This window comes from Conger conger, chromosome 13 (assembly GCF_963514075.1).
Source record: "Conger conger chromosome 13, fConCon1.1, whole genome shotgun sequence".
In the NCBI taxonomy this organism is placed as follows: Eukaryota; Metazoa; Chordata; class Actinopteri; order Anguilliformes; family Congridae; genus Conger; species Conger conger.
This window is the reverse complement of record NC_083772.1, coordinates 28,115,441-28,385,140: the sequence shown is the minus strand read 5'-3', so window position 1 is coordinate 28,385,140 and position 269,700 is coordinate 28,115,441. Positions and strand designations below refer to the sequence as shown.

Below are 269,700 nucleotides of genomic sequence, written 5' to 3'. Positions count from 1 at the left end.
CCTGACGGCCACCACTTCTGACGTGTCTGCAAAATTTCAAGACTTTTTAGCCATGGCAAGGCCCTCAAAAATGCCCATTTGACGGAAGAGAAAGAATAATAATAATAATAATAATAATCTTTACAATAACAATAGGGTCCTTCGCACCCTACGGTGCTTGGGCCCTAATAATCCTTCCAATAACAATAGGGTCCTTCGCACCCTACGGTGCTTGGGCCCTAACTATTAGTACTTTATACTGAGTTTAATAATACCATTGAGGTATATTAAACATTAATATCAACCCAGAAATATGGCGGCGGCGATGTTGCATTGTCTGACAGTTCTTCCATCTCTTGTCCCTAGGCTGTAACTTCATGCGGTCAGCTAGCCATAGCACCAGGTGTATACTAGTTTCCAGAATGTAAAGTATAACCGGACACAGTCAGTCATCGCAAAGTGAGCTGCTCGTCTTGGCATTTAGCAGAGTTACGCAGGGTTGTGAGAACTCTGGTTTCATGGATGCAGCACAGTGTGTGTGAGCACCAGAGACACGTCCTTGCTTGGTAGGAGAATGAAAGGTGAATAAGAGATAATGGAATAATGGAATAATGGAATTGTCACACCTGGGCTGCATGAAGATTCATGTTTGTATTGTGCTTATTGTGCTAATTGCAAGTAATTACATTACATTATTGGCATTTGGCAGACGCTCTTATCCAGAGCGACGTACAACAAAGTGCATACCCATAACCAGGGATAAGTTTGCTGAAAGACCCTAGAGGGAAGTACAATTTCAACTGCTACCTGTACAACAAAGATAAAGGACGAGGGCCTTTTTTTTTTTTTTTTTTTGAGAACAAAGAAACAAACAAACAGAGCAAAAGTGACCAAAGTTAACTATCCAAACACTGCTTACCTAGCCAACTAAAAATTCCGATACACAAAGCAAGTCACAGAGACAACAATTAAGGTTCACAGGGGGGTAGGGAGGGATGGGGAGAGGTGCTGCTTGAAGAGGTGTGTCTTCAGCTTGCGCTTGAAGGTGGGGAGAGATTCTACAGTTCTGACCTCAACGGGGAGTTCGTTCCACCACCGTGGAGCCAGAACAGACAGTAGTCGTGAGCGTGATGTGGAGATTTGGAGAGGGGGAGGTGCCAAGCGGCCTGTGGAGGCTGAACGAAGAGGTCTGGCAGGGGTGTAGGGTCTGATGATTTTTTGTAGATAAGCTGGGGAAGACCCTTTAACTGCTTGGAAGGCTAGCACCAATGTTTTGCGAGTAATTACATAAATAATTATTTTTAACTGATAAAATTAAATGCTGCGGTGAATCTAAATATTTGCTGGATGCGTGGACACCTGGACACTCAAACTAACCACTTGGCAGATAAGGCAGAATTAAAAAACAAAGCAAATTATATTGAGTCAGACCTGCATTGTGTTGATAATTTAAGGAAAAATGATCAAATAAATTAAGCATGTGTGTTCAGCAACCTAATTAGGAGCAGATTGATTAACCTCATTCTATCATTTTATAGCAAAAATACTCATTTTTATGCAATTGTTTGCAATATAACACAATAAGCACAATAGAAACACACTTTTATTCTTCACAGCATGCATAGCCGTGTCTGACAAAATGTGCAAATGGGCAAATAATCCCTCTGAACATGAAAAGCACACAATTAAGAAATATTAACAGCTTGTACGGCAATTGTGGTTGGAATGAAAAAAAAAGGAGCCCCAGGAGTTCAGGAACCACTGGTGTATACAGTATGCAACATCTACCACATGTATGTGACCCAGCACAAGCTTCTCACAAGCTTGTGTCTCACAAGATTTTCAGGAAGACAGGTAAAGTCTTCCAGAGGAAGAAAGGTGAACAGGTGAGATCTTATATCCACTAGTACTTAGCAAGCTAGCACCTTGGGCGATAGGGGCTGTGTTGTTCTGCAAGCAGAACATTTGTCTCTCCTTTGGGAGACTCAGACACTCCCCATGTCAGGCTCCTCATATAAGTTATCAGCATAGTCCTATATAAGTGACATTGACAATGCTGCAGTACCACTGGACAGTGCCAGGTTAAGACACAAAGATTCTAAGAGATGCTGCTGCTCACAGACATCTTGATACTTGTCATGTTTGCTGGCCTTGGAAAACCTGTCTGTCGACCATATGGAGCTCAAGAATTCTCACAGTTTTCAAAAGAAGGCACCATCACAATAGGAGGCATTTTTTCATTTCATCAAAATCCAGTAAGTGTGGATCCAACACTTCAAGTCAACCCTGGAAGTATTCAATGTCAGGGGTAAGCCAAAATTAAAATAATATCAATTGCGATGCAAAACGTGATGCAGAACCTATCATTATTATTGTTTTATTGCAGTAATTAGTTTAATTATTGCATGCATTTATAATCAGGGTGGAGGAAAATGTGGCCCTACAATTTATTAGCTTCTTGTGTGGAGGAAACACTGAACAGTATTGTGACCTTTTGTAAAATAAAATACAGTATAAGGTATCGTGAAAAATGTTTAATCATTACGTGAACATGACACTTTTTTTGGACTGAGTGAACATAACTTGTTAATACCTTGTGTTTTTGTGATCAGAATAAAGCAGAACATTATGTATTCTGAAATTGTATTTTTGGCACAAGTGTATTTTTTATTTATCTTTTGGTTGTTAAATAAAGTGCATAACATTATAAAAAAATTATTTTACTTTCATGTTTCTGGGAAAAAAAGACCACTTTGATAGTTCTTTTTTCTATTATCATATTGCACAACTTATAATATTTAAAATAATTACAACACCAGTCTATTTCTAACCTTTATAACCTGGCAGGCTGGATCCAGGGGAACTGCAGTATGCTCAGACTATGATCTTTGCCATTGAAGAGATAAACAACAACTCTAAGATTCTCCCAGGAATTTCTTTGGGCTACAGGATATATGACTCCTGTCCAAGTATTCCTCTCTCTGTAAGGGCATCCCTGGCTCTAATGAACAGGCATGTGGAAGGCACAAAGACCTGCCTCAAACCTTCATCGGTCCATGCAGTAATAGGAGAGACAACCTCAACTTCAACGATTGGGATCGCGAGAACAGTGGGACCGTTCCACATACCAGTGGTTAGTGAACTTTATGTATTTGTCAACTGTGAAAGCAAAACCTATCAAGCAAATATGCTTTAAAATGTACAAAATGAAGATATTGTCTTTGTGCACATATGGTGAGTGTATGTGTGAGAAATGTGATCTAAGTGATTTTGATCTTCGAAAGATTGTTGGTGCCAGACAGGGTGGTTTGAGTATCTCCTGGGATTTTCACGCACAACAGTCTCTAGAGTTTGCAGAGAATTGTGTGAAAAACCAAAAACATCCAGTGAGCAGCATTGTTAATGAGAAAGGTCAGAGGAGAAGGGCCAGACTGGTCAAAGCTGACAGGAATGTGACAGTCAGGCAAATAACCATGCATTACAACAGTAGATGGAGAGTGTGTTGTATGATGAAAAAGGGCAGAATTCAAAACAGGGCAAGTTTTCTCAAAACCTTTGTGAAGACACAACATTCACAGTCATATCTCCAGAAATATTCACTAAATCCCATACCTTATTTTGTTGCTCTAATTCTGAACTTCATCATGAGATGAAAAATGGAAAAAGTCACATTTTGAAACAGAAGCAGGGAGCATTCAAATATACCAGTGTATATACTAGTAATTATTATAACACATGAATAAATAAATAAACAAATTAATAATTAAATTAATTCACAAGGTATTACTTTCTCTAACAAATGCCAGAACTCCAGTCTATTTCTCCTGGCAGGCTGGATCCAGTGGAACTGCAGTATGCTCAGACTATGCTCTTTGCCATTGAAGAGATAAACAACAACTCTAAGATTCTCCCAGGAATTTCTTTGGGCTATAGGATATATGACTCTTGTCCAAGTATTCCAGTGAGCAGCAGTTCTGCGGGCAGAAACATGTTGTTAATGAGAGAGGTCAGAGGAGAAGGGCCAGACTGGTTGAAGCTGACAGGAAGGTGACAGTAATGCAAATAACCATGCATTACAACAGTGGTATGCAGAAGAGCATCTCTGAACATACAACCTCTACGTGGAAAGGCTACAGCAGCAGAATACTTAATAAGTCTAAAAAAATAAAATGAAAAAAAGTCTATAAATACCAGCTCACTGAGTGTGTCTAAAGGCTTGTGAATGTGTACCAGTGGGTTTGCATGTGTATAGTGGGTGAGAGAGTTGCTTCAATTGAATCTGATAGATGCTTAGGAATTTTAATGTTACCCTCTGTACACAGCACTACCTTTTTATAGCACTTGCTAGTACTTGCTTATCTTGTTTGTTACAGCTCAGTCATTCAGCTACATGTGCATGTCTCAGTAACAGACAGGAGTACCCAACTTTCTTCAGAACCATTCCCAGTGATTTATATCAAAGCAGAGCCTTGGCAAAGCTTGTCAAGCACTTAGGATGGACCTGGGTTGGTGCCATCAGGACAAACAGTGACTACGGCAACAACGGAATGGCTACTTTCTTAAAAGCAGCCAAGAACGAGGGCATCTGCATAGAGTACTCAGTGCCCATCTACAGGACTGATTCAAGACAGAAATTTCTTGAAGTTGTGGAGATCATTAAAAAAGCATCTTCTAAAGTCATTGTTGCTTTTGCTGACGGTACTGATTTGGACCTGCTCATTAAAGAAATGTTCCTGCAGAATGTGACAGGTTTTCAGTGGGTGGGCAGCGAAGGCTGGATCACATACCGGTACATTGCCACCCGAGTGAGCTATGCCGTGGTGGGAGGGGCCATTGGCTTTGCTGTCCCTAACATTCACATACCAGGGCTGAAGGAGTTTATCATGAACACACGCCCATCAACCAGGCCAGGGAACCTGGGCTTGGTAGAGTTCTGGGAGAGTATTTTCAGCTGCATTCTAACACCTCGCAAGGATGTCAGCATGAAAGCTTGCACAGGATCAGAGTCTTTGCATGGAAAACTCACCCGCTACACAGACATATCCGATTCCAGCTTGCTGAACAACGTGTATAAGGCTGTGTATGCAGTCGCCCATTCACTGCACAATCTTATCATATGCAAGGATGGACATGGACCTTTTATGAACAAAACATGTGCAGACAAGGCCAGAATAGAACCATGGCAGGTTGTACTGCAGAGATGCTGTTTATACAGTGAGGTGCAGAAGTCTGAGACCATGCTTCTATTTTGCATTCTTCTGTAATGTAATACAAACTTTTTCATTACTAATTGTATTATCAACATAGCAATTTGAGTGAAGATTTGACTCCACAAAGTTGTGCAAAAATGATGCTTCATGTTATCCCAGCATTATTTGTCAATGTTGCCAAGAGCATTTTGTGTTGTTACTGAATTCTTGGCTTGCCCCCATAAATGATCAATCCGGTTGAGGTCAGTTGGATGTGAATTGTGCAGCACTCCTTGCTCTTCTTTGAGTAGTTCTTGTAAAGCTTTGAAGTGTACAAATTTGTTGTAATTTTTTCAAAATCCTAAAACTTTTCTGTTCATTTCCAGGATAACATGGAAAAAAAACATCCCAGATTTTCAATGTGGTCTCAGAATTTTAGACCCCACTGTATGTGCTGTGCATACATAGATATATACGTCCGCATATCAAATCAAGTTGAATCAGTGCTTTTGAATTGTTTTCCCCCTCTAGGTGCTTCATTATTTGACCCAGGTAAACTTCTCCACAAAACATGGTGAGAGGATTAACTTTGATAAACAGGGGGATCCCGCAGCAAGGTACTCCTTGGTAAACTGGCAGCTCAATCCCCATGGTGCCATTGTGTTCGAGATCATAGGGCTATATGATGAATCTCTGCCAGAGGGGCAGCAGTTTGTGATGAAGGATGATGTGCAGGCTGTCTGGGCAGATGGTCAGCAACAGGTAAGCTGATGAGCTTCCGTACTCTGATGAAACAGTTTCGTCAAATTGACTATCTGGCTCAGCCTAACAGTACATCTAGACTTTACCTAGATGGCTAAATAACATGCTTAAATCTTTAAAATGTTCACCTGATGAAAGTTATATTTTAAAATGTGTAATACAGGATGGAAATTCAAAATTCAACAAGCTGAGGTTGTTTTGCAGCAGAAATTTTTTTACAATATTAATGTGCTGAACTTGTGGCTGTACATGTGGTTAACCGTGGCTATTTTCTAGGTGCCGAGGTCAGTCTGCAGTGAGAGCTGCCTTCCTGGGACACACAGGGCTTTTGTGAAGGGGAAACCAATCTGCTGCTTCGACTGCATTCCATGTGCAGATGGAGAATTCAGCAACACCACAATTGAGTTTTCCACATATTTCTCTTAAACTAATACTGACCTTATTACTAAATTATTGCATATTTGTCACATTGAATGGTTGCAGAACTTGAAATAAAATCTAATATTAGAGAATAGGGAATGTGTTTTTAAATTATCGTTTCATTTATTTCATGAAAAAAGTTATCAAACACCCATGTCAGCCCTGTGAAAAAGGTGCTTTTTGAAATTGTGAGATGAGCACTGAGTAAGAGTTTCCACCTTGCTGCTCTCTCATGAATCCAATCCCAGTCTCTCTTATTGCACACATCAGGAACACTGACATTAGCTCAGGTTAGAGAGGCCTACAGGTCATTGCATGTTCTTCTGGGATCATTTGTGACTTCCTGTCACTGTGCCCTTGGGGGAATTCTGGCAGGCCGGCCACTCCTGGGAAAATTCACCACCATTCCAATTGTTCTCCGTTTGGAGATAATGCCTTTCACTGTGGGCCTGAGAAATGGCTTTGTAACCCTTTCCGTTTACTCAGGTTCCCTTTGGCTAATATTCAATTTTCTCTAAAGATTTTAAACCATTCAGTGTGAAAAATATGCAGTAAAAAAGGAAATCATAAAGGGGGCAAATATTTTTCCACCACACTGCATTTACCACGTTACTTTGGAAATTTTACCTAAAAAACAATAATCAAATCTTTTTTTTAATCTTTTACAGATGCGCTGACGTGTGTTGCATGCCCTCCAGAGTACAAGTCCAATGAAGAAAGAAATCATTGTGAATTAAAAAGCATTGAATTCCTGACCTTTGATGAACTAATGGGGATACTGTTGGTGTCATTTTCTGTAATTGGAGGCTGCCTTACAATCACAATAGCACTAATATTCTTTGTATATAAAGATACTCCCATTGTGAAAGCCAACAACTCAGAGCTGAGCTTCCTGCTGCTGTTTTCGTTGAAACTGTGTTTCCTTTGCTCTCTTACCTTCATCGGCCGGCCCTCTGAGTGGTCCTGTATGCTGCGCCACACTGCGTTTGGGATCACCTTTGTCCTTTGCATCTCTTGTGTTCTGGGGAAAACAATAGTGGTGTTAATGGCCTTCAGGGCTACACTTCCAGGCAGTAATGTCATGAAGTGGTTTGGGCCTCTCCAGCAGAGACTGAGTGTGCTTGCTTTCACTCTCATACAGGTCCTTATTTGCGTGCTTTGGTTAACAATATCGCCCCCTTTCCCCAACAAGAACATGAAGTACTTCAAAGAAAAGATCATTCTAGAATGTGATGTAGGATCAGCAGTGGGGTTCTGGGCTGTGCTGGGATATATTGGGCTCCTCTCAATATTGTGTTTTGTTTTAGCTTTTCTGGCTCGTAAGCTGCCTGACAACTTCAATGAAGCCAAATTCATCACATTCAGCATGCTCATATTCTGTGCAGTCTGGATCACCTTTATACCAGCTTATGTCAGCTCGCCTGGGAAGTTCACTGTAGCTGTAGAAATATTTGCTATTTTAGCTTCCAGCTATGGAATGCTTTTTTGTATTTTTCTTCCAAAATGTTACATTATTTTACTGAAACCAGAGAAAAACACCAAAAGAAATATGATGGGTAAAACATCATGAAAAACTATTTTAAAAATGTACAATTTTTCATATTTTCCAGTACCAGATTTCTGTCATATTTGCCTTGATGGCAGAATGATGATGATTTTTCATAATGTAGCTGTCACACTGGTCAAAAAACCTAATCATGTATTTATCACTGAATAAAACTGAGAAAAGCCAGCCATCTGTTGTGCAGTACATTTCCCCATACGGAGATAATTCATCAGTGTGCAGTACAATTCACACAAACTTATAAAGGTAAAAAGTGTACCATAATAATGATATAGTGAAAGTTGTGATATAGTGAAAAGTGGAGTCACTTAAAATTGCAATTGCACTGGTAGGATGTATTGTGTCAATATTAAATATGCATTTGCTTTCATCAGTTTATTGTAGTCAGTCTGTGCAGTGTAACAGTAGGATGAGAATGTACACAAGGCCCCTCCCACATTGACATACAATTAAACACTTAGCCCGCATAATAATAACAGGCTGCAATAAAGGGCGTAACTTTAGATGAGGAAATATGACAGATTACTAATCGTTAATGCTGGGTGTTATCTGTAGCTGAAAATACTTGCTGAATAGTCACATGAAGAAATTTGTTTCTAAATAGAATAAAATTGTGAGATCTCATGCGCGTAATTGACAATAAACAATATGCACAACTTTAGCAACATTTCTAGGTCCCCTTGTAAAAGAGATTTCACTCTCAATGGGGTATTCCTAGTTAAATAAAGGTTAAAAAAGAAAATAATTTCCTAAATAAAGGAAACCAAGGGGAAGTTGCCTTATGAGATGCTATAGGAATAGCCTACGAGTAAATTACATTGATGAATTCTAATCGCTTAATTCTGTCCACCACAGAAATTTACATTTAATTTAATAGAACATTGCTAGAGCTCAAATTGCAAATTGCATAACTAAAATAAAACATGGTTACCGTGTTTGTTTTGGTAGGCGTACAGTATGTTGTAGTCTTGTCGTCTTTTATGTGCACCTGATATTGATGTTACCGTGAAAGGGGAAGCTGCGCAGGGTATCAGTATACTGTTGACATCTGCATAACTGACAAGGACAAGAAAGGACAATAGGCCTATATTCTGCAATCCACATAGGCTAAACATATGTAGCTGCTGACAAAGCTATAGGGCGATAGGCATAGACAGGTAGCATGCAAAGTACATCCTGTATCCGGGGGCCCCCCCACACCATGGGGGCTGCAGGGGTGTCCGCTATGCCAGTGCAGGCTACTGCACTTGTGCTGTGCTGGGCTTTCGTCATCTTCAAAGAGACCCAATAATGCTGACCAATGCTTTTCTGTGAAAACGGGTGAATTTTAAGGTTAGTTATACATCTTATTGGAATATACAGCACACTTATGCACAGAGAAACGTAACTCCTATATAATATGTACAGAAGCAAATTCCAATTCCAAAAATGTTTTCGAAAGAAGAGAATGAGGATGTCAAAACACATTTATAAAAGTGTTTCATAATAGCAATATAAAAATAATGACTAGGTTTAGAAACTTTCTTTTTTTTTCTCGATAAGAGAATACTTAATGGACCAGTACACTTGATTGAAAATTAAAAAACTCTCCTAACACTAGCATTAATTTTAAACAGGTGCATTCATCACACAGGCAACCTCTTCTACCGTGATAATATACCCCCCTTATAATGGCCCATAACATAAAATCAGATATACAGGAGAGACACTTGGTGTCTGGAGTGCCCTGGGAGACTCATTTCTTGAGAGACATCCTGCACAGTATAAACAGTATATAAGAGTTCCTTCCCATCTTCTGCTCAGAACGGGCAGTGCTGATGTCTACCAGGATGGCACAGTGGAGAACATTGCTGATGTTTATGAGCACCACTGCAGTGATGTTGAGGCCAATTTGCAGGCGACACGGTCAGGCAGCTCTTCCACAACTGTCTGCAGAGGCAGATGTCATCATTGGAGGAGTATTCTCCATTCACAGAAGCACCCGGGAGAGGCTACATACATTCACCTCCAAACCTCACTCTCCACCGTGCATCAGGTTTGTGCTCCAAGAAAAAGAAAATCTGAATATTTACTAAATAAATGTTGTCAAAGATGTCAGTGTAAAAATTCAAAAGCCATAACAGAAATAATATGGTATAGAAGTGTGTGTTTCACCTGTGTGTATTAGGTATTACAGGTATTTACTGGTGTTTAAAGCATAAAAGTATGATTTTGACTCACTGCTTATGATTAGATTTGTTGAATTTTAATGGTTATCATGGTATTATTCCTAAGATTGAACTACAGAGAATTTCAGTTTGCACAGACCATGATCTTCGCCATTGAAGAAATAAACAACCAGACAGACCTGCTCCCTGACATAACTCTAGGCTATAAGATATATGATGCCTGTGGTTCTATACCTCTGGCTATACGGTCAGCCATGGCTCTGATGAATGGTTATGAGGAAACACTGACTGACACATCATGCTCCACACCAGCAGCGGTGCAGACCATCATTGGCGAGTCTGGATCTACTAATACTATTGCTCTATCATCTGCAGTTGGACTTTTTCACATTCCTTTGGTGAGAAATAATTAAGTTTGTCCTTTCTATTTCAGCCTGAATAGTGAAAGTCATTATTAGGTGTCAATAAGCTCAATGCTGTGTTTTTGCTTCAAAGCAGACAATAAGGTATGGTTTTTACATTGTGGAAAATCTCAGGAAAATGTATTTCTTTCTTTCTCCAAATCTTACAACACAGATCAGTCACTTTGCTACATGCGCATGCCTGAGCAATAGAAATAGCTTCCCTTCATTCTTCAGAACGATTCCCAGTGACTATTACCAGAGCAGAGCACTGGCTCAGCTGGTGAAGCACTTTGGCTGGACCTGGGTAGGGGCAGTGAGGAGTGGCAGTGACTATGGCAACAATGGGATGGCAACGTTTATAGAAGCTGCTCAACAGGAAGGGATCTGCATTGAGTATTCCGAGGCTGTCTACAGAACAGACCCCCGAGACAAAATCCTCCAGTCTGTGGAAGTGATAAAGAAGGGCACTGCAAAAGTTATAGTAGCATTTCTGGCTCTAGGTGACATCATCCCTCTGCTGCAGGAGATGGCTCTGCAGAATGTATCAGGACTCCAGTGGGTGGGAAGTGAGTCATGGATCACAGCCAGCAGACTGGCGGACAACCATGATTACAGGTTTCTGAGAGGATCCATGGGATTTGCCATTGGTAAAGCAAAACTGGAGGGACTAAAAGAGTTCTTGATCAGTGTTCATCCTTCTCAGTCTCCAGGCAATGCTCTATTGACAGAGTTCTGGGAAACAGTATTTGAATGTTCTTTTGAGAAAAGCAGTAATTCAGTTGGAAAATCTCTTTGTATAGGATCTGAGAACTTACGTAAAGTGAAAAATGAATACACTGATACAACAGAGCTAAGAATCTCCAACAAAGTATATACAGCAGTTTATGCTGTTGCCCATTCTTTACACCGCCTTCTGATGGACCAATCAAGAGTTTATTCCCCTACTAACAGCAGCATTGGACAGCTCATTGCACCAGACCAGGTAATAAATGTCAGTTTGTCATTGTTTGTAACAAACAGTGGAAAAAGCTTCATTACCCAACATACATAAATTAACCATGTCATCTTTTTGAACAGGTGCTTAAGTATCTGAGGAACATAAACTTCACAGCAAAAACTGGTGAGCAGGTCTCCTTTGATGCGAATGGAGACCCTGTTGCAAGATATGAGCTAGTGAACTGGCAGCTTGCTGAAAAAGGGACTTTGCAGTTTAAGACAGTGGGGCTCTATGATGCTTCCTTACCGCCTGATAGTCGATTTATCATGAACCAGGGAAACATGGTTTGGGCTGAGGGACAACCACAGGTAGATTAATACAGACAAATACCTTTTCCAACAAAAACATTATTGCAGGAAATGTAATCTAACCATAGAAATATACAGCATTCAGAATGTATCAAACAGATGGCTAAATAATTGACATTTGGAAGTCATGTGTTTATTTGCATTTACAAATATGCATTTGCAAAGGTACAAATATAAAATAAGATCTGAAATCAAGAAGTATACTGCATACAGAATCTGAAGTTTCCTCTAAGAAGGCTTAATCTTATATTAACAACAAAATGTATACAGGAACCATATATCTAGGTCAAAGCTCTAGTTTAATGTAAGTGATTTCGTTTTATTATGACTGATGTAATTGTAGTCACTCTTCTCTTTCTCTAAGAAACCGAGGTCAGTGTGCAGTGAGAGCTGTCCCCCAGGCACCCGGAAGGCTGTGCAGAGAGGAAGGCCTGTCTGCTGCTATGACTGTGTGCCCTGCGCTGAGGGAGAAATCAGCAATACCACAGGTAGTGAATCTTTGGATCCTAGAACGATACAATTTGTCTAATTTATACATTTTCAAGGCTACACAGTAAAAATGACTGACAGTGTGAACAACAGAAACATATTATGCTCTAATTACATTGTAATTTTCTTTCAGATTCTAATGACTGCATTCCTTGTGATTTGGAATATTGGTCGAACGAAAAAAGAGACAGGTGTATTTTAAAAATAGTTGAATTCCTTTCCTTTGAAGAAATTATGGGAATAGTGCTAGTCATTTTCTCATTATTTGGAACATGTGTAACGATACTTGTTGCTGTGCTGTTCTTTATATACAGACACACCCCCATTGTGAAAGCCAATAACTCAGAGCTGAGCTTCCTGTTGCTCTTTTCATTGAAACTGTGTTTCCTTTGCTCTCTTACCTTCATCGGCCGGCCCTCTGAGTGGTCCTGTATGCTTCGCCACACTGCGTTTGGGATCACCTTTGTCCTCTGCATCTCTTGTGTTCTGGGGAAAACAATAGTGGTGTTAATGGCCTTCAGGGCTACACTTCCAGGCAGTAATGTCATGAAGTGGTTTGGGCCTCTGCAGCAGAGACTGAGTGTTCTTGCTTTCACTCTCATACAGGTCCTTATTTGTGTGCTTTGGTTAACAATATCCCCTCCTTTCCCCAACAAGAACATGAAGCACTACAAAGAAAAGATCATTCTAGAATGTGATACAGGATCAGCAGTGGGGTTCTGGGCTGTACTGGGTTATATTGGACTCCTCTCAATATTGTGTTTTGTTTTGGCTTTTCTGGCCCGTAAGCTGCCTGACAATTTCAATGAAGCCAAATTCATCACATTCAGCATGCTCATATTCTGTGCAGTCTGGATCACCTTTATACCAGCTTATGTCAGCTCACCTGGGAAGTTTACTGTAGCTGTAGAAATATTTGCTATTTTAGCTTCTAGTTTTGGACTACTATTTTGTATTTTTGCACCTAAATGTTATATTATTTTATTCCGGCCAGAGCAGAACACAAAGAAAAACATGATGGGGAAGCCACCGTCAAAGGCTCTCTAAACATTCTTAATGCCATACAGTAATTCAATGGGGTCATGCTTCTTAACATAATGGAGCACCTACATAAATGCTTTTTATTCCACATGCAGTACAGAAAAGAAACATTTACTTAATTTTCTCTGATGCATTCACTGTGATGTACAGTGATATTTAATAGTGTAGGAAAGCTTCTGTGATTACACCACCAGTGAAACAGAATGTGTCTGTGATGTGAAATGTACTCTCTGTGGACGTACTGCTCTCTTCACCATAGAAATATTCAGAAAAGAATAGGTCCAGCATAAAATAGTATTAAAAATGACATAAATAAAAAAAACTTTGTTACACAAATTAAAGTACTTGTGATGTTCCACTTTATATAAAGCAAGAACAACAATGTGTTTAAGTTGCTGGAAGCTTATACTTCAAAAGTTTCCATGTCAGTAAATAAATCCATGACTCATTAGACCAACATTTTGGGAAATATACCTTTTTTCCGACACACCCAGACTTAAATGAGATGTTCAATTTCATTTTCACTTTTGTACATTCCCTGCCTCGGTTTCCATGTTAGCATAACGTGTTAGCTTCGCATAAAGACTTGAAGCCTATTGGAGTCAGTAACCTACCGCTTTCAAAGTGAAGAAAAACACCTAACAGCAACTCTGAAGCTGTTGTATTTACACAAGGTATCATGTGTATTTGAAATACACATGCGGAAAAAAAATAGTAGAAACGCGAGACGTTGTTTTTGGAGTTAGACAGTTGGAAATATAACTGCTGAACACACATGTATCCTTTCTTCCACTGGTTGAGCGCAGTGATCTGCACACCTTCTGAAGGTAGAGTTTCGTGAGTGAGTGCACTTTGTGCCGGATCTAGCTCTACCTTCAGAAGGTGCACAAGACAGTGAATGCACAAAAATGAAAATTAAATCAAACATCTCGTCTAAGTCTGGGTAAGTCAGAAAAAAGGTATATTTCCCAAAATGGTGCTGTATTCCTTTAAACTTCTCAAAAGCCTTAGATTTTATTATATGACAGCATTATATTTGAATACATTTTATGTCGGCCCACAGCAAGAAGTGACACATTCACGATTTGTTTCCCACAGGCCCTACTGGGGGCTTCCACCCCTGCCAACTCAGGAACACATATGCTGGCCTGCTCCTGCCCTTAGCCTGCATATTGTGGACGTGCATTGTCTACTATCTTTTCAAGAATAACCTTGATTTTATATCTATATACAGTTAGCTCCAGAATTATTGCCACCCTTGATAAAAGAAGAAAAAAAGCTGCATTTAAAAAACAACACAGATAACAATCTATTACCCCTTTCTCCCAGAAAACCAAGGATATACACAGGTTATTGAAGGCGTTTGACCCATTCACACCACATGATGGTCCCAGGAATGTCCCAGGTCCTTGCCATTCAGACTAGACCCTGGACTTTCCCAGGTCTGCTAATTTACTTCCATATAAGTCACTGCTGAACAGGGCTGCCTCTAAATCATTAAAAGTGGATGTTATGTTTCAGTGAATTAATCTATAGGCTATATATTTTTTGCAATACAAATAAATAAATACATACAATAATAAATGCATAGACAGTTTCATTTATTGGAGATTCAACATACGGGACGGTGTGCATGATCTGGTATATTTTTAAGGATTTATCCTTAGGCTATGCAGTCGCCTAATGTAAGCATAATGGACCTAGTGCAAATATTTAAGGCATATAATCACGTTCAAGCACTTTGCGATCAAAAAAGAATTCTGGGTGAGAGCGAAGAGTCTTTCTTTTGTCATTGGCATTGTTTAATAAAGAGGAATAAAACTGACCTTGCCTGATCTAGTTGCTTCTTGTTTCATTTTGCATAACAAATTTATGAAATACAAAAGGGTGTTTCGTGTGAAACATTGAAAACATCTAAACCAGCTGATAACCTGGTTGACAGCCACAATGTCTCAATTTCTTTGAGAGAGACACATAACCAGCATTGCCAGATGATTTTGCCTGGGGAAATAATACCTGCGAGGTTCTGACAGTAGGGGGCAGCCGTGTAGAATTTTGGCCGGTTACTGGCGCAGCAGTGATTCATAGCAAGACTTCCCATAATCCATAGTGGCCTGGGTTGGTTTTTCACACAACCGCCACCAGGTGGAAAATGAACACTACTCAATAGGTGTTGTGAGCCCACCCTTGCTGATATGATGGGACTTAATTTGCTTAGGCCTACAATTTCTACCCTTTCCTTGAAATATCTTGTTTTCAGTGAAATTATCGTCAATTTATACACAGTAGCACAGTAGGACATCTACAATGTGACTAGAATGTTAACCATGTGTTTTACGCACAGATTAGTGAAAGTACACTAGAGCTGCACTCCATTCATTCCCTGTTGAAAATTCCAACTTCCGACCTCCAAGCATTCCAGATGCACGAATCATAAAGCAAACAATGTGGCAAGTAGTGTTGTTTTTGGCGGCCTATTTTACTTTTAGTTTTAGTCTAGTCTTTGTGTCAAGCGGTCATTTTAGTTTTTATTAGTTTTAGTCATGTTCATACTCCTTTTAGTCTAGTCAAGTTTTAGTCGACGAAAAGTCTGAGCATTTTAGTCTAGTTTTAGTCAGAATTGTCCCTGACTATTTTAGTCTAGTTTTAGTCGACGAAAACTGATGACATTTTACTCATAGTTTTAGTCAATGAGCGCTTTAAGCACTCATTTTACCAGCATTCCATCAATGTTAAATGCTGGACCCCGACGGCACCGAAAAACAGGCAGATTTCACTGCCATTCCATTCTTTACGTATATGGAGCTCGAAAATGGTGACACAACAATAGCTTTTGCTGGTTTACTTCACGCGCTCATACATGGCAGTTGGTGGCAGTTCGAACTGTCAAAAGTGTGACTGTAGCCAGGTCAATATTTTTGCTGGGTACTCGGTATGTCCAGCCTTATAAGTCCAAAGTCCCTGGTTACTTTTTCATAGTTTCAATGGATTTTGACAATAGACATGTCAGACTTCAATCATGGTAAACCTCTCTCACGTGCGTCAAAGTTTAGGTAGCAAATAACAGTGCTGTATCCTTCTGACGTCATTTACATAGCTACAGAACTGTCCGATCACGCCAAATCACTGATAGAAACAAGATGAATTAATGACGATTCAGAAAATGTATAACTTTTAAAGATTTAAATAAATCCTATGGTGGGACTTTTGCCATTTATGGACGGTACGACAGAAAATTCCGGTGCCGTCGAACTTAATCGAATGCTTTTATTTATATTGTTCGAATGACCAAGTGCCGTTAAAAAGCAAATTGTCTGGCTTTGTGCTATTCGCGTATGCTAGCTACATCATGCTAACATCGTACAGGGACCAGTAAAGGCTTAGAACACACTAGCACTTAGTTATTGTAAGTTTGATCACCTCTACTGTAAAGTAAAAAAGTGGACAAATTACGTTTTCTGTGAGAAATCTATTGGCGAGCTCACGTGCACACACAGCGGTCTACATTCTAAAGCTCCACTTTGCCCTCCCTACCATTGGTCCCTTTCTCTGTGTCACCTTTATTTATTAAGCTGTGCTTATCAAGTGATAACCCACCGCAGCTGCATCTTCTGAAATGAAATAATACCGCTTGTTGGGATCGAGGAAGTGACGTCGCTCAGGCAAAATAATGATAATAAAAACTAAGAGCCATTTTAGCATAGTTTTTATTTTGTAAACCACATTTTCGTCTCGTTTTTATTCGTCAACAAAATGGCATTACACATTTTATTATTGTTATCGTCACGTGACCAGCATCTTCGTTGCGTCTTGTTTTCGTCACGTGATAAAGGTTCGTTGACGAAGATATTTCGTCATAATTTTCGTTGACGAAAGCAACACTAGTGGCAAGTGTATAACCACATTGTCTGCACTGACCCAACAACTGGAATATACCAGTAACAGTCCTCACGTCTAGCTCTTAAGAATAGAGGTTTTGCCAAATCTGAAGCTAATCTGTAATCTGTAATCTGAAGATAAAACATTTCCAAATGTTTTCACATTTTTTTTTTGGTATTATTAACATTCCCAAATTACTTTTGTGCCATTTTCTTTCATTGTTCCATTTCTCAATGCGAAAAAATAGACGTTTTAAAATTTTTCATGTTTCAGTGGGTAATCTGATCACCAGGAATGATAGTGTTTGTTTTTGGCTGTGGGTTTCCTGTATTTGGTACTTGTGGTAGAGACAAAGTCAGGTTTTCAGATCATGCACGACGGTATACAGGCAAGTGGTTTCTAACCACATTATTCTGGATGTTCATGTTCTGCTTGCCATGCTACATAGGAAACAACACACATAAAAAGAGGTAACACAATTATTGAACAGATAAAATGAAGACTGTTGAACAAGTTGTTAATGGGCCTAAGTCACGTCGCTATGGAAACAGCTTATGCTCCAGCAAAGCAGTGTACCATAATCTCCAGTTGTATTTAATGTAAAATAGACTCACCGTGTTATGAACACCAAGTTCGCTCACAATGTTCAAAACAGCGCAACTTTCATGATGAATAAATAAGAAATGACTTCCAGATCAGCTTTGGTTTTTGTGTGCATCTAATTCCTTCTGTCTTCATAAAAACTTGGTGAATACGAGATCCATTTCAGTATACAGTGACAAGGTAATGGTGCTCCTCTGTGACAGTGTGGTGGGGACGCTATTGCTAACAACAGACGACTAACCAGGCAGGCTAATACGGCTCTGCCATAAAGAAACGTTACAAACTGTGAAGGCTTATACGGCTCAGCCAAAAGTGTCCCTTGTAAAATTGTTCATGCACGTACACACGTAAGTTTATATAGACATATCAGTTTTTAATTAATGTCAAGATAAATTTCTGTTGTCATTGGCATTGTTTAATAAAGAGGAATAAAACTGACCTTAACCAGATAAATGTTTATTAGATATTTGCCTGCAGAGCAGAGTGCAAAACTTTTGTAGTTGTACTTCAGGTGCTGTTTGGAACATCGTGAATAGATGTTTGGAACATTGTGTGCTTCTGAATACAGGGAATTTGGCACTTAACTCAGTGGAAGTGATGTCACACTTTGGCTCTCTTTATTGATTAACTTATTCAAAGTTGCTTCCTCCTGCATTTTGACTAGTTTCATAAACATAGGCTACATACATGACATGTTGGTGAAATACATGCTCAATTGGGTTAAGGTCTCGTGATTAAATTGGCCAGTCTAAAACCTTCCACTTGTTCTCCCTAATGAAGTCCTTTGTTGTGTTGACAGTGTGTTTTGGGTCATTGTCTTGCTGAAAAAACCTTGTTCCAGAACCTTTGTGGCTCATCTCTGTACTTCTTTGCAAATTGTAATCTATCTTGTGGTATAGCATCTACAGTGGTGTGAAAAAGTGTTTGCCCCCTTCCTGATTTCTTATTTTTTTGCATGTTTGTCACACTTAAATGTTTCAGATCATCAAACAAATTTAAATATTAGTCAAAGACAACACAAGTAAACACAAAATGCAGTTTTTAAATGAAGGTTTTTATTATTAAGGGAGAAAAAAAATCCAAACCTACATGGCCCTGTGTGAAAAAGTGATTGCCCCCTAAATCTAATAACTGGTTGGGCCACCCTTAGCAGCAACAACTGCAATCAAGCATTTGTGATAACTTGCAATGAGTCTCTTACAGCGCTGTGGAGGACTTTTGGCCTTCTTTGCAGAATTGTTGTAATTCAGCCACATTGGAGGGTTTTCGAGCATGAACCGCCTTTTTAAGGTCATGCCACAGCATCTCAATAGGATTCAGGTCAGGACTTTGACTAGGCCACTCCAAAGTCTTAATTTTGTTTTTCTTCAGCCATTCAGAGGTGGACTTGCTGGTGTGTTTTGGATCATTGTCCTGCTGCAGAACCCAAGTTCGTTTCAGCTTGAGGTCACAAACAGATGGCCGGACATTCTCCTTCAGGATTTTTTGGTTGACAGCCGAATTCATGGTTCAATTTATCACAGCAAGTCTTCCAGGTCCTGAAGCAGCAAAACAGCCCCAGACCATCACACTACCACCACCATATTTTACTGTTGGTATGATGTTCTTTTTCTGAAATGCGGTGTTACTTTTATGCCAGATGTAATGGGACACACACCTTCCAAAAAGTTCAACTTTTGTCTCATCAGACCACAGAGTATTTTTCCAAAAGTCTTGGGGATCATCAAGATGTTTTCTGGCAAAATTGAGACAAGCCTTAATGTTCTTTTTGCTCAGCAGTGGTTTTCGTCTTGGAACTCTGCCATGCAGGCCATTTTTGCCCAGTCTCTTTCTTATGGTGGAGTCATGAACACTGACCTTAACTGAGGCAAGTGAGGCCTGCAGTTCTTTGGATGTTGTTGTGGGGTCTTTTGTGACCTCTTGGATCCATGTTCCATGTTTTCGCCATTTGTGGATAATGGCTCTCACTGTGGTTCGCTGGAGTCCCAAAGCTTTAGAAATGGCTTTATAACCTTTTCCAGACTGATAGATCTCAATTACTTTCTTTCTCATTTGTTCCTGAATTTCTTTAGATCTCGGCATGATGTCTAGCTTTTAAGGATCATTTGGTCTACTTCACTTTGTCAGGCAGGTCCTATTTAAGTGATTTCTTGATTGAGAACAGGTATGGCAGTAATCAGGCCTGGGTGTGGCTAGAGAAATTGAACTCAGGTTTGATAAACCACAGTTAAGTTGTGTTTTAACAGGGGGGGCAATCACTTTTTCACACAGGGCCATGCAATGCATCATGGGATGGCTGGCAACGTGATTCACTTCCGTCGTTGCTCCCACCAGGATAGCAAAAAGTGGGCCTGACCTAAGGAGCTGTGGTGACCCCGTAGGCCGTGGCTCCATCCAGGTTGGCCAGCTGTGACCCAGTAAGACTACCGGCTCTAGGAGCCTCCCAAGAAGATAGCAGCTCAGACATAAAATCTGTAACGTCACAAGCCTTTGTCAATACAGAAGGAGCAGATGCTGGGCTGGGGGCAAGAGTGCACTCCCCACTGCCCTAGTAATTACCGCCTTGACAGAAGGCTCCAAAGGAATTGAATCAGGTCTGAGAGGCATCATCCCCTAAGTCAGACTCTGAAGGCTCGTCCAGGTCTGACCACTGGGGACCTCCTGTGTCATTGAAAGCACCCAAAGCTGCCACTGACAGCTCATCAGGGTGGCGACACAGGCGTTTAGCTGCAGTTACTGCATCTTAGCTGCAGTTACTGCATCTGTGCATGTTTCAGGCCACTAGGCCTTTGCATGGGCTCATGCACACTTCCTGAGTCACCATCAGGCCGCCTCATTGCTTGGGCTGATGTGATCTCCTCATCTGACCAGCCTGTTCTCTTTCAACATGGCTCAGGGCCACCTCCAAGTGGCTGTTGGCACCACCACAGACCGATGCGGTATTGGAGGGAGAGTTAGGTAATGTTCGTCCCCTTTAACAGACGAAGAGGATACTGTACGCCAGCGTTACTCAACTCCATGTCCTGTGGGCCGCAGTGTCCGCAGTCATTTGCTTCAACCGTGGCTACACCACCTGATTTCACTAATTAGCTTATGATCTGAACCGAGCAGGTAAAATAACACTGGGTCTGCAGGTAGGTAGCTTAGTAAAATAACATTATTAATATTATTAATAATATTAATATAATTTATTAACAGTATATATGTACATGTACATATATATATATATATATATATATATATATATATATCCATACATACACTCACCGAGCACTTTATTAGGGACTTTATGACTTATTCATGTGATTATCTAATCAGCCAATGGGGTGGCAGTAGTGCAATGCATACAATCATGTAGATACGGCGCAGGAGCTTCAGTTAATGTTCACATCAACCATCAGAATGGGGGAGAAATGTGATCTAAGTGACTTTGACCATGGAATGACTGTTGGTGCCAGACAGAGTGGTTTGAGATCTTAGAAACTGCTGATCTCCTAGGATTGTCACGCACACTAGTCTCTAGAGACAACTCTAAGTGGATAAACTACAGCAGTAGAAGTCTGAAAAATAAGTATAATAAATACCTAATAAAGTGCTCAGTGAGGGTATATACACCTATAAAATAATGATATTATACAGTACTGTGCAAAAGTCTTAGGCACCTGTATAACATTCTGTACAGATAAGATTCTTTCAAAAATAATTCAATGAAAGGTCCTAAATAAACATACTATACATTTTACATTACATTTGAGTAATTTGGCAGAATAGTTAAAAACGGAATCAAATCAATATTTTTTGTGACCACCCTTAAAACTGTTAAAATTGCATCATCACTTCTCTGAGATATAGAACTGCAGGACAGCGTTGGCTAAGACAATCAGCAGGGAGGTTGTTTAATTTGTTATTCTGTCCCCTAACAGCTCAACCACGTGAGGCTTGACCCAACATTCATCCTATGAAAATGGTTTCTGGTTGAATTGCGATATGAAAGACCGTCAAGTCGGCAAGAGCAACAGGAATTTCCGAGTGCAAGTGCGGTCCAATTCAAATAATTCCACCCCTACTCCCCATTTGTTAGAGTGACAAAACTCGAATGGTTTCAGTGTCTACTGGTGTCCTTTTGGTGCTGCGTCATATCCTCACAAGGAGAGTTTGCAAGTTAAATTTGGGAGGGCAGAACATTAAAAAACAGACTGGACTGCAGCCACAGTGATAGTGAAGTGCATACATAACCAGTGGACTGGCTCCCCACTAAGCCTCTGCAAAAGCCAAGTTTTTATAGAATAAATTCCATCACTTCTCTAGTACTTGCTGTATCCATGCCAAATTGCAGCCAAGTGGGCATGCTCACACATTTCGGTAGGCCAATGCTCTGGAGTAGCCTAGGTGTTATTAAGTGAAGTCGGAAAACTGGGAGGACTTTCTGTGGGCGTGGCCTACGATTCATACATTTACATTTTTCTCATTTGGCAGGTGCACATTGCTGAACGATAAATGGCTTGTGATGAAAGATGAAGATGCCTATCAAATCAAGCCAGTTTTATCAAATGCTTGGTCTGCTTTTATCAAATCAAGTGTGTTTTAATCAAATAATTCCAGTCTTTATTAACACAAGTTAGAATTAAAGAGCAAATTTATCAGTTCAATTGTAACAACTCTCTTTTTATAATTTATCCACCGTAGTTCCACTCCTTATATTCTTCCCTCTTCACTTATGCTATACTATGGTAATATTTCATATTAATGTCAGCTTACTTTCTCTATGTCTTGATAGTGCTTACTCTCACATGTATTGTTCATCCTTATGAACTCAAAATGATGAGAGCAATGATAGGTCCTATACCAAGCCTCTTAAAAACAATACAATTTTGAACTGCAAAAAAATTAAGGTTAACACTTATCTATAGGTAACCCATTATGTAAAAACACATATAAAATATTTGTTTTTAAATTGCCACTACAATACACTACAAAGTATGATTAATACTATACATTCCAAAGAAAATAATTAAATAGAACTAAGCTGATCATGCATACATGAAAAAAGAACGCACAGTACATTGAAACCTATAGGCCATTTTAAAATAAAAAAATAAATCATGTTCTGGACTTTTTGTTGAATGACAAACGTGTTAATTAACTGAACAGAAATAATACATTCCCAACATGATATGCGATCATTTATAATGAATAGAAAATGCATACGACAACTGGTTGTACACTAAAAAAATTAATAAATAATCAGATCAGCAAAAACAGACCAGCATCTAGTTTGCCACCTCCTTCATCTGATGCCCAATCGTACTGCACTTTGGGGAATGCTTCTTTAGTGACACATACTGTATAAATGCAAGCCAGTTACACAGTACTCCAGACAGTGTGTGCAAATTCACTTATTTACTCATGTAAATCTGGGTAGTCATGCTGTACATAAAGGAAAATCAAGAAAAGTGGTTGGCAATCTTGTTTTTGCTGCTGTTGGCAGGTACAGATGTGACAGGCGCAGATGACCCTATGTGTAAACAATATGGGAAGCCTGAATATCCTCAGTTGTCAAAGGAAGGTGATATCATCATTGGAGGCATTTTACCCTTCCATAGCAGTTGGAAGAACAGGGAACTCTCCTACACACACACTCCTCAACCTCTCCAATGCACCAAGTAAGTAAGCATTCATGAAGTAATAAATAGTATTTCTGTGGAGTTTGTTTTCACTTTAAGATAACTTTAAGATGTGTACTTTAAGTTTGGCTTACAATGAAATGAAACTAACTAATCCATAATTTATGTTTATCATGCTTAACTTAGTTTAAATCTGAGAGCATTCCAATTTGCCCAGGCAATGATCTTTGCCATTGAGGAGATCAACAATAGTACAAATTTGCTTCCCGGCATATCTCTTGGATACAAGATCTATGACTCCTGTGGCTCCTCTGAAACTGCTGTGAGGGCAGGACTTGCACTGACAAATGGGTACCAGGATTCAGCCTCAGCTGTTCCATGCTCCAAAACAGCTTCAGTTCAGGCAATCATTGGAGAGACCTCCTCTTCACCCACAGTCGCTATATCTACATCCATTGGACCTTTTCGCATTCCTTTGGTAGGCAACTGTATTAATTCAACAGATTTAGGAATAAAGACAAGGAACAAAATGTACTGCAGTTCTGTTTTTTGTTTCTCTTTGTAGATCAGTGTTGGTAGGAAAGTACAATCATTCAGCATCCCCAGTAAAAGAAGCAATCTGAAACTATTAAAAAGTACAATATAAATCAACACTGGTATTTATATGTAACAGGGCATAGTTGTTTCATACAAAGGTGTATCAATCTCTTTGCAGATAAGTCACTTTGCTACCTGTGCATGTCTCAGTGACAAAACCAAACACCCATCATTTCTCAGAACCATTCCTAGTGATTATTACCAGAGCAGAGCACTGGCTCAGCTGGTGAAGCACTTTGGCTGGACCTGGGTTGGAGCTTTATGCAGTGACAATGACTATGGAAACAATGGTATGGCTGCCTTTCTAAAAGCTGCCCAGCAACAGGGGGTTTGCATTGAGTATTCAGAACCCATTTTCAGAACCTATTCAAGAGAGAAATTTTTTAGAGTTATACAGATTATAAAGCAGTCCAGCTCTCAGGTGATTGTGGCATTTGTTTCTCACTTGGACATGGATGTACTGCTCCATGAACTCGCCAACCACAATGTTACAGGCTACCAGTGGATCGGCAGTGAATCCTGGATCTCTGACTCCTACATTTCCAAAAAAGAGGGTCACCATGTCCTCAGTGGAGCAATAGGCTTTTCAATTCCAAAAGCAAAGGTTACAGGCTTGCAGGAATTTCTCTTGGATGTTCTACCACTGAATTCATCTGGCAGTGTTATTTTCACAAAGTTCTGGGAAACCCTGTTTGGATGTAAATTTCCCAGCAGGAGCACTTCAGAAAACAGCAAAGAGTGTTCAGGCACAGAGGATTTGAGTGGTGTAGATAATACATACACTGATTTATCCCTGATGCAAATTTTTAATAATGTCTATAAGGGAGTGTATGCAGTGGCCCATGCATTCCAAGAGATTTTCGTTTGCAACAATGATGTGCATATGTCCAAGAAACAGACATGTTTAAAAAACGTGCTACCTGAACCATGGAAGGTATTTGGCAGTTATTACAATATGTATTAAAATATATTGTTGTGTTCAATGCTGCAGGTTTTTATGTGTATTACTTTATATTTTATATTAATTTTTCAAGTTTATGTCCCACAACATTGGTTTCTGTTTTTGCGTGCAGCTTCTACAGCATTTGAAAAAAGTGCATTTCAAAACCAAGGATGGTGAAGAGGTTTATTTTGATGAGAATGGAGATCCAACTGCAAGGTATGAGCTGGTTAACTGGCAGCAGAACAGCAAAGGCCAGACTGAGTTTGTGACTGTTGGACTTTATGATGAATCCTCACCTATGGAGGAACACTTAACACTGAGCAACGTGTCAATTGTGTGGGCACAAAATGCAAAACAGGTGAGACCATTAAACTGTTAAGTATAAAGGCAAAACATAGCTGTGAACTCAACTCTAATATACTTATAGCTGTGTACTCTTTTCTGTTTTCACTAACATTTTATTCAGTTTTTGGAACCAAAAGTTGGAAACTTTATAAAATATGAAAACCTAATAGCTTATGTAAACGTTTTTTTTACGAGATTAAATGCCTAACATTCCTCTGAATTAAATCTACCACATGAAGGTACCTGCATCCCTGTGCAGTGAGAGCTGCCTACCAGGCACTCGGAAGGCTGTGCAGAGAGGAAGGCCAGTCTGCTGCTATGACTGTGTGCCCTGCGCTGAGGGAGAAATCAGCAATGCTACAGGTATTCGCGTATTTCTGCTGGAACTTCCTGTAAAATACCCTCAAACTACCTTGAGGCTCATGCGACAATCAAAAAATTAATGACCAAATAAGAAATGAAATATTTTTCTTGTTGAAATTGTAACATTGCAGTAATTCTGATTGTTATTGTCTTGTTAGATTCTATCACATGTGTGCCATGTCCTCCTGACTACTGGTCAAATAAAAGAAGAAATGAATGCATCCTAAAGGAAACAGAATATTTATCCTATCAGGAAATTATGGGAATTTTGCTTGCAGCTATCTCCTTACTTGGAACATGCATAACCAGTATTGTAGTGATCATTTTCTTAAAGTACAGACACACCCCCATCGTGAAAGCCAACAACTCAGAGCTGAGCTTCCTGCTGCTCTTTTCATTGAAACTGTGTTTCCTTTGCTCTCTTACCTTCATCGGCCGGCCCTCTGAGTGGTCATGTATGCTGCGCCACACTGCGTTTGGGATCACCTTTGTCCTCTGCATCTCTTGTGTTCTGGGGAAAACAATAGTGGTGTTAATGGCCTTCAGGGCTACACTTCCAGGCAGTAATGTCATGAAGTGGTTTGGGCCTCTCCAGCAGAGACTGAGTGTTTTTGCTTTCACTCTCATACAGGTCCTTATTTGTGTGCTTTGGTTAGCAATATCCCCTCCTTTCCCCAACAAGAACATGGAGCACTACAAAGAAAAGATCATTCTAGAATGTGATGTAGGATCAGCAGTGGGGTTCTGGGCTGTGCTGGGTTATATTGGGCTCCTTGCTATATTGTGCTTTGTTTTAGCTTTTCTGGCTCGTAAGCTGCCTGACAATTTCAATGAAGCCAAATTCATCACATTCAGCATGCTCATATTCTGTGCAGTCTGGATCACCTTTTTACCAGCTTATGTCAGCTCACCAGGAAAGTTCACTGTAGCTGTGGAAATATTTGCCATTCTAGCCTCAAGTTTTGGTTTGCTTTTCTGTATATTTTTGCCAAAATGCTATATTATTTTACTAACACCAGAGAAAAACACCAAAAAGAATCTAATGGGAAAATTGCCATCAAAATCACTCTGAACATATTAGTATGTAATTCTAGAATGTAACTGTACAGGCCAGCTTCACAAACACAGATTAAGCTTTGTACTGGACGAACTTGAGTTTTTATGGAGAATCTCCATTCAGAATTGAATTTGGTCAAATATGAGGCAAATATGAGGTGCCTGTGAATTTGTCAATTCAGTATATGAAATATTTGCTAAAATGAGCTTCACTTCAACCAGATATATGTTCATATGTATTAATACATGATAGTTAGATTATGAATAAAGAAAGAAAGAAAGAAATAAAGAAATAAATACATGGATAAGCACACAATAGGAAAAATAATTTGGAAAAAACTGACCGGGACTAAATGAGTCCAGGATGATTTGGCACATGACATTAAGGTGACAAAGTTGAATTGTTTGAATCCTGGCCAGTTTTAGCGCCAGCACAATTGTGCACAGGCAACGGAAAGGCCAGGCAGCAGAACTACTATCAAACGCATGTCTCTGTTAATTTCCTAGAATTGCTGCCCAGGTTTTATCCTTTTGAGACAGTTAAGAAGGTTGAGGTATTAAGACCCATTAGGGGTATTTGTTTTGCCCTGAAAAAATATACTGCCACATTATGTTCACAAGATATGTATTACACAAGCAAATAAACATATAACAAATCATTTATTGATGTTTGGTTTATTAACCCCTTTGCACAAGCCCCCATGGCCATGGCAACAGTGACATGAGACTACTCAACTCATTCAGTGCTCCTGGAACCAACAAAACGTTTCCAGTTTCATTACAAAGTGAAAACACCCAAAAAATCTCACTGCAATAGGCTCTTCAAATATGGATTTCTTTGAAAGGGGTCTCTTTTTCTCAGAATGTGGACAACCCCGGTGCAAAAATTCAGCTATGAACAGTTTTAAATTATGAATTACCAACCGTTTCAAAATATAGGTTTCGTTATTTAGTCAAACCATGTTGAATATGGAGCTGGGAGTGTAAAACGAAGCAAGATTACGGGTTAGCAAGCTAACCTAAGCACGAATCCTGGAATCGGGTTGCGGTGGCAGTAGGCTAAGCAGGGTATCCCAGGCGTGCCTCTCCCCAGCAATGAATTCCAGCTCCTCCTGGGGGATCCTGAGGCGTTCCCAGGCCAGGAGAGATATATAATCTCTCCAGCGGGTTCTGGGTCTACCTTGGGGTCTCCGTCCAGTTGGACGTGCCCTGAAAAACTGCAAAGGGAGGCGCCCGGGAGGCATCCTGATCAGATGCCCGAACCACCTCAATTGGCAATCTCTAAGACTGAGCCCAGCCACCCTACAGAGGAAGCTCATTTCAGCCGCTTGTATCCACCATCTCGTTCTTTCGGTCACTACCCAAAGCTTGTGACCATAGGTGAGTGTTGGGACGTAGATCGACCGGTAAATCGAGAGCTTTGCCTTCCGGTTCAGCTCCCTCTTCACCAAGATGGTCCGGCACGCCCTCATTACTGCGATCCGCCTGTCGATCTCACGCTCCCTTTTACCCTCACTCATGAACAAGACCCCGAGATACTCCATCACTTGGGGCAGTGGCTCATTCCCAACCTGGAGGGAACAATCCACTCTTTTCTGGCAGAAAACCATGGCCTCCGATTTGGAGGTGCTTAATCTCATCCCGGCCACTTCACACTCAGCTGCAAACCGCTCCAGTGCATGCTGAAGGTCACGGTCCGATGAAGCCAGCGGAACCACATCGTCCGCAAAAAGCAGAGACACAATTCTGAGGTCACCAAACCGGACACTCTCCTCACCTCGGCTGTGCCTTGAGATCCTGTCCATGAATATTACAAACAGGACCAGTGACAAGGGGTAACCTTGGCGGAGTCCCACACCCACTGGACACGTGCTTCACTTTGTGCCAAGGATACGGACACAGCTCTCACTTTGGTTATACAGGGACCGGATGGCTCGTAACAACGGCCCCAGTACCCCATACTCCCGCAGTACCTCCCACAGGGTTCCCTGGGGAACATGGTCGAAAGCCTTCTCCAAGTCCACAAAGCACATGTGGACTGGATGGGCAAACTCCCATGACCCCCCGAGCAACCCCGCCAAGGTAAAGAGCTGGTCCACTGTTCCACGACCAGGACGGAAGCCACATTGCTCCTCCTGAATCCAGCCTGAGACAAGCCCTGCGTTCCCTTTCTGAGTCGTTGGATGGTTTGCCAGAACTTCCTCAAGGCCAAACGAAAGTCCTTCTCCATTGCATCTGCATTGATTTGCCATATGTAAATTGCATTCTGACCTATATTGGATTTGTGTATGTGGTTCATGGTTCTTGCAAACAATGTAGTCAAAAATGCCTTGGATTGGTGTAAACTGCTAGCTAGCTGGCTTTTTGACACATCCCTTGGCTAACCAACGTGTTGCTTGCAAACTGTATTTCATTGCTTTGCAATTCACGTTATGCTTTCCAACTTCTATGGTAGTCACAAGTACTTAATTTAATCTTCACAACTTTCAGATAGAAGCCGAGGTGAGGAATGTCACATATGTAGCCTATGTTTATGAAACTAGTCAAAATGGAGGAGGAAGCAACTTTGAATAAATTAATCAATAAAGAAACAACAAAGAGCCGCACTGTGACAACTTCCGCTGAGGTCAGTGCCAGAAAAAAAATTCCTGAATGAATTTCCCCATTGGGATTTAAACAACCTGCGATTATAAGGAGCCTGTCTTTAGTACAATTACAAGACGTCAATGTGTTGTACATTTATGCCTCTTCTCTCAATCATGGCATTCCCGGGCAGTTTGGTTTGAAATTATACAAATTGGACAGGAATGTCCTAGAACTGTACCAACGGTTTATAGTCATAGCAAAGATGCATCTTCTTTCTGGGTGAAAATATTTGCTCTATCATGTGTATATATTTAAAAATATTTTAAAATTTCAATAAGCTATTTAACCCTTTGACACATATGGTCAAATGGGTCATACAGCACTAAACTGGTCCCTGAAGCATACAAATAAACCTGTTATACCTAAACACAGGTTTTGAAGAAATATAAACAGCAGCTGTTAAACACACAGTGCAAAGCTGTGTCGTTACATGTTGAAGTGTGGTGGCACTTTCCCCACTAATGGGTAAGGTTGTTGTTATTATCATTATTAATATTATTATTATTATAGCAGTCATAATATACCTATATTACTAGTATTTTTAAACTATTAATTACAATAATTATCAGGACTCATAGGCCTACAATAGCGCTAGGCCTACTTCAACCGAGTGAAGCCAAGTGTGATGTAACAGTCGAATTCTAGAACAGCTGTTGCACGCAGAAAAAAAAACTGGATTTATTTTAGAACTTACTTGTCAAAGGGTTAACAAGCTCTTAAATGAGAGAGAGAGAGAGAGAGACCTGAGGACACCTATGTGATTACTCGTTGTGACATGGACTGTCTGATAACCCTGTGTGTGTCGAACTGTTTTGGCTAAGGACCCGGTTATGGATTACCCCTACCTCGCTGTGTAAATATCCATAATTAATTTTCCAATTTGCCTTCTAATTGTAATTCATGTGCGTGTTTTGTTATCAAGCTTGGTGACGTGGATACCCCACAGCTGTGAGCCTGCCACAAAAAATTAACTTAACGTTCATTAAACAAATGTTTAACATACAAGGTTGCTACTGACATTAGCTGTTGATATTCGCTTCTAAAAATGGAAAGAGATGAAATGTTATACGCATTATATAATGAAGTTTGTTAATAATGCAAAACTAGATGCAAATGCTAACAAGGATGGCAAGGATTATTTATTTTCACACACAACAATCTTTAGAGTTTGCAGAGAATGGTGCGAAAAACTAAAAACATCCAGTGAGCAGCAGTTCTGCAGGCAAAAACATATTGTTAATTAGAGAGGTCGGAAGAGAAAGGCCAGACTGGAAGGTGACAGTAATGCAAATAACCACTCATTACAACAGTGGTATGCAGAAGAGCATCTCTGAAAATACAACACGTCAAACCTCTAAGTGGATAGGCTACAGCAGCAGAAGACCAATACGTAAAATAGGTCTGATGAATACCTGATGAAGTGAGTATATATTGTATACTCTAATAAAAGTGTTATATGCATTTGAGATGTAATGTGTGGTTGTGACAGGCTCTTAATTAAAAGCAGAGAATCTGCACTTTTACCACATGTGAATTGTTTGATTACAAATGTAAAATTGTGAAGTACACAAATCAAGAAAATAAATTTGTCCCAAATGTTATGGAGCTGTAAAACCTGTTTTAACTGTGTGATGGCATTGACTGCAATGGTATTGGATATTGAATCCAATGCCGTGAAGAATTCACACTATTCTGGAGGCAAGAGTGGGTGCTACCCAGTACTGTCAGTGTATCTAATAAAATGTCTGGTAAGAGCGTCTATATATAAAAACAAACTAGCCATCCCTTCTTCAACATTCAATTTGAATTTTTAAATGTTGCCTTTAAATTGTTAAGCAAACTCTTCATGCAATAAAATAGAAACACTAACAAAGTGACATATAACACTTGAATAACACAAAATAACAAATGTTGCTTAGTTTGTCTCTGGTGAGATTGTCATGAACATACCCTTGTTCACACATTGCCCCTCCCATGCCATACTTTTTGCCGGTGCATGCAATTCATACATTTTTTGCTTATTTGTATAGTCTTGGCAAAATAAATCATATTCCATTTGTATAATTTTGCATTCCTCATAGACCACACCTACAACATTTTCCAGGATTGTTTTAGATGTATCATGAAAGCACTGTTCTGAAAACACTGACAAAACAAGGAAAACAGCATCCTTCAGCAATATTCAGTCAGATTATGATGTAGAAATGGGGAAGGGATGTATTCATGAGTGGGTTTTTATGACCCCCCCCTCTATTATTTTATGTTGGTTTGCTTTTGGCTTGAAGGTAATACACCAAGGTATACAACAGATTTCACCCTGTTCATGTACTCAATGAAGGGAAATTGGCACCTCCTTCATCTGAAGCCAAGTTTACCATTGAGAATTGTTGCTTTGGCAACATATTCCATATAAATATGAGTCAATAATGCAGAGTTCTATATTGAGCACATGTCAATTCTAATTCTACAATAGGAGATCAGACATGCCACATACAATGGAACAGCAAAAGTGGTTGGTAACCTTGTTTGTGTTGCTGCTTGCTGCTTTAACAGGTGCAGATGACCCTTTTTGTAATCCACTGGGTGAGCCTGAATATCCTCAGTTGTCAAAGGAAGGTGATATCATGATTGGAGGGATTTTCTCATTTCATAGCAGCTGGAAGGACAGGAAGCTCTCCTACACACGCACACCTCCACCTATCCAGTGCACCAAGTAAGTTAGCACTCATGAAGTAATTAATTCTACCCGTGTGGAGTTTAACTAACATTAACTTGTTCTTCTCTTTGCTTAGATAATACCTGAATGTCTTCTTCACAAAAATGAAACTGACTAATGTACAAGTTGTGTTTATCATGTTTAACCTAGTGTAAATCTGAGAGCATTCCAATTTGCCCAGACAATGATCTTTGCCATTGAAGAGATCAACAATAGTACGGATTTGCTACCTGGCATATCTCTTGGCTACAAGATGTATGACTCTTGTGGCTCCTCTGCAACTGCTGGAAAGGCAGGACTGGCACTGACAAATGGGTACCAGGATTCAGCCTCAGCTACTCCATGCTCCAACACAGCTTCAGTTCAGGCAATCCTCGGAGAGACCTCCTCTTCATCCTCCATCGCCATATCTACAGTCATTGGACCATTTAACATTCCATTGGTAGGCAAGTACAATCGTTCAGCTTGCCCAATGAAAGAAGTAAAACATCTGAAACAATAAAAAAGTATAATATTAATCAGCACTGATATTTCTATGTAATGGGGCACTGTTGTTTCAAGTGTTAGATGAAGGTGTGTCAATCTCTTTGCAGATAAGTCACTTTGCTACCTGTGCATGTCTCAGTGACAAAACCAAATATCCATCATTTCTCAGAACCATTCCCAGTGATTATTACCAGAGCAGAGCACTGGCTCAGCTGGTGAAGCACTTTGGCTGGACCTGGGTTGGGGCAATCAGATCAGATGATGACTATGGATACAATGGCATGGCAGCCTTTATTAAAGCTGCCCAGGAACATGGGGTTTGTATTGAGTATTCAGAGCCCATTTTCAGAACCTATTCTAGAGAGAAATTCTTTAGAGTTATACAGATTATAAAGCAGTCCAGCTCTCGGGTGATTGTGGCATTCGTTTCTCACTTGGACATGGATGTACTGCTCCATGAACTAGCCCACCACAATATTACAGGCTACCAGTGGATAGGCAGTGAAGGCTGGATCTCTGACTCCTACATTGCCAAAGTGGATGTTCACCACATACTATCTGGATCAATAGGCTTTTCAATTCCAAGAGCAAAGGTTACAGGCTTAAAGGACGTCCTCTTTGATGTTCTAGCACTGAATTCATCCGGCAGCGTTATTTTCACAAAGTTCTGGGAAACCCTGTTTAGTTGCAAACTTCCCAGCTGGAATTCTTCAAAAAATGCCAAAGAGTGTACAGGCACAGAAGATTTGAGTGGAGTAGAAAATACATACACTGATTTATCCTTGATGCAGATTTTCAATAATGTCTACAAGGGAGTGTATGCAGTGGCCCATGCACTTCAAGAGATTTTAACTTGCAGCAATGGTGCTCATCTGTCCAACAGAAAGATATGTTTCAATAATGAACTACTGACACCACTGAAGGTATGTATTCATTACATACCCTCCTTTTACTATGTTAATTACATTTCATTATGTAAATGTCAAATGTCCTCACAACCCTCAAATTAAGCATTCAATTGGCATACCTTTCATTTTGCCCAAAAGAGAATGTTTATCATGCATTAATGTATATTATACCTGACTGGCCTATTTACAGTTTCTACAGCATTTGAAAAAAGTTCATTTCAGAACCAAGGATGGTGAAGACGTTTATTTTGATGAGAATGGAGATCCACCTGCAAAGTATGAGCTGGTTAACTGGCAGCAGAACAGCAAAGGCCAGATTGAGTTTGTGACTGTTGGACTTTATGATGAATCCTCACCTATGGAGGAACACTTAACACTAAGCAATGTGTCAATTTTGTGGGCACAGAATGCAAAACAGGTGCGTTTAAAACAAACTATAGAAATATCCCCTGCCTACTGAAATTTTAAAATCATCAGGTAACATAATATTGTCTGGGGGGAGTTCTTATCTCTCACCTGAAGGAGGTGCCAATTTCCCTTCATTGAGTACATGAACAGGGTGAAATCTGTTGTATACCTTGGTGTATTACCTTCAAGCCAAAAGCAAACCAACATAAAATAATAGAGGGGGGGGGTCATAAAAACCCACTCATGAATACATCCCTTCCCCATTTCTACATCATAATCTGACTGAATATTGCTGAAGGATGCTGTTTTCCTTGTTTTGTCAGTGTTTTCAGAACAGTGCTTTCATGAGCATCCGAGAATATGTAATATTCAGCCATTAGATGCAGAAAGAAAAGTTTGATCTAGAACACAAGGCTCCTTCGTAAATTTGTTGCCACTAAACAAAGGACCCATGGTGTTCCTAAAGCAGCTTCTGTTTAGATCTTTTTTATTTGGCTCATTTCAGCTAACAGTATAGTCTGCAGCTGAAACTTCATAGTCCTCATTTCACCGTGCATTGCCCCTTGTTGCTGAATGTACTATTGCAGTATCTCAGTGCAAAACAAGCTGTTGATAGAGGTTACCAATGCTTAAATTAATAGTTCATGGTTATCTGTTTTTAAGAATTACTTTATCTAAATATGAGTTTAGATCATGCCTATTTTTAAATAAAGTGTTGATATTTACATTGTATCTCTTTAAAAAATCCGCAAAATTAGTTTGATATTATAATACATATATCCTGGAACTGAAATATACTTCAACATTATCCAATTAAATGTACATTTAATCTGTACTGCAGGTACCTGTGTCAGTGTGCAGTGAGAGCTGTCCCCCAGGCACTCGGAAGGCTGTTCAGAGAGGAAGGCCTGTCTGCTGCTATGACTGTGTGCCCTGTGCTGAGGGTGAAATCAGCAATACAACAGGTAATATTATACATTGTACAGTTTGTAAACCCGGTGTAATTTATACAAATTCAACATTTTTAGTTCACTTCTAAAAACTATTGTCACATTTGTTCTGGTGGAGAACTGGATTGTCTTGGCCACGTCTGCTGGTGGAGAGAGCACAAGCACCTGGCTTGCGTTAAATAATCAACCCAGTTGCTTCAAGTATATGCTCCACAGAGACCGGGAGATCGTTCTAGAGTGGCAGTTTTTGTTGTGGGTTTTTATTTTATAAAAAAGGGAAGACGCTGCTGAAAAGCAGTGGAGTTGGTGGCTGGAAAGTGGCCGAGATGAAAAGCTGTCGCTCGGTTATACTTTATTTTGCATCTTTTATTTTATTTTTTAATTTATTTAATTCATCATTTTTGCACGGAACCTGTGAGGGGCAAGGGGGAATATTTTTTATTATTTATTTTGTGTTGGTGTGTGTGCTCTCTCTCTCTCCATGTGGCAAATGACGATAGCAATTCCAGAAGTGCCGCATCTCCCTCATAGGGCACTCACACACAAAATGACATGTTGGCGGTCTCGGCGCAAGCTAAATTCGCCTTTGGCTGCACATTGTGATGAAGGGTCTGTTCACATCTCATCATACAGTTATAATAACATGTGAACATGCTTTTCTTCACAATGTCATTGATAGTGTCAAAATCCATGTTATTACAAAAAGCTGTACCATCATATTTCTCAACCCTAATGCTTACCTATTCATTTTCTTTTTAGATTCTATCTTGTGTGTACAGTGCCATTCAGACTATTGGTCAAATAAAAAGAGAGTTGAATGCATCTTGAAAGAAACAGAATATTTATCCTATCATGAAATTATGGGAATACTGCTTGCATCAATCTCTTTACTTGGGACATGCACAACCAGTATTGTGGTGACCATTTTCTTCATGTACAGACACACCCCCATTGTGAAAGCCAACAACTCAGAGCTGAGCTTCTTGCTGCTCTTTTCATTGAAACTGTGTTTCCTTTGCTCTCTTACTTTCATCGGCCGGCCCTCTGAGTGGTCCTGTATGCTGCGCCACACTGCGTTTGGGATCACCTTTGTCCTCTGCATCTCTTGTGTTCTGGGGAAAACAATAGTGGTGTTAATGGCCTTCAGGGCTACTCTTCCAGGGAGTAATGTCATGAAGTGGTTTGGGCCTCTCCAGCAGAGACTTAGTGTTCTTGCTTTCACTCTGATACAAGTCCTTATTTGTGTGCTTTGGTTAGCAATATCCCCTCCTTTCCCCAACAAAAACATGAAGCACTACAAAGAAAGGATCATTCTAGAATGTGATGTAGGATCAGCTGTGTGGTTCTGGGCTGTACTGGGTTATATTGGATTCCTGTCTGTATTGTGCTTTGTTTTGGCTTTTCTGGCTCGTAAGCTGCCTGACAACTTCAATGAAGCCAAATACATCACATTCAGCATGCTCATATTCTGTGCAGTCTGGATTACGTTTATACCAGCTTATGTCAGTTCACCAGGAAAGTTCACTGTAGCTGTGGAAATATTTGCCATTTTAGCTTCCAGTTTTGGATTGCTCTTTTGTATCTTCATACCAAAATGTTATATAATCATACTAAAACCAGAGAAAAACAGCAAAAAGAACTTAATGGCTAAAATACCATCTAAACCTCAGTGAAACTGTGAAAATATTCCTCTCTTCTCTCATATAACATGGGTCTGCTAAGTAGAGCTTTCAAAGGTTTTATGTAATAAATAATGTTTCACCAGAAGCTGATTTTCTTCCTCGATTGCCAGTTTAGTTTACTTTGTCCAAATCTGTATGTACATTTTTATATCACTGGCAGGCATTCATCTCTGCTGTTTGCAAACTAAACTAAACTAAACTAAGCATTAGTTTTAGGTGGGAGGGGGGTGTGTGTGAGCACATCAAGTGAAACCCTACCAGTTTCACTGAGAACTGAGTCATCTTGGTGAAAATGTTTAAAGATACTTGGAATACTCTTGGAATTCTAGCTTTGCATGTGGTTGTAGGGTTCTGCAATTTTTTTTTTGCACTCATTGACTGCAAATTGAAAAAAAGTGATAGTTGCAGCATTCAATTCATACCGTACAGACATGTTGTTTTGCATGGTTGTAATGAATGTATTATGAAGAGCTCAATATGTATTTTCATGAATATCCTCTATAATCCATGACATGTTACCATGACATGATGTATAAAACCCATTGTAATACATTCATAATGCTCTATGTAATGTATTGTAATTTCTAGTGTAATGCTTTTGTGATTCTCATGAATGCATCATGAATGCTTCATGAATATGTAAATGTAAATACTTATCTACCTGCAGGCTGTATTACATTTACATTTTAGTCTTTGGGCAGACGCTTTTAATCCAAAGCGACTTACACAAGTTAAAGCATCACATCCATAACTAGTAAAATACATATGAAGTGCTGTATTATATTGAAGAACAGAATCAACCAGTTAGCTGGATAGGTATATTGATATTATTACATGTCACAACCAAAAGCCCCCAGAGTTGGGCAATAACCCCAGGAGCAAGCTCCCGCTAGCATTCACACACAAAACATTTTTAACTCTAAGTCCTGGTAGTATAAGCTCACAAAATAACACACATATATACCAAAACCCTGCAGATGAACACAAAGTAATCTACCAACCTCGGAAAATAAACATGAAAAAAAACATGAAAGTTAGATACAAATGCAATGCTTTCACACAAAAATTGTATCACTTGAACTGGTGCCTCCACCTTGCAGATTCCATCTTAGTGACCAGGTACTCCATATTGTAGGGCAAATCAGAACAACCGGAACAACCCCTAATAAAGACAGTTGGATATAGAAGAAGAGAAGAAGAAGAAAATCCCAGTCTGCGCCTTTCTGTGTGGAGTTTTGTCCCTTTTTCTGTGTGGGTTTACTCCCACCATACAAAGACATACACATTAGGTTACATGGGGGGGCATTAACAGGGCATTGCTGCAAAAGAACACATGTGCTCAGTCAACTTACCTTGTATAAATAAGGGTTCATAATAACTGTAATGTATAACATAATAGCTAACATATACATTAGCTACATAAACTGTGGTCACTGTATTAGGTAGACATGTATACCGGCTTGATAATGCAAATATTTAATCAGCCAATCATGTTGCAGAAACTAAATGCATAAAAGCATGCAGACGTGGTAAAGAGGTTCAGCTGTTTTTCAGACAAAATGTCAGATTGCGGAAATAAGTAAATTATTGTGATCTAAGTAAATTTGACCATGGAATGATTGTTGGTGCCAGACAGGGTGGTTTGAGTATCTCCAAAACTGCTGATCTCCTGGGATTTTCCTGGCCAACAGTCTCTAGAGTTTGCAGAGAATGGTGCGAATAGCAAAAAACATCCAGTGAGCAGCATTTCTGTGGGCAAAAAAATGTGTTGTTAATGAGAGAGGCCTGAAGAGAAGGGCCAGACTGGTCAAAGCTGACAGGAATGTGACAGTAATGCAAATAACTACACATTACAACAATGGTATGCAGAAGAGCATCTCTGAACACACAACACGTCAAACCTTCAAGTGGATAGTTTACAGTAGCAGAAAATCAATACGTCAAAAATATAAGTCGAATACATACCTAATAAAGTGCTCAATGCTGTAACTGAAGTGTTAAATGCATTTGAGATGTAATGCATGCTTGTGACATGCTCTTTAATAAAAGCTGAGAATCTGCACTTTTACCACATGTGAATTCTTTGATTACACATATAAAATTGTGAATACACAAATCAAGCAAAAACTGTATTTGTCCCAAACATTATGGATCTGTTGAAACTATGTGACGGCATTTACTGCATTCCAAAGGAATGTTTCCAGCACCTTGTTCAATCCCATGGCGTGAAGAATTCATGCTGTTCTGGAGGCAAGAGTGGGTCCTACCCAGTACTGTCGTGTACCTAATAAAATATCAGGTCAGCGTGTCTATATATAAAAACAAGCTTGCCATCACTTCTTCAACATTCAACTTAGAATGTTGTGAGTGCATTACATGTTGCCTTTAAATAGTTAAGCAAACTCACATGAATAACACAGAAATATTGCTTAGTTTGGCAATACCAGTTTGTTATTGGTAGCAACAAGCAAATTAGATGTAGTTAGCATGATGAATTTGCAAATATCCACTTATGTTAAAATATAGGCAATACGAACATTGTAGCGATTGCGCAAGCATTGTGCTTCAGGTGGATATTTTTTAATTTGGGAACTTGTAATAAATAATTTGCTTGTTGTTACTGATATCAAACTGGTATTGTTGTCTAACTAGATAAGCAATGTATACAGAGTTTCAGTGATCGCTTGTCTGGAGTGCAATTTGGGCAGCAACACGTTCCATTTATCTCTTTATGTGTTCAATCATCAATCATGTTTAGCTAAACCTTTATTTCTCTCAAACTGTAAGTTACAGTTGCATCGTTTGTGGTACACTTATCATATCTTAGTTATATAGGCAGCTAGTAATGGAGCCAAATAAACTGCTTGCTTACAATATACTTGGTTACCTAAAGTGAAAACTTAAAAAATATATAAATAGTGTTGTGTAGCACACCAAAGTCAAGATTTCATAAAGTCACCTGTTCGGTGAACGTTTTCTTATGAGAACACTGAAAAGCTGGCAGGCGCTGTTAAATTTATTTGTTGAATTTAAATACTTTGCATAGCCACTAGTGTACAAACAGATGTGCAAAAGGCAAAAGTCATGGTTTCGCAATGCCATTAACAATTAGGTTAATAATTAACAAAATATTAGACAAGTTTTGCTGGTATTTTATGGAGTTATGATTAGTCACTTTCCAATTTGATAACGATTCAATGACAAACTGCTCAATGTTATTTTAAACCAGCAAATGCCGGTTCGACGTCGGATTTCATATTTCATATTTCTTTATGTTTCCTGTCACACACCATGCAGAAACAACTTGCAATGACAGTACCTCCCTCCTGACTTGGTGAAGAAACTGCCTTACCTGCACAACGTGATTGGATAGGACGCATCCAGAATAAAAATAAAGACAAGTTGGATCACGTTATGACATTTACGTTTTAAGACCTTGTGTTGCATGTTCAAAAATAAGGGATGTTATCATAATGATATATTACACCCGATTAAATTCCTACTGTATATACTATCATTTTAGCGGGAAAGTAGCAAAGTAATGTATTATCTTGACTGGGCTGGAGAGTGGTTGTTGTCTTTCCTCTTTTATTTATTTATTTATTTATTTATTTTGCGGGAATATTATTTTGTGGAAAAAACGGCCAAATGCCAGAAATCCGGCACTGCACCTGAGAACTGTACCTGAGAAGTTACAGGTACTGTATGGAGAAATGATATTCCATTTGTTTAATTTTGCATTCCTCATAGACCACACCCCAACAACATTCTCCAGGATTGTTTTAGATAGGAAGATGTAAACAATGAACAAACCAAGGAAAACAGCATCTGAATAGTCAGCAGTAGAGTCAGATTATGATGTAGAAATGGGAAGGGATTTATGCATAAGTGGGTTTTTATGACCCCCCCCCCCCCCCATTCTTTTCTGTTGGTTTGCTTCTGGCTTGAAAGTAATACACCAAGGTATACAACAGATTTAACCCTGTTCATGTATTCAATTAAGGGAAATTGGCACCTCCTTCATCTGAAGCCTGTTGGTGTTCCAAGTTTACCATTGAGAATTGTTGCTTTGGTAACATATTCCATATAAATATGAGCCAGTAATGTAGAATTCAATATTGAGCACATGGAAATTATAATTCTACAATAGGAGATCAGACATGCCACATATAACGGAACAGCAAAAGTGGTTGGTAACGTTGTTTGTGTTGCTGGTGGCTGCTTTAACAGGTGCAGATGACCCTTTTTGTAATCTACTCGGTAAACCTGAATATCCTCAGTTGTCAAAGGAAGGTGATATCATGATTGGAGCGATTTTCTCATTTCATAGCAGTTGGAAGGACAGGAAGCTCTCCTACACACGCACACCTCCACCTATCCAGTGCACCAAGTAAGTTAGCACTCATGAAGTAATTAACTCTACCCGTGTGGAGTTTAACTAACATTAACTTGTCTTTCCTCTTTGCTTAGATAATACCTGAATGTCTTCTTCACAATTAAATGAAACTGACTAATGTACAAGTTGTGTTTATCATGTTTAACCTAGTGTAAATCTGAGAGCATTCCAATTTGCCCAGACAATGATCTTTGCCATTGAAGAGATCAACAATAGTACGGATTTGCTACCTGGCATATCTGTTGGCTACAAGATGTATGACTCTTGTGGCTCCCCTGCAACTGCTGTAAAGGCAGGACTTGCACTGACAAATGGGTACCAGGATTCAGCCTCAGCTGCTCCTTGCTCTAAAACAGCTGCAGTTCATGCAATCCTCGGAGAGACCTCCTCTTCACCCTCCATCGCCTTATCTACATCCATTGGACCTTTTCGCATTCCTTCGGTAGGCAAGTACAATCATTCAGCAATGATTAAAAAAAAAAGTAAAACAATCTGAAACTATTCAAAAGTATAATATTAATGAGCACTGATATTTCTATGTAATAGTCGTTTACTACAAGTGTTAGATGAAGGTGTATCAATTTCTTTGCAGATTAGTCACTTTTCTACCTGTGCATGTCTCAGTGACAAAACCAAATATCCATCATTTCTCAGAACCATTCCCAGTGATTATTACCAGAGCAGAGCACTGGCTCAGCTGGTGAAGCACTTTGGCTGGACCTGGGTTGGGGCAATCAGATCAGATGATGACTATGGATATAATGGCATGGCAGCCTTTATTAAAGCTGCCCAGGAACATGGGGTTTGTATTGAGTATTCAGAGCCCATTTTCAGAACCTATTCTAGAGAGAAATTCTTTAGAGTTATACAGATTATAAAGCAGTCCAGCTCTCGGGTGATTGTGGCATTCGTTTCTCACTTGGACATGGATGTACTGCTCCATGAACTAGCCAACCACAATATTACAGGCTACCAGTGGATAGGCAGTGAAGGCTGGATCTCTGACTCCTATATTGCCAAAGTGGATGTTCACCATATACTATCTGGATCAATAGGCTTTTCAATTCCAAGAGCAAAGGTTACAGGCTTAAAGGACGTCCTCTTTGATGTTCGAGCACTGAATTCATCTGGCAGCGTTATTTTCGCAAAGTTCTGGGAAACCCTGTTTGGTTGCAAATTTCCCAGCTGGAATTCTTCAAAAAATGCCAAAGAGTGTACAGGCACAGAAGATTTGAGTGGAGTAGAAAATGTATACACTGATTTATCCTTGATGCAGATTTTTAATAATGTCTACAAGGGAGTGTATGCAGTGGCCCATGCACTTCAAGAGATTTTAACTTGCAGCAATGGTGCTCATCTGTCCAACAGAAAGATATGTTTCAATAATGAACTACTGACACCACTGAAGGTATGTATTAATTACATTCATCACTATGTTAATTACATTTAATTATGCACTCAATCGGCATACCTTTCATTTTGCCCAGATTTCTGATTTATGTTTTTAAGAGAATGTTTATTATGCATTAATGTTTATTATACCTGACTGGTTTATATACAGATTCTACAGCATTTAAAAAAAGTACATTTTAAAACCAAGGAGGGTGAAGAAGTTTATTTTGATGAGAAAGGAGATCCACCTGCAAAGTATGAGCTGGTTAACTGGCAGCAGAACAGCAAAGGCCCGATTGAGTTTATGAATGTTGGACTTTATGATGAATCCTCACCTAAGGGGGAATACTTAACACTGAGCAATGTGTCAATTGTGTGGGCACAGAATGCAAAACAGGTGCGTTTAAAGCAAACTATATAAACATCCCCTGCCAACTGAAATTTTAAAATTGTCAGGTAACATAATATTGTCTTGGGTTCAATACCTTCGTATCTCTCACCTGGGCCAAAAAAGCACCAGAGAATATGTAATATTCAGCCATTAGATGCTGCAAGAAACGTTTGGTCCAGAACACAAAGCTCATTCTTAGAAATTTGTTGCCACTAAACAAAGGACCCAAGGTATTCCTAAAGCAGAGAGGTTCTGTCCAGGCCTTTTTTATTTGGCTAATTTCAGCTAACAGTATAGTCTGCAGCTGAAACTTCATAGACCCTATTTTCCAATGGGGTCTATAGAGTTTACCAATGCTTAAATTAATAGTTTATGGCTTTCTGTCTTTAAGAATTATTTCATCTAAGTATGAGTTTAGAATATGAGCTTTTTGCCTATTTTGAAATAAAGTTGATATTTTTACATTGTATCTCTCTCTTTAAAAAAAATCACAAAATGAGTTTTGATATTATAATACATATATCCTGGAACTGAAATATACTTCAACATTATCCAATTAAATGTACATTTAATCTATACTGCAGGTACCTGCGTCAGTGTGCAGTGAGAGCTGTCCCCCAGGCACTCGGAAGGCTGTGCAGAGAGGAAGGCCAGTCTGCTGCTATGACTGTGTGCCCTGTGCTGAGGGTGAAATCAGCAATGCTACAGGTAATTATGCATTGTATGGTTTGTAAACTGGGTGTAATTGCAATTGATTTTGTGACTATTGTCACATTTGTTCCGGTGGAGAACTGGATTGTCTCTTCCACACCTGCTGGTAGAGAGAGCACAAGCACATGGGTTGGGTTAAATAATCCACAGAGACCAGGAGATCGCTCTAGAGCGGCAGTTTTTGTTGTGGGTTTTTATTTTATAAAAAAGAGAAGATGCAGCTGAAAAGCAGTGGAGTTGGTGGCTGGAAAGTGCCGAGCTGAAAAGCTGTTGCTCGGTTATACTTTATTTAGCATTTTTTATTTTAGGTTAGTTTAATTAAAATTTTTTGCCCGGAACCAGTGAGGGGGAAAGGGGAAGATTTTGTATTATGCATTTTGTGTTGGTGCTAGGTGCTCTCTCTCTCTCCATGTGGTAAACAACGATGGAAATTCCCATCACAGCGGAGTCACACACCATATGACATTTTGGTGCCTAAACCAGGAGGGGTTGATCTCGGTGCAAGTCGACTTGGCCTTCGTTTACACATTGTGATGAAGGGTCTGTTCACATCTCATCATACAGTTATAATAACATGTGAACATGCTTTTCATCACAATGTCATCGATAGTGTCAAAATCCATGTTATTTAAAAAGCTCAGTAACGTCATATTTCTCAACCATAATGCTTACATATTTATGTTCTTTTTAGATTCTATCACATGTGTGCCATGTCCACCTGACTATTGGTCAAATAAAGAGAGAGTTGAATGCATCTTGAAGGAAACAGAATATTTATCCTACCATGAAATTATGGGAATACTGCTTGCATCAATCTCTTTACTTGGGACATGCACAACCAGTATTGTGGTGACCATTTTCTTCAAGTACAGACACACTCCCATTGTGAAAGCCAACAACTCAGAGCTGAGCTTCTTGCTGCTCTTTTCATTGAAACTGTGTTTCCTTTGCTCTCTTACCTTCATCGGCCGGCCCTCTGAGTGGTCCTGTATGCTGCGCCACACTGCGTTTGGGATCACCTTTGTCCTCTGCATCTCTTGCGTTCTGGGAAAAACAATAGTGGTGTTAATGGCCTTCAGGGCTACACTTCCAGGCAGTGATGTCATGAAGTGGTTTGGGCCTCTCCAGCAGAGACTGAGTGTTTTTGCTTTCACTCTCATACAGGTCCTTATTTGTGTGCTTTGGTTAACAATATCCCCTCCTTTACCCAACAAAAACATGAAGCACTACAAAGAAAAAATAATTCTAGAATGTGATGTAGGATCAGCAGTGTGGTTCTGGGCTGTACTGGGCTATATTGGATTCCTGTCTGTATTGTGCTTTGTTTTAGCTTTTTTGGCTCGTAAGCTGCCTGACAATTTCAATGAAGCCAAATTCATCACATTCAGCATGCTCATATTCTGTGCAGTCTGGACCACGTTCATACCAGCTTATGTCAGTTCACCAGGAAAGTTCACTGTAGCTGTGGAAATATTTGCTATTTTAGCTTCCAGTTTTGGATTGCTCTTTTGTATCTTTATACCAAAATGTTATATAATCATACTAAAACCAGAGAAAAACAACAAAAAGAACTTAATGGCTAAAATGCCATCAAAACCTCAGTGAAACTATCAAAATATTCCTAGCTGTCTCTGTTTAAAAATACTTAAATGATTTACTCAGCTTGGAATTCTAGCTTTGCATGTGGTTGTACGGTTCTGCAGGTTTATTTTTTGCATCCATGGACTGCAAATTGAAGAGAAGTGATAGCTGCAGAATTCTATTCATACCGTACAGACATATTGTTTTGCATGGTTGTGATGACTATATTATGAAGAGCTCAATATATATTTTCATGAATATCCTCTATAATCCATGAAATGTTATCATGACATGATGTATAAAGCCCATTACAATACATCCATAATTCTCTATATTATATTCTGTAATGTCCAGTGTAATGATTTTGTGATTCTCAAGAATGCATGAAAAATGCTTCATGAAGATGTAAATGTGAATGCTTATCTACCTGCAGGCTGTATTATATTGAAGAACAGAATCAACCATTTAGCTGGATAGCTGTATCGATATTGTTACATGTCACAACCAAAAGCCCCCAGAGTTGGGCAATAGCCTCAGGAGCACGCTTCCACTCAGAACGTTCTAACCAAGTTGTTCAAACAAACAAAAAAAATAATAATACCAAGTAGTGTAGTGTAGGGTAGTGTAGGCTCACAAAATAACATACAGTACCATAAACCAAAATAACCCCCCAAAAAACTTGAAAGTTAAATACAACTACAATGCTTTCACAAAAAAATGGTATCACTCGGACCGGCGCCACCATCTTGCAGATTACATCCTTTAAGGAATAGCGGCCAGGTGCTCCATATTGTTAGGCAATTCAGGACAATTGGAACAACTAAAGACAGTTGGATAGACAAGAGAGGTACAGGCATATAAGTAATGATCAATGACTTATAGATACAGCTGCACACCGCATTACCGCATAGGAATATAATGTGAATGGAGAGGACACAAATTTGGAGTGACATTACTTGAAAAATTCTATACTGTACAATATGCACTTTAATGCAGGATTTATCAATTAATCACACTAGTTTAACCCCACTCTTCTCCCTTGTGATTGAGTCGTTGACATCTCAAATTATTGTTACATACATATTTATATCATACAAAAAACATAACAAAATCGCAAAATGGCAATGTCAGATTATTAAAAAGACTCTCCGCTCACGAGAACTGCGTTTTAGATTCTTATTAGTTTCCTATTTGCAATGCGGGCAATAAAACAGCAGGCTCCCCCATGTCACGCTAATGGTTTACAACCCTGACCTGGTCACAGAATCAGATGATAAAAGGCATATTCGCAATCCTTGATACCACCTACGTCGAAACAATCATGTTCTAAACAAAATAATTCACACATTAACGGCGATTGGCTGCCATGCAAAGCACCATGCAAAGCACCAACCAGCTCGTCCAGCTGACATATTTCTGGTGTGGTAGAAATACAAGTTTGTTTTACAAATTATTCAATGCAGACATATATATATATTTATATTTTGTTTCTAATTTTCCCATATTTACCAAATTTGGTAGCCAGTTGTACCCTATCTATTCCAATTAGCCAGTTGTACCCTATCTATTCCAATTAGCCTTAGATCTTGCGATCCTGAGAACGACACGCCTTCTTCAAGCTGTATCGTTGGGTTGCTTCTTGACTTAGAAATTGAAATATTCAGTGCTGAACTATAGACATTATGCGTTTTGTATGTTTTTTGCCTTTTAGTGTAACTTTTGTGTACACTGTATACATGCTCTGACATAAAATTGTTCCCTCTCAAATTTCTGAATGGTAACAGTTGCTAGAGATCTGTGCGCATACCTTGATGGAGAGCAGACTGATGTTATCGTTAGGGCTAATCAATTTAATTACCTGTTTTTTGAGGCTATCAGCAAATACAAACATTTCACTTACAATATAGGATTGTGATTAATATTATCAAATAACAGTGTCATCAAAATGCTATGACACTGAAGGTGGATTCATGTAATCCACTCAGAATATTACTAATTGAACAGTGCATATGAGCACCAGTGGTGTCTTGACCCAATATAATTAAATGGAAATTAAAACTGGTGCTAACAAACTGTTTTCACTGACATGATGAGAGAGAGAGAGAGAGAGAGAGAGAGAGAGAGAGAGAGAGCGAGAGCGAGAGCGAGAGAGAGAGAGAGAGATGTGGCATGTACAGGTAAATTTTTATAAACCAATTTTATAAAATCTTGGGTATAATTATAATCACTGTCTCCATTTCTCCATTGTGGCAGAAGCCTTGGTTGGCTGTTGTTTAGCTTTTTCTTTTTCTCTGTGGAGGTGTCACTCCTGCCAGCCCCACCCCCTGCCTGACCCTCCATGGAGAATCACAGAAAGGGGGCTTGCTAAGCTGCATAACTATAAAGGTAGCTGGAGGGCTGCATGCTACAAATGCACATGAAGGAGACGCACAATGCTGTTGCTGCTGCTGCTTTTGGAGCTGGTCCTAAACATGCAGTGGATGCAGACGGAGGGACCCATGTGCAAATTGCTGGGCAGAGTAGAGCAGCCGGAGTTAACCAAGGATGGGGACCTCATCATCGGGGGAATCTTTTCCTTTCGCACTGGGCAGGATGGTGCCATCGAAACCTTTCAATCAGCACCAACACCTCGGCCATGCAAACAGTATGTACAGCACAGCTAAATTAAATATATATTTGCCTAAAATTATTTACATGTATTTTCACAAGTTCCGTTTAGACCATGCAAGATATTTATTTGAATTAATGCAATAAAATCTTTTCAGTTTAAATTTCAGAGAATTCAAATTTGCTCATACAATGATCTTTGCAATAGAGGAAATAAACCAAAACACTGAAATCCTCCCACATATGTCCCTGGGATACAAGATCTACAATGATTGTGGTAGCATGGACATTCTGAGAGCTGCAATGACTCTGGCTAATGGGCTCGATGATATGATGACCACAAGCAGCTGTTCTCAGCCAGACACGGTCCAAGCTATCCTAGGACACTCTGGATCCACACCAACTATGGGATTTGCAAGAATTATTGGAAGGTTTAAAATACCGGTGGTAAGATGCACTGTTTTATAAAGCACAGTTATGACAAATGTAGTTACAAATAATAAAAAAATACAGTAATGTGCAGAAGTCTTAGGCACCTGTATAACATTATGTACAGATTCTTTCAACAATAATTCAATGAAAGGTCCTAAATAAACATAGTATACATTTTACATTACATTTTAGTCATTTGGCAGAATTGTAAAAAATGGAATCAAATCAATATTTTTTGTGACCACCCTTTGGTGTTAAAAGTGCATCACTTCTCTGAGCCACAGAACTTCTGCAGACTTTGGTTGGGTCCTTGCTTCTGATCTCAGACTGCCTTGCTCACATTTTTATGTAAAAAGTAGTCAATATGCAGCAATATGTTACTTTTTTAAATTAAATACAAAAATGTCTCAAAATGGAAAATGAATATTTGGAAATCTCAAATGTGTTCTTTTATACTAACACACACAAAAAAATTAACATATATATAATAAAGTCTAGGGTGCCTAAGACTTCTGCACAGTACTGTATATATTTATTTAATCTTTTGTCTGATGCTTTTTTGTCAACTTCAGATCAGCCACTTTGCAACATGTGCATGTTTGAGCAACAGAAAAGAGTTCCCCTCATTCTTCAGAACTATTCCCAGTGACTATTACCAGAGCAGAGCACTGGCACAGCTGGTGAAGCACTTTGGCTGGACCTGGGTTGGGGCCATACGCAGTGGCAATGACTATGGCAACAACGGGATGGCAACCTTTGTGCAGGCAGCCCAGGAGGAGGGAGTATGTGTGGAGTACTCTGTGGCCTTTCTAAAATCAGGGCCTCGCCATGCGCTGCTCAGAGTCGTCGATGTTATAAAACATTCCACCTCAAAGGTGATCATGGCCTTCATGACACACAGAGAGATCAAGGTGCTGGTGGAAGAGCTGCACCGACAGAACATTACAGACCTGCAGTGGATCGGCAGTGATGCCTGGATCACAGACAACTCACTCACTGACAGCGAGGGCTACAGGGCTCTTATTGGAGCCTTGGGCTTTGTGGTCAGCAGGGCACAGATCCCTGGGCTGGGGCAGTTTCTACAGGAGGTTCATCCGTCTCAATTTCCACACAGCACATTCCTCAGGGAATTCTGGGAAAATGTGTTCAACTGCACTTTGACTCCACAGAGCTTGACTGAGAGAAGGAGACTCTGCAGTGGCTCTGAGCATTTGAGAGATGTGGAGACCCAGTTCACAGATGTTTCAGAACTGAGGTTCACTAACAATGTGTATAAGGCTGTGTATGCAGTGGCCCATGCGCTGCACAACCTGATCACATGTGAGCATAGCCAAGGTCCCTTTCCTAATAACAGCTGTGCAAGTGGCAACAGCATAAAGCCATGGCAGGTAAGACATGTACATTACCAGGCATGGTGTAACATGTAAACTGTTTAATATTTAAGTTTAAATGGACAAAGCCTGCATTTTACCTGCATTTTATTTAGCCAGTAAAAAGGATGTATAAAAAGAATGTACTGAGAATTTATTTTTCATTGTAAATAACAGAATTTAGTTAACCCAGGTGACAATCCAGAACTACAATGTCGACAATATGCATCATGACAAAGTTAAAACATAACACTGAAACGCAAATGGAAAAATATGTTATTACGTAAAATACGTAAGGTAAGAATGAAAACTTGGATAGTTCAGTGTTATCTATTATAAGTAATTATACAGATATTGGATTAACATGTATATATAATTAATTATCCTCATCAATATCAGGCAAATACTTGTTGGGTCATTAAAATGTTTGTCACCACTCATAGATCAGGCATAGATTCTTGATAGGAACATGCTGGGTTAAGGATTTTATCTCAAATAATCTTTTTAAATGCTTGACAACACATTCTGTGGATATTAGATTATTAACAGTAATACTATGAATGAAAATTGAATTTTTGAAATATTAATGCATTTATGGGTTAAGTGGGATTGCCTGTATTTTGTCAAATCAAATCAAAATTAAGTAATAATCTCACAGCAAATTGTGTTTGGACATGCATTTGTCATTCTAGCATTTAGATTATTATGACTTGTTGCTCTGGATATTGGCATCTGCAAGACAGTAGATGTCCATATCTAGAGAATGTTCCCTGCACTGAATGTTTCCAGGAGGAGGACAAATGGTTAAACATAATAGGACAGCCTACCAGTCCAGCTTGCATTCCAATGCAGCTCTGTTACATTAACAGGTTTTACATTATCTGCACAAAGTGAATTTCACAACTAATGCAGGGGAGACAGTGTATTTCGACAGCAATGGAGATTCACCAGCCAGATATGAGCTTATAAATTTACAAAGTGCTAAAGACAGGACCATGGAGATTGCTACAATCGGTTACTACGATGCTTCACTGCCTAAAGGGAACCAGTTCACAATGAACAATGTCAGCATTGTTTGGGGAGGCGGCAGCAAAATGGTAATGCATTCATTCTGTAGATTTAATATACAGTAGATGTTTTTGATTTGTTTTATATTATTATTACATGCATGTACATACATATACAAATACTGTTGTTGTTTTTTTTTTGGGCAGATTCCTGTATCAGTGTGCAGTGAGAGCTGTCCCCCAGGCACCCGGAAGGCTGTGCAGAGAGGAAGGCCAGTCTGCTGCTATGACTGTGTGCCCTGTGCTGAGGGAGAAATCAGCAATGCTACAGGTATAACATCACAGGTATACCTGGCTCAACCCAGGCATAAAATGTAACACAGTATTGCTGTAATTTAATATACAGTGGGCTCGAGAATTATTGGCACCCTTGAAAAATATGCACAAAAAAATACTGTAAACTAAAAATTCATACAGATAAGAATTATAGAATTGTTAGGCATACAAATTATTGTTTGTGTAAAGTAGTGTGCTGTATTAATGATTCAGCGGAATCAACAAACATTTTTAAAAGAAAAAATATATTTCCCCCAAAAACAGGTCTTACAAGTATTGGTACCCCTGGTTTAATGACAGCCATGGGTCTTTTCCGACAATTTGTGATGAGTTTAGAGAACACATTTGGAGGGATTTTTGACAATTCCTCCATGCAGAACATCATTTCATGATCATTAATATCCTTGGATTTGCGCTCATGGACCCCTCTCCTCAGTTCAGACCACAGGTTTTAGACGGGATTTAAGTCTGGAGACTGAGATGGCCATTACAGAACAGGGATGTTATTTTCACTTAACCATTTTTTGTTGATTTTGATGTATGAGTCATTGGGCCTCATTTATCAACATTTTCTTAACTCTGTGTGCAAATGTATGTGTGATCGGAGAAATGAACTAACAAATTCTGCCAGATTTATCAAACAGGAGTAGACACAGCTTATTTTCGTATCCGCGTGTATGTTGATAAAATCAATCATTCGTAAGCATAAGATCACACCAAATAAAATACCTGATAAGGACATGGAAATCAATTTAAATCAATTTAAAGAGAAAAGATGATCAGATTTTTCATCATTATATGACTGTGTGTGCTACAGCTACTTTGTAACTCGTCTTTGCGAACATTAAAATGTATATTAAAACGTATTTAGGACTTAACATCTATGCCATGATGTTTTCTTGGAATAAACTTGAATTTGAACTCGAACATGAATTTGAGCCGATGTTTTTTGTTTTTTCTGCACAAAAATGGACAAGGAAAAGCTGATTGTCCGGGTGGAGAAAGATAATGAGATGTGCCAAACTAATGTGCCAAACTAACATTTAAACATAGTTTGTTGCAAACTAGCCTAATTTTTTAAAATGTATGCTGCATAATCTACCACATAGGACTGGAATAAACAATTTTTATACAGTCTATGGTCGGAACTGACTCATGAGCCGCACCATGAAGATGCAGTCTTTCCAAAGTTGGCTACCATATGCCAAATTTTCAAATAAAACAATACATGTAAATGTAATGTAAAGAGAGGTCAGACATAGAAATGAAGGTCAAAGCTAGGACTTGTACACCCTATTCCCAGCAAACTTTGTAATTAAATCAGGATTACCGGAATGAAACATCACCCATTTTAATGCTGAATCCTGTTACGTTTTATAATATATGAATGATTATAATATTCAATTGGCTTATTAAAATAAATGTTTCAATCCAAATCAAAGTAAAATATGAATGTATGGAATAGTAATAGCACAAAACAAGCTTCACAACCGTAGGCTTTCATTTCTGCGCACAATACGAATAGCTGAGACCACTCGTGAAGTGCATTTGGATCCTAGGAAAAAAACGTAGCATCTGAAACCTTTGATAAATCACACATTATTTGTGTAAATGCATTTCCAAAGGATTTAGGGTTAATTTTGTTCAGCTCACGTTTGATAAATTTGGCCCATTGTCCCAAAATTTCCTGGTACTCTGCTAAATTCATTGTACCATTGATCTTATATAGTGCCCCTGGATCAGTGGCAGCAAAACATGCTCAAAACATCAATGACCCACCTGCATATTTGACAGTATTAATGACGTGCTTCTCCTTGTATGCATTCCTCTTTCGCCGCCAAACATGTTGAAGGCCTGTATGGTAAAATGTTCAATTTTGACCAGAGCACTCTCTTTCAGTCATAATTCCAATGACGTTTGGCAAACACCAGATGCTTGGTTTTGCTTATTGTGCTCAGTAAGGGCTGTCTTCATGCCACCCTTCCAAAGAGTTTGGAGGTGCCATTTTATGTTTCTTTTTAAGACTTGGTGACCCGAAGATAAAACCAATCTTTGCATTTCTTAAGCTGTGATCCTTGGATTCTTTGTGGCCATCTTTCTTACCATTTGTAGGGGCAATGTGTAATTTCATTTTAAAAAAGTGTTTTGACACCGATGTTTTCCAGAAAAAATGAGATTACTGAATAAAAAATGTCCCATGTTTGAACACAGCATATAGATTATTATCAGGCTTGTTTATTTTTGCAGCCTTTTTTCTTCATTTAAATTTAATTCTGGAGCCCACTGTATGTACAGATTCCATAATATGTTTTGGGACAAATAAGTCAATGGTTTTAGATTGTTTAATCGAATGTCAGCATGGCAGTCTCACAGTATGATAGTAGCTAATAAATAATTGGGATTCAGAGATCAACCCTGAATTTGGTAAGGTTTATTCAAATGCTATACTCTACTGTACATCAGGACCTGTAAATGCTTGCCAAAAGTGAATGCCAAAAGACCCAAGGGCCAAAAGGCCACCTTATTTAGTTCCACTGTATTGTCAAATTATCTAAACTGGTGTAGTATGACCATATGTCCTTTGTAAAAAATAACTCATGGCTACCTCAAGCATATTTTCTAATGTGTTTTTATGCAGATTCTATTGATTGTGTGAAGTGTCCATTTGAATACTGGTCAAACCAAAGAGGAGATGCCTGCATTTTAAAGGAAATCGAATTTTTATCTTTTGGAGAAGTTATGGGAATACTGTTAGTTTTATTTTCTTTGATTGGAGTCCTTTTTACTACAGTGACAGTGCTGATTTTCTACTGGAACAGGAAAACTCCCATTGTTAGAGCCAACAACTCAGAGCTGAGCTTCCTGCTGCTCTTTTCATTGAAACTGTGTTTCCTTTGCTCTCTTACCTTCATCGGCCGGCCCTCTGAGTGGTCCTGTATGCTGCGCCACACTGCGTTTGGGATCACCTTTGTCCTCTGCATCTCTTGTGTTCTGGGAAAAACAATAGTGGTGTTAATGGCCTTCAGAGCTACACTTCCAGGAAGTAATGTTATGAAGTGGTTTGGGCCTCTCCAGCAGAGACTGAGTGTTCTTGCTTTCACTCTCATACAGGTCCTTATTTGTGTACTTTGGTTAACAATATCCCCTCCTTTCCCCAACAAGAACATGAAGCACTACAAAGAAAGGATCATTCTAGAATGTGATGTAGGATCAGCAGTGGGGTTCTGGGCTGTCCTGGGTTATATTGGGCTCCTCTCTCTATTGTGTTTTGTTTTAGCTTTTCTGGCTCGTAAGCTGCCTGACAATTTCAATGAAGCCAAATTCATCACATTTAGCATGCTCATATTCTGTGCAGTCTGGATCACCTTTATACCAGCTTATGTCAGCTCACCTGGAAAGTTCACTGTAGCTGTGGAAATATTTGCTATTTTAGCTTCCAGTTTTGGACTGCTCGTCTGTATCTTCATACCTAAATGCTACCTCATATTATTTAAACCAGATAAGAACACCAAAAAACATGTAATGGGAAAAACTTCTAATTAAATCTGTCAAGATGGGGGTATTTAACGTGAATATGAAAATTGCAATATTATGTGATTTGACACATGGACATATTAACATGTAATCAAAATAAATAAAGGACATGTTTCACTGGTACAATGTACAACATATTTTTCATATAACTACCACCCTATCTGAAATGCATGGTAACCCTCCCCCTCCCCCAACTACAACCTACCATGTTATTTTCCCATGACAGACCATATAGCCAACCCAGATACTCTCAGGGTGTTTTGGTGTTTTCACATGCAGGCTTGAAGCACCGCTGGATACAGTTTTTTTTAAATCTGATAGTAAGATGCCAAGAGTAGATGACACTTTAGATCATTTTAAATACATTGTGTGGACATACATTCTCAAAACATTTGAATTGGCCTCTGTGTTGCATGTGTAAATGGCATTTGATTTCAGCCAAAATGAATACTTAATTGAATAAATAATAAATAATTCAATCCTTCATCATGACTAGTAACACCAACATCCAACTTATCCAATATAAGACCATCCATGTCGCACATCTCCCCAAGCAGAAATAATTTAAAATGGGATTTAGGGACTACTACTTTTTCTTCTTTTCCATACACCACCACACTGTCATTAATAAATAATTCAAGAACACACACACACACCTCTCTCTCTTACACAAACACACACACAAACACACAACACAAATAAGTGTAAACTCTTGTATAACCTAATATACATATTACATTTACAGTTCGTCTATGATACTGTTTATGTGAGGGAGCAGGGGCGGGAGACCAAGAGCGACCGGGAAGGGATCACACAAAGTTACCAACGATAAGTTGGATAACCACTAAAATAGGTGAGGAAAATAACAGAAAAAGGGAACAAAGCTCCCCGGTGATACGCCAACCGAAAAATATATATAATATATAATGGTCAGGGAAAACAAAACAAGATTTTACCGGCAGTCTCGAACGGGCTAAACTGTAAGTGCCAAACTCTGCCACTCGCCCCTCAAAACAGAGGCGGAACAAAGAAACAAAACTAGGGAAGGTTCTCAAGAGCTAACCAACCCAAAGGAAAACAAGAATAGGACCCTAAACTTATCTATTTCTAATTGCTAACTGAATTAAATTCAATCTCTCTCTCTCTCTCTCTCTCTCTCTCTCTCTCTACTTTTTATTCACATCTTAATGTTTTGTTTATTTTTGTAGTTGTATATGTGGGGAGGGGGGGTGGATCTACTTTTGTAATACATTTATTGGTGTGATTACAGTTTGATTGCTAACATACTAAAACTGGTTCTTTTAGCAAAAACTCTCAAATTATTACTTCAGCTCTCAGAGGACCAACACATCTCTAAAAATGAAAATGTATTGAGAATTCTTTTGTCTGCATGGCGGTGGTGGGTGTACGATCACATCCCTTATGTACAGTGGTTTCATGTTTTACGTTACATTTGCCATTCTGCTTCTGCAGCAAGAATCGCCTTTAATTAAATTCCCAGTTGACTTCTATGATTTGTTTTGCCCAGTAACGGGTTGCACAGTCATTTGAAGCAAGATTATCCATAATCCTTGGGTTATTTTTTTTGCACAACCACCACCAGATGGTATATTTGAGCACTCTACACCAGAGCTTTTGTGATCCCACTCCCAAAGGTGGCAGTGGTTTCCGCTAGAAAAAAAATCATAATCCGTCATAAAATGCGACAGGGACAGAACAGGGTTGAATTTTTTTCATTACCATCCACCATCTGACAGTATGCTTAAAGCTGTATGTGCTGAAAACTAGTGTGCATAATTGCCAGTGAATAGTTTTTGTATTGATTGCAAAACTGAGTTTTTTTGCACTTTTTACTAAGTAACAGCATTATGACCTAGGCACTCTATTGTGTAGGATATATGTCGGAACTGTATTGTCCTCTCAGGTCCTCTTGGCACTTGTTTTTGTGTTTGATTTGCACTTTGTTGTACGTCGCTCTGGATAAGAGCGTCTGCTAAATGCCACGTAATGTAATGTTATATATATATGACTAGATTTTGATTGCCTTTGGAGTCTGTTCTTGGCATTTCTCAACATGAGGACCAGAGTTCTGTCAAAGAAAGTCAAAGAAGCCATTACGAGGCTGAGAAATAAGAATAAAACAGTCAGAGCCATGGGCCTAACAATAGGCTTATCAATATAAACTGTTTGGATCAATATTGAGTTTCCAAACCATCCACAATCACAAGCACCAACAATCATTCCTAAGTCAAAGTCACTTAGATCACATTTCTTCCCCATTCTGACATTTGGTCTGAAAAACAGCTGAACTTCTTGGGCATGTCTACATTATTGTATGCATTAGTTGCTGCCACATGATTGGCTGATTAAATATTTGCATTAACAAGCTGGTGTGCAGTTCTACCTAATAAAGTGATCACTGAGTGTATATTTTCAATAGAATGCTGATACAAGTGTTCTAAATACAGTGTTCATATTTGGCCAATATCCACCAGAAAATGAATGCATGCCTTTTAGTGAGAATTTGGCCATAATCAAACAAGGAAACACACATAACATGTTACAGCATCTCCCTATGACCGAAATATAGGAGACATGAAACTGTTATGCTAGAATTATATAAGAAAGGCCTGAAAACTTAGCGTGTTGACCATAGAAGAATTATCCTGTATTTTTCATATGGGCTGTATTGTTGTGAAGGAATAGTTAGACACTGTCTCTTGAGGTCCCATCCACAGTACTATAAAAGAGTGGCTGGAGACCAAGTGACTGTAAGCCATGCTGCTCATACAGATGTGGATGGTGGTCCTCCTGGCTCAGGCAGACGACACCCCATGCAGGCAGCGAGGGAAGCCTGAACACCCACAGCTCCAAATGGATGGAGATATCATCATCGGAGGGATCTTCTCTTTCCACAACACCTGGGTTGAGAGTGAACCCACATTTTCTACAGAGCCAAAACAACCACAGTGTGAGAGGTACGTTATCCATTTTTCACAAAGTGATTCCACTGAACTCATTAACCAGAAGGCAAGAAAAGAGTGGACGTATTGTAGAACATAACTATTTTAGCAAACACTTCAATTTTAGCAAGATTAAACTTTAAACTTAAAATTTAAATTGTTTCACTTTCTCATAATATCTAATCACAATTCTTTTTTTTTGTTCCAGGTAAACAAAACTAGAATTTATTTAGATTTTTTACCATGATATGAATCTTCCATTATTGGTGTATATGACCATTGTTAGGTACAAATGTGCTTTTAACCCTTAGATTTTCATTGTTTTCTTCTCTCACTATTTTCAGATTACACAGATTTACTTAATAGATATCCCCTAATCCAACTCCAGTTTGGAGACAGAAGCAGAAAAAAGTAACATTGTGAAAATAATTTTATCCTGATTCATGTCATCTGTGAAGTTTTAAATGGATAGAAGTTGAGGTCCCCCATGCTTGTTTTGTCACTGCACATAAAATAAGGCACTGTTGTTGCTAAAACAGTGATATCGTAAAATAATTCATTGAAATAGAACTTTTAGTTTCATTTCAAAATAATTGAGTGGAAATAAATGAACACTGGCCATGTGTTTTAAGGAATTAAGCAGGATCACCTGATTTTCACACATTATTTAAAGTGAAAAATTCCCAGATTATTTTATAAAAAATAAGCTCTGAAAAGTCTTATTAATACATTATTAAAAGTGAGCAAGGGAGAGAATAGTCTGTTCCTTACCAATTGCATTTCTTTTAGTTTAAGCCTCAGAGAATTTCAAAATGCTCAAACTATGGTTTTTGCCATTGAAGAAATCAACAACAGCACTGCCATACTTCCTGGTGTCTCCATGGGCTATAAGATGTATGACTCTTGTGGTTCCATAGCACTTGCTATCGCAGCAGCAATGTCTTTAATTAATGGACAGGAAGGATCTTTCAGAGACAGTAACTGCTCCAGTCCAGCAGTTCAAGCCATCATCGCAGAAACCTCCTCAACACCAACTATAGCAATTTCATCTTCCATTGGGCCTTTACACATTCCAGTGGTAAGTTTACACCAACTTATACTATAAAAGATACAGCTTTATAAAGGCATCATCCTGATAGAGGGGTATACAAATCACCTTTTGGTTTGACAGAGCAAACAGATGTAGTAAATGTAACTGCTTGCATTGCCTTTACCGTGTCTATTATCCCAGTTCTCAAACTGGTGTATTTGTGCACCTTTGCAGATAAGTCACTTTGCTACCTGTGCATGTCTCAGTGACAAAACCAAACACCCATCATTTCTCAGAACCATTCCTAGTGATTATTATCAGAGCAGAGCACTGGCTCAGCTGGTGAAGCACTTTGGATGGACCTGGGTTGGAGCTTTATGCAGTGACAATGACTATGGAAACAATGGTATGGCTACCTTTGTGAGAGCGGCACAAGAGGAAGGCATCTGTGTAGAGTACTCTGAGGCTTTCTTCAGAACTGATCCCAGCGAGAACATTGTGAGAATAGCTGAAATCATAAAGACGTCCAGCTCAAAGGTTATTGTGGCTTTCGTTTCCTACTCTGACATGGAGGTTTTGCTTAAAGAACTGTCCCTACGGAATGTCACAGGATTGCAGTGGATTGGCAGTGAATCCTGGATTTCAGATTCAAACATCGCCACTGGAGAATGGCAACACATTCTGAGAGGATCTTTGGGATTTGCCATCCCTAAAGCTAAAATCAGGGGCCTGAAAGATTTTTTGCTCAGTATACACCCATCTGCCAGCATATCCATTTACAATAAGCTGTGGGAAACTATGTTTGGATGTTTGCTGCCCATACCCAACAATAAGGAAGATTATAATTTTTGTAGCGGCACAGAAAGTTTGAGTGACATACAAAACCAATACACTGATGTCTCAGAACTGCAAATTGCCAATAATGTCTACAAAGCAGTGTATGCTATAGCTCATGCCCTGCATAACATGTATGCTTGTGGAAACAGTCAGCTCAATGATACATGCAAGGAAGGGGCTGGAGAAACTGAGCCATGGCAGGTAAGTCTATGATTAAAAGGAGACCATTTAATTTGTCAAAGTGGTTTTGGTTGTATACTTATATGGTTTATATTTAACTTTAGGTTCTACAACACATAAAGAAAGTTAATTTCTCTACTCTTCATGGTGAGGAAGTTTTCTTTGATGAGAATGGAGACCCTGCAGCAAAGTATGAATTGCTGAACTGGCAGGATGGTAAAGAGGGAAAGACCAACTTTGTGACAGTGGGTGTCTATGATGCATCTTTACCACCACACCATCAACTCTCACTGAACAATTTCACCATTGTCTGGGGGAAAGACCAGGAACAGGTATGGTTGGGATTCATTTTGATGTTATAGTATGCCCATTAGCTAAATGCACTGTATACATGATTTAAATAGTCAGATTTGTCCAAATGGCAATTATCATCCATCCATCCATCCATCCATCCATTATCTGAACCCGCTTATCCTGATCAGGGTCGCAGGGGGGCTGGAGCCTATCCCAGCATACATTGGGCGAAAGGCAGGAATACACCCTGGACAGGTCGCCAGTCTATCTCAGGGCACACACACCATTCACTCACGCAATTTAGACTCTCCAATCAGCCTAACGTGCATGTCTTTGGACTGTGGGAGGAAACCGGAGTACCCGGAGGAAACCCACGCAGACACGGGGAGAACATGCAAACTCCGCACAGAGAGGCCCCGGCCGACGGGGATTCAAACCCAGGACCTCCTTGCTGTGAGGCGGCAGTGCTACCCACTGCACCATCCGTGCCGCCATGGCAATTATCAGACCTGGATTTAATAATGAAAAAGTCCTTAACGTTAACCCATAAATAAATGCTTTTTTATTCCTTTTCATTCCCATACTGTAGGTTGAGATCATGTTAGTGATCACTGAATTCGCATGTGCCTGTTTCTGTTAGATGCCAGGTCATCATATGCCAAATACCTGTCTGATTTCTGGCTTTCAGAAATCTTTGAGAAATTGAATGCATTCAACATTTCACTGCAAGGTCCCAATGCAAGCATTCACTAACTGAGTGAAAAAAATTGAGGGCTTAATGAAGAAACCTAGGCACTGGACAGAGCGAGTTGAAGCAGGCGGCTTGCAAATGTCCGCTGGGCTGGAGGAGTTTTTAGAAGAAACTAAAAACATTCATTGCAAAACAAACACTGTAAAGAAAAGGGCACAGGCTAAAAAGATTGAGAACCAATGACCTAGATCACTGAGAGGAAATGGTGAACCTATTTTGAAATATTTTGCATGTTTACAATTAGTAGTTGACAAGTCATTTACTAATAAGCCATTGCCAGGCCATTGAGCAATGACAGTTAGCAGGTTGTATTTTTCATCCGATATAATGATAATGGAGAGATACTGCTTGCAATTCAGGAAAGGGAACAGAAAAATGGAAGGTGTTTAATGCTTACATGTGGACAGCCACTATGATGTTGGGTCATCCAGCGATGGCATGAAAGTTTGACGGTGGTGTATGGGAATTTGATGCATGTGTGTGAGAGTATGAGAGTTTGATTACCGAGGGGAGCACACAACTAACAGAGGAATGGGACATACCTGCTCAGTCCCCAATCTCCTTTTTAACAGTTCCAGAAAAAAGGGCCAGAAATCCTACTGTAGTAAGTACTTGGAGATAGGGAATGGGAAAGGGTTGGATTTGAATGTCTGTCTCATAACTTATGCCTCCAACAAGTCACAGATTTGTACAATCACTGGCTGTGGTACTTAAAAAATCACGATAATACGCATTCATCAGTTTCTGTGCATAAATCAGCACAGTCTCTAAAAACACAATCTCTTCCAAGGGCCTGATGAACCAAGCAATCCAAAAGAAGTAAGCAAGCCATGATGTTCCGCATAGTCACATCATGCAAGGACAAATTAACCCTAAATGAGTGCATTTATTTGCATGTTAATTGTTCATCTCGTCACAAAATCAATCTTTATCAGAAATTATTTTCTTTTATTCAGTTAACTGAAATACAAAACAATTGGTGAATGTGCCAACTTTTCTTAAATCACTTGTTTAAAGAGATTTAAGCAATTTAGGAACAAATCTGTTCATACAAGTGGCTATTGCATGAGGCCCAATTAATCCACAGGTTTCAATATTAGACTTAGTAGTTTTACACTATTGCATGAGGCCCAATTAATCCACAGGTTTCAATATTAGACTTAGTAGTTTTACACTACAAATTATGTTTGCATTGTTAAATATATATGATGCAGACATTGTATTGAACCCAGGAAATAAGGACACCTCTAGTGTGTGAACATTAATATGAAAACTTTTTGTTTGAAGGTGCCTGTGTCAGTGTGCAGTGAGAGCTGTCCTCCAGGAAGTCGGAAGGCTGTGCAGAGAGGAAGGCCTGTCTGCTGCTATGACTGTGTGCCTTGTTCTGAGGGAGAAATCAGCAATACAACCGGTACAGCAAGTTTTTTATTTTGTGAATATTCACTCAGCTTTAGAGTTCAAATTGAACACTCGTGAGACACCATTGGTGTTTTTTTAGTATGTTTTTTTATTATTATTTTGGCTCTGTACTCCAGGGCACTAGATTTGAAATAAATAATATATTGATTATGAGGTTCAACTGCCTACTGGTTTAATTTGACTAGAGTATTTCAGCTCAGTAATAGATAAGAACAAGTGATCCCACTCTGGTAACCTACTGTGTGACTAGAATGTTAACCATGAGTTTTATTTACGAAATCAAAATGATGCAACAGAGCTGTGTACCGTTCAGAGCCAGAGGTCAGATTTTCTCAGTTGAAAATTCCAACTTCCGACCTCCAAGTTTTCCAGGTGTATGACACAAAAAGCAAACAATGTGGCGAGTACACTCAGAGAGCACAGAGACATGTTTTCCTCAGCTCTCTGCCTGTTTATGCTTTGCATTTTCTAATTTGCTAAATATTCTTCCAAAGAGAGCTACTGCCAGTTGCACTGGCACTAACGAAAGCATCTATAGTGGAATCACAGAATGGAATAAAAAGTTTTGGGACACAGGAAAGTTTCAGAGCACAGCTTTAGGCCAAAAAGAAAAAGAAAAAAAAAGAAGCTATATTTACAGTGTATTGCATAACGAGTTGTCGGGTAAATAGCTTTGATTATTGGCATTGAAACCCTGATTACATGGAACATATATGTTTCTTGAACGTGCAGGTTGCAACTGACTGTATTTAACAATTATTTGTATTCAAGTATCACCTCTTTTGTTAGAAGCAGAAGGAAACTCTTTCTTTAGAAGTATACAATAACTGAGCTCTTAGAATATTCATGTTTGGTCTCCTTAGAGAGAGGAAAAGACAAATCTTTTGATGACAATATCATACTGCTCAGTCCTGCCTCTAACAACATGAGGAAACATAGAAAGTTCCAGCTAAGACAGTTCCGCCTCACCCACATCTTCCCGAGTCCCCGCTGATGCAAACGCATGAAATGCACATGTTCCTTGACACAGTTGGCGTATTTCACACAGACACATTCAGGGAGTCAAGATAGTGGAGTTTGCGGGGTTTGATATTGCTGCTACAGTCTTGGATTCTGCCTTATAGCTAGGGGTGAGCAGAGTACTCATTTTAGATGAGTACCGATAAGGAAGGTTAAAATCGCTACACAAGTAAATCAAGGTAGTTTATAATGGTATATAGATATATGTTCTGTTTCTCAAGACGTAGCATTTATACCTAGTGTAGCCCATTTGGCCAAAAAATCTCTAACAAGTCTTATTTTTATCTTCAAGTTGTTCCACTGCATAGAAGGCTTGCGGAAAGTACACAGTGCTCACATCACACCCCAAAAGCTTGAGGCAGCATGATTCACCGTACATGCGGCCCAGAAAATGTTAAAATCATTTTTTTTACATATTTGTGAAATTACATTCTAAGTTAAGAATGTCAAAACATTACTTTGACAATGATCATTCAGAACATTTAGTTCAAACAAATAAGTGTGCATCAGGTTGTTTGAAGCTCATCCTCATTAATTTCCGCAGGCCGAGGTCTGCATATTTTTCCAGAACTGGTGATGGAAGAACCCCCTTAGTTTGCCATCTTGCTCCTGCATAGTCTGTGGTGTATTCTTTATAGTAACGACCTCTCTTACAACCTGCTCGTTGAGTATACAATCTTGCATTCTTGCTTTGGCTGGAGAGTTATTACATTTATTTAAAAAATTACTTTGGGTGTGCCTTGATACACAGCTCGAGGGTGAAGTTGTCCTTATGTGAAGATCAGATTTCCCAACCGCAATTCTAAATAACCACTGGAGCCTGCACTAAAATGCCAAACTGATCCTGAACTGATTGTGAAATGACATTTATCACACAAAATATTGATTATTTACTGTATCTATAGATAGTAGGCTAGTTTGGGATAAGTTCATGAACCGTTCTTGAAACTTAGGCCTATATTAGAAATATGACACTGTGCTGCCCCCTACTGTCAGACATTGAGTATTTCAGATAGTGATAAATTAGAGTACTCACATTTGCCACCTGGTGGTGGGTGTGCAAACAACAAGTAGTTACTGTGGAAAAACAAACAAAAAAAATGCAAACTTTCCTCTGCCAGGCAGATCTCCCGAGGCAGAAGCACCAAATTAAACACAAAACCACTGTATACATCATTATCCATGTTGTTTACGATAATTCCTGAGCCTACTGCATGTCTGGAATGATTGTCTTGAAGGGCAATCTACCTACAATCTACCTCAGCTTCCTATATTTTCTGCCAAGATTTCCTGGTACCTGGAATTCATTTAAAATAGTGCCCCTGGATTATGACCTACCTCCATATTTGACAGCAGCTATAGGTGCATCTCCTTGTATGTATTCCTGTTTTTTGCCACCAAACATGTTGATGCTGTGTATAGCCAAACATTTTTGGTCTTATCTGACCATAGCACTCTCTTCCAGTCATAATTCCAATGAGGTTTGGCAAACCTCAAGATGCTTGATTTTGTTTATTGTCCTCAGTCTTCGGGACAAGAAAGAATTTCTTGGTATGGAGGTGCAATTTTATGGTTCTTTTTCAGAATTGGTGACCCCAAGATGATCTCTTATGACCGCTTATGAAAATGTGTTTTGTGACTTTAAGAGCATTGCATTGTGGTTTTGGTTGCGATAGGGCACTTGTAGCTTTTTGATTGCTGTGGCAGAAAACCAGTTGTTGCTACACATCGTTTAAGGTATTTCTTTGGCGGAATCAATGCAATCTGCTTCACGGAAATAACAACATTTGTCTCTTCACTGACTTGACACAGTGAAATTAATGGACATTTTATTTTTGTTACCTCAAAATCTGGTTCGGCATCATGGTGCTAGCTAAGTCAATTAAAACTTCCCTGAAGCAGTCCCAACTACGGTCAAGAAACAAAGTTAGGAAGGATAGGAAGAAGATGTAGGAACATACACTAGCATTCAAAAGTTTGTCTTGGCTTGCCTTTTTCTGATTTAATATTAAAATTTCAATGAAATTTTAGTTTTTCAAACAATTCATACATGGTCAAAGAGCAGATTCAGAGATTTTATTAAAGGATATTTTTATACATTTTGGTTTAACCATGTAGTAATTACCCCTCTGAGGAATCGCCACCTTAACATGGAGGAGGGGTTTGTGTGTCCCAGTGATTCTGGGAGCTAGGTTGTCGGGGGCACTGTTAGCCCCCAGTAGGGTCTCCCAAGGCAAATTGGTCCTGGGGGAGGGGCCGGACTAAGAGCGATTCAAAGACTCCCATGATACGGCCACACAACGACCCAGTTACCTCGCCCGGAAAAGGGAAACCAGGGCCCCCTGCTGGAGCCAGACCCGGGAGGGGAGCTCGTCGGCGAGCGTCTGGTGGCCGGGCCTTATCCCATGGGGCCCGGCTGGGCACAGCCCGAACTGGTCACGTGGGGTCGCCGCCCTGTGGGCTTACCACCTGCAGGGGTCAGCATCGGAGTCGGGTGCTTTGCCCAACGGGCAGTAGGCAAAGGCAGGGATCCGGGCGTGCTGATCCTCGGCGTCGCAGACTGGTTCTGGGGACGTGGAACGTCACCTCTCTGGTGGGGAAGGAACCGGAGCTAGTGCAGGAGGCGGAGCGGTACCAACTAGATATAGTCGGGCTCACCTCCACGCACAGTACTGGTTCCGGAACCAAACTCCTGGAGAGGGGCTGGACTCTGTTCTTTTCTGGAGTTGCTCAAGGTGAGAAGCGCCGGGCGGGTGTGGGGATACTCACAAGCCACCGGCTGAGCGCCACTGTGTTGGAGTTCCACCCGGGGAACGAGAGGGTCGCCTCTCTGCGACTACGTGTCGCTGGGGGGAAAGCTCTGACTGTCATTTGTGCTTATGCACCAAACGGCAGTTCAGAGTATTCAGCCTTCTTGGAGTCACTGGGCGGCATCCTGGAAAGGGTGCCACCCGGAGACTCCATAGTTCTGCTGGGCGACTTCAACGCTCACATGGGCAATGACGGAGAAACCTGGAGGGGGGTGATTGGGAGGAACGGCCTGCCTGATCTGAACCCAAGCGGTGTTTTGTTATTGGACTTCTGTGCTGGTCATGGATTGTCGATAACAAACACCATGTTCGAGCATAGGGTAGCTCATAAGTGTACTTGGTACCAGAGCACCTTAGGCCAAAGATCGATCATCGACTTTGTGGTCATATCGTCAGACCTGCCTTGGACACTCGGGTGAAGAGAGGAGCAGAGCTGTCAACTGATCACCACCAGGTGGTGAGTTGGATCAAGTGGCCGGGGAGGCTGCCGGACAGACCCGGTAAACCCAAACGTGTAGTGAGGGTGAACTGGGAACGTTTGGCGGAGGCCCCTGTTCGCGAGGTCTTCAACTCCCACCTCCGGAAGAACTTCTCACGCATCCCGTGAAGCTGGGGACATGGAGTCCGAGTGGGCCATGGTCAAAGCCTCCATTGCAGAGGCGGCAAGCAGGAGCTGTGGCCAGAAGGTCATCGGTGCCTGTCGGGGCGGCAACCCAAGAACCCGCTGGTGGACACCAGCGGTGAGGGAGGCCGTCAAGCTGAAGAAGGAGGCCTTTCGGGCTTGGCTGGCCCGGGGGTCCCCTGAAGCAGCAGACAGGTACCGGGTGGCCAGAAGGGCTGCGGCTTCGGCAGTCGCTGAAGCAAAAACCCGGGTATGGGAGGAGTTTGGGGAGGCTATGGAGAAGGACTTTCGGTTGGCCTCGAGGAAGTTCTGGCAAACCATCCGACGACTCAGAAAGGGAAAGCAGGGCTTGTCTTAGGCTGTTTTCAGCAGGGAAGGAGAACTGCTGACCCGGACTGGGGATATTGTCAGGCGGTGGACCGGTAGTGACCGAAAGAACGAGATCGCGTATACAAGCGGCCGAAATGAGCTTCCTCCGTAGGGTGGCCGGGCTCAGCCTTAGAGATAGGGTGAGGAGCTCGGACATCCGGAGGGAGCTCGGAGTAGAGCCGCTGCTCCTTCGCGTCAAAAGGAGCCAATTGAGGTGGTTCGGGCATCTGATCAGGATGCCTCCCGGGCGCCTCCCTTTGGAGGTTTTCCGGGCTCGTCCAACTGGGCGGAGACCCCGAGGGAGACCCAGAGCCCGCTGGAGAGATTATATATCTCTCCTGGCCAGGGAACGCCTCGGGATCCCCCAGGAGGAGCTAGAATGCGTTGCTGGGGAGAGGGACGCCTGGAATACCCGGCTTTGCCTACTGCCACCGCGACCCGACTCCGGATAAGTGGGTGATAATGGATGGATGGATGGATGACGTAGTAATTACAGAATTTTTATATATTTTCAATATAATTCAGTAGTTTGCTAGACAGCTATCCGTGAGACCATTTGACCTAAAAGTGAATGTTAGGTAACATGACTGTTAGCAAACCTAGTAAAAGCAACCTGTTCTTTATTATCACAGACCCCATTTACTCTCGGTAGTTTCATGTGACTTATCTGATAATATCCAGATATGAAATCCGATTGCTATTTTGCATGTAAAATGCAAAACCCAGACAACCTCACTTCCGATTTTGTTCTGATATTTTGGGCAAATATCGTAGCTGCTAGAAGAATAGCAAGTTTCTATAGCATGTTTCAATTTCGTAATGGAAAATGTCATTCGGCAGACAATGTACAACAGAAGACAGTTGTGTTGAGACTGTTCAATACAGCAGCGGCCTTGGTTGCAGCCGTTGCAAAAACTTTAGAATTATGTAACTACTCTGAAGTTTGTTTTTATCAGAATTCTGTCAGTATCGCTAGTGAGCATTTACTTTTCAACCAAGTGTGTCCTCTGTGTGTCCTTGTGAAGTTACATGTGTTCGGATTGGAGGATGGCAAAATCGCATTTGGGAGGAGTTTCGGTTGTCATATGTGTGATCAGTGAAGCAAAGTGCAGTGTACCTAACCTGAAGTGGTGTCTCCAAATCTATATATGTACATGCCTGTTTAGTGCATTGCTGTAATCACAGTGTCCCTGAATTACTTTTTTGATTAGCTGGCCTAATCGCAATTGGATCAATTGTTGCCAACCATCCAGTAAAATACGGAATCATTCCCCTAATTTAAGTAAAAGACACATTCGGTAACTGAGCCTATTTACTTCTACAGTACAGTCAGTTAAGTAACAGGAACACAGTAACATCTGAAACAAACGTTATGTTGGAATGATGTGTTTTGTTGGTAAGCCATTGTATAAGCGGGATGATGGCCTTGGGTCTGAGTGGTATGCAGTTGTCTTCCAGTTGTCACTGAGTGAAGGAAAGCACCTTTTGTGGCTGCAAAAAGGAACACTGTCTGTTTTACAAGAAAGTGCTTATTTTGATCCAGCATGCAAACAACTGCTTTTTATTAATATTACACAGTTTTGACCGACATGTAGGCTTAGTAGAAAGTAAAACATCCCATGGGCTAAAATCCTTGAAAATAGATTTGTGTGCAGAAAACCTCTACATTATTGGCTACCATCAGTAGTTGGATTGCCTCGTTCCTCCTGCTCTGAATAGTAGCACTTGCCAAAACAACAGGCTGGCATCAACCAACATAAAAGTTCAGTTTGCAAATAACTAATGCTGCCAATCTCGTGAATTAATTCTCCCAAAAACACTCCTGAAAATATTAAATTGACATCCATACCCTATGTAACATTATTAAAGCCAGAATTGTATTTTTTAATTGTGGCAATTGGGATTACCTCAGAGACTATCTGGCAGCTTGTCCCCCAAGCTTGAACAATAACCTCATATTCGTTATTCAATTTCAAATGCAATGTGCTGGAGCTAAAAAGAGCTAAAATAAACAGAAATTGTGTCACTGTACAAACACTTACAGAATGCATTGTCTGTGTGTCTGTTATTCGTTTATTCATTTAATTATTGTGTTTCTCTTTCGCAGTTCTCAGTTTAGAGGACCAAGTATACTTGGTCCATCAATTACTCTTATGCAAACAAAATTAATTCTCGTGATTTGTCCATTTGAGAACTATGTGATAGGAATGTGCTTTTTGCTCAAATTTGATAATTAGTTGGGCCATTTTAACCCCTGGATGACACCATGTACTGTATGGTCCATCCTAATATGCACAAATGGACTGTTAACTGTGCTATCCAATAATATATTCTAAAAACTCAAAATGTAAAAGAAAGTCATTGTTTATGAAAAAATAAACATTTATTAAGTCAAAGTTAAGAACAAAATGCACATTTCATGCACTATCATGTGAAAACTAAGCGTTCATTGTTTTTTCCCCCATTTCTTTCCATACAGATTCTATCAATTGCATCACATGTCCACAGGAATTCTGGTCAAATGAGCAAAGGAATCGATGTGTCTTAAAAAACACAGAATTCCTGAATTTTGAAGAAATTATGGGTATATTGCTGATGATATTTTCATTACTTGGTGCTACTTTAACTGTCGGTGTAGCAATAATATTCTTTGTACACAAAGACACTCCCATTGTGAAAGCCAACAACTCAGAGCTGAGTTTCCTGCTGCTCTTTTCATTGAAACTGTGTTTCCTTTGCTCTCTTACCTTCATCGGCCGGCCCTCTGAGTGGTCCTGTATGCTGCGCCACACTGCTTTTGGGATCACCTTTGTCCTCTGCATCTCTTGTGTTCTGGGGAAAACAATAGTGGTGTTAATGGCCTTCAGGGCAACACTTCCAGGCAGTAATGTCATGAAGTGGTTTGGGCCTCTCCAGCAGAGACTGAGTGTTCTTGCTTTCACTCTCATACAGGTCCTTATTTGTGTGCTTTGGTTAACCATATCCCCTCCTTTCCCCAACAAGAACACAAAGTACTACAAAGAAAAGATAATTCTAGAATGTGATGTAGGATCAGCAGTGGGGTTCTGGGCAGTGCTAGGTTATATTGGGCTCCTCTCTATATTGTGCTTTGTTTTAGCTTTTCTAGCTCGTAAATTGCCTGACAACTTCAATGAAGCCAAATACATCACATTCAGCATGCTCATATTCAGTGCAGTCTGGATCACCTTTATACCAGCTTATGTCAGCTCACCTGGAAAGTTCACTGTTGCTGTGGAGATCTTTGCAATTTTAGCTTCCAGCTATGGGATGCTTTTTTGTATTTTTGCTCCAAAATGTTACATTATACTGGTGACACCAGAGAAGAATACAAAAAGGCACATGATGGGAAAGATGCCACCAAAATCACTTTAAACCCAATACAATCAAACAAATCAATAAAATGTGCTTCTGATAATTGTAATATGTCAGATAGTGATCCATAACAATAGCAATACCATACTAGTTAAAAATATGAACTAACTGTACTTTCCTAAATGGTACATAACTTAGATGTGGTTTCTATTAAAAACAAACTATATAAATGGTTCAGTGTTAGGCTACATATACCAGGCAATAAAGGAAATCAGGGGGCTGTAGGAAGTTCCACAACAATAGCCACCAGAAAATAGCAAATATGTGCAATGCTTTCCCATCTCATGAGGCATTACCTTCTATTATTGCAGAGCATCAGAAGTTTGATCTAGTAAGTGCAGGCAGGACTTCCACAGATCCATGTGGTGGTGATCTGTATTGTTGAAGCCAAATAAAATATATGCTCAATTTCAGAATTCTACCCTCAGTTTTCGGTGGATTTCTGCATTAACGAGTAGAACCGTTACAATATATATGTATATATAACTATAACTGTTACAACCGTTACACTCACTCTATATACTGTAGATCAGGGGTCACCAACCTTTTTGAAACTGAGAGCTACTTCATGGGTACTGAGTCATACTAAGGGCTACCAGTTTGTTTTGTCACGCGCACAATACTGACCTTTGGACTAGAATAGGTCAGAGTTCACCTAAACTTATCTAAACTTAATGTATAATAAACATATTTTTAAGATATTGTCATTTTTAAATCTATATAAATGCAAGTGTGATTAAAAAAAAATAGCAACAGAATAAAATAAAATTTGAGATGCAGCTCACTAGTGAGTTGTGCTATTTTTAGAACAGGCCTGCGGGTGACTCATGTGGTCCTTGGGGGCGACCTGGTGCCCGCGGGCACCATGTTGGTGACCCCTGCTGTAGATGGTAGAAGACAAACACAATCATTCACCGGAGACAGACTGGGTGTTTTACTTTTTCTTCCGCATTTTGCCAGTTCCGGGATTTTCCCCCTTTCTTTTTCCCCCCTTTCCGAATCCCAGATTTTTCTCAGTCAGCTGTACAGATGGAGTCAAGTAAAATGAGCATGGGATTCTGCTGGTGCTGCGGATTTCCGTTGGTAAATCCCATGGAAAAATTCCAGCAATGACCTGCAATGGCTGACAAGAACACCAGAAGGCGCAAGGAGAAGCAGTTGTCCATGTCAGCCTTTTTGAACATTCAGTCTGTTGAATACGCTAGTGTTAAAGGTAGAATAGGTAAAATATTTGTGTAAAAACACAAATGGCCTATTATAAATTCCTTCCTATCATTGAAAAAGGCTCACTGACATGTTAACTGCCCCTTTGCATGTGTTTATGGTCCTTAAAGTTTCAAAATATACAGTTGATGGGCCATCACTCTGTACCAAAACATTGTACAGCTGTACAATAATTCAAGCTCCTTGGTTGAAAATTGGTTCTAATTGCCACAGCCAATTATTCAGATTGTTCACGTGTAGCTGCCCAAATTGCACTCCAGACAAGCTATCACTGAAACTCTGTATACTATTGCTTATTATCCTGCTGAAGACTACATATCTAGTTATAAAACAATACCAGTTCACTATTGGTAGCAACAAGCAAATTAGCCATAGATAGCTTGACAAATTTACAAATATCCAATATGAACATAGTTGCGAACATTGCGAGCATAGTTGCACAAGCCTCAGGTGGATATTTGTAAATTCGGCAAGCTAACTAATAGTTAGCTCATTTGCTTGCTGCTACCGATAATGAACTGCTATCACTTTGTAACTAGATATGTATTCTTCGCTTGGATAATAAGCAATAGTATACAGAGTTTCAGTAATCACTTGTCACTTGGAGTGCAATTTGAGCAGCTATACATTCCTTTTATCTCTTTATGTGTTCAATCAGGCGTGTTCAGCTAAACCTTTATTTGTAAGTTGCAGTTGCGTCATTTGTGGCACACCATCATATCTTAGTTATATAGCCAGCTAGCTCCAAAGCCAAACAAGTTGCTTGCTCATAATATAGTTGGTTAGCTAAAGTGAAAACTTCAAAAAGACGAAACATATAAATAGTGTTGTGCAGCACACTAAAGTCAACATTTCATAAAGTCACCTGTTCGGTGAAAATTTTCTAACTAGAATACTATGAAAAGATGGCAGTCGCGTTTGTAACGGTCAACTGTCCAAAACAGTGCTCGTTGTGGTTTGAGGGTGTTTTTTGCTGCAATTCCTCTCCTGACCATTAGGAATCAGAAATAACATATTGTACCTTCAAGTTTTAAGTTTTAGCAAATTATTTAATGACTCAAATTAGAGGTAGGCTACATTATGGGGTTATTATTGTCTCAGAAATAATTAAATCAAAATAAACCGTACACAAATCAAATTAGATTTACTAATATTTTAACATGCAAAATAATTTGTTAAAAAATAAGCATAATTGTTTCAGAAATTGGCCTATGTTGTTGCACTGACAATCTCCACCGAACAGACAAACATTTACATTTTTTACATACGTTAAACTGAGTGTTTACCATCCAAAACTGTGGGAATTTGGGAAATCATTTAGTGATTCCATGGTACTTTTCTTCCCTCACTGACACCTGGAAGGCATCTGCTGACTGGGAACAGCAGGTCAGCCAGTGGGTTCAGCTCAGCCAACCAGATTATGTGTGCGTACTTCTTCACAGGCAGTTTTTCTTTCGTGTATTTTTATAAAATATATCTAGCTAGTTTGCTAATCTGCCGCTATTCGTTCTCTAGTTCTAAAAGCCGCCGCTTTCCAGGAATCACAGTGACTGATTGTGGTAGACTAGCACCATCTACAGTATATGGGGTGAAACTGTTTAACCAGTTCCGCAGAAGAATGACTCATTTTAAACGACTCATTTTAAACGACGGAGAAGCAAAATAATGGAGAAGTGTGCTGAATTAATTGTGAGTGAAGACAATGATAAATAATGTACTTCATGTTTCTTTAACTGCATTCTCCGTTTTTTGCGTTTGGCTTTCTCGTTTCGCATATTTTTGCGCTTTACTCAGTGTGCCTGTAGCCTAATATGCCGTGACACATTTTTCCCTTCATCTATGTAAAACCATTATGATTTAGAAATAAAAAAATAAAAATTGATTCAGTGGTGTCCTTTAGGCTTTTTCAAGAAAATGCAGAAAGTGCAGAAATCAGTGCTGTAATGCAAGACAGGTAGTCGCCTGTCCAGCATTTGAAGGTAGAACCTGCCAGTTCTAGCTAGAGAAAAACGGCATGTTAACATGATGATATAAATAATTATGCAGCTCCATAGCTTTTGCTTATCATTCACAAGGTATGACTATCCCCATGTCAACTCAATTCAAAATATAATGAGCAAAACTACACAGACTGATCACAGACAAATAAATATTTATAGACATACAGAAAATTTAAGGAAAAAAGATGCAGTCCTCCAGAGGAAAAAAGAGGGAACAGGTGAGATTGAATCTCATATCCACTAGTAGTTAGCCAGGTTATGCCTGAGCTATAGGGTTTGTGTTGTACCCAATAGATACATGCAAGCTGAATATTTGTCTCCCCACTGGGAGACACAGACACTCCCCATGTCAGGTTCCTCACAAGGGTTATCAGCATAGTCTTATATAAGCTACTTAGACAATGCTGCAGCACCATTGGATGCATACATTCTCAGAGATGCTGCTACTCACCGATATCTTGTTACTCGTTTTGTTTGCTGGCCTTGGGAAACCAGTCTGTCGACCATATGGAGCTCAAGACTTCTCACAGTTTTCAAAAGAAGGCAATATCACAATCGGAGGCATTTTTTCATTTCATCGAAAACCAGTAAGTGTGGAACCAACACTTCAAGTCAACCCTGGAAGTATTCAATGCCGGGGGTAAGCCAAAATGGAAAACATCAGTAGTGCTACAACTGCATAATTGATATATTGCATGCAATTAAGCAGGGTGGAGGAAAATGTGGCCGTACAATTACAAATACATTATCAGCTTCTCATGTGGAGGAAAAAACTGAAAAATATTATGATCTCATTTAAAATTATGATCTCATGGCAAACGCCTTGCCACCGTTGCTTGCGTTAATAGACAAAGTTCTATTCTAAATCTAAATAGGGGTGGCCGGTAGCATAAGCGTTAAGGTACATGACTGGGACCCGCAAGGTCGATGGTTCAATCCCCGGTGTAGCCACAATAAGATCCGCACAGCTGTTTGGCCCATGAGCAAGGCTCTTAACCCTGCATTGCTCCAGGGGAGGATTGTCTCCTGCTTAGTCTAATCAACTGTACATCACTCTGGATATTCCATTAATGTAATAATGTAATGTAAATCAAAAATCTGATTTGTCTACCATACCTTGCATGCTCAAATGAGCTGAAGGGACATATTGGGTAACTAATCAGTAAAATCTAATAGTTTTTATGAATACTCATTTGTTCACTGTGCAATGTATTCAGACATTTCGTTTTTTTGGGGGTTTTTTTCAAGTGAGGGAACCATAGCCTTGTTTGGATCAGCACCATGGTGGTGTCTAATTTCAAACGGCAAAGTTGGCTATTTAATAATACTGGCCTTTCAGGCAACCATAGTACATTTTACTATGCATTGTTACTGATGTACAACTACTGCAGCAATAAAAAATGCAGAAAATAAATAAATAAAACATGCCAATTTTCTGATCATCACGGATAATGATGCAATTGCTTGTACAACAGTTGTGCTTGGAAAAATCTATTTTAATCACACCGGATACTTGGTTCATCAGAGTACTCGACTCTCCCCTAATAAAAAAACTTTTAAGACAGAGAGAGCACCAGAAATCACTCCCCAGAGATTAGGGGATAAGGTGGGAATTTGGTAGGTAAGGGATAAACAGTGAAGAAGAGACCTTAAAGAACAGGAATATGGTGTCAAATATGAAAAATGTCAAAAATCCATTGTCCCCTTAACCATGCAAGACCTGTTTCCAGAACTTGGGCAGAACTTCTTAGCAAACTATAACTTTGCCATCCTGGCCCATGCTTGTCAGTGCAGAAATGGAACTGGACGCTCTCTCACTTTTTTATTAATACAAATATATAACATTATATCGGTGATAAAACAGCTCTCTGACGAAACCAGAAGTGGCTCCATTTACTTACTGCATCTCAGTAGGCTACTCGTATTACTACAGAATGTTCTGGTTGCGATAGGGCACTTTAGCCTTGATATATTTAGCCGCTACATATCATGTTGGATTTATTGATTCTTTCAGCTATATTGGGAATATTGTGGAAACAAAAGAGCAGCCAAATAAACACCATCTGCTTCATGGAATCAACGCTGTGTGTCGCTTCACTCAGTTAACGCAGCGGAATGAATGGACATTTGGCATTCTGAACCTGGAGTTTCTAGCTAAATAACATGTAATAACACCGATTTAGAGATTAAGTTTGTTGGGAGCTGTAATTTTGAGGGAATGAATGAATAAGCACTGTAAAGTTTTGCATCAGAAGAAGACCGGTTTTCCTATATATGTATGAAAAAAAGAACAGACATATCATAAATAATATATCAATAGATTGCGTTTTTTATCATGATTTAATCTAATCACATCCTGCATCACACTTGTAAGATGACAAGCTGAGATAGCCAGTAGTAGTAATGCATCAGTTGACCCGAAACCCATGGGTTAACCTGCGGTTTGGTCAGGTTTGAGTGAACTGAAAAAAAAAGTTTTTTGGGTCGGCCGAATTTGGGTCGAATTATGTGACAAAATATTTTTCAACTAAACTCAAGTATAAGAAATGCAAAGCTGTCCGTATTGATGTTCATATCAAAATAGCATTGCACTTTTCTCTACAACAAATTTATTTTTGCAAATGTATCAATCCTATGCATTCACGCACCTGAATGTTTAGGGTGTAGAACATTTCTTAACATGTTCAAAAGCTATGGAAACCCATTATATTGTACTGCATTACATACGTTATTTTTCTCTGATTTCTGTTTGCTCAATTCAATAGAAATGGGCTATTTTGAAAATTCAAAGAAAAACCCAAAGAAATGCCAGCAGGCTGACTGCGCTATTTGTTACTTTCAAAAGAGCTATCTAAAAGTCCACAAAATTGCCTCTAATTTGACCAAAAACAAAACCCAAGCTCAGTCCCCTCTGTCACAGTTCAGAAATGATACAACCCAAGTTCAATCAACAAATACATTCCAAACCAGCATGGCTGACCATACTAAGATAAGATAAGATAACGGTAAAATAGAGTATTAAAAAAGAGTAAACCAAATCATTAAACCGATCAAACACTCCTATTTGAAATGCAGGGACACTGAAACAAAATCTCAACACAAATTACAATGCTATTGGACAGAGATGCACTTTTCCCTTCAACCTAAAAATTCAAAACAATCAGAGAAAATTTATTTGAGGAATGTCACACAATATATACAGTGCCCTCCATGATAATTGGGACATCATTTATTTATTTGCCTCTGTACTACGCAATTTGAGATTTGTAAGAAAAAAAATCATATGTGGTTAAAGTGCAATCATTGTCAGATTTTAATAATTGTATACATTTTGGTTTCACCATGTCAAAATTACATGTTGAAACCCCCCCACCACCTGAGCAATTACAAACACATGTGAAGCCATGTGTCCCAAACATTATGGTGCCCTGAAATGGGGGGACTACGTACAAATATACTGTAATTTCTACATGGTGAAACAAATGAGAGGCAAATCAATATCCCCAAAATTATGGAGGGCACTGTATAATCAATTCCTTGATCCTAGGCCTTTTGGTAGCCCTACTGAATGCATATGGGGAACAATTGTTTTCATTCTTTACATTCAAAACTGCTAGCGTATGACTTCAATAGAGTAATGCGTCCTAACATAGATTAAAAGATTTAAAATGCTTTATTCTGTTTGTATTTTGTATACATTCTTAAATAAAAAAATAATCTTTATTGTATTTTTCATGTTCTGACTATATGCATATTGCTACATCATGCCAATAAAGATAATTTGATATACTGACAAATAGATAGGGACTGGAAGCAGGAGGCCTATATTGTACTGGAAACCAAGAACAAGATACCCTGCTAATATTTCTGCGCTTGCCAAGAAGTCTTAAATGTAGAAATATGAACTTAATTGTCTTGTTTTTAAATAATTTACTCATTTCTATCTTTGTATTTAATATATTCATGATACATTTAAGAATGTATATCTTTTATGCCTTGACTAGTCAGCAAGTCTTAAAATTTTACTGATAAAACAAACAGTGCAGGCACCTACCATTCTCTTTCATGGTAAAAAAAAAAAACTTGTTTCAAGGTTTAATGACATTTTCAATTGCTTGATTAAAGAATCACACATAAGCCACATTTTAAAGTTTTATTTGATGGATTGGCTCAATCCTTCAACAAAAGCAAAACATACAACGCACTACACGCTCAATAATTTGAGGCATCCTGTTCATTCCTGCTTTATACTCAAGAGAACATCCTGTGCTTTCCAATGATAACACATGTATGGGGGTGTAACTTTTTTTCTTGTTCGCACAAAATAATGGGGCTTAAAGTTAAATTGGGCTTTCATTCATTATCTATATTCAAAAATATAATTATAGTCACCCTTTCAATATAAAAAAAACGACTTTTCCATAAAATAAATGAAAACTGGCATTGAAACAAAAGTTCACCCCTTTTTTCCACTTCAATGGACTAGATCAAAGTTACATTCTGCATTTTTGAGAGGACAATGATAACATGACATAATGTTTTTTGGGGTATTCAATGATTCAAAAAAGTAGATTTTGTCTGAGAAGTGAAGTTTAAGTTGAAATATTGTCCATTTCACCCTTGTTTAACATTCGGCACTCTGATTACCAAACAGAAGCACATTAACTATTAAAACCCTTCACTTTTCCAACATGTAAAATAAACATATTTGATTGAATTCAGCAATTATTATCAAAGGCATCAATTAAATTGTCAAATTCCTTGATAGGCAGAGCAACATGTTGGATCAACCTTTGTACATCAACCTCAAGATATACAAATCACAAGCAGATTAAAATTAAGATTTTATTATTAAATTTAATCAACATCAAATTCAAATTAACTTAAACAAAGAAGTAACAGACTTCTTTGTTTAACAGACAAGTACCAGTCACAAAAAATAATGAAAGAAAGTGCCAAACCCCAGCATGCATCTCCCAAAAGTCACAAAAAACTGAAAGGAAAGTCCAAAGACCCAAAAGCAGCTGACTCTTCGTGAAATTACTCATGAGAATGCATAAATTTCCAGAGTAGCTGTAAGACCAAAATCCTCTGTGCACACCAACAGCAGATCAACCCCCCAAATATCCACTATCTTGACTCCCTGTTAGTGTCACATTTTATGTGCTTGGAGAGAGAAAAGAAAAAAAAAAAAATGAAAGGGGGGGGGGGGGTTCTTGCCCTCAGAGAGGAACCGCTGGATTGGAAGGTGTGGGAGAGGCGGAACTTAGGTGGAACTGACAATCTACTTATTAAAGTTCCCTTATGTCGTTAGAAGAAGGACTGAGCAGTATGATATTGTCATCAAAAGATTCATGATTTTAGTATCTTTCTAAGGTGACCAAATAATAAGCTCAGTTATTGTATACTTACCAAGCACTTTATTAGGAACATTTTTACTTTAGTACACCTACTTATTCATGTGATTATCTAATCAGCCAATTGTATGGCAGCATTTCAATGCATACAATCATGTAGATACAGGTCAGGAGTTTCAGTTAATGTTCACATCAACCATCAGAACCTGGAAAGAATGTGATCTAAGTCACTCTGACTGTGGAATGATTCTTAGTGGTAGACAGGGTGGTTTGAATATCTGCTGATCCCTTGGGATTTTCACACACACTAGTCTCTGACAGGAAAGCAAATAACCACACTTTACAACAGTGGTGTGCAGAAGAACATTTCTGAACACACAACACATCATAACTCTAAGTGGACAGGCTACAGCAGTAGAAGTCTGAAAAATGTCAGCTACCAAATAAATTGCCCGGTGAGTGTAGTCACCTTCTACTTCTAACAATAGAGCTGATACTTGTAAACAAATAATTGTTCAATACAATCTGTTGCAACCTACACTTTCAAGATACATGTGTTCCCTGTCTCCACAGTTTCCACTCTAAGCTGGAATTGCTTCTAAAAATGCAGATTTCAACCGTCAGGGTTCAAAACCCATTATCTTTGTATCAACTTGGTCTTTCCTCCCTTCAGCATGTAGAATATTGGTTGGCGGGGTAAATAAGGGAAAGGGGAGGGGGGGGGGGGGGGGGGGTGTTCTTCCCAAGCCATACAGTAATAATTATGCGCTGATCCCATCTACTGCCAAAAAGTGGTATTGTCATATTTATTGATGATAAATTCTTGGTTCTCAACCTTCTACTGCCTATATTTTCAACCAAAGGTTTTATTTTCATAGCTAGAGTGGATAACAATACATGATTTAACTGTGCTCACTATAGTACATGCCTTTGGCTTGAGCTAGAAATGTCTAACATAAGGCTAAGTTAGATCATGAGCATACAACAGAATGTGGTAGCATAGGGTCTTAGCATGTAAACTGACCAAGTTTGTATAGAGTGTATGAGATTAGAGTTAAATTAAACACCATACATTTAGCTAACATAGCTAGTATAGGGAGAATGTCTGTTGTTAGGTCTAAGACTTACTTACTAGCTGTGCTGTACGTTACTCATGAAAATTGAATGAAACACATCGGTATTGGCTAGTTTGGCTAGTGGCAAATTTCTCATAGTGCTAGCTACATGGCTAACAATTTGGATCACACAAACTTAATCATGAAAGGGAACATTTATTAGACTATGTTAAGCTTCGCCCTGGATACTGGCCATAAAGTTATAGCTAGTTATCTAATCTAGCTATACACACAACGGTCCTGCTGAAAAGATCACCGTAGTCACCCCAGATCACACTATATTAAAACTAACTTAAGTTAGCTAGCTATATTTATTATTCTACAGACAGATACTGAGACGGGTGCATGGGGGTTGGACCCAAAATGCACGACTCAGAAACAATAGTAATATAAAGACCCCTCAGGGCTTTATTCGGGACGAATCCCAGGAGAGTAGTCAACCCAAGCAAAGTCCATACACGTAGATCCAGCCAAACAAAAAATAAACAAACAAAAAGCACGGTGCCGAGGGAAGAGGCAAACTCGTAGTCGGTAGACGTGCAGGGAGGTCCGGTAGCGGGAGAGCTGTCAGCGGGGCAGATGAACAGACGGGCGGCAGGCAGAGGCGTAGTCGTGGGCGAAGCGGGAGTCGGAACCATAAAGTTATAGCTAGTTATCTAATCTAGCTATACACACAACGGTCCTGCTGAAAAGATCACCGTAGTCACCCCAGATCACACTATATTAAAACTAACTTAAGTTAGCTAGCTATATTTATTATTCTACAGACAGATACTGAGACGGGTGCGTGGGGGTTGGACCCAAAATGCACGACTCAGAAACAATAGTAATATAAAGACCCCTCAGGGCTTTATTCGGGACGAATCCCAGGAGAGTAGTCAACCCAAGCAAAGTCCATACACGTAGATCCAGCCAAACAAAAAATAAACAAACAAAAAGCACGGTGCCGAGGGAAGAGGCAAACTCGTAGTCGGTAGACGTGCAGGGAGGTCCGGTAGCGGGAGAGCTGTCAGCGGGGCAGATGAACAGACGGGCGGCAGGCAGAGGCGTAGTCGTGGGCGAAGCGGGAGTCGAAACCATGAAACAATCAGCGAAGCAAAAGTACAAAAACGGTAGGCGAGGACGTAGTCAAAAAACAAACGATGGTCACAAAACAGAAATCAATAGTCGATGGTCAGTAAACAGGCGTGGATCGTAACGTGTAATCAAACAGTAAATAATGCTCAAGAGTTGCGTGAAAAAACAGAGGCAGACAATTTCGCAGTGAACAGTTGCGCGACTGGGCTATAAATGCAGGTGTAGACAGGTGTAGACAATTAGTTAGAGCGTAGCAAGGAAATGGAAAACAGGTGCGATGGATGACAAGTTTAACAAGGAGATTAGTAATCGTTAGTAATAAACCTATCCTGCCCTAGCATTAGTAAATTAGTAAATGACATGCACGAGAAACATAAGGTAACATGAACACATGATTAGTCTTGTTAGTTTCTACCCAATCCTGATCTAGCGTTAGTAGTTTTAGTAAATAGACAAATAGAACATTAGGGGAGTGAAGGACAGAACGAGAGAGAGAGAGAGAGAGAAAAGGCGGAACGCAAGGTTTGCGGAAAAACATGTAAAAGTGTATGCATGACAACGACCAGTTAACGTAACAATAAACATACATCGAAACATAACACAAAGCGGAACTAAGACGATAATCACTCAACATAACCAGGTAATATAATCGTACGAAAACATAACTAGACATGACGAGAAAATAAATCGTAACAAGAAATAACCTAAACAACATGACAAACCTAGACTAACATAATACATGATAAGACACTACGTGACTAAGACAACATGAATAAACATAAATCAACATAAAACATGGTGAGACAGACCTGAAACGTGACAGATACGTTACTAGATGACTAGCTAGTTAGCTAACGTAGCACTGTTATCACACTGTACTGGATAGCAAAATTAGCGGGATGTTTAATTAGTTCATGTCTCATTTCATAGAGTGCAGGTTGGGAAAACAGATTTGTTTCTTATTTTCAATTTCTTATTCCACCTTAAGTTTTTACTCTGGTGTTACAACTGCCTATTCGCTGTTCAAAGCTTTTAAATGCTGAAATAGTCTTGGACCACTCATGTTGTTACAAACTTCCCTAGATAGATCGGTTTCCCCAGGCTCAGTCATAAGAAGAATACGGCAGGCTTTATTAAAAAACAGGCAAACAGGCAAAGTCATCAGAAAACAGGCAAAGTTCATCAGAAAACAGGCAAAGTCATCAGAAAGTTCAAAAACAGTAAGGCAGTCCACACAGGTGAAAGTAGACAAAATCCAAAAACCCAGGGAGTCCAAAACCAGGCAGAGATCAAAATCAGAAAATACAAAAACCAAGCACAGAGAAACAGATGGGGGAAAACAGGTCTAAATACGGGCTAGAACCGGGGGAAAAGAATAAACAAGGGAATACTCGGAACAAGAAGAGATGAACTAGCAACGATAACTGAAAACAGGCTTGAATACAATACTAACTAGCACACAATGAGACAGGCGGAGACACAGGTGGAACGAATGAATCAGAGTGAATTAGCCTGAAAACATGAAACTATGGTGGTCACAGATGGGAAAAAAGGCGAAACGCTTGGGACTTAGAACAGAAAACACAATGGCAAAAGGGCACAGATGTGACAGGTTTTTTATTTGCAATAAGTCTACCTTAAATTTTTACACCAGTGTTGAACTGCCTATTCGCAGTTTCAGAAATGTTTTTAGACGCCAAAAATGTCTTGGACACATTACACAAATATCACACAATTTAGCCAACACAGCCAGCTTCTCTATTTTGTGCTGGTGATAGCCAATATAGGGAAACATTATAGCTAATAAAGAGTTTACAAACAACCATTTCAGGATGTGACTGAACATTATCCAACTAGCAACACATTAAGAGCGCTAGATAATATCTCGATGTAACCTTAATGTACTTAACAAAACCATAACCTGTGTCCATGCTGTGTTTTGTCTTTGGGAGAACAATTTGCGATGGTATGTGATTATTTGTTTGTCTGTTTATTTACATCTATGTTTTGTTGCCTTATAAGTAATATATTAGATCTGTTGGCCGGATTATTTGATTGTTTGGCACCCCACCCAGGTAAATGGCCAACCGCCGCCACTGATTGTGCGTGCGTGTGTCTGTATACAGTCACACACAGACACACAGACACACATGCACGCACGCACACACACACACACACACACACACACACACACAGTACAGCTTTCTCATTCGTTTCAATTAAAAAAAACTCCCTTGTAGACTATTATTAGTACCAAGACTTAAATTTGAAATTCAATGCGATTAGTGGTGCTGATACGAATGGGCAGGCTTACACAGCTCAGCCTTGCAGTGTTCCTTGCAAAATTGTTCATGCACGTACACATCGTTTTATATAGGTGGTTTCAGTTTTTAATTAATGTTAAATTTAACCAGATAGAGATTTCATAGGGATTTACCTGCATAACTGCTCTGTAAAGGGATATTATATATACACTCACCAAGCACTTTATTAGGAACATTTTTACTTTATCTTTTACTTTTACCTATTCATGCGATTATCTAATCAGCCAATTGTGCGGCAGCAGTGCAATGCGTACATGTAGATACGGGTCACATCAATCATCAGAATTTGATCTAAGTGACTTTGACCATAGAATGACTGTTGGTGCCAGACAGGGTGGTTTGAGTATCTCCAGGGAATTTCATGCACACTAGTTTGCAAAGAAAGAATGGTGCAAAAAACAAAACAAAAAATCCAGTGAGCAGCAGTTCTGCAGACAGAAACGCCATGTTAATGAGAGACGCCAGAGGAGAATGGCCAGACTGGTCAAAGTTTACAGTAATGCAAATAACCACTCATTACAACAGTGCTATGCAGAAGAGCATCTCTGAACACACAATGCATCAAACCTGAAACTGGATAAGCTACAGCAGCAGAAGACTTAAGTCTAATAAATACCTAATAAAATGATTAGTGTGTATATTGAAAATATAATTAATATATATAGTAGTTCTGTAAGTAAAATTTTGGCCTGGTCAAAAAAATATATAGCTTAGAGCTGGTGCACAGAATTGTTCATTCCAACCCTGAACACAATTCATCCAACATTTCAGGATATCAAGGGCTTGATTAGCCTTCCACTGTCAGCGCCTGTTGAGGTGACCTATCTCTGTAATAAAGCATCTCATGGTTGGGTTATCTTGGCTGAAAAACCTGTTTAGCATGTCATCCATGTGCTTGTTTGTCCATGACCTATGAAAAACAGTGTCCTGGGTTCTAAAGTCCAACTATATAAAAATGATGGACTTCTGACTTCTGATATGACTGCTGTTCAGACTGAGGTCACATTGCCACAAATCAGATATGTATCAGATTTAGGATCACATACAGTATGAATGCTGCCCATATCGGAATTAAATAAGGTTAGATGAATCTTTTCAGTTCACATTCTAAAAAAACAAACAAAAGAATTAATTATTCATCATAATGTTCCAGTGGTTATAATCCAAAAATAAACTGACAATGCCAATCCATTCCTCCTGGCAGGCTGGATCAAGAAGAACTGCAATATGCACAAACTATGATCTATGCCATTGAAGAGATAAATGACAACTCTGAGATTCTGCCAGGAATATCTTTGGGCTACAGGATTTATGATTCCTGTCCAAGTACTCTTCTTGCCGTAAAAGCATCTCTGGCTCTAATGAATTGGCACGAGGAAGGCACAAAGACCTGCCTCAGACCTTCATCGGTGCATGCAGTAATAGGAGAGACATTCTCATCTTCAACCATTGGGATCGCAAGAACATTGGGACCATTCCACATACCTGTGGTTAGTGAACTTGAGGCAAAAAAGGAAATGTGGTTTTAAAAATACAAAATAGGGCTATTGTCTTTGTGGATGAGTAGTGCATGTATGTATATGTGTGATAGAGTGAGACTCTGTCCATAAGGATGTGTTTTTGTGTGTGTCTGAGAGGGCATATATGCGTCTGAGGGCTTGTGAATTGGACAAATGTTTTAGAATTTTGATGTTCCTGTCTGTACAGAGCACACCTTCTGTAGCTCATACAAAATATTGAATACCTGCTTATCTTGTTTGTTACAGCTTAGTCATTCAGCCACATGTGCATGTCTCAGTAACAAACAGGATTACCCAACTTTCTTCAGAACCATTCCTAGTGACTTCTATCAAAGCAGAGCCTTGGCAAAGCTTGTCAAGTACTTTGGGTGGAGCTGGGTTGGTGCAATCAGAACAAATGATGAATATGGAAACAACGGAATGGCTACATTTTTAAAAGCAGCCAAGAATGAGGGTATCTGCATAGAGTACTCAGTGCCCATCCACAAGACTGACTCTCGAAAGACATTTCTTGAGGTTGTGGAGATTATTAAAACATCAACTTCAAAGGTGATTGTTGCTTTTGCAATTGGTCATGATTTGGACATGCTCATCAAAGAACTGTTCCTGCAGAATGTGACAGGTTTTCAGTGGGTGGGCAGCGAAGGCTGGATCATATCCTCAACCGTTGCATCCCGGGTGAACTATGCAGTGGCTGGAGGGGCCATTGGCTTTGCTCCCCCTAACATTCCTGTACCAGGGCTGAAGGAGTTTATCATGAACACAGGCCCATTGACAAGGCCTGGGAATCTAGGCTTGGTAGAGCTCTGGGAGAGTGTTTTCAACTGCATTCTAATACCTCGCAAGGATGTCAGCACGAAAACTTGCACAGGATCAGAGTCTCTGCATGGAAAACACACCCGCTACACGGATGTATCTGACTCCAGCTTGCTGAACAACGTGTATAAGGCTGTGTATGCTGTCGCCTATTCACTGCACAATCTTATCATATGCAAAGATGGACATGGACCATTCATGAACAAAACATGTGCAGACAAGGCCAGAATAGAACCATGGCAGGTTGTACTGCAGAGATGCTGTTGTTTATATGTCTGTACCTACAGTACTGTATATACTATAATTGGCTGCTGAGCTGTTTCTTTGCCGCATGTGCGTTGTTGCCAGAGTTTCCATTAGTCAGTAAATACCGTCTTTTGGCTGAAATAATGTGCACTAGTCCGAAAAATAAAAATATCATCAGCCAAAATGTCTGTCGGAAAACATAAGGAAAAAATAGGCTAGATAAATTAAATAGCCCAATTAAATAATATTGTGTCGTAACCTATAAAGTTTTGCCAAGAAAAACATATTTTAAATAGTTTGATTTAGTCGCTGCTTTTAAACTGTTAAACTACAATGACACATTTCCTCTGCTTTTGCTTATGTGGGCAAGTGCTCCAGGCTCCAGCGTGAAACATAAAACAGAACACATGCAGTTCACTCGCTCCAAAATGCTCTCAGTTTTTCTACATTTCAAGTGGTCACAAAAGCCCAGTGCAGGACAGCAGTACAGAAAAGCATCAAGCACCACAGAAAAGTATGAAGACTTGACAGCAAAAAATAGAGAATAAAGAATGAAATGTGCCATGTGAATAACAAAAAAAAACAAAAAAAACAGAGAAGTAGCTTTCACCCAATATGCCCCAAAACTATGGAATACAAAGCCTACCTATTTACTTTGGCGTTTAACTAATCTTTTTATCATATTGTAAAGCACTATGTAACACAGTAAACTGGCTGGCAGGTTGATTCAAACATATCGGAGTGCTTGACACAGTTCTGCATACTTTGGCTGGCTCACATTCATTCAGCTCAAAGTAATCCCAGATAGCAGCAATCAAGTTTAAATCAGAAAAGAGGTCTATTGTTTAATATGTTACTTTACTTTATTAACAAAATATTTTTGAGGGGAAAATTCATGCTTGTAAATTTCTAGCAAATTAGCTCTTTTCTACTTACGTAATAATGCAGAAAAAATGCCCCAAGATGAAAACCACTGTTAACCCCTTTTCTTAACACATGCTTGAAAATGACATACCCAAAATAAAATGGTAACTATTCTTGAACCCTTTTGACTCCCCAAGAGTCAGCATTACTCTAAATATTACTAAAACAAAGTTACAGAGTCTGAAACACTTTTCTCACTGAATACAGATTATTGTAGCTGTGGCTGGTGTGCTTAGAAACACAATGGAGCCAAGTCACAACACTGGACAAATCCCCTTTAAAATTTGAGGACAATATCACCAACAATGAGCATTCTGGATTGTTTTTCCTCAAATTTATGTCGAGGCAGTTTTCCAAAAAGGACATTGGAGACTCCTAAAGGACATGGAAACACATGGAAAATTATATTATGGGTCTTATGAGATGTAAAATACTGCATTTTGCTTACTAAACTATACGACACCTTTTATCCTGAAAAAAGTGTTTCCACTTCCCCCTCCCCCCTCCTATCTGTCCTAACTTTCTTCTCCTTGCAGCTATCCTCAGACAGAAACAGGTCAATAAGGTCGACCATCAGATACCATCTTATGAACTAATTTAGGTCCATTGTTTGGATGTCCATTATTCAAAAACAGGCTGGCTCCATATTTATAAGGATACTGAATAATAATAAAATATTTTGAGAATAGCACACCTATAATCAGTTCTAGACCTTTCCTTAGCTTTTGTGTACCTAAACTAATGATGCAAGAGTACAGAGCAGTCCACGAAACAGCTGAGCAGCCAATTGTCCAAGTAGATTTGGTCCCTAAAATGGGGTCACAATGTATCAAAAGGAATGCAATTCCTATATCGTTCACTTTAATATGGATGTAAATACTCAATACTCATATTAAAGTCTGCATTTTAACCTCATGTTCATTGTTCAAAATCAATATGCTATAGTGTATAGCCAAAAGAACAAAATTGTGTCAATATCCAAATATTTATGGACTGCACTGAATGAATATACTCCACTATTTTAGATTAGGAAACAAAACAATGTATATGTGGTTAAAGTGCAGGTTCTCTGCTTTTATGGGCATTTTTAAGCAGCTTTGTTTCTGACAATCATGTGTGTTTTTAATTACTTTCTAAGAGCAGCTAAATGAAAGCTTTCAGTATCCATTCTTCATTCTTGTGTTTTATTGACCTTTGTCAACATGAAGACCAATGAAATGAGGTGTGCCAATAAAAGTCAAGGAAGCCATTATGTGGAAACATAAGAAAAAAAAACAAAACTGTCAAACTGAAGAAGACCTCTTCAGTTGACCTCTACTGAAAAGTTCTTGCCATAATGACGACACATCAGAAACACTTTTCAGGAGGCAGGCATGGATGTGTCAGTGACTACTGTCTGCAGAAGAAATGTTTTATCTGTGAAACATGGTTGGGTTGTTATAGTTGGGGCATGCGTGACTGCACAGGTACTAACTCACTTGTCTTCAATGTTAATGTAACTCATGTTAGCAGCAGCAGAATTAATTCTGAAGTGTACAGAAGCATTTTTTTCTCCTCAAGATCAAGCAAATGCCTCTAGACTCATTGGATGATGGTTCATCCCACAGCAAAACAATGATTCCGAACATACACCAGTGCTCTCTTATGATGTTCCACACAGTTTATTTTGTTAAGGCTACTGTTTGGCCTATTTTTATTTTTTATTTTTGAGCCTCACAATAGCTTAATTTCTGTCGTCCTCATGTTGACAAATGCCAAAATGTGGATGTATATATACAGTATAGTATATGGGACCCATTCTATCATAATCAGTCCTAAGTCGCAACGGCCAATTTCACATTAATCGATGATTTTGTCGAACAATATCTTACCTTTCATATTCTGCATGTCTTTGTGAGGGAGTGGGGTCAGAGGACCAGATGCGACCGTGAGGAGATCAATAAATTATCCATGGATCGTGGGGTAACCACTAGTAAGGAGGGCAAAACACAGAAAGGGAAAAAAACTCCCTGGCGAAACTGGCAACTCAAAACAACCAAGGAAAGAGAGCAAAACAGTCTAATTAGACTGAAGTGAGGTAAATTGGATAACAAAGTGGGCAGAAATGCCCCAGAGTTTCCTTGGATCAGTGTCTGTAGTCTCCCAGCCTCACTTAACTTTGAAGCCGTTTTTCTCAAAAACATGGTTTGGTGGCACTCAAATGAAACAGGACAGATGTCCCATGATATCTGAAGTAGAGAGTTAACTTTGATAGCAATATAAAGCTTACATTCTCCTATTTTGATTAGTGTTCAAAACTGAAAATTTAAAAAAGAATTCAATTTGACTGATATTGATAGAGCAGGTCATGTACATATATACAGTGGGCTCCAGAATTATTGCCATCCCTAACCCTTTCTCACCTAAATTCTAAAATAATTCCAATGCGAGTTGTTTCTGGATGCAACAGCAATTTGGATACCGGCCACCTTCATCCTACATCACGTAACCACACGGCTTTGCACTGTGTACTTACCAGCTGCTGTCTGTATTTTTTTATTATTTGAGTTTTTACTCCACTGGATATCTAACCATTTAATTCAGTTCAATATAGCTAAATATACAAAGAATACAATGAATCTGAATTGTTAGCAGCAGCTAGCTAGCTACCTACACTGTCTATTTTATCAGTTAATGTCAGTTCCACATGCTGTGACACATCCCTGAGAGAATCGAAGAGCTCACACATGGAGATTTTGAGTCCGAATTGCACCAGGGTTTTTTTTTTTTTTTCAGTCTCACAGGATCAGGGAAGGAAAAAGTGTTTTCCCAGGAGGTAGTAACGGAGAGTCAGTACTACCCATTTTATCATGAGACATTACTTCTCAATGGTACGGTACCGACTCTTCCTGGGGATGAGCTTGTGGCTAATGTAGACGACCGGTTGCTCCTCCCCTTCCACCTCCTGGGACAAAACCAACACCAATCCTCTATCTGAGGCTACAGGAGAAAAGGTTTAGAGAATCAAGAGATTACCAAACCTCATTAGAATTATGACTGGAAGGGAGCACTATGGTCAGACCAAAATATAATGTTTTGGCCATACACACCATTGACATGTTTGGTGATAAAAGGAGAAGCACCTCATACCTATTGTGAAATATGATGGTGGGTCATTGATGTTTTGGAGATGTTTTGCTGCTAGTGACACAATGAATTCAACAAAGTGCCAGGAGATTTTGGCAGAAAAATCAGGTTACCTCTGCTAGGAAGATGAGACATGGTCATAGGTAGATTGTCCAGCAGGACAATGACTCCAAAGACACGTCAAAATCCACACAGAAATGGTTAAGTAAAAACAACAACCAAGTTTTTTAATGGCCATCTCGTGAAAAAATTCCATGAACTCTGAACTCAAGCGGGAGGTATCCCAACGATATCAACAAGTCTGAAAAGTTCTGCATAAAGGAATGCTCAAAATCCCTTCAAATGTCATGACTCATGGCTGTCATCTTTGCCAGGGGTCATTGCACAAAGTATTAAACCAGGGGTGTCAATAATTGTGGAACTTGTTTTTGGGGAACATATTTTTCTTATTTTAAAATTCCTGGTTGATTCCATTGAATCATTAATAAGGCACACTGCTTTCCACATGTTGAAAAAAATTTAACCTATTTCAATAACTGTATCAAGGGTGCCAATAATTCTGGAGCCCACTGTATATATACACACACACACACACACACACACACATACGCATGCATATCAAATCAGTTTGAAATAGTGCTAACTTGTGATTCATTTTTCCCCTCTAGGTGCTTCATTATTTGACCCAGGTAAACCTCACCACAAAACATGGTGAGAGGATTCAATTTGATAAACAAGGGGATCCTGCAGCAAGGTACTCCTTGGTAAACTGGCAGCTCAATTCCCATGGTATGGTTGTGTTTGAGATCATAGGGCTATATGATGAATCTCTGCCAGAGGGGCAGCAGTTGGTGATGAAGGATGATGTGCAGGCTGTCTGGGCTGGCGGTCAACAAGAGGTAAGCTGATAAGCTTCTGTATTTAGATCAAACAGTTTGGTTACATCAGACCAGGAAATGATGCAATGCTCTCCACATAATATTTTGCCCAGGCACTGTCACTGATTACCAAAATATAAAAACCAATAAAAATCTGAACCATAAATGTACTGTAATATCTGTGGTCTGGACTATGTAATGTCGGCTGTAGAAAAGCAACATAATATTATTAGACTTTTGTCCCTTCTTATGGAAAATACATACCAAATTCTAGTAAATTGTGGAACAGTAACAGTATCCAATTTGCAAAACTCAGTTGTCTATTTAAGTTAATCAAGGAAATCACAGTATTGTGTGTGAACAGGGTAACGAAGATATTATGTTATTCAATTGTTCTTATTTTTTTTCAAAGAAAACACACAAACACAAACTGAAAAACAATTAAATTAGCTGTCCATTTTGATTGTGTGAATTATTTTATAGCCAAATTACACATAACAATGCTGTAGACCAATATGGTGAACCTATAGACCGCATTGGCTAGCTAAAGATTTATATCATACGTATTTCGCAATATAACATTGAATTAATGTTATCTTTAAAATGTGCAATACAGGACAGAAATTCAATAACCAAACCAGATTTCCATTTTCCCTCTCAGTTCCATCTTGGTGTTATATCTAACTTGCAAATACTTGATTCTGGTTACATTTCTTCATATATTTTGGTCAGTTACGTAAATGTATCCATGACCGGGAACCAGCCATCCAAGATTTGAGTCAAACTATTGAACAATTGAACAATTGAACAATTACATGCTTATGACGACCTCGACTCTGTGTTCACCTTATGCCTGTGTCGATGTGCTGTACTTGGCTGTGCATGTGGTTAAACATGGCTAAGTATGACTGTTTTATAGGTACCAAGGTCAATCTGCAGTGAGAGCTGCCTTCCTGGGACACGCAGGGCTTTGGTGAAGGGGAAACCAATCTGCTGCTTTGACTGTATTCCATGTGCAGATGGAGAATTCAGCAACACCACAATTGAGTTTTTGCACATCGTTCTTATATACCAACACCTTGTTTCCAAAAAGCAAAAATACCATTAATTTGTTTCAGATGTAAATATGTACCACTTTGCAGAAAAAATAATACAATAAAAACATTATCTTTTGCAGATGCGCTGACGTGTGTTGCATGCCCTCCAGAGTACAAGTCCAATGAAGAAAGAAATAACTGTGATTTAAAAATCGTTGAATTCCTGACCTTTGATGAACTGATGGGGATACTGTTGGTGGCATTCTCTGTAATTGGTGGCTGCTTTACAATCACAATAGCACTAATATTCTTCATCTATAAAGACACTCCCATTGTGAAAGCCAACAACTCAGAGCTGAGCTTCCTGCTGCTCTTTTCATTGAAACTATGTTTCCTTTGCTCTCTTACCTTCATCGGCCGGCCCTCAAAGTGGTCCTGTATGCTGCGACACACTGCGTTTGGGATCACTTTTGTCCTCTGCATCTCTTGTGTTCTGGGGAAAACAATAGTGGTGTTAATGGCCTTCAGGGCAACACTTCCAGGCAGTAATGTCATGAAGTGGTTTGGGCCTTCCCAGCAGAGACTGAGTGTTCTTGCTTTAACTTTCATACAGGTCCTTATTTGTGTGCTTTGGTTAACAATATCCCCTCCATTCCCCAACAAGAACATGAAACACTACAAAGAAAAGATCATTCTAGAATGTGATGTAGGATCAGCAGTGGGGTTCTGGGCTGTACTGGGTTATATTGGGCTCCTCTCTATATTGTGTTTTGTTTTAGCTTTTCTGGCTCGTAAGCTGCCTGACAATTTCAATGAAGCCAAATTCATCACATTCAGCATGCTCATATTCTGTGCAGTCTGGATCACCTTTATACCAGCTTATGTCAGCTCACCTGGAAAGTTCACTGTAGCTGTGGAAATATTTGCTATTTTAGCTTCCAGCTATGCAATGCTTTTTTGTATTTTTATCCCAAAATGTTACATTATTCTCCTGAAACCAGAGAAAAACACCAAAAGAAATATGATGGAAAAAACATAATGACATTGAATAATTTTTCAGTACTAGATTTCTGTTGCACTTGTTTTAAAGATACATAATGATCAATCAGTCATCAATCATTAAGATCTATCCAAGCTGTAATTGGGTGTAAACTAAAATACAATAAAAAATTGGGTCGGACAGTCCTCCAGACTTTTCGCATTGTATGATTTCTCGTTTCATTCTGGGATGTTTGCCTTTCCAAATAAAATTTGGCATTACAGTATAAACTGTGGTCCATTTTAATAATGGAGACCTTAGCTTGTAAAGAGCTTGGAAGACAGGACCACTTCTTGAAATGAAGAAATTCAAACATTTAGTTATCTTGTTTGAAGAGCCTAGGTCCCGTACATTCCATGATACGAAAGTAATGGTTGTCATAATGACTCTAAAGAGATCACAGAACACAGAATCGAGTGACAATATATTGGCGTTAACAAGCTATATCCTCATGTCCCTCTAACTGTATGCTTGTATATTAGTATATATCCTGCTCCACTGTGGCCAAGACAAGCAAAGCATCACAACACAAATTCAAATTGAAAACTACTACAAAACTGCAAAAACAGTTAAATTAAAGAAACGTGCTGCAGATCCCCAAACCACAAAGTAATTCGAGAAACAGACTTCAAATTGAAAAAAACGAAATGACATTCCAGAAACATGTGGCAAGTCAGAAAAACAAAACTTTTTTCCTTACGAACAAGATACTGGTTGTACCAATACATTACATTAATGGCATTTGGCCAGAGCGATGCACAGTTGATTAGACTAAGCAGGAGACAATCGTCCCCGGAGCAATGCAGGATTAAGGCCTTGCTCAAAGGCCCAACAGCTGTGTGGATCTTATTGTGGCTACACCGGGGATCGAACCACTGACTTTGCGTGTCCCAGTCATGTACCTTAACCACTACACTACAGGCCACCCAGAGCCTAGTGGGATGTGGGAATAAACAAGTCTATGGTTGGATCACATTTAGCTAGCTGGGTGAGTTTATTTCCCAAATATAATTGATTAACATAAATTCTGTAACAATGATTACTGCTGGCTAAGTTGCAGTGTCTGGTCTGTATATTGTGTGTATACAGTGGGGTGCAATAATCTGGGCACCCCTGGTTTAAATGTCTGTTACAATGAATCTGTATGTGATTGAAAACAAATGTGAACACTAAATGGCTTAGAGTTAAACATACAACCTTTCTGCAAATTTGAAAGCAAGATTGCTTTTTATTTTATAAAGTTTTAGTTTATAAATTATAAAAAAAGGAAAATGGCCCTATGCAAAACTTTGGAAACCCTTTTGGATTATTATTTGTTACTTTAAAAAAAAAAGATTACTAAGGCCCAGATCCAGTTAATTTACTCGTTAGGGCTTCAATCAGTCAGGTGAGTATAAATCCAGGGCTGAACTTTTTATTCTGAAGTATCCAACTGCAGTGGCTGTTCTATCTTCCTCCGTTTCCTTGGAGTTTTCAGGCAATGGAGTGTGCACCATCTGTCCAGACGCGTCCGTAAAGCGCCAACGTGTAAAAACTTAATTCGGTTTTCCAAGCCCAACACAGTAGTCAAGTGAAATTTCACACTACTTGGTCACCCAAAACTCCTTTGTGCAATTGGTAGTTTACAAATTCCCAGCAGTGCACAGACTGAGAACGCACACACGTTTGTGTGTAGAACTAAGTGGCACTCGATAGCCTACCAATAGAGTATGCTATTAGATGCTGCGGTAAAAACATTTAAAGCAACTGTGATTTGGGTTACCGGTTCATCACTTCATTACTAATGGATGGTGTGGAGGTGATAGTGTTAGGTTTCATTTGGATATTACAAATAACAAAACACCAATTGTTACTATAAAGTATAGGCGATGATATTAGGTGTACCAGGTAGACGTAATAATTAAAATAAAACAAACCACTAAAATTACATATTTATTTTACAACGTAGCTAGATATTTATTTAATCTAACTGCAAGATTGCACACTACAGTATATGATGCCTAGCATGACTGGCAGACTATACATAGGTTATGCAGGCAGAATACAGGGCATAGCTGATGAAATTGAATTTGACAGATCTTAAAGTGAATTGTTCCAAATGGCTAAATATCACGTTTGTACACTTGGTGAGCACTTTATTAGGTATTTATTAGATTTATTTTGTAGACTTCTACTGCTGTAGCTTATCCACTTAAGAGTTGTTCAGAAATGTACTTCTGCATACCACTGTTGTAATGTGTGGTTATTTGCATTATTGTCACCTCCCTGTCAGCTTTGACCATTCTGGCCATTCTACTCTGACGTCTCACATTAACAAGGCGTTTCTATCTGCAGAACTACTGCTCCCGGGATTTTTTGTTTTTCACTCTTTGCAAACTCTAGCGACTAGTGTGTGTATGTCTTGGTGGCATAATGATTATGAACATTCAGTTAATGTTCACATCAATGATGGTTGATGTGAACATTAACTGAAGCTCCTGACCCGTATTCTACATGATTGTATGCATTGCACTGCTGCCACACAATTGGCTGATTAGATAATCGCATGGATAAGTAGGTGTAATAAAGTAATTGGTGAGTGTATAAGCTCTTCAGCCACGTTATATCAGCCCTCCTTTCCCCAACAAGAACAAGAAGCATTACAAAGAAAATATTATTCCAGAATGTGACGTACACTCTCAGAAATAAAGTGACAGTACAGGTTTTGTTCTTCAAAAACACATTTCCTGAATGTACCCTGAAAGTACCGTAATGTTCTTGGGTACAAATGAGTATGTTTTCCAAGCAAGCAAAAAAGGTAAAAATTTATGATGTATTGCTATGTATGTACCTACATGGTACCACCCCAGCGGCAAACATATGTACCTTTTTAGACACTTTTTGTACCTTTATTATTGAGAGTGTAGGATCAGCAGTAGGGTTCTGTACTGTACTTGGTTACAGTGGTCACCTCATATCAACCGGTGTGTGCCTATATCCAAACAATTCAATTTGACACTGGGTGTAGATTGACAGGCAAATATTTTGAATCTGCAACACAATAAAGTGAAAAAAAAGTTAAGGCGTCTGAATATTTTCTTAAGCCACTGTAAATAATTAAGCATAGCTTTCACTTATTCCCGAGTTATGGCTATGCCTGTTGAATGTGTCAACTCAAGTCAGAATATAATTCACAGAACTACACTATATCCATGAAAAAAATTATCAGAAAATCTTTTGACATCCAGAAGAAAAAATTCAGGAAGACAGATGCAGTCTTCCAGAAGAAGAAAGGGGCAACAGGTGAGAATGAATCTCATATCCACTTGTTAGCGAGGTTGTGCCATGAGTAATAGGGCCTGTGTTGTAGTCAATAGCTACATGCAAGCAGAACATTAATCTCCCCATTGGGAGACACAGACACTCCCCATGTCAGGCTTCCCATGACGGTTATCAGTATAGTCCTATATAGGTAAGTTGGACAATGCTGGAGTACCACTGGACACTGTTAGGTTAAGATGCATACATTCTCAGAGATGGTGCTTCTCACAGACATCTTGTTACTTGTTCTGCTTTCTGGCCTTGTGAAACCTGACTGTCGACCATATGCTCAAGAATTCTCACAGTTTTCAAAAGAAGGCAACATCACAATAGGAGGCATTTTTTCATTTCACGATAATCCAGTAAGTGTGGATCCAACACTTCAGGTCAACCCTGGAAGTATTCAATGCGAGGGGTAAGTCAAAATGGAAATCATCACTTGTGATACAACAGCAGAATGTATTATTATTAAATATAAAATCAGCCCCAGAATGTATGTTATCGGCTTATTATCTTAGACTTAATTAGATTTGATAAGCATATTAAAAAATTCCCATAAACTCAGCACAATTATACACTCAGTGAGCACTTTATTAGGTATTTATTAGACCTATTTTTTTTACTTAAGTCTTCTGTTGCTGTAGCCTATCCACTTAAGAGGCTTGACACGTTGTGTGTTCAGAGATGCTCTTCTATAGACCACTGTTGTAATGCGTAGTATCTGCGTTACTGTCACCTTCCTGTCAGCTTTGACCAATCTCGCCCTTCTCCACTGACCTCTCTCATTAACAACGCATTTCTGCCCATAGAACTGTTGCTCACTGGATGATTTTTGTTTTTCACAACATCCTCTGCAAACTCAATAGACTGTTGTGTGTTAAAATCCCAAGAGATCAGCAGTTACTGACATACTTAAACCACCCTGTCAGACACCAACAATCATTCCGCGGTCAAAGTTACTTAGATTACAATTCTTCCCCACCTTTGATCTGAAAAACAGTTTGCATGCTTTCATGCATTTAGTTGCCGCCACATGATTGATTAATTACACATTAAGAAGCTGGTGTACAAGTCTACCTAATAATGTGGCCACTGAGTGTACATGCGAGCCAAGATTTTTTTGCATTTTTCTTACTCTATAACACCATGGAGTCAAGCCTCTGCTGTAGGCATCTCTGTAGGCAGAACATTAACTACATGAACCTGGTGTAAACAGGCAGTAATGATGCTGTGTTATGCATTGTCGCAATTCAAATGAACATTAAATATAAAAACTAAAAATGATAATAATCTTGTATAAGATTCACTGAAAAGTGATTTCACATAAAAATACAAATGATATAAGAGGTGCACAATGCATGATAAAGTATTATCTTTCAATACAGTGAACATTTATTAAATATAGGTATCAAAATGTGAAAATATAAAAATTTTTATTTTTTCTGAAATTGTATTTAGGGAAGTGCCTATTTGTATGTTTAAATTCGATAGTTAATAACATTTACATGTATTTTTGTGAACTGCATTCCGTAATTGTATGAAGGGAAAAAGGATCTATTTTTGTATTTATGTTTTGGTTGTTAAACTGCATATGTGATCCGATGCCAATAAACCCTCTGTATTGAGGTGACATATTTTTTTACAAGAGAATACAAAAAACGTGGGTAGAGTCAACACCATGTAAAAAAAATGAGTTGGCAGTGGATTCAAATTCCTGAAGTGTTTATCTATCATTCCCCTTATTGTTGAAACTGAAAAATAATATAAATATATAGATATATAAATATGAAAAAATAATTAAATATTGAGGCAAGTTGGTCCTTTGAGAACTGACATAGGAGAAAACTTTATTGACTCACCATTATGTTATATCAAACCCCTTAGTATATTTAATATGGGTCCGTCTTTCGATACAGTTATGCAGTTAAAGATCTCTGAAGAAGCAATGATCTTAGTTCGCTAACAAGCCGAAGCAGCAATGAGATTAGTTAGCAAACTTTGTTGATTCTGACTTCTCTCCACAGACTACTAGCTCGCATGCATTTGTATTAAGCTTAAAGCTAAAGAGGTTATTCCAGTTCTTGCGGCACATTATAACAATTGTTTGTTTATAAAATGAATACATGGGATATGCATATTATATCCTGTTTTGTGGTTTATTTTTTATGTTTATGGATTTTGGACGCCCTAAAGTAGCCATGGCCACCCCATGAACACCCAATTTATGTAGTTCCAGAAATCCCACTGAGTAGGTGAGAATGGAACCAAAGGCACTTTGAAAATATGTTTGAGACTATAAAACAATAGGCAGAGCTGAATTGTTAATGCACTGAAGTCACAGAACGATGAAAGGACATACAAATATAGGCAGATAATTAGAAGAGTAAAAATCACAATTTACCACAAAATTAATGTTTTAACTTGAATATTATTTTTTCATATTGACTACTTTCTGAATATATTTTTTTTATGCAACACTGCACATTCAAAATATAGATTAAAGCACTATGCAAATCTTTTTAATGCAGCAATTTGTTTACAAAACATGCATTTTGTGCTGAAAAAAGTATAATGTTCTAACTAAGAAAATGGCCAAAGTATCAATCTTGGTAAGTGATACATCATTGTGTAGCGCTGAATCTGTACTTTACTTTCTTGTGATCAAATACAAATACCAATTTTGTGAATGTGTCCCTCAAACATGTGTTGTCATATACTTCATAACTTTATATAATAATACTGTTACTTGTTTCATCATCCATCGTCATGTTAGGCTAGTCATAATACCATAAAATACCAGTCCATTTCTCCTGACAGGCTGGATCAAGGAGAACTGCAGTTTGCTCAAACTATGATTTTTGCCATTGAAGAGATAAACAACAACCCTGAGATTCTCCCAGACATTTCTTTGGGCTACAGGATATTTGATTCCTGTCCAAGTGTACCTCTCTCTATAAGGTCATCCCTGGCTCTAATGAATGGACATGAGAAAGTCACAAAGACCTGCCTCAAACCTTCATCGGTGCATGCAATAATAGGAGAGACATACTCAACTTCAACCATCGGGATCGTAAGAACAGTGGGACCATTCCACATACCTGTGGTAAGTAACCTTTATATGGTATGTGATGGAGTGACACTGAAGATGTGTTTGTGTCTGTCTGATACAGTGTATACAGTGCATTTCATATGCATTTGGACAGTTGATACAATTTCTGTTCTACTCATATCCATATTGGGTGATGTGAGTAGGGATCCCCCCCCACCCCCTTATTTTATGGGACCAAAAGTAATTGGACATTTGGCTTCCCAGTTGTTTCTGAATCAGGTGTATCCAATTGTTTCCTTAGTGCAGGCATAAGAAAACTTTCAATATAAAGTGTTGATTCTATGCTTTTGATTGCCTTTGGAAACTGTTATTGGCATTTGTCAATGTGAGGTCCAGAGTTGTGCCAATGACAGTCCAGGAAGCCATTATGAGACTGAGAACTAAGGAAAAAAACGAGACATAGAATAAACAAAAGGCTTTCTTTAAGACGAAAATGAAGAAAAATTCTTTGTTCAACAGATCAGAAACACTCAGAATGTGTCACAAACAGAACTACAGGGGCTAAACTGAAAAAATGCAAATCACTAGCTAGCTGCAAAAACAGAATTTCCAGGTTGCAGCTTGCTAAGACATAGATAAAAGAGATTGTGGAATTCTGGAAAAAGGTCTTGTGGACAGATGATACCAAGATTCTCCACAAGACATCAGAGTGATGGCAAGAGCAAAGTGTGGAACTCAAAAGGAACTGCCAAAGAACCAAAAAAAACTCCTCCTCTGTGAAACATAGTTTTCAGTGGTTTTGTGTTTCATTTGGCGGTTTGCTTCTGCGTTAAGAATTCTGCTGGCTGGGAGAAAAGAATTGCAAGGTTCCGACAGTAGGGGCAGTGAGGTTGAATGTCAGCCTGTAACAGGTGGATAAGTAATCTGCTTTTCACACAACCACTACCAGGTAGCAAATGTGAGGGTACAGTGTGTATCTTCCACTACAGAAACTTTCAGTGCTGTTGACCATGATCAAATTTGTTTTATCATTCTACTGACCAAGTGTCTTACTGTAAAACAGCAAATTGTATGGCTAATCTGGAGAGAGATTAGTCTCAATATTATTCAAAAATGTGTGTAACATAATCCACAAATAAGAGACAAATATACAGTATCTACAAATATATTTGACAATAATTCAGTAAGTTCACAGTGCAAAACCCGGAACCATTGCAATGTGATGCTAGCGAACATAAATGCATAAATCATACTTCACTGGTTTCATCCAAATACCTAAAATGTAAATTAACTAGGTAATGTTTTTTTGTGTGCAGCCTAAGGGAAACATGATAGAGACATGGATACTGTTGTAGCTCATTACTACGAACATTAACTTAACATAAAAAATATCAGCGGGGCAACAACGCTGATGCGAACCCCCCCCATTCCCAGTTTGCTTCATCGTTTCTCTTCATCCACCCCACACCCGCCAAAGTACCAATGTGCCAATGTGTGTAAGGCCACTGTGTGTGTTTACACGCTCCCCAAAATCCAAATTCCAATACGATTGTTGATACAATATTTGATATTATACAACGGATAGGTCCAGCCGTGGCAGTATCCATTATTGGCATTTTGGCAGACGCTCTTATCCAGAGCAACATACAGTTGATTAGACTAAGCAGGAGACAATCCTCCCCTGGAGCAATGCAGGGTGAAGGGCCTTGCTCAAGGGCCCAACGGCTGTGCGGATGTTATTGTGGCTACACCGGGATTAGAACCACCGACCTTGCATATCCCAGTCATTTAGCTTAACCACTACGCTACAGGCCGCCCTATCCATGATATATGCGCGGCTAAATTGAATCTTCACACAAATTTGAATATTACTCCGCATTTGTAGATCACCGTTATCTACGTTGTAACTGAAATCAAGCTAATATTGTCATCATTTTGCCGCTAGTAGCCTACCAACGTAAAACAAAATCAGTGATTATAAAGTGTCCTTTGACCTTCTCTGGGATTTGGAAAGGAGTAGGATAGGAACAAAAAATAATAATAATTGAACTAGGGCAACATCCTCAGATTAAAATACCAGCAAGACCACGACATCTCAGCAAAGAAAATGATGACTCATAATGACGCTATGAGTTATTTCAGTGACTGCACATTATCTGACAGTGCCCAGATAAACATCTACAACAAAGTCAAATTACTTGTGTGTCAGTGTCGTCAGGTGTAATAGCTAGCTAGCTAATATTAGTGCAGTGGGGATACATTACTGGATAAATGGGGGGAACTATGTATAAAAAGGGATGTGATTCCTACATGCATCACCCAATATGGATGGAAATACTCTCAAAATAAAGGGGACAGTCTGTACTTTAACCTCACATGTATTGTATACTTTCAAATCCAATGTGCTGGACTACAGAGACAAAATAACAGAAATTGTACCACTGTCCAAACATATAGAGACTGTACTGTATGTGCCTGAGGGCTTGTAAATATGTCTCAGTGAGTGTGCATGTGTCTACTGACTGAGAGTTGCTTGAGGTGAATCTGACGGATGTTTTCTCATTTTGATATTTCCCTCTGGTACTCTTTCTGTTGCACTTTCAAAAACAGTGAATACTTGCTTATCTTGTTTATTACAGCTCAGTCATTCAGCCACATGTGCATGTCTCAGTAACAGAAAAGAATACCCAACTTTCTTTAGAACCATTCCTAGTGATTACTATCAAAGCAGAGCCTTGGCAAAGCTGATCAAGAACTTTGGGTGGACCTGGGTTGGTGCTATCAGGACAAATGATGACTATGGAAACAATGGAATGGCTACTTTTTTAAAAGCAGCCAAGTATGAGGGAATCTGTATAGAGTACTCAGTACCCATCCACAAGACTGACTCTAGACAGAAATTTCTTGAAGTCATCGAGATCATTAAAAAATCATCTTCAAAAGTGATTTTTGCTTTTGTAGATGGTACCAGCATGGAAATGCTCATCAAAGAACTGTTTTTGCAGAATGTGACAGATTTTCAGTGGGTGGGCAGCGAAGGCTGGATCAATTATGGGTCCATTGTCTCCCCAGTGAGCTATGCAGTGGTAGGTGGGGCCATTGGCCTTGCTATCCCGAACATTCATTTACGAGGACTGAAGGAGTTTATCATGAACACCCGCCCATCAACCAAGCCTGGGAACCTGGGCTTGGTAGAGCTCTGGGAGAGTATTTTCAGCTGCATTCTATTACCTCGCAAAGATGTTAGCATGAAAGCTTGCACAGGATCAGAGTCTTTGCATGAAATAAACCCCCGCTACACAGATGTAACTGACACCAGTTTGCTGATCAATGTGTATAATGCTGTGTATGCCGTGGCTCATTCACTGCACAATCTCATCATGTGCAAAGACGGACATGGACCATTCATGAACAGAACCTGCGCAGACAAAGACCAAATAGAACCATGGCAGGTTGGACTCCAGAGACTGCTGTTGTTAATGAACATATAAGATAAGTGAATCACTTACTAACTTGTGATTATTTTTGTCCCCTCTAGGTGCTTCATTATTTGACCCAGGTAAATTTCACCACAAAACATGGTGAGAGGATTCAATTTGATAAACAGGGGGATCCTGCAGCAAGGTACTCCTTGGTAAACTGGCAGCTCAATTCCCATGGTGCCGTTGTGTTTGAGATCATAGGGCTGTATGATGCGTCTTTGCCAGAGGGGCAGCAGTTTGTGATGAAGGATGATGTTCAGGCTGTCTGGGCAAACGGTCGGCAAGAGGTAAGCTGATGAGCTTCTGTACTCAGAAGCAAACAGTTTGGTAAAATCAGACAGTTGATGTGCACTGCTCTCCACATAATGATTTTGTGTATGCAACGATCACCAATTCATGAAACATAAAAACCCAAGAATATATTAACCATAAATTGTGTAACAGTGATATTATCCAGTTGGCTATACTGCATTGTATAATTAAGCAAGCAAACGACTGCATTTTATGAGAATAGGGTTCAGGAGATATTATGTAATTCAAGTGTTGTCTTTTCAAAAAATATAAAATTGTGGAAATAATTTCATAGCTCAATGAAAAATTGTAATGCATGCGAAACCAATACAGTAAACATGCAGACTTATTTTGTAAATACATACAATTTTCACCTGATGAATACTATCTTTTGAAATATGCAATATAGAATGGAAATGATAAAATCAAGAAACTAAATGAAAGATATACACTCAATGAGCACTTTATAAGGTATTTATTAGATTTATTTTTTATACTTCTACAGCTGTAGCCTATTCACTTAAAAGTTATGATGCGTTGAGTGTTCAGAGATGCTCTTCTGCATACTACTGTTGTAATGTGTGGTTATTTGCCCCTTATAAAGACCTCCATTCTGTGTTCACTTTGTGCCTGTGTCGATGTGCTGTGTATGTGGTTAACCATGGCTAAGTATGTACTTTTCTAGGTGCCAAGGTCAGTCTGCAGTGAGAGTTGTCTTCCTGGGACACACAAGGCTTTGGTGAAGGGGAAACCAATCTGCTGCTTTGACTGTATTCCATGTGCAGATGGAGAATTCAGCAACACCACAATTGAGTTTTGGCATCTTTCTTATATACTAATACTGACCTTGTTTACAAAAAGCAATGATACTATTTTTGAGATGAAAATATGTACCAATTTAAGTTATTGGACATGATAAAATGCCAAAAGAAAATACAGAAAAAATAATCAAATAAAAAAAACTTTTATTTTGCAGATGCACTGACATGTGTCCCATGCCCTCCGGAGTACAAGTCAAATGAAGAAAGAGATAATTGTGATTTAAAAATCATTGAATTCCTGACCTTTGATGAACTAATGGGGATACTGTTGGTGGCATTTTCTGTCATGGGAGGCTGCCTTACAATCACAATAGCACTCATATTTTTTGTATATAAAGATACTCCCATTGTGAAAGCCAACAACTCAGAGCTGAGCTTCCTGCTGCTCTTTTCATTGAAACTGTGTTTCCTTTGCTCTCTTACCTTCATCGGCCGGCCCTCAAAGTGGTCCTGTATGCTGCGCCACACTGTGTTTGGGATCACCTTTGTCCTCTGCATCTCTTGTGTTCTGGGGAAAACAATAGTGGTATTAATGGCCTTCAGGGCTACACTTCCAGGCAGTAATGTCATGAAGTGGTTTGGACCTCCCCAACAGAGACTGAGTGTTCTTGCTTTCACTCTCATACAGGTCCTTATTTGTGTGCTTTGGTTAACAATATCCCCTCCTTTCCCCAACAAGAACATGAAGCACTACAAAGAAAAGATCATTCTAGAATGTGATGTAGGATCAGCAGTGGGGTTCTGGGCTGTACTGGGTTATATTGGGCTCCTCTCTATATTGTGTTTTGTTTTAGCTTTCTTGGCTCGTAAGCTGCCTGACAATTTCAATGAAGCCAAATTCATTACATTCAGCATGCTCATATTCTGTGCAGTCTGGATCACCTTTATACCAGCTTATGTCAGCTCACCTGGGAAGTTCACTGTAGCTGTTGAAATATTTGCTATTTTAGCTTCCAGTTATGGAATGCTCTTTTGTATTTTTATTCCAAAATGTTACATTATTTTACTCAAACCCGAGAAAAACACCAAGAGAAATATGATGGACAAAGCATAAAAATATATTTTTAATTATACAATTATTCAGAAATCTTCAGAGCCAGATTTCTGTCATCCTTGCCTTGAAGTTACATAAAATGTCCATAATGTAGCTTTCTTTCTGCTTTTCTGGTCATAGAAACTTAGTGCTGTAATACACTGGCAGAGTTAATTCTGAGGCTGTTCTGTAAATAATTGGTTTGCTCCGTTGTTGCCTGTTCCTTTCACTCTGAGACTTCCCTATGGTTGGAGTTTTTCTTCTAAAGTTATTGGTGTTTTGAGGCCTTTTGGCCTGACTTCCCACCAAATTAGCATTTTATTTATCTGCGATTTAAAACAGTTTAAAAAAATGTGAATAGCAAGGCCCCTGGATGGACTCGAAAAATGACAGACAGTCCTTTGTAAAGATGACATTATCAAAAAAAGCATTCGGACTGTTCAAATGGCTACTAGATGAAACTATGCCCATTTCTAGGTTAAGCCAGGCCACTCTCGATAATGGATCCTGATAAAGATATTACAGATGGTGGAACAGACACAGACACAGATAAATTTAATCGAATTGATGAATAGACTGAAGAAACTGCAGCTGTTCTCACAGCATATAATACTTCATTCAAATCTATTTAAATCTACATTCAAAATAACAATAGCTAAGCTCTCCTTTCCCCAACAAAAACATGAAGCATTACAAAGAAAAGATTATTCTAGAATGCAGCGGCGATTCTAGCTTGTATGCCGCCCTTGGCAACACAAATAAACAATCATAACATTTAAAACTGTATGAATATAAAAATATATACAAAAATAAACTGTGGCATGATCTAAGTGACTTTGACCATGGAATGATTGTTGGTGGCAGACAGGGTGGATTAAGCATCTCAGAAACTGCTGCTCTCCTGGGATTTTCACACACACTAGTCTCTAGAGTTCACAAAGAATGGTGCAAAAAACAAAAAATAACAAAAAATCCAATGAGCAGCAGTTCTGCAGACAGAAACACCTTATTAATGAGAGACGTCATAGGAGAATGGCCAGACTGGTCAAAGCAGACAGGAAGGTGACAGTAACGCAAATAACCACACATTACAACAGTGGTATGCAGAAGAGCATCTCTGAACACATAACGCATCATAACTTTAAGTGGATAGTAGAATTCTACCTATAGAGAAGTCTACCCAGTAGAATAAATACCAAATAAAGTGCTCACTAAGTGCATATATTCACAGTATTATGAATGAATTGTGAATTATTTGGTAGCATTTCATAGTATGACTGATTTTACTAATTGATGTACAATTTTACTAAAGTTATATGTATAAAAAGTGCTGTAATTACTACATGGTGAAACGAAAATGTATAAAAACATGGTTTCATAAAACTAAGAATCTGCATTTTGACCAGCTTTGAATAAAACATTGATCAAAAAAGCCAGACAAAGGTAAGGTGTGTCTAAACTGGTAGTGTATAAATTAGTTTTAGTTTTTCAGTTTTAGATTTTTCATACATTTCCTAAGTTTTCTAATAACGGTTTCAGTTTGTCATTATGGTTTATTGAGTGTAGATTGATGGGCAAAAAATGGCCAATGTAAAATGAAATATACAGCACAATAAAGTGTGCAAAACATGAAGGGGTTTGAATATTTTCTGAAGCCACTGGGACAAGTTATGACTAACCCTGTCGAATGTGTCAACGCAATTCAAAATATAATTAACAAAACTACACCATATCCATGAAAAAAATGACCACAGACAAAAAAATTTTAGATATTGAGAAGAAAAAATTATGATAGACAGATACAGACCTCCATAAGAAGGGGACAGGTGAGAATGAATCTCATATCGACTAGTTAGCAAAATTGTGCCATGAGTGATAGGGCCTGTGTTGTAGTCAATAGCTACATGCAAGCAGAAAACAAATCTCCCCATTGGGAGACACAGACACTCCCCATGTCAGGCTTCTCATGACGGTTATCGGTATAGTCCTATATAGGCAAGTCGGGCAATGCTGCAGTACCACTGCACACTGCTAGCTTAAGATGCATACATTCTCAGAGATGGTGCTGCTCACAGACATCTTGTTACTTGTTCTGTTTTCTGGCCTTGGGAAACCTGTCTGTCGACCATATGGAGCTCAGGAATTCTCACAGTTTTCAAAAGAAGGCAATATCACAATAGGAGGCATTTTTTCATTTCATCTAAATCCAGTAAGTGTGGATCCAACCCTTCAAGTCAACCCTGGACGTGTTCAATGTCAGGGGTAAGTCAAAATGGAACAACAGTAGAATGTATTATAACTATTCTGTTATATGTTCCATGCACTTCAGCAGGGTGGAGAAAAATCTGGCCCCAGAATTTATGTTATCGGCTTATGATCTTAGACATGACAAGCATATGAAGACTTCAGGTGCAAAAGCCACTAAACGCCACTTCCATGAAAAATGAGATAATGATATGAAGTGAAAGCCCTCAGTGCCTAGTATATGATAATGAAATACTTGTGCTTCCAAAACCGCTAAATCCAAAACACGGTTTCATTGGCAAAAACATTATTTTTTAACATTATGCCAAATTAACATTAAATAAGATGGACAACTTTGATGAAATGGAGGAACCTGTGGTGGATTCACTGTCAGGCAAGTGGAAATGCTGTCAGCCACGTAATACTGAATAAAGTTATATTTTTGGAAAATTACATTTTATTCAGTGATGAATAACCTTTTATTGCCATTAAAGTAGAATTAGTGAGCCTGAACATCAACACCTAGTAAAAATGTCCTATTTAAAACAGAACATGGTTTTTGAATCTGAGGTCTTCATATTAAAAAAGATTTCTAAAACAGTAAAAATAACTTAAATTGTTTTAAACTTAAATATAAGACATTATATTCCCATAAACTCAGCACAGTTAAACATTCAGTGAGTACTTTATTAGGTATTTATTATACATTTTTATTTTACTTCTGCTGCTGTAGCCTATCCACTTAGATGTTTCACACGTTGTGTGTTCAGGGATGCTCTTTGTTGGTGATTCGCATTACTGTCACCTTCCTGTCAGTTTCGATCAATCTGGCCCTCTTTCCTCTGAGCTCTCTCATTAACAACGTAATACAGCCTAATAAATAGCATATTTCTTACTGTATAACTGCATGTGGCCAAGTAATTTAAAACAGTTACTTCCTTGTATAATTTTAACCCTCCTATTATGTTTGTGGCTAATTTGACCCCATTCAGTCTTCGACATCTCTTAAAAACCAGTTGATGATTCTTTGCATTTTATATTTTGGTGAGAGGGCGGCACGGATGGTGCAGTGGGTAGCACTGCCGCCTCACAGCAAGGAGGTCCTGGGTTCGAATCCCCGTCGGCTGGGGCCTGTGCGGAGTTTACATGTTCTCCCTGTGTCTGTGTGGGTCTCCTCCGGGTACTCCGGTACTGAATGGTGTGTGTGCCCTGCGATGGACTGGCGATTTGTCCAGGGTGTATTCCCGCCTTTCGCCCAATGTATGCTGGGATAGGCTCCAGCCCCCCTGCGACCCTGTTCAGGATAAGCGGGTTAAGATAATGGATGGATGGATGGATTTTGGTGAGATTAAATAGTAAACATGCAATAAACATAAATAAGGCTGTTTTCCAAAGTGCTGTACCAACTTTACATGTGTTGTGGGGGCTTATTTTGACACTACACTTGTAACTGTATACAATGTCAAAATATACAACCATTTTTTTTTTCTCACAAGATTTCTTTGGATGATTCTGGTGGCACTGTCCCATACAGGTGCCAAACTTTCACTTCCTGTACCTCAGGCTCTAAAATGAGATGTTTCTCACATATTTCTCATATTTCTGGATTAAAGGCTAGTCATTCAGGAGACAATAAGAAGGTGACACAGAGTGTCAAAACTTTTCTTTTGCAATAATTTTATGTGTTTATGTGTATTTAGTCTGTTGGGGTCAACCATAATAGCATAATAGGAGGGTAAAACATTATTTGATAAAAAGCCCCAGAGATGGCACTATACTGTCTTATACTGAAGCGATGTAATCAATTATGTCTTGAAAGTTCTCTTACCATTAAAAAAAAATGGTATTTAAGCACTTGAATGGTCTAGCACCAGACATACTTATAATAATATTTGTAGACTTACCAGCGGTAATTGCAACATTAGACACTGTAGAACCACTTTTGGGAAGTCAGTCATGTCAATAAACGCTGCTCACCTCTGGAACTCCAAGCCAAAATAAATACAAGCAATTAAAGATATAACAGATTTTAGAGTCCAGGTTAAATGCTCGAAAAACAAAAACAGGGCAAACATTAGTATTAATTTTTATAAAAAGCTAACATGGGGCTCCATTAAATGATCTTCTTATTGCATGCGCAAGTATGTGTAATTTTGAGAATAATACTTACCTGTATATAATACTTACATATCCTTTTTTCTGTAATAAGGTGATATGTGTATTTATTGAATGTTTGCATTTATAAGTGTGCATTCATCCTAACATGTTGGAATATGTGTAGGTTTTTAACATTTGTGCATTATCTTGTGCATTATTCTTTCATCTCTTGACTTCCTTTTCCATAAAAAGGCTAACTAGGGATGGGAGTTGGAAACTAGAGTTATAATCACTGTATGCAGAGTAATGATACTATGTTCTTTTATTTTTTTTTAGACTCACTTTAAGCTCATATGTATACTAGATTTTATCCAATCTCGAGACTGGAAAACAATTGAAACATATTTGAAGATAATACTTTATCATACATTGTACAACTCATATATAATTGTATTTTTATGTAAAATCACAATATTGTACAGTGTTTCTTCTCCAAGATTATTAATTGATTTAATATTTATTTAAATATTTCATTATATTGACGCTGACGCTTTTATCCAAAGCGACTTACAGTTCATTAGACTAAGCAGGAGCCCCCTATCTCTATGCCTTCCCTCCTTTTGGCCTGATACCGCAGGTACTAACCAAAGCAATAGAGAAGAAGAAACTCCTGATTTTGATTGGGCCAGATTGGCCTCACAAACAGTGGATGGCTGATATAGCCCTGCTGCTGATTTTTTCACCCCCACCCACGCAGGCTGCGTCTTATGGCCTGACCCCAGTTAGGTCCAGTCTTGTGATGATGGGATTAAGCAAAGCAGCTGTAGACACTATACAGCATTCTCATGCTACCTCAACTACAACGGCCTATAAGGGTAGATGGGAGGCGTTGACCTGTGTCTGGAACACTCTTTGTCCTCAACCTTTTTCAGAGCCCACTTCATAAGGGTTTGTCTCGGTCCAAATTAAAGGGGGCCATTTCTGCATGCCATACTGTAGCCATTTCTGCTTGCCATAGTATAGTGGCTCTACGGTGGCTGCCCACCCCCTGGTAAAACGTTTTTCAATTGGGCATATGAGAGTATGGGGTTGCCCCCTCTGGCCAGATCCCTGCCCACTGAACTCAAGGCTTGGCAGCATCTCGGGCACTTTTTGAAGGGGTGAGTGTGCAGAACATTTGTACATTTGGAGTTTGCCAGGCACCTTTGTACATTTTCTGATACCGTCGGCCGCTTATGCAGTCTTGAGCTCAGCGTCCAACTGGAAGTAGCTGTTGCTGAAACATATTATATGTGACGCCTCTACGCGGTGGCTAGAGGTGTGCATATATATTGACGATCTCCTGGTTTTGGTATTTGGAAGCTGGTTTACATGACCAGAACACTGGGGGGTGGTTGTGGCTCCTTGGTTTGCACAGTCCTCCCTTTTTCATGCATAAAAATGGGCTGACTATTGAAGGGAGCCCCTCCTGTTTAGCCCTCACTTCCAATATAATCCAATCAGAGAGATAGCTATTTTTTTCAGAGTTCATAGTTTTCTGTAATTTTGTCCTATTGGCCATTTTGAAGTTGTGGGTGCTTAGTGCTCTTCCTTTACATTATCGCCAAACCACAACAATTTCTTCACACATTCTTCAGACATGGTTAAGTGAACTGCAAAACCTGTTTGCAGCTAGCTGCTCTCAGCAATCCAATTAAAACTGTTAATACCTTTGATAAGGGGCAACATGGCTCAGGCAGTAAGAGCAGTTGTCTGGCAGTTGGAGGGTTGCCGGTTTGATCCCCTGCCTGGGCTGTGTCGAAGTGTCCCTGAGCAAGACACCTAACCCCAAAACGCTCCTGACGAGCTGGTCGGTGCCTTGCATGGCAGCTAATCGCCGTTGGGGTCAATTGTACAGCGCTTTGGATAAAGGCGCTATATAAATGGCAACCATTTACCATTTGATTCTTGTTCATTCTTTTCTCTGGTTCTTATAAGTTATATTAGTAGTCTTGTATAGTTTCACAGTTGAGTTTGCACATTTTGCAAGCTGTGTTTTTCTTTGAAGTTACCAGCTCAATAGGTGGCCATTGGTTGAGTGATTAGCCAGCCAGCCCCTGGCTATAGCTGATTTGTTGCTAGTCAGTGAAGTTGGCTTGTTGGGTATAAACTAATTTTACAGATTAGTCTTATTTATTTAGCTAGGTAAATCTTTCAGCAGGGATAGTTGGCTCATTAAAAAGCAGGCACTTTCAACCCCAGTGCATGTGTAGCATGGTTAGCTCAGCTAGTTCGCTAGTAAGCATGGTGAAGTGCAGTGAAAGCGAAGACTGGTAGCAGGTTATCGCGACAAGACTCCCCGATGACGTAACCCTCAAATTCAAAAGAACGTTGCTGCCCTTGGCTAGAGGCGAGTTCGTCTTTAGCTGACTGGTAACACGTCGTTCAACACATATTTGGACAAGTGAGAGGCCGGGGTTCAAATCCCACCTCGGACTCAGGCAATTTCTCACCTGTTACACATGCCCCTCAAACATGCTTTCAGTCAACTTTGTTAGTTACTTGTTTCATCATCTATTGTCATGTTAGACTAGTCATAGTAACTATAAAATACTGACAACACTAGTCCATTTCTCCTGACAGGCTGGATCAAGGAGAACTGCACTTTGCTCAAGCTATGATTTTTGCCATTGAAGAGATAAACAACAACTCTAAGATTCTTCCAGGCATTTCGTTGGGCTACAGAATATATGATTCCTGTCCAAGTGTTCCTCTCTCTGTAAGTGCATCTCTAGCTCTAATGAACCGACATGAGGAAGTCGCAAAGACCTGCCTCAAACCTTCATCGGTACATGCAGTAATAGGAGACACATTCTCCACTTCAACCATCGGGATCGCAAGAACAGTGGGACCATTCCACATACCTGTGGTTAGTGATCTTTATGTAATTTTAAACTGTGAAATCTCTCTTAAAATGTTTTAAAATGTTTTGAATAAAATGTTTTAAAATGTATGGTACATTCATTTATGTTTCTTTCATGTATGATTCATATTGTGCACGTGTGTATGTATGCACAGTATGTGATGGAGTGAGACTGTGTCTATGAGGATGCGCTTGTGTCTGTGTCTGACAAGCGCAGTCCATATGTATCAGCTGTTTCTGAATGGTCAGGTGTATTCATTTCCTTAGTGCAGGCATAGGAAAGCTTTCAGAATCGAGTCTTGATTCTATGCTTTTGATTGCCTTTGGAAACTGTTGGTGTTTGTCAACATTAGGCCCAGAGTGAGTCAATGACAGTCAATAAGACTGAAAATAAAGAAAAGACGAGAGACATAGAAAAAATAATAGGCTTGCATTAAGAAGAAAGAGACAGCAAATTATTGCCATAATGAAGAAAAATACCTTGTCCAACAGCTCAGAAACATTCTTCAGGAGGCAGACGTGGATGTTGGTGACTACTCTCTGCAGAATACTTCACAGACAGAACTACAGAACTAAACTGCAAAATTGTTTTCATGATTGTCGTTGTCTTTGTCTGTCATTGGATATACAGCACTAAGTCGCAATTTGCCACTGTAGCCAGTAGAACTAGGGGTGTTAATTGGTTTAATGTATTCCCGTCTCCAATTTTAAAAGTAATCTTGCATCCTTGAGTTTTCTTCTGTGGAGGCATACTCGCTTGGTACTTCCGCATATTTATTTTAGTTTAATTTATTAGTTTTAGAGGATATAAAAGAAACTAAAGAAAAACCAATAGGCTATTAAGTCAGTGTCATACTACGTGCGGCTGACTGATCTCAGTTTGCCTAAATCACCTGTGGAACAGAGCGGTGTCCCACTGCCTGATGTCACAGCAGTGCCAAAACAAAAACAAAAAGGGGAAAGGCCAAAAGAAAACAAGGAATATCACTATGCATAAAAATGGATGCGATTCCTACATGCATCACCCAATATGGATGGAAATACTCTCAAAATAAAGGGGACAGTCTGCACACAATTTCAAATCCAATGTACTGGACTACAGAGACAAAATAACAGAAATTGTACCAACAATGCATGCACACTGCACTGTATGTGCCTGAGGGCTTGTAAATATGTCTCTGAGTGTGCATGAGTATACTGACTGAGAGTTGCTTTAGGTGAATTTGTTGGATGTTTTATCATTTTGATGTTTCCCGTTGGTACTCTTTCTACTGCACTTTCAAAAACAGTGAATACTTGCTTATCTAATTTGTTACAGCTCAGTCATTCAGCCACATGTGCATGTCTCAGTAACAAAAAGGAGTACCCAACTTTCTTCAGAACCATTCCTAGTGATTACTATCAAAGCAGAGCCTTGGCAAAGCTGGTTGAGTACTTTGGGTGGACCTGGATTGGTGCCATCAGGACAAACAATGACTATGGAAACAATGGAATGGCTACATTTTTAAAAGCAGCCAAGTATGAGGGCATCTGCATAGAGTACTCAGTGCCCATCCACAAGACTGACTCTAGACAAAAATTTCTTGAAGTCGTCGAGATCATTAAAAAATCATCTTCAAAAGTGATTGTTGCTTTTGTAGATGGTCCCACTTTGGAGATGCTCGCCAAAGAACTGTTTTTGCAGAATATGACAGGTTTTCAGTGGGTGGGCAGTGAAGGCTGGATCAATTATCGGTCCATTGCCTCCCCGGTGAGCTATGCAGTGGTGGGCGGGGCCATTGGCCTTGCTATCCCAAAGATGAATTTACCAGGACTGCAGGAGTTTGTCATGAAAATGCGCCCATCAAGCAGGCCTGGGAACATGGGTTTGGTAGAGCTCTGGGAGAGTATTTTCAGCTGCATTCTAAAACCTCGCAAGGATGTCAGCATGAAAACTTGCACAGGATCAGAGTCTTTGCATGGAATAAATGACAGCTACACAGACGTATCAAACACCAATTTGCTGAACAATGTGTATAATGCTGTGTATGCCGTGGCTCATTCACTGCACAATCTCATCATGTGCAAAGACGGACATGGACCATTCATGAACAGAACCTGCGCAGACAAAGGCCAAATAGAACCATGGCAGGTTGGACTCCAGAGACCGCTGTCCTTAATAAACATTTGCATATAAAATAAAATCACTGCTAACATTAATGTTTCCCCTCTAGGTGCTTCATTATTTGACCCAGGTAAAATTCACCACTAAACATGGTGAGAGGATTCAATTTGATAAACAGGGGGACCCTGTACCAAGGTACACATTGGTAAACTGGCAGCTGAATTCCCATGGTGTCGTTGTGTTTGAGATCATAGGGCTGTATGATGCATCTTTGCCAAAGGGACAACAGTTTGTGATGAAGGATGATGTGCAGGCTGTCTGGGCAAACAGTCGGCAAGAGGTAAGCTGATGAACTTCTGTACTCAAAAAGTTTGGTAAAATCAGACCATGGAAGACATAACATAATTTTGTGTATGCAACTATCACCAATTGCTAAAAATAACAACCCAAGAACATATTAACCATGAATGCACCAATGAACTCTGTGACCTGGACTCTACAAAGAAACACAAGTGAATTTCTGTCCGGAAAATGCATATCAAACTCATTAATTTGTGTAACGGTAATATTACCCAGTTGGTGATACAGGGTTGTATAATTAAGTGAGCAAATGACTGCATTTTATGTGGATAGGGTTCAGGAGAAATTATGTCATTCAAGTGTTGTCTTTTCAAAGAGCACACACACATAGACAAAACAAAAAACATTAAATTGATTTTTGAATATTTAGATTTTGTAAATGATTACATCATAATGTAAGCTAAACCAATACAGTAAACCTGCAGACTAAAAAATAATGACATTTTCACCGGATTATCTCTTATTCTTATTCTGCAATACAGAATGAAAACTCTGTCAGGCACCAGGTCTGAAGAACCAATTGCAACCAGGAAATACACTGAACAGATGTCTTTTTCAGGTCAGGGCAGGTAAAACAAGCAGGTGTCAATCACCGGTAAACAAAGGATAATCCTAGGCGATGTTGATCTCATAGGTGAGAGTTCACACACAAGTAGGCAGTCCGACAAAGCAAAGGTACTAAGGGAAATCCAGAAATTGTAATCCAAAAGTCCAGTCAGATTTGACACCAGCAGATCAAAGCAAACAACACGATGAGAAACAAAAGTAGCGGTACATAAAATGGGTTGAAACACAGACATGCATATATACACTGGTAGATAAGCTGAAATGATAAACAGGTGTGAGTGCAGAGAACAGGCAATGAGACACAGGTAAATGAATGAATGAATGAAAGGACAACGGGAAGCGAGAGCGGACAAAAAACACGGACATCAAACACGGAAATGGAAAACGCCAAAACAGAACAGCCGCAGAGTATGACAAATTCAAGATTCAAGGAACTCTCAAACAAAATCACAAATAAAAACATAATTTTTACAATATTCGGACCACAAAAAACTATTTTTGCTTGCTTGCAGTTTTTAACTATGAATATTGTGGGAGATATCTTCTTCAGAAAAAATAAAAGAAGATAAATAAATTGTCTGGACACCCTCCTAGCATTAAAAGAAAAATACTTTAACTTGGATTTATATTAAAGTTTCAAATATTTTGTTTTTGGGTACATTTCTTCATATATTTTGGTCAGTTAAATAAGTCTATCTATTGTCACAAGTTACTTTTTTTTATTCATGTAAATTTAACCAAAGGTTAATCAAGTTTGAGCCAAACTGTGGCTCTATTGATACACCCTTATGAAGACCTCCATTCTGTGTTCACTTTGTGCTTGTGTCGATGTGCTGTGCATGTCCAGACCACTGTCAGGACAGCAGAATCCCTCCCCCTATTTCGACGCAGACTCAAAACACACCCCTTCAAACTCTACCTTAGTCCTCCCTCCTGATTTACCCCGCCCCCCCCTTCTGATACCCCTATCCCTGTCTAACCCCCCCACAAAAAAAATAAAAAAAATAAAAAAAATAAAAAAATTGCACTTATGATGACGACTATATGTTTAGAACAGCAGTCCAGGTGTATTTTCCTAGTTCTGGATGTGATGCTTTGACTTGTGGTAGAACCTATGCACTTGTAAGTCGCTTTGGATTAAAAGCATCTGCCAAATGACTAAAATGTAAATGTAAAATGTAAATGTGGTTAACCAAGGCTAAGTATGACTGTTTTCTAGGTGCCGAGGTCAGTCTGCAGTGAGAGCTGCCTTCCTGGAACACACATGGCTTTTGTGAAGGGGAAACCTATCTGCTGCTTTGACTGTATTCCATGTGCAGATGGAGAATTCAGCAACACCACAATTGAGTTTTGGCATCTTCTTTATATACTAATCCTGACCTTGTTTACAAAAAGCAATGATACTATTTATGTAATGGATATGAAAATATGTACCACTTTAAGTTATTGGAAAAATGTTAAATGAATTGCAGAAAAAATAATAAAAAAAACTTTTATTTTACAGATGCACTGACATGTGTCCCATGTCCTCCGGAGTACAAGTCAAATGAAGAAAGAAATAACTGTGATTTAAAAAGCATTGAATTCCTGACCTTTCATGAACTAATGGGGATACTGTTGGTTGCATTTTCTGTCATGGGCGGCTGCCTTACAATCACTATCGCACTCATATTCTTTGTATATAAAGATACTCCCATTGTGAAAGCCAACAACTCAGAGCTGAGCTTCCTGCTGCTCTTTTCATTAAAACTGTGTTTCCTTTGCTCTCTTACCTTCATCGGCCGGCCCTCAAAGTGGTCCTGTATGCTGCGCCACACTGTGTTTGGGATCACCTTTGTCCTCTGCATCTCTTGTATTCTGGGAAAAACAATAGTCGTGTTAATGGCCTTCAGGGCTACACTTCCAGGCAGTAATGTCATGAAGTGGTTTGGGCCTCCCCAACAGAGACTGAGTGTACTTGCTTTCACTCTCATACAGGTCCTTATTTGTGTGCTTTGGTTAACAACATCCCCTCCTTTCCCCAACAAGAACACAAACCACTACAAAGAAAAGATCATTCTAGAATGTGATGTAGGGTCAGCAGTGGGGTTCTGGGCTGTCCTGGCTTATATTGGACTCCTCTCTATATTGTGTTTTGTTTTAGCTTTTCTGGCTCGTAAGCTGCCTGACAACTTCAATGAAGCCAAATTCATCACATTCAGCATGCTCATATTCTGTGCAGTCTGGATCACCTTTATACCAGCTTATGTCAGCTCACCTGGAAAGTTCACTGTAGCTGTGGAAATATTTGCTATTTTAGCTTCCAGCTATGGAATGCTTTTTTGTATTTTTGTGCCAAAATGTTATATTATTTTACTGAAACCAGAGAAAAACACCAAAAGAAATATGATGGACAAAACATTATGAAAAGATGCATACAATTTCGATAAGTTCACTATCTTTCTGGTCACAGAATCTAAATCATGTTTTTATCACTGAATAAAACAAAGAAACGGCAGTCATGACTTGTGCAATACATTTACCAATACTGGGAGAACTCATCCATGAACTTTGTAATTCATACAAAGCTAGAAATGTAAAACATGGACCAAAATAGTGATATAATGAAAGTTAAGAGAGAGAAAAGTGTGACATACAGTAGTCAACAGGCAAGCAATAAGGCATTGGTATATTATGAGTATAGTCATGGCTGCAACCCCTCTAGATGTAAATAAGTATAGCATTCATGTTACAGTCGAATAAACGGACAGCAATGGGCAATACAATAACGCATTGGGCCTGATCTCATGGTCCAGACCAGACCTCTCAATTCTCACATATTGTGTCCAGATTTCACTGTTGCGGGTAGTGTCAGTGATGTTGTAAAAAAATTAAAATAATTCCAGCAATGACCTGGAATGGTTGTTGATAAGAACACCAGGAGGTGCAAGGAAGTGCAGTCGTCCATGTTAGCCATTTTGAACATTCTGGCTGTTTAATCAGCAAATTATTTCATGACTTAGAGCTAAGAACAACAAAAACCTCAAAACCAGAACAAATTAGAGGTAGGCTACATTATGTGGATATTATTGTCTCATCCATACATAAATTAGTTTGACCAATATTTTAACTTCCATCCATCCATCCATCCATTATCTGAACCCGCTTATCCTGATCAGGGTCGCAGGGGGGCTGGAGCCTATCCCAGGATACATTGGGCGAAAGGCAGGAATACACCCTGGACAGGTCGCCAGTCCATCGCAGGGCACACACACCATTCACTCACACACTCATACCTACGGGCAATTTAGACTCTCCAATAAGCCTAACGTGCATGTCTTTGGACTGTGGGAGGAAACCGGAGTACCCGGAGGAAACCCACGCAGAAACGGGGAGAACATGCAAACTCCGCACAGAGAGGCCCCGGCCGACAGGGATTCGAACCCAGGACCTCCTTGCTGTGAGGCAGCAGTGCTACCCACTGCACCATCCGTGCCGCCTATATTTTAACTTGCTAAATAATTTTCATAAATAAGCTTATATTGGTTGTTGCACTCACAATCTCCACTGAACAGAAAATGGCATTTACCAATATTTCACTTAACTAGCAAAATCAGTGGTTAACAAATAAGAAAAAAATGTTCTTCCAACTAGGCCGAAATAAAATGCGATCGACCAGCATGCCTGGACATAAACTACAGGGATTTAACTAGCCTACAGACTGCTGTAACTGTGAGGTTACACAGCACAATGTAAATGTAGATTTTAATGTAAATGTAAATGTAATTTGCCAATTACGCTATTATTTCACTTACAATGTTGTCATTGAACTATTAAGAAGGCCCAAAATAAAGTTTGAAAATAAAAAATACTTTTGTCTGTTAAAAAAAAGAAAAAAAAGATACAACACCTAGTGGTCATAAGCAGTATTGGGAAAAAAATGGGATGGTATCCGTTTAGTGACTTGTCATAGCACTACTGCATTATGTGAAAAAGAGACAGCAATTGCGTCCTTACAAACAAATACAGATTTAAAATGGTTCATAGCAGTGTAATAAATTATACTTTTTAGTCTTTAAATGTAAAAAAAACTTTAAAAAAAGAAATCAATTTCCAAAACAATGTACTGTAAGTGTGTGCGTGCGTGTGCGTGTATGTGTGTGTGCATTTGTGTGCTTCCAAGTGCTGTAAGCTGACCCATGTCATGCTTTAGTATGGGGCGGGGCACGCAAGGTCAGTGGTTCGATCCCCGGTGTAGCCACAATAAGATCCGCACAGCCATTGGGCCCTTGAGCAAAGCCCTTAACCCTGCATTGCTCCAGGGAAGGAGTGTCTCCTGCTTAGTCTAATCAACTGTACGTCGCTGTTATATCCCTAAGCATTTATGTATTCTTGCTGTGCTGTCATTTTGTCTTTCTGTGTTTTTCAGACAGTCCAGCAGGAGGCTTAATTGCTGTTTGAGCCTGATTGGGGGGGCCGGCCCTATAAAAGGTGCCGGCTTGCGTCACTCCAGGTGTTTGGCTCACTTTGGGGGGGGAACTTTGTTTCTGGTTCGTGGCTTCGTCGCTGCTGACACGCCACGCTTCGCGCTCGCCCACGTTCTCCTGCCTCTCTCAGAGTGAGAGGCTCGGAGCCAGGCCTGGAAAATTGGGTGGCTTCGTTGCGGCCTTCTGGCTTCTTTTGATCTTTCGTTTTGAATACTTATGTTTTTTTTGTAATTATAATAAATTGATTATTTTTTTAAAGTTATCCTCCGTTGTCTGCCGTTTTCTTGCCCTTGCTTTATTTAGTAATTTGTTATAGTTTCCTGTCCCTAGCAGGGAACATGGATAAGAACGTATGCCAAATGCCAAATGCCAAATGCCATTAATGTAATGTAATGTATGTCTACAGACACCCCTGTCTGTTTTTGTCTTCCATTGCCTCGGCATGCTGAGAAATAAATAAATGGCAAAAATAAATGTGAAAAAGTGTCACAACCATCCCCAACCCAGGAAACCATTACATAGCCAAACCATTTTGGCATGTGGGTTTGAAGCTACCATAAATCTGAAGCATTAGAATGTTTTTATATGCTGTCTGATAAAAAATGGAGTCAAGTCACTGAAAATGCCCAGTGTGTTTCCGCTGTCTTTTTTGCCGATGGGATTCTTTTGCAAATGGTACAGTATGCGCTGTTGTTTCATGCAAGCCTAACAAATTATATACCATTGGAAACGGGATGTTATTAGCTAAATGCTATTTAGTCACCAATTCTATAACATTCCTATAACGTTCTTTGACGAGTTTTACTGAATTCTTTGACACACGGATAAGGGTAACCCATTTTCGCTGCAACTACATTACAAATAAAGGCGGTTGTCTTTGGACTCATCGTGTTCGAGAGGGCCTATACAAAACGTAGATAATAGCATTTCTATGTACAAGTACTTTTGTAGACGTATACAACAGCGAAATGTACAACAATGATAATTGCTCCAGAGAAATTCTAAGTAAGAAATTGACATTCTATCAATGTTTTGACAAAAGGGGAGTCGTGGATTTCCAAAATGCAGAGAAGGTTGTGTGAGATCCTCCTACATACCATAGTGATTGAAAATTGCACCCTTAAAAAATGAATGCAGAAAAACTGTCACTGGCCCAGCCCTGGTGACTGCTAAACAAAAAACAGATGAGATTAGAATGATTACCTTTGGACCTCAAAATATAATTTTGGGGTTAAAACACCCAATATTTCATATCGAGTAAGCAAACCACTCCTGTGAGCTCAAAGGGGAATATAGCTCTGGACAAAAGTGATCACATTGCCACGACTCCCCTTTTGTCAAATTGATGCCGTTACAACTAACCCATTGCTTCAATGAACCCCGGTCTCCCCTAAACAATATTACCTGAAAAGTTACTGTGGTGGATGCATTTAAAACCATTTGAAACTTGTTTTTTATTTATTTTTATGAAACGGAAAATGTTTGGCCAGAAAGTGCATGGATATGTAGGCCTATTTCTTTCTTGTATTTTCAAATGGACGCAGTAGGAACTGCTCCGACTCTAATGTTCTGTCCGTGGTTGCAATCTTGCCATTCCGTGATATGAGCCCAAACTTGCCACATAAAAAATAAAATGTAAATGTGCCATTTTTCACCTCCTTTGTAATCAAACAATTTTCATGAGGTAAAAGTGTAGATTCTCAGCTTTTACTAAACTGTATTTTTATAGGTTCCATTTTTGTTTCACAAAGCTAACTATACATACAGCACTATACATACCCAGGGCGAATTTAAAGGTTTGGAACAAAATAACTTAATGTAAAATAATGTTATTACTATAAATGGTACATGTCTCATGCTTCATTTAAGGCACTCTGGTGTTATATAGGGGCAGTTCGCCCAAAAATGAAATGAAATATGTTTTCACTCATCCAGAGTACAAAATATCCATGCAGCTAGTTTTATTGAGATGTGACAAATTTTCCAGGTTTCACAACTTTCTTAGATGCAGTTCAGTTCGCCTTAGTGTAATGGACCTCTATGGACCACTTTTTTCATTTCTGCTGAAAATATGACATTTCAAAAGATTGTCAAAAATAATTAATAACACATTTAGCATTTAGCATGGCCATATTTGCTGATCTGAACCCAAGCGGTGTTTTGTTATTGGACTTCTGTGCTGGCCATGGATTGTCGATAACAAACACCATGTTCGAGCATAGGGTAGCTCATAAGTGTACTTGGTACCAGAGCACCTTAGGCCAAAGATCGATGATCGACTTTGTGGTCGTATCATCAGACCTGCGGCCGTATGTCTTGGACACTCGGGTGAAGAGAGGAGCAGAGCTGTCAACTGATCACCACCTGGTGGTGAGTTGGATCAAGTGGCCGGGGAGGCTGCCTGACAGACCCGGTAAACCCAAACGTGTAGTGAGGGTGAACTGGGAACGTCTGGCGGAGGCCCCTGTTCGCGAGGTCTTCAACTCACACCTCCGGAAGAACTTCTCACGCATCCCGGGGGAAGCTGGGGACATGGAGTCCGAGTGGGCCATGTTCAAAGCCTCCATTGCAGAGGCGGCAAGCAGGAGCTGTGGCCAGAAGGTCATTGGTGCCTGTCGGGGCGGCAACCCAAGAACCCGCTGGTGGACACCAGCGGTGAGGGAGGCCGTCAAGCTGAAGAAGGAGGCCTTTCGGGCTTGGCTGGCCCGGGGGTCCCCTGAAGCAGCAGACAGGTACCGGGTGGCCAGAAGGGCTGCAGCTTCGGCAGTCGCTGAAGCAAAAACCCGGGTATGGGAGGAGTTCGGGGAGGCTATGGAGAAGGACTTTCGGTTGGCCTCGAGGAAGTTCTGGCAAACCATCCGACGACTCAGAAAGGGAAAGCAGGGCTTGTCTCAGGCTGTTTTCAGCAGGGGAGGAGAACTGCTGACCCGGACTGGGGATATTGTCGGGCGGTGGAAAGAGCACTTCGAGGAGCTCCTGAACCCGAACAACACGTCCTCTGTGGAAGAGGCAGAGCCTGAAGACTCGGGGGAATCTGCACCTATATCCCTGGCGGAAGTTGCTGAGGTAGTCAAAAAGCTCCTCAGTGGCAAGTCGCCGGGTGTAGATGAGATTCGCCCTGAGATGCTGAAGGCTCTGGACATTGTTGGGCTGTCTTGGCTGACACGCCTCTTCAGTGTCGCGTGGAGATCGGGGACAGTACCTGTAGAGTGGCAGACCGGGGTGGTGGTCCCCATTTTCAAGAAGGGGGACCGGAGGGTGTGCTCCAATTACCGGGGTATCACACTCCTCAGCCTCCCTGGGAAAGCTTACTCTAGGGTACTGGAAAGGAGGCTCCGACCGACGGTCGAACCTCGGATTCAGGAGGAGCAATGTGGCTTCCGTCCTGGCCGTGGAACAGTGGACCAGCTCTTTACCTTGGCAGGGTTGCTGGCGGGGTCATGGGAGTTTGCCCATCCAGTCCACATGTGCTTTGTGGACTTGGAGAAGGCTTTCGACCGTGTCCCCCGGGGAACCCTGTGGGGTGTACTGCGGGAGTATGGGGTACCGGGGCCGTTGTTACGAGCCATCAGGTCCCTGTATAACCAAAGTGAGAGCTGTGTCCGCATTCTCGGCACAAAGTCAAGCATGTTTCCGGTGGGTGTTGGACTCCGCCAAGGTTGCCCCTTGTCACCGGTCCTGTTTGTGGTATTCATGGACAGGATCTCAAGGCGCAGCCGAGGTGAGGAGAGTGTCCGGTTTGGTGACCTCAGAATCGCATCTCTGCTTTTTGCGGATGATGTGGTTCTGCTGGCTTCATCGGACCGTGACCTTCAGCATGCACTGGAGCGGTTTGCAGCCGAGTGTGAAGCGGCCGGGATGAGAGTCAGCACCTCCAAGTCCGAGGCCATGGTTCTCTGCCGGAAAACGGTGGATTGCTCCCTCCGGGTTGGGAACGAGTCTTTGCCCCAAGTGAAGGAGTTCAAGTATCTCGGGGTCTTGTTCACGAGTGAGGGTAGAAGGGAGCGTGAGATCGACAGGCGGATCGGTGCAGCGTCAGCAGTAATGCGGGCGTTGCACCGGACCGTTGTGGTGAAGAAGGAGCTGAGCCGGAAGGCGAAGCTCTCGATTTACTGGTCGATCTACGTCCCAACCCTCACCTATGGTCACGAGCTTTGGGTAGTGACCGAAAGAACGAGATCGCGTATACAAGCGGCCAAAATGAGCTTCCTCCGTAGGGTGGCCGGGCTCAGCCTTAGAGATAGGGTGAGGAGCTCGGACATCCGGAGGGAGCTCGGAGTAGAGCCGCTGCTCCTTCGCATCGAAAGGAGCCAATTGAGGTGGTTCGGGCATCTCATCAGGATGCCTCCCGGGCGCCTCCCTTTGGAGGTTTTCCGGGCTCGTCCAACTGGGCGGAGACCCCGAGGGAGACCCAGAGCCCGCTGGAGAGATTATATATCTCTCCTGGCCAGGGAACGCCTCGGGATCCCCCAGGAGGAGCTAGAATGCGTTGCTGGGGAGAGGGACGCCTGGAATACCCGGCTTTGCCTACTGCCCCCGCGACCCGACTCCGGATAAGCGGGTGACGATGGATGGATGGATGGATATTTGCTCACCCCCAAAAAAGTATTGTAGCCAATATCTGAGTGCATGGTAAAATGGTCAAATGTTGGCATTTACCTTTATCCAAAGCACTGTACAATTGATGCTTCTCATTCACCCATTCATACACCCACTCACACATCAACAGCGATTGGCTGCCATGCAAGGCACCAACCAGCTCATCAGGAGCATTCAGATACTTCAGAACAATTGGTTCAGTGAGGGATTCATTTTTGCATTCATTTCTTTTATATATAATCAGAGTGGAGTACACCCAAAGGTTTCAGAGGTGCAGACTAGCAGAACATAAACATTAAAACGCAAGAAATTCTCCTTTGCTGTGATTTATTGACCAATGTTTTGGCAAAATGTGACTTCATGAGGGTAAATGGTTGGCATTTAAATAGCGCCTTTTTCCAAAACACTGTACAATTGATGCTTCTCATTCACCCATTCATACACCCACTCACACATCAACAGCGATTGGCTGCTATGCAAGGCACCAACCAGCTCATCAGGAGCATTCGGGAGTTTGTGTCTTGCTCAGGGACACCTCGACACACCCAGGGCGGGATTGAACCGGCAACCCTCCGACTGCCAAACAACTGCTCTTACCGCCTGAGCCAATGTCGGCCCAGAAAGTAGAACATGCTTCCCTCCACTGGGAGACACAGGCCCACCCCATGTCAGGCTCCTCATATAAGTTATCAGCATAGTCCTATATAAGTCATTGAGACAATGCTGCAGTACCACTGGACACTGCCAAGTTACGACGCATGCATTCTCAGAGATGCCGCTGCTCACAGACATGTTGTTACTCGTCTTGTTTGCTGGCCTTGGAAAACCTGTCTGTCGACCATATGGAGCTCAGGAATTCTCACAGTTTTCAAAAGAAGGCAATATCACAATAGGAGGGATTTTTTCATTACATCAAAATCCTGTAAGTGTGGATCCAACACTTCAAGTCAACCCTGGACGTATTCAATGTCAGGGGTAAGCCAAAATGGAAAAATATAACAAATATAAAATATAAATGTTTTATAGCAGTAATTAGCTTTTATGTTGCATGCACTTAAGCAGGGTCATCGGAAATGTGGCCCTTTAATTCATGTTCTTCTCCTCCTTCTGATGTGGAGAAAGCACAGAAATCATGGTCTTACATAAAATATAGTGAAAAGTATCTTAAAACATTTTTCATCATACACTGAACATGACACCTTTTTTGATTAATTATGAATGCCATGTAAATGCCTTCTGTTTTTGGGATCAAAATATAAAATGAAATATATTCTGAAATTGTATTAGGGGAACAAATATCTGTTTTTGTTTTGGTTATTAAACTGCATATTTCATGAAACTTACTTTTGTGTACTGAGCTTTTGGTTTTCCTCAAGAGGGAGATACAATGACACTTTTTTACTTTCATCATGTTACACTAGTTATAATATATATATTTTAACTGACAACACTAGCCCATTTCTCCTCACAGGCTAGATCAAGGAGAACTGCAGTTTGCTCAAACTATGATTTTTGCCATTGAAGAGATAAACAACAACTCTCAGATTCTCCCAGGCATTTATTTGGGCTACAGGATATATGACTCCTGTCCAAGTATTCCTCTCTCTGTCAGGGCATCCCTGGCTCTAATGAATGGACCTGAGGAAGGCACAAAGTCCTGCCTCAAACCTTCATCGGTGCATGCAGTAATAGGAGACACATACTCAACTTCAACCATTGGGATTGTGAGAACAGTGGGACCATTCCACATACCTGTGGTAAGTGACCTTTATGTTATTGTAAACTGTGAACCTATGAAGCAAATGTGTTTTTTTGAAATGTACAATATAAACATATTTTCCTTTGGAATGATTACATATGGTGTGTGTGTGTGGTTTGCGATGGACTGATACTTTTTTGTGACGTTGTGTGTTTGTGTTTGTGAGCTTGTCAATCTGTGAACATCTGTAGCACATTCATAAATAGTGAATACTTGCTTATTTGTTACAGCTCAGTCATTCAGCTACATGTGCATGTCTCAGTAACAGACAGGAGTACCCACATTTCTTCAGAACCATTCCCAGTGACTACTATCAAAGCAGAGCTTTAGCAAAGCTGGTCAAGCACTTTGGGTGGACCTGGGTTGGTGCAATCAGGACAAATGATGACTATGGCAACAATGGAATGGCAACATTTTTAAAAGCAGCCAAGAATGAGGGCATCTGCATAGAGTACTCAGTGCCCATCTACAGGACTGACCCTAGACAGAAATTTCTTGAAATTGTGGAAATCATTAAAAAATCATCATCAAAAGTGATCGTTGCTTTCGCCGAAGGTCCCAGTTTTGACATGCTCATCAAAGAACTTATTTTGCAGAATGTGACAGGTTTTCAGTGGGTGGGCAGCGAAGGCTGGATAACAGCCTGGTACATTGCCTCCCGAGTGAGCTATGCAGTGTTGGGAGGGGCCGTCGGCCTTAGAGTCCCTAACATTCACATACCAGGGCTGAAGGAATTTATCTTGAACACACGCCCATCAACCAAGCCTGGGAACCTGGGCTTGGTAGAGCTCTGGGAGAATATTTTCAGCTGTATTCTAACACCTCGCAAGGACATCATGAAAGCTTGCACAGGGTCAGAGTCTTTATATGAAATAAAAACCCGCTACACAGATGTATCTGACACAAGTTTGCTGAACAATGTGTATAAAGCTGTATATGCTGTGGCCCATTCACTGCACAATCTCATCAAGTGCAAAGACGGACATGGACCATTCATGAACAGAAGCTGCGCAGACAAAGCCACAATAGAGCCCTGGCAGGTTGTATAGCTGCTGTTGTTTATATATGCCGAGTGTGTATATACACTCAGTGAGCACTTTATTAGGTATTTAGTAGACTTCTGTTGCTGTAGCCTATCCACTTAAAGGTTTGACCTGTCGTGTGTTCAGAGATACTTTTCTGCATACTACTGTTGTAATGTGGTTATTTTTATTACTGACACCTTCCTGTCGCCATTGACCAGTCTAGCCATTCTCCTTTGAACTCTCTCATTAACAATGCATTTTTGCCTGCAGAACTGCAGCTCACTGGATTATTTTGGTTTTTCGGGCCATTCTCTGCAAACTCTACAGACTGTTGTGCTTAAACACCCTGTCTGGCCCCAACAATTATTCCATGGTCAAAGTCACTTTAGGTGTTGTTACACAATGCAATTTCCACGCAACTTTGGCGATGGCAACTCATTGCTTGTGATGTCATTTTATGGAATTCCACTGTTACACGGGACAATTCGCAATCAACTTAAATTGCACGCAATGACCAATCAGACCAATTTTCGCGATGTCTAAAATACTACCAACAAGTAAACGCAAAGCCTTATATGAGTTCATTTTATTCGACCACCTTGAGAATGAGTTGGAGGAGGAAACTGTCTAACTTTAACGAATTAACGTTAATTAACTGACCGTACAAACCTTCATATAATTAGATGAGACTGCTCCCTTTTTCAAGGGTCCATGTATTTAGTTGAGCCATTTTGTTGCGTTAACATTACTAGTGTATATAGGTATATCATTAGCCAGTTTGTTTAGGTAACATTAGTTAGCCAGTTATAGTTTATAATTTTGCTAGCTAGTTAGTGTGAACAATATCTCTCTTCTGATTGGTTATTGCATGCAGTCAGATACATTGAACTACTCCCAACTTGTTGCAACCAAGTTGCACAGAAATTGCAGGGAATGTTTCACAAAGCAATCTTTGACCAACTCAGCTGCAACTTAGTTGCAAGCGATACAAATTGCTTTGTGTAACAACACCTTAAGATCCAATTTTTCACCATTCTGACGGTTGATGTGAACATTAACTGAAGCTCCTGACTTGCATCTACATGATTGTATGCATTGCACTGTTAAAGCCAGAGAGGGCCTGCACACCTTGGTAGAGTTTTTTTGCAGGTGCAGCTTTGCACTGTTGCCACACAATTGGCTGATTAGATAATGGCATTAATAAGTAGACGTAAAGTAAAAATGTTCCTAATAAAGTGCTCAGTGAGTGTATGTACTCACTCAGCTCCATAATATTTGGGACAAAGACATTACTTCTTGATTTAGCTCTGTACTCCATAATTTTATATTTGCAATACAACTATTAATGTGTGGTGCAGTACTTATCAGCTTTCATTAAATAATATTTTATATATTTGTGATTGGCGGCACGGATGGTGCAGTGGGTAGCACTGCCGCCTCACAGCAAGGAGGTCCTGGGTTCGAATCCCCGTCGGCCGGGGCCTCTCTGTGCGGAGTTTGCATGTTCTCCCCGTGTCTGCGTGGGTTTCCTCCGGGTACTCCGGTTTCCTCCCACAGTCCAAAGACATGCACGTTAGGCTGATTGGAGAGTCTAAATTGTCCGTAGGTATGAGTGTGTGAGTGAATGGTGTGTGTGTGCCCTGTGATAGGCTGGCGACCTGTCCAGGGTGTATTCCTGCCTTTCGCCCAATGTATGCTGGGATAGGCTCCAGCCCCCCTGCGACCCTGATCAGGATAAGCGGGTTCAGATAATGGATGGATGGATATTTGTGATTGCACCAAGTAGAAATGACAGCACTTTCTATACATAGTCCCTCTATTTCAGGACACCATAATATTTTGGACAAATGGGTTCACAGCCATTTCTGATCAGTCAGCTGTGTTCAATTGCTTCCTTGAAAATAGTTGAACAGAATGTGGCGTGTGTTATCTTTGCATTTCCCTGAAGCGGGGGGTGTAAGCGATTGGGGAAGCCCTAGCAACATTAGAACCGTGCAGAATTTACGGTTGCCATAATAATAATGGGAGTGTGATATTGGGCCATCTGTGCCGGCTTAACATTCTAGAACCAAATGCTATAACCAGTGCAGAAACATCAAACCGATGAGCAAAAACAACCGTTGGCCAATGTTGGAATGTGACATTGAGCCAATGTGGGGCCAACGCAAATTGTTTACTATGCTCTTCCCTTCTTAGGAGAAAGAAAGCAGCGACTCCCTGCCTCCATTTCAGTGTTTTCACAAATGTATTGGCAGTGGAGGCTGTTTGGATGTTAATTTTCAAGAAGGGCCTGATTTTGATCATAGGTGCCGCAGCTGAGCTCGGGATAGCTCCGGCCCAATTTAACCACTGTCCCCGGTTATTAGAACTTGGGTTGACATAATACTGTTATGGTCCACTAGCGAAGCAAGTGCGTTATATGTACATAGCCTAGCATTTGGTCATTTAAAATGTGCCAATTGGCTGTACCCATCATTTATCTTACTGTTTGGTTCATTTGAAGTCTTTCAAACCAGCATCATTGGCATTAATTATCTTGGTTTGGATACTTATCAGCGTCGCTGACATTCTTATGATGCCTGAGGAAACTCAACGTGATCAATGTAATTCGGTTTTAAAATGAATGGGTATATTTATACATTGTAGTATTGCAGCCTATCTGAGAGAAATTCCAACAAGTGTCCGTGGCTTCACCCATTTACTTGTCATGAGCTTGGGAAAATGTTTGAGACCTGCGGAAGTGGAGTTTTCAGGCACAATCATGTTTTACAAACTGGAGCCAGCGTTTTTGCAGCTTTTCTCCTCCTGGCTCCCTGCACGCTTTCCCCAAAGTGGTACTTTTCAAAGCAAGTAAGCACAGGTGGACCTGATATAGCCAGATTTTATGAGCTGATTCAGGTCAGGTGTGGTGGCCCAGCCTGGGGAACCTGCAGTGGCTCCAGTCAGCCAGGGAGTGGAGCCAACGAGCCGGAACATGCACTCCCTCAATCACCAGTCCTCGGGTTTTGCCACAGTGAGTATAACTTCCTTGGACTTATACTCGATACTCCTGGCTATGTCTTCTAGCATCCTGTTGGCCTTTTCTACTGCTAGCGCACATTGACTAGAATCTGAAAGGCTTCGGTCAACTCTTACCCCCCAAGTCTTTTTCAACATGTGCACTATCCGAATTCCTGCCCCCCATGAAGCAATCCTGCCTCATAGTTCTATTTTCCATGTGTAGAACTTTACATTTAGTTGTATTGAATTTCATTTGCCCGATTTCCACCCACTACTGGATTCTGTTTAAGTCTTCCTGGATTACTTTAGTAGATTCCATACTGTGCAAACTTCCTCGTTTTGTATCATCTGCAAATTTAACTAAATTACTTTCAATGCTTACAGTCCACTCCAAAGGTATTGGAACATAAAGGTAAATTCATTTGTTTTTGCTATAAATAATTGAGTTTGAGGTCAAAAGGTCAAAAATTTCAACTTTAATTTCCTGATATTTTCATCTAGATTTGTGAAACAACTGAGAACATAATTTTATCACCTTTTGTATCAGACCACCCAATGTGGTGTGTCCTGTTAGATTGATTTGTTAAACATTAAATAGGTCTGAATGTCTAATTTTGGTTTTAGCCTAGGGTTTTGCCTGTGAAGACAGCATTTGTGTTAGAAAACCTAAACCAACATGAAGACCAGAGAGCTGTCTTTGGAAGAAAAGAAAGCCATTTTTAAGCTTAAAAAAGAAGGGGAAACAGGGGGAAACAAGCATTAAATGGGATAGTTTGTACAACAACTTGCAATGTCCTGAAAAAGAAAGAAACCGCTGGTGTACTGAGCAACATACATCAAACAGGTCAACCAAGGAAAACAACAGCAGTTGATGACAGAAACATTGTGAGAGCTGTGAAGAAAACCCCCAAAACATCAGTCAGTGACATCACAAACAATCTCCACATGGCAGGGGTGAAGGTATTTCAATCAACCCTTTGAAGAAGAGAGCAGCAATATAGAGGCTATACCATGACATACAAACCACTCATCAGTAGTAAGAATCAAGTAGCAAGATTAGCGAGTAGCAAGATTACAATTTGCAAAGAAGGACAGAGATTAGCGACAAAAGTTCTCTAACAAAGTTTTATGGACTGATGAGACCAAGATTAACCTCTACCAAAGTGATGGAGTGGAGAAAGAATGGATCTGCTCATGATCCGAAACATACAAGCTCATCTGTGAAGCACAATTGAGGAAGTGTCATGGCTTGGGCTTGTATGGCCGCTCCTGGAGTGGGCTCACTAGTCTTTATTGATGATGTAACTCATGATGGTAGCAGCAGGACTGAGCATTAGCTCAACATTAGCTCAGGTGGTAGGAGCAGTTGTCTGGCGGTCGGAGGGTTGCCGTTCGATCCCGACCTTGGTGTGTCCAAGTGTCCTTGAGCAAGACGCCTAACCCCCAAATGCTCCTGGCCAGCTGGTTTATGCCTTGCATGGAAGCCAATCGCCATTGGTGTATGTGAGTGTGTGTATGAATGGGTGAATGAGAAGCATCAATTGTACAGTGTTTTGGAAAAAGGCGCTATTTAAATGCCAACCATTTACCCTCATGAAGTCACATTTTGCCAAAACATTGGTCAATAAATCACAGCAAAGGAGAATTTCTTGCGTTTTAATGTTTATGTTCTGCTAGTCTGCACCTCTGAAACCTTTGGGTGTACTCCACTCTGATTATATATAAAATAAATTAATGCAAAAATGAATCCCTCACTGAACCAATTGTTCTGAAGTATCTGTGTTTGTCGCAATCAATGTCATTTGTGCCGGAGTGAAATACAACGGTTCCACAGTTAGAGCTACGTTTGGCTGCTACATTGGGGATTAAACATTTCTAAAACTTTATCAAACGTGAGCCGAACGGAATTCACCATAAATCCATTGGGAATGCATTTCCACAAATAATGTGGGATCTCTCAAAGTTTTCGGATGTCAGTTTTTCATAAGAGCCAAACAAACTTCAAGAGTTGTCTCAGCTGTTCGTATTGTGTGCAGAAATGAAAAAGCACAGTTGTAAAGCGTGTTTTGTTATTTTATTATTCCATTAATTCATATTTTATGAATACATGATAATATATGGCGGCACGGATGGTGCAGTGGGTAGCACTGCCGCCTCACAGCAAGGAGGTCCTGGGTTTGAATCCCCGTCGGCCGGGGCCTCTCTGTGCGGAGTTTGCATGTTCTCCCCGTGTCTGCGTGGGTTTCCTCCGGGTACTCCGGTTTCCTCCCACAGTCCAAAGACATGCACGTTAGGCTGATTGGAGAGTCTAAATTGTCCGTAGGTATGAGTGTGTGAGTGAATGGTGTGTGTGTGCCCTGTGATAGGCTGGCGACCTGTCCAGGGTGTATTCCTGCCTTTCGCCCAATGTATGCTGGGATAGGCTCCAGCCCCCCTGCGACCCTGATCAGGATAAGCGGGTTCAGATAAGGGATGGATGGATGGATGATAATATATATAAATATTTTCATAATTATTTTATTTAGAGTGGCTAAATAATTGTAATATGCCAATTGGATAATTATTAATATAATATAAAAACGCAACAGGATTCAACATTAAAATGGGTGATGTTTCATTCCGGTTTTCCTGACTAATTAATGCTTAAGTGGAGTTGAATATAAATTCCATAAAACACATATGGGGCATGGTGTAGCCTACTCCGCCTACAAAAGAACTATCTATAACGGTTCAAGTTACACCTGCAAACATCATGGTTGGCTATAGAAGTGGCATGGCACGTTTAGAAGTGGTTATAGACACGGTTATACAATTTAAAGCATTTTAAGTGGTTTAAGCAGGTGGTTTTAATGGCTGTGTATGTTTTTGGCTTGTTGTACAGAACTTAATATATTTTTTATTTTGTGGACTACCTCTTTAAAAAGCAGAAATTCCATTTAAGGTGTTTTAGGGGCTTCAATTTATGCTAATCACAAATTTTGTGCATGCTCCATTGATTTATGATTACTCAGTATTTATCAACATACACACATCAATACGAAAAAAAGCTGTGTTGATGACGTTGACGTTGACGTTTCATGAATCTGGCGAAAAAGTCTTAGTTCGTTTCCAATCATGCATACATTTCCACACGGATTTCCGAAAATATTAATAAATGAGGCCCATTGTTACCTTTCTCCTCATCAAAAGCTACATTGTTCATGATGGAGTCTCCAATAACTAAACATTTTCTATAACGTTTCTGGCAGTAGCGAGAAGTCAGTGTGGAAACTGAAGAAGGGGCTGGAGTAGAGGAGCCATACAGATCTGGATGTGAGGACGCAGTGCCATTGGCGAGGCCTTCACACTTCACCTCAAGCCTGGGGTGATGGGAGACTGGCTGTTGCATTCCGCTCTCCTGATTGTCACGGTTTTCCAGGCTGTGGTGGGAGTTTAGATTGGCTGCATTTATTTCCCATAACCTCCAGTGAACCTGCCGCAGTGCTGAGCTGTCTTATCCTTTTTCCAGGATCAAAGGCAGCAGAGATCCTAGCTTTCTGTCATTTCTCACAGTGGTCATCTGAGACAAATGGCTAGTTTTGGCTAGTTTCCCTGGGTCCACCAACTCCATCCTTCTCGCTGCCATCCAATGAGCTCATAGCACTGACAAAAATACAAATCTGGGACTTCAGGTGCGATTTCCAGACTGCACCTGGATACTTGTTAGTAAAAGACACAAAAAATGAATTACTGAAATAAAGTAGGCTACTAAAAAAATAAAAGAAATATTGAAAACAATAAAAGAAAACCACAAAATAAAATAAAACTGAATTAGAGGCAGCACGGATGGTGCAGTGGGTAGCACTGCTGCCGCACAGCAAGGAGGTCCTGGGTTCAAATCCCGGTCGGCCAGGGCCTCTCTGTGTGGAGTTTACATGTTCTCCCCGTGTTCGCGTGGGTTCCCTCCGGGTACTCTGGTTTCCTCCCACAGTCCAAATACATGCAGGTTAGGTTGATTGGAGAGTCTAAATTGCCCGTAGGTATGAGTGTGTGACTGTGTGAGTGAATGGTGTGTGTGCCCTGCGATGGACTGGCGACCTGTCCAGGGTGTATTCCTGCCTTTCGCCCAATGTATGCTGGGATAGGCTCCAGCCCCCTGCGACCCTGTTCAGGATAAGCGGGTTAGGATAATGAATGAATGAATGGATGAATTAAAAGAAAGTAAAGAGGGTAAGCCTAAAAGAGTGAGTCGCACTATTCAGCTCTGCTGGAGTCTGCACATCTGTCTCTCCCAGTACAGTACAACCCTAGGACAGTATATGAAGATGCCTCTCTATGTGTTATGCGAAGTCATCTGCGGAAAGTAGTCACTGCCAAATCCTGATGCTGAGAACGTCATGTGAATTGTTTGATTACAAATCTTAAAAAGTGGAGTACACAGCCAAATGAAGAAAAATGTATTTGTCACAAACATTATGTTGGGCACTGTACAAATATGAATCACTGCTAACTTCAATTCATTAATTTAATTCATTATCTTGTGATTTCCACTCTAGGTGCTTCATTATTTAACCCAGGTAAACTTCACCACGAAACAGGGTGAGAGGATTCACTTTGATAAACAGGGGGATCCTGCAGCAAGGTACTCCTTGGTAAACTGGCAGCTCAATTCCCATGGTGCCATTGTGTTCAAGATCATAGGTCTGTATGATGCATCTCTGCCAGAGGGGCGGCAGTTTGTGATGAATGATGATGTGCAGGCTGTCTGGGCAGATGGTCAGCAACAGGTAAGCTGGTGAGCTTCTGTATTCAGATCAAACAGTTTGGTCAAATCATGACCATGGGAAATGATTGATGTGTACTGCCACTACAATGGCAATGGGCTCACCAACTACTACAACTAAACATTTAGCATAAAACATTGACTTTTTTGACAAAAAATACTCTATTTAAATTCAAAGGATCCCGAGACAGGACCATTCTGTGGGTAATTCAGAAATATACGTGCTTATTTTATTTTCATGCCTGTATTTTATTACATTTGAATTACACCTCAAAATTAAAAAATTTGGCAATGAATTGTCCATCAACTTAACATGGCAAGACACAATGCTAACACGAATGAGGCTAATTGAAAGTTCAAAATGGGGAAAAAAAGTTCCAAACATTCTGTCAACATGAGACCAATATGTTCATCAATATTATCGCGTGCAGGTCATTGCTAGATGACATTACATACAGGAGCACACAAACAGGCTAACAGCAGCCAGTCTCATGGTCTGTCCAAAGTAAGCAAGCACTCAATTCGTGAAAACGTGTCAGATAAAGAAAAGCAAGGGTGGCCAAAAAGCTAGTCAAAAACACCAACAAAGTGACTTCACTAGGCTAGCCAGCTAGCTCCAACTACACAGAAAAATGGCAGTGACAATGTTAATGCCAGCTAGTTAACTAGCTAGCTAGCCTATAGTTAGATTTTTAAAAGTAGTTATAACTTGCCAGCTAGCTAGACTGGCTGATATGGAATATTTTGCATTACACATGAGAGAACATGCAATCTTGCAAGCAAGATGGAACTTAATATGCAAATGCCGTGTTGATGACATACAGTTGGAGTCTCCTTAAGATCTGACTGGAGAAATGCGCTTCAGACAGCCGAATTATCGTTGAAATGAAAATAATGATGCTAGTTAGCTATACTTTTAAAACATGCATCATTATGTATGTTAGCTATAAAAGCAAAACCTTTGGTTGAGAACTCTCAATTGATCCAAAAAGTATCATTCAATAAACAGCAAATACCACTTTTTGCCAGTAAATGGCATTCCCATATAAGAAATGGGGAGGGCTTGCAAGACTAGATGTTCTTTACAGCATTCTCAATCGCTTTGGCCCATTTCCTACAACAGTTTTCATAATGTAGGTGTAGGTGCATTTTCCAAACCATTTTATGCTTTCTGTAAAATTTTATGGTTAACCTCAAAAAGCGTATACCTCACTTAAGATATTTAACTCAATTTTATTTTCTGTGTTTTGAGGCTTTCGGCAAATGCAAACATTTCACTTAAAGCATAGTTTTTTTGTGATTAATATGATTTTGCCTTGGCAAGTGTCAGAATTACCAAAAAATTTAGACCCAATAAAATATTAAACTTAAATGTACCATACATTTTGTGGCCTGGAATAAGTGCATATTACCAAGATTGTTCTCTTTTCTTTCGGTAAATATGTACAATAATATAATGATACAATACAACACATGTACAGTACAGTTAACTTTGTGGCCTGGTAAATTGTGTAATAGTATCCAGTTGTCTTATTAATCAAGGTCTTTAATCAAGACTATTACTGAATGGTGTGGACAGGGTTCAGAAGAAATTATGTAATTCGTTTTTTTAAAGTAAACACGCACACATTTACTGTACTGCATTTTCAAATATTGGGTTGCTGCTTATATTTCTTCATCTATTCTTGTGTTCACATGTTACGCCTGGATAGATGTGCTGTACTTGGCTGTGCATGTGGTTAAACATGGCTAAGTATGACTGTTTTATAGGTACCAAGGTCAGTCTGCAGTGAGAGCTGCCTTCCTGGGACACACATGGCTTTTGTGAAGGGGAAACCAATCTGCTGCTTTGACTGTATTCCATGTGCAGATGGAGAATTCAGCAACACTACAATTGAGTTTTCCACATATTTCTCCTAAACTAACCTAAACTGACCTTGTTTCCAGGAAGCGATATTTGATGTTGACACAAATATTTATAATGTTAACGGCAGAATATGCAGTATTTCTTTCCTCAACTCACGCCTGTATTTACCATAAAAAATGACTCCTCCAACATTCTCAACCCTGCCTATTGTTCACCCCAAAGATGACATAAGCTCACTCACCGATGGAACAAGTTGATATTTTGCTCTGGCTAGCTATGTCAGGTAGCTTTGTAACACCGTGTTGCAAACTGCTGGGATCACAATCAGGCAGTCAAAAGTATGCCAATGCACTGATATGTCCAATAGCAAAAAGAATTGCAGCAAAGTTATGGGGTAGCAAGCTTTAGCTAAACATTATAGTGGTGATGGAATGGACCTACAACAGTCACTGCTAACACAGCATCTGTGGGTTTCTGTCTGCTTTAGCCTAAATGAAGTATGACAAAACATAAACACCCATACTCACAAAGACATCAATTCATAATCGATTTTATTTTTATCAGACATCTCATGTCTCCTGGAATGTCCAGGAGTCTTTTGGATTTTGGCATGAGGAATCTGCCCATTAGAGGGAACATTAATAAATGCTAGTCAGCCACTTACAAAATGTATCACCACCAAAGCCATTTCTGGCAAACCCAGCGAAGGCACCACTAGGAGATGCCACATGCTTTTCAGATACAGTACACAAAGAAAAAAATCGCCAAACACCTTCTAGAATAACAAATACAAATACAAATACAAATACAAAGTATTTAGCAGAAGTCAATGTACAAACAGATTGTCAGTGCATCATAGTAATGACTGTCCATGGATGTTTTTTTATATTTTCAAGTTGAAAATCCTTCATAGTATGCATTTAAGCATTACTTTGAGCATGTTAAGATGCTAATTAATAAGAAAAAAATAATTGTCTTTTACAGATGCGCTGACATGTGTTCCATGCCTTCCGGAGTACAAGTCAACTGAAGGAAGAAATCATTGTGAATTAAAAAGCATTGAATTCCTGACCTTTGATGAACTAATGGGGATACTGTTGGTGTCATTTTCTGTCATTGGAGGCTGCCTTACAATCACAATAGCACTAATATTCTTTGTATATAAAGACACTCCCATTGTGAAAGCCAACAACTCAGAGCTGAGCTTCCTGCTGCTCTTTTCATTGAAACTGTGCTTCCTTTGCTCTATTACCTTCATCGGCCGGCCCTCTGAGTGGTCCTGTATGCTGCGCCACACTGCGTTTGGGATCACCTTTGTCCTCTGCATCTCTTGTGTTCTGGGGAAAACAATAGTGGTGTTAATGGCCTTCAGGGCTACACTTCCAGGCAGTAATGTCATGAAGTGGTTTGGGCCTGCACAGCAGAGATTGAGCGTTCTTGCTTTCACTTTCATACAGGTTCTTATTTGTGTGCTTTGGTTAACAATATCTCCTCCATTCCCCAACAAGAACATGAAGCACTACAAAGAAAAGATCATTCTAGAATGTGATGTAGGGTCAGCAGTGGGGTTCTGGGCTGTCCTGGGCTATATTGGGCTCCTGTCTATATTGTGCTTTCTTTTAGCTTTCTTGGCTCGTAAGCTGCCTGATAACTTCAATGAAGCCAAATTCATCACATTCAGCATGCTCATCTTCTGTGCAGTCTGGATCACCTTTATACCAGCTTATGCCAGCTCACCAGGAAAGTTCACTGTTGCTGTGGAAATATTTGCTATTTTAGCTTCCAGTTATGGAATGCTTTTTTGTATTTTTATCCCGAAATGTTACATTATTTTACTGAAACCAGAGAAAAACACCAAAAGAAATATGATGGGTAAAACATCATGAAATAAAGTTTATGGTCATGTTTATTATGTTATATTAGTGAATACAACTGAGAAAAGCCAACTATCTGTTTAGCATTACATTTTCCAGTACTGACATAACTCACCAGTCTACACTGCAATTGACAAAAAGGTAGAAAAGTCAAATGTGTGCTGCAACAGTAATTATATGGATCACATAATCACATAACACTAAAAAGGCTTGAGCTGACAAAAGCATTTGCGCATTTAAATGCGAATAACTCCAAAACTGTGAATGCAATACTCTCCTTATTCCACAACTTTTCCTCAATAGTTGGGCGTAAAATAATTGATTTTAAAAAAATGTCAATAATAAAGCAATAAAAACAGTTATTTCTGCTATTTTCTTCCTAGAAATCTAATGCCAGCCAATAAGCAAGTAGGTACTGGTACCCAGGTGTGAATGTGTTGCTCTCCTCTTGTATTCAATAACTAAATGGCCAACGCTTTGATTCAAATTCCTCACTCGAGGTATTGAAAGTAATTTTGCATGTGTAATCGAATAATACTAATGGGTCATTCCAAGAAAAATCAACCAGAGGTGTGGGAGTTTATTATTCAAATTTTGCGGAAACATTGTGTAAATGTCCTTTATATATTCAATAAAGAACATCCAAAATCTCATTGGCCTGCTCATTGGATTTGTCATTCAAGAGAAAAAGAGAAAAAGCGGAGGTGGTACGCAAAAAGCTACTCACAGCTGGAAATTGGGGTTTGTGTAAATTTTGGAAAATCATTTATTTGGCATTAAAGGGGGGAAATACCTGAAAACATGTACTCTGACAGAATCTTAGAGATTATCAACTCGTTTTCATAATACTGCTCAGAAAAAAAGTTATGGTCATTCAAAATGCTAAATCGTGTACTTGGCAAATTATTTTCAAGATTTGATGGCTTACTGCATCAGCATCACTTGGTGTATTACTTTCAAACTTCTAAGACGAGTAGATATTTTAGTTAAGAAGTGATATTAGCCACATAGTGGTGCTATAACAAGCTAAAATGTTTAAAAGTGGCTACATTTTAAAAATAAATTTTTCATTGCCCACTTGAGCTACAGTCATGGCATTTTGTACATTTGTGCATCTCCTCATGTTAAAGTTCCTAGGAGGTTTTATAATCTATACCCATGAGGCTAGCTCTTCCCGAAATTACACTTTTCTGAAAAACCAAGAGACCATACCATATTTTTTCTGAGTAATATTGTATGGACAGATCTGTCAAAAGTGTACCGTATAGAGAAATAAAGCTAATTTGTCAAATTAATTACGAAAACATTTAGCATGCCCATATTTGTTCACCCCCAAAAATGTCTTGAAGATTCCAATGGGGCTTAGTGACAGGGTCTGTGTTGTAGCCAACATCTGCATGCATGTAAATGGTAAAATGGTAAATGATTGGCATTTTATGCAAAGCGCTGTACAATTGAGGCTTCTCATTCACCCATTCATACACACACTCACACAATAGGCTGCCATGCAAGGCACCAACCAGCAAGTCAGGAGCATTTGGGAGTTAGATGTCTTGCTCAGGGACACCTCGACACACCCAGGGCAGGATTGAACTGGCAACCCTGCGACCGCCAGATGACTGCTCTTACTGCCTGAGCCAATGTCGCCCCAGAAAGTAGAACATGCTTCGCCCCACTGGGAGACACAGGCCCACCCCATGTCAGGCTCCTCATAAGTTATCAGCATAGTCCTATATAAGTCACTGAGACAATGCTGCAGTACCACTGGACACTGCCAGGTTAAGACGTATGCATTCTCAGAGATGCCGCTGCTCACAGACATCTTGTTACTCGTCTTGTTTGCTGGCCTTGGAAAACCTGTCTGTCGACTATATGGAGCTCAGGAACTCTCACAGTTTTCAAAAGAAGGCAATATCACAATAGGTGGGATTTTTTCATTTCATCAAAATCCTGTAAGTGTGGATCCAACACTACAAGTCAATCCTGGAAGTATTCAATGTCAGGGGTAAGCCAAAATGGAAAAATATAACAGTTTTTATCATTAATGTTTTATAGCAGTAATTAGCTTTTATGTTGCATGCACTTAAGCAGGGTCATGGAAAATGTGGCCCTTTAATTCATGTTCTTCTCCTCCTTCTCATGTGGAGAAAGCACTGAAAGTATCATGGTCTCACATAAAATATAGTGAAAAGTATCTTAAAACATTTTTCATCACACAGTGAACATGACACCTTTTTGGATTAATTATGAATGCCATGTAAATGCCTTCTGTTTTTGGGATCAAAACATAAAGTAAAATATATTATGAAATTGTATTAGGGGAACAAGTATCTATTTTTGTTTTGGCTATTAAACTGCATATTTCACTAAATTTACTTTTGTGTACTGTGCTTTTGGTTTTCCTCAAGAGGGAGATACAATAACAATTTTTATGTTACTTTCATCACGTTACACTAGTTATAATATATATTTTTTAACTGACACCATCAGTCTATTTCTCCTCACAGGCTAGATCAAGGAGAACTGCAGTTTGCTCAAGCTATGATTTTTGCCATTGAAGAGATAAACAACAACTCTCAGATTCTCCCAGGAATTTATTTGGGCTACAGGATATATGATTCCTGTCCAAGTGTTCCTCTCTCTGTAAGGGCATCCCTGACTCTAATGAACAGACATGAGGAAGTCACAAAGACCTGCCTCAAACCTTCATCGGTACATGCAGTAATAGGAGACACATACTCAACTTCAACCATTGGGGTCGTAAGAACAGTGGGACCATTCCACATACCTGTGGTTAGTAACCTTTATGTTATTGTAAACTGTGAAAGTTTAACCTATAAAGCAAATGTGTTTGTGCAAATGAGCAATTTAAAGATATTTTCTTTATGAATGATTACATACGGTTTGTGGCTTGTGATAGACTAAGACTTTTTTATGAGGACGTGGGTTTGTCTTTGTGACTGTGTCTGAGAGCTTGTCAATATGTGAATGTGCATGTATATACTGTGTGTGAAAACATCTATAGCACATTCAAAAATAGTGAATACTTGCTTGTTTGTTACAGCTCAGTCATTCAGCTACATGTGCATGTCTCAGTAACAGACAGGAGTATCCAAATTTCTTCAGAACCATTCCCAGTGACTACTATCAAAGCAGAGCCTTAGCAAAGCTGGTGAAGTACTTTGGGTGGACCTGGGTTGGTGCAATCAGGACAAATGATGACTATGGCAACAATGGAATGGCTACATTTTTAAAAGTAGCCAGGAAAGAGGGCATCTGCATAGAGTACTCAGTGCCCATCCACAGGACTGACCCGAGACAGAAATTTCTTGAAGTTGCGGAGATCATTAAAAAATCATCTTCAAAAGTTATTGTTGCTTTTGTAGATGGTGCCAGTTTGGAGACGCTCACCAACGAACTGCGTTTGCAGAATTTGACAGGTTTTCAGTGGGTGGGCACCGAAGCCTGGATCAGAGACTGGTACATTGCCACCCCAGTGAGCTATGCAGTGTTGGGAGCGGCCATTGGCCTTAGAGCCCCAAACATTCACATACCAGGACTGAAGGAGTTTATCATGAACACACACCCATCAACCAAGCCTGGGAACCAGGGCTTGGTAGAGTTCTGGGAGAGTATTTTCAGCTGCTTTCTGACACCTCGCAAGGATGTCAGCATGAAAGCTTGCACAGGATCAGAGTCTTTGCATGAAATAAAAACCCGCTACACAGATGTATCTGACACCAGTTTGCTGAATAATGTGTATAAGGCTGTATATGCTGTGGCCCATTCACTGCACAATCTTATCATGTGCAAAGACGGACATGGACCATTCATGAACAGAAGCTGCGCAGACAAAGCCACAATAGAGCCATGGCAGGTTGTATAGCTGCTGTTGTTTATATATGCAGAGTGTGTATATACACTCAGTGAGCACTTTATTAGGTATTTATTACTTATTTTTTGACTTGTTGGTCTTCTGCTGCAGTAGCCTATCCACTTACAGGTTTGACCCGTTGTGTGTTCAGAGATACTTTTCTGCATACCACTGTTGTGATGTGTTGTTATTTGCGTTACAGACACCTTCCTCTCAGCTTTGACCAGTCTAGCCACTCTTTGACCTCTTTCATTAACAACACATTTTTGCCTGCACAACTGCTGCTCACTGGATTTTTTGGGTTTTTCGCACCATTCTCTGCAAACTCTACAGACTGTTGTGCATAGTAATCTCAGGAGATCAGCTGTTTCTTAGATACTCAAACAACCCTGTCTGGGCCCAACAATTATTCCATGGTCAAAGTCACTTAGATCAAATTTTTCCCCCTTCTGATGGTTGATGTGAATATTAACTGAAGCTCTGGACCTGTATCTACATGATTGTGTGCACTGCACTGCTGCCACACAATTGGCTCATTAGATAATGGCATTTATAAATAGGTGTAATAAAGTAAAAATGTTCCTCAGTGCTCAGTGAGTGTATGTACTTACTTAGCTCCATAATATTTGGGAGAAAGACATTACTTCTTGATTTAGCTCTGTACTCCACAATTTTATATTTGCAATCCAACTATTAATGTGTGGTACTTATCAGCTTTTACTAAATAATATTTCATATACTGTATTTGTTTGCACCGTGTAGAAATGACAGCAGTTTATATATAGTCCCTGTATATCAGGGCAACATAATATTTTGGACAACTGGCTTTCCAGCTGTTTCTGATTAATCAGGTGTGTTCAATTGCTCCCTTAAAAATAATTTAACAGAATGTGGCGTGCGTTGTCTTTGCATTTCCCTGCAACATTAGAACCGTGCAGAATTTACGGTTACCATCTAAAGAATAATGGGAGTGTGATATTGGGCCAAACATTCTGGAACCAAATGCTATAACCAGTGCAGAAACATCAAACCGATGAGCAAAAACAACCAATGTTGGAATGTGACATTGTTGGGCCAATGCAAATTGTTTACTTGGCTCTTCCCTTCTTAGGAAGATGCACAAATGCATTTAACCACTGTCCCCGGTCATTAGAACTTGGGTTGACGTAATACTTTTATGGACCACTAGGCAAGTTCTTAATATGTACATAGCCTAACATTTGGTTATTTAAAATGTGCCAATTGGCTGGACCCATCATTTAATTTACTGTTTGGTTGATTTGAAGTCTTATCAGCGTCGCTAACATTCTTATGATGCCTGGAGAAACTCAACGTGATCAATGTAATTTCGAAAACAAAACAAAACCAAACAAGAAAAGAAAAGCTAGCTCTCATGCTACCTTCACAGTCTTGGAAGTCCACCCTTTCTATAACTGGGCAGCTAAACTGCTTGCCAGTTTAAACAAAAAAAACCCATCATAATCCCAAATTGTAGTCAATATACACAGCCTATCCAAATCAGGTTCTCAAAACAAAAGCCGGTCATACACAAGACTCTCTTACTACCTGGTGCTTCGCAAAGCAAGTCAGCACAGGTGGACCTGATATAGCCAGATTTCATGAGCTGATTCAGGTCAGGTCTGGTGGCCCAGCCTGGGGAACCTGCAGTGGCTCCAGTCAGCCAGGGAGTGGAGCCTACGAGCAGGAACATGCACTCCCTCAATCACCAGTCCTCGGGTTTTGCCACAGTGAGTATAACTTCCTTGGACTTATACTCGATACTCCTGGCTATGTCTTCTAGCATCTTGTTGGCCTTTTTTACTGCTACCGCACAGTGACTAGAATCTAAAAGGCTTTAGTCAACTATTACCCCCAAGTCTTTTTCAACATGTGCACTAACCAATTTCCTGTCCCCCATGAAGCAATCTTGCCTCATACTCCTGTTTTCCACATGTAGAACTTTACATTTAGTTGTATTGAATTTCATTTGCCAGATTTATGGATTCTGTTTAAGTCTTCCAAGATTACTTTAGAAGATTACTTCCATACTGTGCGCTAAACCTCCTCTTTTGTATCATCAGCAAATTTAAATTACTTTCAATGCAGTCCATTCCAAAAGTATCGGAACATAAAGGTCAATGCCTTTGTTTTTGCTATACACTGAAGACAATTGAGTTTGAGGTCACAATATGTACATAAGATGACAGACCCAAATTTCAGCTTTAATTTCCTGATATTTTCATCTAGATTTGTTAAACAACTTCGAACATATCACCTTTTGTATCAGACTACCCAATTTGTTGGTGAGCAAAAATATTCGAACAAGTGACTGACAGGTCTTTCTTTGTTGCCTGTTACAATGATTTGTTAAACAATAAATAGGTCTGAATGTCTACTCTTGGTTTTCACCTTGGGTTTTGCCTGTGAAGACAACATTTGTTAGAAAATCTAAACCAACATGAAGGCCAGAGAGCTGTCTTTGGAAGAAAAGCAAGCCATTTTTAAGCTTAGAAAAGATGGGGAATCCATTGCACAAGCATTAGGGATAGTTTGTACAACAACTTGGAATGTCCTGATAAAGAAAGAAACTGCTGGTGTACTGAGCAACAGACATCAAACAGGTCAACCAAGGGAAACAGCAGTTGATGGCAGACCACTCATCAGTAGTAAGAATCAGAAGGCCAGATTACAATTTGCAAAGAAGGAAAGAGATTAGCCACAAAAGTTCTGGAACAAAGTTTTATGGATAAGATGAACCTCTACCAACGTGATGGAAAGGCGAGTGTGTAGAGAAATAATGGATCTGCTCATGATCCAAAACATACAAGCTCATCTGTGGAGCACACTTGAGGAAGCGTCATGGCTTGGGCTTGCAAGACCACTTCTGGAGTTGACTCACTAATCTTTATTGATGATGTAACTCACGATGGTAGCAGAAGGATTGAGCATGCATTCCACCTCTGGAAGGGGAGATTGAAGGGAAAAACCCTCCAAACAAACAACAACTGAAAGAGGATATGCTCCCAAATATTACGCGTTTTACTTTCATTTACTTAAATACTCTTTGTTCCAATACTTTTGCTCATGTGAAAATGGGGTGGTCTTATGCAAAAAGTGCTATCTTCTAAGAAGTTTAACAGATCTAGGTGTAAATGCCAGGAAATAAAATCTGAAATTCTGAACTCTTGTCACGTGTTCATCTTTTTATCTCAACCCCAATTGTATTCAGTGTACTGCAAAAACAAACAAATTGGCCTTGCTGTTCCATTAAGTTTGGAGGGGACTGTATGGACATACTCAATGATTTTTCCATTTGTTTCAATTGTCAAATATTTTTTACACATTTAAAAACATAGATACACAATCAAAGAGTTTAAAGGAACCCCTCTGCCTGGAAGACCCATCGTTGCCGCAATTGAATCTGTTGCATGTAATGTTTCGAAATTTGTTGATTACACATTAAAGCAACTGGTGAAATGCTACCCTTGTATGTCAAGGACACAAAAATCTCTAAAACCCCATCAAAAGCTACGTTGTTCACAATCGAGTCTGCAATAACAACATTTTCTATAACTTTTCTGGCTGTAGCGGGAAGTCAGTGGGGAAACAAGGGGCTGGACTGCCACGAAGGTGCATTGGAGTAGAGGGGTGATGGGAGGCTGGCTGTTATGTTTCGCTCCCCTGATTGTCAGGGCTTTCCAGACTGTGGTGGGAGTTTAGGTTGGCTGCATCAATTTCCCTGCCATCCATTGAGCTCATAGCATTGCCAAAAAAACTAATCTGGGACTTCAGGTACGGTTTCCAGCCAGCAAGGACTAACTGCACCTGGATGCTTATTAGTAAAAGACACAAAAAATGTATTACTGAAATAAAGGGCTACTAAAAATTAAAGAAATATTGAAAACAATCAAGCGTAAAATAAAATGAAGCTGAATTAAAAGTAAAAGCCTAAAAAAGTGAGTCGCACTGTTCAGCTCTGCTGGAGTCTGCACATCTGTCTCTCCCAGTACAGTACAACCCTAGGACAGTATATGAAGATGCCTCTCTATGTGTTCTGTGATGTCATCTGCGGAAAATAGTCATTGTCAAATCCTGATGCTGAGAACGCCATGTGAATTGTTTGATTACAAATCTGAAAAAGTGGAGTATATAGCCAAATTAAGAAAATTGTGTTTGTCACAGACATTATGTTGGGCGCGGTACAAATATGAATCACTGCTGACTTCAATTCATTAATTTATTTAATTATCTTGTGATTTCCACTCTAGGTGATTCATTATTTAACCCAGGTAAACTTCACCACGAAACAGGGTGAGAGGATTCATTTTGATAAACAGGGGAATCCTGCAGCAAAGTACTCCTTGGTAAACTGGCAGCTCAATTCCCATGGTGCCATTGTGTTCAAGATCATAGGACTGTATGATGCATCTCTGCCAGTGGGGAGGGAGTTTGTGATGAACGATGATGTGCAGGCTGTCTGGGCAGATGGTCAGCAACAGGTAAGCTGGTGAGCTTCTGTACTCTGATCAAACAGTTTGGTCAAATCTGACCATGGGAAACGGTTGATGTGTACTACCCTGCACATAATTAGTGACAGGGGGTTTGTGTTGGTCGACACTTCCATTCAAAATAGCAAAAAAAAATTTTAAAAGCCAATCTCTTCGCAGGTCTACTACAATGGCAACGGGGTCGCCAACTACTTAAACAAATTTTTTTTCATAAAACATTCAGACTTTTTTGCACAAAAATTACTCAATATAAATTCAAAGAATCCCAAGACAGGACCAGTCATTCTGTGGGTAATTCAGAAATATACATGCTTATCTTATTTTCATGCCTATATTTTATTACATATTAATTACACCTCAAAATGAAACATTTTGGCAATGAATTGTCCATCGACTTAACATGGCGAGACACAACGCTAACACGATTGAGGCTAAGGTCTAAACATTATGTTAACATGAGACCGATATGTTCATCAATGTTATTGCATGCAGGTTGTCGCTAGATGACATTACATGCAGTAGCACATAGACAGGCTAACAGCAGCCAGTCTCATAGTCTGTCCAAAGTAAGCAAGCACTCAATTCGTGAAGATAAAGAAAAGCAAGGGTGGCCAAAAGGCTAGTCAAAAACACCAACAAAGTGACTTCATTAGGCTAGCCAGCTCTAGCCACACAGAAAAATGGCAGTGAAAATGTTAATGCCAGCTAGTTAACTGGCTAGCTAGCCTATAGTTAGACTTTTAAAAGTAGTTATACCTTGCCAGCTAGCTAGACTGAAATGGAATATTTCGCATTACACATGAGAGAACCTGCAATCTTGCAAGCAAGATGGAACTTAATATGCAAATGCCGTGTTGATGGCATACAGTTGGAGTCTCCTTAAGATCTGACTGGAGAAATGCGCTTCAGACAGCCGAATTATCGTTGAAATGAAAATAATGATGCTAGCTAGCTATACTTTTAAAACATGCATCGTTATGTATGTTAGCTATAAAAGCAAAACCTTTGGTTGAGAACTCTCAATTGATCCAAAAAAGTATAATTCAATAAAAGGCAAATACCACTTTTTGCCAGTAGATGGCATTCCCATATAAGAAATGGGGAGGAAGGGCTTGCAAGACTAGATTTTCTTTACAGTATTCTCAATCGCTTTGGCCCATTTCCCACAACATTTTGAATGTTCTCATAACTGTAGGTACATTTTTGAAAACATTTTATGCATTCTGTACAACTTTATGGTTAACCTCCAAAAGCGAATACCTCACTCAAGATCTTTAACTCATGTTTCAAAATTAAATAATTGTTTCAATAAATAGTCAGTGTCATCAAAATGAAAAGTCAATTTAATTTCCTGTGTTTTGAGGCTTTTGGCAAATGCACGCATTTCACTTAAAGCATAGTTTTTTGTGATTAATATGATTTTGCCTCGGAAAGTGTCAGAATTACCAAAACATGTAAACCCCAAATCAATATTAAAATGAGCTATGTACAAATATCCACTTACAATGAACTGTAGGCAATACGAACATTGTAGCGATGCATAGTGCACAAGCGTTGTGCCTTAACTAAACCTTTATTTGTGGACAGGGTTCTCGAGAAATTATGTAATTCAAGGGTTTTTTCAAAGTAAACACACACAAATTTACTGTATTCCACTGTCAAATATTGGATTGCTGCTTATATTTCTTCATCGATTCTTGTGTTCATATGTTACGCCTGGATAGATGTGCTGTACTTGGCTGTGCATGTGGTTAAACATGGCTAAGTATGACTGTTTTATAGGTACCGAGGTCAGTCTGCAGTGAGAGCTGCCTTCCTGGGACACACATGGCTTTTGTGAAGGGGAAACCAATCTGCTGCTTTGACTGTATTCCATGCGCAGATGGAGAATTCAGCAACACTACAATTGAGTTTTCCACATATTTCTCTTAAAACTGACCTTGTGTCCAAGAAGCAATAATACTATTTATTTGATGTAGACTAAAATATTTATGAAGTTAAAGGCAGAACATGCAGGATTTTTTCCCCCACTCCTGTGTTTACCATCAAAAATGACTCCTCCTACATTCCATGCCTATTATTCACCCCAAAGATGACAGAAGCTCACTCACCAGTGGAAGAAGTTGATATTTTGCTCTGGCTAGCTATGTCAGGTAGCTTCGTAACAGCGTGTTGCAAACTGCTGGGATCACATCAGAGAAGTCAAAAGTATGCCAATGTACTGACATATCCGATAGCAAGAAGCATTGCAGCAAATTTATGGGGTAGCAAGCTTTAGCTAAACATCATTGTGGTGATGGAATGGACCTACAACAGCCACTGCTAGCACAGCATCTGTGGGTTTCTGTCTGCTTTAGTCTACAGAAAGTATGACAGAACATAAACACCCATACCTACAAATACATCCATTCATAATCGTTTTTATTTTCATCAGACATCTCACGTCTCCTGGAATGTCCAAGAGTCTTATGGATTTGGGCGTGAGGACCCTGCCCATTAGAGGGAACAGAGGGATCAATCTCCCGGAAATATGTGGTAGAATCTCCCGGAAATATGCAGTATCACTGTCCGGGGGACCTAGCTGTCATGGCCAGCTAGTTAATGTACATACCTGAATTATAATAAGCGAATAACGGAAGCTACCTAACATTAATAAATGCTAGCCAGTCACTTGCAAAATGTATCACCACCAAAACTATCTCTGGCAAACCCAGTGAAGGCACCACTAGCTTTTCAGATACAGTACACAAAGAAAAAACGGCCAAACACCTTCTAGAATAACAAATACAGGCAGATAAGCAAAGTATTTGGCAGAAGTGAATACACAAACATATTGCCAGTGCATCATAGTAATGACTGTCCATGGTTGTTTTCTTATATTTTCAAGTTGAATATCCTTCATAGTATGCATTTAAGCATTACTTTGAGCATGTTAAGATGCTAATTTATCAGAAAAAATAATTTCAAAAAATAATTGTCTTTTACAGATGCGCTGACATGTATCCCGTGCCTTCCGGAGTACAAGTCAACTGAAGGAAGAAATCATTGTGAATTAAAAAGCATTGAATTCCTGACCTTTCATGAACTAATGGGGATATTGTTGGTGTCATTTTCTGTCATTGGAGGCTGCCTTACAATTACTATAGCACTCATATTCTTTGTATATAAAGATACTCCCATTGTGAAAGCCAACAATTCAGAGCTGAGCTTCCTGCTGCTCTTTTCATTGAAACTGTGTTTCCTTTGCTCTCTTACCTTCATCGGCCGGCCCTCTGAGTGGTCCTGTATGCTGCGCCACACAGCATTTGGAATAACCTTTGTCCTCTGCATCTCTTGTGTTCTGGGGAAAACAATAGTGGTGTTAATGGCTTTCAGGGCTACACTTCCAGGCAGTAATACAATGAAATGGTTTGGGCCTCCACAGCAGAGATTGAGCGTTCTTGCTTTCACTCTCATACAGGTCCTTATTTGTGTGCTTTGGTTAACAATATCCCCTCCTTTCCCCAACAAGAACATGAAGCACTACAAAGAAAAGATCATTCTAGAATGTGATGTAGGATCAGCAGTGGGGTTCTGGGCTGTACTGGGCTATATTGGGCTCCTCTCTGTATTGTGCTTTCTTTTAGCTTTTCTGGCTCGTAAGTTGCCTGACAATTTTAATGAAGCCAAATTCATCACATTCAGCATGCTCATTTTCTGTGCAGTCTGGATCACCTTTATACCAGCTTATGTCAGCACACCTGGAAAGTTCACTGTGGCAGTGGAAATATTTGCCATTTTAGCTTCCAGTTATGGAATGCTTTTTTGTATTTTTATCCCAAAATGTTACATTATTTTACTGAAACCAGAGAAAAACACCAAAAGAAATATGATGGGTAAAACATAAAATAAAAACAGTTATTTCTATCTTCTATGTGCTATTTTCTTCACAGAAATCTAATGCCAGCCAATAGGCAAGTAGGTACTGCTACCCAGGAGTGAATGTGTTGCTCTCCTCTCGTATTCAGCAACCCCAAATCCCAACGCTTTGATTCAAATTTCTCACTCAAGGTATTGAAAGTAATTTTGCATGGATCATCGAATAATACTAATGGGTCATTCCACGAAAAAAAAATCAACCAGAGGTGTGGGAGTTGACCATTCAAATTTTGCTTAAACTTTGTGTAAATGTCCTTTATATAGTCAATAAAGAACATCCAAAATGTTCGCCTCATTGGAGTTGTCATTCAAGAGAAAAAGAGAAAGCGGGGGTAGTATCCAAAAAGCCACTCACAGCTGGAAATTGGGGTTTGTGTCAATTTTGGAACATCATTTATTTGGCATTAAAGGGGGGAAATACCTGAAAACATGTACTCTGACAGAATCTTCGAGATTATCAACTCGTTTTCAAAATACTGCTCAGACAAAAAGTTTTAAAAATTATTTTCAAGATTTGATGGCTTACTGCATCAGCATCACTTGGTGTATTACTTTCAAACTGCTAAGACGAGGAGATGTTTTAGTTAAGAAGTGAAATTAGCTACATAATGGTGCTATAACAAGCTAAAATGTTTAAAAGTGGCTACATTTCAAACAGACATTTGTCATGGCCCACTTGAGCTACAGTCACAGCATTTTGTACATTTGTCCATCACCTCACGTCAAACAAGTTCCTATGAGGTTAAAGCTATGATCATTAGGCTAGCTCCAAATTAAACTTTTCAGAAAAACCAAGAGACCAGACCATATTTTTTCTATGTATAATATCATATGGACAGATCAGTCAAAAGTGGAACTTTTTGGATGACACAGGTCTCATGTCTGCCGTATAGAGAAATAAAGCATTTCACAGTCGTAACATCAAACCAAAAGCCAAACGGTTGTTGCGTGATGATGTGGAGCTGCTTTCCTGGCTTCCAGGTTTCACAACTTTCTTAGATGCAGTTCAGTTCACCTTAGTATCATGGACCTCTATGGACCTCTTTTTTAATTTCTGCCAAAAACTTTCATAAAACACTCAATTTGTCAAATTAATTACGAAAACATTTGGCTTGCCCACATTTGCTGACCAAAAAAGTATTGAAGATTCCAATGGGGCTTAGTGACAGGGTCTGTGTTGTAGCCAATATCTGCATGCATATAAATAGTGAAATGGTAAATGGTTAGTATTTATAAAGTGCCTTCATGTACAATTGAGGCTTCTCATTCACCCATCCATACACACTCTCACGCACCAACGGCGATTGGCTGCCATGCAAGGCACCAACCAACTCGTCAGGAGCATTTGGGAGTTAGGTGTCTTGCTCAGGGACACTTCAACACACCCAGGGCAGGATTGAACTGGCAACCCTGCGACTGGCAGATGACTGCTCTTACCGAGTCAATGTCACCCCAGAAAGTAGAACATGCCTCCCTCCACTGGGAGACACAGGCCCACCCCATGTCAGGCTCCTCATATAAGTTATCAGCATAGTCCTATATAAGTCACTGAGACAATGCTGCAGTACCACTGGACACTGCCAGGTTACAACGCATGCATTCTCAGAGATGCCGCTGCTCACAGACATCTTGTTACTCGTCTTGTTTGCTGGCCTTGGAAAACCTGTCTGTCGACTGTATGGAGCTCAGGAATTCTCACAGTTTTCAAAAGAAGGCAATATCACAATTGGAGGGATTTTTTCATTTCATCAAAATCCTGTAAGTGTGGATCCAACACTACAAGTCAACCCTGGACGTATTCAATGTCAGGGGTAAGCCAAAATGGAAAAATATAACAGTTTTTATCATTAATGTTTTATAGCAGTAATTAGCATTTATGTTGCATGCACTTAAGCAGGGTCATGGAAAATGTGGCCCTTTAATTCATGTTCTTCTCCTCCTTCTCATGTGGAGAAAGCACAGAAAGTATCATGGTCTTACATAAAATATTGTGAAAAGTATCTTAAAACATTTTTCATCACACAGTGAACATGACACCTTTTTGGATTAATTATGAATGCCGTGTAAATGCCTTCTGTTTTTGGGATCAAAACAAAAAAAATATATAAAATATATTATGAATTGTATTAGGGGAACAAGTATCTATTTTTGTTTTGGTTATTAAACTGCATATTTCACGAAATGTACTTTTGTGTACTGTGCTTTTGGTTTTCCTCAAGAGGGAGATACAAAAAAAAATTGTATTTGTTGCTTTCATCACGTTACACTAGTTATAATATATATTTTTTAACACCATCAGTCCATTTCTCCTCACAGGCTAGATCAAGGAGAACTGCAGTTTGCTCAAGCTATGATGTTTGCCATTGAAGAGATAAACAACAACTCTCAGATTCTCCCAGGAATTTATTTGGGCTACAGGATATATGATTCCTGTCCAAGTGTTCCTCTCTCTGTAAGGGCATCCCTGACTCTAATGAACAGACATGAGGAAGTCACAAAGACCTGCCTCAAACCTTCATCGGTACATGCAGTAATAGGAGACACATACTCAACTTCAACCATTGGGGTCGTAAGAACAGTGGGACCATTCCACATACCTGTGGTTAGTAACCTTTATGTTATTGTAAACTGTGAAAGTTTAACCTATAAAGCAAATGTGTTTTGAAATGAACAATATAAAGATATGTTCTTTATGAAACATTACATATGGTGTGTGTGTGTGTGTGTGGTTTGCAATGGACTGAGACTTTTTTTATGAGGACGTGTGTTTGTGTTTGTGACTGTGTCTGAGAGCTTGTCAATATGTGAATGTGCATGCAGCACATTCAAAAATAGTGAATACTTGCTTGTTTGTTACAGCTCAGTCATTCAGCTACATGTGCATGTCTCAGTAACAGACAGGAGTATCCAAATTTCTTCAGAACCATTCCCAGTGACTACTATCAAAGCAGAGCCTTAGCAAAGCTGGTCAAGCACTTTGGGTGGACCTGGGTTGGTGCAATCAGGACAAATGATGACTATGGCAACAATGGAATGGCTACATTTTTAAAAGTAGCCAAGAAAGAGGGCATCTGCATAGAGTACTCAGTGCCCATCCACAGGACTGACCCGAGACAGAAATTTCTTGAAGTTGCGGAGATCATTAAAAAATCATCTTCAAAAGTTATTGTTGCTTTTGTAGATGGTCTCAGTTTGGAGACGCTCACCAACGAACTGCGTTTGCAGAATTTGACAGGTTTTCAGTGGGTGGGCACCGAAGCCTGGATCAGAGCCTGGTACCTTGCCACCCCAGTGAGGTATGCAGTGTTGGGAGCGGCCATTGGCCTTAGAGCCCCAAACATTCACATACCAGGACTGAAGGAGTTTATCATGAACACGCGCCCATCAACCAAGCCTGGGAACCAGGGCTTGGTAGAGTTCTGGGAGAGTATTTTCAGCTGCTTTCTAACACCTCGCAAGGATGTCAGCATGAAAGCTTGCACAGGATCAGAGTCTTTGCATGAAATAAAAACCCGCTACACAGATGTATCTGACACCAGTTTCCTGAACAACGTGTATAAGGCTGTATATGCTGTGGCCCATTCACTGCACAATCTTATCATGTGCAAAGACGGACATGGACCATTCATGAACAGAAGCTGCGCAGATAAAGCCACAATAGAGCCGTGGCAGGTTGTATAGCTGCTGTTGTTTATATATGCAGAGTGTGTATATACACTCAGTGAGCACTTTATTAGGTATGTATTACTTATTTTTTGACTTGTTGGTCTTCTGCTGCAGTAGCCTATCCACTTACAGGTTTGACCCGTTGTGTTCAGAGATACTTTTCTGCATACCACTGTTGCACTGTGTTATTTGCGTTACAGACACCTTCCTGTCAGCTTTGACCAGTCTAGCCACTCTCCTTTGACCTCTTTCATTAACATATTTTTGCCTGCACAACTGCTGCTCACTCTCTGCAAACTCTGCACACGGTGAGACTGTTGTGCATAAAAATCTCAGGAGATCAGCAGTTTCTTAGAACTCAAACAACTCTGTCTGGGCCCAACAATTATTCCATGGTCAGAGTCACTTTTTCCACATTCTGGTGGTTGATGTGAATATTAACTGAAGCTCTGGACCCGTATCTACATGGTTATATGCACTGCACTGCAGCCACACAATTGGCTCATTAGATAATGACATTTATATGTAGGTGTAATAAAGTAAAAGTTTTCCTAATAAAGTGCTCAATGAGGGAATGTACTTAGCTCCATAATATTTGGGAGAAAGACATTACTTCTTGATTTAGCTCTGTACTCCACAATTTTATATTTGCACTCCAATTATTAATGTTATTAAAATTATTAAGGTACTTAGCTTTCACTAAATATTTCATATAAATATAATTACACCGTGCAGAAATGACAGCATATATATATATAATACATAATATTTTGGACAACTGGCTTTCCAGCTGTTTGATTAATCAGGTGTGTTCAATTGCTCCCTTAAAAACATAACAGAATCGGCGTGTGTTCTTAGCATTTCCCTGAAGTGTAAGTGATCGGGGAAAATGCACGACTCAGACAAAAGGGGTGAAAAAATGTTATGTACAGCCCTGAGAACCCAAACGCAGACCACAGGATAATCCAAAATCGTTGTTTATTGGTCAGAAATCGTAGCCAGGAGGTCCAATACAATGACAAAAAAAAGAAAGGCAAAAGAATAGTCAAACAGGTGAGGGGGTCAAAAATCCAGAAAGTCAAAAGGCTAAAGTACAGAAGGGCAAAGGCAAAAATCGAAATCAGAAAACAAAGCAGGATGTCAAAACCTGAAAAGCAGAAAGGCAAACTAAACAAGGGCAAGGCAGGCTCAGAAATCAAAAGGCAAAGGGGTGTATCAAGAATGTCAAGAATTAGGTTTACGAAGTAGTCGGCACGAAGACTGATTAATGTTCTGACAAGGAACAATGCAGAGACTGAGGTTTAAATACATGAGGGAAGGTAACAATCTAGGCGGGGCTGGGGAAAAGGTGCGCTAAACAAATAGACAACAGGTGGGGAAACAATGGGGTAGTAACATAATCAGAGGGGAGACGAAAATGCGGACTGGATGCACATAACCAACATGTAAAACATACGGCTCCGGGTTAGGGAGTAGACATTTGCATGGCTTGAAGACGTAGTGATAGACAGGTGCAAGCACATCCCTGAAACTAAACCAGTAATCAGGGATAGCATAGGGAGGCGGAGTTACAGGACCGTGCAGAAATACTAAGAGATTGCATTAGTGAGTTAGTTACGTGAATTTCTAAACTACCCAATAAGTGATTGTTAGACAGTCAGCAAGTGTATTAATCGGATTAGTATTGTACAAAACCTAGATTAGTAGTTAGTAAGAATCGTGCTTTACAACATTTAACTACCAAGAAAAAGCAGGAAGAAAGAATCGCGAGTTGGGAAGGAATTTCTTGAAAACCCGAAAATACCGCAACCCGAATAGTGGGACACGCAGACAGGGGAGTGACTCGGCTGGTAAACATTCAGACGCAGACATAACAGGGGAAGACAAGAGAACTGTAATGGAAAACACTAACCAATGATTTATGAAAAAATGATTAACAAGAACACACATGAATATATACAGGACAAATACAGAAACATTACATAAAGTCCCGTCAGGGACTTATTCAAGGAAAGTCCAGTGAGCGTAGTCAAAAAAACAGGCAATGTTCAAACACGCAAAATCCAACCAAAACCAAAGTACAGTACCGAGGGAAAAGGCAGTCTCGTAATCGGTAGACCATGCCAAAAAGTCCAGTTGCCAGGAAAGCGGTCAGCGGAAGTACAGGTGGACGGTAGGCAGGCGCAGGGTCAATGACGCCGCAAGAGTCAAGACCGAAGTCTGCTCCGCGGGGCAAAAGCACAAAGACAGCAGGCAAAGTCGTGGTACAAGCAGGCAATGGTCAACAAAACAGAAGTCAATAATCTTTGGTCAATAAACAGGCTTGGATCGAAACAGGTACACAGTGGCTTGACAAAACCGCTCAAAAGTGCACTGACGAACAGGAGGCAACAATTTTGCAAAGACACGACATGAAACTGAGCTTTATATGTAGGTGTAGACATGTGTAGACAATTAGCTTGAGAGCAGCAAGAGAATGGAAATCAGGTGTGGAGGATTGGCAAGTTAACGAGGTAAGTAGTAATCGTTAGTAATAAACCTATCCTGCCCTAGCATTAGTAAATAGCAAATGACATGCACAAGAAACGTAAGGCAACATGAACACATGGTTAGAATGTTAGCATTACCCAATCCTGATATAAAGTTAGTAGATTAGTAAGAAGACAAGGGAAATTGAAACAATTAGGGTGTGAGTGACAGGAAGGGAGAGAGAGAAAGCAGGAATGCAAGGTTTGCAGAAAGACACAAAAAAAAGTATGCTAAACAATGAACAGAACATAACATAAATCGTGACATAAAAAGTTTGTGAAATTATGACAAACTATATAACATGACATGGCAAGACTAAGAAATATATGGTAACAAGAACTAAACATGAAACATAATGACAAAAAAAATGGTGAGACTAGACAAACATAATACGTGACATGACAGTAACATAACCAAGACAATAACTAAACATAAGACATGACATGACAAACATGAAACGTGACACAATGTAATTCCAAAACAAAACCAAACAAGAAAAGAAAAGCTAGCTCTCATGCTACCTTCACAGTCTTGGAAGTCCACCCTTTCTATAACTGGGCAGCTAAACTGCTTGCCAGTTTAAACAAACAAATCCCAATCATAATCCCAAATTGTAGTCAATATACACAGCCTATCCAAATCAGGTTCTCAAAACAAAAGCCGGTCATACACAAGACTCTCTTACTACCTGGTGCTTCGCAAAGCAAGTCAGCACAGGTGGACCTGATATAGCCAGATTTCATGAGCTGATTCAGGTCAGGTCTGGTGGCCCAGCCTGGGGAACCTGCAGTGGCTCCAGTCAGCCAGGGAGTGGAGCCTACGAGCAGGAACATGCACTCCCTCAATCACCAGTCCTCGGGTTTTGCCACAGTGAGTATAACTTCCTTGGACTTATACTCGATACTCCTGGCTATGTCTTCTAGCATCTTGTTGGCCTTTTTTACTGCTACCGCACAGTGACTAGAATCTAAAAGGCTTTAGTCAACTATTACCCCCAAGTCTTTTTCAACATGTGCACTAACCAATTTCCTGTCCCCCTTGAAGCAATCTTGCCTCATACTCCTGTTTTCCACGTGTAGAACTTTACATTTAGTTGTATTGAATTTCATTTGCCAGATTTATGGATTCTGTTTAAGTCTTCCAAGATTACTTTAGAAGATTACTTCCATACTGTGCGCTAAACCTCCTCTTTTGTATCATCAGCAAATTTAAATTACTTTCAATGCAGTCCATTCCAAAAGTATCGGAACATAAAGGTCAATGCCTTTGTTTTTGCTATACACTGAAGACAATTGAGTTTGAGGTCACAATATGTACATAAGATGACAGACCCAAATTTCAGCTTTAATTTCCTGATATTTTCATCTAGATTTGTTAAACAACTTCGAACATATCACCTTTTGTATCAGACTACCCAATTTGTTGGTGAGCAAAAATATTCGAACAAGTGACTGACAGGTCTTTCTTTGTTGCCTGTTACAATGATTTGTTAAACAATAAATAGGTCTGAATGTCTACTCTTGGTTTTCACCTTGGGTTTTGCCTGTGAAGACAACATTTGTGTTAGAAAATCTAAACCAACATGAAGACCAGAGAGCTGTCTTTGGAAGAAAAGCAAGCCATTTTTAAGCTTAGAAAAGATGGGGAATCCATTGCACAAGCATTAGGGATAGTTTGTACAACAACTTGGAATGTCCTGATAAAGAAAGAAACTGCTGGTGTACTGAGCAACAGACATCAAACAGGTCAACCAAGGGAAACAGCAGTTGATGGCAGACCACTCATCAGTAGTAAGAATCAGAAGGCCAGATTACAATTTGCAAAGAAGGAAAGAGATTAGCCACAAAAGTTCTGGAACAAAGTTTTATGGATAAGATGAACCTCTACCAACGTGATGGAAAGGCGAGTGTGTAGAGAAATAATGGATCTGCTCATGATCCAAAACATACAAGCTCATCTGTGGAGCACACTTGAGGAAGTGTCATGGCTTGGGCTTGCAAGACCACTTCTGGAGTTGACTCACTAATCTTTATTGATGATGTAACTCACGATGGTAGCAGAAGGATTGAGCATGCATTCCACCTCTGGAAGGGGAGATTGAAGGGAAAAACCCTCCAAACAAACAACAACTGAAAGAGGATATGCTCCCAAATATTACGCGTTTTACTTTCATTTACTTAAATACTCTTTGTTCCAATACTTTTGCTCATGTGAAAATGGGGTGGTCTTATGCAAAAAGTGCTATCTTCTAAGAAGTTTAACAGATCTAGGTGTAAATGCCAGGAAATAAAAGCTGAAATTCTGAACTCTTGTCACGTGTTCATCTTTTTATCTCAACCCCAATTGTATTCAGTGTACTGCAAAAACAAACAAATTGGCCTTGCTGTTCCATTAAGTTTGGAGGGGACTGTATGGACATACTCAATGATTTTTCCATTTGTTTCAATTGTCAAATATTTTTTACACATTTAAAAACATAGATACACAATCAAAGAGTTTAAAGGAACCCCTCTGCCTGGAAGACCCATCGTTGCCGCAATTGAATCTGTTGCATGTAATGTTTCGAAATTTGTTGATTACACATTAAAGCAACTGGTGAAATGCTACCCTTGTATGTCAAGGACACAAAAATCTCTAAAACTCTTAATGAAATAAGCACATTGTTACCTTTCTCCCCATCAAAAGCTACGTTGTTCACAATCGAGTCTGCAATAACAACATTTTCTATAACTTTTCTGGCTGTAGCGGGAAGTCAGTGGGGAAACAAGGGGCTGGACTGCCACGAAGGTGCATTGGAGTAGAGGAGCCATGCAGATCTGGATGTGAGGATGCAGTGCCATTGGCGAGGGCTTCAAACTTTTTTGACAACCTCAAGCCTGGGGTGATGGGAGGCTGGCTGTTGTGTTTCGCTCCCCGGATTGTCAGGGCTTTCCAGACTGTGGTGGGAGTTTAGGTTGGCTGCATCAATTTCCCTGCCATCCATTGAGCTCATAGCATTGCCAAAAAAACAAATCTGGGACTTCAGGTGCGGTTTCCAGCCAGCAAGGACTAACTGCACCTGGATGCTTATTAGTAAAAGACACAAAAAATGTATTACTGAAATAAAGGGCTACTAAAAATTAAAGAAATATTGAAAACAATCAAGCGTAAAATAAAATGAAGCTGAATTAAAAGTAAAAGCCTAAAAAAGTGAGTCGCACTGTTCAGCTCTGCTGGAGTCTGCACATCTGTCTCTCCCAGTACAGTACAACCCTAGGACAGTATATGAAGATGCCTCTCTATGTGTTCTGTGACGTCATCTGCGGAAAATAGTCATTGTCAAATCCTGATGCTGAGAACGTCATGTGAATTGTTTGATTACAAATCTGAAAAAGTGGAGTATACAGCCAAATTGAGAAAATTGTATTTGTCACAGACATTATGTTGGGCACTGTACAAATATGAATCACTGCTGACTTCAATTCATTAATTTAATTCATTATCTTGTGATTTCCACTCTAGGTGATTCATTATTTAACCCAGGTAAACTTCACCACAAAACAGGGTGAGAGGATTTACTTTGATAAACAGGGGGATCCTGCAGCAAAGTACTCCTTGATAAACTGGCAGCTCAATTCCCATGGTGCCATTGTGTTCAAGAGCATAGGACTGTATGATGCATCTCTGCCAGAGGGGCAACAGTTTGTGATGAACGATCAGGCTGTTTGGGCAGATGGTCAGCAAAAGGTAAGCTGGTGAGCTTCTGTACTCTGATCAAACAGTTTGGTCAAATCTGACCATGGGAAATGGTTGATGTGTACTACCCTGCACATAATTAGTGAGAGGGAGTTTGCGTTGGTCTTTGAAATAGCAAATATTTCACCCGTTTTTTAAAAAGCCAATCTCTTTGCAGGTCTACTACAATGGCAACGGGCTCACCAACTACTAAAACAAAAATATTAGCATAAAACATTACTCACAAAATTTGAATTCAAAAATTAGGATTCCGAGACAGGACCACTCATTCTGTGGGTAATCCAGAAATATACGTGCTTCTTTTATTTTCATGCCTATATTTTATTACATTTGAATTACACCTCAAAATGAAACATTTTGGCAATGAATTGTCCATCGACTTAACATGGCAAGACACAATGCTAACATGAATGAGGCTAAGGTCTAAACATTATGTTAACATGAGACCGAAATGTTCATCAATGTTATTGCATGCAGGTTGTCACTAGATGACATTACTTACAGTCGCACACAGACAGGCTAACAGCAGCCAGTCTCATGGTCTGTCCAAAGTAAGAAAGCACTCAATTCGTGAAAGCGTGTCAGATACAGAAAAGCAAGGGTGGCCAGAAGGCTAGTCAAAAACACCAACAAAGTGACTTCACAAGGCTAGCCAGCTCTAGCTACACAGAAAATTGGCAGTGACAATGTTAATGCCAGCTAGTTAACTAGCTAGCTAGCCTATAGTTAGGTTAAAAGTAGTTATACCTTGCCAGCTAGCTAGACTGGCTGATATGGAATATTCCGCATTACACATGAGAGAACACGCAATCTTGCAAGCAAGATGGAATTGAATATGCAAATGCCGTGTTGATGGCATACAGTTGGAGTCTCCTTAAGATCTGACTGGAGAAATGCGCTTCAGACAGCCGAATTATCGTTGAAATGAAAATAATGATGCTAGCTAGCTATACTTTTAAAACATGCATCGTTATGTATGTTAGATATAAAAGCAAAACCTTTGGTTGAGAACTCTCAATTGATCCAAAAACGTATCATTCAATAAAAGGCAAATACCACTTTTTGCCAGTAGATGGCATTCCCATATAAGAAATGGGGAGGAAGGGCTTGCAAGACTAGATTTTCTTTACAGTATTCTCAATCGCTTTGGCCCATTTCCCACAACATTTTGAATGTTCTCATAACTGTAGGTACATTTTTGAAAACATTTTATGCATTCTGTACAACTTTATGGTTAACCTCCAAAAGCGAATACCTCACTCAAGATCTTTAACTCATGTTTCAAAATTAAATAATTGTTTCAATGAATAGTCAGTGTCATCAAAATGAAAAGTCAATTTAATTTCCCGAGGTTTTGAGGCTTTTGGCAAATGCAAACATTTCACTTGATTCACGTGATTAATATGATTTTGCCTTGGAAAGTGTCAGAATTACCAAAAAATGTAAACCCCAAATCAATATTAAAACCAGTTATAGTTAGCTTGACAAATGTACAAATATCCACTTCCAATAAACTAAAGGCAATATGAACATTGTAGCAATGGATAGTACACAAGCGTTGTGCCTTAACTAAACCTTTATTTGTGGACAGGGTTCTCGAGAAATTATGTAATTCAAGTGTTTTTTCAAAGTAAACACACACAAATTTACTGTATTCCACTTTCAAATATTGGGTTGCTGCTTATATTTCTCCATCGTTCTTGTGTTCATATGTTACGCCTGGATAGATGTGCTGTACTTGGCTGTGCATGTCGTTAAACATGGCTAAGTATGACTGTTTTATAGGTACCGAGGTCAGTCTGCAGTGAGAGCTGCCTTCCTGGGACACACATGGCTTTTGTGAAGGGGAAACCAATCTGCTGCTTTGACTGTATTCCATGCGCAGATGGAGAATTCAGCAACACCACAATTGAGTTTTCCACATATTTCTCTTAATACTGACCTTGTGTCCAAGACGCAATAATACTATTTATTTGATGTAGACTAAAATATTTATGAAGTTAAAGGCAGAACATGCAGGATTTTTTCCCCCACTCCTGTGTTTACCATCAAAAATGACTCCTCCTACATTCTCAACCATGCCTATTGTTCACCCAAAGATGACAGAAGCTCACTCACCAATGGAAGAAGTTGATATTTTGCTCTGGCTAGCTATGTCAGGTAGCTTCGTAACAGCGAGGTGCAAACTGCTGGGATCACATCAGACAGTCAAAAGTATGCCAATGTACTAATATATCCGATAGCAAGAAGCATTGCAGCAAAGTTATGGGGTAGCAAGCTTTAGCTAAACATCATAGTAGTGATGGAATGGACCTACAACAGCCACTGCTAGCACAGCATCTGTGGGTTTCTGTCTGCTTTAGTCTACAGGAAGTATGGCAGAACATAAACACCCATACTTACAAATACATCAATTCATAATCGTTTTTATTTTCATAAGACATCTCATGTCTCCTGGAATGTCCAGGAGTCTTATGGATTTGGGCATGAGGACCCTGCCCATTAGAGGGAACAGAGGGATCAATCTCCTGGAAATATGTGGTAGAATCTCCCGGAAATATGCAGTATCACTGTCCGGGGGACCTAGCTGTCATGGCCAGCTAGTTAATGTACATACCTGAATTATAATAAGCGAATAACGGAAGCTACCTAACATTAATAAATGCTAGCCAGTCACTTGCAAAATGTATCACCACCAAAACTATCTCTGGCAAACCCAGTGAAGGCACCACTAGGAGATGTCACATGCTTTTCAGATACAGTACACAAAGAAAAAACGGCCAAACACCTTCTAGAATAACAAATACAGGCAGATAAGCAAAGTATTTGGCAGAAGTGAATACACAAACATATTGCCAGTGCATCATAGTAATGACTGTCCATGGTTGTTTTCTTATATTTTCAAGTTGAATATCCTTCATAGTATGCATTTAAGCATTACTTTGAGCATGTTAAGATGCTAATTTATCAGAAAAAATAATTTCAAAAAATAATTGTCTTTTACAGATGCGCTGACATGTATCCCGTGCCTTCCGGAGTACAAGTCAACTGAAGGAAGAAATCATTGTGAATTAAAAAGCATTGAATTCCTGACCTTTCATGAACTAATGGGGATACTGTTGGTGTCATTTTCTGTCATTGGAGGCTGCCTTACAATTACTATAGCACTCATATTCTTTGTATATAAAGATACTCCAATTGTGAAAGCCAACAACTCAGAGCTGAGCTTCCTGCTGCTCTTTTCATTGAAACTGTGTTTCCTTTGCTCTCTTACCTTCATCGGCCGGCCCTCTGAGTGGTCCTGTATGCTGCGCCACACTGCGTTTGGGATCACCTTTGTCCTCTGCATCTCTTGTGTTCTGGGGAAAACAATAGTGGTGTTAATGGCTTTCAGGGCTACACTTCCAGGCAGTAATAAAATGAAATGGTTTGGGCCTCCACAGCAGAGATTGAGCGTTCTTGCTTTCACTCTCATACAGGTCCTTATTTGTGTGCTTTGGTTAACAATATCCCCTCCTTTCCCCAACAAGAACATGAAGCACTACAAAGAAAAGATCATTCTAGAATGTGATGTAGGATCAGCAGTGGGGTTCTGGGCTGTACTGGGCTATATTGGATTCCTGTCTGTATTGTGCTTTCTTTTAGCTTTTCTGGCTCGTAAGTTGCCTGACAATTTTAATGAAGCCAAATTCATCACATTCAGCATGCTCATTTTCTGTGCAGTCTGGATCACCTTTATACCAGCTTATGTCAGCACACCTGGAAAGTTTACTGTGGCAGTGGAAATATTTGCCATTTTAGCTTCCAGTTATGGAATGCTTTTTTGTATTTTTATCCCAAAATGTTACATTATTTTACTGAAACCAGAGAAAAACACCAAAAGAAATATGATGGGTAAAACATAAAATAAAAACAGTTATTTCTATCTTCTATGCTATTTTCTTCACAGAAATATAATGCCAGCCAATAGGCAAGTAGGTACTGCTACCCAGGAGTGAATGTGTTGCTCTCCTCTTGTATTAAGCAACCCCAAAGCCCAACGCTTTGATTCAAATTCCTCACTCAAGGTATTGAAAGTAATTTTGCATGGATAATCAAAGCACAATACTAATGGGTCATTCCAAGAAAAATCAACCAGAGGTGTGGGAGTTGACCATTCAGCTTAAACTTTGTGTAAATGTCCTTTATATATTCAATAAAGAACATCCAAAATGTTCGCCTCATTGGATTTGTCATTCAAGAGAAAAAGAGAAAGCGGGGGTGGTATCCAAAAAGCCACTCACAGCTGTCAATCATTTATTTGGCATTAAAGGGGGGAAATACCTGAAAACATGTACTCTGACAGAATCTTCGAGATTATCAACTCGTTTTCAAAATACTGCTCAGACAAAAAGTTTTAAAAATTATTTTCAAGATTTGATGGCTTACTGCATCAGCATCACTTGGTGTATTACTTTCAAACTGCTAAGACGAGTAGATGTTTTAGTTAAGCAGTGAAATTAGCTACATAATGGTGCTATAACAAGCTAAAACATTTGCTGACCAAAAAAGTATTGAAGATTCCAATGGGGCTTAGTGACAGGGTCTGTGTTGTAGCCAATATCCACATACATGTAAATGGTGAAAGGTTACTATCTATATAGCGCCTTTATGCAAAGCACTGTACAATTGAGGCTTCTCATTTATCCATCCATACACACAATCATGCACTAACAGCGATTGGCTGCCATGCAAGGCACCAACCAGCTCGTCAGGAGCATTTGGGAGTTAGGCGTCTTGCTCAGGGACACTTCGACACACCCAGGGCGGGATCGAACCAGCAACCCTGCGACCGCCAGACGACTGCTCTTCCCACCTGAGCCACTGTCGCCCCAGAAAGTAGAACATACTTCCCTCCACTGGGAGATACAGGCCCACCCCATGTCAGGCTCCTCATATAAGTTATCAGCATAGTCCTATATAAGTCACTGAGACAATGCTGCAGTACCACTGGACACTGCCAGGTTACAACGCATGCATTCTCAGAGATGCCGCTGTTCACAGACATGTTGTTACTCGTCTTGTTTGCTGGCCTTGGAAAACCTGTCTGTCGACCATATGGAGCTCAGGAATTCTCACAGTTTTCAAAAGAAGGCAATATCACAATAGGAGGGATTTTTTCATTTCATCAAAATCCTGTAAGTGTGGATCCAACACTACAAGTCAACCCTGGACGTATTCAATGTCAGGGGTAAGCCAAAATGGAAAAAAATAACAGTCGTGCTACAACTGTGAAATTTATCATTAATGTTTTAGCTTTTATGTTGCATCTATTTTAGCAGGGGGAAGGAAAATGTGGCCCTTTAATTCATGTTCTTCTCTCCCATCTCATGTGGAGGAAGCACTGAAAGTATTATGGTCTTACTTTATACTTTATATCTTTTATATCTTAACACATTTTTCATCACACAGTGAACATGACACCATTTTGGATTAATTATGAATGCCATGTAAATGCCTTCAGTTTTTGGGATCAAAATATACAATAAAATATATTCTGTAATTGTAATAGGGGGAACAAGTATCTATTTTTGTTGTTTGTTATTAAACTGCATCTTTCATAAAAAGTACTTGTGTACTGTGCTTTTGGTTTTCCTCCAGAGGGAGACTATTTTTATCTGTTACTTTCATCATCTTACACTAGTTATAATACTTTTTTTTACTGACAACACCAGTCCATTTCTCCTCACAGGCTAGATCAAGGAGAACTGCAGTTTGCTCAAACTATGATTTTTGCCATTGAAGAGATAAATAACAGCTCTAAGATTCTCCCAGGCATTTCTTTGGGCTACAGGATATATGACTCCTGTCCAAGCATTCCTCTCTCTGTAAGGGCATCCCTGGCTCTAATGAATGGACCTCAGGAGGGCACAAAGACCTGCCTCAAACCTTCAGCGGTGCATGCAGTAATCGGAGAGACATATTCTACTTCAACCATCGGGATCGCAAGAACAGTGGGACCATTCCACATACCTGTGGTTAGTGACCTTTATGTTATTGTAAACTGTGAAAGTTTAACCTATAAAGCAAATGTGTTTTTAAATGAATAATATAAAGATATTTTCCTTATGAATGATTACATATGGTGTCTGTGTGTGGTTTGCAATGGACTGAGACTTTTTTATGAGGACTTGTGTTTGTGACTGTGTCTGAGAGCTTGTCAATATGTGAATGTGCATGTGTATACTGTGTGTGAAAACATCTGTAGCACATTCAAAAATAGTGAATACTTGCTTGTTTGTTACAGCTCAGTCATTCAGCTACATGTGCATGTCTCAGTAACAGACAGGAGTACCCAAATTTCTTCAGAACCATTCCCAGTGACTACTATCAAAGCAGAGCCTTAGCAAAGCTGGTCAAGCACTTTGGGTGGACCTGGGTTGGTGCAATCAGGACAAATGATGACTATGGCAATAATGGAATGGCTACATTTTTAAAAGCAGCCAAAAGTGAGGGCATTTGCATAGAGTACTCAGTGCCCATCTACAGGACTGACCCTAGACAGAAATTTCTCGAAGTTGTGGAGATCATTAAAAAATCATCTTCAAAAGTGATTGTTGCTTTTGCAAATTGTAATGATTTAGACATGCTCATCAAAGAACTGCTTTTGCAGAATGTGACAGGTTTTCAGTGGGTGGGCAGCGAAGGCTGGATCACAGCCTGGTGCATTGCCACCCGAGTGAGCTATGCAGTGGTAGGAGGGGCCATTGGCCTTACAGTTCCTAACATTCACATACCAGGACTGAGGGAGTTTATCATGAACACACGCCCATCAACCAAGCCTGGGAACCTGGGCTTGGTAGAGCTCTGGGAAAGTATTTTCAGCTGCATTCTATCACCTCGTAAGGATGACATCAAGAAAGCGTGCACAGGATCAGAGTCTTTGTATGGAAAACTTACCCGCTACACAGACATATCTGACACCAGCTTGTTGAACAATGTGTATAAGGCTGTATATGCTGTGGCCCATTCACTGCACAATCTTGTCAAGTGCAAAGACGGACATGGACCATTCATGAACAGAAGCTGCGCAGACAAGGCCACAATAGAGCCATGGCAGGTTGTATAGCTGCTGTTGTTTACATATTCCGAGTGTGTATATACACTCAGTGAGCACTTTATTAGGTATTTATTAGACTTATCTTTTTACTTTTACTTATTACTTCTGCTGCTGTAGCCTATCCACTTAGAGGTTTCAACGGTTGTGTGTTCAGAGCCACTTTTCTGCATGCCACTGCTGTAATGAGTGGTTATTTGCGTTACTGTCACCTTCATGTTGGCTTTGACCAGTCCAGGCCCTCCTCATTAACAACACGTTTTTGCCTGCAGAACTGCTGCTCACTGGATTTTTGGGGGTTTTTCAGACCGTTCTCTGGAAACTCTACAGACTGTTGTGCATAAAAATCCCAGGAGATGAGCAGTACCTAAGATACTCAAACAACCCGGTCAGGCACCAACAATTATTCCATGGTCAAAGTCACTTAGATCACATTTTTTCCCCATTCGGATGGTTTATGTGTAGCTACTGACCCATATCTACATAATTGTATGCATTGCACTGCTGACACACAATCGGCTGATTAGATAAAGTAGGCGTAATGAAGTAAAAATGTTCCTAATAAAGTGCTCGGTGAGTATGTACTTACTTTGGGACAAAGACATTACTTCTTAATTTAGCTCTGTACTCCACAATTTTAGATTTATAATCCAGCAATTAATGTGTGGTACAGTATTTATCAGCTTTCATTAAATAATATTTTATAGATTGGGTTGCACCATGTAGAAATGACAGCACTTATATCGTCCCTCTATTTCAGGGTACCGTAATATTTTGGCTTTACAGCTGTTTCCGATTAGACAAGTGTGTTCAATGCAGATAAATGATTGGTTACCATCGTAGTGGGAGTGTGATGTTGGGCCAGTCCACTAGGGAAGCAAGTTTGTTACATGTATATAGCCGAGCATTTGGTCATTTAAAATGTGCCAAATGACTGTAACCATCATTTATCTTCCTGTTTGCTCCTATCATTGGCATTAATCATCATGGTTTGGATGCTTATCAGCATCGCTAACATTCATATGATGACTGGGGAAACTCAACATGATCAATGTAATTCTGTTTTAAAACGAATGGGTATATTTATACATTGCTGTCCATCTGGGAGAAATTCCAACAAAGTGTCCGTGGCTTCACCCATTTACTTGTCATGAGCTTTGGAAAACGTTTCAGACCTGCGGAAGTGGACTTTTTGGGCACAACCATGTTTTACAAATTGGAGCCTGAGTCTTCACAGTACGGAGAATATGCACATAACATAACAGAAGGTAATGGCAAGAACAGGACATTCAGCCCAGCAATGCTCACCTTTTCCTACCCCTATGCAGAACAAACAAAACAAGAAAAGAAAAGCTAGCTCCCATGTAGAGCCTACCTTCACAGTCTTGGAAGTCCACCCTTTCTATCACTGCCCAGCTAAGCTACTTAACTGTTTAAACAAACAAATCCCAATTATAATACAAAATTCTAGTCAATATACACAGCACAAATCCAATCCAAGTCAGGTTCTCAAAACAAAAGCCGGTCATACACAAGCATCTCTTACTACCTTGTAAGTAGTACAGGGGAGACATGGCTCAGGCAGTAAGAGCAGTCGCCTGGCAGTCGGAGGGTTGCCAGTTCGATCCCCCGCCCAGGCTGTGTCGAAGTGTCCCTGAGCAAGACACCTAACCCCCAAATGCTCCTGACGAGCTGGTTGGTACCTTGCATGGCAGCCAATTGCTGTTGGTGTTTGAGTGTGTGTATGAATGGGTGAATGAGAAGCATCAATTGTACAGCGCTTTGGATAAAGGCGCTATATAAATGCCAGCCATTTAAGTTTTCTCCTCCTGGCTCCCTCCATGCTTTTCCCAAACTGGTACTTCACAAAGCAAGTCAGCACAGGTGGACCTGATATAGTCAGATTTGATGAGCTGATTCAGGTCAGGTGTGGTGGCCCAGCCTGAGGAACCTGCAGTGGCTTCAGTCAGCCAGGGAGTGGAGCCTACGAACAAGAACATGCACTCCCTCCATCACCAGTCCTCTGGTTTTGCCACAGTGAGTATAACTTCCTTGGACTTATACTCAATACTCCTGACTATGTATTCTAGCATCCTGTTGGCCTTTTTTACTGCTACCGCACATTGCCTAGAATGTGAAAGGCTTTGGTCAACTATTACGCCCCCCAGTCTTTTTCAACATGTGCACTATTCAATTGTCTGCCCCCCATAAAGCAATCCTGCCTTATATTTTTATTTCCCACGTGTAGAACTTTACATTTAGTTGTACTGAATTTAATTTGCCAGATTTCCGCCCACTTCTGGATTCTGTTTAAATCTTCCTGGATTTCATTAGTAGATTCCATACTGTTAGCTACACCTCCTCGTTTTGTATCATCTGCAAATTAAACTAAATTACTTTCAATGCCTACATTCCATTCCAAAAGTATCGGAACATAAAGGTCAATGCCTTTGTTTTTGCTATACACTGAAGACAATTGAGTTTGAGGTCACAATATGTACATAAGATGACAGACCCAAATTTCAGCTTTAATTTCGTGATATTTTTATCTACATTTGTTAAACAACTTAGAACATATCACCTTTTGTATCAGACCACCTAATTTGTAGGTGAGCAAAAGTATTGGAACATGGGACTGACAGGTGTTTCTTGTTGCCTGTTACATTGATTTGTTAAACAATAAATAGTTCTAAATGTCTACTCTTGGTTTTAGCCTTGGGTTTTGCCTGACAGCATTTGTGTTAGAAAACATAAACCTGAAGACCAGAGAACTGTCTTTGGAAGAAAAGCAAGCCATTTCTAAGCTTAGAAAAGAGGGGGAATCCATTGCACAAGCATTAGGGATAGTTTGTACAACAACTTGGAATGTCCTGAAAAATAAAAAAAACCGCTGGTATACTGAGCAACAGACATCAAACAGGTCAACCAAGGGAAACAGCAGTTGATGACCGAAACATTGTGAGAGCTGTGAAGAAAAGCCCCAAAACATCAGTCAGTGACATCACAAACAATCTCCACAGGGCAGGGGTGAAGGTATCTCAATCAACCCTCTGAAGAAGAGAGCAGCAATATAGAGGCTATAGCATAAGATACACATCACTCATTAGTAGTAAGAATCAGAAGGCAAAATTATAATTTGCAAAGAAGGACAGGGATGAGCCACAAAAGTTGTGGAACAAAGTTTTTTGGACTGATGAGACTAAGATTAACCTGCCCCAAAGTGATGGAAAGGCAAATGTGTGGCGAAAGAATGGATCTGCTCATGATCCAAAAACATACAAGCTCATCTGTGAAGCACAATTGAGGAAGTGTCATGGCTTTGGCTTGGCTTGCTACTTCTGGAGTTGGCTCACTAATCTTTATTGATGATGTAACTCATGATGGTATCAGCAGGACTGAGCATGCAGTCCACCTCCTGAAGAGGAAAAACCCCCCAAAACAAACAGCAACTGAAAGAGGCTTCAGTAAAAACCTGGAAAAGCATCACAAAAGAAGAATGCAACAGTTTGGCGATGTCAATGGGTTGCAGGTTTGAAACAGTTATTGTAAGCAAGGGATATGCTACCAAATATGAATTGTTATTTACTTTCATTTACTTAAATACTCTCTATTCCAATACTTTTGCTCACCAAAAAATGGGGTGGTCTTATACAAAAAGTGCTATGTTCAAAGTAGTTTTTATCTCAACCCCAAATGTATTCAGTGTAATTCGAAAACAAAGGAATTGGCCATGCGATTCCAATCATTTTGGAGGGGACTGTATGTACATACTCAATGATTTTTCCATTTGTTTCAATTGTCTCATTCATCAAATATGTTTTACACATTTAAAAACACAAATACACAATCAAAGAGTTTAAAGAAACTCCTCCGCCTGGAAGATCCATTGTTGCTGCAATTGAATCTGCTGCATGGAACGTTTTGAAATTTGCTGATGAACACATTAAAGCAGCTGTGGAATGTCAAAGACACAAACCACAAGATTTATTTAATTGAAGCTCTTGATCATGTACCTGAACATATTATTTTGGCTACTTTTTACACCAAGTTAAAGGCGCGGCCATGGTCCCTCCCAACCTATATGTCGGGCAATTTGAAGAACATGCCCTATTTGGTTTTAAAACCAACCCTTTTAACCCTTTTTTCAAATGTATTATTAGGGAAATGTAACAGTGATGATATTCTTGTCATTGGGGGAGGTACGGCTGAACTACTTGAACAAAATGAAAATTTCACACAGTTAAATGAGCTGTCTACCCATCTGAAGTTAAAATTAACTTTACGATTTATGGATCATTAAGGAAAGCAATAAGCTATATACAGATGGGTATACTAAACCGAGAGACCGTAATATGCTAATGAAATTCGACAGCTACCACCCACTCCCTTTAAATAAGAGTTTACACTATAGTCAATTATGTTGAGTAAAACCCATCTGTGTTAATGACGCAGAGCGAAATGTTTCTATGATGGTGTCAAATTCTCAAAGGAGAATACTCTTGAAGATGCAAAATATATGTATATTTTTTAAACAGATGTATCCAATTTAATTGTTTTTAGTATTAATTAGTACACAAAGGGTGCTGAGCAGTTTAAAGGAGGCTTTAAAAAACATTGGCATATTCCAAATTCGGACAAACATATTAAGCATTTATACCAAGAGCCCCCCTAAGTGATTTTTAAATGTGGCCACAATTTAAGTCACATGTTGACAACAACTGATCAACCTTCCACTCCTTCTCAAACCCTATTGACCCCTATACCCAATGGCAACGATAAACGTGGTGTGTTTATTGAGTATGTACATATGTATATTTATGTTCATTGTAATGCTGTTCTGGTCTCACCTGTCATTAATTAGCCCTATAAAAGGGCCACACATACCCATTGTGAATCACCAACAGGGTGACATTAGCGCAGGTGGTAGAAGCAGTCATCAGGCAGTCGGAGGTTTGCCGGTTCGATCCCGCCCTGGGTCTGTCTAAGTGTCCTTGAGCAAGACTCCTAACCCCCAAATGTTCCTGACCAGCTGGTTTGTGCCATGCATGGAAGCCAATCGCTGTTGGTGAATGTGTGTATACATGGGTGAATGAGCATCAATCGTACTGTACGGGTCCTTGCACGGGACTCCAAATTATGTAGGGTCCTTGCACGGGCCGCCAAATAACGCAGGGATTTTACTCTCTACGCAACCGGGGCGCCGGTTAAACGTTGTGTAGCAGTATAACTGCGAAAAGTAATCAGTCTCATAAAATTACTGTTATCAGAAATATCCAACCACAAATTTAGTATTTTAATTAATTAAAATAACCAATATTAATGATTGAACATACCGATAACCTGAAGGTTGGAAGTTCTTCGAAAGACTGCTTTAACTCGGCTCTCATGTCTATGCGATTCCAAAACGGACACCGGGGTTTAATAAAATATATTTATTTATTTATTAAACACAGAACAGATAAACTAACGGGAATTAGTCGGGGAAGTTAGGGTGTGTGTGTGCGTGTGCGTGGGCGCGAGCAAGCGCGCGTGTCGCTTGAACAAAGGAAAGGTGGGAGTAGCTAGCTTGAGTAAGCTAGAGTTCTGGGTGTGGTAATGAGTTAGAGTTAGCTGTGAGAAGGGACTACTTGCGTAGTTTTACTCTATATATGCGCAAAAGACGGCGAATCAATTCACGTACATATATATGTAGCTAACCAAACACATTACAATGGTTGGATGGTAAATATTGAAACACAGATTCACAAAAACAGTTAAGACTAAACTAAACACTGGCTATGCCTGAATGTTTGTTTTCTTACTGAGTCCATACGCATTGCTGGATCCAAAAGACATGCTGTCCTTGTAGAAGCGGCGATGGTGCTGTGAATGGTGTCCGGGAGAGATGCGCAGGCTGGGGTGTTCCCGTCTTAGCAGCGCGTTGTCGTCTGATCCGCTGGTCCTTTTCCAGGTGTAAAAGTTTGTTGCTGTTGTTCGATGGTGAGCTTTGCAGGAGTAAACTGATGTAGCGTTCCGCGTACACCAGTTTCCACTCGCTATAGGCCACGAAGTTACCGCGAGGTAACTGGGTGTGTCCGTAGGCCTGGTAGTGCGCTGTGCAGCATTCAGCCTCTGTCCGAGTCTCGGAGCAGATGAGCTGAAGCAAATGGCAAAAAAGGGTGCATCGAAGAGGAGAAGCAGAAGAAGCAGAAAAAGCAGAAGAAACAGAAGAGAGATCCCAAGAACATGTCTTGCTCTTATACGGGACCGTTTATTGCTCCCGCCATGACGGGATTGGCTGAACCAAGTTAGACGTCATTCGTGGTGGACGTCGCAGAATTTTCCTGTGGGAATGTGGAAGTTGTAGTCCCTACATCCCCCCTGTGGTCTCAGGATGCGGCTGAAGCCAGTGTTCCTTGAGAGCACAAAAGTCAGTTCACAGTCCACAGGTCAAGTACATTTGGTCGGTAACACAGTTCACAATTGACTGACAAACATCCAGGCATTTATCAACAATTAACTAAACTGGTCTAAAACACATTATACAAACAATGTGAAACACTAAGGTCGAACAGTGACTACATTGTCACAAAACATGAGAAACCTTGGTGAAAGGGTTAGTCGTTTTGTTAGTTCAGGTGTTTTGTTAGTTATTGGATGGTGTCCAGAAGGTGGAGCACCAACAGGAATGACCCAGCCATGAAAATGTTCAGATGATGTAGGGGTCTAGCTGGAGAGGCTGTAGCCTTTTTGGAAGTCTTGTTCAGACTGACCAATTGTTCTAGTCCCTACAGTCAGGTTGCTGACGAGGGTTGTCATCTGAAATATGTGGGGACATTTTCAAATTAGGGCAGCTTTCTGTATCCAAGCTTAACCTTATGGCTGTGTCATCAGGAAGGAAATGGAGAGGTGGTCTCATTTCTAAATGATGTGGTAAGCTCACAAGTGGTCTTGTCTTGCTTGGGGAAGAGGTGGAGTAAGGCACACTGGGGTGTGGCAATATACTTGTAAAGATTACACTGTAGTTTCTACATGCAATACTTTACAATGGTTCAGTAGGTGTAGAAAGCAATGAACATTTATGAGTTATAACAGGTGTCGGATTTAACTCTACAGTACCTACTTACGATCTGCGTTTGCTGCTGCTACATGCAAATCTAAGTGGCTGCTATAAACTACCTGTTTATTTTGCCACCCCCCTTTGGTAGGAAAGGTGTGCAAAAGAAAGTGGTCAAAGCTTCAGCTGGGAGTCTGCCTGTGAGGAGACCACGGCTATAGATCAGTCTTATTCAGTCTTTTGATGGAGGTTGAACAAGACCAGATAGCTCTTGAGTGGTTACTCGAGGCATACACACTACTGAACAAAGGTTAGAGGCTTTAGTTGTCCTCAGAGGAACTGAAGAAGCTCTCTTCAGACAAGGTATCTTCCCTATCAGAGTCATGCTGGTGACTCTGAGGCTTGGGCCTACCGGGTCGGTCTTCTCTCCAATTCCGGCTGGAATCAGAGTGTGAGAAGCGACCACGGTGGCTCTTAACCGGGAACTTACTCACATGCCGTTGTTTTGAGCCATTAGACTTTAATGGGGCAACTTGGGAAGTGCCGGCGGGCTTGGTTGGAACAACGTGCTTAGCTGTTTCCAATACCTCATTCCTGGGCACAATCCTTAAAGTGTCCCAGACCATTTGGGCTTCATTTCTTAATTCAAGGGCTGAGTGTTGGCCCCTTGAAAACAGTGAAACATGTGTTCGGACACAGGGGTGCAGGTTGTGCACAAAAAGGGATTTGAAGGCTTGATCTTCATCTAAGCCTGGTCCGTTTCTGCCCTGGAAAAAAGCATGTTTAAGTCGTTGGTAAAAGTCTTTTGGTCGTTCTGTACGGCTATGTTTAACCTCCACAGATTTGATCATGGCTGTGGCCTGATCAAACCGTGGCTGGTACTCAGCTACCAACGCTTCACAAACCTTGGGATAGCTGGAACGAACCTGTGGTGGAAGTTGTTCCCTAAATGTATGGATCTCTCTGGTTGAGGTTTTCCATATAAGTCGTACCTTTTCTCGATCGGTTGCCCTGGGCAGATCCGAGAGACAGTAGTCAACTTCTCTCAAGTAACTCTGAATGTTAAATTCAGAGTCCTTGGGGTCAAATGTGTGGACATACTTCGCCATGGCCTCTAGCTCCTCAAAGCGAAGACCATGTGAAGTTGCACTAGTCTGCCTGTTTGGAGAAGGAGAGCCTGAAATCACATTTGAATCTGAATGCGTTTCATGCGGAGCTCGACGTCCTCGGTTTGGTTTAGAGGGTGGAGCTACAAAACTGTCATTCTCACAATGGTTGGCAGAAGATAAATTGTCGCTGTCAGTGTACTGTACAGAGCTGTCACCTATCCTCTCAGTTATAAAGGGAAAGCTAGCGGGATTAGCGTTGCTTTTTGTGTGCCCAATTAATAACGTTAGATCTCCTCTACCGTGTCCACGGGAGGGTGCCCTGACCTCCTCACGAGAGGGGTGGGCATGGAAGGTGCAGTCCTGTACTTGCCTGACTGTTTCTCCCTTGCGGAGATGGACCACCGTTGGGATGGAGTCCCCCCTTTCCCTCTCCAGGGAAGAGGTGGGCAAACCATTGCATGGGTGGTCAACAGCACTGCAATCTGAGGAGACTGACGAGTCTCCATCAGAGCAAGCTGTGGAACCGGGATCTGACAAACCCGAATCAATTTGTGACCCCCCTTCCCCCGCCTTGTGGTGTAAGGAGGAAGCAGGAGAAGCTGGAGTTGGGCAAGCCTGAGAAAGCAGGCTTACAGAAGAGAGTGGATGTGGTAGCTTGTGGCATCCACTCTTCAACTGAAATAATTCCTCTCTATAGGAACAAAGATCTGATTCGGCTGAATGCAGATCACGCAAGTATTGTACTGCTTTCTTGCCAACAGTTTGAAGCTCAAGTAAAACACTGGTGTGTTGTCCTTTGAGGTATGCCATCTCTGATTCTAAGTTTTTGTTGCTCTGAAGAGCAAGACTAATCTGTCTGGCAAAATTCAAGACCAGACAACTTAGAATTGGGTCTTTCGACTGGGTGGGGGAGTGACCTTTCTCGTTGATTAAGGAGAACATTTCTTTCCTACAATCAGTGAGGTTCATCTGATTCAGGAAAGCTACGTAGCCAGGTGCTAAACCTTGGGCTAAAAAGGAAAGGTACTCATCAATAGATATGGGTTCCATATCTCACGCCAAATAAAGCTAAAAGCTGAATCAGTAACTTAAGAGGGTACTCTTGAAGTTAACTATTTCACAAGGGCCTTGTGCTCCTAAAAGTTGGCAATGAATTGTTCACCAAAATCACAATCCAACATACAAGTTGTGATGAAGGATAAGGAATTTAAAACGCTCTTTGAATATTCTCTAACTATAGTACAAGGTAGCTATAGCATCACACAGGGACTCGAGTTGCACTAGCGGTACTGCAATGCAACAACAGCAAAATGACCGAACATATGGCGGATATTCAGACCGTAAAATAGGAACTGTGATGCTGATCACATTAATCCTAAATACCAGAATATGATTGGTTGAAATTACAATTAAATTTGGATTTAAATGTAAAATTCAATTAATTATTAAAATTACTTTGACAAAGTAATTAAAATTAATAATACAGTGCGGCTAATAATACTATTATTGATAATACGTATTATACCGGAAGGTAAATGCCAATCAACAAACTACCGTGTAAGATTACGAATGTAATGCCACAATGTTACACGAGGGGGCAGTATATTGAGAAAGCGGCTCATGCAGGCTTTCAAAAATGGTACAAGGGTGACATCTAGCGGTATTTTTAAAAAATTGCACTGGTGGCAATTTAGCTCAGAAAGAATGCCGAGAATTCGTTCTGGAGTCACGTGACATGAAATTTGAGCCAAAGCTAGTCTTCCTCACATGGGGCACCAAAATATGTACGGGTCCTCGCACGGGACTCCAAATTATGTAGGGTCCTTGCACGGGCCGCCAAATAACGCAGGGATTTTACTCTCTACAAAACCGGGGCGCCGGTTAAACGTTGTGTAGCAGTATAACTGCGAAAAGTAATCAGTCTCATAAAATTACTGTTATCAGAAATATCCAACCACAAATTTAGTATTTTAATTAATTAAAATAACCAATATTAATGATTGAACATACCGATTACCTGAAGGTTGGAAGTTCCTCGAAAGACTGCTTTAACTCGCCTCTCATGTCTATGCGATTCCAAAACGGACACCAGGGTTTAATAAAATATATTTATTTATTTATTAAACACAGAACAGATAAACTAACGGGAATTAGTCGGGGAAGTTAGGGTGTGTGTGGGCGCGAGCAAGCGCGCGTGTCGCTTGAACAAAGGAAAGGTGGGAGTAGCTAGCTTGAGTAAGCTAGAGTTCTGGGTGTGGTAATGAGTTCGAGTTAGCTGTGAGAAGGGACTACTTGCGTAGTTTTACTCTATATATGCGCAAAAGACGGCGAATCAATTCACGTACATATATATGTAGCTAACCAAACACATTACAATGGTTGGATGGTAAATATTGAAACACAGATTCACAAAAACAGTTAAGACTAAACTAAACACTGGCTATGCCTGAATGTTTGTTTTCTTACTGAGTCCATACGCATTGCTGGATCCAAAAGACGTGCTGTCCTTGTAGAAGCGGCGATGGTGCTGTGAATGGTGTCCGGGAGAGATGCGCAGGCTGGGGTGTTCCCGTCTTAGCAGCGCGTTGTCGTCTGATCCGCTGGTCCTTTTCCAGGTGTAAAAGTTTGTTGCTGTTGTTCGATGGTGAGCTTTGCAGGAGTAAACTGATGTAGCGTTCCGCGTACACCAGTTTCCACTCGCTATAGGCCACGAAGTTACCGCGAGGTAACTGGGTGTGTCCGTAGGCCTGGTAGTGCGCTGTGCAGCATTCAGCCTCTGTCCGAGTCTCGGAGCAGATGAGCTGAAGCGAATGGCAAAAAAGGGTGCATCGAAGAGGAGAAGCAGAAGAAGCAGAAAAAGCAGAAGAAACAGAAGAGAGATCCCAAGAACGTGTCTTGCTCTTATACGGGACCGTTTATTGCTCCCGCCATGACGGGATTGGCTGAACCAAGTTAGACGTCATTCGTGGTGGACGTCGCGGAATTTTCCTGTGGGAATGTGGAAGTTGTAGTCCCTACAGTACAGTGCTTTGGATAAAGGCAGTATTTAAATGCCAACCATTTACCCTGACGAAAGTACATGTTGTCGAAACATTGGTCAATAAAACGCAGCAAAGGACAATATCTGAGTGTGCGACTTATATGTTCCTCTAGTCTGCACCTCTGAAACCTTTGGGTGTACTCCACTCTGTATATATACAAAAGGAATGAATGCAAAAAACCCCAAACCAAACCAATTGTTCTTAATATCTACGTTTGTCGCAATTAATGTAATTTGTGAAATACAACTGTTCCAAAGTTAGAGCTACGTTTGGCTGCTACATTGAGGACTGGATTTAAACTGTCTAAAACTCTTAATAAAATAAGCACATTGTTACCTTTCTCCTCATCAAAAGCTACATTGCTCACGATGGAGTCTCCAATCACGAAAACGTTTCTGTAACGTTTCTGATAGTAGCGAGAAGTCAGTGTGGAAACTGAAGAAGGGGCTGGACTGCGATGAAGGTGTATTGGAGTAGAGGAGCCGTGCAGATCTGGATGTGAGGATGCAGTGCCCTCGGCGAGGCCTTCACACTTTTTGACAGCCTCAAGCCTGGGGTGATGGGAGGCTGGCTGTTGTGTTCCGCTCTCCTGATTGTCGCAGTTTTCCAGGCTGTGGTGGGAGTTTAGATTGGCTGCATCCATTTCCCATAACCTCCAGTGAATCTGCCTCAGTGCTGAGCTGTCTAATCTGAGCATTTCTCACACTGGTCGTCTGGGAGAAATGCTGTTTTGACTAGTTTCCCTGGGTCCACAGACTCCATCCTTCTCGCTTCCATCCAATGAGCTCATAGCACTGCCAAAAAAACAAATCTGGGTCTTCTGGTGTGGTTTCCAGCCAGCAAGGACTAACGAAATTTAAAAGCTCTGCTGGAGTCTGCACATCTGTCTCTCCCAGTACAGTACAGCCTTAGGGCAGTATATAAAGATGCAGCCTATGTGTTCTGTGAAGTCATCTGCAGAAAGTAGTCTCTGTCAAATCCTGATGCTGAGAACCTCATGTTAATCATTTGATTACAAATCTGAAATATTGGAGTACACAGCCAAATTAAGAAAAATGTTTTTGTCACAAACATTATGCTGGGCACTGTACAAATATGAATCACTGTTAACTTCAATTGATTAATTCAATGCATTATCTTGTGATTTCCACTCTAGGTGCTTCATTATTTAACCCAGGTAAACTTCACCACTAAACATGGTGAGAGAATTCACTTTGATAAACAGGGGGATCCCGCAGCAAGGTACTCCTTGGTAAACTGGCAGCTGAATTCCCATGGAGTCGTTGACTTCGAGATCATAGGTCTGTATGATGCATCTCTGCCAGAGGGGCAGCAGTTTGTGATGAAGGATGATGTGCAGGCTGTATGGGCAGATGGTCGGCAGGAGGTAAGCTGATGAACCTCTGTACTCAGATCAAACAGTTTGGTCAAATCTGACCATGGGAAATTGTTGATGTGTACTGCCCTGCACATTAGTGAGAGGTGGGGGTATGCATTGGTTGGCACTTCCATTCAAAATATCACATTCAATATCTCACCCGTTTCAAAACCAATCTCAATGCCATTTTGCAGGTCTACTACAATGGGCTCGCCAACTACTAAAACAAAACATGAACCATTTACCATAAATTTCAAACATGAGCTGAACAATATTCGCCATAAATCCAATGGAAATGCATTTCCACAAATAATTTATTAGCAATTTATCAAATCCCTTTGATAACTTTGATTTATGTCAGATGTCAGTTTTTTCGTAGGAGCCGAACAAACTTTGCGAGTGGCCTCAGCTGTTCGTATTGTGCACAGAAATGAAAGAACATGGCTGTAAAGCATGTTTTGTTATTTTTTATTTTTTATGAGCTGTAAGCCATTAAAACAAAAAAAAGCTTGAAATATTTAATTTCATGTGTAATAAATCTTGAATATATTTAAAAGTGTCATTTTTTGAACAAATATAACGGGAAAAAAATTCACTTTTCCACAATATTCTATATAATATGGATTTTATTTAGAGTGGCTTAATTATTTTAATATGCCAATCGGATATTATAATTATTCATATTATATAAAAACGTAACTGGATTCAGCATTAAAATGGGTGATTTTTCATTCCGGTAATCCTGATTAATTAGTGGAGTTGAATATAAATTCCATAAAACATGGGGCATGGCATAGCCTACTACGCCTACGAAACAACTAATTATAATGCCGAGTTCAAATTCAAGTTACACCTGCCAACATCATGGTAGACTATAGAAGTGGCATGACGTGGCTGATTTGTTTACACCTTTTGTTTTCCTCGCGTTTAATGTCAGAGGTTGATGTGAACCATTTTACCCAATTGGAAGGAGCTAATTTGTTCATTCTAATATGACGTGAACACCGCATTATGCTTCCTTGCTATGGCTTTACATTACATTTACAGCTTTATTAGAAGATTTGAAGCATGGCCACATAATCACTCGGTTTGAGGCTTGTGACACCACCTTCTGGCTCTCTGCAAGGACAGGGAAAATAGCTATAGGCTATTGCTGTCACCCACCGGTGGGATTCCGGCTAAGGACGTCTCCTATGATTTGCCAATGCGTTCCACCAGCCCAATATATACTCCCTCAGTGAAGCTTGGAAGGCAGCAGCTTGTCGAAATAGTAAACTAATTGCGTTAGCTAGCAACCTGTGTAACATTAAATATGACAATTTAGCTATAATGGCAACTTCTAGCTAGCTAGCAAAGTTATTAAGTCCTGTAAAGCATATACATTAAACCAACAACAGCAGACTAGTTGTCACCGCCAAGCTTACGAAACGACATTGCCTTAATGTAACGTTATCTCTAGATTTGCAGCTATCAACAGCTAGCACATCCTGGCATGAGGCATGACATCTTCTCTGTTCATTTTCTTTCACTGCCGGCCACTACATTAATTACATGGATAGCTTTCATAGCTAGCAATATAGGCAGAGCTAGCTAGTAACTGTCTTCGATCATGCTGTAACGTTAGCTAGTTTGAACAGTAGAGTTAGTGTATGGTTGGTTGTTCACGTGGCTAGCTTGGGGCGGCCTGTAGTGTAGTGGTTAAGGTAAATGACTGGGACACGCAAGGTTGGTGGTTCTAATCCCAGTGTAGCACACAATAAGATCCTCACAGCCGTTGAGCCCTTGAGCAAGGCCCTTGCTCCAGGGGAGGATTGTCTCCTGCTTAGTCTAATCAAACGTACGTTGCTCTGAATAAGAGCGTCTGCCAAATGTAAAGCTAGAAAACATATATTTAGCTAACCTGTGTAGTCAGCAGCTATTGAAATTGTCTTGTGATGGAGCTCCCCAAATCCTAACCATAACTTTTAGTAAATGAAAAAAACAACAGACCCTCGATCACAATGAAAAAAAGTCCTACTTTCTTGTTTTTATCCTTTGTTTTTTTAACTTCAGGCAATGCTCCTATGGCAAGCTGGAAAGAAAAAACGTAATATGCTCACGCAACTGTGCACAAGTTTCACCATATGCAGTGCCATGTAATTCTAATGGAGTAAAGAAGGGTGAAACTGATGTAGGATTAGATGGATGCATTTTTAAATATGGCGGGTGGTCTTTATTTTTCTAACATTCTGCATGTCCTGGAGCATCTGTTAAGACGTAATCATGAACACCACTATGTACCAACATATTTAAATAACAATACAATGCACAATATAATCTTGTTGATTCAAAGATAATATTTTATTGAATCCTTAGCAGCCTGTGCAGTGGTTCATGTTGTTTGAAGTAGACCACCATAGTTGCAGTACCCATAGCAGGTATTAATGCATTGTGTGTTGGAAGCCTTGACTGTGCATAGGTCAAGGTACTTCTCGGTGCTTCTGTGAAATTACTGTCTTTTTCAGCTTTTGGCAATCATTATCACTTCTTTAAAACATCGTTTTTTGGTTGAATTTACAGTCTTTTTCAGCTTTTGCCAACCATTATGACTTTATCTCTGACTTTAAATGTAGTTTTTGTGTTGAATTCTCAATCGCTCTGGATCATTTCCCACAACATTTTTAATGTTCTCATAACTGTGCATTTTCCAAACCACTTTATGCATTCTGTACAACTTTATGGTTAACCTCCAAAATCTCAACCACTCAAGATCTTTAACTCATGTTTCAAAATTAAATAATTGTTTAAATGAATAGTCAGTGTCATCAAAATCAAAAGTCCATTTAATTTTCACTTAAAGCATAGTTTTCTGTGATTAATATGATTTTGCCTTGGCAAGTGTCACAATTACCAAAAAATGAAAACCCAATAAAATATTAACCATAAATATGTGACCTGACCTGAAAACATTTTGTGACCTGGAATATGTACTGTGGGCTGATATTTTTGTATCTGTTTTTTCGGAAAATATGTACAATGATACAATGATACAATACAATACACAGTACAATTTACTTTGTGGCCTGGTAAATTGTGTGACAGTATCCAGTTGTCTTATTAATCAAGGTCTCTAATCAAGAATATTACTGAACCCTGTCCAGGATAAATTATGTAATTCAAGTGTTTTTTTGTGCTTAGATTTCCTAATCTATTCTTCTGCTCACGTTACACCTGTATAGATGTGCTGTGCATGTGGTTAACCAACGCTAAGTATGACTGTTTTATAGGTGCCAAGATCAGTCTGCAGTGAGAGCTGCCTTCCTGGGACACACATGGCTTTTGTGAAGGGGAAACCTATCTGCTGCTTTGACTGTATTCCATGTGCAGATGGAGAATTCAGCAACACTACAATTGAGTTTTCCACATATTTCTTCTAGACTAACCTAAACTGACCTTGTTTCCAGGAAGCGATATTTGATGTAGACTAAAATATTTATAATGTTAAAGGCAGAATATGCAGGATTTCTTTCCTTAACTCACTCCTGTGTTTACCATCAAAAATGACTCCTCCTACCTCTCAACCCTGCCTATTGTTCACCACAAAGATGACATGCTCACTCACCAATTGAGCAAGTTGATATTATGCTCTGGCTAGCTATGTCAGGTAGCTTTGTAACAGCGTGTTGGAGACTGCTGGGATCACATCAGGCAGTCAACATATGCCAATGTACTGACATATCTGATAGCAAAAAGCATATGCAGCAAAGTTATGGAGTAGCTAGTTTTAGCTAAACATTATATTATGGTGATAGAATGGACCAAGAATAGCCACTGCTAGCACAGCACCCGTGGGTTTCTGTCTGCTTTAGCAGCATGGCAAAACATAAACATGCATACTCACAAAGACATCAATTCATAATTGCTTTTATTTTGGTAGTAATTACTGACCATGGTTGTTTTTTAATAGTTTCAAGTGGAAAATCCTTCATAATATGCCTTTAAGATTTACTTTGGGCATTTTAAGATGCAAATTTATCAGAAAAAATAATTTAAAAAAATAATTGTCTTTTACAGATGCGCTGACATGTGTCCCATGCCTTCCGGAGTACAAGTCATCTGAAGAAAGAAATCACTGTGAATTAAAAAGCATTGAATTCCTGACCTTTGATGAACTAATGGGGATACTGTTGGTGTCATTTTCTGTCATTGGAGGCTGCCTTACAATCACAATAGCACTAATATTCTTCATCTATAAAGACACTCCCATTGTGAAAGCCAACAACTCAGAGCTGAGCTTCCTGCTGCTCTTTTCATTGAAACTGTGTTTCCTTTGCTCTATTACCTTCATCGGCCGGCCCTCTGAGTGGTCCTGTATGCTGCGCCACACTGCGTTTGGCATCACTTTTGTCCTCTGCATCTCTTGTGTTCTGGGGAAAACAATAGTGGTGTTAATGGCCTTCAGAGCTACACTTCCAGGCAGTAATACAATGAAATGGTTTGGGCCTCCACAGCAGAGATTGAGCGTTCTTGCTTTCACTCTCATACAGGTCCTTATTTGTGTGCTTTGGTTAACAATATCTCCTCCATTCCCCAACAAGAACATGAAGCACTACAAAGAAAAGATCATTCTAGAATGTGATGTAGGATCAGCAGTGGGGTTCTGGGCTGTACTGGGCTATATTGGGCTCCTCTCTGTATTGTGCTTTCTTTTAGCTTTTCTGGCTCGTAAATTGCCTGACAATTTTAATGAAGCCAAATTCATCACATTCAGCATGCTCATTTTCTGTGCAGTCTGGATCACCTTTATACCTGCTTATGTCAGCACACCTGGAAAGTTTACTGTGGCAGTGGAAATATTTGCCATTTTAGCTTCCAGTTATGGAATGCTTTTTTGTATTTTTATCCCAAAATGTTACATTATTTTACTGAAACCAGAGAAAAACACCAAAAGAAATATGATGGGTAAAACATAAAATAAAAACAGTTATTTCTATCTTCTATGTGCTATTTTCTTCACAGAAATCTAATGCCAGCCAATAGGCAAGTAGGTACTGCTACCCAGGAGTGAATGTGTTGCTCTCCTCTTGTATTCAGCAACCCCAAAGCCCAACGCTTTGATTCAAATTTCTCACTCAAGGTATTGAAAGTAATTTTGCATGGATAATCAAAGCACAATACTAATGGGTCATTCCAAGAAAAATCAACCAGAGGTGTAGGAGTTGACCATTCAAATTTTGCTTAAGCTTTGTGTAAATGTCCTTTATATATTCAATAAAGAACATCCAAAATGTTCGCCTCATTGGATTTGTCATTCAAAAAGCCACTCACAGCTGTCAATCATTTATTTGGCATTAAAGGGGGGAAATACCTGAAAACATGTACTCTGACAGAATCTTCGAGATTATCAACTCTTTTTGAAAATACTGCTCAGACAAAGGGCGGCACGGATGGTGCAGTGGGTAGCACTGCCGCCTCACAGCAAGGAGGTCCTGGGTTCGAATCCCCGTCGGCCGGGTCCTCTCTGTGCGGAGTTTGCATGTTCTCCCCGTGTCTGCGTGGGTTTCCTCCGGGAACTCCGGTTTCCTCCCACAGTCCAAAGACATGCAGGTTAGGCGGATTGGAGAGTCTAAATTGCCCATAGGTATGAATGTGTGAGTGAATGGTGTGTGTGCCCTGTGATGGACTGGCGACCTGTCCAGGGTGTATTCCTGCCTTTCGCCCAATGTATGCTGGGATAGGCTCCAGCCCCCCTGCGACCCTGTTCAGGATAAGCAGGTTAAGATAATGGATGGATGGATGGATGCTCAGACAAAAAGTTAAAAAAATTATTTTCAAGATTTGATGGCTTACTGCATCAGCATCACTTGGTGTATTACTTTCAAACTGCTAAGACGAGTAGATGTTTTAGTTAAGCAGTGAAATTAGCTACATAATGGTGCTATAACAAGCTAAAACATTTGCTGACCAAAAAAGTATTGAAGATTCCAATGGGGCTTAGTGACAGGGTCTGTGTTGTAGCCAATATCCGCATACATGTAAATGGTGAAAGGTTACTATCTATATAGCGCCTTTATGCAAAGCACTGTACAATTGAGGCTTCTCATTCATCCATCCATACACACAATCATGCACTAACAGCGATTGGCTGCCATGCAAGGCACCAACCAGCTCGTCAGGAGCATTTGGGAGTTAGATGTCTTGCTCAGGGACACCTCGACACACCCAGGGCGGGATCGAACCATCAACCCTGCGACCGCCAGACGACTGCTCTTCCCACCTGAGCTACTGTCGCCCCAGAAAGTAGAACATACTTCCCTCCACTGGGAGATACAGGCCCACCCCATGTCAGGCTCCTCATATAAGTTATCAGCATAGTCCTATATAAGTCACTGAGACAATGCTGCAGTACCACTGGACACTGCCAGGTTACAACGCATGCATTCTCAGAGATGCCGCTGTTCACAGACATGTTGTTACTCGTCTTGTTTGCTGGCCTTGGAAAACCTGTCTGTCGACCATATGGAGCTCAGGAATTCTCACAGTTTTCAAAAGAAGGCAATATCACAATAGGAGGGATTTTTTCATTTCATCAAAATCCTGTAAGTGTGGATCCAACACTACAAGTCAACCCTGGACGTATTCAATGTCAGGGGTAAGCCAAAATGGAAAAAAATAACAGTCGTGCTACAACTGTGAAATATATCATTAATGTTTTAGCTTTTATGTTGCATCTATTTTAGCAGGGGGAAGGAAAATGTGGCCCTTTAATTCATGTTCTTCTCCCCCATCTCATGTGGAGGAAGCACTGAAAGTATTATGGTCTTACTTTATACTTTATATCTTTTATATCTTAACACATTTTTCATCACACAGTGAACATGAGACCATTTTGGATTAATTATGAATGCCATGTAAATGCCTTCAGTTTTTGGGATCAAAATATACAATAAAATATATTCTGTAATTGTAATAGGGGAAACAAGTATCTATTTTTGTTGTTTGTTATTAAACCGCATCTTTCATAAAAAGTACTTGTGTACTGTGCTTTTGGTTTTCCTCCAGAGGGAGACAAAAAAACTATTTTTATCTGTTACTTTCATCATCTTACACTAGTTATAATACTTTTTTTTACTGACAACACCAGTCCATTTCTCCTCGCAGGCTACATCAAGGAGAACTGCAGTTTGCTCAAACTATGATTTTTGCCATTGAAGAGATAAATAACAGCTCTAAGATTCTCCCAGGCATTTCTTTGGGCTACAGGATATATGACTCCTGTCCAAGCATTCCTCTCTCTGTAAGGGCATCCCTGGCTCTAATGAATGGACCTGAGGAAGGCACAAAGACCTGCCTCAAACCTTCATCGGTGCATGCAGTAATCGGAGAGACATATTCTACTTCAACCATCGGGATCGCAAGAACAGTGGGACCATTCCACATACCTGTGGTTAGTAACCTTTATGTTATTGTAAACTGTGAAAGTTTAACCTATAAAGCAAATGTGTTTTTAAATGTATAATATAAAGATATTTTCCTTATGAATGATTACATATGGTGTCTGTGTGTGGTTTGCAATGGACTGAGACTTTTTTATGAGGACTTGTGTTTGTGACTGTGTCTGAGAGCTTGTCAATATGTGAATGTGCATGTGTATACTGTGTGTGAAAACATCTGTAGCACATTCAAAAATAGTGAATACTTGCTTGTTTGTTACAGCTCAGTCATTCAGCTACATGTGCATGTCTCAGTAACAGACAGGAGTACCCAAATTTCTTCAGAACCATTCCCAGTGACTACTATCAAAGCAGAGCCTTAGCAAAGCTGGTCAAGCACTTTGGGTGGACCTGGGTTGGTGCAATCAGGACAAATGATGACTATGGCAATAATGGAATGGCTACATTTTTAAAAGCAGCCAAAAGTGAGGGCATTTGCATAGAGTACTCAGTGCCCATCCACAGGACTGACCCTAGACAGAAATTTCTCAAAGTTGTGGAGATCATTAAAAAATCATCTTCAAAAGTGATTGTTGCTTTTGCAAATTGTAATGATTTAGACATGCTCATCAAAGAACTGCTTTTGCAGAATGTGACAGGTTTTCAGTGGGTGGGCAGCGAAGGCTGGATCACAGCCTGGTGCATTGCCACCCGAGTGAGCTATGCAGTGGTAGGAGGGGCCATTGGCCTTACAGTTCCTAACATTCACATACCAGGACTGAGGGAGTTTATCATGAACACACGCCCATCAACCAAGCCTGGGAACCTGGGCTTGGTAGAGCTCTGGGAAAGTATTTTCAGCTGCATTCTATCACCTCGTAAGGATGACATCAAGAAAGCGTGCACAGGATCAGAGTCTTTGTATGGAAAACTTACCCGCTACACAGACATATCTGACACCAGCTTGTTGAACAATGTGTATAAGGCTGTATATGCTGTGGCCCATTCACTGCACAATCTTGTCAAGTGCAAAGACGGACATGGACCATTCATGAACAGAAGCTGCGCAGACAAGGCCACAATAGAGCCATGGCAGGTTGTATAGCTGCTGTTGTTTACATATTCCGAGTGTGTATATACACTCAGTGAGCACTTTATTAGGTATTTATTAGACTTATCTTTTTACTTTTACTTATTACTTCTGCTGCTGTAGCCTATCCACTTAGAGGTTTCAACGGTTGTGTGTTCAGAGCCACTTTTCTGCATGCCACTGCTGTAATGAGTGGTTATTTGCGTTACTGTCACCTTCATGTTGGCTTTGACCAGTCCAGGCCCTCCTCATTAACAACACGTTTTTGCCTGCAGAACTGCTGCTCACTGGATTTTTGGGGGTTTTTCAGACCGTTCTCTGGAAACTCTACAGACTGTTGTGCATAAAAATCCCAGGAGATGAGCAGTACCTAAGATACTCAAACAACCCGGTCAGGCACCAACAATTATTCCATGGTCAAAGTCACTTAGATCACATTTTTTCCCCATTCGGATGGTTTATGTGTAGCTACTGACCCATATCTACATAATTGTATGCATTGCACTGCTGACACACAATCGGCTGATTAGATAAAGTAGGCGTAATGAAGTAAAAATGTTCCTAATAAAGTGCTCGGTGAGTATGTACTTACTTTGGGACAAAGACATTACTTCTTAATTTAGCTCTGTACTCCACAATTTTAGATTTATAATCCAGCAATTAATGTGTGGTACAGTATTTATCAGCTTTCATTAAATAATATTTTATAGATTGGGTTGCACAATGTAGAAATGACAGCACTTTTTATATATCGTCCCTCTATTTCAGGGTACCGTAATATTTTGGCTTTACAGCTGTTTCCGATTAGACAAGTGTGTTCAATGCAGATAAATGATTGGTTACCATCGTAGTGGGAGTGTGATGTTGGGCCAGTCCACTAGGGAAGCAAGTTTGTTACATGTATATAGCCGAGCATTTGGTCATTTAAAATGTGCCAAATGACTGTAACCATCATTTATCTTCCTGTTTGCCCCTATCATTGGCATTAATCATCATGGTTCGGATGCTTATCAGCATCGCTAACATTCATATGATGACTGGGGAAACTCAACATGATCAATGTAATTCTGTTTTAAAACGAATGGGTATATTTATACATTGCTGTCCATCTGGGAGAAATTCCAACAAAGTGTCCGTGGCTTCACCCATTTACTTGTCATGATCTTTGGAAAACGTTTCAGACCTGCGGAAGTGGACTTTTTGGGCACAACCATGTTTTACAAATTGGAGCCAGAGTCTTCACAGTACGGTGAATATGCACATAACATAACAGAAGGTAATGGCAAGAACAGGACATTCAGCCCAGCAATGCTCACCTTTTCCTACCCCTATGCAGAACAAACAAAACAAGAAAAGAAAAGCTAGCTCCCATGTAGAGCCTACCTTCACAGTCTTGGAAGTCCACCCTTTCTATCACTGCCCAGCTAAGCTACTTAACTGTTTAAACAAACAAATCCCAATCATAATACAAAATTCTAGTCAATATACACAGCACAAATCCAATCCAAGTCAGGTTCTCAAAACAAAAGCCGGTCATACACAAGCATCTCTTACTACCTTGTAAGTAGTACAGGGGAGACATGGCTCAGGCAGTAAGAGCAGTCGCCTGGCAGTCGGAGGGTTGCCAGTTCGATCCCCCGCCCAGGCTGTGTCGAAGTGTCCCTGAGCAAGACACCTAACCCCCAAATGCTCCTGACGAGCTGGTTGGTACCTTGCATGGCAGCCAATTGCTGTTGGTGTTTGAGTGTGTGTATGAATGGGTGAATGAGAAGCATCAATTGTACAGCGCTTTGGATAAAGGCGCTATATAAATGCCAGCCATTTAAGTTTTCTCCTCCTGGCTCCCTCCATGCTTTTCCCAAACTGGTACTTCACAAAGCAAGTCAGCACAGGTGGACCTGATATAGTCAGATTTGATGAGCTGATTCAGGTCAGGTGTGGTGGCCCAGCCTGAGGAACCTGCAGTGGCTCCAGTCAGCCAGGGAGTGGAGCCTACGAACAAGAACATGCGCTCCCTCCATCACCAGCCCTCTGGTTTTGCCACAGTGAGTATAACTTCCTTGGACTTATACTCAATACTCCTGACTATGTATTCTAGCATCCTATTGGCCTTTTTTACTGCTACCGCACATTGACTAGAATGTGAAAGGCTTTGGTCAACTATTACGCCCCCCAGTCTTTTTCAACATGTGCACTATTCAATTGTCTGCCCCCCATAAAGCAATCCTGCCTTATATTTTTATTTCCCACGTGTAGAACTTTACATTTAGTTGTACTGAATTTAATTTGCCAGATTTCCGCCCACTTCTGGATTCTGTTTAAATATTCCTGGATTTCATTAGTAGATTCCATACTGTTAGCTACACCTCCTCGTTTTGTATCATCTGCAAATTAAACTAAATTACTTTCAATGCCTACATTCCATTCCAAAAGTATTGGAACATAAAGGTAAAGTCCTTTGTTTTTGCTGTACACTGAAGACAATTTGAGTTTGAGGTCACAAGATGTACATAGGATGACAGACCCAAATTTAAGCTTTTATTTCCTGGTATTTTTATTTAGATTTGTTAAACAACTTACCTATCACCTTTTGTATCAGACCACCTAATTTGTAGGTGAGCAAAAGTATTGGAACATGGGACTGACAGGTGTTTCTTGTTGCCTGTTACATTGATTTGTTAAACAATAAATAGTTCTAAATGTTTACTCTTGGTTTTAGCCTTGGGTTTTGCCTGACAGCATTTGTGTTAGAAAACATAAACCTGAAGACCAGAGAACTGTCTTTGGAAGAAAAGCAAGCCATTTCTAAGCTTAGAAAAGAGGGGGAATCCATTGCACAAGCATTAGGGATAGTTTGTACAACAACTTGGAATGTCCTGAAAAATAAAAAAACCGCTGGTGTACTGAGCAACAGACATCAAACAGGTCAACCAAGGGAAACAGCAGTTGATGACAGAAACATTGTGAGAGCTGTGAAGAAAAGCCCCAAAACATCAGTCAGTGACATCACAAACAATCTCCACAGGGCAGGGGTGAAGGTATCTCAATCAACCCTCTGAAGAAGAGAGCAGCAATATAGAGGCTATAGCATAAGATACACATCACTCATTAGTAGTAAGAATCAGAAGGCAAAATTACAATTTGCAAAGAAGGACAGGGATGAGCCACAAAAGTTGTGGAACAAAGTTTTTTGGACTGATGAGACTAAGATTAACCTGCCCCAAAGTGATGGAAAGGCAAATGTGTGGCGAAAGAATGGATCTGCTCATGATCCAAAAACATACAAGCTCATCTGTGAAGCACAATTGAGGAAGTGTCATGGCTTTGGCTTGGCTTGCTACTTCTGGAGTTGGCTCACTAATCTTTATTGATGATGTAACTCATGATGGTAGCAGCAGGACTGAGCATGCAGTCCACCTCCTGAAGAGGAAAAACCCCCAAAACAAACAGCAACTGAAAAACCTGGAAAAGCATCACAAAAGAAGAATGCAACAGTTTGGCGATGTCAATGGGTTGCAGGTTTGAAACAGTTATTGCAAGCAAGGGATATGCTACCAAATATGAATTGTTATTTACTTTCATTTACTTAAATACTCTCTATTCCAATACTTTTGCTCACCAAAAAATGGGGTGGTCTTATACGAAAAGTGCTATGTTCAAAGTAGTTTGACACACCTAGGTGTAAATAATGGGAAATAAAAGCTGTCGTGTGTTCATCTTTTTATCTCAACCCCAAATGTATTCAGTGTAATTCGAAAACAAAGGAATTGGCCATGCGATTCCAATCATTTTGGAGGGGACTGTATGTACATACTCAATGATTTTTCCATTTGTTTCAATTGTCTCATTCATCAAATATGTTTTACACATTTAAAAACACAAATACACAATCAAAGAGTTTAAAGAAACTCCTCCGCCTGGAAGATCCATTGTTGCTGCAATTGAATCTGCTGCATGGAACGTTTTGAAATTTGTTGATGAACACATTAAAGCAGCTGTGGAATGTCAAAGACACAAACCACAAGATTTATTTAATTGAAGCTCTTGATCATGTACCTGAACATATTATTTTGGCTACTTTTTACACCAAGTTAAAGGCGCGGCCAACCTATATGTCGGGCAATTTGAAGAACATGCCCTATTTGGTTTTAACACTCACCCCCTTTTTTCAAATGTATTATTATGGAAATGTAACAGTGATGATATTCTTGTCATTGGGGGAGGTACGGCTGAACTACTTGAACAAAATGAAAATTTCACACAGTTAAATGAGCTGTCTACCCATCTGAAGTTAAAATTAACTTTACGATTTATGGATCATTAAGGAAAGCAATAAGCTATGTATATTTTTTAAACAGATTTATCAAACTTAATTGTTTTTAGTATTAATTAGTACACAAAGGGTGCTGAGCAGATTAAAGTAGGCTTTAAAAAACATTGGCATATTCCAAATTCGGACGAACATATTAAGCATTTATACCAAGAGCCCCCCTAAGTGATTTTTAAATGTGGCCAAGTCACATGTTGACAACAACTGATCAACCTTCCACTCCTTCTCAAACCCTATTGACCCCTATACCCAATGGCAACGATAAATGTGGTGTGTTTATTGAGTATGTACATATGTATATTTATGTTCATTGTAATGCTGTTCTGGTCTCACCTGTCATTAATTAGCCCTATAAAAGGGCCACACATACCCATTGTGAATCACCAACAGGGTGACATTAGCGCAGGTGGTAGAAGCAGTCATCAGGCAGTCGGAGGTTTGCCGGTTCGATCCCGCCCTGGGTCTGTCTAAGTGTCCTTGAGCAAGACTCCTAACCCCCAAATGTTCCTGACCAGCTGGTTTGTGCCATGCATGGAAGCCAATCGCTGTTGGTGAATGTGTGTATAAATGGGTGAATGAGCATCAATCGTACAGTGCTTTGGATAAAGGCAGTATATAAATGCCAACCATTTACCCTGACGAAAGTACATGTTGTCGAAACATTGGTCAATAAAACGCAGCAAAGGACAATATCTGAGTGTGCGACTTTTATGTTCCTCTAGTCTGCACCTCTGAAACCTTTGGGTGTACTCCACTCTGTATATATACAAAAGGAATGAATGCAAAAAACCCCAAACCAAACCAATTGTTCTTAATATCTGCGTTTGTCGCAATTAATGTAATTTGTTCCGGAGTGAAATACAACTGTTCCAAAGTTAGAGCTACGTTTGGCTGCTACATTGAGGACTGGATTTAAACTGTCTAAAACTCTTAATAAAATAAGCACATTGTTACCTTTCTCCTCATCAAAAGCTACATTGCTCACGATGGAGTCTCCAATCACGAAAACATTTTCTGTAACGTTTCTGATAGTAGCGAGAAGTCAGTGTGGAAACTGAAGAAGGGGCTGGACTGCGATGAAGGTGTATTGGAGTAGAGGAGCCGGGCAGATCTGGATGGGAGGATGCAGTGCCCTTGGCAAGGCCTTCACACTTTTTGACAGCCTCAAGCCTGGGGTGATGGGAGGCTGGCTGTTGTGTTCCGCTCTCCTGATTGTCACAGTTTTCCAGGCTGTGGTGGGAGTTTAGATTGGCTGCATCCATTTCCCATAACCTCCAGTGAATCTGCCTCAGTGCTGAGCTGTCTAATCTGAGCATTTCTCACACTGGTCGTCTGGGAGAAATGCTGTTTTGACTAGTTTCCCTGGGTCCACAGACTCCATCCTTCTCGCTTCCATCCAATGAGCTCATAGCACTGCCAAAAAAACAAATCTGGGTCTTCTGGTGTGGTTTCCAGCCAGCAAGGACTAACGAAATTTAAAAGCTCTGCTGGAGTCTGCACATCTGTCTCTCCCAGTACAGTACAGCCTTAGGGCAGTATATAAAGATGCAGCCTATGTGTTCTGTGAAGTCATCTGCAGAAAGTAGTCTCTGTCAAATCCTGATGCTGAGAACCTCATGTTAATCATTTGATTACAAATCTGAAATATTGGAGTACACAGCCAAATTAAGAAAAATGTCTTTGTCACAAACATTATGCTGGGCACTGTACAAATATGAATCACTGTTAACTTCAATTGATTAATTCAATGCATTATCTTGTCATTTCCACTCTAGGTGCTTCATTATTTAACCCAGGTAAACTTCACCACTAAACATGGTGAGAGGATTCACTTTGATAAACAGGGGGATCCCGCAGCAAGGTACTCCTTGGTAAACTGGCAGCTGAATTCCCACGGAGTCGTTGACTTCGAGATCATAGGTCTGTATGATGCATCTCTGCCAGAGGGGCGGCAGTTTGTGATGAAGGATGATGTGCAGGCTGTATGGGCAGATGGTCGGCAGGAGGTAAGCTGATGAACCTCTGTACTCAGATCAAACAGTTTGGTCAAATCTGACCATGGGAAATTGTTAATGCGTACTGCCCTGCACATTAGTGAGAGGTGGGGGTATGCGTTGGTTGGCACTTCCATTCAAAATATCACATTCTGAACTTCAATATCTCACCCGTTTCAAAACCAATCTCAATGCCATTTTGCAGGTCTACTACAATGGGCTCGCCAACTACTAAAACAAAACATGAACCATTAACCATAAATTTCAAACGTGAGCTGAACAATATTCACCATAAATCCAATGGAAATGCATTTCCACAAATTATTTATTAGCGATTTATCAAATCCCTTTGATAACTTTGATTTATCAAAGTTTTCGGATGTCAGTTTTTTCGTAGGAGCCGAACAAACTTTGCGAGTGGCCTCAGCTGTTCGTATTGTGCACAGAAATGAAAGAACATGGCTGCAAAGCATGTTTTGTTATTTTTTATTTTTTATGAGCTGTAAGCCATTAAAACATTGAAATATTTCATTTCATGTCTAATAAATCTTGAATATATTTAAAAGTGTCATTTTTTGAACAAATATAACGGGAAAAAATTAACTTTTCCACAATATTCTATTTTTTTTCGATGCACCTCTATATAATATGTATTTTATTTAGAGTGGCTTAATTATTTTAATATGCCAATTGGATATTGTAATTATTCATATTATATAAAAACGTAACTGGATTCAACATTAAAATGGGTGATTTTTCATTCCGGTAATCCTGATTAATTAGTGGAGTTGAATATAAATTCCATAAAACATGGGGCATGGCATAGCCTACTACGCCTACGAAACAACTAATTATAATGCCGAGTTCAAATTCAAGTTACACCTGCCAACATCATGGTAGACTATAGAAGTGGCATGACGTGGCTGATTTGTTTACACCTTTTGTTTTCCTCGCGTTTAATGTCAGAGGTTGATGTGAACCATTTTACCCAATTGGAAGGAGCTAATTTGTTCATTCTAATATGACGTGAACACCGCATTATGCTTCCTTGCTATGGCTTTACATTACATTTACAGCTTTATTAGAAGATTTGAAGCATGGCCACATAATCACTCGGTTTGAGGCTTGTGACACCACCTTCTGGCTCTCTGCAAGGACAGGGAAAATAGCTATAGGCTATTGCTGTCACCCACCGGTGGGATTCCGGCTAAGGACGTCTCCTATGATTTGCCAATGCGTTCCACCAGCCCAATATATACTCCCTCAGTGAAGCTTGGAAGGCAGCAGCTTGTCGAAATAGTAAACTAATTGCGTTAGCTAGCAACCTGTGTAACATTAAATATGACAATTTAGCTATAATGGCAACTTCTAGCTAGCTAGCAAAGTTATTAAGTCCTGTAAAGCATATACATTAAACCAACAACAGCAGACTAGTTGTCACCGCCAAGCTTACGAAACGACATTGCCTTAATGTAACGTTATCTCTAGATTTGCAGCTATCAACAGCTAGCACATCCTGGCATGAGGCATGACATCTTCTCTGTTCATTTTCTTTCACTGCCGGCCACTACATTAATTACATGGATAGCTTTCATAGCTAGCAATATAGGCAGAGCTAGCTAGTAACTGTCTTCGATCATGCTGTAACGTTAGCTAGTTTGAACAGTAGAGTTAGTGTATGGTTGGTTGTTCACGTGGCTAGCTTGGGGCGGCCTGTAGTGTAGTGGTTAAGGTAAATGACTGGGACATGCAAGGTTGGTGGTTCTAATCCCAGTGTAGCCACAATCAGATCCTCATAGCCGTTCAGCCCTTGAGCAAGGCCCTTGCTCCAGGGGAGGATTGTCTCCTGCTTAGTCTACTCAACCGTACGTTGCTCTGAATAAGAGCGTCTGCCAAATGTAAAGCTAGAAAACATATATTTAGCTAACCTGTGTAGTCAGCAGCTATTGAAATTATCTTGTGATGGAGCTCCCCAAATCCTAACCATAACTTTTAGTAAATGAAAAAAACAACAGACCCTCGATCACAATGAAAAAAAGTCCTAATTTCTTGTTTTTATCCTTTGTTTTTTTAACTTCAGGCAATGCTCCTACGGCAAGCTGGAAAGAAAAAACGTAATATGATCATGCAACCGTGCATAAGTTTCACCATATGCAGTGCCATGTAATTCTAATGGAGTAAAGAAGGGTGAAACTGATGTAGGATTAGATGGATGCATTTTTAAATATGGCGGGTGGTCTTTATTTTTCTAACATTCTGCATGTCCTGGAGCATCTGTTAAGACGTGATCATGAACACCACTATATACCAACATATTTAAATAACAATACAATGCACAATATAATCTTGTTGATTCAAAGATAATATTTGATTGAATCCTTAGCAGCCTGTGCAGTGGTACATGTTGTTTGAAGTAGACCACCATAGTTGCAGTACCCATAGCAGGTATTAATGCATTGTGTGTTGGAAGCCTTGACAGTGCATAGGTCAAGGTACTTCTCGGTGCTTCTGTGAAATTACTGTCTTTTCAGCTTTTGGCAATCATTATCACTTCTTTAAAACATCGTTTTTGGGTTGAATTTACAGTCTTTTTCGGCTTTTGCCAACCATTATGACTTTATCTCTGACTTTAAATGTAGTTTTTGTGTTGAATTCTCAATCGCTCTGGCCCATTTCCCACAACATTTTTAATGTTCTCATAACTGTGCATTTTCCAAACCACTTTATGCATTCTGTACAACTTTATGGTTAACCTCCAAAATCTCAACCACTCAAGATCTTTAACTCAAAATTAAATAATTGTTTAAATGAATAGTCAGTGTCATCAAAATCAAAAGTCCATTTAATTTTCACTTAAAGCATAGTTTTTTGTGATTAATATGATTTTGCCTTGGCAAGTGTCACAATTACCAAAAAATGAAAACCCAATAAAATATTAACCATAAATATGTGACCTGACCGGAAAACATTTTGTGACCTGGAATATGTACTGTGGGCTGATATTTTTGTATCTGTTTTTTCGGGAAATATGTACAATAATACAATGATACAATACAATACACAGTACAGTTAACTTTGTGGCCTGGTAAATTGTGTGACAGTATCCAGTTGTCTTATTAATCAAGGTCTCTAATCAAGAATATTACTGAACCCTGTCCAGGATAAATGATGTAATTCAAGTGTTTTTTTGTGCTTAGATTTCCTCATCTATTCTTCTGCTCACGTTACACCTGTATAGATGTGCTGTGCATGTGGTTAACCAACGCTAAGTATGACTGTTTTATAGGTGCCAAGATCAGTCTGCAGTGAGAGCTGCCTTCCTGGGACACACAAGGCTTTTGTGAAGGGGAAACCTATCTGCTGCTTTGACTGTATTCCATGTGCAGATGGAGAATTCAGCAACACTACAATTGAGTTTTCCACATATTTCTTCTAGACTAACCTAAACTGACCTTGTTTCCAGGAAGCGATATTTGATGTAGACTAAAATATTTATAATGTTAAAGGCAGAATATGCAGGATTTCTTTCCTTAACTCACTCCTGTGTTTACCATCAAAAATGACTCCTCCTACCTCTCAACCCTGCCTATTGTTCACCACAAAGATGACAAGCTCACTCACCAATTAAGCAAGTTGATATTATGCTCTGGCTAGCTATGTCAGGTAGCTTTGTAACAGCGTGTTGCAGACTGCTGGAATCACATCAGGCAGTCAACGTATGCCAATGTACTGACATATCTGATAGCAAAAAGCATATGCAGCAAAGTTATGGAGTAGCTAGTTTTAGCTAAACATTATATTATGGTGATAGAATGGACCAAGAATAGCCACTGCTAGCACAGCACCCGTGGGTTTCTGTCTGCTTTAGCAGCATGGCAAAACATAAACATGCATACTCACAAAGACATCAATTCATAATTGCTTTTATTTTGGTAGTAATTACTGACCATGGTTGTTTTTTAATAGTTTCAAGTGGAAAATCCTTCATAATATGCCTTTAAGATTTACTTTGGGCATTTTAAGATGCAAATTTATCAGAAAAAAATAATTTAAAAAAATAATTGTCTTTTACAGATGCGCTGACATGTGTCCCATGCCTTCCGGAGTACAAGTCATCTGAAGAAAGAAATCACTGTGAATTAAAAAGCATTGAATTCCTGACCTTTGATGAACTAATGGGGATACTGTTGGTGTCATTTTCTGTCATTGGAGGCTGCCTTACAATCACAATAGCACTAATATTCTTCATCTATAAAGACACTCCCATTGTGAAAGCCAACAACTCAGAGCTGAGCTTCCTGCTGCTCTTTTCATTGAAACTGTGTTTCCTTTGCTCTATTACCTTCATCGGCCGGCCCTCTGAGTGGTCCTGTATGCTGCGCCACACTGCGTTTGGCATCACTTTTGTCCTCTGCATCTCTTGTGTTCTGGGGAAAACAATAGTGGTGTTAATGGCCTTCAGAGCTACACTTCCAGGCAGTAATACAATGAAATGGTTTGGGCCTCCACAGCAGAGATTGAGCGTTCTTGCTTTCACTCTCATACAGGTCCTTATTTGTGTGCTTTGGTTAACAATATCTCCTCCATTCCCCAACAAGAACATGAAGCACTACAAAGAAAAGATCATTCTAGAATGTGATGTAGGATCAGCAGTGGGGTTCTGGGCTGTACTGGGCTATATTGGGCTCCTCTCTGTATTGTGCTTTCTTTTAGCTTTTCTGGCTCGTAAATTGCCTGACAATTTTAATGAAGCCAAATTCATCACATTCAGCATGCTCATATTCTGTGCAGTCTGGATCACCTTTATACCAGCTTATGTCAGCACACCTGGAAAGTTCACTGTGGCAGTGGAAATATTTGCCATTTTAGCTTCCAGTTATGGAATGCTTCTTTGTATTTTTGTCCCAAAGTGTTACATTATTTTACTGAAACCAGAGAAAAACACCAAAAGAAATATGATGGGTAAAACTTCATGAAATAAAGTTTCTGGTCATGTTCATCATTTGTGAATACAACTGAGAAAAGTCAGCTATCTGTCGCAATGAATGCCCCAGTACTGGGATAACCCACCTGTCTACACTGCAATTCAATTACTATGGTAAAATGTGTACCATAATAGTGATTTTATCGATCATGTAATCACTTAGCACAAGAAAGGCTAGAGCTGACCAAATCACGCATGTGGACCTTTCAAAGCAAGTAACTCTAAAACTGTAAATGCAATACGCTCCTTATTCCACAAATTTTCCTCAATGGTTGGGCTTAAAATAACTGCATTGAAAATACAGTTATTTCTATCTTATATGTGCTATTTTCTTCACAGAAATCTAATGCCAGCCAATAGGCAAGTAGGTACTGGTACCCAGGTGTGAATGTTTTGCTCTCCTCTAGTATTCAGCAACTAAATGCCCAACGCTTTGATTCTAATTCCTCACTCAAGGTATTGAAAGTAATTTTATATGTACAATCAAATAATATTAATGGGTGTTTGAGTTGACCACTCAAATTTAGCTCAAACCTTGTGTAAATGTTATTTACATATTCAATAAAACATCCAAAATGTTAGCCTCATTGGATTTGTCATTTGAGAGAAAAAGATAAAAAGCGGGGGTGGTACCCAAAAAGCTACTCTCTACTGGAAATTGGGGTTTTTGTCAATTTCGGAGCATCATATATTTGGCATTAAAGCGGGAAAAAACCTTAAAACATGTACTCTAATATGATTATTCTTTTTGGTCTATTTTCATAGTATCAACTTGTTTTCATAATATTGCTCAGACAAATTATGATAATTCAAAATGCTAAATCGTGCCACTTGGCAAATTATTTTCAAGATTTGATGGCTTACTACATCAGCAACACTTGGCGTTTTACTTTCAAACATTTTTTTTTTTTTTTTTTTTTTTTGTGTCCCCGGTATCTTGGGCAAGCAGTATGATTGATCTGGGTGCCGTGTGTTTTGGGGCCAGTTTGATCTATAACAGGGTATTGGTACCCTTGTATTCTTGCAGAGGTGTCAGATGTTCCCCCTGTTGCTTATTTCATACTTTATTTAGGCTTTTGGGGATGGGATATGAGATGGGGGGATGTACAAAGACAACTACAACACTAAAGACTTGGCTGTAACAAGAGGTGAGGTTAGCATCAAGATGAACCAAATATTCATTAAAGTGGTATGTGTGTATACGCGCATGTAAGTGGGCGTGAGCAGGTTTGTCACTTCCTGTGGAACGTTGGTGGATGTGAGGGGCGCGACAGGGCGCGGCTGGCCCCGCCAACCAGTGGCCCCCAAGCATCGGGCCCCCCGCGCACACCCTGGCTGGGTCCCGGGGCCCCCGCCCCCAGGCCGCCACACGCCCGACCCCGTGGAAACGCCACCCCCCGATATGTACTCTAAGACGAGTACATATTTTAGTTAAGAAGTGAAATAGGTAATTCATTCAGAAATTTACAATGCCAAAGTTGGATCTGGCTTGAAAATGACAAAAAAGTGTTAGACATTCAACCATTAGCCATTGTAACTCAGAGGACATAAAATGCTTTCCAACAGATTTCTGCTGGTAAATCTTGTATTTTTCTGTATTGCTGTAAAATCAGCTAAATAACAAATAATAAAACACATAATTCCAACAATGACCTGAAAACAAAACCAGGAGCAGCAAGGAGGCGCAGTCCTTTGTCAGCCGTTTTGAAATTTGGTCTAGTCTGTTTAGTAGGTTCTGTTTAATAGGTTTGTGGTAACAGAGCTAAGTACAACAACAAAAGTAAAAATCAGGACAAATTAGAAGTAGGGTACATAAATCATTAAATAAATATAAACTGTACACAAATAAAATGATTTGTTTATATCATTCATATGTCAGGCTGATGTTTTTTTGCGCAAAGGAAAGATCCTAACTTCTACTTCTAGCTCCTAGAAGGAACTTTAAGGGGTTATCCTTTTTGGCAGACCTCGATTTTTGGGTGAAGAGCAAGTAAAGGAAAAAGCCGATTGGAATAAGCCCAATGTTTCACACGTTTCTACTAATCACAATAGTAATTTCTTTTAGATATAATATGGAATTATCTTTGTAAGGACGTCTGATGTAGGTTGAAGTCCTCAGCTAGCAGTTTGTGGTTCTGAATTGTTCTGAACAATTGCTCTGGGAAGTAATTGAGATAGGGTAACCTAGGCTATACTGAGAATAGAGTTTTACGCAGATGCTCTGTGCCTTCTGCGGGAGCAACTACCGGAAAGGTCAAGCAGATCGCACCACTGTTCACTGTTGCCTAGTTAACCTAACTGCATTTCAGAGTCACCGTTTAATCAGCATCACAGACGCGTACATTGTCTTTTTTTGTTGACTGATAAGTTGTAGCTATGTTGGCTTCCATTTCAAATGGTTGATGTTGAAAGCTATGCAAGCTAGAGTTTGACTAGCATAACGTACAGTAATGTTAGAACAAACTTATTCAGGTTGGCTTGAAAAGCCCTTTCCATTTTCATTGTCAACGTAGTTCACAAAAGCTGCTGCGTTTCCTGTAATCAGTTATCTAATAAACTTTAAAAACTTAATGAACTGTATGCATTTTAGGGCTATCTTTAATAGACGTTAGCATTAAAAGTTACTGTACCGTAGAGTTAGGCATGTACTGTTGTTGCATGCGGTTTTGAAGTTATTTCTAATTCCACTGCGCATTGGTTAATGGCATTCCTTGGGATTCTAGCTTTTCCTATAGCATAATCATAGCTGATTTCTTGCATAAAAAATATCTTGCCTCATTTGATTTTTTTTAATGATTAAAGTAAATGGTTAACCATTCATTTAAAAATTAAAAAGTAAGAGAATATTAATGAAGCAATACTGCAACATGATTCAAATGTCAACACTTTGTAACTTTGTTTATAAATAAAGTTATAATTATTATTATTAAACGCAGATGCAGATTAAGCTTAGTCCTAGACAACTGGAGATTCTCCATACAAAGCTGCATTTAGTCCATGTCCATGTAACCAGCCCATAGTTTGTTATTGACCCTCATCTAAAATACATTGTCACATAGAGTTCTTAAATAAATAATTAAATAATAATTTTTATCTTATATATTGATATATCAATGAAAGACCACGCCTGAGCCAACGTTTTGGCAAATCCTTTCTCAAGCTGGCTGGCGAAATAACCACTATTTTTGTGCCCCTGATAATACTGTTTCTTCAGCTGTCAGACAAAATATGTCTTCTACACTTCTGGTTTCTATATCTTTAATGAGCATAGCAATTGTGCTGAATTTCTATAGTCATACTGTTGTTTAGGCTGCACTATTCTGGAGCTTTGAGACTTGACTTGGACTCGTCCATCATATACTTGAAACTTTACTCGGACTTGCATTTGATGACCTACGAACATGTCTGTAGAGAACACATTTTGAGGGAGTTTGGCCGTTCCTCCATGCAGAATTATTGATGGATTTGGATTTGTGCTTATGGTCTCCACAGTTCACACAGACCACAGGTTTTTGATGTGATTACAGGATACCTATGTTATGATCCTGAGTTCTGTCTGTTATTTTTTATTCTTGCAAATGTATTATTTTTAATTATAATGTCTCTCTACTTCGATACTGCTCAATAATTCCTCCCTGTTCTATCCCTAAATTGTTTGCCTTGATTCAGTGAAGTGTTCGCACCTGCTCTCCCCTATCACTACATTCCTTAACTCTGTGCAATTGTCTACTCCCTAGTCCGGAGCCATTTGTATTTCATATGTGTCTTTGTGAATCTAGTCCGCGTCTTTGTGCATCCCTCGTTATTGTTTTATTGCCCTTTCATGTTTCTCACCTGATGTCTATTGTTAGACCGCCGTCACACCCATGCCCTGCCTAGATTGTCTCATTCCCCTGTGTATTTATACCTGTCCTCTTCAGTTTCACTTTGCTAGTTCATGTCTTCCTGTTTCTAAGTTTCTGGTTCCCTGGTTCTAGCCTCCTCTTCCCCATACCTCTGCCATTTTGTTATTCCGTCTGGTTTTGCTCAGTATTGGATTTTTCTGTCCCCAAACCTGACAACCTATGACCAAGCCTCAGCTTCCCAGCAGAGAAAAACAGATTTTCTGCCAGAATTTCCAAATACTTTGTTGAACTAATTGTGCCATTGATCTTAAATAGTGCACCACTGGGACCACTGGCAGCAAACCACCTCCAAAACTTCAGTGACCATATTTGACAGTAGATATGAGGTGCTTCTCCTTGTATGCATTCCACATTTGCCACCAAACATTTTTATTGTTTGTATGGTCAATACATTACATTTTGGGCTCATCTGATCATAGCACTCTCTTCCAGTCATAATTCTAATGAAGCAACTCCAGATGCTTTGTTTATTGTGCTCATGAAAGGCTGTCTTCCTGCCACCCATTTAAAGAGTGTGTTGGTCCCTGCATTTCTTAAATTGTGATCCTTGCGTTTGGCCTCCCTCATCATCTTCCTTGGGGACAACCTGCACTTGTGCCCTCTTCCTGGCAAGTTTGCAACCATTCCATATGTTTGACATTTTTTTATTATTGCCCTAACAGTGCTAAGTGGTATGTTTAACCATTTATGTGTTTATTGTAACCATTACTAGACATCAATTACCATAAGTCTCTTCTGAATAGATTTGTTGTTTGGCTTTTCCCATGCTGATTGTTGAAGGTGATTTTGCATGCGTGTTACCTCCTTTTTATAGTATACTCTAGTGAAACATGAAGTGATGGAATAACACAATATAGTTCCATTAGACTGAGATCAACTAAATTAAGTTAAATTATATAACCAATTTCACTTACCAATAATTTTGACACCTATGGTTTTAAGAAAAAATGAGATAATAAGATACTTATAAATATATATATAGTAGCTGTGTTGTGTATTATATGCAGTATGTTTTAATTAGGAATTAATAGAAGAAGAGGGCATATATTTTCCATGGCACTGTAAATTAGATTTGATGTATTTTAGCAACAAAAAATATATAAATGTTTCAGTGTCAGTATAACTACTAATTGATAGAGACCATAAGGGAAATCAGGGGGCTGCAGGGGGGCTTCCACAACAAGGCAATAACAACCTAGATGCTTTCACATCTAATGAGGCATTGCCTTCTATTGCTGCAGAGGATCAGCAATTTGACTTAAGTGCAAGCAGGACTTCCACAGATCCATGTGACAGTGAGATGTATCTATATAAAGGGGCCAAGAATAGGGCTGTCTTAAGTGTGCAATACTCAGGTTCTGCAATGCTGCTGCTGCTGCTACTGGAGCTCATCCTCAACATGCAGTGGATGCAGACGGAGGGACCCGTGTGCAAACTGCTGGGCAGGGCAGAGCAGCCGGAGCTAGCCAAGGACGGGGACCTCATTATTGGGGGAATCTTCACTTTTGTCGCTGGACCCAGAGGAAAAATACACACCTTTAAGAGTCTTCCAGAAGGCCCAAAATGTAGCAAGTGAGTGCATCTCAAATATTACCATATTACAATTCTTATCTAGCAAGTGCTGTCACTCAATTTTGGTTTGGGCAATGACATAGTAATTTACTTACTATGTACTGACATTTCTAGACCTGTCAACACAACTGATTAGTTAAATTGGAGAATTACGTTAAAGAGGAAAATTGCATATTTGACGACTTTGAACAACTTTCCAGGATTGAAACATTATCAAGGTTAGGACACTTGTTTGTATATCTTTTAAAAATATCTTTTAAAATATTTTACTCATTGCAGTGCTCACCCATACAAAATGTCTATGTGTTCCTATCCACACTGTTATTAGTTAATTAATGTATGTCATTGGCATGCCAGCAGTCTTATAAGCAGCAAAGACCCCCATGTTGTTCATGTTAGATAAAGTGCTAGGAGTTAAGCTGTTCAAGTTTTGAGCTTCAAGTTTGAACAATGTTATGCAAAAGTGGAATGGTCTCTTCCTGCCATGAAACTATATTTTAATGAGCTGAATGAAAACCTCCATGACTTGAATGGCCTATTCTTGCCAAAATCCTCACATTCCTATGAATCTCTCAAAAGGCTGGACTCATAGGACCAGATATCCTATGTATATGTGTACCTTTCTGTATAAAAACTGAAATTAGTATAAATTATTAGTATTAGTATAAAGTTACTCCATAATTTGACAAATGTGCACTGATGTCTCATGGCTTGACATGTATGAAAAATGTTGAATTTGTAGATATCAAAATAGATTCTGTCTTTTCAGTTTAAATTTCAGAGAGTTCAAATTTGCCCATACAATGATCTTTGCAGTAGAAGAAATAAATCAAAATCCTCTCATTCTCCCAAATTTTACCCTGGGATATAAGATCTACAATGCTTGTGGCTATACAAACATACTTAAATCTGCTATTGCTTTAGTGAATGGACAGGAGGAAATAATTTATGGCAGAAACTGCCCTAAAACAGATACAGTCCAAGCCATAATAGGACACTCTGGATCCACACCAACCATGGGATTTGCCCGGATAACTGGAAGGTTTCAAATACCAGTGGTAAGATGTCCTATTTTGCAACTTGATGCAAATGTTTTTATTCAAATATTTTCAATTATAAACTTGTTTTCAGGTTATATATATTAGTCTCTATATTGATTTGGTCATTTTATTTGGTCAACTCAGATCAGCCACTTTGCTACATGTGCATGTCTGAGCAACAGAAAAGAGTTCCCCTCATTCTTCAGAACTATTCCCAGTGACTATTACCAGAGCAGAGCACTGGCACAGCTGGTGAAGCACTTTGGCTGGACCTGGGTAGGAGCAGTGAGGAGTGACAATGACTATGGCAACAACGGGATGGCAACCTTTGTGCAGGCAGCCCAGGAGGAGGGAGTATGTGTGGAGTACTCTGTGGCCTTTCTAAAATCAGGGCCTCGCCATGCGCTGCTCAGAGTCGTCGATGTTATAAAACATTCCACCTCAAAGGTGATCATGGCCTTCATGACACACAGAGAGATCAAGGTGCTGGTGGAAGAGCTGCACCGACAGAACATTACAGACCTGCAGTGGATCGGCAGTGATGCCTGGATCACAGACAACTCACTCACTGACAGCGAGGGCTACAGGGCTCTTATTGGAGCCTTGGGCTTTGTGGTCAGCAGGGCACAGATCCCTGGGCTGGGGCAGTTTCTACAGGAGGTTCATCCATCTCAATTTCCACATAGCACATTCCTCAGGGAATTCTGGGAAAATGCGTTCAACTGCACTTTGACTCCACAGAGCTTGACTGAGAGAAGGAGACTCTGCAGTGGCTCTGAGCATTTGAGAGATGTGGAGACCCAGTTCACAGATGTTTCAGAACTGAGGTTCACTAGCAATGTGTATAAGGCTGTGTATGCAGTGGCCCATGCGCTGCACAATCTGATCACATGTGAGCATAGCCAAGGTCCCTTCCCTAATAACAGCTGTGCAAGTGGCAACAGCATAAAGCCATGGCAGGTAAGAAAGGTACATGAACAGGCACAGTATCTATCACAGTATTCCCAGTATGACATTTAAACAATTTAATAATAATTATGTTAGCCATAAATTCTTAAACTTGACATTACAGGTTTTACATTATCTGCAAACAGTAAATTTCACAGCTAATTCAGGGGAGACAGTGTATTTTGACAGCAATGGAGATTCAGCAGCCAGATATGAGCTTATCAATTTGCAAAGTGAAAAAGACAGGACCATGGAGATTGTGACGATTGGTCACTATGATGGATCACTGCCTAAAAGGCATCTGTTCACAATGAAAAATGTCAGAATTGTTTGGGGAGGAGCCAGTACAAAGGTCAGCTCCTGCATTTCCTCCCAAGTCTCCAATGATTTTTGATTTTTCTTTGCCTTTTTTGTAAATTTCCTACATTATTGAGAGTGGAGAAACCTTTTTTTTAGTACAATGTATCTATTATTTTCTTTGGACAACCTTAAAATATGTAAAATGTCTTCAAATTACACAAAATGTATTATTATTATTATTATTATTATTATTATTATTATTATACATGTATGATTCTTTCAAATAAAGGTACTGTGGAGGTACATTTTTGTTTATTAGGGAACACATTTCTGAAATGTACCCAGAAAGTACAATCATTTTATATTTGGGGACTAATAATCCCTTTACTAGTAAAAAGGTTTTATGTACCTATATGGTACCAGCACAGTGACAAATTTGTACTTTGATTTGTACTTTGTCAGACATGTTTTTCTGAGAGTGTATCCAAAGTTTTTAAATTCTACAAAGTAAGAAACATGCAATTTGCAGAATCACTGTATAAGCACATTTTTAGTGTTTATTACTAGACTTCTGTAGCGTAAATGTGTTCCAAGACTCCCCCTCTGTTTGTCAGATTCCTGTGTCAGTGTGCAGTGAGAGCTGTCCCCCAGGCACCCGGAAGGCTGTGCAGAGAGGAAGGCCAGTCTGCTGCTATGACTGTGTGACCTGTTCTGAGGGAGAAATCAGCAATGCTACAGGTATAATACACTTGATAGGAATATAATTAGTCGGTGAAATCTTCTGAGATTTATATTTTCACTGAAATACTAATTATTCTTTTTATAAATGCAGACTCCATTGAATGTTTGATGTGCCCTCCTGATTACTGGTCCAACAAGAGAAGAAATAAATGTGTCATCAAAAAAATGGAATTCCTTACATATGAAGAAATAATGGGGATTATTTTGGTTTTATTCTGCATACTTGGAGTATGTCTAACAATTATTGTATCTGTGGTTTTATTCCATCACAGACAGACCCCTATTGTCAGGGCCAACAACTCAGAGCTGAGCTTCCTGCTGCTCTTTTCATTGAAACTGTGTTTCCTTTGCTCTCTTACCTTCATCGGCCGGCCCTCTGAGTGGTCCTGTATGCTGCGCCACACAGCATTTGGAATAACCTTTGTCCTCTGCATCTCTTGTGTTCTGGGGAAAACAATTGTGGTGTTAATGGCCTTCAGGGCTACACTTCCAGGCAGTAATGTCATGAAGTGGTTTGGGCCTCTGCAGCAGAGGCTAAGTGTTCTTGCTTTCACTCTCATACAGGTCCTTATTTGTGTGCTTTGGTTAACAATATCCCCTCCTTTCCCCAACAAGAACATGAAGCACTACAAAGAAAAGATCATTCTAGAATGTGATGTAGGATCAGCAGTAGGGTTCTGGGCTGTGCTGGGTTATATTGGGCTCCTCTCTATATTGTGTTTTGTTTTGGCTTTTCTGGCCCGTAAGCTGCCTGATAACTTCAATGAAGCCAAATTCATCACATTCAGCATGCTCATTTTCTGTGCAGTCTGGATCACCTTTATACCGGCTTATGCCAGCTCACCAGGAAAGTTTACTGTGGCTGTGGAAATATTTGCAATTTTAGCATCAAGTTCTGGTCTACTATTCTGTATTTTTATGCCAAAATTCTATGTTATCCTATGCAAACCAGAGCAAAACACCAAAAAGCATTTATTTGGAAAAACTGCCTTTCAGTCTCAGCAATAGAAACAGAAAACATGTTTGCTGTATTCCACTTCACTTTCCACATCTGCTTTTTATCTAGTCTCTCACTTTCAGCAGAGCTTTCCATTTTAAATGTCATATCTCCCATTGTCTGACAAGACACATAATGTCTGTCTGCCACATTAAACATTAAGCATATTTAAAAGGTTAAAGGCTAAATTGTGTTTAGTTGCCTTTTAAGAAAAAGCTGTACTGGCAAGAGTTGAATATCAAGACAAAATACTCAATCTCAAATATAGCAAACTGAACTGTGTCTTCTGCAAGACTAGACTAGACTGCCCTCTGGCGGAGGGACGGTATATTACAGTCTGTGGGATCTTTTTAGCGCCTGATTGCCTGACTGCTGTCACACCGAAATTACTAAACTGCAAATGCTGGTATCTACAGTGAGAAAGAAATTGCATATCCTTGTATGGTACACGATCCTTCAAAATATGAACATTTACCTACAATTAATATCAAACAAATATAATTCTCAGTACATCAGTAAAATAGAAAAGCTATTCATATGTGTGTGTCTGTGTGTGTAAATGTATACTCATATTATTTTTCTCATTACATTTGTCCTGCTAAGTGCAACATATCTTTAAAAAGATATCTTTTTATTCTGAAACCTGATGCTCTGAAATGGTTTTCTCATTAAAGGTATTGTAGGTAAAAAAGACTGCCTAATTGTGAAGTGATTTTTACACAACTTGCGTCCCTGAAAATCCAGTGAGGAGAATACTACACATCTGAATGACAGGCTGCAAATGATGAATTTGGGCAGTATTTTATATGTCTTTGTATAAAGTTGAGGCATAAAAAATTTGATATCTATTTTTTCCAATACAGTTTCACTGTAACACAAATCAGAGCTGAATAAAAAAATGAGAGAAAGTATAAATTACATCATAAATATGTAATATAATACAACTGAGGCTAAAACTAATATACAAAAGGAACTGTATTAGGATAAGCAGATTTAGAAAGGTATTGTGATTTGAAAAGGAATCTTATTATTATTAAATCTGTTGGTCTGAAACGGTCTGAAGCATAAAAAAGCATGATACCTATTCTTTTTCCAATTCTTCTTATGCCTAATTTAAACACAGCTGGTTGCTCTCATTAAGGATCTTTGTTTTTTTTAAGTAAAATGAATTGGCAGCACTTCCAATGCAGAAGGACAGACAACTAAGACAACATTTAATATATTGGCCCACAGTATGTGATGCAGTGAGGTTGTTGTCTGTCTGCAGATTCATTTTTAGCCTTTAACCGATAAATAAATACAAGAAAATAAAAACATTTTAATATTCATTCATTCATTCATTATCCTAACCCGCTTATCCTGAACAGGGTCACAGGGGGACTGGAGCCTATCCCTGCATACATTGGGCGAAAGGCAGGAATACACCCTGGACAGGTCGCCAGTCCATTGCAGGGCAACATTTTAATATGCATTTCTGAAATGCATTTCCAATGTATGAGAACTTTATGATATATTTTCAATGCATTTGTCAAATATATTAAAAAATGCAATGCAAATGATATACACTCACCGAGGACTTTATTAGGAACATTTTTACTTTATTACACCTACTTATCTAATCAGACAATCATGTAGATACGGGTTAGGATTTTCAGTTAATGTTCACATCAACCATCAGAATGGGAAAAAATTTGATGTTAGTGACTTTGACCGTGGAATGATTGCTGGTGGCAGACAGAGTGGTTTGAGTATCTCAGAAACTGCAGAAGAAAACCACATTTCACATACATTGGAAATACATTCATAAATATATGAAACAGCAATTCTTTTTACATGTATTTGAAATGTACTTTTTTCCATACGGGATAGATTTTTCCATTGTTGATTTAGCAGTTATGCCAACAAGAGATATGGGAACATTACCAGGGGACCTTATTCTGTTTTTGATTTCAGTACACACTCTACAGTGATGTCTGTAAGTATATGGACAGTAATACAATTTCTGTTCTTTTGGCTCCGTACTTCAGCACATTGGATTTGAAATGAAACTATGAAAGAGACATAGGCGAAACAGTACACTTACTGAAGCCCCTAAAATGGGGGGAACTATGTATAAAAATGTACAAAATACTCCATATGTAGATACCCTCAAATTAAAAGTGAGAGTCTGCATTTTAATCTCACATGTATTGTTTCATTTCAAACCCATGTGTTGGAATACTGAGTCAAAAGAACAAAAAGTGTCCAAAAGTGTCCAATTGTCCAACTTACGGACCTCAGTCCACCAGAAGATTCAATCCACCTGAATAAAATACTTTTCATTCATATTTAGACTGTCCAGGAGAACTATCCACAGGGCCTACATTACAAAAACACTGATACTGCTGGTGAACATGCTATTTCATGGTGAATGTAGGACATCGATGTAAAGAGGGGCTTGAAGCCACAGCAAGACTTTTTGATAAGATGATCTGTACCCACATATAGACTTGAAAACCTCTATCCTCTATCAATCCTATACTTAATCAGAAGCCTGTAGATAGAGTCATACATATCTGTGGTTCTCCAAATCCTATTATTCTTGAACATCCTTGATTAAATAATTATTATTGATTTAAATTAATTCAGAACATAAAGAACATTTGCTGACTTTATGGTAAATATAATCTTATATATTATATCAAAATATAAGAATAAACTAAATAACGAAGAAATAATCTTCACAAAGGACAAAAAAAAATGAACCAAACAATTGTGTATATTATGACTTTAAGTTTGAAGTTCTTTTTCAAATGTTATGCTGCGTACTTGAAATACAAGTGCTAAAATAATAAAAGGTTAACCCCTTAAGTCTTAGGGCTGGGCTGGTGAAGGTTTTTTTGCGTTCATTCCTTTTTTTTAGCCTGCAATTTTAAATCACTATGATAACAGGGTACATCATTTGAAAGCGTTAACTCACTGTTCTATCTGTATAATTCTATCAATTGCTTTAGCGACAACAGTTTTGTAACATTTGGGTGGTAAAACAAGCGTGGGGGACCTCACCTTCTCTGAATTTTGGAAATCCACATACTACAAGAAATAAGGTCATGTCAGTGTTCTTTTCACAACAAGTGTATAGCATAAATGCTTTGTATTGGCTCTCTCTAAGACAAAAGGCAAACGTTTCTGAACAGTATTTGTAATTTAGTTGCAGATAAAAAAAGTTACCCCCATCGGTGTGTAAGAAAATTCAGTATAACTTCAGCTCATCAAAGAACCGACTATGCGCATGGTATTGAAGTGATGATTTACGCTTCCAATAGTTTATAATTTGTAATGCTTCCACAAGTCTGTTTCACGTCGGCAAAAACAGTTCTTGAGATTTTTTTGAGGAAGACGCTGAATACACAGTTGACAGCACAATAGAGGGTATTTTCAGTGGCGTGACCACATTTTATATCAGTGAGCATATACTATGCAGTATATAGATAAAAGGCCAGCCTGCTTTTGAATAATAAATAGCATGTGAAATTATGGAATGTTTTTGATTTCAGAAAATCCTTTCAGTGAGAAAAACAAACTTCTACTTTCACTATGTTTGAGCTTCTTTAACAGTAATATGTTTCATTAATATTTGGAGTAATTCTGACTCTTGAAAAACAAACCTCAAAGGGTTACCTTGTTAACCACCCCACAAAAAAAGAAAAAATGTTTTGGTTCATAGCATTTACGCCCTTATTGTAAATGAGTCTATGTTTTTGTAGTTTGCACATCTTGCATTATTGTATTTGGCAATTATCTCACATAATTGGCATTAATTCTGACCATCTAAATATAGGCAGCGCAGTAATTTGTTGCACACACATTTGAATACTTTTAAAATGCTTTTTTTCCCTGAATAAATGTTACTGTAAATGTAAATGTAAACATTTATCACTGCATAAAGCAGTGGGGGGTTTGTCATTCCCTGGTGCTTTGTTAAGCCTGCTGCTGCACATCAGATCATGTACTGGTCCACTGAGACTAGTTTGCAGTACAGCCCTCAGACACCCTCATTCACTCCTAGCCACATGACAGAAGCAGGCCCTGCTCGTTCCTCAACATTCCCAAAATTACAGGAAAGTGTCAAATATCAGCAGCCATTGTCAGTCATAATACAGAACTAATAGTTTTACAATAGGGACCTGCATTCTGAAAAATTAGCATTGTAAAAGGAACGTTTCTCCCAATAATAACAGGCTTAACCAAACTATAAGTACAGCATTTCCTAAACTCCTGATGAATAAATAATTTCACTGAAAGAATTACTGTGAAAGATAGAGACATTTCTTCATATATAAGACAATGTAGAATACACACAGAGAATTAAGAGAAAATAATAATGAGCAGATATGTTTGGAAAATGACCCTGAGCAGGTCTAAACTTATACTTGATCATTATGGTGTTGTTTGTTTCTCTGGCATTGAGAAATACCCAGAATACCCTCGGGAATTGGTCAGTGTTCACGAAATGAAATGGCCCTTACACCTGTGCTACAAAAGAGAGGCTATAAAAAGCAGAATATTTTCCAGAACTGTGCTTCTGAAAGGGACAAGACTCTGAGATGAGACTACTCAGACTTGTCCTGTTCGCTCTCCTGACAAGGGCACAGTATCCTTCATTCAACTTGCTGGAAAGCAAAGATGGCTCTGAGATATCTAAGAATGGAAGGACAACAGAAGGCAGAATAATTCCAGATTGCTCATACCCAGCTGCTTTATATCAGTGCCTAATGAAACATACAAAGATGGAATCTGAAGCGTGAGTAGGACCTCAGGATCGAACATGATGAATCGTCACTTATATTAAAATGCATTATATATAATCAAATATCTATTCTGCAATCTATCTTATCATAAAGCATGGTGAAAATCTTTTGAGGAGCATTTCTTTCATAGGTTAAAATGTAATGCGCTTTTAGGTTCTCACTGATTCTCACTGTTCTGTATTTTCAGTGTTAATTGTGTCATTTATTGCCTTCTGATTGTTTGTTTGTTTATTTATTTTTAGTTAAAAAAATGGTTTGAGTAATTATATCAAACCTGAGGAACAATTATCTTCAAAATGTATTTGTAATCATTCTAAGAATGCAAGAGAAAGATAATTATTGCAGGATATTGTCTACTGAACAAAATATTGAAGAACAAAATTGTAGTTGTCCTTTGAAGCTGTGCATTTTCATTGCAGAGAGCTGAGGTTTGTCATAGAGGACATCCAGAGAAACCATGAGCTGCTCACATGCATTACACTGGGATACAGGATCTATAATGGCTGTGGAACCCCAAACCTGCTAAAAGCAACCCTGGCAGCTCTCACAGGACAGCAGGCAAAGCAGCTGGAAAAGAGCTGCAACTTTCCCAGAGTGCAGGCCATCACCGGACACTCCTCATCTGGACCCAGCAGGGAAATAAGCAAGCTCATTAACCCCATGAATATACCACTGGTGTGAAACTATTTTACTTCACCCTATGTATATTTAACTTGTGATTTATGTGCAAGCTATTGTACTTAACATTCAACTACAACACCAACTAAACTGTTACTCTATGTATGTACTGTAGGTAGCTTGTTCTGTTTTTGAATACACTGTAAATGTTTATATTGGCAAAGGGGAAATAATATATTTGCATAAGTCCAGTTCAATCCTGCTGATGTACAGACATACAGTCACAATCAAGTACCTTTCCATGTGAAAAGAAAAACTGGTATTAATTTTCACTTTTTTACACAGATCTACCTTTCAACATTTTTCAGAACAGTGCCCAGTGACCACTTTCAGATCATTGCACTGGTACAGCTCATGAAACACTTTGGATGGACCTGGGTGGGAGTGGTTTACAGTGTGGGGACATATTCTGAAGAGGGATCAGCTGCATTTACCAGGGAAGCAAAAGAGGAGGGCATCTGTGTGAAGTACCTTCAGAAATTCAGCAGAACTTACTCAAAGAATAAAACTCATGAAATTACACAGACAATAAAAAGCTCCACTTCCAAAAGTGCTTTCGCCTTCATGTCTAAGTCATACTTTGAGCATTTCTTAGAGAGCATGGAGGGGATGAATCTCACAAACAAACAGTGGATTGGCAGTGAGGCCTGGATCACAAGTGGAGAACTATTAACTGAGGAGAGGGCAGAGCTCCTGCAGGGAGCCATGGGATTTGCCATCACAGGGTCTCACATCCCCGGGCTGACAGAGCTTTTAATGAATCTGCAGCCATCTGAAGCCCCAGACAGCATTTCCATCAGGACCTTGTGGACGACAGTGTTTGACTGCAGCCTTTCTGTCTGTGTGAGAATTAGTACCACCTTTCAGTGCACTTGTGTTCCACTGCCTCCATGCCAGGGCCTCAGAAATGTCTTCAGGGCAATGCTTGCCATGGCACATGTGGCGCATACCCTGGCTTTTATACACAGTGGACAGAATGTACACACTTTACATATCTGTCAAAACCAGAATGGCTTTCAGCCACAGGTAAGATTTTTGTGTCTTCATTAATGTAAAATGAAAATCACATCTGCAAATTACATAATTAAGATGAAGATGATTATTTAAACCATTTTCAACCACTATATTTGATGTCTTCAGCTAAGTTTCACAAGAATGGCCAAAACAAAAAATGATGCGTTCTGTCATGATAAAAAAATATTTTTTCATGAATTCCAGTCTACTGTAATCTATTTTTCTTGGCAGCATGATCTGAGGCAGTGTGCTCATAATCTGGCCTGTGTTAGCATAATTAGAGTAATCCTCACGATACACTGTAGACTTCTACAGCCCACCAATCAGTAATCGAAACACTCCTAGTTTGTAAGACACCACAGGTTCTGTGGGAATTTCTGAGGGAAAATATATTTTTTTATTTCCACAAACCAAGAATCCATGCCATCAAATTAATAAAAAAATCCCTTGCACCATAATAAATGTTAATATCTCGGCCAATGTTCCTGAAATGAAGGACCACATATATTTTGGGATAAGAAAATAAATTGCATGTTTACATTTGAGGCATTTAGCAGATGCTCTTACTCAGACCAACTTAAACACCTGATGATGTAGTGATTACGGTCCCAACTGATAACAGCCATTCATACATAGCGTATGTTGAAGCACATATATAAACCTACAAATGTAAAACTATTCCAATTATTTTAAATACCTACAAGTTGTTGAAAGAATAATGCATCCACAAGTAACAGACTACAATGTTCTAATTTTAATAATGAAAGTATTGCATGTTTGAAAGGTGCCAATGTCAGTTTGCAAAGAGCAGACCATAAGCAGCTGGAAACCTGGGAGCTGCTTTGACTGTATGGCCTGTCCTCACAGAGAAATAAGTAACCAAAGAGGTGAGGTTATGCATTTGGTAAATTAAGCATTTTATCTGTACATCATTTTATCTGTATATCACACATGTTTATAATTGTAGGGAAATCAATCTGGATGATTTCAGGATGCATACATAATTATAGCCTCACTGAATGTAATGTTGAAGGTAACGTTATAAAAACAAAGAAGGCTTATTTTAGAACATTTTGAAACAACAAATATTGCATCAGTTAAAAAGAAGACATTGCAAATTATTTTTAATCCAATAATTTTGTTTGCAAGCATCTTTACTGCTGTCTACATGGAAATATATAAAAAATTCCTTTTGTATTATTGTGTTTTTTTAGATACCAGTGGACATAGCTCATGCGTTTTGGAAAACGGGTTTACAGAAGATGGCAATCAGAACATCTTTGCTCTAAGGATTTTGGGATATCTGCCAGCTCTGTTTTTCATTCTTGGAGTTTGTTTTACAGTAACAGTTGCAATCATTATCTTTTGGTACAGAAACAATGCTATCACAAGGGCCAACAACTCAGAGCTTAGCTTCCTGCTGCTCTTTTCATTGAAACTGTGTTTCCTTTGCTCTCTTACCTTCATCGGCCGGCCCTCTGAGTGGTCCTGTATGCTGCGCCACACTGTTTTTGGGATCACCTTTGTCCTCTGCATCTCTTGTGTTCTGGGGAAAACAATAGTTGTATTCATGGCCTTCAGGGCTACACTTCCAGGCAGTAATGTCATGAAGTGGTTTGGGCCTCTGCAGCAGAGACTGAGTGTTCTTGCTTTAACTTTCATACAGGTCCTTATTTGTGTGCTTTGGTTAACAATATCCCCTCCTTTCCCCAACAAGAACATGAAGCACTACAAAGAAAAGATCATTCTAGAATGTGACATAGGATCAGCAGTGGGGTTCTGGGCTGTACTGGGCTATATTGGACTCCTCTCTATATTGTGCTTTGTTTTGGTTTTTCTGGTACGTAAACTGCCTTTTGCAGAATCCATATTTATTTTATTGTGCATGCTTATATGTCATGCAGTATGGATTGCAGTCATTCAAATGTCTGTCAAAACACCAACAAAGTATACCTTAATCTTAAAAATTGTCACAACTACTACAATATCTCATCATTAAATCAAACCCGGAATCAATATTATATATGTAAAATGTAAACAGTTTTCCTCACAAGTATCTTTATCTCAAAAGAACATAAGGGATAACATCAGCTTACCAAATTACATGTTATTGCATTAATAAATGAGGAGGGGAAATGTTGTCATTTTTAGAATTATTATTAAAAGATGATTCTATTTAATTACTTCACCAGAACAAAATGTATGTTTCTGTGTTCAGAAAATGTTTCAGTTTCAATGGGAAAGAAAATAAAAATTCTCTGACTGACAAAGATCTGATAAAAAAAAAAAACTGCACCAGTTGAAGTGGCCTGGCTTATTATTTGCATGTATTATGTTGTTGGCTGTAATGATAATTGATGATGGATTAATGCTTCATGCATACACTTGCAGACTGCATGGCTAACTCACATCTCATCTCATCGCATACAATAGGACAACAATGCCTCTGTGTATATCAGCCTAATAGATGACAAAGGTGTGGAGAATGCACTTTATCACACAATTGACTGCTCTGAAACATACAACTGTTGTAGATTCATCAATATATGTTAGTATCAGGTTACCAAGCTATTGATACTGGATCATTAATTATTTTCAAACTTCCATTGACAAAACCAAGTTACTGAAGACAGCTTGCTATCTCGCTAATTTAATTTATAATTAAATTAAATCTGATAACACAGTGATTTCATAGCATGTTTTTGAACTTTTGTGATGATTTATTTCAGTACTTTAAAGAGCCAACTAACTTTGATAATTCTCTCATCTGAGCCACAATGTTTTCCTTTCTGCACCATATTTTACATTACTTAAATTTTAACATGTTCATTACTATTAAATCAGACACATAGACAGTGGTATAATAGACCATGAGGCCCATACATTTCTTAGTACAACCACAAGCAAATACCTTGACATATTCTGATAATGAGCCAGTTTCCTATCACTGCTTATAGGTGAAAATATATATTTTTAAAAATGTAAATTACCTTGTTTATGACAATGATTAATTTTAAATCCTCCAGTAGCAGGAAGTATACTTATTTTATTTCTTTCAGAATAAAAATAAATGGGAAAATGTATCAACAGTATAAGCGTGAAATGAGGCAATGTGTGTGTGTGTGTGTGTGTGTGTGTGTGTGTGCGTGCTTGTAGATGTGTGTGCACTCAGGCCACCTGCTCAATAACACATATCACATTAACCTGCATGTGGCTACAACTCAATATCTCAATATACACTCACTGAACACTTTATTAGGAACACCTGTACACTTATTTATTCATGTGATTATTGTATCAGCCAATTGTGTGGCAGCAGTGCAATGCATAAAATCATACGGGTCAGGAGCTTCAGTTAATCAGTTAAATGTAAAAGTGAAAATTATTACCAGTTTTTCTTTTCACATGGAAAGGTACATGATTGTGACTGTATGTCTGTACATCAGCAGGATTGAACTGGACTTATGCAAATATATTATTTCCCCTTTGCCAATATAAACATTTACAGTGTATTCAAAAACAGAACAAGCTACCTACAGTACATACATAGAGTAACAGTTTAGTTGGTGTTGTAGTTGAATGTTAAGTACAATAGCTTGCACATAAATCACAAGTTAAATATCATCCATCAGAATGGGGAAACAATGCTACAGCAGCAGAAGACCATGCTGGGCTCTACTCCTATCAGCTAGGAACAGGATTATTAGGCTACTGTTGGCACACCACTTTTCAGTAGTCCACCAAAACTGGACTACTGAATGAAAAAAGTAATCTGGTCTGACGAAGCTTCATTTCTGCTGTGAGATGCAGATGGTGGGTTGAGAATTTGGTGTAAACCGCATTAACCACTCTGCCTTGCATCAATGGTCCAAGCTGCTGCTGGACAAATTGGGCCCATTAATACCTTCTGAATACCACAGCTTACCTAAGAACCGTCGCTGACCATGTACAACCCCTTTATAGTCAGTCTACATTACATTACATTACATTATTGGCATTTGGCAGACGCTCTTATCCAGAGCGACGTACAACAAAGTGCATACCCATAACCAGGGATAAGTTCGCTGAAAGACCCTAGAGGTAAGTACAATTTCAACTGCTACCTGTACAAGAAAGATAAGGACAAGGACCATTTTTTTTTTTTTTTTTTTTTTTTTTTTTTTGAACAAACAAACAAACAGAGCAAAAGTCACCAAAGTTAACTATCCAAACACTGCTTACCTAGCCAACTAAAATACTGATACACAAGTCACAGAGACAACAATTAAGGTTCACAGGGAGGTAGGGAGGGATGGGGAGAGGTGCTGTTTGAAGAGGTGTGTCTTCAGCTTGCGTTTGAAGGTGGGGAGGGATTCTATAGTTCTGACCTCAACGGGGAGTTCGTTCCACCACCGTGGAGCCAGAACAGACAGTAGTCGTGAGCGTGAGGTGGAGGTTCTGAGAGGGGGAGGTGCCAAGCGGCCTGTGGAGGCTGAACGAAGAGGTCTGGCAGGGGTGTAGGGTCTGATGATTTTTTGCAGATAAGCTGGGGAAGACCCTTTAACTGCTTGGAAGGCTAGCACCAATGTTTTGAATTTGATGCGAGCCATGACAGGCAGCCAGTGGAGGGAAGTAAGCAGGGGGGTGACGTGTGAGTATTTGGGAAGGTTGAAGACCAGACGAGCTGCTGCATTCTGGATGAGTTGGAGGGGTCTGATGGCAGACGCTGGGAGGCCAGCCAAGAGGGAATTGCAGTAGTCCAGGCGGGACAGAACCATCGCTTGGACCAGGAGCTGGGTCGAGTAGGGGGTGAGAAAGGGGCGGATTCTCCGTATGTTGTATAGGAAGAACCTGCAAGACCGGGTCACCGCCGCAATGTTCTCGGAAAGGGACAGTCTGCTGTCCATCACCACGCCGAGGTTCCTTGCACTGGGTGACGGCGTGAGTGTGGTATCCCCGAGGGAAATGGAGAGATCCAGATGGGGAGAGGTATTAGCAGGGATGAATATCATTTCAGTTTTACCTGGGTTGAGCTTTAGATGGTGGTTGTCCATCCAGCTCTGGATGTCCCTCAGGCAAGCAGAGATACGGGCTGAAACCTGCGTATCAGACGGCGGGAACGAGACGAAGAGTTGGGTATCGTCCGCATAGCAGTGGTAGGATAGCCCATGTGCAGTGATCACAGGGCCAAGGGAGCGAGTGTAGAGAGAAAAAAGAAGCGGGCCAAGGACTGAGCCCTGGGGAACTCCTGTGGCGAGGGGCCGAGGTGTCGATACCGAACCAGCCCAGGCAACCTGGAAGGAGCGACCAGAGAGGTAGGACTCAATCCAGTCCAGGGCTGTGCCACAGATGCCCGTTGCTGACAGGGCAGACAGGAGGATGGAGTGATCCACAGTGTCGAAGGCAGCAGAGAGATCTAGAAGAATGAGGACAGAGGAGAGGGAGGCTGCTCGTGCGGCATGAAGTGACTCACTGACGGAGAGGAGCGCAGTCTCTGTCGAGTGGCCCGATCTGAAGCCAGACTGATGGGGGTCTAGCAGGTTGTTGTTAGAAAAGAAGGAAGAAAGTTGAGTAGAAGCGGCTCGTTCTATAGTTTTAGAAAGGAAAGGAAGAAGAGATACCGGGCGGTAGTTCTGGATGATGGAGGGATCCAGGGTAGGCTTTTTTAAAGGGTACCCTTTTTAAAACAGTTACTTCCAGCAGTATAATGCTGTGCGAAATCATAGGGGCCTCTTTTGAATATACTCAGTATATATATGCGTTGGGTGGCTCTCCCAAGTAAACCACAAATTTTAACCTCAATATCTGACCCAATTAAAAACATCTCAATTCCATTTATTGGTCTACTACAATGGCAATGGGCATGCCAACTACTCTAAAAAATTTGCCCCTACTTTTTTGAAATTTAAGTCCAACAGATTAATTTAAGTCAAATTGTGTCATGCCTGTCTTTGCTGTTAAGTGCACACTACAGAATTTAGGCCAAGGGTATCAAAAGGTTTTCTTCTTTTAGATTCATGCTTTCTAATGTTTAAACAGTGTAAGGGTAATTTTCTGAATTGATTCTTAATTGACAATGTATGTTAACATAAAGACAATCACGTGATTAAAAATAACCTTTTATATTTAGACCACTTTCTGAATTAAGTGCTTACTAGGAGACTAGGAGTCTTTCTCTGACTCTCTCCCAGCAGACAGACAGTTTTTGACCTTAATGTCTCTGCTTCTCCTAGAAGTGGGTAGCTAGCACATTCCGCTCTTACGGCAAGGTGCACAAGGGGTACTCAGAAGACAAAATACTGATAAATGTTAGTGGCCATCTTCATGTCTTTACGTTTTGGTAAAGCCCCCCCTTCTGGGTCAGCGTACTGAAAACTGTACATAAGTCTTACTATGTCTGATTCAAATCAGAGAGCGGGTAAGCTCTCTCACTTTCTGTTATTTCTTTGCAAATAAATACGAAAGTTAAACTCAAGTATAGCTATTGTTGTTTTATTGTGGATCTGTTTCACCAGACGATGCTCACCTGTGAATGAACACTGGAAATGCCTAAATATTGATAATCTTCACTTTCCGTGGTACCATGTGCTAATTCTGCAAGCAAGCCAATTCCAAAACATTTTTTATATTATTTATCTAGAATCATTGTGGCGACTCTTGGGGGAAAACAACACAATACTGGAACCATCTCAAACCAGAGAAAACGTTAAATTAAACCTCTGGGAGGTTTCTGTTCAGAAATGTTCACATCATGTCACTAACAGTGTGGGATTTTTCCCCAGCAGCGAATCATAGAAAAGCATAGAAAAGTCGCTTCAAAACACTTGTACAAAAACTTGGAATGTCCTGAAAAAAAAAGAAACTGCTGTCGTACTGAGCCACTGAGCTAAGGTTGACCAATAAAAAAAAGCAGTTGATGACAGAAACTTTGTGAGCGCTGTGAAGAAAAACCACAAAACATCAGCCAGTGTCATGACCACCCGGCTCAAGTGGACACACATAATGGGGAGACCACACCGTTTGTACCGTTGCAATCACGATAACACCAGTGACATCACAAACAATCTCCACAGGGCAGGAGTGAAGGTACCTCAATCAACCGTTCAAAGAAGACTTCTCGCTTCTCATTGGCCTCCACTGGCTTCCTATTGCCACACGCATCCGTTTCAAGGCCCTAGTGTTGGCATTTCAGGCTGCTAAGGGGACTGCCCCACCTTACATACAATCCTTGATCACTCCCTACTCCCCAGCTAGACCACTCTGGTCTGCCAGCTCTGGTCGCCTTATGGTTCCCTCTCTACCTGCACCTGGCGGTCGAGCTGCACGTTCACACCTGTTTTCCATTCTGGTTCCTCAGTGGTGGAATGACTTGCCTACCACTGTCAGAACAGCAGAATCCCTCCCCCTATTTCGACGCAGACTCAAAACCCACCTTTTCAAACTCTACCTTAGTCCTCCCTCCTGATTTCCCCTGCCCCTCCTTTCTGATATCCCTATCCTTGTCTAAAAAAAAAGAAAATGCACTTATGATGACAACTATGTTTACAACAGCATTTCATGTATATTTGATAGTTCCGGATGTGATGCTTTGACTTATGGTAGAACCTATGCACTTGTAAGTCGCTTTGGATTAAAAGCGTCTGCCAAATGACTAAAATGTAAATGTAAAATGTAGAGAGCAGCAATATAGAGGCTATACCAAAAGATACAAACAACTCATCAGAAGTAAGAATTGGAAACAGTTGAGATTACAATTTTCAGTGATTACAGTGATGAGCCACAAAAGTTCTGGAACGGTTTTATGGACTGATGAGACCTCTACCAAAGTGATGGAAAGGCCAAAGTGCGGAAAGAAGGGATCTCCTCATAATCCAAAACATATGAGCTCATCTGTGAAGCATGGTGGAGGAATGGTCATGGCTTGGGCTTGCATGGCTGCTTCTGGAGTGGGCTCACTAATCTTTATTGATGATGTAAATCATGATGGTTGCAGCAGGATGAATTCAGAAGTCTACAAAACATTATGTCTGCCAATTTATGGAGAAATGAGTCCAAACTAATTTGGAGGAACTACATCATGCAGCAAGACAACACATACTGACAACACAGGACTTCATAAGGGAGAAAAAGTGGAAGGTTTTAGACTGGCCAAGTCAATCACCAGACCTTAACTCAATTGAGCATGATTCCCCCCCGAAACAAGCAACAACTGAAAGAGGCAGTAGTAAAAGCCTAGAAAAGCATCATAAAAGAAGAATACAGGCTTGATGCAGTTATTGCAAGCAAGGGGCATGCTACCAAATATATGAATTACTTTCATTTACTTAAATACTCTCTGTTCCAATACTTTTGCACAGATAAAAATTCTGATGCCAAAGGTGCAATGTTCTAAGTAGTTTAATACATCTAGGTGTAAATACCAGAAAATAAAAGCTGAAATTCTGAACTCTTGTCTCATGTTCATCTTTTTCTATCAACCCCAAATGTATTCAGTGTATTACAGAGACAAAGGAATTGGCCTTGCTGTTCCAATACTTTTTGAGGGGACTTTACACTCTACACTCTATAATATACACTCTAATGCAGGATCTACCAATCACACTAGTTTAAAAACTGTGTGCTATTTACCAACACAGTGGTGAAGTGTTTGAAGTACAGTAGACATAAAGCACTGTAGTAGTTGTCAGAGATCTAGTAGTAGTAGTAGTAGGTACTATATTGTCCCCGTGGGGAAATTGGTTTTCGGTAGAAAATCATTGTTGGCGGCGTTACATAAAAACAGGCACAGCACATAGAGACAGACATATAACATCAACAGATCAGATCTGAAGTCCAAAATTAATACAAAAAACATGGTGCACTATAGCAGCTGCTGGTAGTTACGACATATATAACAAAATAAGAGTAGTGCTCTGGCTGGACCCACTAGACAGAGTTAAACTAAGTGAATAAAATATAAATATAAAAAAAATATATATAAAATATTTGGGTTAGACCTTACCATTCAGGGATTTAATCACCTGTGGTATGAATGAATGTTTGGACCTGTTTTTTGAAAAGGCTGGCTGCCGGAACCTACGCCCAGAAGGTAACCGGTCGAAGGCTGTACACAGAGGGTGCTTGGGGTCAGAGAAGATTTTCTCTGCTTTCTTGAGAGACCTGGTTCTGTAACTCTCTTCTAAGCTGGTCAGTTTAAAGCCCAGCAATTTGCCAGCACTGGTTACAGTTTTCCTCAGGGTTTTTTTCTGTGCTTCTGTTGCATTACCAAACCAGCAAATAAGGCCAAAGGTTAAAACACTCTCAACAAAGGCACTGTAAAACATCTTACGCATGGTGAGATTGACATCAAATAAGGCTAACTTTTTAAGAAAGTAAAGCCTTTGCTGGCTCTTTTTGTTAATGGATTCAGTATATTTGTCCCACTTCAGCTTATTATCTAAGACAACCCCAAGGTATTTATATTCCGTGACTGACTGTATAGGCTGTCCTCTAATACTAGTCAGACAGGATGTGGGCTCTTTCCTAAAATCAGTAGACATCTCTTTTGTCTTAGAAGTGTTCAGGAGGAGATGTGAGTCCTCACACCATTTGATAAATGCCTCTAAAACAGGGCCATGCTCCTCCTCATCACCCTGAAGAAGGCTAACCAGTGCCGTATCGTCGGCAAACTTAACTAAAAATCTTCCAGGGAAGGAGCTGGTACAGCCATTTGTGTATAAAATAAACAACAAGGCAGATAAAACACAGCCTTGAGGAGAGCCTATAAAAGTAGATATTTTATTGGACAGTGCAAGGCCCACTTTCACCTGCTGTACTCGCTGACTTAGAAAGTCCAGCAGCCAGAGAATCAGACCACCATCCAGGGAAAACTCATCTGCTAGTCTCTGGGCCAGGATATGAGGCTGAATCGTATTGAAGGCGGAAGAAAAATCTGCGAATAAAATTTTTACGTGCGTCTTTGGAGCCTGAAGATGTGAGTGGACAAGATGCAACAGGGTTAAAATGGCATCATCTACCCCCCTACTAGGCTGGTAGGCAAATTGTAAGGCGTTCAGTGAATGTTGGGTATGTGATACTATATGCCTTTTAATTATTCTTTCAAAACATTTCATCACTAATGAAGTTAGTGCTATGGGGCGGTAGTCATTGGGCTCAGAGGGTTTGGGAACCTTGAGAATGGGAACAATGATGGACGTTTTCCATAAAAGTGGTACAGTATGCTGATCCAGAGAAGACTGAAAAATAGAACTGAAAATGGGAGACAGTTGTTCTGCACAATATTTCAACACGTTACCACAGATATTGTCTGGGCCTGGGCTTTTATGTGTATTACAGCTTCTGAACAGTTTGAAAACCTCTGACTGGTTGATGGCGATATTATGAGCTGTTATTAAGGAAGACTTAACCTGTTCAGTCTCAGCAGTGCTATCACATTCAAATCTAGAGAAGAATGCATTAAGCTGATTAGCCATGTCCTGCCCCTCTACACCCTCCATTCCAGTGTGGAGCTTTCCTCTGCCCTTATGGGGAGCGCTAGTCATGGCTTTGATGCCCTGCCATGCATGTCTGGGGTTGCTCAGGGCCATATTATCCTCCACTTTTTGCTTGTAAATGTTCTTGTCTATCTTAATTTGTCTCTTAATTTTCCATTGTATGTCTCTCATGGCTGTCGCATCGTTTTGAGTGTGGGCCAGTTTCTTTTTATTTAAAAGGTGCTTCAGTTTTTTTCGATACCCAGGGCTTATTATTAGAAAACGTCTTAAATGTATTAGTGGGTACCACTGAATCTACACAAAACTGTATATAGTCTGAAATCACGTCGGTCTGTTCGTTCAAGTCTGGACAGTTAAAAACCTCCCATGAGGTGCAGTCGAAACAGCCCTGCAGACAAGAGATGCTGTCCTCATTCCAGATCTTTACAGTCTTGACCTGGGGTTTCTCCCTCTTCAGGAGCCTCTGATATGCTGGTCGGAGGTACACCACATTGTGATCTGATGCCCCCAGTGGAGGCAGGGAGGAGGCAGAGTAGGCACCCTTTACAGTGCCATAACACATGTCCAGGGTCTTGTTTTTTCTCGTGTGGCACTTCACATATTGATAATAAGTGCGTAGACTATTTCGCAAGGAGCAGTTATTAAAATCACCTAAAATAAATTTTGGAGCATCTGGAGACATGGTTTCAAGTTTCTGAGAGAGATTATAGATCGCCTCTGATGCTTTGGCAGTGTTTGCTTGGGGATGGATATACACTACGGTGAAGAACAGTTGTGGAAACTCCCGAGGGAGATAGAATGGTCGGAGTGACACACAGAGCAGTTCGATGTTAGGAGTACAAAGACGTTCCCTTACCACTACTGATCCACACCATTCATCCCGAATGAGGAGACACACACCACCGCCGTGTGACTTTCCTGTGACGCTGGAGTCCCGGTCCATTCTGTATGCGATAAAACCGGCCAGCTCCGCCTCACTGGACGGGGCTTGACTATCCAACCACGTCTCCGTGATCGCCATCACACAGGCAGTCCGGTACTCGTGGAGGTGGCGGAGATTTGCTGTCAATTCATCTGTTTTCCCCCTCAGGGACCGGCCGTTGATCAGCAAGCAGGTGGGCAGGGGAAGTTTGTTCTTCATTCTTTACAGTCTCTGTCTGATTCCGCCTTTCTTCCCCCGTTTTCGTTTGGATTGTGTGTGAAAGTGAGTCCGCAAAAAGCTCGGTATTGAGTCAACTTTTAGGTTGACCGGAGCTTTAGATTTACACTGTAGTAGGAAGTCTCTAGTGTATTGAATTGCAACGCTGCCCGCAGCGTTACCGTGATTGAGTCCTTGAGTAAAATAGGCACTTAAAATCAGCAGGTCCGATAATCCATGCAGGCAAAGCCATGGTAATACACAACAGGTCGAGTCGTAAAAACTGCAGTAAAAGTGCATAAAACACACGAAGGACGACAAAAAATGACAGAACACGCCAACATGAAAAACACCGCAGGTCGCCACAGTGCAGCGCCCCGGTTCTCTATGCTGATGGTAGCATTAGAGCTGGTCAATTTAATTTCCTGTCTCGATGCCTTTTGGCAAATGCAAACATTTAACTTAAAACATAGTTTTTGTGGTTAATATAGTTCAGTTCAGGCAAAGGCAGCTCAATTCAGTGTTGCATGTGAGAAATACTTTTTTTTGCTGAAAATGAGAGATGAATAAATGCTGTATTTATCACTCTTAACATCTGTGTGGTCCTAAGTGATAAAGCCAATGAATTGATTCACATGTCTTGGTGCGTGAGTGAAATCACAGTGGTCTCTTTTTATAAGTAGTTCAATGAGAGGTTAGTGAAAATTCACAAACTCTCTTCACTGTACATCCACATGATATACAATTATTCTTATTAAGATTTCCAAAACTATTTTTCCTTTATATTATCCATTGATTTCCACCATATAGGCATCAGAAAATGAGGAAACAAGTGAGCCATTTTAGACATTAGGTAGCATGCCCTCAGGCCCTCAGAGTGTTCCATTTGTTTCCCATTAAAAGTGCTCTCAGTCATTGATTCACCTAGTCTGACTTCCAATTTAAGTTCCAACAACTATGTCCAGTCACCCATATTTAGAGTATGTATTGAAAACGTTGGGGTCCAGACAGCAAAATGTTTTCCCCTACTGCAGCCAGTGGCTTCCTATAGGTCTTGTAAGAACAATAGGTGTACCTTTGAGAAAAGCCAACATCATATTCTCGTGATAATTAAATCAGCGCAGGTGCAAACATATACCAGCTAACAATTTGGGTTATTATGAGTTTGCACTCAGATCATGTGGAAATTGTTAATATACCTTTGAGAATTAGTCAGTGGTATGTACTGGATGCTGACACATTTACATATTCAATAAGAAGCTATAAAATCAGTGTGCATTTTTATCTGTGGTGAGGACTCTGAGATGAGACTGCTCAGACTTGTATTGTTTGCTCTTTTGACAAGGGCGCAAAAGCCCTTTTGCAGTTTGCTAGGTCCTATTCAAAACCCTGAACTATCAAAACATGGAGATGTCATAATAGGAGGCATTTTCTCACTTGATAGCTCCAAAATAATGGAAAAATATGATTTTACTATTAAACCAACAAAGCCCGGATGCAAACGGTAAGTCTTTGGCTTGTGCAGAGATTAAATGTATGTTTTTTATTACATTAAAAAAATATTTACGTAAGATAAAGTCAATACAAGATAAAGCAATTGTGTGTGTGTGTGTGTGTATGTGGGCAATTTGTGGTCTTACAGAAATATTGTTCATTTTGATAAGGTATCCATTTTCAATGCAAAATCAGTGTACATAGGCTTACATTTCAACATTTTATGCACCAATAAGAAAATAATTAAAATTATATGTTATTTATTCACAGTATGTGTACAACATTCTGTCTAATTGATCATTTTTTTCTAGAACTAATTACAGAGAGTTAAAATTTGCACAGACAGTGATTTTCACCATTGAGGAGATCAACAGAAACCCTGAGCTGCTCCCAGGCATTACACTGGGATACAGGATCTATAATGGCTGTGGAATCCAAAATCTGTTAAGAGCAACAATGGCAGCTATCACAGGACAGCAGGCAAAGAAGCTAGAAAAGAGCTGCAACTTTCCCAGAGTGCAAGCCCTCATCGGACACTCCTCATCTGGACCCAGCAGGGAAATAAGCAAGCTCATCAACCCCATGAATATACCACTGGTGAGAAACGATATTGCACACTTTTAGTTGAGAGTCATGCACAACCTACTGTACTGAATATTCACTGAAAAAGTGCACCACCAATTATGAAACACTGTATAGTTATTCTACTCTTTCTGCTTCTTTGTCAACACTGCACTCTATTATATTCTCTTTATTATATTTATTATATTCACTTAATTTTATCATTAAAGTGAAATGTATCTCACTGGTTGTGGGTAATTGTTCAAAAACTAACTATTGACCGGGTAATAATAATAAAAAATGAATATAAAGAGACAATATTTTTTCTATAGTTTTCTTGGTGTGTCATTTAAAGGGTTATTGTCACATTCAGCGCAATCAACTGCTGTTAAAGGTATTTTCAATTTGAAAAGAACCACTGCCATTAATGCTATTTTCACTTTTCCCTTTTTGTGTAGATCAGCCACCTTTCAACCTGCGAATGTCTGAGCAACAAGAATTTATACTCCACCTTTTTCAGAACAGTGCCCAGTGACTACTTTCAGATCATTGCACTGGTACAGCTCATGAAACACTTTGGATGGACCTGGGTGGGAGTGGTTTACAGTGTGGGGACATATTCTGAAGAGGGATCAGCTGCATTTACCAGGGAAGCGAAAAAGGAGGGCATCTGTGTGGAGTACCTTCAGAAATTCAGCAGAACTTACTCAAAGAATAAAACTCGTGAAATTGCACAGACAATAAAAAGCTCAACTTCCAAAGTTGCTTTAGCCTTCATGTCTAAGTCATACTTTCAGCATTTCTTAGAGAGCATGGAGGGAATGAATCTCACAAACAAACAGTGGATTGGCAGTGAGGCCTGGATCACAAGTGGAGAACTATTAACTGAGGAGAGGGCAGAGCTCCTGCAGGGAGCCATGGGATTTGCCATCACAGGGTCTCACATTCCCGGGCTGACAGAGTTTTTACTGTGTCTGCGGCCGTCTGATGCCCCTGACAGCATCTTCCTCAGAACTTTCTGGGAGACGGTTTTTGACTGCAGCCTTTCCCACTCTGACAATTCTAAGTTGTGCGACGGCACTGAAGATTTAAGGACCATCACTAATGATTACACTGAAATGTCAGAGTCCAGAACAGTCAACAATGTTTACAAGGCCGTATATTCTGTGGCACATGCCATACACAATCTCCTACAGTGCCACAACGGAACAAACCCCCGCACTGGAAAGAGCTGTCTCAGTAAGACTGACATTCAGCCTTGGCAGGTGAGACATGAATGTTACATGCAAAGTATACACTCACTGAGCACTTTATTAGATATTTATTAAACTTATTATTTTAACTTATTGCTTTTCTGCTGCTGTAGCCTATCCACTTAGAGGTTTGTTGTGTGTTCAAAAATGCTCTTCTTCTGTAACAGTCACCTTCCTGTCAGCCTTGACCAGTCTGGCCCTTCTCCTCTGACCTCTGTCATTAACAAGGCATTTCTGCCCGCAGAACTGCAGCACATTGGATGTTTTTTGTTTTTCACACCATTCTCTGCAAACTCTAGAAACTGTTTTGGGTGAAAATCCCAGGAGATCAGCAGTTTCTGAGATACTCAAACCAATTGTTGGCACCAACAATTATTCCATGGTCAAAGTCAAATTTCTTCCCCATTCTGACATTTGGTCTGAAAAACAGCTGAACCTCTTGACCATGTCAGCATGCTTTTATGCATTTAGTTTCTGCCACATGATTGGCTGATTAAATATTTGCATTAACAAGCAGGTCTACCTAATAAAGTGCTCACTGAGTGCATCCCCGTTAGAATAACAAAGCAGTATGTATATACAACACACATTTTGAATTTTATCATACTCAAAAAATTGCTTCACTAATAACTGTAACAATAATGTCCTTTCATAGGTTCTCCAGCAACTGAAGACAGTTAATTTTACCACCCTGTTGGGGGACAAGGTTTATTTTGATGAAAATGGTGACTCGGTGGCAATGTATGACTTAGTGAATTGGCAGATAGGTGCCGAGGGGTCCCTAAAAATAGTTAATGTTGGTAGATATGATGCATCTTTGTCAAATGGCCAGATGTTTAAACTGAAGGAAAATATCAGCATTGTGTGGACTGGACAGCAAGACAAGGTAATGCAATATATAGCTTCAAATTTTCAGATAAAAATTTATAGGTGGAATAAAAGTAAATCTGGAAAACAAAAATAATGTACTGCTCTGTATTTCAATTGGCTAGGTATTCTTTACTTATCCACTCCAAAACCCAAGAAAATCTAGAAGAAAATTATATAGACTCATATGGACAGCATTCATTTACATTTGTATAATTATCAGAAATAATGATTAAACTGAAGATAGATTTAACTTAAGAGCTGCTGTGATTTCCAATTTTCATATATTTTTTTATTTTAAACAATTACGGCATTGTTTTAACTGTATAATAACATTTAATATAATTCACTATATATTCACATTAATTTATGGAGAAATTGGAATGACCACTTTAAGCTATAATTCAGCTCTGAAATTGCTTTATTTTCTGGGTAATCACTAAAGTATCTTTTGATTCAGGTACCACAGTCAGTCTGCACAGATAGCTGCCCAGCTGGAAGCCGAAAAGCCATAAACAAAAGAAAACCTGTGTGCTGCTTTGACTGCATAGAATGTCCTGATGGAGAAATAAGTAACCAAACAGGTGAGATGATGGACTGAAAACTGAAATGAACTAATTGAATATTTAAGTAGTGTGTTTTTTTCCGCATTAGTGTGTCAGTGGAAAATAGCAAATTTGTGATTTCCAAGCATTCATTTTCCCCTCAAAAAATTAAACAATACAAAATACATAATATATATATTTTTTGTATTATAAAGTAAAAGCAAATGTGATTGTGTCTGTCTGGGATTACCTGGAGAGCAAGAAGAAAGTATGCAGAAGAACTGTGGCAAGTTCTCCAATAAGTTTGGAACAACCTGCCAGCTAATTTCCTTTTATTTTTTTGGCACTTTTAAAGGTGAAGGGTGATCACAAGAAATATTGATTTCAGTACTGTTTACAGCTCTTTGTAGTAAATTTAGAAACTTTAAATTTCATTCTTTTTTGAAAGCATCTTCACTTTACGGAATGTAATGGAAAGTTTCCAGATATCACAAAATATACTGTTTGCTGACCACCCTTCACCTTTAAAACTACATAAATTCTCTGTTTTGAGGTAAATTGGCTGGTAGATTGTTTCAGAAATATCATACTTCTGCAGACTTTGGCTTTCTTTTAACCTTCCAGGTAATCCCAGACAGCCGCGATCAGGTTTTTATTAGAAAAGTGATAAATTATGCTGTAATAGTCAACATTATCAACCATAAAATGTGAATGTAAAAATGTATATTATACACACTCTAACATTTCCCATTTTCCTGAAGCAGGGTTTATGGCAAATGGCTCCAACATGCCTTTACAATTTTCTAAGGTGTTATGATGCATGTTATGAGACCATTCTTTTCCCTTTCCAGACTCCATTGGCTGCATGAAATGTCCACCAGAATACTGGTCCAATGAAAACAGAAGCCAATGTGTTTTAAAAGCCATTGAGTACCTGTCATATGAAGAAATCATGGGATTATTGCTTGTTACGTTTGCTTGCCTTGGTGCTGTTTTAGCATCTGTTATATCAACAGTGTTTCTGCTTTTCAAAGATACTCCTATAGTGAAAGCCAACAATTCAGAGCTGAGCTTCCTGCTGCTCTTTTCATTGAAACTGTGTTTCCTTTGCTCTCTTACCTTCATCGGCCGGCCCTCTGAGTGGTCCTGTATGCTGCGCCACACTGCATTTGGGATCACCTTTGTCCTCTGCATCTCTTGTGTTCTGGGGAAAACAATAGTGGTGTTAATGGCCTTCAGGGCTACACTTCCAGGAAGTAATGTCATGAAGTGGTTTGGGCCTTTGCAGCAGAGACTGAGTGTTCTTGCTTTCACTCTCATACAAGTCCTTATTTGTGTGCTTTGGTTAACAATATCCCCTCCTTTCCCCAACAAGAACATGAAGCACTACAAAGAAAAGATAATTCTCGAATGTGACGTAGGATCAGCAGTGGGGTTCTGGGCTGTGCTGGGTTATATTGGGCTCCTTTCTATATTGTGCTTTGTTTTAGCTTTTCTGGCTCGTAAGCTGCCTGACAACTTCAATGAAGCCAAATTCATCACATTCAGCATGCTCATATTCTGTGCAGTCTGGATCACCTTTATACCAGCTTATGTCAGCTCACCTGGAAAGTTCACTGTAGCTGTGGAAATATTTGCAATTTTAGCTTCCAGCTTTGGCTTGCTGTTCTGTATTTTTGTGCCCAAGTGTTATATTATCATATTCAAGCCTGAATTTAATTCAAGGAAGCATCTGATGGGGAAGATGCCTTCAAAAGCTCTCTAGTTTCAAATGTGTGTATTTCTTTTAGTATACAAGTAGGTCTTCCATTACCTGTTCTATAAATTCCAGTTTTCACCAGTGTTTTATTTGCAGACAGAGAGTGCATGTTCATTAAACAAACAAGGCAATTTTTTCTCATTTAACCTTTATTTATACAGGGCAGGTTGACACAGCACACATGCTCATTAACAGCAATGCCCTGTTCATGCCATGTTCACGTCGCAATCCATTCCCCTTGATAGATCACTTTTCTTAACAGATCATTTAATTTCATAGCTGCATACTATCCTGCTGTGAGCCATCTCTTGATTTCATGTTCAAATAAAGGTTTACTGCATGCTTACAATTTGATTGTGTATAGCTGATAGAGTCAATACTGGCCTCTCTCATTAACAATGTGTTTCTGCCCACAGATATGCTGCTCTCTGGATGTTTTTTGTTTTCCAACCATTCTCTGCCAACTCTAGAGACTGTGTGTGAAAATACCATGAGTTCAGCAGTTTCTGAGATACTCAATCCACCCTGTCTGGCAGCAGCAATCATTCCATGGTCAAAGTCATTTAGATCACATTTCTTTCCTATTCTGGCATTTGGTCTGAAAAAGAGCTGAATCTCTTGACCGGGTCTGTTTTTATGCATTTAGTTGCTGCCACATGATTGGCTGATTAGATATTTATACTAACAAGGTGATGTATAGGTATACCTAATAAAGTGATTAACTGAGTGTATACCATGAATTCCACCATCATATCCGCTTCATGGTTACTCACTTAAAATAAATTTGCATTACCTTCTGACCATGTCAAACATGTGCAGAGAATATCGGTTAAATATTGCAAACGCTATGTTACGAAGTTATGTTATCTTTGGTAGTCTATTTGAAAGCCCTATTATCTTCTTTCCTGATATTATGCAAGTGTTGCTGGGAAACTTACTGTGTATTTTTTGTGATGATACAGATTGATGAAGCCTAACTGTTTGTTAGTTTTAGTGAAGTTGGTGAAGTTTCAGCTAGCTATGGAAGACGGCACCAATGAGTGAAAGGGAAAGTGCCTTAAGCTGGGTTGACACTGTGCGATTTTTGCTACAATACTGCAGTCTCAGACAAAAATTTGTCATGAGCCAAAATCAGCCAATAAGTGTGACATTCACAGACGGCCAATTTAGTGAATCTTAGCTTCTGACGGAAGACTGTCAGTGTCAGATATTTTGGGCCATTTCGGGAAATTGTCAGTGCTTTATTGCAGTGTGACATGTACCAATTGTAAAAGACCTGAAACCTAAAACAAATTGGCACTAAACCAAAGTAAAAAAATATTTAATACCAAAAACACATTACAAAATCATGAAAAAAGGAAAAACTGCAAACAAAACATGGTGCAAAACACTTAGCTGAAACAATAAAATACACCGGTGTCAAAAACACAGGAATTAAAAGGCACCTTCAAAACGTGAATCTTCTGAGCTGCACACAAGCTGCACACAACTGAGCTGCACACAATTACCAGTCGATTGACTGATTGGCTGCACATGCAGAAGTCAGTCACAGGCATGCAGAGGCTCCAACAAAGGGAATGTAAGACCCCCAGCCATAAGACAAAAAAAAGACAACTATTAGGTACAGTCTTTTTTCTTTTTTGTGATAGGCCAGTTCCTCCCTGGTTCGTCCCCCTTAGATTAGTAAAAATTACTGCCTGCAGCTATTTTCCTCACTTGTGCATGTCAAGAGACTGTTGTGTGAACTTCTTCCGACTAGAGATTAAGGATATAACTACTTAACTAGTATCTGAGGTGCGTTCAAGATCGCAAACGTTAGCAAACATATCCATACTTTGTTCTGTTCACCACAAACGTTGGCTAACAATTTGAAAAGGTTGTGCAACACAAACAGAAATGGCTGCAGAATCGAAAATGAATCAGCTAGCTGGCATTGTTAGATCTAAGTCGCATCTGTTTTTATTAAAAATGTGTTGGTGGCAAACTAAATGGAATGTTCATTAAAAACTGTTTTCAGCAAACATAGCTCACCGTGAACGTTCCCCGTCTTGAACGTACCTCTGGTAGGAACTATAGTCACTGGGGGTTTCTGGCCGAACCTTATCAGGTGCGTGTTCCAGGTTGTTACAGATACATGTATCTGCATTTTATATAGACGGTTTCAATTTTTAATTAATTTTGGAGATTTACCGGCATAACAAAGTGCAAAACTGAAGTAGCTGTGCTTCAGGTGAAAGGCTTGGTTTCAATGAACTGCAAATCGCAATGTAGTACGGGGGACTGCTTAAATGACACCACTTCCGGGTTATGTCACGCCCACTTCCGAGTACGAGTAACCTACGGATACGGATAATTTAATTGGTTTAACGGATAAGGAAACGGATTCAAATAATGCAGTACTTGTACTCACATATACAAAAAGCTAAAACTTGCCAGTGGCAAAGCAAAATACACAAAGTCAAATATGTGCCCCAGGGAGTGTGCATGCTATCAGTGGACAAGCGGCTAGCTGAAATGTTGAAATCAAGGTAAGCCGGCTTGTGCTAACTTCAACAGACGATGGACAGTAATATTTTTTTTTCAACCCAGCCCATCAAGTTGACCGATGTTTTCTAGCGGAACCACTGGCACCATGATGAGTGGGCTCACGATTGCTCTGGAGTAGAGCGCACACATTTGCCGCCTGGTGGTGGTTCTGAAAAAAAAAAACCCTAAGGATTATGGGTAATTGTGCTACAAATTGCTGCTCAGCCTGTTACCAAAAAAACAAGTCAATTGGGAATTTCATTAAAGGCGCTACTTAAATTGCAATAACAATTTTTATAAATCAAGAGGCGTGACAACAAATATTTTCCCAGCTAATAGTTTTTTCTCCAAATACAAATTATATCTCCAAACCAGAGCTAAGTGTTCTGATGTATGTAAGTTACCCCAAAATGCAACATGGCTGCCCCCTACTGACGGAACCTCGCAAGTATTTTTTCCAAGCCGGCGGCTAATTAAAACGAATTGACTAATTGAAACCACCACATAATTCAGCCCATTTTCCACCATTTTGGGCATAAATTCTCATGGGGCATATGAGTTCAGTGTATTGGACATGTGCTTTTCAGATACCGGACAAAAATAAAAAAGGCTGACATGCATAAGCAACCCTAGGAGCTTTCAGAATAAAGTAGACAAGAAGGGGCAGAAGTGAACAGACACATGTTGCTGGAACTCATTCTATGCATGGCCTCAGTCAGAACTTTAACCTTGCTCCATAGTTCTCTAAATCTAAGTCCCCAGACTTCAGACTCCTCTGCTGACAATTATGGCTGCTCATTAGCTCTGAACCACATATTTTTCGTTCTTAATACCATCTCGATGGCGTGTGCGAGGGGTTAACAATGCATTCCTGCCTAACCCATCCCTGTCAATCTCTCATCATGTTGCCAGTGTATCATAGTGATGACTGAGCATGATTTTTTTATTATATTTCCAAGGCAAAAGTCCTACATGCATTTAAAGGGATAATTCACAATATTACTGGATTATTTAATAGAAAATTTAATTGGCCAAGTTTTGTGCGCAGTGAAGCACATTGAATACATTACCCAATACATTGAATATTATTTTTGGCTATCAGCTAGCTTGCAGCTCTATTTTTTGCAAGAAATTGATCTCTATCAGGATTGCAATGTTTCTAATTTATGATTTTCTCTAACACTGGCTACCCAGAATTTTCATGACATACAGCAAATTAATTTTGAGCCACTGAAAACTGAGAACTGTGTCAGACCAAAGCCCAAATAAACAGCTAGAACCTTACAAAATACCCTAATGTAACTGGGATGTTTTAAATGGGGTAACTTGGTTACAACAATTATCAAACTAGCCAGTCTAGCGAGGTAAAAACAGGTGCTTCTAAGAAAGAATACATAAAACAAAATCACATACAGTTCTTTACAGTTTTTGTTGGTATTAGACAAGAATACAAATATTATTTGACACTTGCTCTCCAAGGAATCTGTTGTTTAGTTTGTTGGATTATGTCACAACAGCACTGCTATGCCCTTCAGGGAAAAAAACATTAAGCTTCTTCTCCAGAAGCTACACACGTGCATCCTGAGGACTGATCTGACTATATAAATGAGAGGCAGTTCTCCAAAAACGTGAAGAGGTACGATGGCAAGGCTACATGAAAGGTTACTATGCATGATATTATTTCTGAAGATAGCAGCAGAGCGTGATTTTGGTTGCAAGCTGTTAGGCAATTTTGGACTGCCAAGTATATTCAAACAGGGTGATGTCATGCTCGGAGCAATTTTTCCCGTGTTCAATAAAGAAGAGAGTCGGAATGTCTCATTTCAAAAAGAACCACATGGAGGGAACTGTGTTGGGTAAGAGCCTGATTTAAGTCAGATTTAAACACAAGAGGAAATAGCACCTTTTCTGCAACTACACTTGCTTAACCCCTTGCTCATGTTAAATCTCCTGTAAAGTCCTGTATACTTTCTACAGATTTGACTTGCGAGCCTATCGTTGGGCACAGGTGATGATGTTTACGATAAAAGAAATCAATGAGGACCAGAGCCTGCTCCCAAACATCAGCTTGGGATATGCAATTTATGACTCCTGTGCTTCCCCAACAAACACATTGCGAGCTGCTCTCACTCTGGTAAGCAGACGAGAGGAAACAAAATCAGCAGCTGAATGCAATCCTCCGATATCTGCAGTTATTGCAGAATCAGGATCATCTCAATCTGCAGCAGCTGCCGGAGCACTTGGACCATTTGGTGTACCAATGGTAAATTCTAACTGTTGCATGTGAGAACAAGACTGAATTTAAGAAGTTCTTATCCTTAAGATGAAATGGGAAATTTAAGCAGGTCCTATATAATAGCAATTTAATATACAATTATTGTAAAGTGCAGTGACCACAGAACGTAGATAAGAAAAAAGGTGCAAGCTTAAATGTTTGTTTTGTAATAGTTGTTAGTAACAGTGTTGAGTTTTATTAGTGTGTGGGCTGAAATTAGTGCCAGCAGAAATTTACTTTGAATTGCACAATATAGTTCAGTTCTTACATTTCATATGACACACACTTAAGGGTACTTAGTAAAAATAAACAAGCAAAGATTCAATAAAACTCCAAACAGTGGTTAGCACCTTAAGCAGCAACAAGTTTTTTTATATTCTATGTGACACGCACAGCACATAACTGAGCTAGATAAAATAAAATAAATAGTCTTTACCCAAGAATGACAACAGAACTAATAACAGTTAGGCTATGTAAAAGCTCTGAGAAGCTAGCCATAGAAAGACTTCTCATTTTAGAATGCTGGTTTGTATTTGTAAGCTTTTTCTACCAATTTATTGCTGTGCCATTTAAGAGCTCACACACACACTGACCACAGACAGCTGATGCTTTGCTTTTAGGAAATGTAGAATTATGAGCATATCCATTTGTTGCAGATGTGTTTTCTTTACTATGTTTAGCAATGACTACACAACTATACGAATCAAGGTAATGTCAGTGTCCTTTTCACGGCATGGGTCCAGCAAACCAAATGCATATAATCCTTTCGAATTTGAAATGTTGATAGAATGTCTCACATATTCTTAAAATTTCTCTGAAGGAATTATCATTGTTCTCCGCTTCAGACCACCTTTATTGTTTAACACTGCAGTTATAATTTTCCACATTGTGTATGAATTAAGATTATTTTTCAGTTTGAAAGTGTGGCTTCAAAAGTTCCAAAAATGTGTGTGTGTGGGGGGGGGGGGGGGGGGTAGTGGTATTAGTTATTCATTTTGGTCGGTATTAACAATTTTTACAGAATGCATGCACATAGAAATAAAGAATGACAATATTGATCGAAAAAGGTGTAGGCTGAAGCTTTAGCTTATTACACCTACCATTTTTACATAACATATTCACATATTCAACCCTTTCACTACTAGGTTTACCATAGTCAATACACCATAGTGACAGGCGTTAAATATGAACATGCTACTCTTTACCCATGATGTGTGTATTCATATAACTTCATGCATGGGCAGACTGAACTTGGAAAATAGTTCAACAGCAGTCAGATTTTCAGCACAGTCTATGTTATTGGTGTTACTTTGTTTAGCACATACATGTATGTCTGCAGTAAGTATACAGTTAAATGTAATAAGCTCACTTGTTAGCAGCTTTTTCTCACTCATGGAATACATTTGTGTAAAAACCCAATGTTATTTGCTCCAGGGAAAAGTTTTCAAGTCTTTTCAGGGACACTTGAGTTTTGCAAGTATGTCAGCAAATAAATTGATGAAAGGAGTAGGTTAGGAGCTATAGTACCCGACTATTGTTGTACTAATTAACTGCAAATGTGATATCCTATCAATTGGACTAAGCAGCACCTGAAATTCTGGACAAAAAGAGGATACATTTTTTGATGTATTTTCACCCTATGGAACTCATTTCTGCTGTCACTAATTTCCGCCCATATTAGTGCCTTTAATAAAATTTAAGAATAGGACGTTAATAAATGTCTCACATTTAAAACATAGTTTTATTGATGCCTATATATTCCATTAGGTAAGTTACTTCTCAACATGTGCTTGTCTGAGCGACAAAATTAAGTATCCTACATTTTTTCGCACAATTCCAAGTGATTACCATCAAGCCAAAGCTTTAGCCTCTCTTGTCAGACGATTTGGATGGTCATGGATCGGGGCTATTCAAGCTGACAATGATTATGGACGAAATGGCATCATGTTATTCACAGAGGAAGTAAAAAAGTTTGGAGTTTGCATTGCATTTATTGGAACAGTTTTAAGAACATATCCAAGGAGTAAAATACTGGACGTGGTTGAGATGATTAAACGTTCAACAGTGAGAGTGATTCTTGCATTCGTTCCAGAAGGTGACCTGTATCCTCTGATGCAAGAACTTGTAATGCAAAACATCACAGGTATCCAGTGGATAGCAAGTGAAGCATGGATAACTGCAGCAAGGCCATCTACCATTGAGATTTTCCGGTCTTTTGGTGGTGCAATTGGATTTGCAACCCGCAAAATGGCAATGCCTAAACTGAAAGACTTCCTTGTGAACATAGATCCCTTACCTGTTCAAGGGGATCCTTTTGTGAGGGATTTTTGGGAAACCATTATGGGCTGTGACTTAGATTTGACCAAAGAGTCCTCTCCATCTACTCATATAGTGCCCAAAAGCAGACCATGCACAGTAAATGAAAAAATGGATCCAGCTCATGTTTTCTTCAATGTAACACAACTACGGGTGTCATATAATGTATACAAAGCAGTGTATGCCATTGCACATGCTCTTCATGATTTGATATTTTGTATGAATGAGAGTAAAAAAAATCCAAAAAAACCATGCATCAACACCTCACAAATTGAGCCGAAGCAAGTAAGTCTATACCATGTTTGTGAAAATCTCCCTTTAGCTAAGTGTTTGTTCACATAAATTTCTTTATTTATCAATCATCCATCCAAAAAGTAACTGCACTCTTTCATAGAGACCTGATTAATTAATGGATGTTTGCGTACATTTTCACATTGTCCAGGTCAGTGATCGCCTAAAGAGTGTGAATTTTGTAAACAGCTATGGGGAGACTGTGTTCTTTGATGAAAATGGAGACCCTCCTGCTTCATATGACATCATCAACTGGCAGCTGAGAGATAGGGAAGTACAGCATGTGACAGTGGGACATTTCAGGACATCAGCGCATGGATACGAACTTGTTATTGAAGAGGAAAACATCATCTGGAGTACAGGAAAAGCGGTACTGGCACCTACATTCCAATTTCACTCATTTAAAATTGAACATATATACAAAATGTTCATGCTATTTTAATAGTAGTGTGAAAGGAGCGATTCCTCTTCAAGGAATCTCCTAAAGCATATTCCTTTAATTTCTTTGATGTGCTCTTTGAAACTAATGGAAAATAATATAAACACACCAAATGAACATCCAAACATGCAAACTTCAAAATTAATCAGATGAGTTACTTGGTTAGAAGTTACTATACTAAATGTGTAAAAAAAAAACATTCAGTTCTACTAAAAGGGGAAAAGCTGATATATTGACTTTTGGAAAAGTAACACTTACAAAAAAATACAAAGAGGCTGTCATGTTGGTGGCATGTATGATGATTCATGAATTTAATGAGATAAGATTTAAATTTCCATGACAGATTCCTGAAGCAGTATGCACAGAAATGTGCCCCTCAGGTTCAAGGAAAGCACAAATTAAAGGCAAGCCCACCTGCTGCTTCGACTGCATTCCATGTGCAGACGGAACAATAGCCAACACAACAGGTACAGTAAGAATCCTTCATAATAATTAGGAATATTCCAAGCATTATTTCTAAGATAATAATCTTCTACAAAGAAATGTGTGCCAGTAGGCCAGTAGGCAATAGTGCAAATAATTTTAATTTCTGTTGCATCCTCTGTTGCATCCTCTGGTCCTTATTTAAATAGATTATCTTGCATTACCTTACAAAACGGGAGTGTAAGCAGCTGACATAACACTGTCATACACATTACATAACAGTTGTCACAAGATGGCATAACAAATGTTAACAAATGGTTATGTCAAATTATCTAAAATGGTCAAACCACATTTTAGGGTATGTTCTCAGCTGTTTCTGATTATTCAGGTATATTCAATCACCCTGAATGCAGGTATAAAAAAAGCTTTCGGTATCAATTTGATTCTAGGTTTTTGATTATTTGAGTTATTGGATTATTGGAGCTATTTGTCAACATGAGGACCAGAGGTGTGCCATTGACAGTCAAGGAAGCTATTATGAGACTGAGAAATAACAGAAAAACTGTCAGAAATATATGCCAAACAATAGACATACCTAATAAAACTATTTGGAACATCATTAAGAAGAAAGAGAGCACTGGGTTAGCTCAGGAATCGCGATGGGGCTGGTAGGCCAAGGAAGCTCTACAGTGGATGACTATTGTCATAATGAGGAAAAACCCCAAACGCCTGTCCGACTGATCAGAAACATGCTTCTGGTGGCAGGCATGGATATGTCAGTGACTACTCTCAGACTTCACAAACAAAAACACTTGTTTGTTGCAAAAACACGATGGCCAGGTTACAGTTAGCCAAGTAGTACCTAAAAGGGCTTGCAGAGTTCATCCATCCATCCATCCATCGTCACCCGCTTATCTGGAGTCGGGTCGCGGGGGCAGTAGGCAAAGCCGGGTATTCCAGGCGTCCCTCTCCCCAGCAACGCATTCTAGCTCCTCCTGGGGGATCCCGAGGCGTTCCCTGGCCAGGAGAGATATATAATCTCTCCAGCGGGCCCCCTGGTCTCCCTCGGGGTCTCCGCCCAGTTGGACGAGCCCGGAAAACCTCCAAAGGGAGGCGCCCGGGAGGCATCCTGATGAGATGCCCGAACCACCTCAATTGGCTCCTTTCGACGCGAAGGAGCAGCGGCTCTACTCCGAGCTCCCTCCGGATGTCCGAGCTCCTCACCCTATCTCTAAGGCTGAGCCCGGCCACCCTACGGAGGAAGCTCATTTCGGCCGCTTGTATACGCGATCTCGTTCTTTCGGTCACTACCCAAAGCTCGTGACCATAGGTGAGGGTTGGGACGTAGATCGACCAGTAAATCGAGAGCTTCGCCTTCCGGCTCAGCTCCTTCTTCACCACAACGGTCCGGTGCAACGCCCGCATTACTGCTGACGCTGCACCGATCCGCCTGTCGATCTCACGCTCCCTTCTACCCTCACTCATGAACAAGACCCCGAGATACTTGAACTCCTTCACTTGGGGCAAAGACTCGTTCCCAACCCGGAGGGAGCAATCCACCGTTTTCCGGCAGAGAACCATGGCCTCGGACTTGGAGGTGCTGACTCTCATCCCGGCCGCTTCACACTCGGCTGCAAACCGCTCCAGTGCGTGCTGAAGGTCACGGTCCGATGAAGCCAGCAGAACCACATCATCCGCAAAAAGCAGAGATGCGATTCTGAGTTCAGAAAAAATGTATTGTGGACAGAAGAGACCTGTTTCCAATTGACTTGTATCAGAGTTCTGGCAAGAGCAAAGTGTAGAGGCTTAAAAAAGAACTGCCCCATAACCATTTCACATTTTGTAATGGACAGAAGCATCTTATCTGCTCAAGTTCTATCAAAGGCCTCCAAACTCATTGGATGGTGCTTCATCTCACAGCAAGGCAATGATCATAAACATAAACCAATGCTCTCTTTCTTTTTAACAATGTTCCAAACAGTTTGTTTCAGTAAACCTATCATTTGCCCTAGGTCTCTGACTTTTTTCATCGGAAATACATTTTCGCAAATAATGTTTTAAGATGTCAGTTTTTTCGTAGGTGCCAAAAAAACTTCACTAGTGGGCTCAGCTGTTCGTATTGTGCGTGGAAATGAAAGAGCACAATCCATTAATTCATATTTTATTTTATTATATATATAATATATATAATATACATTTTATTTTGAGTGACAAAATTATTTTAATATGCCAATTGGATATTATAATTGTTCATATCTTATAAAAATGTAACAAGGTTCAACATTAAAATGGGTGACGTTTCATTCCGGTAAACCTGATTAATTAATGCTAAAAGGGAGTTGAATATAAATTCCATAAAACACGTATGGGGCATTGCGTAGCCTGCTACACCAACAAAACAACAAACTATAACGGTGAGTTCAAGTTATACCTGCAAACATCATGGTAGGCTATAGAAGTGGCATGACATGTGGCTATTGTGCTTAATTTGTGAATTTAGTTTTTTGCCTCGCGTTTAATGTCAGAGGTTGACGTGAACTGTTTTTCCTAGTTGGAAGGTGTGTTCATTCGTTCATTCTGATATGATGTGAATGCAGCATTAGGCTTTGCGTTGTATTACAGCTTTATTAGAAGATTAAAAAGTTTTCGAAATATGAAAGGTTCTACAGGTCCTGGAGTTAAGATAGAGATGATCATGAACACCAGTATATACCAAGATATTTAAATAAATAATAAAATGAACTATTAAGTATTTATAGACAAGTTTATACTGTTTAAAGCATGTTATAGCTTGTTGTACTTCCATTAACAGAACTTCACTCCCCGCTTCGGAAGCTTTTTTATTTTTTTGACTATCTCTTTAAAAATTCCATATATGGCGTTTAGTAGCATCAAATTATGCTCATCGCAAATTTTGTGCATGTGCTTTTGATTTATGATTACTTGGAATTTATCAACATACACATGTGGATACGAAAAAAGGCTGTGTCTATGCGTGTTTCAGAAATCTTGTGAAAGTTGTTTCCGATCACACACATTTGTACACGGATTTCCAAAAATATTGATAAATGAGGCCCATTCTGTGGATAATTCAGAAATATTTGTGCCTTTTCTAATTTCATGACTGCACAGTTCATAAAATTTTAATTAGACCTCAAAATTCTACATTTTGATGATGAATTGTCCATAGACTTAACATGGTGAGACACAATACTAACATGAATGAAGCTACTGTAATTGAAAGTTTAAAATAAACATTGTTAACATGAGACCATTGTGTTCAGCAGCGTTATCGCGTGTAGGTCATCGCTAGGTGACATTACATAGCCCACGGACAGGCTAACAGCAGTCAGACTCACTGTCTGTCCAAAGTGGAAAGTAAAAACAGGAAAGAACAGGTGATGGCCAAAAAGAACTTACGGCTAAATCAGCAGCTATTTCAGTTAGTTTATTAGGCTAGTCATAAACACAGACAACGTGAGGTCACTAAGCTAGCCGGCTAGCTCTATCTACACAGAAAAATGGTAGTGACAGTGTTAATGCCAGCTAGTTAACTAGCTAGCTAGCGTATATGTAGGCTTTTAAAAGTTATATCTTGCTAGCTAGTCAATTGGCTGACATGGAATATTTCTCATTACACATGAGAAAACATGCAGTCTCACAAGAAAGAAGGAACTTAATATGAAAATAACGTTTTGATGGCATACAGTTGGCATCTCCTTAAGATTTGACTGGTTGAATACAGGACGATACATTTTAAAGGCTTACTTCTCCAAAGCTAAAAAATGGATATATTGAATACTTTCAGTGTGTTTCTTCAATGCTCTCTTGTGCAAATTGCAGAATAAACCAAGAAAGTGTGACCAACCACCAACTTTAAAAATTGTATGCAACATAACGGTTTTTGGGCAAGCTATGTTGAAAGAGTGATACAAGATATTTTGTAGCATTGGACATGAAATAAATCATGCTTTACAAAAATGCCTTTAACTTTAATATGCTAAATTGCCAATACACTTTACAGTGCACTACTCTAAGATTGTGAATTTCTTGAGAGGTTTGAATCTTAAATAATCTGCCTAGTCTGAGTCTGTGAATTTGATACTATTGTTTTATTTTACATTTGGTACAATTTGCTTGCACACTGCACACATTTAAGAAGACCAGAAAAATCGCTGTAAATCAGTTCATTCATTGGCCAGAAATTTGCCAGAGCAAAATGTACACAAGCCTTTTGCAGGTGCACATACAAATCACAGAAATCAACCGAATATGGAAAACAGCATGAAGCCAATGTGGGTACATTTGCTGATAGTGGGGATAATTCTGCTTTGGTGTTCCTACAAAATAAATTAAACTGCTCAGTATGAATGACTTATAAGGTTCAGGTTTGTCAACAAAATGTTGCTTGATAGATGTAGCCACGTGTTTTCATTTACTTGTGGGTGGTATGTTTTGAGAGGAGTTACGGGGAGAGGTGGGGTAGCGGGGTAATCCCCACCATTACCATACAACCTTGCTGTTTTTTTCAAAATAGATTTTATATTTGACTTCAAATGTTTTTTTTAATAGTTTTTGACATTACTTTGAATAGATATTTGGTGGATGTGTAGTGGATACATCCATCTGTGATAATGCATGGTTATTTCCAACCCGTTTTGCCATTTTAAGGCCAGATTACTTTATGGGAGTAACAACATTAGAATGTATTTGAAAAAGGCTTGTGATTTTAGTAAACAACTAATCTGATGCAAATTTCAGCATAATTTTGTCTGTTGTTTGTAGGTGCAACTGACTGCATCCCATGTCCACTGGAGTACTGGTCAAACAAAGCAAAGGACCAGTGTATACCTAAAGATATAGAGTTTCTGTCTTATCATGAGGGGATGGGAATTGCACTTACAGTGGTATCCTTGTCTGGGGTATGCTTGGCATTTGCAACTATAGTGGTCTTCTTTAACTTTAAAAACACCCCAATCGTGAAGGCTAACAACTCTGAGCTGAGCTGCCTGTTGCTCTTCTCTCTACTGCTGTGCTTCTTGTGCCCACTCACCTTCATCGGAGAACCCACAGTCTGGTCTTGTATGCTGCGTCACACAGTCTTCGGCATCACGTTTGCACTCTGCATCTCCTGTGTACTGGGAAAAACAATTGTGGTGGTCACTGCCTTCAGAGCGACACTTCCCAACAATAACATGGCCAGGAAGTTTGGCCCAATGCAGCAGCGGATCATAGTTTGCTCATGCACCACTGTGCAAATCTTCATCTGTCTGCTCTGGCTCACTCTCAATCCCCCTTTCCCAGACAGAATATTTAAGCAGAGTGACAAAACAATCATCCTAGAATGCAACACAGGATCAGAAACTGCATTTTACGCAGTCCTTGGATACATAGGTATTCTCTCAGCAGTTTGCTTAGTGTTGGCGTTTTTAGCCAGGAAATTGCCAGACAATTTCAATGAGGCAAAGTTTATTAGTTTCAGCATGCTCATTTTCTGTGCTGTATGGCTAACATTCATACCAGCATATGTCAGTTCACCAGGAAAATACACTGTTGCAGTTGAAATATTTGCTATTCTGTCCTCAACATTTGGCTTATTGTTTTGCATATTTGCTCCAAAATGCTATATAATTTTAATAAAACCAGAAAAGAATACAAGGAATAATGTCATGGGTAAATTAGTAACAAAACGATTATGAATGTACTTTTTTTTTGCTCAAATGTTCTAATTTATGCAATATTCCAAGAAAGAATTAAAAACATTTAATTTGCCTTGACCAAGACTATGTCCATTCATTTCAGTCTTTCTCCCACCAGCTTCAGTAAATGTAGCCACATACTACCAGCAGTCACATTAAAAAACAAAGACGGTAGGAGAATATTGAATGGCAAAAATAATAAAATATTGATAATTTATAGCAATCATTTGATGAAGTTGATAAAGACTGTAGATGGGGATGAATAATTGTAGGTGTTGAACTCATAGAGTTGATTGGTTTAGCCTATAATGCATGGAGATTATACATCCGATATAGGAGATAGGACAGAAGAATCCCATCCTTCAACTGACAAAATACAAGATGAACGTGTGACTGTCCTCGCTATTCTAAAGAGACAAAGAGTTGCTGCGTGTTCAGCTCCCATAAACCTCGACACAACAGGTAACTGAGACTCGTCAGTCATTCCTCACATAATGCACGAATGAGAAATAAAAATAATGTGCTATGGAGATGGAATAATAAAATATAACAAACAAGCCCTGATTGAACAAGATGCAGGACTTAAATAGATAGACACGTAGCTGACCAGGCAGTGCCTGGAAACTAATCAGACAGAAAGCTTAGAAATTGTAACATAAATGAGGTTGAAATAGAAACAAATCAAGTCCTCTTTAAGACCAAGCCTGAACCAGAAATCAAGTGGTTTGTCAAAATTTCTCATAGTTAAGTTTAAGACGGCCCATGCACAAACTGCAAGAAATGTCATGATGGGAAAAGAACAATTTAATATGACCATTTTAAGGTTGTGAGCTCATAAGCTGCCTATATCCCATGCCAATGAGATCCCTTCCAAAATCAAGTGAGTATTTTTCTATATTATGCCAGGATACTGAGAATATGGCAATGATATCTAAACTTGGTCTACTATTATTCATGTGAAAATGATATTGAATCAGAAAACATGATTCCCATGACAACCGTTCAATCTTGAACACGACCACTGAAAACCGAGAGTTGTTGGGAAAACAAACAGGTAAAACATTACCAGATACATGATTGAAACTATTCACTTATTGGAAAGTTGATGGGAAACTCACTTAAACAAAATCTCTAATAGCTTATGCATTGTTTTATTTAGGATTGCTGGGATTGAGCAAGCTTTTAAAACATGTTCCCTAGTAATCTGTTGTTTACTTTGTTTGGATTGTGCCACACAGCACTGCTATGCTCCTCAGGGAAACAGACATTTAAGGTAGTTTTGCAGAAGCCACACCTTCACCTAAAATTACACACAAACATCCTGAGGATGAACTGCAATATATACATGAGACGCATCCTTGAGTTCTCTAATAAAGCCAAGGGACACAATGGCAAGGCTACATGAAAGCTTACTATGCATGATATTATTCCTCAAGATAGAAGCAGAGGGTGATTTTGCCTGCAAGCTGTTGGGCAATTTTGGACTCCCAAGTATATTCAAACAGGGTGATATAATGCTTGGAGCAATTCTTCCTGTGTTCAGCAAAGAAGAAAGTCACAATATCTCATTTCAAAAAGAACCACGTGGAGGGAACTGTAGCAGGTAAGAGCCTGATTCAGATGTAAACTAAAAAGGAATAGCAGCCTTTCTGTTAATGCTTTTGCTTAATCATTTGCTCATGTTAAAGTCCTGTACATTTTCGACAGATTTGACATGAGAGCCTATCGTTGGGCACAGGTGGTAATGTTTACAATCAAAGAAATCAATAAGGACCAGAACTTGCTCCCAAACATCACCTTGGGATATGCAATTTTTGACTCATGTGGCTCCCCAACAAACATCTTACGAGCTGCTCTCACTCTGGTGAGTGGACAAGAGGAGACAAAATCAGCAGCTGAATGCCGTCCTCCCATATCTGCAGTTATTGCAGCATCAGGATCATCTCGATCTGTCATAGCTGCAGGAACACTTGGACCATTCGGTGTACCAATGGTAAAGTCTTGCTGTACTGTAAGAGCCAGATTTAATTTTACTTTAACTTATCCTTAAGTTTAAATAACAAATTTGAGCAAGTCTGGTTAAATTTTAGCATTTACATTTTCAATTGTTATGAAGTGCACTGACCACAGAACCTATATAAGAAAAAAGGTCTTCATTGCATTCACTTCTAATTAAGTTAAAAATTCTCTGTCACTACGTTTTCAAATTCAGGTCCTACAATTAAATGCATTTGCTGTAAAACCAGGTACTTTGAAAAAAATATTTTTAACCATGGATGATTTAGACTGCTGGTTTGCATTTGCAAGCTTTTTCGACCGGAATATTGGCACCTAAGCACTGGCAGTTTGACTGAATCTTCTACCCACATGTGTGTTACGGAAAATGTGTATTAAAAAAACTTTTAAAGTGTATTGTAAACTAGAATTGAAGTGAAATGAAGTGAAAATGTAATGCAATTTTAAAGTCCAAATTCAACTTCAAACCATTACATTCAATGTCAAAAGTGAAATAGTTATTCAAGAAATGGAATTCAAATTAAAATATTAAATACAGAATTAAATAAATAGAAAAATGTTTTAAAATGTATGCTGCCACTCAATTCTGCCCATATATTACTTATAAGTATAACTGATGCTTATACATATATTCCATTAGGTCAGTTACTTCTCAACATGTGCTTGTCTAAGCAACAAAATTAAGTATCCTACATTTTTCCGCACAATTCCAAGTGACTACCATCAAGCCAAAGCTTTAGCCTTTCTTGTGAAACGCTTTGGATGGTCATGGATCGGGGCTATTCAAGCAGACAATGATTATGGACGAAATGGGGTCCTGTCATTCACAGAGGAAGTAAAAAAGTTTGGAGTTTGCATCGCATTCATCAAAACAGTTTCAAGAAACTATCCAAGAAGTAAAACACTGGAAGTAGTTGAGGCAATTAAACAGTCAACAGTGAGAGTGATTCTTGCATTTGTTCCAGAAGGTGACCTGTATCCTCTGATGCAAGAAGTGGTAATGCAAAACATTTCAGGTATCCAGTGGATAGCAAGTGAAGCATGGATAACTGCAGCAAAAGCATCTACCATTGCGAATTTTCACTCTTATGGGGGTGCAATTGGATTCGCAACCCGCAAAATGGCAATGCCTAAACTAAAAGACTTCCTTGTGAACATAAATCCCTTAGCTGTTCAAGGGGATTCTTTCGTGAGGGATTTCTGGGAAACCATTGTGGGTTGTGACTCCTCTCCATCTACTCATGAAGTGCGCAAAAGCAAACCATGCACAGGAGATGAAAAATTGGATCCAGCACATGCTTTCTTGAATGTAACACAACTACGGGTGTCATATAATGTATACAACGCAGTGTATGCCATTGCACATGCTCTTCATAATTTGATATTTTGTATGAATGAGAGTGAAAACAATCAGACGAGACTGTGCATGAACACTTCACAAATTGAGCCCAAACAGGTAAGTCTACACACATTTTTTAAAATTGTGCCATCTAAATCTCACCATTTATATATTTACTTTCCATCCATCCATTGAAGTAGAGTAAATACAGAGGCTGGTTAATTAATGGATATTTGTGTACATTTTCACATTGTCCAGGTCAGTGATCACCTAAAGAGAGTCAATTTTGTAAACAGCTATGGGGAGGCTGTATTCTTTGATGAAAATGGAGACCCTCCTGCTTCATATGAAATCATCAACTGGCAGCTGAGAGATAGGGAAGTACAGCATGTGACAGTGGGACATTTCAGGACATCAGCACATGGATACGAACTTGTCATCAAAGAGGAAAACATCATCTGGAGTACAGGGAAAGTGGTACTGATACCTATTGTACATTTTAAAATTTAACACATACATCATTTTGATGATAGTTTTATAGTAGCTGTGAAAGTATTTATTTTACTACCATGAAAACTACCATGAAAATTAATATGAATGAGTTTCATCACAAAATGTGATAAATACCAAATCGGAAAAAATTTAGATAACAGTGTCAAAACATTTATGGAGCTATCATGCTCCAAATATATAACATGACAACAACATCCTATAGTCACAGTCAGTGGCATCTCTTGAGCTAAAAATTGTGTGTTCTGTTCTCTTTCATTTTCTTTGATTAACAGCTGTGCCAATTATCTGACTAAATCAATCGGAAACGAGCAGCTTCTTCACATCATGTTTAATGATTAATATCATTGAGAAAAAAAATCTGTTTTAATCACTAAGCAGTGGCGGAGACTTCCACTGATTTTCCTTGAGTATCAATACAACAATTAATTCACAAAATACTCAGTACCATCAGATATAGCCGGTTCTCTGTAATTAGGCGGTTTAGTAGCCTATGCCATTTGTTTTTATTTGCATTACAAAATTGAGCTCACAAGACACCACTGGTCATAGGTACATGAATACAGCCTTTTATTATTAATCGTGATAAACTGCACTTCTGTTGTATTGCATATTGGAATATATTTACCAAAAATCTAGATCTAAGAAATTAACTAGTGACAGTTTGGAGGGTCTGTCCCAAGAAAGCGAGGAGGTCAGTACAGTACCCTGAACAAGAAAAGCTGAATAAATTGTGGTATTTGGGGGAAGCAATATGCCAGCTATTCCCTGTCCAATGTACACACACCAATTATGCCATGTGACTTACTAAACAAATACCAAGTGAAGTATTCAGTATTCAAAGAAAATCACCCCAGGAAGGTGAAATTATTCTAAGCAACCCTAATCAAGGTTCTTTGTGCAATGGATTTATTATCCAGAGATTTAAATAATACCTATCTACCCCCTATTACATTTCCCTTATAATAGGATAAAGGTGCTTGAAAAGTCAGTTGTCATTAATTTTATTGCTTATATGGATTTGTTGCATTTTTCCCCAAATATGCACCAAAATAGATTTTAACTGTGATATTATTTGAAATAGTTCAATAATATATTGTACATTCATGAAATGTAGTATTTTAGCCCCATTTTAGCCTCATCAATTAATTAAATTAACGCTGTTAGTGGGAGGTAATTCCCAGGTATCCAAGCATCCTACCACTTTTCAGATGATTCACTTTTCACTTTTCGGATAATTGCCACCTTCATGTTCACAGTCAGCACATTAAGATTCATAATCTCATTTGGAAGTTTGACCTGGCCTAGATGGAAAATAACTTGGAGACATCACTCCTATTTGTATGCACAGTATGACATTGTACTGAAAGAGGAAAAACTGATGTGTTGACTGATGTGGTAAACCATCACTTTAAAAATACAAATAGGCTCTTATAATGGTGGTATTTATGATGATTATTGAATTTACTACACTACTGTAAGCTTGTATTTCCCTTATACCAGATTCCTAAAGCGGTATGCTCAGAAATGTGCCTCTCAGGCTCCAGAAAAGCACAAATTAAAGGAAAGCCCACCTGCTGCTTCGACTGCATTCCATGTGCAGATGGAACAATAGCCAACACAACAGGTACAGTAAGAATTCTTGATAATCATTTGGATTAAACCATGGTGTGGGTAAATACTCAATGTTGGTTGGCTGGAAGATGTGCATTAAAACCGTTTAGGTTTCGGTTTAGCACAGGTAATTCTGGTAAAGTTCACCGTTCAAAATTCATACATGGTCTGAATAACTGCAGTGCAGCTGGGCTACAATAAAATGTTGTCATTGTCATGAAGGTAATACAATACATGGATAGGGAAAGATATAAGCCTAGCTATCTTATCATTGAGTCAGCCAAGCAGTTTGGTATTTATACTGTATGTTAATCAAATATATTATATTAATGATTCATTTATTAATATAATGAGTGATACATAATTAAACAAGTTAACATTATTCTGCAGGTACAGTCTTTCCCTGAGAGACTAGCTAGCTAAAAGGCACATGGCATCTTATAGGCTGCAAATAGCCTATAGAAGGCAGCTGCCACCACCTCCTTGGCTTCAAGCAGTTAATGCCAGCTAGGTTTATATTTTGAGGGAGAATTGCCACAAAATTTGAATAACCTCTCTATATATTTGAATCTTGGCAAATAACCATGCTATAAGCGGAATTATCGACTCCTGGTTGTGCATAAAAGGTTTTACAAAAACCACCAACATGATTATTCCTTACTTGGTTACTTATTATTGCTTAGTTTATCATGTTAAAATAAATTATTGCCAATAGGTAAAATAGTGTCATCCATGGAAACAAGCCTATATGTTCCGAAATAGCTTCAAGGAAAAATTTTATCTGACCAAAATATGCACCATATACCCCATACATTTTGGCAAGTGGAGTACATTGACCTTATTTACATGCATTGCCTTGCATTGACTTGTATTATTAGTGCTCTATTAGGAGCATATAGAGTGGCTTCAGAAAGTATTCAGACCCCCTCACTTTCTGGTCATCAATCTATACTCAATAACCCATAATGACAAAGTGAAAACATGTTTATAAAAAGTTTATTAAAGTTTATTAAAAATCCAAAACTAATTTATAATATAAGTATTCAGACCCTTAATTCAGTCCTCTGTAGAAGCCTCTTTGGCAGCAATTACAGCTTGGAATCTTCTTGGGTGAGTCTTTACAAGCTTTGCACACCTGAATTTGTGCAGTTCATCCAAATCATGCTGGCAGAACCTCTCAAGTTCCATCAGATTAGATGGGACATTTCTGTGAACTGCCATCTTCAGGTCTCTCCACAGATCTGCTATGGGGTTTAAGTCAGTGCTTTGGCTGGGCCACTCAAGGACAGTTACAGACTTTAAGCTACTTTACATCTTGGCAGTATGCTTTTATTTTATATAACAAAATTAGAATGTATTTGAAAAAGGTTTGTGATTTTTGTTTCCCAAATGGTGTATAAACATTCATCATAATTTTGCCTGTTGTTTCTGTAGGTGCAACTGACTGCATCCCATGTCCACTGGAGTACTGGTCAAACAAAGCAAAAGACCAGTGTATACCTAAAGATGTAGAGTTTCTGTCTTATCATGATGGCATGGGAATAGCACTTACAGTTGTATCTCTGTCTGGGGTATGCTTGGCATTTACAACTATAGTGGTCTTCTTTAACTTTAAAAATACACCCATCGTAAAGGCTAACAACTCTGAGCTGAGTTTCCTGTTGCTGTTCTCTCTACTGCTGTGCTTCCTGTGCCCACTCACCTTCATCGGGGAACCCACAGTCTGGTCTTGTATGCTGCGTCACACAGTCTTCGGCATCACGTTTGCACTCTGCATCTCCTGTGTACTGGGAAAAACAATTGTGGTGGTCACTGCCTTCAGAGCGACACTTCCCAACAATAACATGGCCAGGAAGTTCGGCCCAATGCAGCAGCGGATCATAGTTTGCTCATGCACCACTGTGCAAATCTTCATCTGTCTGTTCTGGCTCACTCTCAATCCCCCTTTCCCAGACAGAACATTTAAGCAGAGTGACAAAACAATTGTCCTAGAATGCAACACAGGATCAGAAACTGCATTCTACGCAGTCCTTGGATACATAGGTATTCTCTCAGCAGTTTGCTTATTGTTGGCGTTTTTAGCGAGGAAATTGCCAGACAATTTCAATGAGGCAAAGTTTATTAGTTTCAGCATGCTCATTTTCTGTGCTGTATGGCTAACATTCATACCAGCATATGTCAGTTCACCGGGAAAATACACTGTTGCAGTTGAGATATTTGCTATTCTTTCCTCAGCATTTGGCTTACTGTTTTGCATATTTGCTCCAAAATGCTATATAATTTTAATAAAACCAAAAAGGAATACAAGGAATAATGTCATGGGGAAATTAGTGACGAAACGATTATGAATGTCCATTTAGTTTTATGCTGAACTGTTATAATTTATGCAATATTCCCAGAAATAATTAAAACATTGAATTTGCCTTGACCAAGACAGTGTGCAGTAATTTCAGTCTTTCTCTCGGTAAATGGAGCCACATACTACCAGCAGTCACACTAGAAAACAAAGAAGGTAGGAGAACGTTGAATGGCACAAACAATCAAACGATGCTAATTCATTGCAATCATTTGATGAAGTTGATAAAGACTGTAGGTGGGGAAGAATAATTGTGGGCATTGTACTCATAGATAATCGGTTTAGCCTATAATCCATTGAGATAACACATCCAACATTTATTTAATTTTTTCACTGAAACTAAGACATGAATAGACCAAATTATGGTGATATGTAAATAAAACTAAGACACTCAAGAATGTGCTCCCTCAATCAAACACAAGCATACAGTGCATCTGCCAGAGAAGTTTCGTCATCATACTATAGCCTTAGGGCTGTAGTCAAGACCACATTACTCGAGTCCAAGACCAGGAAGAGTTGAGATTGAGTCAGGTCTACATTGCGGTCGCAACCAATTCCAAATAAGGTTGAAACCGAGTCAAGAACTAGTTTACATGAGGTTGAAATAGAAACATTTACTCATTTAATATGCACTATATTCCAACAAACTGCAAGAAATGTCATGATGGGAAAAGGAGGATTTAATGTGACAATTTTAAGGTTTGTTCTTTCTGCTATTCATGTATTGTTGTGACCTTCGGCAACTGAAGGTCACAAGTTAAATTGTTTTGCAGAGTTGAGGCAAAAAAATAGCCTAAGTGAGCGTAATTACTTACTGCTTACGGGTTGCACAGGCACCCGCACCAGTGTGTGAAACCTGCCCTGAACCCGGCTGCCTGGGTGGCGGGTCTGCCCTGTGTCCAGACTTCCGACTGTTTACAGGTGTTCCAGCCATGGTCATGAAGCAGCCTGGGAACTCTTGCGCATCCGTCAGGGGGGACGCAGTGTGTCAGACTACGCCATTGATTTCCAGACACTGGTGACATCTTGTGGCTGGGAGAGTAAGGCACTGTATGACACATTCCTCAATGGCCTGGCGGAATGGATAAAAGATGAGCTGCTGACCCGGGAGCTGCCTGAAGAATTAGAGGGGCTTATCGCCCTGGCCATCCGGGTGGACTCCCGCCTGAGTGACCATTGGCGCTTTCAAGCCTCCGGTCCTCACTGTTCGTCCGGCGATGCCTCTACTGCAGCCAAGCCGGGCACGGTAAAAGCGAACGCCCACTAGTTAGCAGAGGAGCACTAGTGGGCGTGATTTCCTCCAGACACTTAACCTGTCTCCCCGCTACCGTCACCTGGGAGGGACAGATGAGGAGAGTCTCTGCCCTTGTCGACTCCGGAGCCAGGCAAGCTTCCTGGCCGCCAGATGGGGAATCCCACTCACCAGGACTCCACCACCCCTGGTAGCCAACTTACTCATAGGACAGAAGCATGCCAGTATCACCCACACAAGCATTCCCCTGAAGCTTTCAATCTCCAGAAACCATCAAGAGGAGCTAGTGCTTCACATCGTAGATTCCCAACATTCCCCCATCGGATGCGTGGCTCATTAAACATAGCCCTGAGATGGACTGGATGAAGCATGAGATTTAGGGTTGGAGCCCATTCTGTGCCACTCATTGCCTTCGCCAGGCCCACTCTTCTGTCTCGAGAAATGTTCCTGAGAAAATACCGAACCTGGAGAAGGTTCCTTCCGAGTACCTGGACCTCAAGGAGGTCTTCTGTAAATCCTGAGCTACTTCCCTGCCTCCTCATTGCCCCCACGACTGTGCCATCTACCTCCTTCCGGGAACCACCCCACCCAGGGGGCGTCTGTTTTCCATTTCCTGTCCCAAGACCCTTACCATGGAGAAATACCTCAATGCGTCCCTGGCTGCTGGCATCATCCGTCCCTCGTCGTCCCCTGCTGGTGCTGACGTTTTCTTCATGGACAAGAAGGACAGATCTCTACGGCCCTGTATTGACTACTGCGCCTTGAACGACATCACGGTAAAAAATTGCTACCCTCTCCCCCTCATGGCCTCAGCATTTGAACAGCTTCAGGAGGCCACAATTTTCACTAAATTGAACTTACGCAATGCCTACCATCTTGGACGCATTCGTGAGGGGGATGAGTGGTAACTGCGTTGAACACCCCTACTGGCCACTGGGAATACCTGGTGATGCCATTTGGACTTACCGTTTGGACTGCTCCAGCTGTTTTTCAGAACTTGGTTAATGACATTCTAGGGGACATGATTAACAGGTTTGTCTTTGTCTACCTGGATGACATACTGATACACTCCAAGACTAAGGAGGAATACATCATCCACATCTGCAGGGTCCTCCAGTGCCTGCTAGAGAACCGCCTATTTGTTGGAGAAATGTGAATTTCACTGCTCCACTACCTCATTCTTGGGGTACATTACATCCGCAGGCAACATTCACAAGGACACATTCGCATGGACAGTGAAGTTGGCTCTCGAAGAGTAGAGGCTTTAGCTAGGGAGCTCAAGTCCCTTTCCTGGTATGGACCAACCACAAAAACCTAGAATATTTACAGACCGCCAAAAGACTCAACTCCCGTCAAGCTGGGCATTGTTCTTTGCCAGATTCAATTTCACTCTCGCATACTGCCAGGTCCCAAGAACATCAAACCAGATGCCCTGTCCCGAAGGTACAAACCCTCCAGCAGGGAGGATATACCTGACACGATTCTACCCGTTCATCAGTGGTGTTCAGCTTGAAATCGAGAACATCGTACGCAACGCCCTGAATGGTGAGGCTGGTCCCAGCAACTGTCCAGTTAACCGACTATACGTTCCTCCTGTGGCCAGATCACAGGTTTTACAATGGGGACATTCGTCTGTCCTCTCCTGCCATCCCAGGACCACACATATGACCACCTCCAGAGAAGGTTCTGGTCGGGCATGAAGCATGATGTTGTGGACTTTGTCGCTGCCTGCTTGGTCTGTGCTCGAGGTAAACTTTCCTATTCACCCCCAGCAGGTTTATTACAACCACTCCTCACCGTCCCGGGCCACACATAGCACTAGACTTTGTCACTGGTCTACCCCCTCCAACACCTTTACTACCATCCTCACCATTGTTGATGGATTTTCCAAAGGTGTTCATTTCGTTCCCCTCACTAAACTCCCCTCAGCCAAGGAATCAGCCAGTCTACTCACTCAACACGTCATTCAATTACACAGTATTCCCTCTGATATAGTCACCAATAGATATCCCCAGTTCACTGCTCGCTTCTGGAAAGCATTTTGCACATTAAGGGTCCACGTCCAGTTTATCTTCAGGTTTTCACCCCCAGACCAACAGCCAGGTCAAGCAGGCCAACCAGGTAATTGAAACTGTCCTCAGATGCCTGTGTGAGAGGAACTCCTCATCATGGAGCCACCTGTTGCCTTGGGCCAAATGCGCCATTAACTCTCACACCTCCTCTTCCTCCAAGTTGTCTCCATTTGAATGCTGCCTAGGTTACCAACCTCCGCTGTTCCCGAGTCAAGAGGAGGAGGTGGGAGTCCCGTCGGCTGAAGCCTTCAGCCAGCGCTGCATCAAGACTTGGAAAGTTACTAGACTCAACCTACAGCGTGCAATGAAGGTGACAGCTCCAAGGTCCAAGGTAGGTCCAAGGCACCCCCTTACCGGGTTGGATAAAGGGTTTTTCTCACCACCAGAGACATCCCTCTCCACGTTGAGACACAAAAGCTAGCCCCCAAGTTCATTGGCCCCTTCCCTATAGTCAAGATCCTCAGCCCCACAGCTGTATGCCTCAAACTTCCCTCCACCATGCACCGCATTCACCCCACATTTCATGTGTCAAAGATTAAGGCAGCCTTCCTATGCTATCGCTGACTACTTGCTTAGTTTCAGCGAAGTGTTCGCACCTGTTTCTTACTATCACTACGTCTCCAACTCAAATGTCCACTCCCTAATCCGGAGCCATCTGTATTACGTATTGGTCTATGTGTACCCAGTCCGCGTTTTTGTTTCCCCCTTTTTTTGTTTCATTACCCTATTATGTTCTTCACCTGTTGTTTATTTGTTTAGCCCTCCTCACTCCCATGCCCTGCCTAGTATGTCACTTCCCCTCATGTATTTAAACCCCAGTCTCTGCTTGATACTTTATCAGAACGTTGATCAATACTCAGTTGCTGATTATTTGTATGTCTGTTTATTTGAGATTCTGTAACGACACCTTTCTGCCTTGATTTCCAGTTTGCCTTATCCTTTCTGTTTTGTCTGCACATCTGATCATTTGGTTTTTGACATTTTTTCTTCTTGTATTGACTGATTTTGCCTAGCCCTCTTGTACCTCTGCCTGTTGACCTTTTGGATTTTTGACCCCTGCCTTGTTTTTTTTTGGTTTATTCTTCTGCGTCTCGATGTTGGCATTGTCTGTTACTGGAAATCCTGGCTTTGACTTGGACTGATTAAAAACAACGTTTTCTGCATACTCCCTCATCTGCGTTTGGGTCCTCTGAACAGTTTGTCACAACTGTCTTACATTGCTGCCTACCTTTAGCTCCCTATTACTGTACATGCAAATTATTGGCCTTGATGCATGTGAGAAAATGTATATCTATTGACAATTGGTCTATTAACAACTATATTAACTGACAATTGACACTCTTCTTTTTATTACCACATATTCATGCTGACATAAAAATAAAAAACTTAAGTCTGGTATTGATAATGCTTGCACTGCAAAAGGTAACGATTCAACATTATTCATCAATCAGTGTGTTATAGCAGTGAGCTCATAAGCTGCCCATATCCCATGCCGATCGAGATCACTTCCCAAATTTTGTGAGTATTTTTCAATATTATGCCTGGCTACTGAGAATATGGTAGTGGCATCTAAACTCGGTCTACTGTCAATTCACGTGAAATGATATTGAATCAGAAAACATTATTCCCATGACAACCGTTCGATCATGAACATTACCACAGCTGCCACTGAAAACCCAGAGAGTTGTGACAAACCAAACTTAGGAAAACAAACCACTACAAACTATTAACTTATTGGAAAGTTGATGGGAAACTCACTTTAACAATTTCTTTTTTAGAAATGACAAATAATACAAATTATGTATCAATTTACATATTTCTAATAGCTTATGTATTGTTTTATTTAGATATTGCTGGTATTGAGCAAGCTTTTTAATACATGCTCTTCAGTAATCTGTTGTTTACTTTGTTGCATTATGCAACACAGTACTGCTATCATCCTCAGGGAAAATAAACTTTAAGGTTGTTTTGCAGAAGCTACACCTTCACCTAAAATTACACACAAGCATCCTGAGGACTGAACTGCAATATATACATGAGACAATCCCTCAGTTCTCCAATAAAGTCAAGGGACACAATGGCAAGGCTACATGAAAGCTTATTATGCATGATATTATTCCTCCAGATAAGAGCAGAGGGTGATTTTGCCTGCAAGCTGTTGGGCAATTTTGGACTCCCAAGTATATTCAAACAGGGTGATATCATGCTTGGAGCAATTTTCCCTTTGTTCAGGAATGAAGAAAGTCATAGTATTGCATTTCAAAAAGAACCACATGGAGGGAAATGCAGCGGGTAAGCCTGATTAAGTCAGATTTAAACTAAAAAGGAATAGCAGCTTTTCTGTTCATGTTATTGCTTAATCATTTGCTCATGTTAAAGTCCTGTACATTTTCAACAGATTTGACTTGCGAGCCTATCGTTGGGCACAGGTGATAATGTTTACAATCAAAGAAATCAATGAGGACCAGAACTTGCTCCCAAACATTAGCTTGGGATATGCAATTTTTGACTCATGTGGCTCCCCAACAAACCTCTTACGAGCTGCTCTTGCTCTGGTAAGCGGACAAGAGGAGACAAAATCAGCAGCGGAATGCCGTCCTCCCATATCTGCAGTTATTGCAGCTGCAGGATCATCTCGATCTGTCATAGCTGCAGGAACACTTGGACCATTCGGTGTACCAGTGGTAAAGTCTTGCTGCTGCATGTGTTGTATGTACTGTAAGAGCCAGATTTAATTTTACTGTAACTTATCCTTAAGTTTAAATAACAGAAATTTTTGTATTTACAATTTCATATGCAATTGTTATGAAGTGCACTGACCACAGAACCTAAATAAGAAAAAAGGTGCAATAATTTGGTCTTCATTGCATTCAATTTTCACTTCTAATTAAGTTAAAAATTCTGTCACTACGCTTTCAAATTCAGGTCCTACAATAAAATTAATTTGCTGTAAAACACATCCAGGCACTTAGAAAAAACTTTTTAACCATGGATGATTTAGACTGCTGGTTTGCATTTGCAAGCTTTTTCTACCGGAATATTGGCACCTAACCACTGGCAGTTTGACTGAATCTTTTCTCAATTTCTTTATCTATCTACCCACATGTGTGTTACGCAAAATGTGTATTAAAAAACTTTTAAAGTCTATTGTAAACTTTAATTTTCAATTTCCAATGAAGTGAAAATGTAATGCAATTTTAAAGTCCAAATTCAACTTCAAACCATTACATTCAATGTCAAAAGTGAAATAGTTATTCAAGAAATGGAATTCAAATTAAAATATTAAATACAAAATTAAATAAATAGAAAATGTAAATACAAAAATTCTGTTTAAAAATGTATGCTGCCACTAAATTCTGCCCATACATTACTTATTATATTGCTTTTAATAAAATTTAAAATAAGACTTTTAAAACTTAAATGTTTATAAGTATAACTGATGCTTATACATATATTCCATTAGGTCAGTTACTTCTCAACATGTGCTTGTCTAAGCAACAAAATTAAGTATCCTACATTTTTCCGCACAATTCCAAGTGACTACCATCAAGCCAAAGCTTTAGCCTTTCTGGTGAAACGCTTTGGATGGTCATGGATCGGGGCTATTCAAGCAGACAATGATTATGGACGAAATGGGGTCCTGTCATTCACAGAGGAAGTAAAAAAGTTTGGAGTTTGCATTGCATTCATCAAAACAGTTTCAAGACACTATCCAAGAAGTAAAACACTGGAAGTGGTTGAGACAATTAAACAGTCAACAGTGAGAGTGATTCTTGCATTCCTTCCAGAAGGTGACCTGTATCCTCTGATGCAAGAAGTGGTAATGCAAAACATTTCAGGTATCCAGTGGATAGCAAGTGAAGCATGGATAACTGCAGCAAAAGCATCTACCATTGCAAATTTCCACTCTTATGGGGGTGCAATTGGATTCGCAACCCGCAAAATGGCAATGCCTAAACTGAGAGACTTCCTTGTGAACATAAATCCCTTAGCTGTTCAAAGGGATTCTTTTGTGAGGGATTTCTGGGAAACCATTGTGGGTTGTGACTCCTCTCCATCTACTCATGAAGTGCGCAAAAGCAAACCATGCACAGGAGATGAAAAATTGGATCCAGCTCATGCTTTCTTGAATGTAACACAACTACGGGTGTCATATAATGTATACAACGCAGTGTATGCCATTGCACATGCTCTTCATAATTTGATATTTTGTATGAATGAGAGTGAAAACAATCAGAGGAGACTGTGCATCATGAACACTTCACAAATTGAACCCAAACAGGTAAGCCCATACAAATTTTTCTAAATCGCACAAACTCTAAATCTCACCATTTATTTATTTACATTCCATCCATCCACTGAAGTAGAGTAACTACAGAGGCTGGTTAATTAATGGATATTTGTGTTCATTTTAACATTCAACAGGTCAGTGATCGCCTAAAGAGTGTGAATTTTGTAAACAGCTATGGGGAGGCTGTGTTCTTTGATGAAAATGGAGACCCTCCTGCTTCATATGACATCATCAACTGGCAACTGAGAAATGGGGAGGTAAAGCATGTGACAGTGGGACATTTCAGGACATCAGCCCATGGATATGAGCTTGTTATTGAAGAGGAAAACATCATCTGGAGTACAGGAAAAGTGGTACTGATACTATATATTTTATAATGTAGCACATACGTAATCTTCATGATAGATTCATAGTAACTGTGAAAGGTAGCTTTGAAGTTAAGTTCTTTAAATTGTACGGCCATGAAAACTACCATGAAAAATTATATGAAGAGTTTCATCACAAAACGTGATAAACACCAAATCGGAAGAAAATCTAGATAACTCCATCAATGTTTTGACACTGGCTCCAAATATACAACATAACAATGATATCCTAGTCAGTGGCATCTCCTGAGCTCAAAATTGGTGGGGCACAAAACCTTCCTTTAAACTAATAATTGACCTCAACCTGTTTTCTTACAAATTAACAAGCAGCTTTGAAATTAACAAGCAGCTTTTTCACATCGTATTAAATGATTAATACCATTGACAAAAATCAGTTTTAATCACAAAGTAGTGGAGGAGACTTCCACTGATTTTCCTTGAGGATCAATACAAGGATTAATTCACAAAATACTTAGTACCATCAGATATAGGCAGCTCTCTGTAATTAGGCAGTCTAGTAGCCTATGCCATTTATTTTTTATTTTCATTACCACATTGTGCACATTTAGTCAACATTATTACAACATTATTTTCTCCACATTTGACAGGAGTTGAAAAGATCTGCAATGTGTCGATTGTGAACAAAGATGACGTGCAAATGTTGTTATTGCTGAACAATAATGGAGTAGATAACAGAGGTGCAACTACTACGTAGTTCGGCAAGGCTACGTAGTAATTAAGACAGATTCTTAACAGATACGAAGAAGCTCTGTGTTACTTCCTTATTGATTAGATCTTGTTAGTCAAGATAAATTAATGAAACGTCAGTTGAGATCAATGATTCATTTAAAGGAGGATAGGGTGGTGTGGTCACCACTCCCAAGAAAGCGAGGAGGTCAGTAGAGTACCCTGAACAGGAAAAGCTGAATAAATTGTGGTATTTCGGTAAGGCAATATGCCAGCTATTCCCTGTCCAATGTACACATACTAGGAAGGATAACGGCCAGTTATGCCAGGTGACCTACTAACCGAATACCAAGTGAAGTATTCAGTATTTAAAGAAAATCACCCCAGGAAGGTGAAAGTATTCAAAGCAACCTTAATCAAGGTTCTTTGTGCAATGGATTTTTTATCCAGAAATTTAAATAATACCTATCTACCCCTATTATATTTCCCTTATAATAGGATGTGCATGAATAAAGGAAATTGTTCAATAATGTATTGTACATTTATGAAATGTAGCATTTAGCCCCATTTTAGCCTACATATCAACAAATCAAAACAAAATTTTGGTTGTAACTGGGAGGCGATTCCCAGTTATGCAATTCCAAGCTTCCTACCACTTTTTAGGTGTATAATTGTCATCACTTCTAGTTAACCTTTATGTTCCCAGTCAGCACATTAAGATTCATAATCTCATTTGCAAGTGTGACCTGGCTGACAAGGAAAAAAACTTGGAGACAGTCATTTGAAACCACATTACATTACATAGTAATACAACACATGGCATCACAAAAAATAAAAAATAAAAATGAGTGAGAGAGAACACTATGAGACACTGATAGAATATCTGCTGATGTAGACAGCAAATTCACTAACATCACTCCTCTTTGTATGCATGACATTGTACTGAAAGAGAAAAAAACTGATGTGTTGACTTTTGGTAAACTATCACTTAAAAAAATACAAAGAGGCTCTCACAATTGTGGCATTTAGGATCATAAATGAATTTACTACAATACTGTATCTAAATGAAATTGTATTTCCCTTATAACAGATTCCTAAAGCGGTATGCTCAGCAATTTGCCCTTCAGGCTCAAGAAAAGCACAAATTAAAGGCAAGCCCATCTGCTGCTTCGATTGCATTCCATGTGCAGATGGAACAATAGCCAACACTACAGGTACAGTAACAGTCCTTGATAATCATTTGAATTATACCATGGTGTGGGTAAATACTGAAATACTCACAGGTAATTCTGGTAAAGTTTATTCACCATTCAAAATTCATACACTGTCTGAATAGCTGCAGTGTAGCTGTGCTACAATAAAATGTTGTCATTGTCATGAAGGTAATGCAATACATGGCTAGGCAAAGATATAGGCCTAGCTATATCGCTGAGTCAGCTAAGCAGTTTGGTATTTATACTGTATATTAATCATATTAATTATGTATTAATGAATGTATTGAGTAATACTTAATTAATCACATTTAAATATTGCGGTAACAGCAGTTGCTTTCAAAAAGTTCAACAAAACAAGTGAATCTGATTGAACTGAGTTAACATTATTCTGCATACCATCTTGTAGGCTGCAAATAGCCTATAGAAGGCAGCTGCCACCACCTCCTTGGCTTCAAGTAGTTAATGCCAGCTAAGTTTATATTTTGAGGGAGAATTACCCCAAAATTTGAATAACCCCTCTATTTTAATCTTGGCAAATAACCGTGCTATAAGCAGAATGGTCCACTCCTTGTTGCGCATTAAAGGTTTTAGAAGAACCACTATGTGATTATTCCAGAGTATTATTGCTTAGTTTATCATGTTATTAAAATAAATTATTACCAGTAGGTAAAATAGTGTGTTTTTATCCATGGAAACAAACCTATATTTTCCTAAATAGCTTCAAGGGAAAATGTTACCTGACCAAAATATGCATTATACCCCATACATTTTGGGAAGTGGAGTCCTACAAGGATCTCTGTTGTATTATCTGCTTGACCTTATTTCCATGCTTTGCCTTGCATTGACTTGTATTATTAGTGCTCTATTAGTAGCATATAGAATAACTTTGGAAAGTATTTGGACCCCTTCACTTTTTGCAGACTTTATTGTGTTGCAGATTTTATTTTAAATGGATAAAATTCCCATTTTTGTACATGAATCTATACTTAATAACACATAATGACAAAGTGAAAACATGTTTTTAGAAATTGAAATCTCTCATTTGCATAAGTATTCAGACCCTTAATTCAGTCCTCTCTATAAGCCCCTTTGGCAGCAATTACAGCTTGGAATCTTCTTGGGTGAGTCTTTACAAGCTTAGCACACCTAGATTTGGGCAGTTCATCCAATTCTTCTTGACAGAAGCTCTCAAGTTCCGTCAAATTAGATAGGAAGCGTCTGTGAGCTGCCATCTTCAGGTCTCTCCACCAATGTTCTATGGGGTTTAAGTCAGGGCTTTGGCTGGGCCACTCAAGGACAGTCACTCTACATCTTGACTGTATGCTTTGGGGCATTGTTGTGCTGAAAGGTCAACTGTCACCCCAGTCTGAGGTCGCTTTCACTCTGGAGCAGGGAAAGGACCTCTCTGTATTTGGCTGCATTCATCCTTTCCTCAATTCTAACCAGTCTCCCTGTCCTTTCCGCTGATAAGCACCTCCATAGCATGATGCTGCCACCACCATGCTTCACCGTAGGGATGGTATTAGCCAGGTAATGAGAAGTGCCTGGTGTTCACCAGACATAGGGCTTAGAGTTCTGGCCAAAGAGTTCAACTGTTGTCTCATCAGACAAGTATCTTTTTCCTCATGCTCTCAGAGCCCTTTAAATGATGTATGGCAAACTCCAAGCGAGCTCTCTTTTACTCTGTCTGGCCGATTAATGGAGTATTTCTGAAATGGTCGTCCACCATAATGGCTGATTGATGGACTGTTGCTGAGATGGTCATCCTTCCGGCATGTTCTCCCATCTGTGCAGAGGACTTCTGAAACTTAGTTAGAGTGACCATTGGGTTCTTGGCCACCTTCCTGACCAAGGCCCTTCTTGCCCGGTTACTCAGTTTGCCAGATGGCCAACTCTCAGAAATGGTCCTGGTGGTTCCAAACTTGCCACAGCAAAGGGTGTGAATACTAATTTAAATGAGAGATTTCAGTTTTAGATTTTTAATAAATGTGCAAACGTTTTGTAATTATGGGTTATTGAGTCTAGATTGATGGGCAGAAATGGCAATTTTATCCATTGAACACAAAGTGTGCAAAAAGTGAAGTGGTCTGAATATTTTCTGATGCCACTGGAAAAGTGGTAGCTTAGCAAAAAATTAAGGCATGATTATTTTTATGCATTAGTTTATATTAAAAAAATAGAATGTATTAAAAAAAGTTTGTGATTTTAGTTTCCTGAAAGATGTAAAGGTTTCAGCATAATTTTGCCTGTTGTTTGTTTAGGTGCAACTGACTGCATCCCATGTCCACTGGAGTACTGGTCAAACAAAGCAAAGGACCAGTGTATACCTAAAGACATAGAGTTTCTGTCTTACCATGATGGCATGGGAATAGCACTTACAGTGGTATCTCTGTCTGGGGTATGCTTGGCATTTGCAACTATAGTGGTCTTCTTTAACTTTAAAAACACACCCATCGTGAAGGCTAACAACTCTGAGCTGAGTTTCCTGTTGCTGTTCTCTCTACTGCTGTGCTTTCTGTGCCCACTCACCTTCATCGGGGAACCCACAGTCTGGTCTTGTATGCTGCGTCACACAGTCTTCGGCATCACGTTTGCACTCTGCATCTCCTGTGTACTGGGAAAAACAATTGTGGTGGTCACTGCCTTCAGAGCGACACTTCCCAACAATAACATGGCCAGGAAGTTCGGCCCAATGCAGCAGCGGATCATAGTATGCTCATGCACCACTGTGCAAATCTTCATCTGTCTGCTCTGGCTCACGCTCAATCCCCCTTTCCCAGACAGAACATTTAAGCAGAGTGACAAAACAATCATCCTAGAATGCAACACAGGATCAGAAATGGCATTTTATGCAGTTCTTGGATACATAGGTATTCTCTCAGCAGTTTGCTTATTTTTGGCGTTTTTAGCCAGGAAATTGCCAGACAATTTCAATGAGGCAAAGTTTATTAGTTTCAGCATGCTCATTTTCTGTGCTGTATGGCTAACATTCATACCAGCATATGTCAGTTCACCAGGAAAATACACTGTTGCAGTTGAGATATTTGCTATTCTGTCCTCAGCATTTGGCCTACTGTTTTGCATATTTGCTCCCAAATGCTATATAATTTTAATGAAACCAGAAAAGAATACAAAAAATAATGTTATGGGGAAATTCATTAAAAAACGCAAATGAATGTCCCTTTTGTTTTCTGCTGAAATGTTTGAATGTTTGTGATTAAATACTTTTCCTTTGCCTAAAGCATTACTGAGTGTCTGTCCATTAACTTAAATATTTCTCCCACTGAGCTTCCGTTAATGTAGCCACATAATATCAGCAGTCACACTAGGTGCAAAACATGGTAAAATTGAACAGAAAAAGCACCACATACGTGAGGGGTAAAGTGACAGTGTTGCAGACAATAGGATGTCAATGAATTTGCAAGAGGAAGTTACTTCTTTCCACTAACCTGCCAGTGAGCAGGATTACTTGGATTATCTTCTCTGTCAATGCTATTCAGGGAAATACTAATGTGGTTTCACTTATACAATGCACAATCATATGTTCTCTCCTGCCTCAGGATCTAAGCCCCCCAGGAATGTGTTACTTGAACCAGACACACACACACTTACACATGTATTGACATGCACGTGCACAATCACACAATTTTCTACCATCTATACCAAAGTTCCTTCCTCATAATACCAACAAAAGTATTTAAGAGGCCCATGCACTACATTCCCACAGAATTTACAGAAATGTTTTTACATGTGAAAAGGAGAAACAATGTGAAATAATCAGGATTTGTTTAGCATTTTATTGTAGGCTACAATTGTTAAAGTTAGAATTGGGATTGGGAAATCTGATATGCACATAAGGGCAACTTCTCCGTGGAGCTGTGTATCAAGGTGCACCCAAAGTCATAAAAAATAAAAAAATGTATTAACTCAACAAGCGAATGCTGGAATGCTAGACTGGGCACTCAATGAGCATCTCTATGGTCG

The 269,700-nt window shown here is 39.7% G+C and overlaps 19 protein-coding genes and 1 pseudogene across 19 annotated transcripts; all 20 read left to right on the top strand.

The window, feature by feature from the left end:
* Positions 1-2,084: 2,084 nt before the first annotated feature.
* LOC133107518 (extracellular calcium-sensing receptor-like) lies at positions 2,085-7,920 on the top strand (annotated as a pseudogene).
* Positions 7,921-9,809: 1,889 nt separating this feature from the next.
* On the top strand, positions 9,810-13,327 carry LOC133107787 (extracellular calcium-sensing receptor-like). The gene is made up of 6 exons (XM_061216974.1): positions 9,810-9,949; positions 10,189-10,480; positions 10,659-11,468; positions 11,564-11,791; positions 12,156-12,279; positions 12,414-13,327. The coding sequence occupies exons 2-6, from the start codon at positions 10,223-10,225 to the stop codon at positions 13,325-13,327; spliced, it is 2,334 nt and encodes a 777-aa protein (XP_061072958.1). The 5' UTR covers positions 9,810-9,949; positions 10,189-10,222.
* A 10,320-nt stretch (positions 13,328-23,647) lies between these two features.
* LOC133107517 (extracellular calcium-sensing receptor-like) lies at positions 23,648-26,747 on the top strand. Its single transcript, XM_061216506.1, has 4 exons — positions 23,648-23,905; positions 25,098-25,325; positions 25,552-25,675; positions 25,834-26,747. Exons 1-4 carry the CDS (start codon positions 23,648-23,650, stop codon positions 26,745-26,747), a joined length of 1,524 nt encoding a protein of 507 aa, XP_061072490.1.
* Positions 26,748-31,023: 4,276 nt separating this feature from the next.
* Positions 31,024-36,518, top strand: LOC133107516 (extracellular calcium-sensing receptor). Its single transcript, XM_061216505.1, has 7 exons — positions 31,024-31,081; positions 31,931-32,090; positions 32,244-32,535; positions 32,687-33,502; positions 33,678-33,905; positions 34,737-34,860; positions 35,605-36,518. Exons 1-7 carry the CDS (start codon positions 31,024-31,026, stop codon positions 36,516-36,518), a joined length of 2,592 nt encoding a protein of 863 aa, XP_061072489.1.
* Positions 36,519-41,176: 4,658 nt separating this feature from the next.
* Positions 41,177-45,022, top strand: LOC133107515 (extracellular calcium-sensing receptor-like). Its single transcript, XM_061216504.1, has 4 exons — positions 41,177-41,365; positions 42,485-42,712; positions 43,291-43,414; positions 44,109-45,022. The coding sequence occupies exons 1-4, from the start codon at positions 41,177-41,179 to the stop codon at positions 45,020-45,022; spliced, it is 1,455 nt and encodes a 484-aa protein (XP_061072488.1).
* Positions 45,023-47,448: 2,426 nt separating this feature from the next.
* LOC133108451 (extracellular calcium-sensing receptor-like) lies at positions 47,449-54,293 on the top strand. Its single transcript, XM_061217990.1, has 6 exons — positions 47,449-47,642; positions 47,764-48,052; positions 48,610-49,425; positions 50,277-50,504; positions 50,622-50,745; positions 53,389-54,293. Exons 1-6 carry the CDS (start codon positions 47,470-47,472, stop codon positions 54,291-54,293), a joined length of 2,535 nt encoding a protein of 844 aa, XP_061073974.1. The 5' UTR covers positions 47,449-47,469.
* Positions 54,294-57,062: 2,769 nt separating this feature from the next.
* Positions 57,063-69,972, top strand: LOC133108377 (extracellular calcium-sensing receptor-like). Its single transcript, XM_061217876.1, has 6 exons — positions 57,063-57,262; positions 58,037-58,325; positions 58,512-59,315; positions 59,399-59,626; positions 61,627-61,750; positions 69,059-69,972. Exons 1-6 carry the CDS (start codon positions 57,063-57,065, stop codon positions 69,970-69,972), a joined length of 2,559 nt encoding a protein of 852 aa, XP_061073860.1.
* Positions 69,973-73,633: 3,661 nt separating this feature from the next.
* On the top strand, positions 73,634-92,655 carry LOC133107514 (extracellular calcium-sensing receptor-like). The gene is made up of 6 exons (XM_061216502.1): positions 73,634-73,836; positions 84,274-84,559; positions 84,836-85,648; positions 90,370-90,600; positions 91,499-91,622; positions 91,757-92,655. Exons 1-6 carry the CDS (start codon positions 73,634-73,636, stop codon positions 92,653-92,655), a joined length of 2,556 nt encoding a protein of 851 aa, XP_061072486.1.
* Positions 92,656-96,170: 3,515 nt separating this feature from the next.
* On the top strand, positions 96,171-104,652 carry LOC133107513 (extracellular calcium-sensing receptor-like). The gene is made up of 6 exons (XM_061216501.1): positions 96,171-96,370; positions 98,773-99,058; positions 101,644-102,456; positions 102,543-102,773; positions 103,463-103,586; positions 103,754-104,652. The coding sequence occupies exons 1-6, from the start codon at positions 96,171-96,173 to the stop codon at positions 104,650-104,652; spliced, it is 2,553 nt and encodes an 850-aa protein (XP_061072485.1).
* A 2,038-nt stretch (positions 104,653-106,690) lies between these two features.
* Positions 106,691-117,311, top strand: LOC133108705 (extracellular calcium-sensing receptor-like). The gene is made up of 6 exons (XM_061218387.1): positions 106,691-106,893; positions 111,595-111,880; positions 113,193-114,005; positions 114,088-114,318; positions 116,125-116,248; positions 116,410-117,311. Exons 1-6 carry the CDS (start codon positions 106,691-106,693, stop codon positions 117,309-117,311), a joined length of 2,559 nt encoding a protein of 852 aa, XP_061074371.1.
* A 7,431-nt stretch (positions 117,312-124,742) lies between these two features.
* LOC133108603 (extracellular calcium-sensing receptor-like) lies at positions 124,743-138,269 on the top strand. The gene is made up of 6 exons (XM_061218203.1): positions 124,743-124,945; positions 125,442-125,727; positions 125,960-126,769; positions 134,290-134,520; positions 136,287-136,410; positions 137,368-138,269. Exons 1-6 carry the CDS (start codon positions 124,743-124,745, stop codon positions 138,267-138,269), a joined length of 2,556 nt encoding a protein of 851 aa, XP_061074187.1.
* A 1,790-nt stretch (positions 138,270-140,059) lies between these two features.
* On the top strand, positions 140,060-150,525 carry LOC133107512 (extracellular calcium-sensing receptor-like). The gene is made up of 6 exons (XM_061216500.1): positions 140,060-140,262; positions 140,765-141,050; positions 141,322-142,134; positions 146,400-146,630; positions 148,422-148,545; positions 149,627-150,525. Exons 1-6 carry the CDS (start codon positions 140,060-140,062, stop codon positions 150,523-150,525), a joined length of 2,556 nt encoding a protein of 851 aa, XP_061072484.1.
* Positions 150,526-152,165: 1,640 nt separating this feature from the next.
* Positions 152,166-164,392, top strand: LOC133108391 (extracellular calcium-sensing receptor-like). Its single transcript, XM_061217900.1, has 6 exons — positions 152,166-152,368; positions 152,874-153,159; positions 153,417-154,229; positions 160,254-160,478; positions 162,273-162,396; positions 163,494-164,392. Exons 1-6 carry the CDS (start codon positions 152,166-152,168, stop codon positions 164,390-164,392), a joined length of 2,550 nt encoding a protein of 849 aa, XP_061073884.1.
* A 1,122-nt stretch (positions 164,393-165,514) lies between these two features.
* LOC133107511 (extracellular calcium-sensing receptor-like) lies at positions 165,515-185,185 on the top strand. Its single transcript, XM_061216499.1, has 6 exons — positions 165,515-165,717; positions 166,219-166,504; positions 166,774-167,586; positions 179,926-180,156; positions 183,414-183,537; positions 184,201-185,185. Exons 1-6 carry the CDS (start codon positions 165,515-165,517, stop codon positions 185,097-185,099), a joined length of 2,556 nt encoding a protein of 851 aa, XP_061072483.1. The 3' UTR covers positions 185,100-185,185.
* A 1,390-nt stretch (positions 185,186-186,575) lies between these two features.
* On the top strand, positions 186,576-198,958 carry LOC133107510 (extracellular calcium-sensing receptor-like). Its single transcript, XM_061216498.1, has 5 exons — positions 186,576-186,778; positions 187,288-187,573; positions 187,843-188,655; positions 194,755-194,985; positions 198,260-198,958. Exons 1-5 carry the CDS (start codon positions 186,576-186,578, stop codon positions 198,407-198,409), a joined length of 1,683 nt encoding a protein of 560 aa, XP_061072482.1. The 3' UTR covers positions 198,410-198,958.
* A 190-nt stretch (positions 198,959-199,148) lies between these two features.
* Positions 199,149-209,904, top strand: LOC133107509 (extracellular calcium-sensing receptor-like). Its single transcript, XM_061216497.1, has 8 exons — positions 199,149-199,339; positions 201,185-201,375; positions 205,218-205,434; positions 206,204-206,492; positions 206,619-207,434; positions 207,547-207,774; positions 208,337-208,460; positions 208,555-209,904. Exons 1-8 carry the CDS (start codon positions 199,149-199,151, stop codon positions 209,469-209,471), a joined length of 2,973 nt encoding a protein of 990 aa, XP_061072481.1. The 3' UTR covers positions 209,472-209,904.
* A 19,102-nt stretch (positions 209,905-229,006) lies between these two features.
* On the top strand, positions 229,007-234,037 carry LOC133107508 (extracellular calcium-sensing receptor-like). Its single transcript, XM_061216496.1, has 6 exons — positions 229,007-229,056; positions 229,358-229,643; positions 230,066-230,872; positions 231,516-231,746; positions 232,188-232,311; positions 233,124-234,037. Exons 1-6 carry the CDS (start codon positions 229,007-229,009, stop codon positions 234,035-234,037), a joined length of 2,412 nt encoding a protein of 803 aa, XP_061072480.1.
* A 4,287-nt stretch (positions 234,038-238,324) lies between these two features.
* LOC133107507 (extracellular calcium-sensing receptor-like) lies at positions 238,325-248,000 on the top strand. Its single transcript, XM_061216494.1, has 6 exons — positions 238,325-238,413; positions 238,535-238,820; positions 240,600-241,171; positions 241,590-241,713; positions 242,222-242,345; positions 247,087-248,000. The coding sequence occupies exons 1-6, from the start codon at positions 238,325-238,327 to the stop codon at positions 247,998-248,000; spliced, it is 2,109 nt and encodes a 702-aa protein (XP_061072478.1).
* Positions 248,001-249,514: 1,514 nt separating this feature from the next.
* On the top strand, positions 249,515-257,608 carry LOC133107506 (extracellular calcium-sensing receptor-like). The gene is made up of 8 exons (XM_061216493.1): positions 249,515-249,603; positions 249,708-249,993; positions 250,657-251,229; positions 251,614-251,736; positions 253,369-253,492; positions 254,914-255,809; positions 256,809-257,081; positions 257,507-257,608. Exons 1-8 carry the CDS (start codon positions 249,515-249,517, stop codon positions 257,606-257,608), a joined length of 2,466 nt encoding a protein of 821 aa, XP_061072477.1.
* Positions 257,609-261,362: 3,754 nt separating this feature from the next.
* LOC133107505 (extracellular calcium-sensing receptor-like) lies at positions 261,363-268,891 on the top strand. The gene is made up of 6 exons (XM_061216492.1): positions 261,363-261,451; positions 261,558-261,840; positions 262,623-263,195; positions 263,585-263,707; positions 265,593-265,716; positions 267,978-268,891. The coding sequence occupies exons 1-6, from the start codon at positions 261,363-261,365 to the stop codon at positions 268,889-268,891; spliced, it is 2,106 nt and encodes a 701-aa protein (XP_061072476.1).
* Positions 268,892-269,700: the final 809 nt, after the last annotated feature.

Bases quoted from the DNA above. Each gene is read 5' to 3' on its own strand.
- LOC133107787 (XM_061216974.1), top strand. From the start codon at position 10,223: ATGATCTTCGCCATTGAAGAAATAAACAACCAGACAGACCTGCTCCCT. The intron at 11,469-11,563 runs GTAATAAATGTC...CTTTTTGAACAG, and splicing joins AGCTCATTGCACCAGACCAG to GTGCTTAAGTATCTGAGGAA. The intron at 11,792-12,155 runs GTAGATTAATAC...TCTTTCTCTAAG, and splicing joins GGGCTGAGGGACAACCACAG to AAACCGAGGTCAGTGTGCAG.
- LOC133107517 (XM_061216506.1), top strand. From the start codon at position 23,648: ATGATCTTTGCCATTGAGGAGATCAACAATAGTACAAATTTGCTTCCC. The intron at 23,906-25,097 runs GTAGGCAACTGT...TTTTGCGTGCAG, and splicing joins GACCTTTTCGCATTCCTTTG to CTTCTACAGCATTTGAAAAA. The intron at 25,326-25,551 runs GTGAGACCATTA...TACCACATGAAG, and splicing joins GGGCACAAAATGCAAAACAG to GTACCTGCATCCCTGTGCAG.
- LOC133107516 (XM_061216505.1), top strand. From the start codon at position 31,024: ATGGTATTGGATATTGAATCCAATGCCGTGAAGAATTCACACTATTCT. The intron at 31,082-31,930 runs GTGGGTGCTACC...CTGCTTTAACAG, and splicing joins ACACTATTCTGGAGGCAAGA to GTGCAGATGACCCTTTTTGT. The intron at 33,906-34,736 runs GTGCGTTTAAAA...TCTGTACTGCAG, and splicing joins GGGCACAGAATGCAAAACAG to GTACCTGTGTCAGTGTGCAG.
- LOC133107515 (XM_061216504.1), top strand. From the start codon at position 41,177: ATGTATGACTCTTGTGGCTCCCCTGCAACTGCTGTAAAGGCAGGACTT. The intron at 42,713-43,290 runs GTGCGTTTAAAG...TCTATACTGCAG, and splicing joins GGGCACAGAATGCAAAACAG to GTACCTGCGTCAGTGTGCAG. The intron at 43,415-44,108 runs GTAATTATGCAT...TGTTCTTTTTAG, and splicing joins TGAAATCAGCAATGCTACAG to ATTCTATCACATGTGTGCCA.
- LOC133108451 (XM_061217990.1), top strand. From the start codon at position 47,470: ATGCAGTGGATGCAGACGGAGGGACCCATGTGCAAATTGCTGGGCAGA. The intron at 47,643-47,763 runs GTATGTACAGCA...AAATCTTTTCAG, and splicing joins ACACCTCGGCCATGCAAACA to TTTAAATTTCAGAGAATTCA. The intron at 48,053-48,609 runs GTAAGATGCACT...TGTCAACTTCAG, and splicing joins GAAGGTTTAAAATACCGGTG to ATCAGCCACTTTGCAACATG.
- LOC133108377 (XM_061217876.1), top strand. From the start codon at position 57,063: ATGCTGCTCATACAGATGTGGATGGTGGTCCTCCTGGCTCAGGCAGAC. The intron at 57,263-58,036 runs GTACGTTATCCA...CATTTCTTTTAG, and splicing joins AAACAACCACAGTGTGAGAG to TTTAAGCCTCAGAGAATTTC. The intron at 59,316-59,398 runs GTAAGTCTATGA...ATTTAACTTTAG, and splicing joins GAGAAACTGAGCCATGGCAG to GTTCTACAACACATAAAGAA.
- LOC133107514 (XM_061216502.1), top strand. From the start codon at position 73,634: ATGCTGCTACTCACCGATATCTTGTTACTCGTTTTGTTTGCTGGCCTT. The intron at 85,649-90,369 runs GTTGTACTGCAG...TTTCCCCTCTAG, and splicing joins CCAGAATAGAACCATGGCAG to GTGCTTCATTATTTGACCCA. The intron at 90,601-91,498 runs GTAAGCTGATAA...ACTGTTTTATAG, and splicing joins GGGCTGGCGGTCAACAAGAG to GTACCAAGGTCAATCTGCAG.
- LOC133107513 (XM_061216501.1), top strand. From the start codon at position 96,171: ATGGTGCTTCTCACAGACATCTTGTTACTTGTTCTGCTTTCTGGCCTT. The intron at 99,059-101,643 runs GTAAGTAACCTT...TGTTTATTACAG, and splicing joins GACCATTCCACATACCTGTG to CTCAGTCATTCAGCCACATG. The intron at 103,587-103,753 runs TTGAGTTTTGGC...TTTATTTTGCAG, and splicing joins AGAATTCAGCAACACCACAA to ATGCACTGACATGTGTCCCA.
- LOC133108705 (XM_061218387.1), top strand. From the start codon at position 106,691: ATGGTGCTGCTCACAGACATCTTGTTACTTGTTCTGTTTTCTGGCCTT. The intron at 111,881-113,192 runs GTTAGTGATCTT...AATTTGTTACAG, and splicing joins GACCATTCCACATACCTGTG to CTCAGTCATTCAGCCACATG. The intron at 114,006-114,087 runs GTTGGACTCCAG...TTTCCCCTCTAG, and splicing joins GCCAAATAGAACCATGGCAG to GTGCTTCATTATTTGACCCA.
- LOC133108603 (XM_061218203.1), top strand. From the start codon at position 124,743: ATGCCGCTGCTCACAGACATGTTGTTACTCGTCTTGTTTGCTGGCCTT. The intron at 124,946-125,441 runs GTAAGCCAAAAT...TTCTCCTCACAG, and splicing joins GGACGTATTCAATGTCAGGG to GCTAGATCAAGGAGAACTGC. The intron at 125,728-125,959 runs GTAAGTGACCTT...TATTTGTTACAG, and splicing joins GACCATTCCACATACCTGTG to CTCAGTCATTCAGCTACATG.
- LOC133107512 (XM_061216500.1), top strand. From the start codon at position 140,060: ATGCCGCTGCTCACAGACATCTTGTTACTCGTCTTGTTTGCTGGCCTT. The intron at 140,263-140,764 runs GTAAGCCAAAAT...TTCTCCTCACAG, and splicing joins GGAAGTATTCAATGTCAGGG to GCTAGATCAAGGAGAACTGC. The intron at 141,051-141,321 runs GTTAGTAACCTT...TGTTTGTTACAG, and splicing joins GACCATTCCACATACCTGTG to CTCAGTCATTCAGCTACATG.
- LOC133108391 (XM_061217900.1), top strand. From the start codon at position 152,166: ATGCCGCTGCTCACAGACATCTTGTTACTCGTCTTGTTTGCTGGCCTT. The intron at 153,160-153,416 runs GTTAGTAACCTT...TGTTTGTTACAG, and splicing joins GACCATTCCACATACCTGTG to CTCAGTCATTCAGCTACATG. The intron at 162,397-163,493 runs TTGAGTTTTCCA...TGTCTTTTACAG, and splicing joins AGAATTCAGCAACACCACAA to ATGCGCTGACATGTATCCCG.
- LOC133107511 (XM_061216499.1), top strand. From the start codon at position 165,515: ATGCCGCTGTTCACAGACATGTTGTTACTCGTCTTGTTTGCTGGCCTT. The intron at 167,587-179,925 runs GTTGTATAGCTG...TTTCCACTCTAG, and splicing joins CCACAATAGAGCCATGGCAG to GTGCTTCATTATTTAACCCA. The intron at 180,157-183,413 runs GTAAGCTGATGA...ACTGTTTTATAG, and splicing joins GGGCAGATGGTCGGCAGGAG to GTGCCAAGATCAGTCTGCAG.
- LOC133107510 (XM_061216498.1), top strand. From the start codon at position 186,576: ATGCCGCTGTTCACAGACATGTTGTTACTCGTCTTGTTTGCTGGCCTT. The intron at 186,779-187,287 runs GTAAGCCAAAAT...TTCTCCTCGCAG, and splicing joins GGACGTATTCAATGTCAGGG to GCTACATCAAGGAGAACTGC. The intron at 187,574-187,842 runs GTTAGTAACCTT...TGTTTGTTACAG, and splicing joins GACCATTCCACATACCTGTG to CTCAGTCATTCAGCTACATG.
- LOC133107509 (XM_061216497.1), top strand. From the start codon at position 199,149: ATGGGGATACTGTTGGTGTCATTTTCTGTCATTGGAGGCTGCCTTACA. The intron at 206,493-206,618 runs GTAAGATGTCCT...TGGTCAACTCAG, and splicing joins GAAGGTTTCAAATACCAGTG to ATCAGCCACTTTGCTACATG. The intron at 207,775-208,336 runs GTCAGCTCCTGC...TCTGTTTGTCAG, and splicing joins GGGGAGGAGCCAGTACAAAG to ATTCCTGTGTCAGTGTGCAG.
- LOC133107508 (XM_061216496.1), top strand. From the start codon at position 229,007: ATGGAAAAATATGATTTTACTATTAAACCAACAAAGCCCGGATGCAAA. The intron at 230,873-231,515 runs GTGAGACATGAA...GTCCTTTCATAG, and splicing joins CTGACATTCAGCCTTGGCAG to GTTCTCCAGCAACTGAAGAC. The intron at 231,747-232,187 runs GTAATGCAATAT...CTTTTGATTCAG, and splicing joins GGACTGGACAGCAAGACAAG to GTACCACAGTCAGTCTGCAC.
- LOC133107507 (XM_061216494.1), top strand. From the start codon at position 238,325: ATGCTCGGAGCAATTTTTCCCGTGTTCAATAAAGAAGAGAGTCGGAAT. The intron at 238,821-240,599 runs GTAAATTCTAAC...ATATTCCATTAG, and splicing joins GACCATTTGGTGTACCAATG to GTAAGTTACTTCTCAACATG. The intron at 242,346-247,086 runs GTACAGTAAGAA...TGTTGTTTGTAG, and splicing joins AACAATAGCCAACACAACAG to GTGCAACTGACTGCATCCCA.
- LOC133107506 (XM_061216493.1), top strand. From the start codon at position 249,515: ATGCTTGGAGCAATTCTTCCTGTGTTCAGCAAAGAAGAAAGTCACAAT. The intron at 249,604-249,707 runs GTAAGAGCCTGA...CATTTTCGACAG, and splicing joins CGTGGAGGGAACTGTAGCAG to ATTTGACATGAGAGCCTATC. The intron at 255,810-256,808 runs GTGACGAAACGA...CGCATCCGTCAG, and splicing joins ATAATGTCATGGGGAAATTA to GGGGGACGCAGTGTGTCAGA.
- LOC133107505 (XM_061216492.1), top strand. From the start codon at position 261,363: ATGCTTGGAGCAATTTTCCCTTTGTTCAGGAATGAAGAAAGTCATAGT. The intron at 261,452-261,557 runs GTAAGCCTGATT...CATTTTCAACAG, and splicing joins CATGGAGGGAAATGCAGCGG to ATTTGACTTGCGAGCCTATC. The intron at 261,841-262,622 runs GTGGTAAAGTCT...ATATTCCATTAG, and splicing joins TTGGACCATTCGGTGTACCA to GTCAGTTACTTCTCAACATG.